This window comes from Dermacentor variabilis, chromosome 4 (assembly GCF_050947875.1).
Source record: "Dermacentor variabilis isolate Ectoservices chromosome 4, ASM5094787v1, whole genome shotgun sequence".
Lineage (NCBI taxonomy): Eukaryota > Metazoa > Arthropoda > Arachnida > Ixodida > Ixodidae > Dermacentor > Dermacentor variabilis.
This window is the reverse complement of record NC_134571.1, coordinates 71,888,336-72,176,693: the sequence shown is the minus strand read 5'-3', so window position 1 is coordinate 72,176,693 and position 288,358 is coordinate 71,888,336. Positions and strand designations below refer to the sequence as shown.

The 288,358-nt window shown below is 44.7% G+C and overlaps 11 protein-coding genes and 1 pseudogene across 24 annotated transcripts in view; 8 read left to right on the top strand and 4 right to left on the bottom strand.

The window, feature by feature from the left end:
- Positions 1-22,321: 22,321 nt before the first annotated feature.
- On the bottom strand, positions 22,322-45,052 carry LOC142579348 (pancreatic lipase-related protein 2-like). Its single transcript, XM_075689441.1, has 7 exons — positions 45,003-45,052; positions 30,948-31,006; positions 28,266-28,519; positions 27,384-27,611; positions 25,721-25,967; positions 24,812-25,015; positions 22,322-23,035 (listed from the first exon to the last, which is right to left on the bottom strand). The coding sequence occupies exons 2-7, from the start codon at positions 30,979-30,981 to the stop codon at positions 22,734-22,736; spliced, it is 1,269 nt and encodes a 422-aa protein (XP_075545556.1). The 5' UTR covers positions 30,982-31,006; positions 45,003-45,052; the 3' UTR covers positions 22,322-22,733.
- A 700-nt stretch (positions 45,053-45,752) lies between these two features.
- LOC142578232 (uncharacterized) lies at positions 45,753-50,472 on the top strand (annotated as a pseudogene).
- A 3,456-nt stretch (positions 50,473-53,928) lies between these two features.
- HemK2 (HemK methyltransferase 2) lies at positions 53,929-55,982 on the top strand. Its single transcript, XM_075689448.1, has 6 exons — positions 53,929-54,100; positions 54,154-54,240; positions 54,317-54,407; positions 54,530-54,613; positions 55,595-55,739; positions 55,841-55,982. The coding sequence occupies exons 1-6, from the start codon at positions 53,976-53,978 to the stop codon at positions 55,957-55,959; spliced, it is 651 nt and encodes a 216-aa protein (XP_075545563.1). The 5' UTR covers positions 53,929-53,975; the 3' UTR covers positions 55,960-55,982.
- A 5,243-nt stretch (positions 55,983-61,225) lies between these two features.
- On the bottom strand, positions 61,226-101,053 carry LOC142579349 (tumor protein D54). Of its 6 annotated transcripts, XM_075689443.1 has the most exons (8): positions 86,630-87,150; positions 83,922-84,055; positions 81,646-81,794; positions 75,254-75,313; positions 71,737-71,838; positions 68,579-68,639; positions 63,856-63,997; positions 61,226-61,872 (listed from the first exon to the last, which is right to left on the bottom strand). In XM_075689443.1, the coding sequence occupies exons 1-7, from the start codon at positions 86,823-86,825 to the stop codon at positions 63,866-63,868; spliced, it is 834 nt and encodes a 277-aa protein (XP_075545558.1). In that variant the 5' UTR covers positions 86,826-87,150; the 3' UTR covers positions 61,226-61,872; positions 63,856-63,865. The 6 variants fall into 6 exon arrangements, with proteins under 6 accessions (XP_075545558.1, XP_075545562.1, XP_075545559.1 ...); XM_075689447.1 differs by lacking the exon at positions 86,630-87,150 and adding an exon at positions 100,867-101,053 and having other exon boundaries at positions 61,226-63,997; XM_075689444.1 differs by lacking the exon at positions 75,254-75,313 and adding an exon at positions 74,274-74,306 and having other exon boundaries at positions 61,226-63,997.
- A 176-nt stretch (positions 101,054-101,229) lies between these two features.
- On the top strand, positions 101,230-109,324 carry Sf3b6 (splicing factor 3b subunit 6). The gene is made up of 4 exons (XM_075689449.1): positions 101,230-101,333; positions 101,544-101,662; positions 103,929-104,067; positions 109,169-109,324. The coding sequence occupies exons 1-4, from the start codon at positions 101,310-101,312 to the stop codon at positions 109,247-109,249; spliced, it is 363 nt and encodes a 120-aa protein (XP_075545564.1). The 5' UTR covers positions 101,230-101,309; the 3' UTR covers positions 109,250-109,324.
- A 4,100-nt stretch (positions 109,325-113,424) lies between these two features.
- On the bottom strand, positions 113,425-114,454 carry CRIF (growth arrest and DNA damage-inducible proteins-interacting protein CRIF). The gene has a single exon (XM_075689440.1). It carries the CDS (start codon positions 114,270-114,272, stop codon positions 113,475-113,477), a length of 798 nt encoding a protein of 265 aa, XP_075545555.1. The 5' UTR covers positions 114,273-114,454; the 3' UTR covers positions 113,425-113,474.
- A 200-nt stretch (positions 114,455-114,654) lies between these two features.
- LOC142579346 (dnaJ homolog subfamily C member 27-B-like) lies at positions 114,655-124,125 on the top strand. Of its 2 annotated transcripts, none has more exons than XM_075689438.1 (7): positions 114,655-114,753; positions 115,345-115,427; positions 115,534-115,603; positions 115,682-115,843; positions 115,952-116,068; positions 121,613-121,773; positions 123,862-124,125. In XM_075689438.1, exons 1-7 carry the CDS (start codon positions 114,700-114,702, stop codon positions 123,995-123,997), a joined length of 783 nt encoding a protein of 260 aa, XP_075545553.1. In that variant the 5' UTR covers positions 114,655-114,699; the 3' UTR covers positions 123,998-124,125. The 2 variants fall into 2 exon arrangements, with proteins under 2 accessions (XP_075545553.1, XP_075545552.1); XM_075689437.1 differs by lacking the exon at positions 114,655-114,753 and adding an exon at positions 114,783-114,998.
- Positions 124,126-127,720: 3,595 nt separating this feature from the next.
- Naprt (nicotinate phosphoribosyltransferase) lies at positions 127,721-177,353 on the bottom strand. 6 transcript variants are annotated; one of them, XM_075689431.1, is made up of 17 exons: positions 177,061-177,353; positions 176,459-176,629; positions 175,881-176,091; positions 174,001-174,131; positions 169,505-169,620; positions 166,763-166,953; positions 154,285-154,510; positions 149,411-149,443; positions 148,920-149,000; positions 147,797-147,898; positions 145,362-145,464; positions 144,115-144,200; positions 142,657-142,716; positions 137,166-137,219; positions 133,991-134,062; positions 132,026-132,133; positions 127,721-131,459 (listed from the first exon to the last, which is right to left on the bottom strand). In XM_075689431.1, exons 1-17 carry the CDS (start codon positions 177,146-177,148, stop codon positions 131,382-131,384), a joined length of 1,911 nt encoding a protein of 636 aa, XP_075545546.1. In that variant the 5' UTR covers positions 177,149-177,353; the 3' UTR covers positions 127,721-131,381. The 6 variants fall into 6 exon arrangements, with proteins under 6 accessions (XP_075545546.1, XP_075545547.1, XP_075545548.1 ...); XM_075689432.1 differs by lacking the exon at positions 142,657-142,716; XM_075689433.1 differs by lacking the exon at positions 147,797-147,898.
- Positions 177,354-188,463: 11,110 nt separating this feature from the next.
- LOC142578231 (uncharacterized) lies at positions 188,464-231,266 on the top strand. The gene is made up of 10 exons (XM_075687633.1): positions 188,464-188,616; positions 188,717-188,780; positions 211,943-211,987; positions 215,410-215,495; positions 219,143-219,202; positions 220,504-220,632; positions 221,538-221,597; positions 227,775-227,954; positions 228,879-228,999; positions 231,118-231,266. Exons 1-10 carry the CDS (start codon positions 188,566-188,568, stop codon positions 231,264-231,266), a joined length of 945 nt encoding a protein of 314 aa, XP_075543748.1. The 5' UTR covers positions 188,464-188,565.
- Positions 194,909-204,078, top strand: LOC142577648 (uncharacterized). The gene is made up of 4 exons (XM_075687125.1): positions 194,909-194,988; positions 197,301-197,443; positions 198,444-198,512; positions 201,977-204,078. The coding sequence occupies exons 1-4, from the start codon at positions 194,909-194,911 to the stop codon at positions 202,471-202,473; spliced, it is 789 nt and encodes a 262-aa protein (XP_075543240.1). The 3' UTR covers positions 202,474-204,078.
- A 14,676-nt stretch (positions 231,267-245,942) lies between the features above and the next one.
- On the top strand, positions 245,943-255,839 carry LOC142577814 (uncharacterized). The gene is made up of 2 exons (XM_075687257.1): positions 245,943-245,992; positions 254,616-255,839. Exon 2 carries the CDS (start codon positions 254,619-254,621, stop codon positions 255,123-255,125), a length of 507 nt encoding a protein of 168 aa, XP_075543372.1. The 5' UTR covers positions 245,943-245,992; positions 254,616-254,618; the 3' UTR covers positions 255,126-255,839.
- Positions 255,840-288,326: 32,487 nt separating this feature from the next.
- Positions 288,327-288,358, top strand: part of LOC142579343 (uncharacterized) — a 21,848-nt gene continuing 21,816 nt past the window's right edge. For all 3 annotated transcript variants that reach the window (XM_075689428.1, XM_075689429.1, XM_075689425.1), the window contains exon 1: positions 288,327-288,358. This exon is cut by the window's right edge and continues 94 nt beyond it. The gene's annotated coding sequence lies outside the window, so the exon portion shown is untranslated.

The following is a 288,358-nucleotide window of genomic DNA, read 5'->3' as shown; positions in this document are numbered from 1 at the left end:
GCGCTTTCTCGCTCTGTGTCTCTCGGCGTCTCGCTCCAATGTCAGGCAAAGAAGAACGGAGTGGCCTCCGGGGATAGTTCTGCGGTCAGTCCGAGCTTTCTTTGGCTTTGATCTCACCTTTTCGGTAATGCGTCCGTCTCGGTGTTTGCAGCAGTACTGCCTTCCGCGGCACGCCCTACAGATTCTTGGCGCTTCGTGATGTTCATTGGCGCGGTTGAATAGAAGCTGCTCCGTGGAAGCATATATATGTATAATTTGTTTGGTACACATGCACCTCGTGGGCGATTCACTCACTCATTCACACAGCCGCACAAGGTATACAGTTCGCCTTATTTGTTCTACGTCTCCGTGTTGTGTGTGTGTAATTTCGGCAAATGGGCAGCATTTTCGGCAGATGGGAAGCTGCATTCAATAGGTAATCTACACTTCCCCTCTCATTCGATGTCGTAGCCACGGTATTTCCAAATGCGAAAGTAGAACAATAATGACATTGCGTATGGCGACCCGATACCCACCGGCGATAAGCTTTCAACTCAACCAGAGCTGTCAAATCGCCTGTGATACGCGTTAAAGAGCGGGGGAATGTACGCGCTTATGTGCCGGAGGCGCCCATCGTCAGCGGAGCGCTTTTTCGAAACGCGAAAGCAAGTGTCCATTGTGTTGCTGTCATTGAGAGAAAACGCTGACAGACGCCCCCGAGAGAAACTTGTCGGTAATTTCATGTCAGTTCGAGGATCGGCTTTTCAATTTAATCAACTCTTCTCATGACAGGCTATATTTACTCTCGTCTTTCACGTCCTCCTCAGGCAAGCTAACTCTCACTCTAAACGGTTCCGTCGCTTCGCTGTAAACATTTCTTTTTTTCCACTCTCTCTACGCATCAATGCGAACTCTTCGTTCTCGGCTTGTTCATCTTCCTGTTTACTCAGTCCATGCTTGCAGCACTAAAGGATACTCTTTCTTTCATACCATTCAACGTCGGTTGGCGCTGACGTTTCAATTTTAGTCTACGCTTCCCGACCAACCTCTCATCACTTCTCGCGTTCTACTCCCTCTCTAGGGTCGTTAGCTTCAGGCAAGCCTAACCAGGAACAATGATGGCTTTGCTGGAGGATCTTCGCGGACCAAGAGTGCGGCGGCGCGTTTTTCTGTCTCTCTCGAGTTCGTTGACGTCGTCGACGAGTCTCGGTGATTTTCAACCAAGGCCGCGCGGACACTGGATAGATTGCGGACAGTCGAGTCTGAACGCTGTGGGTCGCTAAAACCGTGCATTACTGTGAAAGCTAGAACAAGCATCCGCGTGGATCGGTGTTTAACAAGATTGGATCTCCTAAAACTGCTACTCGCACAGTAATAACTGCGTGAGATTGGCTAACGGCTCTTCTGTGCTGGCCAGTCGCGATAGTTGACGGTGCTGTTGCCACCATGCTTGACAAAAGAAAGAGTCAGTGCATGGCACTTTACAAAATCATACGTTTGTCCACTGATTGATTGATTGATTGATCTGTGTTAAATTTATTATATTGACAACTGTTGCATTGCCGGCTTCTCCGCCAACAAAACAAAAATGGTCAATGATTAAATGACGATAACATGACGTCACATGAAAGAAAGGTACGGCAGTAAAGCACATTTCCCAAACATGCAGACGAAACTAGCTGTTTTGCGGCTTTAGCTGCAGGCACATCCAGCGCGAGACTCGAAGAGGAGTTTAACGCTCTACGCATGCGCTGCCCATATCCTTAGTCTAAATGGGCCCGCAGTTACGCTATACGTCGGCGATTGCGCAAAGCCCAGAATTACGTCGAGCGCGCTGTACTAACACGTCGGATCAGCAGCCACCCTTGTTGCCCATGGGAGCAGCATGCGTACGAGATGTTTCCACTACCTTACACCACGTTGCCCGGATTTATTGAGGGTGGATACATCTATCTCTGAGAGCACCGGACTGACGGCTCGATTGCAACACAGCAAGTATTCTTCTCTTTAGAGATGCGGCAAAGGAGGCAATAATAAAAATTATACATACGCGTATAGGTGCTCTCTGTCGTATACCTCTAAAGAAGGAGAGACGCGCAGACCAGGGCTACAAACGCAATGAAAGGCAAGGAAGGCCAGAGACACCAAGGAGGGGTTCAGCACACAGGCGACCTCTGAAAGGGGCTCCGCGACCCGAGACTGACTGGCCGCTTCTTTTGTACCGTGGACGCGACGGCACGACCACTCAATCTTTTAGAAATGTGATTTCACTCTTTCAAGAAAAAGCAGCCCTGCGGCTGTGTCTTTTGCCCCAAGCCGCACATCTTTATGGTCCGTTACGTTTATTGTAAGAACTGTTTTATTCCTATACACAGTATTTCTTTTACTCTTAATTTTTTTACGCCCTGTGGGCAGCTTCAATAGAAGTTGCAGCAAGAGGGCTGCTATGAAAGGACTTGTGAGAGACAGAGATGGGTCGGGTGCTTTATCTTTCAGGTGATCGAGAGCCAAACGTAACTTCGGTATTTCTAAGTCCCAGAAGCGATACAAAGGCGGCCCTGTCTGAAGCTCTGATAGGTTTGGTTCTCTCTTAGTTTCAGCTTCGACGGTTCCACAAGCCTGCTGGTTTAATGCCCTCCACTTTGCTAGCCCTGACGATGCGATGTGTGTTTTTAAGTATTCGTAAATCCTTACATTTTCAGCAAGGGTTAACGTCTGTTGGACACTTTTAAACTTTTTCGCAATATTTGCCTTTCCGGAGCCTTGCTTGTTTTTTTGTTCTTTTTGCCCTTTTTTCTTTATACTTTTTGTAACCTCTTTTGTTATTTTTTTTAAGCCTTACAGGTCAATGCATGTTTTCAGAGGCGTTAAGAAATACATCAGCACAGAGGTCGATAACCGCTTAAGTTTCCTCCGAGGTGCGTTGTTCACGCCTCTGAAGTTCTGGTTAGAGGGGAAAAAATAGTAAGAACATATAGAAAGTTCATATCTTGTCACCAAGGCCGACGCAGGGGAGAACTCGCTGGCTCAAAGCAAATTTAACACGAGTTGATGGATTCCGCTTATAGTGACATGCAACGGGATGGATGGCAGTTTACCTGCGGACGCGAGCACGAAATAAAGTATGTATTTTCCTTGCTGGGAAACGGCAAGAAATCGATTCTCCCTCGGGCGTCCGTTGAACGAATTAGCGCCTGAGCTGCGCCCGCAATACAGAATTGACTTCTCGCAACCTGCAGGCAGTCGCTGAACGGAATTGACATTTCTTTCGAAAGACCTGCGTATCTTTTTTTTTTTTTTCTCGGCCTCTTCCCTCCCCTTTCTTCTCCCATCGGTTCCGTCCTACTCGGCTCCATGTATCTTATTATGGGTCGCCGATCTGAATTTGCAGACTTCTTCAAGCTGCTTCACGTGTGGTTCAATGTTTTACCCTTTTTCTGTGCTCCGCATGAAGCTCGCGTTTGCATATTTCGCGAGTGCAGATCGAATGTTCCTTATCGCGTACGAATAACACAATTTTTTTGTTTGTTTCAAGACCTTGTTGCGCGCCTATCGCGAACTCGGCACAGAGCGTACGTGTTCGATTTCCCATGACTTCCTAATGCAGCTGTCGTGACGCGGGTTAACGGGAAGGAAGAACACAGACGGAACGAAATTTCCTCACCCGCACGTGTTTCCGACTCTCCGGGTGAAATGTGACGAAGTTATGAAAGGAAGACTAAGGTGAAAGGAAAGAACGCTGTCACGTCAATACCATGCGACGCGGATAGACTCAAGTTTGAAGCTCGCGGCACAACTATAAAAAGAATGGCGTGCCGTTGAACAAATCCGCAAAAAAAAGGAATAATTAAAACGCATATATACGTTTTTCTTTCTTTTTTCACTTTCTGTTTCCTCCTTTCTTTCTTTGTCTCTTTCTTTCTTTTCAATCATTAGTTAGATGACATGTACCCTTACCCATTGTATGACTACAACATGCGTATGCCTTTCTATTATTACTGGTGTTCAAGCTGTTACTAATGGCAGTAAAAGCTATTACCGGAGCTACATTTCGACACGGTCTAAGGTTAAAGTGTGTGGACAGCAACGCAACAAATTCTGTTTTCACAGCGAAGTATAAGTTCATTAACAGTGTTAATTATTCATTAACTTATGGGGTTTTACGCGCCAAAACCACTTTCTGATTATGAGGCACGCCGTAGTGGAGGACTCCGGAAAGCTCGACCACCTGGAGTGTTTTAACGTGCACCTTAATCTAAGTACACGCGCGTTTTCGCCCCCATCGAAATGCGGCCGCCGTGGCCGGGATTAGATCCCGCGACCTCGTGCTCAGCAACCCAACACCATAACCACTGAGCAACCACGGCGGGTTATTAAGAGTGTAGGCAAACTGCGTTATCTCCATGGACCTGGAGCGCCGATCTACGATCAATTGTTGGAAAAGATGGCGGAATCACGCATTCGAACAATCTTCTACGTTTCGGCGTGTAAGAGCCGCCAGAAAAATGCTTTTAGTAATAATAATAATAATAATAATAATAATAATAATAATAATAATAATAATAATAATAATAATAATAATAATAATAATAATAATAATAATAATAACAACAACAACAACAATAACAACAACAACAACAACAACAATAATAATAATAATAATAATAATAATAATAATAATAATAATAATAATAATAATAATAATAATAATAATAATAATAATAATAATAATAACAACAACAATAACAACAACAACAATAATAATAATAATAATAATAATAATAATAATAATAATAATAATAATAATAATAATAATAATAATAGCAGTGCTAGTAAGTTTAATAAGAAGGCAACATTCACATAAACTAAAGAACACATAAAATACATATGAACGTGCTTTAGTTGTGGTGGGGTAATGAGTTGATGTTTTTTGTTTAATTAAATTGTGGGAGAAAAACACTGTGTGTATAGCGTTCGGTTCACTCAATTTCCAGAGGCCAATGGTGACATAATGTATTTCGTTTGTTTATTTACTTCTGTACATTCCCGTTTATCTCGAAGTCGAACAGAAGTGGTGCATTATCGCTTTACTAGAATGAAAAACGCATCAGTTTCTGCGCGTACTACTCGCTTTAGGTGGCTCTTGGCGTTAATATATCTAACATTAATTTATCTACTTTCATGGTGTTTTTTCATGGCGACTCAGTCAATATCACTCACTCACTCACTCACTCACTCACTCACTCACTCACTCACTCACTCACTCACTCACTCACTCACTCACTCACTCACTCACTCACTCACTCACTCACTCACTCACTCACTCACTCACTCACTCACTCACTCACTCACTCACTCACTCACTCACTCACTCACTCACTCACTCACTCGCCATATTTAAAACCGGGCTGGTCCAACTGTTAAGACAGAATGATTCTAGAACCTCGGAGACCCATACCCTGTAAATAATGTGTGAACATATTTTGCTTTTCTTGTATTTCGTCGTCTTGAAGCCCGCCTTCGCCAGCGTCTCCTGTATTCTGCAGTGAAGCCCACCTTCACCAGGTTGCGATCGTATCAACGCTCTGAAATGTCAAAGCCACCGCAAGGTGGTACCACGCCTCAACTTTCATCGGCTCCACCAAGTTCGTACTACGTTGGTACCCGACAGACGAGCGGACCACGTTGCTCACACTACGCCTACCTGCGCAAAGTCGATTTACTCCGCATCGAACCGATTACAACTACACGGCGCCGCGCGATCGTAACCGCGGGGGAAAAACCCTCGTCGGTGACAAAACACCGTGCGGCGGGAAAGCCGCCGCTGCATGGGTTGAGCGCTTGCTTGTGCACTGGCGAAGCTCGCGAGCCATAACTCCCGACCGAGGGAACGGCCGCGTCCATGGCAGAACTCGGTGCCTTCATTCACGCATTCGTCGACTGCAGCACGGCGCCGCGCACAACCCGACGGTGCGGCCAAGCGATTTGCCACGGAACGCGAAGCCAAGAGCGCGCGCGCTTTGAGCTGTGGCGGCATCATTAGCCAGGCGAGGTGTGTGTTGTTGGGGAGACGATGCATATGCGTCCAACTGTTCCCCTAATGGCTCGCAGATGCGTGGTAGTTTGCGGTCCCAACTGAATTACCTGCTGGACTTCCGCTACCAGCGATTCCTCGCTAAAAGCTCTCGGCCGCTCAAAAATTGCGCCGCGCGGCGGGTTTCCCTCATTTTCCCTGGGAAAGGATCGCTGCTGTGCGCGCGCACTGGATTCATGCGTGAAAACAGAGAGGAAGGGAAAAGGGGGAGTGGCGGGGTATGGCGGAAGGCTGAAAGAGCACGCTAAGCAGATCCTTCACGGATGTGTGAATTGACGCCGCACTATACAGGCATAAAATGCGAGTATAGGTTTTAGGTATACGTGACACTGGCTAGGGTGCTGTGTTGATGGAAGCTGGTCCAAGCTGAACGGAATCTCCAGCTATTAAGGAGGCTTCGACCAAGTTTTGGTGACATATTTTGCACGTGTCATGTTTTGCTTAACGTCAAATAAAGTCAAACCTATTTATTTTACCTCGGCCAGAATTTGATCCGGCGGGCTTGTCAAAGCTAGAATGTCAAGAGAGAAAGAGACTGAGGGAGGAAAGGCAAGGAGGTTAACCGGAGGCGAGTTTCCGATTTGCTACCCTGCACTGGGGTGGGGATATACGAGTTGTAAAGAGGACAGAGAGAGAGAGAGAGAGAAACCAGGAACAGGAACAGGCAACAGGAAAGGCGTTCCAATCACAGGCGTTCACACAGGCTGGTCGATCTCAAGAATTGCAGTAGCGCTTGCACGGCCTTCTGATGCGATGTTACGTCGCGTCGACGTTGTAAACTTGCTTTGTTCCGGCACAGGCTGGTCGTCCAAATGGTTCAGCACAACGGAAAGCGATTGTCTTTGCACACTCTACTGCGGGCACTGGCAAATAACATGCCGAAGCATGTCCGCGTCGTCGCAATCGACACATGCGGCGGTGTGGCCATCCCTATGCGAAACGACTAACCATTGGTGAACGCCACGCCCAACCACAACCTACACAAAAGGATCGCGTCTCTTCGGAGAAGTGTTGGTGGAAGTCGAAGGCTTAAAGTTGGATCCAGGATGAACAAACGGCCGTGCATCAAATCTGGTTCATTCCACTCTGATGTACTGTATTGGCATGCAAGTAGGCGGATCATCCTTGCAGCATCTGTCCAAGACAGAGGGATTCATAGGCGATTGTATTATACATGAGCAGAACGAGCAGCTTGATCGTCACATTCATTGCCGATGGCACCACAGTGATTTGGTAGCCACAAAAAAAAATTATGTCATGTCCTTTCTCTGTCACGTCGTGTATGGCCTCTGTGAGTTCGAATACCAACTGTTCATGCGGACCGCGCCGTAAGGCTGACAACAAACACTGTAGTGCCAGCTTCGAATCGCAGAAAATCGATCATTTGTGTATTGGTTCGTCATTAAAAATGTGTCGAAATAAACTGAATGTCAAAACACTACTTTAAGTGATATGCGACGTTATACACGTATAACTGGCAACTTGACCTAATGGAATCAATGAAAGCCAATGCACTTTCTTCGGTTAGGTAGGTAAAAGAACGAAAAAAATAATGCTTTTAACTCACTTAAAATACCTAAAAGCAGGCGTAATGGTTTCAATTCAACCCAATTTCAATTTATCATTTCTTTCTTACATAAAGAAATACACAACAGGACTATACCCATAGCCTGTGGCTTGTAGGGGATTAGGTACATGAAAGTTGTGTTCTTCTTCGCCGAGCCCAGATCGGCCAGCTTCTGTCGCCAGCAAGGCTGCACCTCATAAACCCGCACTCATACCCGAGCTCTAAGTGCCCGGCATGCCCGGCCAGAGGTACAGCCGAACATCTTCTGTGGAGCTGCTCTGCCTTTGACACGATCCAAGAAAGGACACTACACTCCTTCGGTGGCAACCGACCTGGCACCCTGCAGGAGTGGCTCGACCCGCCATCACATATCGGACCCAAGTACTCCCTCCAGCTTTGGCGCGCTTTTCTGGATTTTTTTTTTTTCAAGGAAAAGGAAGGGCCTGGCCGCCTCTTTGCAGAGCCGACCTTGGGACCACTCCACCTCGAGGAAGAAGAGAGCACCGGTCCCCCTCCCCCTCCGCCATAGAGCGGAGGGGGAGGGGGACCCTTTTTTGCCGAAAGGCTTCACCTATTAAACGTAGAAATAAAGACGTTTAAAAAAAAAGTTGTGTTAGTGCAAGTGAGAAAAAATAGTTTACGAGGCGAATCGGCGCAATACAGAAACGCAGTTACATATAATTTATAATATCATAGATTTGACAAGTGCTTTAGCAGCATATGAAAGAGAAGAAAAAGATGCGTGTAAGAAAATTAACTACGCAAAATATGAATATAATATATGAAGGGGTTATCTTAACACTTTAATGTTTCCGACAAACACTGATGCACCTTCTTTGTGGCATTGCGAGTGTAAGCTCTTTCTCTCTCTCTCGCTCTCTCTTGCGAGTATAAATATTTTATTAGAAAAGTCCGTCTGTTGAAACATTATCTACAAAATGTTTCCTTATCACAGACGGAAAATGAGAAGCCTATTTTATATGAAGCGACAGTTCATTCCAATGCTTGGATGCGAGGAACTCCAGGCGCCCTCCATATACACATTATTTGCTAGGGGGCAAGTTAAGGTTTCGAAATGTAACACCTCTGGTGATGCGATCTGGGGGCTCAAATACTGACACATGAAATGGATGGTTGTAATGTAAAATAAAGGTTACGACCGAACTGTTTTCAACTGGGGCAAAGAGCCAAATGTCAGTACCATTAGTTATCAAAGAGAGGTCTGCTGGGATGGTCATGCCCAGAATTTGTAATTATTCTTAGTGCTCGTTTTTAATATTTTATTACGGGATCGAGATATGTCATGTACTTCCAACCCAGGAATCGACGCAGTACGGAAGAACATTGTGTATGAATGCAAAATTCAGAGTGCGCAATCCATCGACAGCAAAGCAATTTCGAGCTTGCAAAAGAATTAAATATCCAGATACCACTTCGCATACACATTGTTAATCTCTTCACGCCAATGTAAACGGCACTCCAATGCCATTCCGACAGTGAGGCTAAGCTATCATGGGCATAAAACGGCAGAACGTATATGACATAAAGTAAAGAGCAAGAAAATTATCATCAGTAGAGTGGTTTTGTGTAGCAAAAAGAGTGTAGCAGTTGACTTAACTTTTTATGTTTTGCTGTAACAGTCGAGCGAAAAAATCGCCACAAGCTTCACCGTAACGATAACCTCCTTGTTGCATACGGCAGCAAGTTTCCCATGGGTAGCAGTGTTCTTTATAACGCTACTGCTAACAGGAACAATAAAATAAAAGCTCATTTCACTAGCGCGATTGCCCTAGCTTTCTTGTTGTTTTTTTTCGCTCACTATACCTAAATGTAAGCTATTACCACATTTTATGAGAAAAAAAGTAAGGCTCGTTCAACGTAGAACCTGCAAGCCAAATTCAAAGGAAGCATTCATTCGAAGATGGCAATAGCAGTAAGAGAGAGAGAGAGAGAGAGAGATAAACAGAATGGGAAAGGCAGGGAGGTTAACCGGATAAGATTCTGGTTTGCTACCCTGCACTGGAGGAAGGGTAAGGGGAAATAATTTGCCACAGTGGAATGCAGCTAGCAAAACATGAAAATGCGAGTTTATTATTTTCCTTTAAACGGAATACCGTACCCTTAATGCTCATCATACACCACGGACGCAAAAAGACAACTAAAAACGTCAACTGCTCCTGAAAGCGGTTTAGGAAGCCAGATAACGAAGCACTTCGCTGCTTCTCTGATGGCACCGATACTCAAAGCATCCTGACAGGACGAACATATAGGACAGCGCATTCTCGCTTATACATTGCTGCCAAGCCATCAGGCATTCAACAGATGGCGCTATCGTGGGGAGGAGTCGTCTACAGTTGTCGGCATCGGCCATGCGGTAGTTCGACACCGTTAATGCGCCGAATTATATTAAGGCCACGTCGAAGGATATTGCAGCCGTGTTTAGACACCCCCGAGAAAAACAGGCATCGGGTGAGACGAAGCGAAGTTAGGCTCAAGGGTACCTGGCGTTCAACTTAAACTTCGCTCAAAGCAAAAGAGAAAGGTAGAATCTGGTATCTGTCTCACCCTCTGATGCACCTTACGGCCCGCTGTCTTTTTGTTTAGGTTTTGCTTTTAGCAAACCTCGTGGGCAAACGAACGCCGCGACGCATTTTGCGCGCAGGTGACTTTGTGAAGAGAACATCCCTTATCGTCTTTGACAGCCCGGCTCTTAAGTATGGCATGGGCATTGAAATAATGCTTTTTTTTGTTAGTGCTTCAAAACATCAGAAGACGAAGGCAGTATTGAGGTGCAAGAATGTAGTGGGAACAGTCTTATGCGCCTATACAAAAGGCCTGCTGTATATGGAACGCTTGCTTTTGACAACGGGGTGATGTTATGTGACTCGTGGAGATGCTATTGCTTGACGTGAAAGATTCATAGATGGACTAGATTCAGCTAAATAGACAATACAGTATTCATTCCGCTGCCGCAATGGTACACATAATGTAAAAGATAGTAGAGTAGCTTTCTTTTTCTGATCGAAATTGATTCTTTTTTTTTCGGAGAAAAGGAAAAAAACGACGACAATTATACTTTTATTAGAAGGACAGGCAAGACTAAAGCTAATTTATCTTAGATGCCTGCCAAGTGCAGTGAAGTAATCGGGGCCTGTGTTCGCGATGTTTCAAAGTGGCAACGAGCGTGCTTTCGCATGTACACAACGGACACAAGAGCATGTAAAAAAAGCATGTATGTGAATCTATGTATTCATCATAAGTTACTTCAAGTAAAATTCATGTCTGGCGTCTACACAGAAACAGCCAAGAATTCTTCAGCAACATGTGCTAATGAGTCGTCATAGTGCCTCTGAAATGTTAACTTTGATCGAAGATTTTTTATTATGTTCGCCTTGCTCCTTGGGTGCTTTCGTTCGTACAAAAATAAGTTTTGCGAGTAATACACAAAGAACAATCTACAGAAAACATTGTGCAGGCCCTGCAGTATTGCCTTCGATGTATCCGTCAACACGCCTAAACAGCCTTCAAAACTCCCTACTGTCCAGGGCTACGAAAATCAAAGACGATCGATATAAGAGGATCGCTTTTACTTGCCCTTCAAATGACCTCTGAAATTTAAGCTGAGCCTACGAGAGTTATTCCGCCAAGAAATCTGTTGAGAGGTCTTTTAGGTAAGCTCGGCCATTACGAACGAGAGTGCCAGAGCTTCAAATCAACACTCCATTTTTGGCCGGCCTTCCACTACGCGCTGCTTAATCTTTCGTATTGTCACGTGGTGGTGACGTTGAAGAACACAGTAGCAATACTGTGAACGACAAAACTAACTTTTATTGTGCGAGCCTGTGCCCACAAACAGGCTACACTTATAGCACAACGATAGCGGCGAACACGGTCGGCGATCGTCGAAAATCTGATCAGCGGGTCAAGCGCGTCGGCTTTTATACAGCAGTCGTCGAACATTCCAGACTAATCGTTGGGACCCGCATGCCTTCTACAAAGTTCTACACCATTCGCGTCAAGCGATGAAATCAGATAACAAAAGGTTAGCCGACAACATACAGCGAATAGAAGCATCGATAACTTTCCAGAAACTTCGGATACATGCAGGCGCGTCCTGCGCTGTGCGATAACATTTATTAGGCGGTGAAACGTGTCGCTCGATAAAGACAAGTACACGTGTCAGTATACTCAAGCCCCGAAAGGATTTCGGAATGGCTTTTCTTTTCTGCCGATTCACTCTGATTCCTACTGAAACTGAGCATCATTGTACAAAAGCAGCTCTCTCCGAATGCATTCGTATACATCTTTCATTCGCTCACAGAGGAGGTCATTTCATTAAACCGGGCACACCCCTCCCAAGAGCCGGGGCACATTTCATATTTAAGGTCGCTGTGCTGAATCGCCGAAGGCTTCTGTCCAAACTTACGGCAGTGAGTTTAACGGGAACGTGCAAAATCGAAAGTTAAAGCTCCATTTGATTTTTTTTTTATTTGTGTACACAACGCGAGCCACCGAGCAAAAGGAAGAACGAGAGTAACACGTAAGAACTCAGCGACTTCTTTATTTCGACGCGTTGCTTTTCTCCTTATTCTTTTTTTTCCGAATCTAAGCACACACACACACACACGTACACACACGTGCAATAAACGAAAGCTTCTATTTCTGCGACCATTACAGCGCTACGAGCAACGTCCTACGTTGGAGAAATGGATTTTCATAGGCGGAAAGTGTATGCATAAAACATCCACAGCATACGAAAGACACACGGCCTGGCCAAGCCCCACAGAAACACAAAAGGCGGCAAGCGACGACAACCGTGCTCGGGGCCAGTTTTGCAAAGTCACGCTTTCTTTCTTCGCTCTCTTCCTTCCATTCTCTTCATCCCTCTCTCTCTCTCTCGCTCATTCGATTCCTTACTGCGCGCGCACTCATATGCAGGAAACAGAGCACATTTTCGCATGCATAATGTATCCGGCCACCGCCTCGCCCCTCCGAGAAATCACCTCCTCTTTCGTGTGTTTTATTTCTTTCTTCTTCCAACCACGCGCGCTACAAAGACCGCCACCACGTTCAGCCCACTACACCTCCGCGTCAAGGAGCCACGGTGCAGCCCGCTCTCGGATAAGAACGGAGGGAGAGGAGGTGTCAACGTCGAAGATTGTGCTGACTCGACCGCTGTTCCTTGCGCGAGCATGCGGCAAAGTAGTAAAATTAGAAACGCAGAAACGTGATAAATCTACCAGTGTTGCCGCGGGAAAATGAGATCGCGAATCTTGCATGCCCTTGCTTCGCCTGATCGGCTTCCCTCTCTCTAGCTGTCAGTCCCAGTTTGTTTTAAGTTTTATCGTACGGCATCCTGCAAACAGAAGTCTTGTGCTGTCCTCACGATGTGCCGTTTCGTCCGAAAAGAACGCGCAATAGAGTGAGCGTTTCGCAGTACGGCTGGGCAAGGGGGTCGAGAGAATCCGCTATATACCACCGCGCATTTTCCATTTCCATCGCTATCCGCGGTGGAAATGGAAAATGGAAAGCGGTCGCGAAAAACTGTGGCGTAATAAAGTCGATTCCCTCGCGTCTTTAATATTGACGGTGCTGCTGCGCGCGCTTGGTCAAGCGTCAAGAAAAGGTTCAGAGGAAAAATTGTGCTGCAATAATAGCAAAAGTATGCGAGGCCTAAGTACACGTGCTTTCAATATGTTTGTTTTAGATTCGCATCTTCGTTGCAAGAGGCCTTAACCACGGTTGTTATTATATGCCGAGATTTTCACCGGGTCAGGCCCGGGCGTTGAAGCCCCGATGAGCAGCATATGGTCGTCGTTAGAGAGAACACAATCACTACATTGCATTCAACTGGAATATTTCAAACGATAGTTTGCCTTACGGCGTCAAAAATGTGTAAGGCGTTACTTCGAAGCCCTGTTCGCAGAAAGCCCAACCAAAGTGGTAATGTGGTACATGGATTCAGTGCAGCAAATCTGGTGGCCTCTTCGAATGAACAGCTACGTGGCGCAGATGATGGACCGTTTGTAAGCCGGGGCATGTCCACAGAAGATGGCGCAGGTATGCCTCTCGCAATGACGCCAGAAATAGCGGAAGGCTGATCTCCGTACTTGTTCATTCCGAGAACAAGTACGCTACAAAGATGCAGTTAGCCGAATGTGGTAAAAGGAGCTGCGTAGTGCCGAGCTGGGCGCTGATGACGATGCCAGCGTTGAGAAGCTTCGCACCACCGTACTGTGTCGTGGATTTCATTGCCGCGCACGAAGGAACACAAAAGGTCCGTAAATCAATATGCTCAAAAATTAAACAATTATTCAGAATAAACAGACCTCAAACAAACAAATTTCAGGAGAAACACGCGTCTGTACTGTTGCGGCTCGGGGTAGCGTTTAGGCTAGAAATCCTCCAAGTCCAGGGATGAGTACGTCCGGGAGTAGGAGCGAAAGAAAAGAGCTTATTATACATATTTACCCGATATAGGAGCCCACTCATCCAGGAGCGCTTTAAATGTCTCAGCTCACTACATGTCTGAGCACACACATGTCAGCGCGTCAGGACACACCAGGGCACACTCACTGCACCGGAAGTATCCGCTTTTAAAGCAGTCGTGTTCACCATGTGACTAGACTGGGGAATCTGATGACTGTGTCTCGGCCAATCATAATCGTCGAAATGTTCGCAAAACCCCTCCCATAACGTCGCACCGTTCCGCCGGACTCCGCCTCCAAATTTGCGCGATCACCTCGCATGCGAGGCAACCCCGTGGCAATTTGGGAAATCGAAGTCGATACAGTTCCCACGGAAGTCGACGACGTTGGCCCCTTGCATCAATTAGTGGACTCTCCGTGATGGTCAGCTTGTAAGGGTCAGCGGTAGTCACCGCTTCCACGAAGGGCGGCGGCTGTGGCCACCTCGAAGTGAGCTCCTTTGTGGGTCACAGTCTATGTCGGGCCCCGTCACCGTCTGGGCGGGTGCTGATGAAGGAGCTGCCTTGTGGGAAGCACCTAAGGAATGCCTGTTGCCGTTTTGAGACGTAACAGTAGTAAGAGACTGTATTTATATGACACACGTGCTTTCTGTAGCTGTTTATGGGTCACATATATAGATTGAGTATGTGTAGAGGTAATGTGCAGACACAAACATGAAGCACATAGTGCGCTTCATGTGTGCGTGCCCGCATGTGTGTCTAATATCCGAGTTCTTCCGTGTCGAAAGTATTGCTTCGCAGCACAGTGTTCCATCATAGCTATCTTTCAGCATGGTTGAATTACGTACACAGACAATCATCGATGGAATTCTGTGCTCGCAGGTATGATCTGTTCTGGTAAACATTGTATTTCGATGTCTTTCGTGTAAAATGCAGAAAACCATCTTTAGCGCTGTTCTAACTTCTTTTCTGCCTTTAACTCAGGCTTCTTCGCACTATTTATTATGTTGTGGCGGAGCACCTCAGAAGACAACGGTAGTGTTGTGATTTCAGTTCCCCGTTACAACGTGAACCCTTTAAAACCACGGCATTTTTTCAAACTTTGTTTACCCGGGCATCGTTGACTTATTATTTTACTCCTCTTCATGCAGTCACCCATCCTTAACGAGTAGTACTTCACTGCGAAAGGTGTTGTGTCGATTAGCCTAGTCTTTAGTTAGTTAGTTAGTTAGTTAGTTAGTTAGTTAGTTAGTTAGTTAGTTAGTTAGTTAGTTAGTTAGTTAGTTAGTTAGTTAGTTAGTTAGTTAGTTAGTTAGTTAGTTAGTTAGTTAGTTAGTTAGTTAGTAAGTCGGTCAGTCAGTCAGTCAGTTAGTTCAGTAGCTCTCCTTTCCACATGATACATATATGTGAAGGATACCTTTCTAAGGAGATGTTTTTCTGCCATTGGCAAATTGAAGAATATTCCGTCACAGTAGCTCAGTCTCTGAGGCGTTCTGGTGGTGAACACGAGGTCGGCGTATAAGATTCACGGCAAAGATCTGCAGCTGGTCAAAATCAATCTGGAGCCCTCCACTGCGGCATCTCTCATAGCCACCGCGTTACTTTTTGCGCAGAAACACACAATCAAAATAATGAACAAAGAAAATACTTCAAGTGAAGTCACAAGCAAACTGGTATTGACAATGACCAAAGTGCACTTAACAATACCAGTGCTCCGTAGCACGAGTGTAAATTGTTACGTAGTTTTCCACATTTCCTGCACCAGCGAACACGATTAGCCTAATCCAAGGTGTGGAGACGATATGACGAGATTGTAACAGCGGCTCACGAGCACTTCGCAAGCACCTGATCACAGGTGCTTGACGAAGAGAGCAAATAACCTATCGTACACAGCACCAGCATAAATGAAGTCATTAGTCAAGGGAACGACACGACGGATGATGCAAACGTCCGTAGACGCTTGGGAGTTTAACCTCTGCCCCACTAGACTCAGTTAGCGCCGCTTTTCAATGTCACATGCCTTTTTGAATCTTGTCGCGAATCATCGCCGCTTCATTTTCTCGGAATTCCTTTTCTTGCTGTCGTGACAACACAGATATCGCTAGAGGCGCCATAAAGATTGCACCAGGTGATCGCCGCAACGACCACGGAGGATATGTAAAGGAGCTTCTAGCTCTAAATTTCGTCGACAACGCCGTTGAAAAAACGAGACACACAGTAGCGGACATGTGAAATTTTGCAAGGACACCTCCCCACACATCTTTTTTGGCCCGCATCTGGTGGCGGACGTCGCAGTAGAAGTGGACATAAAGCAGAAGCGCACCAGCCCGGAGTCGCTATCCTAGCCACAACTTCCTTCTCAATACATCCTCGCTGTTTTGCAAGCTTACCCTGGGCTCATCCATGCCACGTATGGGAGGTCGGCCACTTAATTCTAATTCTCGCTAAGAACAAATGAACTGAAACGTCCCGGCGAGAAACCATACTTGCTGTGGAAAGGAAACTTGCTTATTTCGAATGCGATAACGTGCCGCTACCATTAGCTCAACCCGCACTGGCGCCCCTACATGCGCCGTAGTGGTTACTAAAAACTTGAAAACAAGAAATTCAGCAGACTGCGGTGCTGTTTTTGTCCGCTTTGATGATTTTGTCAGCGTCGACGACATTGTTAACGTTTATGGGTGATCCACCGACGAGGACGCTGTCTTCAACGTGACAGTCGGCGTTCTTCATCGCATGTTGGTTGAGTCGCGCTCCACGAAGAAGAAGCAAAAAGACATACAGACTATTTCAAGCAATAAAGAAGATTAGAATTCGTTCATTTTGCAACCGTTTGTTAATTACGCTTTGCGGATAACTCGACTAAAACTTGCGATCCCGTGGAGATTGAATCAACGGGAGTCGTCTGCAGTGTGAAAAATTCTACTTTCACAATTTCGGACTTCCGCTTCTGCATTGCTTCAGTCGTCGGTAATTCTTAATGACAATTTTGTTAGTCTGATGTACTTGTTCTAAGTATATTGTACTTATTCTAATTAACTGAGAGTATAGAACTTTTCTCTGGCTTTGAGAACCGGACATCGTCATACGCTGAATAAGCATATTTTTATGCTTCAAGAACCTTCCAGAGTGGGAGGTTCTAGGTATTATAGGCATTTTCTACACCGGAGGCTAGCGCCCATAGCTAAAGACTGTCAACAATAACGATTTCCCGTTTTGTGCGAAGTATATTGCCCATGTGTTTATGATGTCTAATAGATGTGATATTTCTTGTTTTCTCTGCGTTATTATTCTTATGGACTCAGGCTATGGTAGACGTGCCCGCCGTATGAGATTATTCTTGCATCGGGATTCTTGTAGTAATTTATAGATGGGCTGTGCCAGTGCGAAAAAGCACGCCTGTCTTATCTGAGCCTTACATTCCCAGAAATGAATCTAATAGATCCTGAAAATGTCGTGATTGTGAAAATTCTAACCATTCATTAACCTTCACGACAGGTCCTGAGAACACAGATGCTGCTTGCCCGCTCAATGTCACCGAAATATTGTTTTCGCTTTTCGAGCGCATATTTTTTTCAATAAGATATGTTGATTCGTAGTACCTTTTTTTTGTGTGTGTGTGCTGTTGTCACAACGTGAAAGCATGCAAGCCATACCTCTCTCGCCCTAACCCCCCCCCCCCCCCACGCACACACACTCTCACTCTCTCTCTCCCTACACATCGTGTTGGACTAGTGGCTAGGACATTGCGCTGCTAAGCCCACAGGCGCAGGATCAAATCCTAGTCGCGGCGGCCGTATCTCGATGGTGGGCGAAATGCACTAACACCTGCGTACCACGCAATGGGTGCATGTTAAAGAACCCCAGGTGGTGTAAAATAATCCGGTGCCCCCCACCACGGTGTGCATCATAATCATATCGAGGTTTTGGCACGTAAAACTCCAGAATTTAATTTTTTTTAATGTCTCATTCTTCGTCTTTCTTCCCCCTTTTGAAATTCTTGAATTGTCAAGAACCATGCACAACAGGAAAACGTGCCGGATGTTGAGGACATTTATTCCGCAGACAACATTTTAAGAAGCTAGCGAGCCAATGTGAACTGTTTCTCGTTTTCTGTCGTTTTGTTAATGTGATCATTCTATTCTTGCTAAGTTCTGGACCTCTTATTTTTAGCTGCTATTTTTCGGATAGCAGGCTCTTTACTAGAGTGACTTTTCCATACTGCCACCTTTAATAGAACAATAAACAGTAACACGAAATAAGCTGACGTAACAAGACTGCAAGTAAATGCAGTTCCACGTCTGTGCTTGAAGCGTAGCAACCTTGTACGCACCGTTAGTGCAAAAGCGTTGTTTGAACGCGACAACAGCCATTTTGAAGTAACAGCAGCGTTTCAGATGAGTTGGCGGAGCTGTGCTCGATGTAGCCCCGTGAATAGAAATGCAGGTGAATAGCTTTCTTCTGAAGTCCGCTTGGACTCTAAAATGAAGTGAAGTAACTGTTTTTTGCGTCAGCATTTCCAGCGACAGCAACTGTAGAGAAGTTTCGAATTACCCAGACACTGGCTAAGGGCACTAAAATCAATCTAAAATAGCCGCGGCCCTTTAGATAATAACTAGATTTCTTCTTCGTATCAATGTTCAAAGTCGTTGTTCAATTTCATTTTAAAATTACACTTTAACAAAGCTCTTCAAAGGAGCATTCACATCTGGTAACAGTGATACTTAGCCCTTGTCACAACAGCCCTTACCGCATCGCTTTTATGTAGTAGTCATGCAGTTCTCCGAAACCTAACGTTCATGGAAAAACTGCAGCTGAAGTATACAATCTTGCATCACTATGCCGCTGTTGTGAGAGCGACTAAATCATAAGGTCCTGATTTGCAGTTTACAACGCTTTCTTTCTTTATTTTTTTTACTCCTATTTAATGACCCAGTTAGGTTAGTTTATGTCCGAAGGTTCGACGAGCCGAAATTAAATTTAGCCCGAAGTGTCATGAAGCCGGTTATAGATGCGAAAATGGAGAAAAATATTTATTTATTTATTTATTTATTTATTTATTTACCCGGCAAGAAAATGCCTCATCAAAATAGAGGCGGGGGGGGGGGGGGGGATTCGGAAGTATTGTTCTTCAAACGATTTGCTCCGGCCCGTTATGCCGCTATGGGGACAGCTCGGACTATTAATCGACAATATCGCTGTGTTGCTGGTGTATAATGATGTACTTTTTTTAAGAAAAAGTACGCTTGAAGATATAATGAAAATAACTGCCAATAGAACAAGACGCTGAGTCAGGAGGGCTTCGCAGTTCGTGGCCTCACAATAAAGTTGATCGCTAACGGAATAGAAAGCTGGCGCAGCTGGAATAACTAAAGATATTGTAGCGGCGCGGCTGTTGCCTCCAGAGCTGGTAAGGAAGAAGTCGGCTCACGTGCAGGTAGCACGACAATAAAACACACTGGCGCGCTCGACCAAAGCGGCCGCGGTATCGGCCGCTCCAGAGATCCCGCTGCGCATGGCTTGCCGGCCTAAATAAACCGCGGCTACGGCGGCTACCTCTTCGCACCACCTCTCACAAATTGGTGACCCGGACGTGTGGTTGGTGACCCAATAGATAAGAAAGGAAAAAGGCAGGGAGGCTAATTATATATACTCCAACTGTCTACTCTGTACTTGGGGGAGAAAAAAAGTGCGCAATAGAGAAGTAAGCGAAAGAAAGGAAGAAACACGGGACTATTTGGGACTATCTGCGTGGCCGCTGTCACGCAGAGTTTATCAATGTGCGACACGGTCACACGCAATCAGATGTGTCGCACAAAGGAACATGTCACACAGAGATACATAAGCGTCACACAAAACAGTTTCACACAATCATAATGACATGGAATGTTAAAGCGATAACCGCAGTGCGGATGCACGAACGCGCGCACCCGCAGCCGGAAATATCTCGTAGTCGTCCGGATTTGACTGCAGTGCCACATCCACTATGACTGCTAGTTCAACGACAAAATATGCACCGAAGCACTGGATGAATACATATGAAACACAAATATTTCGACATACATATAAAATAATACTCTATATGACAAGATGTCGTCGAAAAAATAATGAAAATAAAGAAAGTCGTGAGGGGAGCGCCCTTTCATCGTTCTCGCGCCGCGACAACCAACAAAAGTGCACTACGAGTTAGGCAGAAGTGCCCAACTCGTACAATTATCTCGAGCACTTTCTGTGCACGCTTATGTACAGCCTGAGGGCTTTTACATTTTGTCTTTCTTTCTTTTATTAATTTTCTTTTCTATTGTTGTTTATCTTTTCTTTTTTGCAACTGACAAGTCAAGCGAGTTCTCTGAACATGGGTTGTAGGAAGCCTCCGCAGGTGTTACAACTCGAATTAAAGTGTTCGGGCAGAAGACCTTGATAAGTTCGGCTTCTGAAGCCTAATCAGGCTGAGCGAGTTGCTAAGGATTCATGATTTTAAAGATAGTCGCAAAAAACATCGACAAAGAAGAGACTTTACTGAAATATCACCGGATGTTTTGTTCACACCCCGCGATGCGCATCGTACGCTATAGCGATGCATACACGGGCAAGTTGTCACTTTTCTTTTCTTTTCTTTCTTTTTCTTCTAAAATCAGTATAAAACTTTTGACATACTTCTCTGAAATTAGTGAGACATTTAAGCCCGCAATTCACCTCTCGCATGGACTCGTTAGCTTATGCCTTTCCCAACACAGTGCACTTTTCCTTAAGGTTAGTGCTCTTGCGGCGAAGCACCTTTAAGGCGTAGTTAGATGTTAGTAGATTAAGGGGTAGTTAGAGGTTGCTTCCACGGGACTAGATTTCTAAAAAAAGAGCATGAGTGTATTGCACTAACGAAAGTTCGATAGTGGTTAGTGTACAATACTGAAGTGGCAACATTTTTTTTTTCATCGCCTGACTATTAAAAATCAGATTCCATTGAGTGACGCAGTTTGCCGTGCTCAAACCCAACCTTTTTTCTCCGATGCTAGTGACAGGAAAGTAACTAGAATCTAGCCCAGGCAACCTATGAAACAGAGACGAAAATTACCTTTTTCTAAACTAAATCCCATGAGAGGACATTTGGTCTCATTGCTGTAATTTCGGGCGACCGTGAGAGTAAGTTAAGTCCACTGCGAAGTCAAAAACATGCGAAAAGAAAAGTTTTCTAGCAACCACGATTCGAATAACACTTTTGTAAAGTAATACTGCTGCTATTCCAACATTCTTATTTCCCCACGTTATTATTCCCTGGACCGTTGTATAAAAGAAATGGACCAACGTATGCAAGGTCGTTCTGCATATAAGCGGCATTTCAGCAAAGAAAAGAAAATTCAGCTCATGCATTTTACAAACTTGTTTAAATCAGTGAGTAAAAAAAATACACACACTTCACGCTAGAATAATAAAAGGTGTATTAATGTTACTGTTCAATATTTCTAAATGTGAAAATTGCGGCGAAGGCAGTTCTTTCTATCACAGTTAACAAAGGCGACTAGTTCTTCGTGAGTGACAGGTGCTTATGTTAAGTTACCGAGGTTACATATACGAATAAAAGCAAGAATTTAACTCATTTAAGCCTCTCAGATCGGCTTGGGGAATTCGCCACCACCCTAACCGTGGGGATATAGGGAATCCCGCTGTTTCTTTAGAGAAGGACCTGTGGAGGGAAGAAATAACTTCCTTTTTGTATGTGTACAAGTGCGCTGCGATAGTTGAGTCAGCTGCTGCAACTCATGTGACCCTGTTACGACTGCATTTCTCACAGTTTTCACTAGCTCGTACTACGTGGGCCACAATGATTTATCTGTACATATAATTAAGAATTACCGTCAAGCATGCACCGGTGAAAAATAGATTAGTCAATCCCGTCATTGTCGATGAAAAGGTAACTAGTCTTCACAGCGAGCGTCCTCTGGTGCCGACTACGACTAGTTAACTCCGCCATTTTTGCGCATGTGCATATCTGCAGTCACATGCAGTTTCGATAAATAAATAGTAGTCAGCGACTTTTGTTATTTCTTTTTTCAACAAGTATAGTAAAAATGCAATAGGTATCCCTGGTGGTATATATATATATATATATATATATATATATATATATATATATATATATATATATATATATATATATATATATATATATATATATATATATATTAGATTGGCGCGATACATGCAGGGTTTGTGTCTCGTCCTTGGTACCTTGTGGTTGCACGTGTTTGCGCTGTTACAACCTAGATTGCAGTTGTAAAAGTACCGTATTCATCCAGAATTCCCTCCATGAAGAGAAAGTAGTAGGCCTGTAGAAATTTTTAACACACCTTGAAAATAAAGGCGAGCGGTCACTACATCGAGGTAACGTCGCTACATTATCGTGGGATGTCTCTGAATCCAGTAGACGTCGTCGCAATAACTGGAAACGCATTTCCCACCTCTCAAGGCCCCATTGTCTTCGTAACAGTGATGACTCGGCCCTGTCGCGCAATCTTCCACTCGGACCGCCACGTGCACTTACGACGTTCAACTTAATGCGACCCGTACCACTCTCCTGGTCACAGTACGAGCCCTGAAGCTTTAACCCTGCTCCGGCGCATCCACAGCCGCAACGTAAGCTATCGTCCTCTCGCGAACCGTCTCGTTACCTAGCAGTAAATAAACCTCGTGGACACACTCAAAAACGATGAGAGAACTAGGACCAGGGAAGCGGTTCGTGCCATGGCTCCGCCCGGGCAGTGCGGGTACTGGGAGGACACGCTGAGAAAGTGCCTTCCGCGCAAGTTCGCACTGGCGTTGTGCCCCATGACACCGCAGGGCGTCCGGTCACAGGGAGTGCACCGGCGGCTCTCGAAGGCGCCGTAGTCGTAGCAAGGCAGCGCCGGGTAGCTGCAGGTACGGATCGAGTTGGCGTAGTACAATGTGGCACGTGAATGGGAGCAGTCCAGGCCTTTTTTTTTTTTTTGCAGGGAAGAGTGAATGGAAAAGAGAAAGGAGGAAAGAGAATTAGTTGCGCGGTTGCTCACTGCGTGGTGGTCAGTGAACTCTAGAATAGAGAGAGAAAGGAAAGCACGTGGAGACCAAAGAGAGGCTACCTCACACCGAGTGCGTCGGGTAAAGAGAGCATGCAAGGTGGGGGAGCGATGGAGGGATCTTAAGGCGGAGGCAGAGTGCGGACAAGTTCAGCACTTGAATTAACACAAAAACACCTTTTCTCCGAAATTTAAAAACAAACAAAAAAGATGTGAGGTTCTACCTATCAAAACGTCACACTGGTTATAGGACACACTGGTAATATTCTGACCACCTTGAGCTCTTTAGTGTGCGTCTTGTCTCGGTTCACGCTTTAAACCTCTTAAACTGCTAGACTGGAATGCATCTTTTTGTGAAGAATTTTAGTAAGTGGTCGTTTTAGGGGGGAAAATGGCTGTTGGCAAATGCTCCTGTTCGTGCAAAAATTGGGGCGTGTAAGTGTTTAGGAGTTTGCCTTTGTTTCTTCTTATTTATTTATTTATTTATTTATTTATTTATTTATTTATTTATTTATTTATTTATTTATTTATTTATTTCCTTCCTTCCTTTATTTTTTTCTACAGGTAGCCAGCCTTTTCAGTATGAGCATCTCATTAGTTTTCAAGCGTACATTGCTACTTAAGTCGAACACGAGGAACTGCAGATTAATATTTCAATAATGGATATCAAAAAATACAAGCACGAGGTTTACGCACCTGTAATTTTGTACCAAAACAGATATCATACTTCTGTAAACAGCATGTGTTTGACATTCTAAAGCGGCAAGTTTTATATGATAATTTACAGGTAACGTGAATTTGTTACAGTGTTTACAAGAGTATGGCAAAAGCCCTACTCAAATAATAGTGGTATTCTTCAGAGCGGTTTATAGCAGGTAAATATCGTCCGCCTTAGATGTAATAATATACGCAGTTTACAGAACTGTGATATGATTTTTTATTGCTGAGTTAGAGTTGTAAACTTATTAGGTTCACTTTTTTCAAGATTTTGCGATTTCGAACAACTTTTACAAAGAAAAAAAATCCGCTTCCTAATCTGACAATATTTTAACCTTTTCTTTTATATGCAACAAATTTGATCAAAATCGCTGGAGTGGTTGCCGAGAAAAACTATTTCTACGTTGCAACGCATTTAGATAGAAGCCCCCGAGCTAAATCTTCCCCTTAAAGCGGAAGTATTTGTAGTTTCTGTCTTGAATACGTGCTCTTCCTGACCATAGACAGCTCTGTGCCTTTATTTTTACCCCGCGCTTGAATATTTTATGCGCCGAAAGCGCTCATAAGATTACATATTCCGCGCGCGTTTCCAACATAGAAATTCATTTGCACACTGTATACGTGCATATACCTAACGGCAAAGGTTTAAAAAAAATTGTGCATATCCAGCACCCATATGCATTAGGACTGTTAATATTCTGCAACACTTTTTTTTACAGCATAGCGATTTCCGTGCCAGCGGGGCAAATCAGCAGCACGCGGGAAGCCAAACAACGCGTCAAGTAATCCACCCGACACCGCCGATTACACTGCCTCCGAGATCCGCCCACTTTTCATTACGCTATCTCCGGAATCGGCCAAGTTCACTATTGAACAATCGTCCAAGAAGGGCCCACTTTACGCGGAAAGCCGAAGAAGATCGAGTAGACGCGCAAAATTCTCGAATAGAAGGCCTTTAGGGAGCCTCTGAGACATACGGCCAAGGCTTTTGCAGCCGGGCTGGTGCTTTCCCCCGTTCGGGTAGAAGTCCACGTGTCCCGATTCCGTGGTCATGCCCAGGCGACCGCGGAAGAAATTGAAGCCCATGCCCATGCTGGTGTGGATGATGTCCACAAAGTCGGCGTGCTCTTTGCGCACGTAAGCGTCGAAGTACTCGAACAACGGGCCGGCCGGGTCGAGGCCTGCATGCAGGGTATGCGAAAGCCTGCCACTTCTTCGCGCATCCCTTGCGAAAATTGAGTTGACTGGGGTAGACACGTATCCAAAGGTACAGGTTTCTTGATCAAAAATTATATACACTCTCTGCACTTTAAGAACACTCCGCAGACACTCTATAAATATATATAATCATGAAAAAAGAAAGTCTGTATAATAACGTTATATAGAGTTACCATTTGTTTATGAATAGATTATTAATAAACTGGTTAGAAAATGAACTGATTATGAACAAGTTAGGAAACAGCACTAGAAATGAATTTCTGGCAACGTTACTAAACGTGTCCGCCGATATTATTTTCCTTTACGATAAAAAATATTTATTTGAAATTTATTTCACTTAGCTTTAGGCCAGAAAGCGCCTGACCTAAGCATTCAAAACCAACAGATAAATTGCATGCTGAAGTCCCTTATCGCCTTTCCCCATATTGCAGTTGTCACAAGAAGTCCTGTAGCCTTCTTTCTTTCTTTCTTTCTTTCTTTCTTTCTTTCTTTCTTTCTTTCTTTCTTTCTTTCTTTCTTTCTTTCTTTCTTTCTTTCTTTCTTTCTTTCTTTCTTTCTTTCTTTCTTTCTTTCTTTCTTCCTTCCTTCCTTCGCATACCGTGAGGTAAATTCGCCATAGCAAGACGCACCGTCGCCCATTGGAAACGGCGTCGCGCCCACGTACGTACCCGTTATTCTTCCCACTTTGGATCCCGTCAGCGCGAGCACGTCCTGCCCGAAGAATCCCCCCGCTTGAGCACCCAGGCTGTGGCCGATGTAGTGGATGCGCGAGGGCACCAGCACGCCGGCATCCACCAGCGTCTTGACCATGGTGGCCGCGAGCCGTGCCACTGTGCGCGTGCTGCGCGCGGCCTGGCTGTAGTTGGCCACCCGGGAGGCCCGCGACCAGTCCACCACGACCACGGTGGCGTCCTCCTGCGATCGGAGAGTGGGTCGGACAAGAAGTCGAGCGATCGATGAGGCTCTTTCGAGTTGCAAGGCAATACTTTAATCTGGTCTGAGTATATATCGCGTTGATAAATAAATGTCGGATATCGGATATCGCGTTGATAAATAAATATATAATTAAGTGACTAACTGCTAATTAAATATGTATACGATAAATAATTTTGAAATTGATTGATTGATTGATTGATTGATTGATTGATTGATTGATTGATTGATTGATTGATTGATTGATTGATTGATTGATTGATTGATTGATTGATTGATTTTCCGCTATGAGGCATGCCGAAGCGCAGGGCTTGGGGTCAATTTTGATCCCTTGTGCTTCTCTAACGCACACCTAAATCTAAATACACAAGCGTCTTTTCAGCCCACCTCAATAGGAGTGCGGCCGTCGTGGTGGAGAGTTAAACCCGCGATCTTGTCCTCAGCTGCAAAAATATACGTTAGCTGTAGCAACACTATGGTCCCTAGAATATTCCAGGGATCATAGCGGAACTGAACGATGTATTCAGCCTCTACGTAGAAGAGGACCAAGCTAGGATTACAACAGCAATGAATATCACCTGGAGCCGTTCTCGGATGAGTATATATACCTATTATATTTTCGTGAGCACTATCGATGCATCTTTAGACAGAGAATGCGCGCGTCGATGGGCTTTTATTTCGGAAAGTGGGGAGGGGGGGGGGGGACAGAGCAAATGATGAAGGAAAGGTAGGGAGGTTAACCAGGACTGAGCCCGGTTGGCTACCCTACAATGGGGAAAGGGAAAAGGGGACGGAAAAATTAAAAGAAGATAAAGTCTACTGGGGATATCGTTCGGTCATTCAGTCTGGATCACAGACGCTGACTCAATCCAGTAGCTTTCAAATATCGCAGCAGCGCTTTTGTGGCCTTTTGTAGCTGCGATATGCGAGGCCATGGTGGCATTGCAGTCGGCGCTATCAGCCAGTCCAATAAAAAACGTTTATGCATTGGTGAATGCGACGCCCAAGCGTAAGCGGCACAGCATTGTTTCCTCCTTTCGCGGAAGCCCTGGTGGGTTTTCTGATTAAGAGCCAGGGTGGGCTGGGCAGAGCGTCGAATGTCTTCCATTTTCAACAATCCAAGGAAGCGAGAAAGCGAAAATACTTATCGTATAAAATATTGATAAATACGACGCTCAATGACAACTGGAGGTATAGGTTTAGCTACAGGCTTGGAATGATATGTGATGACGACCACTTTCGCTGACTATTGGACCAGGTTTTGCAGCTTCTTCAGAAAGAAAGAAAGCTAAGTGAGACAAAATAGTCGTTGTTACCGAAACAAGCTTTTGCTTACGCATAGTCCTTGAATTTCACCGAGAACCACCTGTCGAGCACGCACGGTAAGGGTATACGTACCACGGCGAGTATTTCGTCCTTGATTCGCTGTACCCAATGCGCGGAGCCCTTGCTGCGGTAGCCATGGACAACGAAATAGAGGGTCTGGTCGCGGTCCAGGTGCTTGGCCACAGCGCGGAAGTCCCCGTCGTGGCGCAAAGTAACCACGGGCTCTCGCGCAGGCTCGTCCGAAGGTCTGCCGCTTCCATTTTTGGCGTTCGTGTAGATCAGGAAGCTTGGGTCGACGGCCTCAACGTGGCGGAATCATGCGAAATAGTTGGCGCGTAGTGCGGGGGTGATTTCTTTTTATTCAATCAATGTTTTTTTTTAGTGTTTCGCTTCACTGCGATTTGTCTTGTGTATTGCGACTTTAAGTTTATGCTACGCTGCGTTACGTTTCGTACCACCGAGTCGCTTTCGAATCCTAGACGAGGCAATGACATCTGCTTAAAGACAATCTTTTTAATCTACCCGAGACGCTTCGCTGTGGCCTGAAGAATTCGATCTCACCATTTCGTGCAATGGTGACTTCCTGTCTCTCACCTGCAACCTTGGCGAGCATTAATTTACGTCGCAGTCGACCGTTAGTAGTGTTTTACAGCATTGCTTCTTTTTTTTTAATCTCTTCACGTTGGGAATATCGCTTTTATACAATCCGCTTCAAATTAAGAAAGCAGAATTTATAATCAGAGTGAAGTGGAGGTAAGAACATTACTTTCTTTTTTATCTAGCGCATTACAATGCCACTAAAAGCCTTATTTGCTTCAATTTATTGCAGATCTATGGGGATCTATTGCAGATCTAAAGAATAACCTAAGTAAGGAGTATACGTTGTTTTCGTAATCCAATGCGATATAAGAGCACAGAGTTTCCCGTTTCTTGCACGAGCACACGAGTGTATACCTGGGGTGAGCGCGGTCGCAGGTGAGCCAGGTTCCGGGCAACTTCAAAGACGCCCACCAGACCGGCGATCGTAATGGGAGCTGGCGCTGCGCCGTCGTCGCTGGAGTACGCCGCCGCTCCGTCGAGGAAGCGCCTGAAGGCTCGGTTCACGTCTTCGATCTCCGCGGGACTCAGTTCCACGTACTCGTCCTCGTCATCGGCAGTGGGGCGCCAAGGTGACGAAGGCTCGCAGCAGGACCGCAGTACGGCGCTCCCTGTTTCCAATGATCAACGAAAGACGCCCGGAACGGTAGGTGGGTAAGCGTATAATAGCTTTAGCCGCCCTGGCTATAGCGTTATATTGGGGCCTGATTGTAGAGATTGGAATCGGCGCGCTCCGCCAGTTGCTCCATATCAATTCTACGAAAAAAAAATACGTTTCTTTTTTAGAAAAATAAGTAAGTAATAAGAGACTTCCGCGCATATCAGCGTAACACGTACAAGAGTGAAACAAAAAGAATATACGAAACATCAACAACGAAGGCGAGTTACTAAACGAAACGTGCCCTATGGTATTTGAGCATACACGCATACCGTGTGTCCCAGCAACGTTAGCCAAGCTGTTCGACGAAAAAAAAATATATTAGCATAACACGGTGGACACGGTTATATATCCTACAGTGTTTGTTGTCAGAAGCCTGACGATCGAACGCCGTAGGTCTAAAAATTGCTCCCCACCCCCAACAGGACTTTTCTGGAGGGGGTGGGGGGCAATACAAAAGAACTACTCTTACCGCGAGACGACGCTTGGCAAGCCAGAGAAGGCGCGAACACGTAACACGGGTGGCAACGCTGCCTTCAAGTTCCCACACCAACTGGCCCGCGACGTCATGGATTCTGACAGCGTCTTCTCCAGCCTAATTGTGTTTTTATCGGTAATAACACAAAGTCGACATTCTGAGCGAACAATGGATATATTATGCGTCATGCGTGGGCAAAGTTTTCAGAGCATCAGTTCATTGTGGGCTTTGCTAAAAACTCATTAAGCAAGTGCTCGAAGGCGTTGTTTGGCCGTTATCAACTATATTTCTCAATGTCCCGGATAACTCTACGTACCACCGAGCTTATATTTGGGGAAAATAGGGCGCGTGTTAAGTGTAATGTCTGGCGAAACGTTAGCGTTTCTGGCATAACTCTGAGCTTTGTATACAAATACTCAACCCTAGTTTTGTCCATTTTTTTCTCGTGTTATACGAGGTTCGCAGTCGGTTTCCTTTGTGTCTTCAGTGAAATAAACAAGGTGTACGTAGCTTCTATTTTGTGAAAATAAGGGAAAGGTTATGGGTAACGTAAATAATAATAATAATATTTGGGGTTTTACGTGCCAAAACCACTTTCTGATTATGAGGCACGCCGTAGTGGAGGACTCCGGAAATTTTGACCACCTGGGGTTCTTTAACGTGCGCCTAAATCTAAGCACACGGGTGTTTTCGCATTTCGCCCCCATCGAAATGCGGCCGCCGTGGCCGGGATTCGATCCCGCGAACTCGTGCTCAGCAGCCCAACACCATAGCCACTGAGCAACCACGGCGGGTTATGGGTAACGTGTAGAAGAAGTACAAAGCATGTAGGTTAATTACAACCTATGCAGTAAACTACGCATCCGAGCACTTCGGAGTGTTGTAGGTGTGTTTTATGAAGGCCGCAGAATTTATACCACTGCACCGACAGAATTGTAACTGCCACCAAGATCGAATTCGGTGAAAGTTGGGCGAACGTTATGGCCAATGAGCCTGCGAAGTTAAATGTGTGTCGTCAAAGTGCAGTTATTGTAAAAAAATTGCTTCAGCTGATGCTGGAGAGCTTGGAAAAGCCGTGCATTCGCTGTTTCCCAGTGTCTTAGGATAAGTGTTCATGACACCAAATTCAGATTCACTAGAAATGGGTGCCATAGTCAGAGTAACATCTCTATCTCATGCCCATTTTACATAACCCTCGAGTGCCACACGGAATCCATTATTTTTGCCATCAATACGCGACATGCAAACGTTTCCATTAAAACAGACATGCCTTGAAATAGGTACAAAGGGAAAGGCGATATGCACAGTTAGTCCTTGTTTTGCACACATCTGTGCTTCTTCGGAATGTGCATTAGTCTCAGAAGGCTAAGTGTACTGGCATTGCAAATCGAGCATGCCTTAACGCATAATTTAAAGAATATTCAGGCTACAAATAGAATCAGCACCAGCAAGCTATTAACTCACAAGAAAATTCTGAATCCCAAAAGCGTTGTTTATAACCGGATACTGCATATTTCCCTGTCAACGATCTTGCATGGATCTCTAAGGTCGAAACCTGAAATCGCAGCTTAGAAGCATTGTCACTGAGTCTGTTCCTGAGTTTGGCGGCCAGCTACAGCAGTGCATCGAATAATTTAGTCCGAAATACTGTGTAAAAAGCGCCAGATGCTTCTTCGATTACAAACAAAGCTATATCCCTGTCGTCTTTGCCAGTCTCGCTACCAGTCAGACTTGGGAATAAAAAAATGACATAAAGCTTTTTCTGCCTCATTACCGCATCCGCATTATAGTGAACTTCTTTCCTGAAGTAGCCATTTTTCTTTCTCTCTCTATTTTTGCGCTGGTTATCTAAAACTTATAACGCATTTGATAAACCCGTGCGATAAATCAGCATGCAACATACCTAACAATGTGTAAAGTACTGCAAGCACCCTCATGACGTAGCTCAGTAGTGCAGAGTACCTGAAACGGAACAAGTAGAAGTAACCATATGAAACGTGCACTGTGAGGAACCAGCTGTTCATGCATTGCACATTGCACGCCTTGTCAATTCAAGCACATCTGTTTCTACGGTCTGAAAAAGCAGGCGATCTGCAAGTACGTTAATTAAACCTTGAACATGAAATTATATGGATATTTTTCTTTGTTGTTGTTAAATTGATAGCACCGGACCCCCCGCACATTCGACGCATCTCAGTGCAATGTTGTGATCTTCAAGCATGCAATGGTGTCTAAAGCTACTTGAGCTGCACCATATATATGTACTTAGAGTGCCCGAAGTATGCTGATATTTTTTTTTGCTTGCATTGCCTCGGTGCGTTAAACGAAAACACTGTAGTTACATAAATTATCCTTTCAAGTTTACCTCCCCCCCAAAACAAAGCCAGTGGAAGAAAACGAAAGTCAGGATAGAAAAGAGCAGTAAGCAATAGCAGTGTCTCTATATGCTTCTCCACCATACGGTGGGCGATACCTACACAAATTAGAGCAATTCAGACTAGAGGCATCACTGACTAAATTTTCTTTCTCTTTAAAGAAGATTGCTCGCGCTGATTTATTCGAATGTTTACTCAAGCCGATACCGCAAGAAGTCTAAGACTTACTGTGCACAACATTGCTCCAACTAATTGAGTCACTGCTTCGTATTATTTGCGAGACTGCAACTTTATTTTTCTTTAGTTACGACCCCATATGGTCAACAGACAATGAATCCAAGGAAAGCACAACGGATATTAGCTTTTAAATCTCTATACATTTCCTTTTCATTTTGTGGTAAAGAATATATACAAAATCAATGCAAAGCACCAAATATATACTACGTAAAGTTCTTATAGCACTGTCTCCGCTGCTACGCCATGTAGTGCTGTCTGCCAGTTCAGTGACGGGATCCAGCAGAGCGTCACAGAGACGTCTTTTGTCCCGCGTACTCTTAGAAAGAACGATTATCATTTAGGAGCGCGGTTATGGTTCTCACAGGATTCACCTATAGTTACATTAACAATAGCATCATATGTATGATTTCACTTTGAAGAACTACTGGGGTCTTATAACGTAAAACTATTCAAATCCGTTTTTATTCCAATCTCCTGACGTCAAATTTACGTAACCACTGACGCAAGCACCGGGCAGTAACCCGAAGGGTTGTTTGAAAAGCTCAATAAAAGGCGCTCCTCGTTTATAGGATGTCACTTTCTTTTGCTTTCAAAGCGAATAGCATTGCATACATTGAGCAGATTTCATTATCAAATTGGCTCACAAGAGGCGAGGAGGAAGTGCAAGGGGAGAAGGGTTCGATGGGGCCGAGCCAAAACAGTCAAAGTATAGGTAGCCGGCCGGAGAGAATGGTGCCAGAGTCTGCGATTGACCCACTTCCCCATACTTAGCTTGCAGTGGCTAGTCAGAAGCCGCGGCGGCGTGCAATGGAACATTAAAAATGCCGCCAGAATGAATCCTCAGCAAAGAAGAGCTCGCAAAGTGATGACGGATACGTGCCGAAAGGGCTCGATAACGTTATACTGCCGTGGAAAAATGTTTGTTATACGCAAATGAATCCATGCTCCCCGGCCGCTCCGAGTAGCTAGTGCCAGAGCAATCGGTGGGTAACCATCTTCTATTCCTTTCGGAACGGGGCAGTCTCCGGCTATTCAGAGAAAGATTCAGCTTTGATCGACATATAAATGCGTGTTTAACGTGTACTTTGACGCGGCGAGTTTTCGCGGTTTTGTGACGTCGCGTGACAGACAGGCGAAGTGAACGCAGCCCGAAAACGTTTGATCAATGGCAGAGTTTTATGGCGAAAAAGGCGTCGAATCAGAAATAATTATTTTCCTTTCGTTCGGTCTAATCCTGCATAATCAGTGTGCAAACATCATATAACATGGCGCGTTTTCGCCGTTTTCGGGACGTCGCGTGAGAGACAGGCGAAGTCGGGGCGGCCAGAAAATTTTTTGACCAATCATACCGATCGCACGACAGCCCGCCGAGCAAAAGGGACACGTCCAAGTGCAAGGGTCTGCACCTTCGTTAGGAAAGCGATCACCTTCGTGGAACACGGAATGATCGGCAGAAGCGGCATCGAACACGGCACGGTGGAAGTAATCACGGGCAAGAAGAGGAAGGAGAGCACTTTCCTAGTGAACGTCTACAGTAATCCGTCCCACGGACAACACAAGTTCAAGGCACTATTCCACAAGGCGAGTTCAGTCGCGGGGAGCAATACGCTCGTAGTGTGCGGAGACTTTAACGCTCCGAGCCAAGACTGGGGCTACCACAGAACGACGGTCAAGGGGAGAGAGCTGATGCAAGACGCCACCGACGTGGGACTGCACCTAATCACGGATCCGGCCTTTCCCACCAGGATCGGCACATCGGTTACGAGAGACACCACTCCGGATCTTACCTTCGTCAAAACCGACAGAGGATCGAGAGAAGCGAAATGGAGAAACACGGGCCAAGAGCTGGGTAGCGATAACTAGATCGTGGAGGTCGTCGTACCACTCGAAGGCCAAGGCAACACCGGCATAAGGAAGCATCGCATTACGGACTGGGACGCCTTTCGAAAGGCGCTACCTGCGGTGCAACTGGACATTACGGACATCGAGCAATGGGCGGCCAACGTCGTTGAGACGACGGAAGGAGCCACCAAAGAGCTGGAGACCGACGAACGGATAGACAAGATGGACAGTCTGCTGGCCCACGTGATGGAAGCCAAGCAGTAAATAAAGGCGAGGTGGAAGAAGCGACGAACCAACCAAAGTCTAAGGGAGAAGATCGCCGAGCTCAACAAGCAGATCGAGGTCCACTGCAGGGTGCTATGCACCCAACAGTGGAACTAGGCCTGCAACGAAGCCGACGGACAGATGCACAAGGGCAAGACGTGGAACATGCTGCGGCACCTCCTCGACGAAACCAGGACCAAGGGCCACCAACACAACAACCTGGCCAGGGTCCTACATAAGGCAATCTGCGAACACGTGGAGGACGAGGTCAAGCGGCGCTTGGACGCCAAGTACCTACCGACCACCCCCACGGAAAGACACTCGGATTACCAAGGCAACGAGAACGAGACGCTAGATCGAGACATCCAGACGTGTGAAGTCAGAGTTGCCCTGCAGGATCTCAATGGCAGGTCCGCCGCGGGTCCCGATCGAGTGACCAACAGAGTGCTCAAGAACCTCAACGAAGCGGCCATCGAAACGCTCATGAACTTCTACAACAAGTGCTGGCAAGAAGGAAGGCTGTCCAAGCAATGGAAAGCAGCCAAGACGATCCTCATCCCCAAGCCTGGCAGGCCGCCCAACATAGAGAACCTCAGGCCGATGTCGCTCACTTCGTGCATGGGAAAGGTCCTCGAGCACGTTCTCATGAACAGGTGGCAGCGTTACCTGGAAGAATCGGGGCTTTATCCAAATTCCATCATCGGGTTTCGGAACAAGCTCGGGACGCAAGACGCCATGATCTTACTGAAGAACGAGATCATCGACGATACGGCGGGCACCAAGGACAACAGAGCCACACTCGGGCTAGACTTGCAGAGCACCTTCGATAAAGTGAGGCACTCGGCTATCCTGGCCCAAGTATCCAGGCTAAATATGGGCAGGAGGACATACCAGTACACCAAAGACTTCCTGACGGAACGGGCCACCGAAATCTGCGCGGGAGACCTGTAGCTCGAAGAGAAGAAGCTGGACAGCGTCGGAACTCCGCAGGGCTCGGTGATCTCCCCGCTACTCTTCAACCTCGTGATGATCGGGGTGGCCAACCGGCTAGAAAGAGTAGCGGGAGTCTGGCATACCATCTACGCCAACGACGTTACGCTATGGGTATCGGGAGGAAGCGACGGACACATCGAGACAACGCTGCAAGAAGCGGTCAACGCCATCGAGGAGCAGCTGGACGGGTCTGGACTCGTTTGCTCTCTGGCCAATTAAGGCAGAACTGCTGGTGATTCCACCGACAGGAGCGGGCAGGAAAAGAAAGAATATGGAAGTCAAGTACGAGCGTCCCAAGATCACGGTTAAGACGGAGGGAGGACAAGTAATACCGGAGGTCGAGAAGATTCGAGTGCTCGGGCTGCTCATCCAGCGAAAGCGAGTCAACGGTGAAACGGTCAACGATCTCGCGGGCAAAGCGGCCGCGGCAATGAGACTCATCAAGAGGGTGTCCAACAGAAGAGCGGGGATGAAGGAGGAGAGCCTGACTAGGCTCGTTCAATTCTTCGCAATTAGCCCCATGACGTACGTGGCCGCCTTCCACAACTGGAGGCCGAGCGAACGTAACAAGATAGACGCCACCGTACGCAAGGCGTATAAGGCGGCACTCGGTCTCCTCGGGAGCACGAGCACCGAAAAATTCATGGCGCTGGGAGTCCACAACACGCTGGACGAAATAGCCGAAGCACAGAGAACGGCACAACTCGAGCATCTCTCTGAAACGAGAACCAAAAGGCAGATACTGCGGGACCTTGGCCTCGAGCCGAGGGAAGGCAAGCAGCAGAAAGACGTACCTATACCGGATAGCATCAACAGAAAGCTCAGCGTCTTCCCGATCCCGAGGAACGTGAACCCCGAGCACAACAAGGAGCGGAGGTTGGCGAGGGCCAGGGCTCTCGTGGACCTCCACGCCAGAGAAGAAGGCGCCGTCTACGTGGACGCGGCGGAGTATCGAGGGAGCAGCGACGCATACGCTGCGGTGGTTGTCGGGGCATCGACGGGTGCAACGAAGACCGCGGCGAGCGTCCGGACTCGAGAAGCGCAACGGGTGGAGGAGGTGGCCATCGCTTTGGCCGTCTCCGACCCCGGATGCACTATAGTGTTGTGTGACTAAAGAATGGCAGTGAAGAACTACGCCAAGGGTAGGGTATGTAGTGAGGCCGCTTGCATACTGGCGCAAGGCCGAAGACATCGGACGTAGAAGTGTTGTGGTGATCAAGTGGTTTCCGGCCCACATGGGCAGTGACGTGTCGGAACGCGGGAACGTGAACCACAACGAGACAGCCAACTCGGCCGCGCGAGGACTAACCAACCGCGCAGCTGCTAGCACGGCCGACGCGGAGTGTTGGTCGCGGTGCAGTGCCAAGGACAAGATGACCACCTTCAACGAAATAGTGAAGTGGTACAGACTGAACAGACAGACTATGCCGCCACCTCACCCGGGGCTTACTCGGAAGGAGGCAGTGTTATACAGACAGTTACAGACGGGGTCCCTGCTCATCCCGGTGCTAGCTAAGCACGTGTGTCCGAGCACGCGAGTGACGTGTGTAGACTGTGCGCGAAGGAGAGAGCCACCGCGGCTCACATCATTTGGGACTGTAGCGTAAATCCGCGAGAAGCCAGCGAGAAGACGACGATCCCGCCGCAGCTAGAGGATGCAACAAGGAGCTATGATCAAGAGACAACTCAAGGCCGTCCAGCAGGTCTCGGCAGCTCTAGAGAGGCAGCGACGGCGCGAAACCGAGGAGAAGGGGGGCAGCACCCCCAGGAAGGGGGCGGCGGCCCTCTCGGATCCGCGGAAGTAGCGAGGGACCAAGACCTCGAGGAGCACAACACACGAGACTGACGTAGTGGCCTCGTCGCGGTAAAAGCTTGTCCTCCCTGCGTGGAGGGAGCCTAACCGATTCTGCAGGCATTTTCAATAAAGTTGTTCTCTCTCTCTCTCTCATCATGGAGGACTGATTGCGGAATTAGAATAAAAGAGTGAAATTTCGTTACGTTATAGCGCCCCTGAACTGAATGTATTTACCTTAATTTTTCAACAGTCGTTTCACTGTCTTTGTGTCACTGAACACAAAAGGGACAGCGAACTTTATAACAGTGCCTCCCGATAAACATAACTGGCTTCTCCTTGCTTCACACCATTTATAAACGAAGCGCTCAACTAAATGTAGTAGGATCATCTGAATGATGCCTCGTTATCCTTATTGTCAAAATAGTGATCTCCGTCAAAAACACCTCTATATTTCTCACCATACTTACGTTGTACTGATAGCGAGATAAGTACGAAATTATTTATTCTCCAGGCATGTCGAGAGTTCGAAGGACATTCACCTCTAGTCAGGACTCATTAGTTGCAATGTGAGTGTATACTGCTAAGATAATCGAACTAGCACACCTTCGTATGACCACAGCCACCGGGTTGCCTTATTGGTGGTGCTTTTTCCAACCCATGCCCGCCTTGTCATATGCCAATCTCTCTCTTTCCCACTCTCTCTTCGCACCGCAAGCGTTGGACGTGGCACTGTCAGTCGTTCAGAAAATGAACGAATAAGCATCAGTGGAAACGAAATACAGCCACAAGTGACACAGTAAAGTCGGTGAAGTGGCCTCGCAACGTGGGAGTTGATATGCTTGATAGTGAGAGTTGATATGAGTGGATATCCTGCTCGAGTGCTGGTATAACGCCCCTCAAAGCACGTTTAGGACCTGCAACGATGGCAAAGAAAATTGCGTGCTCGGCTTACGTCGACAAAACTCGCTCGCACAAGTTGTTGCAGGCATGGGAATGGGTCAAGTTGGGCGCGTCTATTTTAATGAACAACGCGACAGACAACGGGAACAACGCGACAACGTCGGGTGCGGTATGTTTTACGGCCACGCTTTATGCAATGCTTACCTCACTAAGGGGGGAGAACCTGTATGCCTTGTTTGGATATTGATAGAGATGGTAAGCAATAGCGAGCTTACCAGAACGACTCGCTCAAACTCTGTACGTGACCAACAACTCACGCATGCGTCCCACCACAGTACAAATGTAAGATTGAAAAGCGCATCTATGTGGGTCGTGCGTCACGCGAGCTTCATAACAAAGCTGTTCTGCGAGTTCCGATAACGTTGGAATGGCCGTAAATCGTGGTATGGAGTGAAACTATCTGCAGGAAGATATTGCATCAGAAGCCCGTCTCACGAGGAATACCGATTATTGTTCATTGTTCAATCAGAACATTGTCAGTGGGAATAGTCCTATCTTTTTAACGACATTAACATTCTTGGGAAACTTCACCCGCTTCGCGGTACGTCTGTATGTGTTAACTGATGCATTTCCAGCGCCCCGGAACAAACAGAAAACTATCTTGAGAGTAAAAGAGAACTGGACAGGGAAGACGCTAAAATCAGAAATAGAACTAGCCCAGTTTTCCACCGTAAGTCTGTCTGTATGTATGCATGTAAGTAAGTCCGTATCTAACCTATCTCCCGCCGCTCTTCAATGAAAAAAAAATCCTTTATAACGTTTCCGGTACTGAACCGAATCGAAGCTGCGTCACACAGGTTCCTCAGGCACAGCAGCCCGGTGCTTTAGCTCAGCGCCATGAACGCGCGGGCGCAACGAGAGAACAATTCTCAGCGTTCGCACGCACCGGCGCGCCACGCATTTCGAAGGCCCCGCGCGGACTTAGTGGCTGCGCCGCAAGACGGCATTGCGTGTCCAGAGGGAGCTAGGGCCTTAAGAGGGAAACGCCTAAGAGGAGTCGGGCTGCAGTACACGCCTCATGCATGACGCGCTTTGGCGGTGGCAATACGGTGTGTCGCTACATTTATTTAATGCCAATTGCATTAATTTCAACATTCACTGTGAGGTGGGTTCTGGCGGAATTTCTTCCGCACCGATTTTTTTTTATGAACAAGAAGAATTAGTTGCAATCACTGAGTAACAATTTCATCAGAATGATTATTGAATATGTCGCGAATAACAGTATATCAGTGTGAGCTTACATCTAATCACTTACGAGCTAATCACATTGCCATAATCCAGTATGAGCTTCAAGAGAGTACACAGTAAAACAAATCGAGACACACATTCCTCCAGTAGCGAGAACTTGCCGAGTTGGTACATGTTCCTGATCTGTCATCGCACCAACTAGGCAAAGGCAACACGGAAAAAGAAGAGAAAGAAGAGACAATCACGGAGACGATCAGTGCCTGTGATCTCTTCTTATTGGTATTTACCTAGTTGTTGCTTTTATTCCCGTTTCCATAGTATTTTAGTGAACCTCATGGCATTTGTGGCAATTGAAACGGTGATGAAATTAATAGTGCAGTACATTGGACCTAAATTGAATGTTTTGATCAGCGTCACCTCCTTACTAGGGTCAGATGAATCCGTATTGTTATTTATTTAAATCCTTTCAGAGCCCGTAGGGCGTTACAGAAAAGAATGGGGGCATCAAGCACTGAAAACACAAATGTAGATATCCCGTCACGACATGTACTCCAAGCGCATTTTCAATATCTCTCGTATCAGTAATAGACACAAAGGAGGTGGGAAAACGGTTACAGTCACATATCTGGTGGTTACTGATGCCGAAAAAATTCGTTATTAGACCGCTAGGCAAACCAGTTTAACGTAAACAATCTCTAGCGTGAGCTAATTAATTTAACGCTGACTTCAATTAAGTGTTGTCGGCGCACATTACAGAGCCAAATAATGCTTGCAAAGTTGCTGCTATCGTTTCTTACTTAGGAGCCGAAATGGTGGGTTCTTCTCAGGAGTAGGAAAGAAGGACATCTTTATTCAATTTCTAACACAAAGTCGCCTAACAGACAAAGAAAATTCCCAACAGTTAATATATATGAACTCAGTTAGTGCTGCAAGGAGTGATTTAGCGGCACAGTAAGTGTTCAACGATGAAAATTTCAGTACTCGGGTAAGCACGCAAGGCAATTAATGTTAGTTTAAAGATATTGCAAATCAGCGGTCCGCAGTTGCAACGCACTATTTCTGAGTTGAAGCCTTGCTCAGGCGCCTTTCTACGGCAAAATACATCAATATCCTTTCTTTTTCTTTTCCTCGAATATACGAAATATTAAGAAATGGCTTGTTATAGATAGCGTAATTGTAGTCCTTTAACTAGATTACTCGAAGCGGAGTAAGTTACTCGCACAAGAAATCGAGATGCATAATAGAGTGATTTGGGAAATTCCACCAATTAACTTTTAATTTCGCCACTTTGCGGCGCGCATTGGAATTTACGAATTGTAACTGGTTTACTTGCAAGGCATATCCACTTGCAACGACTTCTATGGATAGCACGGATTTCGACATATGCGTTGTGAAACTTGCGCTAAATATGCACCATTATTCCACTTACCTTTTCAACAAACCGCCGTTTTATGCATTGAAGCACGAAAGTTACTGTAACGCCTATGTATTTCGTTGCACACCTTAGGAATGATTAGGTTGAAACTGGAGTCCCTTGGGAGTGATTATGTCGAAACTTGAGTCATCCAGAACATTCGTTATAAGTGGGGCATCAATGTATGTATCAATGTATGTCTTGAGAACTCACTGGCTAAGATTCGTAAATTGCAATATGTGCTGTGAAGTAATTAATTCAAAAATTAAGTAGCGTTTTTCCTAAATAGTTGATTATGCTTTTCGAATTCTCGTGCATGTAATGTCCGCCTTTTTGAGTAATCCAGCTCAATGACTAGAATTGTGCTATAGCTGCCGTACGTGATTTTTAAAAATTCCGTATGATCTAAAAAAAAAAAGAAGAAAGCATCCGGCACATCTGAGGCCGCATAACTTCACTAAGTAGCATTTCAGTTTCATCGAAAAAAATAATAGTTGTCACACATTCTTCCAATATCTTCCGCAGCATCGCATAAGCAACTAAAGCAGTGATAGCCGTTTGCACCAAGTATACAGTACACTTGAGTATACACTATATTAAGACTCCATTGCATTTCATGAATTGCATTTCATGGGATTTGAAGGCTTATGGCACGTCATGTTATTCCTTGAAAAACATAAATAATAAAAAACAAAGTGGCGGCTGCTTCATGTAAGTGTTTTAAAGGGATGCGGAGTTATATAAAAAATATCACCGACGATTACGATACTCCCTAGTGCGATATTTGAGCGCAGCTGTGTGCTTTCATATGGCGATATATTGGCTGGCGTGGACAATCTGTCTCGTACGGCACGTTGCGAACGGCGCGAACTGCGGCGGGACTGCCTCGCTAATCGTGAGATCGCGAGATCGCGAGAGGAAGCGCGTGGGTGACGCGTGGGCGCGATTCACAGCAGCCGCTGCAGACAACCTCCGCTCATGCAGCGCTTTGTTTCCATGCAGACGATGCACGCTACTCTGGAGCTATCTAGTAGCCATCGCGGCAAAGCCCCTCGTGAGCAGCACTATGCTTTTCTTCTCACTCTTTCGCCATACCTTCCTCCTCCTTCGTCCTCATGGCTCTGCTGCGCCCTCCTCCTCGCGCTCTCTTCCCTGTCGCAGTTTTATTCATCTACCCCCCACTACGCTTCGCGTTCGCTCTCATCTTTCGCTGGGCTCGTTCGCTCGGTTACGCCGACGCTCGCGGCGTAACTACTGAATCACTCGGAAATGCCGGTCTTGATGCCTCTTCGCAAAAGCGCTACAGTTGCTGCAATACCGAGTATTACAGTCGTCTATAGATCCAGAAACAACACCTTCAGTTTATTTTCAGATTGGTATACACACAACGCACCAATCTACGGCCCGAGCCCATAATCAGTCACCTGTCATGAAGTTCAGTGCCGCTCGTCCGCGATAAGGAAACCAGCAAATACTTACAATGATTAAAAGCGTGTCGTATGAAAGAAAGGAAGAAAGAAAATATTTAGTTCAGAAATACCTACAAATCAGTTCATTTTCACTATTGTAGGTTCAAGACATACAGTTTGACGGAAGTACACATAACTCCAATATACCTCAGGCTACATAACTTCACGCAGTGAGAATGAATTTTCATCAAAAAATAATTATGACGATTTATTCAGTATCTTCTGCAGCCTCTCATTACGAAAGGAAGGAAGAGAGAAATATCGCCTTGTTTTCTTATAGAAAGTAGTGGTTGAACTCCCTAGTTGTATCTCCCTATCTCTGCGCCCTCGACAAATATTTGCCGTTGCGAGACGGGCTGAGAGGACAGCAACGTTAGCATGGTTTAGCCGCGTGGTTTTTGCAACAGCAGCAAGCGTACAACTTACGTGGAAAGAGTAACGTGGATCCGTCGGAGAGGCTATTCGCTTCTTTCGCACATCGCGGACCACGGCGACTCGCCGAAACCGGAGCGAGTTTTCTACTCTGGCTCTCCTCGATAACGCAGCATCGGCAACGGGGCTGATAATAGGTTCGTAGCTGCCTTTCCTGCCACACGGCAGAACAAGCGGTTCACCTGGCGTTCTTATCGGCGCTTATCTCAACACTTTTGGCACGTGTGTGCGCTCACTGTGCAGGGAAAGCTCGGCACGCAATCCTGTCTGGCATATCTTGAATAGCTGCCCGACTGTATTTCCTGAATGCGCTAAAAGGGTATATATAAAGTACGAACGCATTATTGAACTTGAAAATTTTAATCAAGTTATGGGTTTTAACGTCCTGAAACTGCAGAGTAAGTTATAAAGAACGCCGTTTATAGTGGAAGGCTCCGATTTAATTTTTACCGCCTGGTCTTTCTGATAACGTGCTCCCAAAGCAGGGCGGAGGGGCGTTTATGCGTTCCGCCTGCATCCGAATGCGGCCGCCATTTGTGGGATAGGAACCCGCGATGTCGTGCTCAGCAGCGCAACGTCATAGCCACTGAGCCACTAAAATCCTGTATTAAAAGCTCCTTATAGTTCTTCAAGTCTTTGGCGTCCCCTTAATTATGGATTAAGATTATGTTGGCGTTCTTCCAAGATTCCGGTACGCTCGAGGTCATGAGGCATTGCGTATACATTGCGTATATTGAAAAATTATAGACCGATCAGCTTACTGTCCGTTGCCTACAAAATGTTTACTAAGGTAATCGCAAATAGAATCAGGAACACCTTAGACTTCTGTCAACCGAAGGACCAGGCAGGATTTCGTAAAGGCTACTCAACAACAGACCATATTCACACTATCAATCAGGTGATAGAGAAATGTGCGCAATATAACCAACCCTTATATATAGCTTTCATTAATTACGAGAAAGCGTTTGATTCAGTCGAAACCTCAGCAGTCATAGAGGCATTACGGAATCAGGGTGTAGACGAGCCGTATGTAAAAATACTGAAAGATATCTATAGCGGCTCCACAGCCACCGTATTTCAATAAACAAAATCTCAATAAACAAATCTCAACAAAATCTCAATAAAGAAAGGCGTCAGGCAGGGAAATACGATCTCTCTAATGCTATTCACAGCGTGTTTACAGGAGGTATTCAGAGACGTAGATTGGGAAGAATTGGGGATAAGAGTTAATGGAGAATACCTTAGTAACTTGAGATTCGCTGATGATATTGCTTTGCTTAGTAACTCAGGGGACCGATTGCAATTCGTGCTCACTGACCTGGAGAGGCAAAGCATAAGGGTGGGTCTAAAAATTAATCTGCAGAAAACTAAAGTAATGTTTAACAGTCTCGGAAGAGAACAGCAGTTTACGATAGGTAGCGAGGCACCGGAAGTGGTAAGGGAATACATCTACTTAAGGCTAGTGCCCGCGGATCCGGATCATGAGACCGAAATAATCAGAAGAATAAGAATGGGCTGGGGTGCGTTTGGCACGCATTCTCAGATCATGAACAGCAGGTTGCCATTGTCCCTCAAGAGAAAAGTGTATAACAGATGTGTCTTACTGGTACTCACCTACGGGGCAGAAACCTGGAGGCTTACGAAAAGGGTTCTTCTTAAACTAAGGACGACGCAGCGAGCTATGGAAAGAAGAATGATGGGTGTAACGTTAAGGGGGGCGGGGGTAAGAAGAGAGCAGATTGGATAAGGAAACAAACGCGAGTTAATGACATCTTAGTTGAAATCAAGAAAACGAGATGGGGGGGGGGGGGGGCATGGGCAGGACATGTAATGAGGAGGGAAGATAACCGATGGTCATTAAGGGTTAATTACGGACTAGATTCCAAGAGAAGGGAGGCGTAGCAGGGGGCGGCAGAAAGTTAGGTGGGCGGATGAGATTAAGAAGTTTGCAGGGACAACATGGCAACAATTAACACATGACCGGGGTAATTGGAGAAGTATGGGAGAGGCCTTTGTCCTGCAGTGGGCGTAGCCAGGCTGATGATGATAGTTATTCAGTGCTCCTTGGAGTAGCTTCTGAAGTGACCCATTCTTCCAGACATATGGGCCTTAGGCCGCTTGGGTTGACCCGTGATGCGTCATCTAGCGGATGTGTACGTGCCCGCAGGACCTATATAGTTCGGTTATTACGCGCATGCCACAGTGTTCAGATTGCGGTGTGGCCGGTCGCCCCTGTGCGCGTGGGTGGGCAACATGGTGGTCAGTCTTTAGTCAGGAACGCAGCAGCAGACTCTTCATCGTTACCGTGATGATGCACTCAACTAAACGCAAAGTTGGGATTGGATCCGTTGAATCCAACTTGGCTGACAATGGCTTCAGTGATCCGCGTAGAATCTATGACAGGGCGCGGTGCCTCGAACACAGAAGGGGCAACGAAGAATTTGCAGTTTGCAGCAATATCCAAAATGATGTATCTGTGTGCTCTCTCAAAGAATCAATGACGCTCGAAAGCCTTCGCGCATCGTTATCGTAAAATTTCAGCTGGGGAGACGAGTAATGGCAGCCACTTGTTTTATCCAAGCAACGAAGCCATGCTCAGAGGTTATGAAGCATAAAACAATTACTGTGACGTCTGCATGTCTCCCGCACAAAGTGCTACCAATTTATAAATGTCACCTAAGTGATGTGGGCTGGTTTCTAACGGTGAACGCCTTTTAATTCCCCTGCCTAAAACCACGTCTTTTGCCATCAGGACGAACCTAGTATAGGCTTAGCGATATGCCGACCAAGATGACACCAAAGTCCTTTGCCCTCCTCGCAAAATGTACCAGGAATGACAATGCTGGATCAATCATTAACCTCACAATAACGACAAACGCCGTAATTGACGCTTCTTTTTCTGCTACCAGCGGTTCTGCGATTGAACTTTACGACAGTTAGCATGGTAGCGCAGAGAGCATACATCCATGCATGGAGGTCCTTTACTCACCGTTGCCTCGAAGCCTTGCCCCCCACTCGCCGGCTCGCTCCTTGACCCGGTTGACCATGCAGCCATTGAATAATAAAAAGGCAGTGTTCTTCACAGTGCGCTTCCATACACATCACGCAGGGACCACTACATCCGAAAACAGTGGATCACCCTTCCCCTGCTGCAATCGGCCGCTGTGACCACCCTTGACTACGGGGCCCGTTTTCTAGGTTTGCCTCTAAGGAAAGCACACTGCAGCACGTGCAGTGGACCGGCGTTTCCCTGACACATGCTGTGGGAGTGCCCGGATTTTTATCAAGCGCGGGAAGTGGCTCTAAAGGCTCTTCCTGCTCTCATCCTCTCGACCAGCTACTACACTTGCATAATGCCAGAAAACGTTGGCAGCATAGGAGGAAACACGAAGGTGGTCAGGTCCCTCCTGCCCCTCTCCCTCCCCAGCCCCCTGTTGGTTGAGCAGGAACGCAAATTCTGTCACGCAAGAGGCGCGAAAAAAGCGCGATAGAGGCGGCACACGCCACGCGAACAGAGACGAATTAGTACAGGGGACACCTGCGGCTTCACAAATGCTGTTTCAGCAAAGCAGTGGATCCCCAAAATTTCCCCCAATATGCACACATCTGTTTTGAGCTACCTGCGTGCAGCACAAACCACCTTAAGGCATAGGCGGTGTTACGATTCACACCTCGCCAAAAACGCGGTCTCCGGAGCAAGCACATCGGAGCAGTACAACAGAAAGCAGCGGACAAGAAAATGGCGTTCGGAGTCGACCCTCGGCACTACGGCCCGGGCGTCCTGTCGCAAGAGCGACGTCCGAGCAAGGAGACGACGAATATGAGACGGATGTCTGCTATGACGGCAACAAACAGGAAGAACAAACGGGGAGCTGTTTCGATGTCCGTTAGCAAGCAGAGCCACGTGTCTCGTGTTAAACCATCATTGCCCATGCCCACTAAAGACATAGAGAAGGAAACCAGGCAAGCACGTGGCCCCTTCCAACCGAGCCTAAGCAGCTATCCTCAAACAGAAAGGAATAATCACAAAGGCAGTTTTCGTGCGCAGTGGCTTGCGAAGTTTAGTTGGCTTGAGTACAGACCAGCAAAAAAGACGCCGCGTCTTGCTCTTGTTGTAAGTCCTTGCCGCCGGGAGGTGATATTCCGAAGGTGCTTTAGGACCCGTCATTTACTGTGGACCCCAAATCAGGAGAATATCAGCGCACCTTTGCTGTGCGAGGGAACTGAAGTACTGGAGTTCCACGATGGAAAGTTCGTAGTCTCTAAAACAATGGTGCCTCGAATCTTGGAAATTTATCACGACTCCCCGGACTACGGCGGGCACGACGGGTTCTGGCGAACTTATCGCAAGATAATTCAGCGTTTCCGGTGGAAACACACGAAAGATGATGCCCAGCGATATGTCCAGTCTTGGCATCAATGTCAAGTCCACAAAGCCAAGTACCTTCAGAGAACAGACGAGATGGTCCTATCTCAACATTCTGACATACCGTTCGAAGTCCTCCAGGTGGATTTTGCAGAGCTCAAGAAGGAGGCTACTGGAGTAAGAAAAAAACTATCAGCCCAAGCACTCCGTACAGATGGTTAACCAGCGAAGCTGAAACGTGCGGCCCCGGTGTTAATCACTGGGTAAATCCCGACGGTTCATTAAACTCATTCTTAATTATTGGTTACGTCCTTGTACTTCTTAATGAGGTTACACACACGTTCGTCTGCGACGGAGAGAACTACGTCATTGACGGTATGCCTGCAGTCCGCCGTTGTCGCTTGCGTTCGATGTCTCGAGTTTGCTCAGTGGTGTGGTTAGCAACATACGCCCGGCATTGCCGCTTGCGATCCTTCAAAATTGCTTCAAAATCAATAAGACAATGAATGGCACATACCCCTTCAAGCAATGGCTCATACCCCCGCAAACGTGGTCTCCCCATGGCGACAACAGAGGCCTAGAGGAGAAGTGAAATTCTGCGCTGGAATGACGAGTGGCAACGGAGAATGCTGTGGAAGAAGACGACGACGACGCTCGAGCCATAGCTGATGATGATAGTTTTAGCGATGTCCGACAACCACGGCACAGGGTCCGCATAAACAGCTTCGCTGTAAAACATAGTCTTTCTTAATGTCAATAAATCAGTGCACTAGAATAGTGACTGCACGACCGGGAACGGAAGACGCAAGTAGTGTGATTGCCCTTTTGAGCCGAGAGATGTTTAAGAATACTAAAGTAGTAATATCAGACAATGGACCGGCATTTGTAAGCGAGCGTCTGCAAGAGTTGGCGAAGGGACGAGGAGTTATCTTGCGACGATGCGCGCCGCGTACCATCCTGCAGGAAATATCATGGCTGAAAGAATCATACGAGACTTGAAACAGTTTATTTCCATGTATCCAAGTTTCAAAGTCGAATGGAAGCGCTGCTTGGAGGCCGCTGCGGCTCATTACAATTGGTCGCGCACTGCGGGCATCGGTTGTAGCCCGTATTTCGCAGCATTCGGAAAGGCACCGCCGCTGCCCGCCATATAGCTCGGTATTGCTGCCCGCCTGCAATTGTGCAAGAAGCGACAAACTACAGAAGCGTACCAGCGATACCGCGAAGATGTGAAGAGACGTGTCGCCGCCACAACACGCGGATACCTCGTCTACAGCTGAACGACTTAGTAGTCGTAAGAAAAGTTCTTCCGGCTACGAAGTAGATGTACATGAGGCCGTATCGCATGGTTCAAACTGCAATGCCAGAAGGTGTTCTCAAAACGTTACGTCAAAGATGACGGTGTGCTCGAGTTGCCACCGCCCCCCCCCCCCCCCCAACCTTCGATCCCGGTGCCTTGCGCGCCATGGAAGACGACGCGCTTCGTCCCCGCCTTCCTCTCATGGGCGCGCGAAATCGAGCCACCAACCTCGGCTCACCCTCGCACACTTTCACTCGCACATACAGCATAGGGCGCTCGGCCACGATGTTATCACACTTGGACTTTATGCGGAACATCACGACGATTGCGACGCCGACGGCAAAAATGCACCTGGAGTGCCTACATCATTGCTATCACAATAAAAAAAAATTCGCTTATTTGCGAAGAGTTTAGTCAGTGCGGCGATCATGAGCAGCTGTCTGTTGTTATCAGGTACTTTCGCAAGGTTAGAAATAAGTCAATTGAGGACGGTTTCTGTCTTGAGAGGCTCAGAAACTTGGACAGCGAGTCGGTTTTCGCAACACTGCAAGCTGTTCTCGCTGGCATCGATGCTCCCTGGAGTCGGTGGGCTCGGCGTATTTTGACGGGGCTTTTACAATGTCTATACATAGCCATGTATCTGGTGCCCAAGCGAAGTGCAAAAAATACAACAGCAAACATGTATACGTCCACTGTTATGCCCACTGCATAAACCTGGTACTCGCCGACAGATATATTTCTCGTGAGCAAAGACTCTGCAGAGACTCTGCAACTTGCCTACAACTTTCCTGAATATACTATTGTGGGCCAAGTATTATTTGATAAAATTCGCCATGCCTTCGGCGCAAAGCATAGAACTCTGAAGTTCTTGTCCATGACTAGGTGGGCGTGCCGCGCGAAACCTGTGAAGGCCGTTTAAGAGAGCGACACAGAGCTCCCGAGTGCGTTACTAGAGTTGTAAACTCAACGAGGCACCCGCACAAGCGGGCAAACAGGCAATGAAATTATTTCCAATGAGCTTCTACTTTGTGTGCTGTCTGGAAGTCGCGCACCCTGTCCCCCAGGTTGTCCAGAAGGTTAGACGGGCTCTCCAAGAGCCCAATACTGAGCTCACAACTGCACTTAATGAAGTTAGACATCTACGAGGCGCACTGCAAGAAATGAGGCCATGTATTTCAGCGTCTGAAAAGTTATTTTCAGAAGCTCGCTCTATCTGCGAGACAAAAAAAAAAGTCATGGAAATTACTGAATTCCGAAAAAGAGATATCGAATAGAATAGACGCAAACTGGGCGAATTGACATTGACACTTAACGAAACAGGAGCAGTATCTTTCGGCCGTTTTCTTTCCGATGCTTGATGCCTTTATCAAGGGCGTTGAGGAAAGGTTCCTCAACACACACAAGAAACTTTTGAGCTTGTAGGGTACCGTGTAGCGTCTGAAAAGTTATATTCAGAAGCTTGCTCTACCTGCGAGACAAAAAGACAGGCATGGAAATTACTGAATTGCGAAAAAGAGATATCGAATAGAATCGACGCAAACTGGGCGAATTGACATTGATACTTAACGAAACAGGAGCAGTATCGTTTGGCCGTTTTCTTTCCGATGATTGATACCTTTATCAAGGGCGTTGAGGAAAGGTTCCTCAACACACACAAGAAACTTTTGAGCTTGTATGGTACCGTGCAGAACCTGCTCAGTCTCTCAGTGAATGATGAGAAGATGGCGATTGTTTGCGACTTGTTTGAAGTAGACGATTTCAGCTTTCGCACTGAAATTCGACTCCTGAGATCTCGGATTACTTGGGAAAAAAAGTTAGAATGACCCTCATTGGCTGGCTTGATTAGCTCAGGGAAGATCGTTTAAACACAACAGTTTTCAAGCAATTTTGTTGCGCTTTATATCTTTTATTTTTCTATTTCATTTAATTCTACTATTCCTGCAGCTGCAGCTGCTCCTGCGAAAAAAATTTTCGAAGCTGACGCATGTAAAGACCAAGCTGAGGAAAACCATGATATGGCAACGATGTCTCAGGAGCGGCTTCGTTCGCTGATACGACCCTATGTAGAGCAGGATACCGCGACATCGATTTCATTTGACGATATTTTCTTGCACTTCACAGCAAAGACAAGCAAGCTTTTGTTGCGAATGCAATTCAATTTACGATGAAAATGAATGTGATTCAGACCATTCATTTGGAACTGCCAAAGAACACACAGACGAGTAAGAGCACAGGAGCAGCGCTCACTGCCAACAACATGTTTTTGAAGCTTGCACGAATATACACTATTCGCAAAGCGCTGAAAAAGAGAAAGGGAAGGCGAGCCATCGTCAGTCAACTCCTGCTACGCATGAGTCACAGACGAAAAACTACACAACTGTAACATACACAATATGGACACAGTCGAAACTGATTAACTTCTAACGAACTTAAGTTCCTTATCGCAAAGAGCTATATAAGGGGCGCTTATGCAAGTGGCTCCGAACTGGCAAAATGAAAAGGCCTCAAAGATTTCCATGGCTATCTGACCGTTGCACCTGCTCAACACACGCGTACCTTCTAGGCGGGGTGAACAGCCATACTTTGCACAATGAAGAGCTAGATAACTACCAGTCTTAATCTTGACGCTCTGCGCATGCTCACGTAAACGTTCATTAAGGCAGCGTCCTGTTTGCCCCATGTAAGTGCAGCCGCAAGAGCTGGGAATGACATGAACTACATTGGTTTTGCAATCTACAGGTTTGGCGGTATGTCGCTTACTACACAGTCCAGGCGTTTGCCGGCTGTCGTTGACTTTCTTTCACAACCTTCCCAACTTGTTAAGTGCGGTAATACTGGACTCTGTAGTATAAGCGACAAGGTACGGACCGAGCCTCGCCAAGAAAGCTGGCATATGGAAAGAGACGCATTGGAGTCAAGGGACTTGCATTAAAGTTCATCGACGGCCTCGTTTTACAGACTCTAAGACAAAAAGGGTGCGATAGGAACTCCTTTTGCGGAAATAACTGTTTGTCCCTTAGTTGAGTCGATAACTATTCGACACTTCTCGTCCCCCGTGCACGATTTGCTTCCGCCTTTGTACAGCCAAAAGTGGAGTAAAGGCATCGGGGAGCTGAGAATTATCAAGTATAGACTCTCAAGAACTCCCGAACACGAGTATTGCCAGAATCATACCAGCAGCGCGTTGCCGAGTGAATGCCGCACTACGTAAGTTTGACGACGTTAAGCAAAATAAAAAAGTTCGGCAGAGACACTTAAGACAGCTTACGTGTGGGAATCCGAAATAATTGTAGTCGCTTTGGGGAAAGCTTTCGCTTAGGTATTCATCCGTATGACGTCCTGCACGTTGTAAACTTGCGCGGCCTTCCTTTTTTGTTCCCTTACTTCGTCTTCTGCGGCGTGCTTTCCTGGGCGACCACGTTTCACAGATGACGCGGAGGTAGGCGCGCTTCGGAGTGCATCCCAGTAGACACAGCACGGATAGAATCCCAAGAGAAAATGACGCGCGGGAGGCAGCGACGCGATGTGTGCAATAACGAGCGCACTAGGCACGCCTCATTTTATACACTCATCATTTGGCGTCGAGCGTGCATCGCAGAAGAGACGGCACCGATGAAATCCGAACAGCAACAGACACGTGCGACGCAGTGACCGAAGCAGTGACGTGACGCGTGCAATGACGCACGCATTAGGCACAACTTTAGTCAACCGTAACCGTGGCACCGTACGTTGTGGCGTCGGTGAAGCGTACTCGTGTGGCACCCCAGAGACCCGAGCTCGGTTCCCACTCACACGGAAATGTTCCAAATTTCCTTTTCACTTCCATTTATAGACCTTGTTTACAGAAACCTGCCAGACAGATTTGACGTCAATCCGAACATTTTGGACGTGTTCTTAACTAGTCGCGCCGTGGGCCACTATTGGTACCATATTTCGGTCACGCCGACGACGACAACGCGGGATTTTCGCGTAATGGGGCATACAATGTTTTCGCATTAAAGTAAAATTAAACTGATCGGATATTGCAGTGCAACACACTGGAAAGCGAGCCTTTATGCTTGAATTAAAAATACTGAAACGTGACACAGCGGTCAACGCTGATTTCGGAGAGAGCGAAACTATGTCATCTTCCCCCGTGTTCCCGGATGCGATCGAGCTCTGATCTGCTCTGAAGTTAAATAAGACAAAGCAAAGCACTCACTGTAAAATATTTTGTGGTTTTCGCCTTCCGCGTCTGGGCAAATACGAAACCGGTGTATACGTGGAAGCTGCGTTGACTGACCGTCTGTTTCGAGCAACCAAAAGCACTGTCAAACGCTAACGGACTGCTTGGTGCGGTAACGCCTGTGTAGAAGGTCCGGCCCCGCAGCTCTCCCTTCATAGTCACAGAAAGTTGTCCACGAGTATAGTCAGGTATTCTCGTGCACAGCGCGCAAAATCGTGCGCTGCGCGAAACGAGACAAACGCAACAGCTTGCACACGAGACCATGACGAGACTGTCAGCGGAGGTGCACCGCACAGCAAAGAAGCGAGAAAATAAACATAAAATAAAATAAAAAGGCTGGCCCCGTGATGTATGCGTCACGCGATCCTCCAGCTCCGGTATGGGAGAAAGCAGCGAAGGAATTTCGATTGCGAAAAGGGGGTACAGTGTACTAGATGACGGCACTTCTAGTACACTGAACCCATGATTTCAGGAGGTGAGTGTCACCGCCAACATAGACGCTCTCCCCACTTGTTCCCGTTACAGTGTACCGTGTCATAGGTTCACGGCACTGAAATGTTTCTATCTCGGTTATTAATGAACCAATTTGAAAAATTCTTGCGGTAGAGCGCTCCCTATAGAGGGCTACGTAACAACTTCCAGCATATACGATCAAAATTTGCTATGTGGCCTTCAAATTACATCTTTTGCAAATATTAATGTAAATCCTACAACTTGATCCTGGGGTACAGTGACCTAGTATTCCAAGTCACTATACTTGAGGCAAAGAGGGCACTCAAGCCTGATGTTTCATATGACTATGCATATATATATATATATATATATATATATATATATATATTACGCGTGCGATGCTCTTCGCATCGCACGCGTAAAATACGAAGACATGGGATCGTTCCCCACCTGCGGCAAGTTATTTTTCTTCCGCTTTCATTGCCATTATTTTATAATTTATTTAATTCAATTAGCAAGCACAAGTAATTTCCCCTATGTTGCCCTTGGTGTTTGTTGGCTTCTTATGATATGGTCAATAAAAATCGGGCCCCTCGGTTAACCCCCTTTTTTCTCGTTCATATATAGGTACATAGAGATGAGAAATTCTTCAGGCTGCCTTTCAAACGTAAAGAGCTTGATGAAGGTAAACTGAACAAGTATATACTTTCAACAGTGTTGACCGGTGGACCGATCTTCATCCGGGTTTACAACAGGATTACATATTTTCTTGTAAACCCTGATGAAGATCGGTCCACCGGTCGAAACTATTTAAGTTAAGTACTTGTTCTGTTTACCTTGTAGCATAGCTTAAGTTCTTATATATATATATATATATATATATATATATATATATATATATATATATATATATATATATATATATATATATATATATATATATATATATATATATATATATATATCTTGCGGCTAAATCCCCCTAATAATAACAAAAACATTACGATCCTTCTAATACTATGCTTTACCATGCATCGAAATGACTAGGCGCTACGAAAAGCAATTTAATGAATTCACACTCACTTTCGTGCTCGATAATAAATTGCAATTCTGTCAAATGGAATAAAGTTGGACTTGTCTCCTTGCCAAGCAGAAACATGTACGTCCTTGTCGTGTAACACTCACACTTACTCACACACACGTGAAGAAAATATAACACAAGGATAGAGTTTAGCTCAAGGGCGAAATGTGAAAGCCGCACCTAATTGCAGGAGAGAAAACGCTGCCTCGATGTTCTATTCATTAGACACCACACATCGCAGCGAGTGGCCGATAATGGGAATAACAAAGGCTTATCTCCATGCCAGCCAATTTCGATGGGCATAAATAATGGCAATTAAAAACAATCGTTACAAAATACGCCACCTGCCTTCAGCGAGCAGACGACCGCAGGTGAGAGGTGCACGTGACGGAAGCGGCGCTCGCAGCACCACCATCAGTCAGTCATCTAAAGCTATAAACAAGCAAGCCGCCAAATCCAGCCACATCTCAAAAAGTGCTGCGTACTCTGGTGTAAACAAATCGCGGCGTGGAAGCGCGTTTCGCGTGGAGTCGATAAATGGAAACGCCGATTGTAACTCGTTTCAGTGAAAGCGAAGCAGCCAGCGTGTATGAGCCTGCCGAGGACAGTTTTCTTTTAATTGATGCTCTGGAAAAGGAGCTACCCGAAATTGTCAGGAGGAGGTAAAGACGACTTACACACATCGCATGGTTTGAGACGTCTGTTTCTGTTTCAGGCCGTCACTATGCGTCGAGGTTGGCTCCGGTTCAGGGATTGTTATTGCAGCCATAGCAAAAGCGTTAGGCCGCAGTTGTTGCTTCATGTAAGTGCAGATATTTGATCACTGGCAGCCTGTTCCGTTCAGTGAAACTACTAAACTTTTTTTTTCTTTTTTACAGAGCCACTGACATAAATGAAAGGGCTGCGGCAATGACGAAAAGAACTTGTGAAAGAAATGGAGCGGACGTTGACGTCGTTGTTAGCGATCTCGTAAGCAATAACTGCGTCTTTTCAGCTTATTTACCTTATGCCTAATATTTTCTTTCATGAATTTAGTACGTGCGCGAGCACGTTAACTGTGATCGTGCCTGATGTGGTGCCGGTTCCTCCAGGTAGGATGCCTTGCCGACCGCCTTGAAAAGAAAGTGGACCTTCTGGTTTTTAATCCGCCGTACGTTGTAACGCCGACCGAAGAGGTAATCATGTCGGTGCCGTCGCGCATATGTGAATTTGCCCTTTGTTATCAGCACTTCTTTAATGCGACGCAAGCAAAGTATAAATGGGCGACTTATGTGCTGCATAGCGGCCTGTTTCGGCCTGTTTCCCCTTTATGAGTGCAGTTATCAAGCAAGCTAAAACGATTTTTTTCCCGTAGCAATGCTGTACCAAAGTATGCTCATTCATGACCGCAGTTTCCTATGTCGAAAAATATGTCGAATATATGTATTTGCAGGGATTAGGAAAGCCATCTGAGCTGTATGTGTGGCCTACTGTTCAAGCGCTAGGGGGCCCTCACTCAAGATACTTGTTCGTTGGGTATACCTCTTTTCCCTGCTAAATGGCAGCCTTTCTTTCACTACGTGCCTGATCAGGATGTTTCGTCTGCCAAAGGCCCAATACAGCGCATTGAGTTTGCCCTTGCTTTGAAGGCGCAGCCGACTCTGACGCTTTCTATATAATTTCACAGCCTTGTTCACTGCATATACCATGTGATGTCGGCGGGGCTGCCATGGCGGCCTCGCCGACATCAGATGGCCGCCGAGGATGGGAATTTGTGGGGTACCCTGTATACCCCCACAAATTACAGCCAGTTCTGGTGCTTGCTTTGGCACTACATTTACGACCCTTTCCTTTCCACTCCTCAAAACACCCCGACATTCTTTCCCTTGCTCGCTCCCTTGAAGCTTGACACATTAGAAATAGTTAGTAATGTTAATAAATATTTTAAAAGCTTAATGTACTTGCAGCATCACATTGTGCCTATGCTATTTCTTCTAAAGACCACCGGTTGCGGGTGTTGTCATGAGTGGTGGGAAGATTAGGCACTATTGGAAAAATAGTGACAAGCAAGATCGCAACACAGTGCTATATAAGGCAGTACTGCCAAAACCAAGCAGCAATAACCACATGTTCCTTAGGCACAGCAAGGATCACAGTTACTACTGCATGTCCTCTAGGTGCATGGTGATCAGCTGCTGACTCGATCCTGGGCAGGCGGCACAAAAGGCCGCGAGGTCATGGACAGGCTGGCTCCATACGTGTCTCAATTACTGAGCAATCGTGGCTTGTATTTTCTACTTCTCATCAAGGAGAATGACCCTGGTATGTCTTCCATGTGTGCTTGATGCTCTCAGTGCTTCCTGGTGTCCTGAATGAATGCTGCTATACTGGACTTTTCCTTTTCTTCTATTTTCGTTTTTCAGATGATGTCTGCAAGTTGATGTCCAGACATGGCCTACAGGGAAAATGTGTTATTGCTAGGCGATGTGGAGCAGAACACCTTAGTGTCTTGCGATTTGAAAAGTGCATGAATAAATCTTGACAGTCCACATTGTTAACTTGGCAGCCTAGATGCTCAGCTGTAGTATTTTCTGGCTGCCTAACATTGCATGTGGGCAACATTCATACAACCATGTTAAGCTCTACCATGCAAAACAGCTTTTGCATCGACAGGCAGAGACTCATGTCATAGGTAGCAGCAGAGAGATTCATATTCATATCTGCTGGCTGGGAAGAACTATCTCGTGAAGAAACAAGCATAGTTCCTATTGTCTGGTCTCCCTCTTTTTTCACATCACTGCCAACTCTTGGCTGATGATTTAATACAAAAGCCCCTTCTGAGTGATTTATGCCATTCCATAACGGGTGCATGAGTCTGGCCTTAACATTGCTGTGGCTGGCAACTAATAAATACAATCGCAACTGTGAACACTTTTAAGATAGCTGATGTAATAAATTAAAGGTGCATTGCATGTTGCCATGGCACCTAGTGCTGTGCTGCTCATACAAAAGCCTAGAATGTGCTGAACATGACTGTGTTGCTGTTAGACAAAGCAACTAACAGTTTTGGAATGTTTGTAAATAATTAGTTAAGCCAATTCTTTTACAGTTAAAGTTGCGTTGCTACACACTTACCTCATCCACAGGAAATTAAAATCAGTCTGTTTGTTCATTTGAAAGCAATATTTCCAATTAGAATGACCCTTTATAAATGGGCTGCCCTCTTGGCAAGTAGTAGTTCCTCTACTTAGTAACATACAAACAATGTGGCAGTGCTGCTGTGAGGAATGCAATTAGCATGAAAATTAGTTGATCACAGAACTCAAATGACTGCTAGAAAGTACACAGTGACACAATCTGAGCATGTTTACTCAGCCAATAAGCATGTGCCAAAAGCATGAGTAATACACATGTGAAAAGTAAACATAAGCTTGAAATTCATAAACACACTTTTGATAGCAACAAACCCATTTACGCCTCTGTCACCCTAAGCACAGAAATTTACAACTTCCTTTAAATCTTGCACACCACTTCCATGCCACATTTACTCTCGTCTAATGAAAATACTTTGCCAGCTACATATTTCTGATACATTCAACTCTTTGCTGCAATCTCACTAAAGTTGATTCTGGATGACAGCTTATACAAAGCAAATATGGAAACTGTACATGCAGCCCGAAACGAAGTACATAAGATGTGCCTGACTAGTAACAGGTAAAAAATTTTTGCAATCTACTAAACACTCTAGTTTGAGAGATTAGCAGGGGGAAAAATCCAGCAGGTCCCACACCCTGTGGGAGTCAAATGTTATATGAACCAGTGTGCAGGGAGCCTCTCAAGTTAACGAAACGACCATGAGAGGACCAACACGTAGGTGGCCGTTTCATGACACATGTCATGACCTATCATTTATGTTCGTCATATACTCATGTCATACTATGCCAATTTGGTACAAACGAAGTTTACGAAACGACCATGAGAGCACCAAGATGGCAGCTGTTTCATTACCTCCATAATACACGTCATGATATTCATGTCGCAACCAATGTTTGTCACACATTCTTGTCATACTATGCCAATTTTGGTACATACCAAGATGTATATGGCTGTCTAATGCCCTACATGACATGTATGTCATGACATTCATGTCATAACCCAACATTTATGTTTGTCGTAAACTCTTGTCGTACTATGCCAATTGTGGTACATACCAAGTTAACGAAACGGCCATGAGAGCACCAAGACATAAGTGGCTGCTTCACGAGCTACTTGACATGCATGGCATGACCTATCATTTGTGTTCGTCACGCACCCTTGTCAAACTATGCCAACTGTGGTACATACCAATTTAACAAAACGACCATGAGAGCACCAAGACATAGGCTGCTGTTTCATGACCTACATGACACACAGGTCATGATTAATGTCATGATTGTTCATTTATGCTCGTCATACTCTCTTGTCCTACTATGCCAATTTTGTACATACCAAGACTAGGCGGTTGCTTCATGACCTACATGACATGCATGTCATGACCTATCATTTACGTTCGTTATACACACTTGTCATACTGTGCCAATTGTGGTACATACCAAGTTAGTGAAGCGACCATGACAGCACTAAGATGTAAGTGGCTGTTTCACGACCTGCTTCATGACCTACGTGATATTCATGTCATGACCGATCATTTAGGTTCGACACAAACTCGTCATGCTATGCCAACTTTGGTGCATACCAAGCTAATGAAACGACCACGAGAGCACCAAGACATAGGTGGCTAGATAGATACTGTCAAAGTGGCGTATGTTTGCCAAGAAAGGCTTCACATTTAAAAACGCTTTCTCTCCTGTAGAAAATATAGAAAAGGTTCAAAGCTGCTATACAATTTCTATTCTTGTGTGTACTTCACTTCTGTACCATACTGACCTTTCACAATGTGAAGCAAACTTTTAAAAGTGCTTTTCTATACTTCTAACATGATTTCTACATTGCAGCCGAAAATGCTGCTACTTATTAGCATGGTTATGTCACCTGAGTAATATTTATGTGTTTAGCACTTTCGCTATGAAAGACGAGCTGAGCTCATTAAATGTGTACCTGCAAAAAACTTGATGAGCCCTCCAGACGATTCCAGCTCATACATTGCTCTTTGCTTGTTGTAAACAACACCAGAGGGCACAAGAAGACCGTTGAACAGTATATGGCTGTAAACATGGTTTGTTGTTTTGCCAGCAGTCTATTTTAATGCGGTATCGTCTGTGGGGTGAGTGAACATTCGGTCATGTTGAAAAGAGTGTGGAGACTTGGAGAGCTCAGCTTCGTCGAATGAAATATTTTGCTATACAGGCATTGTCTTGAAGCATGTAAATAGGAAAAGCCAATAGATGCAATGAAACCCACTTGTGTGCAGTGAAGCCCACCTTCATTACAGTGTAAAATTTATAAAAAGAAACACTCTTTGCACTGAATTGCTGTCACAAAAAAAAACAAAAAATTTCTTTATTGCAAGTTTATTTTTTTCATTGTCCTTAAAGAGTTGCTTCACTAGAAGAGAAACTTGGGTGAGTTGGTGGTAATTCACGTTTCGGAAATTAACAGCACAAAATAGACAAGAAAGAAGGAAAAAAAGAACACGACACTGGCGCTGACTTGCAACTGAAGTTTATCTTGAGGAAAGTCACATTTATATACACAGGCCAACATGTTGCCAACATGGACAAAATGTCGGCCTGTGTATATAAATGAGACTTTCCTCAAAATAAACTTTTCTTATTTTCCTTCGTTCTTGTCTTTTGTGCACTGTTAATTTCTAAAACATGGGTTGCTTCACATAATGCTTCACCATAACAGCAAGAATTTGGCAGCACATAGAAGTAAACAGCATTTCAGTGCATGTTCTGGAAATGCTGCCAGTGGACTCAACTTTTTCGACATGAAAAGTATGATTGGCGCAAATTACACTCGTCCACAAGTTTCCCTTATCACGTCTCCCCATTTAGTCAGTTGACAAGTAATGGAAAAGAAGCATCACCAAATATGAACAACCATGAATAATCGAGAATTGAGTTTGCGACATGGTGTGGCCATCGATTGTCTGTGGTTTACATGGCGGCATCAAACACATACAAACATTGTGTAGACCAGAAAGGAACTGCCCCTTCTCCTTTAGTTCTCGTGAGAGCCCTTGGCAGTTGCGAGCTCAGCATTGGTCTTCATTGTTTATTTCTTCGCGCCATTGGGACACACACAGAGCCTTGTCTGCTCTTGCTTCTGACAGAGTTCATGTGCCAGCCCACAGTTCAAGCATTGTCTACACATGCTACACTAGGAGAATAGAGATCAGGCCCAGTACAACATAGCAACTTTCTTTTAATCCACCGTTCATGCCCACTTGATCTTGGTGATAAAGTGGGGAGAGCACTGCTCTGTTTCTGATAAAGCATGAACAAGGAAAACAATTGGAACAGAATCTTTGTCACCCCACCCCACAAAACTTGCTCTCTTTTAAGTCAATTTGTAGGAAAGGAGAAGATTCTTTTGAATAAACAACAAGTTAGTAGTCTATTGTTAGCCACCTCAGTCCAGATCACTGGCTGCTTGTGTCATTACCGATTTGATGCAAGCAGCCAGGTACTGTGAAGCCTGGTACTGGAGCTGGTAGCTCAAGAGTCGTGTACAAGGAACACTCTAATGTGCAACAATTACTTTGCTGGCACTGCAGCTGCAAGTGTGGGCAGCTGCAGGAGTGTAGATAAAATAATGAATGAATTCTGGGGTTAGATTATGAGGTACATCGTAGTGGGGGACTCCGGATTAAGTTTGACCACCAGGGGATCTTTAACATGCCCCCAATGCATGGGACATGGGCAGTTTTGCATTTCGGCCCCATCGAAATGCAGCCATCATGGCAAGGATTCGATCCCTCTACCTCGCCCTTAGCAGCACAACACCATAGCCGCTAAGCCACTGCGGCGGGTAGGAGTGTAGATAAATGCCAGCACTGCTAATCATACGTCGTCTGCCGCAAAGCTAGGTGCTTGTACGCATGGCAGAGGGGAAAAAAAATGCCCTAGGCTCATCTGTTCCCCTTACAAGTGCACCGAGCTGTACGATTCTGGAGGTCAAGTGAACATAAACACTAGAAAGCTTTTGTGGTGATGGCAGTTATGGGCTCTTCATTTGCTTAGATGTGCCTGCTATTGGTGGCAGTGGCATCTGTTACAAGTTCAACAGGTATAGGTTTGCACCACCATACATGCTAAGCTGTGTGTTCAGTCAATAGAGTCTATCCTTGAGGGTTATGTGCCACAAGTCTCCTATTCAGCGAACATGATTTACAACAGATGTGCAGGGTAACCAATCGGCATCAACGAATGCTGGAGACCTGCCTGCGTTAACGGTCAGTCATATTTGCAATACCTGAGCACTCTTCTCCAGTGTTTAGATTTCTTGTGTTTAAAAGTTGTGTGCTACGCACCAGTCCCATATGATCATACCATTCCAAATGCTGTAGAGGCATGAAATGAAACTGAGGGGGCAAAAAAAGTGGGAAAATTCACTGAAATTGCTCAAGAACTATTACAGCCACTGCCTATCAAAGTTGGTCAAAAATATTCAAAGCAGCCTGGCAAACAGCAACATGCTGCATGTTTGATGGCAGCTTCAAGACTCGACGTCCACAGAGATCTGGTTCAAAGGAAAAGGCAGATCTCTGTGCCTGCATTAAGGCTCCATTTACTTGGAGAACATGCATTTAAACAGTGCAATGAAAACACCATTTCTCTCAAAACTGCAAGCAGCTACATGAATAGGGATACACCAAAGAAGCTTTATTATCATTTTTTACAGAGCCATTCCAAACATAAATCCAATAAGTCACTAATGCTGTCATTTCATCTTCATCTTTACGATACACTGGAACAACGTGCCCAAGAGCACCAGACAAGTTTTACGGTCCATACGTGCACTCCCCACCCCCCAACCCTTCTCTATTTCCCATCCTACCTTAGAAAGTAATCAGTCACAAAGAAACCCTTTAAAGGAACATATATTCATTTACAGCTTGTATTTCTAACAGGACAGATTCACAAAACTTAAGTACAGGACACTTAGGTCTTAACATACACAATATTTCAAAAGTCAGCCACAGGGAGAAAAATAACTCAAATAAAGATACAGAACCTGTAAAGAGTTCCCAAAATATGACTCTAATAAGAAGTAATTTGAGTACGTATCGCTGAACTTTCAGTTACAAGTAAGAAAAATAGAGGAACCAGTGAAATAGTGTGTACTGTTGTTTAGCACGTCAAATAATGCATAAAAAAACTTTTTAATAAGGGCTTCAGGAGCGTAATGTGAATTGACCACAAGGTTCACGGTCACAATGATTGCCATGCAGGAGGTGTTCGATATATAAAGTGCCCCATCTATTGTGCGCACATTCTTGCCTGTGTACCTGAAAGGAGATTCACTCACTTCAGTAGTGAAATATGCTCCAGAATGCAACACAAACCTGCTGATAATCAAGACCATTGCTATCTTAAGAGATGCTACCCAGAAGTTCCTGGCATTCTTTTGTAATTAAATGTCCTGCACTCTAATAGCAATGAACCTCATCTTTGAAAATGAAAGTCTGCAGCGAAAATCTGAAAGCAAGAAGTACAGCTCAAAAACTCAAATATTTTTGTCAACCTCTTCTCTATTATCTCACACCGCTTCTGGATTGTATTATCAAATTTCTGGAGTTAACTGATCATCACAAGTTTGTCACACAGTGGAGAGTACAACTTAATTTTTTGCATACTTTCAAGTTTCTCGTGGTACAAATTTGGCAAAAGCATTTTACTAATTTTCACTGCTACATTCAAACATCACTGAAATTTAGCAAAATTTCTATGCAAAGCACTGTCAGTTACTCATTGCTCTGAAAATTTTGCAGGAAGTTGCATTGTAAAACACCGAAAACATGTTTGCTGTATGAAACATCACAATGCAATAGCTAAAAAAAGAATACACATTATGAAGGCAGCCACAAGTACATTTTCAAGCAAGCCTTCAACCAAGTGAAAAAAAAAAGAACTTGATATTTCACATAGTTTAAGGATTAGAGTGCAGAACCAACTTTCGGTAAAAATTGATGTGAAGCTGTGCTCAAGGTAATGACTAGTGGCAGCCTCACTGCCCAGCCACTGTGTAGGTTCCACTAAGCCTAATTGAAATGAAATGTCACATTGAGGAAGCGTGTGCAAAATTAGCAGCATAAGCTATTGAAGAGATCTCGGCAAAGTTGCAGGGCTGGTAATCATCAGATTCTCTTATCAGCAGCCTTTAAGTAGCACCTAAGCAGACATATGCACCTGGTGGTTAGTAGATACAATGTAAATCTCGGCATGTTGCCTTCAAAATTTTTCAGCACACTGCAGGCAGCTGCCCTGGTTCTCAATGCTTTGCACCATGCATCACTTTTGGCAAGTATTGCTTTTCTTGTTTTTTCAATTTCCCTTTCAAGAATGTCTATTTTTGCATGCTTGATTTCTAACGTGACATTTTGCAAGGAGGCTGCTTTATTGATGCACTGTCCGAAACTAGACTTTTTCATGCAGTTCAAAATACTGTTGCAAGTTGGCCTTTAACATATTAAGCTACGATTCCAGGAACTTCTTGTTAGCATCTCTGTTTCAGCTCACTGCAGATAAGTGTAGCTATCGTGTAACCGCGAATGGTCATGCACCAGTTAACACTACACAGAGACTGGTGCATTACGCACATGGCAAATACTGCAAACACAACAAGTGCGCACGTCATCAATCACTGGTTTACTACGCACGAGGAAAAACAAAACGTACACATGCAACTAGGAGACAGAAAAGGTACAGTCTGAACGTCTTCATCTTTTTTTCCAAATCTTTCATCTGCCATCCACTCTCTCCAATCACTCTGTGCACATAAAAATATATGTATATATATATATATATAGATTTCAGGACAAGCAAGGACACGGGCCCCAAACGCTAAGGCATGTGGTGCCAGAGTTGCGAGTTTATTACATTGCAGCCATTTCTTTTCCATGAGGTAACAACGCCTAAATGAATGCCAGAGAATATTTCAAACTCATTGTTTTACAGCTTTAGACGCTTTACTCCAGAAGCAGACAGGCAGACGTGTTGTTCTCCGGATGCATAGCTGCTATTCGCCGTTGCTGTTCAGGACATACAACAACGGCCACTTGTGCACCAAGAGCTGCACCTCTGCCACTTACAACTGTTGCTGCAAACGTTCGACAGGGTCTGGATGCTTTCTCTAAGCCATTTTTGTTTTAATACACTGTTCACTTTGTAGACCAAGAAGAGGGACTGCAAGCAGGGCCGTCCACATTGGGAAGAGATTTTAAGAGGGAAAAAATTGGGGAAAGCCAAAGTTCACCCCGAACGATTATTACCCAGCCGCTTTTAGGACAGCGGCTTCTTTTCCTCGGAAATGGGGCTCGTTGCAGGCGTTGCCGAGACAGAAGTATTGCTTGCATGGCTGTTGAGTGCGTCTTCAAAGCTGTTGACACTGCTGCTTCGTGACGACACCTTGGACTGGAAATGGACAGCAGGTTGTTCGAGGCGGGGGAAATATAGGAGGGGAAGAGTAAAGAGGGGGGAGCAAGGGAAGGTGTAAAGCAAGTTTAGGAAAAGACCAGTCCTCTTGGGTATTTTTATTGCATCATTTTTAAAGATAAATTTCATGACCAGCTCCAGCCAGAAAAGTCTGGACCATTGGTCTGAATGTTGCAAGTTATTTAAAGACCGTTTCACAAATTTCTTCACATTTTACACTATTTCACAATTAATGGTGGCTCTGGAATTGATACAAGGCATACAAAAGGCAACTATTGGCTAAAGTGAAAAGTGTTCCACAGTACCTAAAGTCAGAGTTCTTTACAAGAATTACAAGAGGGAAGACCGGCGCTACCATTATTCAGCTACCATGGGAATGACGAGTAGTGCATGGATTTGTCCAAGTTTCCTACTTGTGGCGTCAGACATTCTCGTGGGGTTACCACGCTTGATTGCTCTAAATTTTCAAGAATTTAAATTTTGCTAAATGCACAAAGGCCACACGTTTCTGAACACATCCCTAATCATTCCTAAATGTAGCACTTACAATGCAAAGTTGCAAATGTTCAATTTGCAATGTCACAAAGCCATTTGGCCAGAAGGACAGAGTTCGAGATGGATCAATGCACTACACATCATTCGCACGCTGACTGAAGCGTCATACTCAGCAACTCTCTTGGACGCTAGCACCCGAGTTCCTCTAGTAATTTTTGCAGAAGACTGCCCTAAGTGTCACTTTGTTACAGAGAACATTGCCTTCATAAGCAAGGAAATAGTGCGAAGTATGGCAATTTCACTGAGTGTTTTTACAGAAAAAAACTGTCTATCTGTTCATGCCTTTTGAGAGGATGCCTCACTTTTTCCACCCTGCCCAGTAGATCATGACCTCCAAGATTCCCAGCACAGCTATGTAAAGACAACTCTTCATTGCAGGCAATCTTAATTGCAGAAGGACTGGGTGGCACCTCCAGTGACAATTTTCTCAAGTGATCCCTTGGCATAAAACAGAACATTCAATGGGTCTTGAAGGTTAATCTAACAATTAGATTGATTCAGTATTTAAGGCGCAAGAAGCAGGCAGACATGCATGCTAGCACTTGACTGCTGCACGAGAGAACATTACGGGGCATATATTAAAGTCTTCCAATTCGTAAAATACATTGCCTGCACACATATGCTTAATATCTGGCCGCACTGTCTTTGTACAGAAGTTGGGTTAATACGAATATACGGAAAGGAGGCAAATATACCCACTACATATTAAGTGTTTAAACCATGTTCATGATGCCAAACAGCTAAGTTCTAAATCTAAGGGCAGCATTAGCAAAATACCAAGGTGTTCCTACTTGTGTTCGAGATATTAAAAAAAAGGGGATGTTTCATCGCATACATGGTTTATGTTTTGAGGACGTACGCCATTCATGATAAGGTGGGAAAAGCAAAACTTTAGTTGATGATACCGTAGTTGGTAAGCATGTCTATGCATAAATTATAAATTGCTTCAGGCTTCTCATGACGAAAAACATGAGTAACTGATGCATAAGCTGTGTCCATTTCATATGGTGCATGAAGTATAGGAACCACGACATAATTTTACCGAGTTACCTTTATGGAGACCGAGATGGTTGCATCTTATCGACATTTATCGCCAGTTGGGAGCAGCTTCCACTAAAGCCCGTATGTGAAGAAAGACTTAGTATCAATATCCTATCCTAGATTATGGTCCTGGCCCCTAATGCACCTGCTAGTTTTTAGGCCTTGTTAGCAGCACCTTTAAAAGTAGTATTTCGAAGTGCATAACCACAGCCAACAGCATAGTGGTGGATCAGAGTGGCAATTATCTGTCGGGTACTGTCTTTCAGCTTAGTTGAGAGTGAAGTAAATGTAACAAATGCACAATCTAAGGAAGCTACAGAGACTAGTTAACTAAATTATGTTGCAAATGTAAGGTTATGCAAAGCCCTCTAGCAAAAGCACTCATCTAGAGATGCATCTAAATTTGCATCCAGGAATTGCTAGAGAAAAAAGCAATGATGTCTGTGCCACCAATCTGGCAGTGGAACAAAAAGAATGATTGCTATTGCATATTTATTTTGTGAAGTAATGAGCCCACTTTGAACATGTTTTTGGCTTGGAAGAGATATGCTAAATTAATGTGCATTCAATTCCATTTAGGACAAACTAAAGCGATGTCAGAATTCTGTTCTCAGATTTAGCAAACTAAACTTCACTGTATATATGTGATGCTAAATGCAGGTCGCTGAACTATTCAGCTTTGATGACCTGCATCTTCAAGGGAGTCCACTTAAAGGGATACTGAACAAATCTTTTGCTGCCGAGATTTATAGCGCAAAAGAAAGATTGGGTGCTGAAAGTGGTTGACACAAGCAAGTTTCCAGGCAGAAACCAACGGAAAATAATGAATTCAATGCATTTTTCACAAAATACCGCATCTAGCAGCCATGCCGTGAACTAGAGGAAATGATGTGGTGTTCCTGTGATGTTATGTGTACTGGATACCGATGTGCCAGCCATTGCCCGCATCTATCATCCTGCATGGACGGCAGCGAAATCAAATGCGCAGTTGCTTGTGGCCGCATACTTGTTTCTGCAAGGGGAGCTTGTGCCCAAGTCTTGAAAGTCACCATTTGTGTTGTGTGCTGCTTTGTAGTGTGAAGCACCAGGCAGGAGACTGCCTTGACGCTGCTGCGCATGTGGGGAAAGTGTGATCGGGCGAGACAAGCCGTGTCAGACGGCAGAGCCAAGGTTATAGATTAGCGCTGCGCGCCCATCGCAGCCAACATTGGTACCGTCAAAGTGCTCGGAACACTTCGATGCCGGTGACTATCAGACGAGCCCTACTTTGCTGCATAGCTGCAGCATGTCAGCGAAAGGGCACTGTGGCATCGTAGCAGCAGGGTCGTTCAATACTTTTCATCTAGTCAGATAAACAGTGATTTGAAGAAGTAAAAAGATGCTTGATTCTACAACCCCAAGGGAGCACGTTCCATCTGGTGATGAAACTTCTGCGTAACACTATGGGAGAGCTTTGTACAGCATCAGCAGTAGATGCACCCAAGTACTGGTGCAAGCAGAAGGTGGACTGGAGCGGACAACTGACGGACGCCACAGGCGTTCTATGCGTATGCTCGCTATTGTGCAATAGTCGACTGCCTGTATCGGTGTGTGAATATTGTCGACACAACATGCAAATGGCTGCCCTTTTTTGTGCAGTGTTCAGAAACTTAAGTGCAAACAATTTCGAAACAACTTCAACGCCTTGTTACAACAATGCCTGCTGCTGTTACAAGCCATGCACACATGACGTCACGGCGGTCGGCGCGCAGCCCCGCGTGTACCAGTGTTTAGCCGCCGGGCGTTCACGATCCTTCGAAAATACAGCCATCCGTGGAAAAATATGTGAAATAAGCACTGCATATCGGAACAGTAGCGTCTTTCGAGTCTTAACTTCAATGCTTCCCTCATTTCTTGCAGATTTTTGTTCAGTATCCCTTCAATGCAGCCAGTGATTTGGCTGCATAGCTTCCCAGAGACATAAGTGAACATTGCAGTTCCAATTATCCAAATTTAGCAAAACACAAGCACTAAGCAGTAAAATGTCAGTCCATTTCATTGAAAATCTCAAGACTATATTTAATAGACTACCTGCGAGAAACGTTGCAATCCAAGCAAGCAACAAAACAAAACCTCAAGAACTGATAAAAGCAGCTGTAACGTCTGTGGTGTCCAAAGTATATGGCTGACTGAAAAAAAAGATCCATGTGCTACCTATTATATTCCTACATGAGGAAAAAGGAGTCCATTAAGTGTGCATTAGTACCTTGATGTTAGCATTTAATGGGCCAGCACCAGAGTGCCCTATAGCAATCATTGTATCAAACGCTACAACTAAAACTGGATGACATGCACAGACGAGATGGACACCCAAACACAAAACAAGAAGCAAAAGACAGGTCATGGCTTTATTAAAAAACAAGGTTAGAAAAAAAGTAGACAAGAAGACAAGCAGCACCAAGCACAAGAGAAAAAAAATCACCGAAGTGGCTCGGTAAATGCACAGGCCTTCACAGTACTGCCATGCAGAAAAGCTGCAACAACCACGTCCCTCTCACTGCCTGCATGTTTGTAGGAACTCGGGAGGACTAAATGCAGCCACACAAATTTACAAGCTGCTTCAAGCAGAGAAAAAAAAAGGGGGGGAGAGAAGAAAAAAATTTAGGAACGAGACAGCCAGCAAGGCAACGGAGGCTTCTATATATAACCTATCGAATGGCCGGACATCTAGACTTCAAGAAGGGGTTGCTGGTGCCCGAGGTTCCTATGAAAACAAGCTATGCTTTGGCTCAAGAGATCGACTCCTGCAACAAAAGAAAGCATACAAGTGACATTGTGGCATTACACCTAGCGTAACGAAAGGGGCAAGGCAAAAAATAACAGAGCCAGCAAATTGTTTCTTAAGAAAGAAAAGTAACATAATACGGAATCTGTCAGCACAGATGCAGTGCAGATGCAACATTCAGTGTCTCTCTCGCTACGTACCTTCACATTGGTGTAGACCGAACCAACTTTCTCCTCAACTGACTTGAAAGTGGTGGAGTTCCTGCAATAGAAACGGAACAGAACACAGATCATGGCCTGGACCACCAAACATTTGCCATATAATCTAGGCACCCTTTTCTTATAATGCCAAACTGCCCTGCCTCATCATCAGCCTATTTTAAGCCTGCTGGGGGATGAAAGTCACCAAGAGATCGTCACTCACCCCCCCACAGTTCTCGCGTAAACCAAATCCATCTTATGCCTCTAAAATTGCTAATCTAAGCACTCTTATGCCTTCATTGACTATTTGTTCCAGAGTGTACTGGCAGTGACAAATTGATCCCTTGGGGTAGGAACTAATGGTACAGTTCATTAGTCGCTTTTGCATGCCCTGGCCACACACTTCACATTCACCAGCTCAAAATCAAGCATTCAGAACACATTCGCCTAGTTCGGTCGAGCACCTTACTCCAACTCCGAGCGCTTGGAGGCGCCCTCATCTTCAAGCTCGGAGCGCGAGAGAAATTCAATACAGTTCCGGTCACACAACTACTGCCAATGCTCTGGGAACAGCTAAACATTTGGCTTGGGCAGCATTTTTCTGGCACCAATCTTGAGAGGGCTCCACATTGCAGCAAATCAAGCTGTAGCATGGTAGGAACCAATCTAGATGTACCACACGCTTCTTAGGATACTAAGCCAGCTCCAATGTGTCTGATGAGGCTGCCCCTATCAATGCTACAGCCCTTATATCCTCTATGTACACCTTGAATGCTGTTCTTTCTAGCACTGCCAGAGTGATCCAAAACAATAGGTTAAATGTGAGAAAGAGTATACAAACCGGCAGGCAGAGTTGGTGCTACAAAACTAAGTCAACTAAGGTTTGCAAAACAAAAAGCATTCGTGCTAGTTACATTCAATGCCTTTGTTCCATACTACAGAGTACCATTTCTGGGCTGGAATGACTCAAATCCTGGTCCCTTTTGGTCCCAAATGCTAATCCCTTTCGGTGCTTTTCACATATGTGAAGGGTCAAGGCGACGCTCCATTCAGGTAGAGCATCACTTTGACCACTCATGGATGTGAAAAGCGCCAAAAGGCATTAGCATCGGAAAAAGGCATCACTACGTGACAGACCTGGTGCGATCCACTTTTATTTAAGACATTTTGTGGCGCTGCGGTGTTCCTTTTTTAAAATAATTAAGTAGCTTGTAACTCTGCTGAAACATCAACATAAACCTGTTTTTCATAAAGAGGCCTGCGGAAAGCAGTTACCTCCACAGCAGCCATTTTAAGTGCTACTGTTTGACATCACGCACGCAGAGCTTACTTTTGCTGGAAGAAATGATATAATCAAGAAAAAAAGGAGCAATTTTAAGCTTGGCCTGTCACTATTAAGTGCTGATCATTTGTCAGCAACAAAACAGGGTTCTTTCCAAAGTTATATGTAAAATTTCATGAGCGAATTTTTCTGTGCAACATGTTTGACCCACAAGAGATGGCAGACCTTGTGCTGACAGCAGAAATAAAGAGCGAGTGCGCCAGTTGGCACCAGCATCCCTGCCACACTCTCCCTCACTTTTTTTTCACAGGACCACCAGCTTCAGTCATGGTACGAAAGTAAATCCGGGACTCCGCATATGCTGACCAGTGCAAACCCGCTTGGTTTTTCACACCTATGCACCAGCCGTGCCTAGTGAGGAATGGGGGTAAAGCATCTAAAGAAAAAATTATCGCCGGTGCATGCTCACTCCTTACTAGGCACATTGGCAGGTGTTGCCTTGTACGGAGCTCATTGACAGTGCTTCGAAATGCTTATCAAAGCCATTAAACACATACATTTTCCTTTTGTAGTTGTAAAATTATACAAATAAAAAAGATGAAAGCGCAAAAAAAAAAAGATAAAGTCTGGTGTTTTATGTGGCAAAACCACCATCTGATTATGAGGCATGCCATAGTGAGGGACTCCACATTAATTTTGACTACCTGGGGGTCTTTAACGTGCACCTCACGCACGGGACACAGGCATTTTTGCATTTCGCTGCCATCGAAATGTGGCTGTGGCGGCTGTCATTCGATCCTGCGACCTTGTGCTTAGCAGTTACACCACAGCCGCTAAGCCGATACAGAGGGCAAAAAAAGTGCTCCCTAACACAACATAAATTTGAGCCAGTGAAGGAGAAAGCCGGTCTCCACCACGACACAGCTGCTGTGGCGCTCAGACAGTCGCGTCCTTTGAGAAGTCGGTTGGTAACGTGACGTCAAGAGTGTGGCAACGTAAGTGCCAGCACCCATACTGATCGGTGCTGATGTATGAACCCGCACACGCTCCTACGCAATTGAGCTTGTCTCACATACGTGTAAAAGCACATAGAAGGGTGCCTGTATGCAACGGCAAGCTTACGCGGAGTTTAGGTGGGCAGCCACTTTGTGCAGGTGTGCAGGATAATTAGTGTACGTGTGTAAGAACTAGATGCAAGGAAGCCTACTTACAGAATTTTACATATTTCCTATAGTCTGTCTAACAGTACCCCAGTGTATTCATAGAGGAGAAACGAGTTGGCCGTTTCATTTAGTGATTACAGTACTGTCAAATGAAACCTCAAGAGACAAAAGAATTGCATTTCAATTAACTGGTGTTTCATTAACTCGGAAGATGTGCTTGCACACTATATGTTACACACCTCCTTAACGTGGTTGCCAGAAATGTTAAGCAATCAAGTGAACGTAGCAGCTAGTTTTTTATAAAAGCAGAGAAAATGACAAGGTGCTCTAGCACAGAGTTCACAAAATTTATTCTCGAATCACTACACGTTATGCATTAGAACTTTGCCAATTTTTGCTTCCTCGAGTTCCTGCCCCTGCTTTTTAAGGATGGCTTTCTCTGTGAAAGACAGGGTCTGCAAAAAAATTTCACATCCTTGTCCCTTCTGATTTTTTACACTGCCAATTCGAACACCTTCTGTGATTCTGCTCACATAGAAAATTTTCGTTCTGATTATGGAAAGTCCTGGCATTGTACCCAAACACAAAACCAACAAACTTAGAGATGGTCGTCCAGTTTGTGAGTCCCATTTAGTGATATTGTATTTGTGTCAGTCAGTTTCAGCAGTGCACGTAGAAACAGACAAAATTTTAAATAAGACATAGCGAATTACTTCATCTCCCCCAGCTTCTTGGAGACACTGGCACCGAGGCTTCCAAGAGCTGTGGTAGTCTTCTCTCCGGCTGTCTTGATAGTAGCGCTGGTCTTCTGGTAACTGAATGCGACAGTGGGATTCAGGGGGAGGGAAAGAAAGAAAAGGGTGACGATCAGACATTTGCGAGGTGCTGAAATTGGCTACAAGTTATGTACACTAAATGCATGCTGCGTTATCAGCAGGGTTCGGATTCGAAATGATCTTTTGCTACATGCAGGATGTTAAAGAAAAGAACTTTTCATAGCATGCCTTTTAAGAAAATATAGGTCAAAGATGAGTCATACCAGTAAGGAGTGTCAGCATTAAATTTGACCTCATGTAAGTACATGTATTATGATCACAAAATAAGAGATACATTTAGTAAAATTTACGTAATGGAAGCAAGCACATGGACACCAGAGAAGTACTGCATACGTGGTTTAAAACTATGGCCTTCTCCTTATACTTGCCTAGCATCTGACACCCTGGTGTCCTAGCAGAAAGTTCAACACTGGGCCAATTAGACTTTTATTAAATTTTATTTAAAAAATTTTTAAATCTTTATTTAAAATTTAAGCTTTTCTTACAATATAAACACACGAATTGACAGCAAGAGAGAGAGAGATAAAACTTTGTTATGTCCTTGATGGGGTTCAGGGGTGGCGGGGGTCGGGAGACTAACCCCCAATCCCCCCTTCCTCAGACGGCGGCCAGTCCTTGCTTTCTGGCGGCGTCTTCGGCCATCCGGACGGCCCAGAGCTGCTCCTCTGGGTCCAAGCTGAGCAGCAATGTCTCCCACTGCTCGGCCGTAGTTATGCGTGTGTTAGTGTGGGAGGTGTTGGTGGGTGAGGCTTTGGGGCATTGCCAGATAATATGATCGAGGTCAGCGCGGGCCTCGCACGCTTTGCAGAGTGGAGAGTATGCATCGGGGTACATGCGGTTGTAAAGCACGGGGTTCGGAAAGGTTCGTGTCTGAAGGAGTCGCCAAGTGGTAGATTGAGACTTATTCAGAATTGTCAGGGTGAGCTAGGGTGCATTTCATAGAAAAATTTACTTGCAAAGTAATTGATGTAAACTTGAAAGAGGCAAACTTTTTAAATTTTGGTGGCTTGCATATGCAAACTTTTTTTTTTCTTTCATTTATGTTAAGTTGTAATTAGCTAGTTCTGACTGAGCAACAGCACCATTCCAAGGAGGTCATAGCCTAGGCTTGTGCGAATATAATTTCTGTTTGGTTCGAAGCAATAGTAATAATGTTGAATAATTTTGAAGCAATAGTAATAATGTTGAATAATTTCGAAGCAAATAGCTCAAATGGGTATGGGGTTTGTATAAAACAGTGACACAATGGCCAGAAGTTGACAAATATAAAAACAGTTTTCGTCACAAAAACCCTTTACTTTCAATGCGCTGTTATTCTGATATTTCCATGCAAAAATGCAAGTTCAACATATTTTACAATGCCAGCAGTACAGACACCTTGTTTTGTTCAGTATTGTTGTTTAGCCTACTTCAAATTTTGTGATAGTTGAGCCATGGGAGCATTGCGCATTTGCTCATCAAACGTGTTCACAATGCTGCAAAGTGCGACCTCGAATGTGTGACGCCTACAGTTTAGGCTGCGTAGCACAAATTCAGCTCGATACTTTGTTTACATGCAAACTTAGCCTGTTCCGTCTAGTAAGCGCAAGAACGAAATTGATAGGCAGGCTAACCATAGTTGTCAGCTAGTCGCCTGCAAGTGAATTCTACGAGTTGTGTTAATGGCAATGCGACTTGTTCACTCAAACCTGAGCAGGCAATTGTATAAGCTTTCCAATTTATATGGCGAATATGTACTTCAAAAATTCCGAATACTGAAATTTGAATCAAAGCGAACAACGAATTGAATAGTACGCAACCAAAAACATGAAGCTTGAATATTTGCACAAGCCCGGCATGGCCCTTTTAACTCAGATTTGTAAGTCTTGTCTTCATAGAAGCACATCAATTTTTCTCCAGTTTAAGAAAAATTTGGCTTATGCAAAGAAGCTTCAGATAATTTTGACCACTTGCTTCAGTGCAAGAGAATCACAGAATGATGCTGTTGGTGACAAACCAGGGGGAAAAAATGCAAGTGCTAAATAGCTCTTCTAGTGTATCTACAGTGGTGCACACTGTTTTGGAAAATGTTCTGATTCTGAGCAATTTAGTGTCTACATTTCAGCAGCACATTTATTATGGTATTTCTAGCTGTAGTTATTGCCTACAAAACTTTCTCTGAAACAAACACTTTAAGACACATATTAACTGAACGCTGCAGTGAAAGCAATTTTAGCATGACCAGATTTATGACAGCAGCAGCATACTGGAACTAACTTTTACACAAAATAAGGACACACTAGTCATAAAGCCATCTATACAAATAGGTGTGAAATCAGTTATTTTCAGAGAAACCAAACTACAACTAAAATACAGTATTCAAAGCAGGTCCAAGTAAACGCAGGCAGAGAAAGGTGCAGCAGCAGTCCACGTACGTGGTAGAGTTAAAGAGGCCCGGGAAATTTTGACTGAGAGCACAGACATGCAAAGAAAACATAATGAACACATTAAGCAGGCACATCAGAAGCCACAGCCCAGAAGTCAGTCAGTGTGTTAGAACTGTCAAGTGCCATTTGTGAGCTCAATTTCACCCCCAAGGACAGAACTACAAGGCACACGAGAAAAGAGCCATTTTGAGTACACAATGAAATGGCCAACACATGGGACTTTAGTTGCACACAGCAGCACATGGCAACAGTCATTAAAAGCATGTGGACAAGGACACTGAAGTCAGGCGTGGTGAGGCAAGGAAACTCTTCAAACAAGGCAATGCTTTCACTATGCATGGTGCACAACATGGATGGAAAGAGATAACAGTTTTATGCAGTGAAACTGAGTTACCATTTGGTTTGGTCGTTTTTAATGCAGAGGTGACCTTTACACATTCATACATACGTAGACGCTGAACAAATTGCTGCAACTAGCATTACTTGTGCACCATGGTGAAAGCAACCTTATTCTCATAGTCCATGTGCACGAGTCCTCACATCAGCTTGCAGCCACTTAGCACGTTTTCTTAATCTGGATAATTCACATTTCCAGCAGGCACACACCCTGGTCGATAACTTGAAACTGCTCAAAAAGAACAGTGACGAGGGCTGGCACCAGTTCCAGTGGTGTCACCAAGAGTGACAAGCCCTTGTCAGAGTGCTCCTGATGCACTCGAAAGGTGTTTCTCTGTGCTCACTTTTTTCTCTCTCTGCTCATCACCTTAAGTGTTAGGCACAGTGCGAAATTTATGCTCATGCGTGTCGCTGCACCGGTGATGTAGGTCTCTGTGCATGTACATGTGCAAGGGTGTTTCCAGGCCGGAAAGACAGCAAATGCAGTAGACACGGGCCATGACACAATGGCGTACAGGAACGAATGATGGCTAGCGTTGCTGCCAATTAATTGCACAGGGGCAGGGACTCACATGGGAGCACTTGCGATAGCAGCATTCCATTCGACCAATTTCCCACTGACATCTTTAAACCTGAGTCAACAAAAGAGGCAGAACACTTACTCTCAGATGAGTGCCTACATGATAAGACATGACCAGCTGGCTGAAGATAATTACCATATTCACACGAGTCTAGTGCACACTTTTTTTTCCAAGAAAATGGTGTATGAAAATTGCCTGCACATTACAATTGGTTATGAAACAAAAACTGTGTTTGCGGCGAGCCTGTCATCAGAGCTGTCGAACACAGCGCAATTCCCATGAACATGACAGTGACGAGGCACATTTTCCTGCTCGACTATGATCTGAAGCAGTTATATTGGTCAATCACTTACGGAGATACTATCACTTCTGCATGATTTCGTGCAACTCGTCAACAGATACGTCAGTGGGTACGCCAGCGTTTTGGCCGCTGTGCCAAGCTCGGTATCTGCGCACAGTGCCAGAAACACTATCCGTTGCATACTTTGACAAGTCAAATACAGAGTCACGTAAAATCTTGTGACAGTGATCCCAGTATCTCTAAAAGTGATCGCTCGAGAATACTGCCCCAATATGCTTGGTATCTGTGGCCAATGAAACTAAAATGGTGACAAACTGACAACCATCCCTTCTGTGAAAGTAAATTCTGCACGTCTCATGTTTTCTGAACATGAGGGGGAAGCTACATTTTACTTTTATAGATTGGGGGTGTGTTACATTCAGGTCCACTTTTATTTTCTTAGTTTAAACCAATGAAAATTGGGTGTGTTAGAATCATGTAAATACAGTAACCACTTCAGGCTAGACACATCTAAGCAGCGTCTTTCTCTGAGCACTTGCTTTAGTTATCAGATAAATGCTATGCATTCACGATACCGATTGTGATCCAGTATCTACGCATATAGTGGGATGCCCATGGCGAGTTTGACTGCTTTCCTTATCGTCGTGTTCAGCGCCTCGCGGTTCACCTTCACAAGCTGGTGGTACGGGGCGGAGTATGTTACGCGTGACACGACGAATGCCTGCACCAGACGCAGTGCGTCTTCTTCTTTGATTCCTCTGTTCCGGTTGGTGACTCTCATATGGGACCTGAGAAGAAGGTTCCACTCCATCTGGTGCCAGCGCGCATCAACCATCACTAAGGGCTCAGTACAAAAGTTGATTCTCTCTCTCTCTCTCTCTACACATATACTTGCCATAATGCATCAACAGATGAGCACATTAGAGCATTTCTGATCTCAATGATGCTAAAATAAAAGTTAGTCCCTTGTTTTCTGTAATTTCAAGCAGTACATAATGAGCTATAGATACCAGAGGTTATACTCCCAAGGTGCAAGTGTTGCAGCACGAAAAGGTTTTGTGAGTGGATATTTGCTTTCACACTCAAATATATGGCAAAATAAGGAACACTGCTGCAAATGCGGAAAAGTGCAGGCTTCGAATGAGGTGCTCAGAGAAAAAGCACGCATAAGTCGAACTTGATAAGCTTTACCGATGTAACACCTTGCCCTCACTGAAATCATAAGCAGAAAACTCTTCCCGTAATTTTCCTGAATTTTAAACCAATAGCCATAAAGCGTTCACTGCACCATTTTCAAGCCCAGGGCACTGTCGACAGGAGTGCACTTGACAGGGAGCTAATAGATTACAGGCAAATGATGCCTGTGAAATTCATCGCCAATTTTTTTACGCTTCAAGTTGCTCATAAATATTAACTAGTATTGTGACAACAGGCACACAAGGCAAAGCGGCATCAATAGTTTGATGCAATAACACTGTGCGTGTACCTTTAGGTTTTGCATAAGAGCACAAAGCTGCACAGGACTGCACGAAAATTACACGGGAGGTGAGCTCAAACATGCATTCACTGTGGATGACTAAGTGCTGAAAATACATAATTTTTTTTAATTACAGCGTATGTTTTGAGGCTAACAACAGCAACCTGGTGCAAGTTGCAAATATGAGTGCAAATAAGCAAGTCTCTGCACCGATTTTTTATAAGCCAAAATACGGTACATACAGGCAATTACAGATATATGTACTATTCTTCATACCTTACACTATTTTTACACACAGTCCCCACAGTCACCGAAGAGTTTTTCTTAAGTGGAATGGGCCGTAAGATTTTCCTAATCATCAGCAATAGAAAAAACCGAATTTGAATGAGGAAAAAAAAAATGTTTTGTTGAATTTGAGTGTCTGCGACGAAAGGTATGGTTTTATACAGTGTCGATAACTTCACATCAGTGGTACGAAGCGAAGCCAACCATGCTTTCCCGTTCATTCCACCCTCGTAGATGATAGTGTCGCCCACACTGGGATGATACTACAGTAAAACCTCGTTAAGCCGTACCCCTTTAAATAGTTTCATTTTAAAGGTAGTAAAGTCAAATCCCCGACTCAGCGGCCATTGACAATAATGTGTTTTGTATCCGGATAAGCCGTACTAGCTTATTGCGTACCTATCGGTTAACACGTCGCGTTTCCACTTTTTGTTGTGCAAACATGGCGGTGCATCGTTTGTATCGGGTGGCCCGGCAGAACAACAAGCCTCAGAGATCAGAACAACAGCCTCCAAGCACCCTGTGAAGCACCCCGTGAAGCCGCATCAACATCAACATCATTTCGGCGTCGTGCCATACCAGGGAGCGTTGTAGCGTCACAGAAATGAAGACTCGCGTCATGCCGAAGCTCGGATAAAAAAGACATCAGGTGCTCAGCATAGAAGAAAAATTAGACATTGTTCGTGCTATCGAACGTGACACGAAGAAGTAAGCGCTGGCACGCGACAGGGATCTGCTGTTCACTACGGTGTGCAGCATTTGGAGCGTGAAGAAGTTGCTCGGCAGTGCTGCTACGATCGTGAAGAGATGTCGGCTACGAGGTTCGACTTTTCGCCATCGTTGCCTTTGTTGTTGCCAAAGTGTTGACTAGCGACAGTGATGAGGACGGCACGGAAAGCGACAGCACGGGTGATTTAGGCCCGACAGTGGCAGAATCTGCGCGTTACGTCAGCCTCATTAATGCAATCGTCGCAACGAGAACAGCACCCCGCAATGAAAAAGGCGCCTTGCGACTTCTGCAGCACTACCGCCCACGTGCACGGAGAGCATGCAACGCCAATGAGGAATCTGCCATGCAAGTGTTTGCCGAGAAGAGGGGGCTGGCTGAAAAGCTGGCTTGCAGTTTCAGTAAGTTTGAGGCCACGGTCATCGCTGCTAGGCCGCTGCGGCATCAAACGAAAATAACTGTTGTTGCCCAAAGTGAATAAATACTGAATTTTTTCTCCCCCTTTCATCGTACTCTTTCTGAGTTCCGTTTTTGACAGGTAAGCGGACGACCTCATGCTATTTTGGTTAAGCAGTACTACCGTTTAGTACATACTTTTTCCGAGCTCCGGCCCACTATGATTTAACAAGGTTTCACTGTATCATGAAAAGTGCCGGCAGTGAGGAGGAAATGCTTCATCTGCCTCTTACTTCATGCTTCTCCAAAACTTGAGATTGCGCAACCTCCAGCATTAAACGTGTAGAAAGACGGTGCACAATGCCATGACATCTCTGCTCGCCCAGTTCTTGCACACATGGCAGATTACCTCAAAAATAGGGTGTGCGGGCTGCGTACGCGCTTAGCCATGCTGACAGCCATGGCCGCACTAGAAAAGGAGGTGCGCCAATCTGCCAGAATGCTTAGATTCATGCTCTCGTAGGTTGTGTAATCGAAGCAGCATATTCACAATAAACATTCTACCTCTTCCTGTAATACTGCTCTAACAAATGCTTCCACTGCCACCAGCGACTGGTGCTACATATAAACGGAAATAGTTTGTTGATGCAGAATTCAACAAAGATTTTTTAGCATAAAAATAACTTTACAGTCCCACAACAAAGCTTTTCTAATCAAATCAAGAGGCAGCTGACTTCTATTCACCAAGTCTTGTGCCTACGTTCTATCTTTTACACACAAATATTACACATTCTACGCTCGTTATAACAGACCCGCATACAACAAACTTTGCGATATAACAGACCATATTTCAACCTTAGCTTGGTCTGCCTATTTTATTATAACAATGAAGTTCACTTTTAATGGACCATGCTACAACAAACTATCGGTTACAGCAGACAAAATTAGCAGGAATTTTTGTCAGAATCGGGCATATAAAATGGACTTTTGCCGTGTCAACTTGGGCTCGCAATTGACTTGTGAGGGTCAGCAGACGATCGTGGGAGGGAGGGAGGAAAATAGGGCGGAAGCGCACAGTATTTCGCGTGTGAGGCATGGGGGGAGGTGAGGGAAAGGAGTACTACTCCGGTAGCTGCAGTTAACGGTGCACCTGCACAGGCGCTGTATCTTGAAAGCGATCTGGACAGAATGCGCCCAGTGCCGGTAGCTTCACACATGCTGTGACGTCTCGATGTTTAGTTCGCATTTAAGCGAGAGACAGCAGGAAGGTCAATTCGCTTGCTGCTGCTGCCGCACTCATCTTGCTTAATTTGCTATCGCAATCGATGCTTCGCCTTTCGAGCGAAACTGCAACTTTTTCATTCGTTTTTCACTTTGGACGTTCGTCACTCACTCTTTGCAATGAAGCTCTTAGACATAGCGGTGAAAGGTTTGGAAGCGAGTCATCTCGGATATTACCAACTTCGGATAAAACATATATTTTTTGTTGGATTATCAGGGTCTGTTTTAACGAGAGTCGTCTACATAAAGCATCCAGACATTCATGTTCTCGTGCCTTTCTCTTGAACACTTCCTGTAAAACAATGGAGTCCATGTGCTACACAAAGCTATTTCTTCAAAAGAACTATTTTTTATTGGCCAGCTGCCTTCAATCATATTTTGTTCACCACTGCGAAGTGGCCTGCGCATGGCCTTACGAATTGCTCTAGTTTATAAACTGCTCTGTGAATACTGGCCCATTTAGTAGCACAGGTCGCATTAAAGGGTTCCTGAACTACCTCTCGGGCTTGGTTAGAAAAACAGTCTGCAGATGGCATACGCTGCAGTGAATGTCACAGCCAAGTTTTGTTGTAGCACGTGGCGCGAAGTCACCTTTCTCTCAAACGCTCTCTTTTAAACAAAAGCCTGCTCCTCACTCTCTTTTGGATGCTTTTTCACAATAAAGCGAATTCTCATACATGGCTGCTATTGGCAGATAGCTGAGGTCAATCACAAAGTGTGTTTGGACCAGTGCACTTCTTCCTACTGTTACTGTGTATATTTCCTTGATGCAGTTTAATAAACAAGATGAAGTTAGGGAAAATCTGCTTTCGAATTTCTATAATTACATACTTCCGGAAGAAGCTAACTATAGTCTGCTCACACTTGGCTGCCCGTGCAGGAATCAAACTTTGGCCACCATGCTTATCAGTGTTGCAACCATTGGGTATTGCTAATTTTGACTAGCTTTGACACTCAACGAGCCTCGAACCAAGTGAAACTTAAAGCCAGACCACATGCACACTTGCCACCGTGCTCATCTCCTGGCAGCTTCTGTTGAGATGCCTTGACAGACTTCTCTTGGTATTGAGCTATTGGTAGCACTTCAAAATGTGCAAGTTGGATGTGGCTACTATCTGTCAGTCAAGCTGGCGCAGGATAAAGCCAATCCGCACCATGTAGCATGGCCAGACTGGAGCATATGAGCACAAGCATGCACTAAAGCCTTGTTGTGCACAAAGGAAACGCTGCGCATATGCATTACAGTTACATGTAGCTGCGGTCTGCTACGTAGCATAGATACTGCGGCCGCCGTGGTGGGCCGCGACGAGTACGCTGGCCGAGAGCACTGCAGCTCGCTGAGGACAACTACACTTGACCAGTTTGGCACGTTGTGGCTGCCAAAATTGGTAGTGATGTCTACGTGAACATCCAAAACCAAATTTGGACTGTGTGCCATGGTGACATTCAGTAGGCAGAGTGTTGTGGGCACGCCCTGCTCCATCATAGCCTCCGAAAAGCAAGCCATCTGCAAGTCATTGAAGGAGCGGAAGCGCCATGCAGGGGCCATTTCATTCCAACTACTTCTGCTGAACGCATTGAATTACTTTTTGCAGCAAAGTAGTATTTCTCAAATAACCTATTTTAACTTCAAATGTGTTTATCAGCTTCAAAAGAAAGTGGTTCAGTGCCCCTTTAGGATTGTATTCATATGTGGGGATTTTTCTGCGTTTTCTGGAGACCCCAAGCCCTAATTTTGGCATCCATGATCGTAGCCAGCACTTCGACAGGCAATGGCCAACTGTGCTTCAGTTCACATGTAACGAGATACCCAGCTGCTTGGTGCTTCATTATTTCTTCTTCATATAGTCACATGTACCAACTTCTCGCCACGTCCCCTTCCACTCCTCAAAAAGAAAGAAAGGGGTGCCCCTTACGCCGCAGTGTCCTGGATGTTCTTGATACCCTGCTCCATGTCATCCTTGAGCTCCTTCCAGACACTGATGCCCAGCTGGCGCTTCAGCTCCTGAGACCTGGCCACCTTGGTTGCCAGCACAGTCCTCAGAGACTGGATCTCTTCCTCCACCTGCAGTGCGTGCAATGAGAATATTATGTGCTAATGGGACACTAAAGAGGAGCTAAAGCTTCACCAGTAACCTATGTTTCTACAACAGAGAAGCTATCACTTTTGCCACGAGAGGAGGCTAATAACAAAAACGAAAGACAGGAGACGCCTTCATGAAGTTCCCACACCAGCTCGCAGAGACGTCACGGATTTTGACAGCATCTACACAGAAAGTTGATTGTTTATCGGTAATGGAGGACTATTGTAAATACAGGAACAAGTGCCCCCTTCTTTTATATAGTGGTTTCTACCACAATTGCGATTGTGCGGCCAATATGGAACAAAAAGGAAAAAAAGAAAAACAAAAGGGAAAGTGTTGGCATTTTTGTTGTTATCATTGCGAACATGCACATTTTGCAAACTCTGTGCAAGCCTGCTTTACAACTATTTTTGGGCACAAAATTAGCAGGCCTTGGTTTGGATTTAGTGCTGCATTCAAAAACGATGAGATATAATATGCAGAAGTGAATGGGAGCACACTTAGGGTTTTTGCAAACAAAGTTAAACAGTGCAAGTGTTTACTTTCACTGCAAATTTCATTCAGTGGCCTCTACACTGTTCATGCCAAAGACAAGTGGAATTTTCTCGCGAGCATCACGCTTGAATTCTACCAGTAACGGCCGGTGCTATTCATCACAAAGGCAGTTGAATTCACTCATAACTTCATAACTTCACGAAACGGAAAGGCTAGACTTTCCCAGGAGGAGTTGCATCTGCGAAAGCTTTCAGCACTTGTAATTATGAGCTTTTAGTACTGTGTAATGAGACTACAGTGGAAGGACAGTTATCTGCTAGGACAAGTTGGCAGGACAAGAGATATCTTTTTCAGTTACTGCAGTCTGCGAACACGGTGCAAAATACCTGAAGCTGCTATTGCTTACAGGCCAGCTACAATCGTCGCTACACATGCATGCGTGATGCGCAATGCACATCACCCAATGCCCAATGACAGTGTTGTGAACGCTTAGTTTTGCATAGCAAATGTTTGGGCATCACCCATGATGAGCTCTGGGATGTCAAAAAGTGACTAGCAGCTGTCCTCTGACGAGAATCATGACATGTGCGGTTGCAGTCTCCGATGACAAATGAGCAAACTGACCAAATAAAGTATGTTTTTTTAGTTAACTGTATGGCAGATTTCTACTTTCTCATTTGTACATACCTCACAGCCAGAGGTGGACCTATATTCAGATTTATACGGTACATTGCATTGTAAATGAACAACATTGTGAACCTAGCAAGTTCCAAGAGCTTTAGTGCCAAAACATATGAAAATACTTTGAAATTCAAGATGTCACACTGCTGTACCGGCAGCTCGCTTTTCCTGCAAAAAAATATTAAAGAAACAAAGTTTGGCCTTCAGTTTCTCCTGTAAAGTCAACTTTTTACTGCTAAATGAAGGATATTAACGTTTTGGAAGAATAGTTGACCTCGCTAAACAAATTTAGTGCTGCTCATTAGCATCCACTTGAAATGGACACAGTACCATGCAGGAACACTGGACAAGAACAGTGAGAATTTTCCTACAGAAACTACAGTTGACTTGAGATGACTCAAACTTGGATGATTCTAGATGCTAATTCATTCAAACAAGGGTCCTGATGTGATCCCCAAGACTTGGGACCATTGGATCAATCTTACACTGCATCTTATTGCACTGTATCAATTGTATGGATTTAATAAAGCTTGAAAAATCAAAGAAAGAAAAATCAAAATAATCTTAGGCTGGCTCATTACATCTTAATGCACCCTGAACTTGCTCAATTAGAATGAAACCTTCAGTCAATTCAAACTTCTGGGATTCACAGGGTACCGCGATGTGGCCAGAGTGTTAATGAGAGGATGTTCATAAGAAAATAATGCCCCCAATAGGCTCATACACAATATTCGAGCTGCTGTACTTAATGGCAAGTGTGGCTCAGCAGGTGCCAGCAAATTGGTTGTTATGCATTTGCACCTTGATACTCTTGACATGCACTTTCCATAATCTTTCATAGCTGCAATCACAGTGGTTGAATGTGTCTGGTACGCTGCCTCACTGGTGCCCTACAACTGACACAAGGCTTAAGTGCAGCCGCAATGCTTCACCTGTGCGAGCTCATCCCTCAGCACAGCCTCTTGGCGAGCCTTTTCTTCAGGGTCCATTCCCGACAGGTCATGCACTCCACTGTCTGGAGTTGCGTCAGTTGTTTTCACGTCGGCACTCGCATCAAAGAAGTTCTCTGCAAAGAGCAGCCCAGAATGAAAGCCATCAGCATTTTACTTCGACACCTGCAAATCTAAAGAATGCTTTGCACAGATTACCTTTGCCTCTTAAATTGCAGTGCATGGGAAACAAAACACACCTTTAACAAAAACTTTCTTGGAGTAAAACACACAGTTAGAGAGTCTTAGTTTAATACACACAATTCAGTCAACTTAAAGCAGGGTAGAAAACTGGATGCGCATCTGGTTCACCTTCCTACCTTTCCTTCCTTCTTTTCCTCCTGCTCCAGACATTGACAGTGAGGTGTGTGTTTCTTGTGGACTGTTCTCAAATATGCTAAACTACTGCTGCTTTATGCTTGGCATTATTTGGTGGAGTGGGCACTTAGCACAGCAGAATTATGAAAGCGCTGACGATACCTACCACAGGGCTACGAGAAGCTTTAAGCAAACTCCGTTATTGCAAACTCCTGCACCAGGTAAGTGTGCGGAAACATCAGCTGGGAAGCCGGGCCATTCTAGTGGCAAGAGTCAGGAGGTCACCCAGACAGTTTTATTTTGGGACCTCCTTCTGTATTACATTTACTTTATAGTTGTATTAATGTCTAATAAATGACTGATTTAAAAAGAAGAGTAATGAGACTTCTAGGTTATAAAGAAAGGATAAGTAAATTTAAAATGGTGCAATTTGGATTCCAAGAAGGGCCTTGCTTCCATAAATGTAGATCCAGGTCACATTATAACTGACTTGCAAAGACTATAGTAAATATAAACTGCATGCACTTTTGTTAGTGTGTAATGCTTCAGTATCATTTGTGCATCCACTCTGCAAGAACCTAATAAAGCTAGCAGTCTGAAGAAAGAAGGGGGGGGGGGGTGACCCTACAGGGCTGCAGATCAGATTTATATAATGATGCTTAATGTCTCAGAAAACAGCTATTGTACGAGACGCTGTAGTGGAGAGCTCTAAACTAATTTGGCCCTGTGAAGTATGAGGTCATTTTTTAACGTTAGGTGAGTGCCCAAGTCCTCTAAATGCTAAGAAAAATACTGGCAAGCACCGGAATGGCTTAAGTAATAATCTACTATAATACTTGTTTCTATGAAACAGTTTCAGTACCCAGGAGCTCGATGTGTCATGACATCACGAGATACACTGATCCGCTTTATTCCTACGATCGCTGCCAGTTCTGCACACAAGTGCAATCAGATCAGAAAAACGCTTGCTGCACTCTTGTGTATATTTTCTTTTTATAAGCACCACCCTCACTTGTAGCCTTCTTGCTAAACAATGTCAGAAAATTTTTTCTCATGTTATCTCAATAATGTTGGCAGCACTAGGTCCAACATTTCAATATGCACCTTATTATCAAACAAAATATTATAAGTATTTTCTGACATTCATAGAGATGTCATCCTTTTATGTGCTAGAAGTGTGTGGTATAGATTATACAACTTCGAATATACGTGTTAGCACTCCTTTAACGTTCAGCTGATGCTCTGTACAGGAGCACTTTTATGTTTCACCCTAATTTTAATGCAGCTATAGCAGCTGGAAACAAGGCACACAGACAAAAGGAAACAATTCAATACTTTAACATTGCTGAAGACAAAATTAACTATTGTCCAAGAAACATTAAAAACAAACTCGGGGCAACCAGCTCTAGCAGACGCATAAAGTTCAGTTGCTATGCTGCAGTGCTTGAGCAAACTGGGCAATCATCCAATGCACACGCAGCAAAAGCCACAATCAAATGACAAGGTGTCAAGTACATATGCAGGGTCTGTCATACTGCAATGAAAGTGTGTGCAGACAATGCTAGCGTGTTCCACAGTACATCTAGAAAACAGTAACTCAGCAGCAACTGCGCCATATTTCAAGAGAGGATACTGAATTCCATGATTAATAAGTTAGCAGCATGAGCTGCTTTATGTTAAATACTGTAATGAAACTGACGAGCACACAAAGCCCTTACAATATGCAGCATTATCTCATACTGTACTTTGTAATGAGATTTTTTTCAACTCTATATTGAAGTATTTTCTGAACACATCCATAGAGCACAGCAGTGTTCATACACGATGTCAAACAGTCAAGTTAGTCAAATGCTCAGCAGCAAAGTGGTTTTCACGGCAGTGCACAACACTTCAGTTGAATAGTCTGGACAAATAAGGCACAAAAATGAACTTTCAAGACAGTAGACATACCATATGTGCACCAGAAGGCCATGAAATAAAAAGCCATATGCCATACTCATTCAGTCACCTAACAGCTGTTCATGAAGTGCAACCCGGTGCAGCACCCAGCGCCATGAGAAAGACCAGTAAATTGTGCTCATAAAGGCAAATAACGTTGAAGCGTCTCACATCTGGTAGTACAGTGCAAAAACATGGCACTGCGATAAAGCGCTGACAGAACGAGGCAACAAACACAGGCCGAGAGCGCGAGCGTAGCCGATGGAGGGGATCGCAAGGCGCACATCTTGCTGCAGTCTTGGTCGTCGCCGCTTCGGCCGGCGTGTTTCAACGACGCAAGCAACTGGAAGCAATAAACGGACCGTCGTGTGCTCGCGTCGTAGTAAGCTTCTCACCGTGGTGCAACTCCTCAAGCTCCTCGCCGGCTGCCAGTCTGAGGAGACTGCGCCCTTCGTCGTCGAGCGTAGGGTCCGTCGCGCCCACCTGTCCGAGGTCCTGACCCGAGTCGTACGCAGGTGACTCTTCCTCGCCGCCCTTGCAGTCGGGCAGGTACGGGTCCTCCTCGTACGTCACGGCCCCGGCGCGGTCCATGCATGCGGAGCGCCGCGCCGCTCGCTTGCTCGCAGACGACGCGCGCGCGCTCTTCCCGGGCCAGCCAGATGACGGCGGCCGCTTGAACAACCGACTTCGCTGCTGCTGCTGCTACTCCGTCCCGCACGACGGTCCACCAGCGCTCGACGTGGCGAGCGAGCGACCGGCTCCCAGGCAGGCAGCAGCGCTGTACACACGGAACGCGGTCACCGCGACGAGGAGGAAAGGCACGCCGACGGCATCGTACCGGAGCACAGCCCCGCACGACGTAGTACGTCCGTCCGTCGCCGCGGCCGACCCGAGCACCACCACCACCACCGGTCCGGCCGTCACCCTTTCCACGGGCTCTCTTTTCTTCTTTCCCCATTGTTACGCTACCTGGCTGCTCCGTTCGACGCAGCGTACGCCGCCCTCGCCACCGACCGCACCGTCGAGTATGCAGAGTATGACTCATGCGCGCGCGCGCCCTTGCTTTTTTCAGGCATTTCCCACTCTTTTCTTTCTGCGACGGGCTTCTCGTCGTCTTCGACCTGGCAGGCAGCTCCTTTCGAAGCGCTGCCGCCGTGGCCGCCTGCTCCCCTTTTCTGTTCATTTCTCGCCCGTTCGTGTTCGCAGCTCGCATTTTGCTGTCTCGAGGAGGAGGCGCTGACCACGGCGCCCAATGCAGAGCTGACGCTGACGCCAGTGCTGGTGGCGAGTTGCGTTCTTCCCCTCCTTCCCTCACGTCTTCGTCCATCCGTCCATCCGAGCGCCGCAAGAGGCCGTCATTGAGGGCCGGGTCAGCGCGGGCCTTTGAACCGCGCTCGGTCGCGTCAACTCTTCTTCCTCTTCTTGACAACGCGGCGAGCCGCCCAGCCGAGCCTCTTTTTCTTGGAGGTCTGCACGCAGACGGGCAACGTGGCCGAGCATACATTATGCGACTGGCTGTGCGAGATGCAATCGATCCGCGCCTGAAGAAAACCGGACGGGATGTAACAGCAGTAGCTACTTTTTGGACACTGGTTAGATAATGTTAGGTTACAGAAGTACTGAGTGCTCAGCACCCACTGAATCAATTATAAGGTTACGCAAGTGGTTCATGGATGCGCCTAAGTTAAAGTGCGCTTCGCACTAGCGAACGTTATCAACGTATTTGCTACCACGAACTGTCATATTTAATACGGCTTTCCTTTCGCATTTCGTCCTGGTATTTACTCATTCGCTGTTCAGTCTACAGAGTCGAGGAAAGCATCGACGCTTGGTGTCACGAACATATTTTACTCTTCTTTTTTTTTAACAAGAGCAACGTAAGTACATTCTGCCGGTGACCAGATGCCATGAACGCTAACAGACGTGGTAGAGAATTCTCAAAGCTACCGAGAAAATCTGATTGCAAGGAAACCAATGGAATGGCAAAGCTACAGCACTGCAGTGCATCTGAACGGACGATTGTAGTAAGCTGCATTAATCTCCTGAAAAGGATTCTTTCCCGTAATATACGTATGTAATCGAACCGTGTCTACATGAAAACGAGGGACTGTGTCGATTTATTACAAACATTTTCGCGACTACTCGAGGCACATCACTGCACACAAGCGCAGAGCTTTACTGCCGTTCACTACCAGCTGCCGTCGCCTGTAAAAGTACTACATACAACAAGAACAATAAACAGCTATTTAGAAATTCAGTTTCTACGGACAGTTATTGTTGCAGTTGAGCTTCGATGCATTTGCGCTGCAGGCGACAACGCTGTCGTTTGACGAAACTGTTTCGTCGAAGGAGGAAGATACGCAGCTTAAAGGGCCACTAAAGTGAAAAATGATTTCTTCTGCATCAGTAAACCACCGTTCTACAACACCAAAAACACCACTCTTGCAACGATAAGACGTTTGGTAAGCCAGAAAAAGCGCAAGAACGAAATACGGGTGGCAACGCCTACTTAAGTTCCCGCACTGGGGGCTGTGACGTCTTGGATTTTGATGGCATCTTCTAGGACATGCTAATTATATGTAGCGGTACAGGTTGACTACATTGTGTTCTAAAGGAACCAAATATTAAACATGGCAAGTTTCGGGAACCTTTATTCAGCCAATGCGGCCCAAAATGCGAAAACATACTTTGGAATCCCTGACGTCACGCTGACGTACCGGCGCTGAGGTTTCGGCGCGAAATTCGAATACTAATACTTGGACCTTCATTTTACTATTTTTTTAATGACTGCCTGCAGGGTTCTCAAACACTGCTTCATTAGTCTAAACTGATTTAATGTTTCGCTTTAGTGTCCTTTTAACTTTCGCCAAAGTTAATCAGTTTAACTGAATATAAGCAAGTGGACTGCTTGCCCCAGGAGCAAAGCTCGCGTTGTTCCCGCGAAGCCTTGAAAATCAAGAACTTGGCAGCTCCAAGTTTCAGCAAATGTTGAGAAAATGCATGTCGGTGCATGCAGGCTCCCTAGTTTCTTGAAACGCCTCTTAATTACCAGCTTATAATGGGGGGAAACAGCAACGATGACAGTTCTGTCGTAACCGTATAACGATTATAAAAAAATTAGAGGACGCTTAAGCTTCGCCTTCAAGAGTGGAACGCGACAGCGTTCCCGTCGACCCGCGAAGGGGTGTAAGACAATGGGCTACGGCGCAGCGACTACGCGCCCCGCATCGGACGCGGTGAGCGTCGAGCAACACAGCGTTCGGAGCGACAACGAAATGTGCGCCTGAGCAAGCGACGCACGCCTGAGCCTTAGAAACAGCTCATTTCTAAGGCAACACCGCGTTCACTAGAGGCGCTTTTGTACCGCTTTGGAGCATCGAACTCGTGGCTCAGTGGTAACGTCTCCGTCTCACACTCCGGAGGCCCTGGTTCGATTCCCACCCAGCCCATCTTAGAAGTTGCTTTTTATTTATGAAGTGCCTGCCGTGATTTATCGCTCACGGCGGACGCCGACACCGACGCCGACGACACCGGCTTTTCTGCGACACGAGCTCCTTAACGCTATCGCGTTAATAAATTGTGAGAACTCGCGCGCTTTGCACAGTGTAGACAAAGCCCACGCCTGTCACCTAATCGCCTTGACGACCAACCGAGCGGACTTCCTACCAGACAGCCAAACGTATCACAACAAACGGCATCGTCGCAAATCCACCGCTGACGCAAGTCGAATGGCAGCCAAACGTCTGCGGCGGTCGACGATGTTCAGAAAGGTCATATGCACACCACAATCCGGTGTTCCCCACTACGGCGTGCCTCATAATCATATCGTCAGAAAAACGCCAGAATTTAAAAAAAGTCACCTGTGAGCTCTCTGTTGACATCGTTTATCTGATAACTGCTGAACCTTTAATAATATTCATACTTAAAATAAGGTTGAACTGGCTCTCCGAAGGACTTTTTCCCTTATTTTATACCCCAAGCATTCCTCACAAGAACTACCGACCAATTGGTAAGCTTTAAAACGAAACGCACCAACGCTGTCCTCCAACCGCGCACTGTAAATAAAGATAGCATACTTGTAAGCTACATCTATTTGAGCGTTCAACGTGCACAAATCTAACACGTTAGTCTGCATACTTATGCAAAATCGTTGCCTTGTCCATATAAGTTTTGAGTAAGTCCATTTCACGAATGATTAAACCGAACGTGATCTGCTTAGTTGCACTGTGCAGTAAGGACCAAAGGAAGCTACTGTCCAATAATCAATAACAATAAGCTACCGCGTAAAAAAAAAGAAAAAAGCCAATGCAGAGAAGCGTACCAAACACCAGTCTTTGCCTTACTTTACACGTCGCACCAAAAACGCGTTTTTTAAAGATTATTTTTAATCACGGGAAACACTTAGTGCACTTGTAATAACGCTCAGCGCTGACCCGTACTGTCGCTTCTCCGCATCGCACGAGAAGGTCTACGCTAAAATAGGCCGACGCACGTGTTTGCGCGCTCGAGCCGTCAACTTCGGCAGTGTGTGTCGGTATAATTGTACGCGTGAGCTGTCTGGTGCGCGCTTTTGTTTGAATCTTCGTATTTTCATTTTTATTTAACACAGCAAGTTTTGCGAGTCTTAAACAATACAGCGCAAGATAAACCAGAGGTCCCATAATAAAGGCTTTCATTTTAGCTTTCATTATCAGTTTGCTATTACTAAAAGGTGAAGTCGACATTCTGACGAAATCTCGTCGGGCAAAAGAAGAACCGCGACGAAAATCAAGGCAGACGCCGACCAAGGTGAAAATAAAAAAACGTTTCAATCCCCAAAGTGTAGCCGAACTGAACAATGCTTCCGTGTAGGAGCCGAAACGTCAAGTCCTAATAATTTTTTTTTTCGCCTAGGTCGGCGTCTGTTTTGTTTTTCGCCATTACTATAGGGGTACTCAAAAGTAAAATTTTCTAATCGAATACGAATATTTACTTACAAGAAGAAAGAACCCACCGTTTCCGTGCGAATGCAGCGATGAAATTTACCGAAGAATATTAAGCCTAAAAAACAAGAAGTAAGCAACAAATAAATGGCGACCATAAAAATGTAAATGCCGCTTGCGAGGCCGGAAATGAGCCCGCGTCCACATATCGCCGCCTGTTTGCTCACGCGCACCATATCGCGTTTCCGGTAGCTCAACAAGAAGCGGACCACGTGTTCGGAAATGGAAGACGATTTTCGCAACGAATCCGGGCCTTGCAACGCGGCTGATCTACAAGCAATAATCGCAGTGATGGTGCCCTGCGCAGAGAAAACTAGGTGAAGTGACACTGCGGGCGAACTATGGGCGAAATGCCGACATATGCACTACTTGTAAATAAATGTATAGAGTTTTCACCTACCACTCTATCCTCTCATTATTTATCTCTGTCATATATACTCCTGCACCCCATACCCGCCTCCGCTGGCCGCCTCTCAGGCTGTTAGCAGTATAGCGAAATAATCTAGTTCAATAAAAGTCAGCAGCCAAAGCTATAGACGGCTACACTGTAGCCAACAGCCAACTCCCTCTCTGCCTCTTTCCTTTATGAATTAACCCCTTCAGTCACGGTGTACATAAATTTTGTTACGGGACTTGTTTTTATCACTTTCGTCCAGTGGAGTCCAGAAACAAACCACGGACGTAGTAGCGCTGCGAGTAAACAACCTTTCCGCTGACTCGCTGCGGCTCTTTTTAACTGCCTGTGTACCGAGTACTGCTACACACGACCGCTTTCTTGAAGACACTACCACGCTCGGCGAGCTGCGCGTTTCATTACACATGCAGTAATGACGAAATAATCGTGTTTCTCGTAATGCTTCAGGTCAATAACGTGTTCGCGTGCTTTAAAGCGGTTATTCAATCAAGCTTATAAAAAAAAGAACATGCTACATAAATGGCTGCTCGCTATATCGATGTTTAAGAGCTTGTCAGTACAAAGACTCACTAGATAATGCCCAGAGCAGCATCACAACACTCTCAAGGGAGTCCGCAGTGCCATGAAATAAAATTTTTATGTGACCGACACGTTTACCGACAGTCCACAATTCGCGACTGAATGGATTCCATAAAACAACCAACATAATCTACGACTACTACTCCCGCAAAGCCAAGGCGACCGCTTTAAATTAGTTTCAAACCTCGAGTTTGGATCACAAATTTCGCACTGTCAGGGTCTGCGAAAACTTCGGAGTTTTCGCAGACTCCCGTATGCCGAATAAAATCAAACTAGAAACCACAGCGTGCGTGACTTCACGCGCGCACGATGGAACAAGTCGACCTCGAACATAGCTGTCCGGCGGGAAAGGAAAACGCGCTATGGGCGAACCCCCACCTGACGCTGTAAATCCATACCGCGTCGCGCTTCGACGACGCGGAACTTTTTCCGCAGTTAACGCTAACGTAACTATGTGGGCAAGGCACACCTGAACCACCGGAAATTTGCAATTATTTGTTGTCTTGATTGAAGTGGACAAGTGATAAAGTAAATGGAAATATAAGTGGACAAAAAAAGAAAAAAAGAACTTGCCGCCGGTGGGTATCGAACTCGCACTTTCCGCACTACGCGTGCGTAGTAGCTTTACCACTTGAGCTACGGCGGGGGCTGTATACATTCATAGGCGATTTATGTATGTGTACTAGACCTTGCTTATAGCATAGTGAGGATCTAGACTACCGCAGGTTTGATGCCTTCAGGTAGTATATATACGAGGGTTAATTTTATTGGTCAGCTGCCTGCTAATGTTCACGTACTACACGACACCACCTGTCAAAAAGGATGTTCCACATCCGCCCCCCATGGACACGAGTGGTGCTGACGAAGAGTCCCAGGCAAACATATACCCAAGAATGTGGACGTGGAAACAGCTTCCGCCGTATACCCGAGCAACTCACGCGTATAGTGCAGAGGTTGAAAATTTTACTCCTTTCGATTAATTAATTTACTGCACATATTGTAATTTAGGAATTGCAGCCAGTGAGTTTACGAGGAATATCCACTTGGAACGAGTTCTAAGCATCGCACGGCTTTCAAGATATATGTGCCGTGAAATTTGCGGTAAAGATGTACTGTTGTTCCACTTTTCAACAAAGGGCAACAACGCATTGAAGCACAAAAGTACCTAGAAGGACCATGTATTTCGTTTCACGCTTTGGGAATTAATGTCCCGAAACTGGTGTCATCCTGAAAAATGGTTCCAAGTAGATACGCCATGCGAACTCACCGACTACAATTCGTAAATTGCAATATGTGCCGTAAGGTAATTAGGAAGATAATTAGTGAGTTTTTGTTCATTATTCCAATATGCATTTAGATTTATTGCGCAAGGAACGTCAGCCTCTGAGTAATACAGCTCAATGACGAATTATGCTAGCTGCCACAGGCCATTTTTTTTTTAAGTTCTGCATGGTCAAAAGAAAAAAAAAAAAGCACTCGTATGCGAACGAGGTCACACACTACACCACGCCGACGTTAGACGCTGGAAACGAACCATACATCAAGTAAAACTTCATTGCACGCATCCAAGGGACACGGTCATTAGTAAGTGCATGTTTTCTGCGGTAAAAAACGGGCTCTAGTTGGTCCAGCACTGCGCGGAACACACACCGTACAAATTCTCTTTTTTACAGTCGGCGGCGTCTCTTCCTCGTTCGTCACGACGGAGGATATGTATAGCGAACGGTAAACACCAAAGTCCCACAGTACTCGCATGCACTTCCCCGAGCACGAGAGCTAGTTCTGAAGTCGTGAAGAACTGAAGATGGAGAGAGATACATGACGCAAACCCAGCTATAATTCGCTGTGCACGCGATATTTCGACAGTATACGTACGCTTGCGATGTCTCGATCTATAAAGGTTGAAGTCTGCACTTCGTCCTGTCTGCGTCTTTATTTGTTTATTCTTTGTCCTGATGTTTTGGCGCAGTAGCGTAACCGACAAACACAAGAAAGAAAAACAAATGCAGATCCAACGCACATGTTGGAGTATCTGTAACGCGAAGCTTTTCATGAAGCGGCTAATTAAGTGTTCCAACACTAAACGCGATGTGTAAAGTGCTCAGCGATTGAAACGCGATACTCGAACGTGGCGGCCGGTACTTTCCTGCGCCACCGGTGGGCGCTGGTGGCACGGAGATGACGCTTTTTTGTGCCACATGAAAGCCTGAATTTGTTTTTATGCATTGTAACTGCCTCCGGCCTCCTCATCGATCACCCAGCGATCACCGGTGGCGCAAAAAGCGCCGGCTGCCATGCTGTCCGAGTATCGAGTTTCAATCTCTGAGCACTGTACAAGTGCACTGTCATCTTACGCAACGTGTTCACTTTATTCACTTTGTTGAACAATGTTTGTTCCAACTTTAATGTCATGCAGTGTTTGCGGGCTACACCGTTGGCAAGCTATGCCGACAACGCTAACTGCAGTTCAAGCAAATGCGTACTGTAAAAGAAAGAACGAAAAAAGAAAGACATCGACGGAGTGATGTGGCGAAGAACGAAGGCCATGCGCTTGTCGAGGGAGGAATTGTGAGGAGGGATGCACGCAGAGAGAAGCACGACGGCGAAAGACAGTGTTGGTAAGGTTTCATTCCAGCTTCGGTGGCCAAATGGAAAGTGCTCTCGCGGAAACGTGTTATATACGCGATGCAATGCACGCGCCAGTCGTCTGAAGTTTGGCACAAGTATACGCGTGCGACTGATTAGATCGTCGGGCTCTTGCGGTGGGAGACCCGAGGTTGGATTTTGGGGTTCTACGTGCCAAAAAACCACGATTTGATTACGAGGCACGAAGTAGTGTGGGGGGGAGGAGGGGGTCTCCTGCATTAATTTTTTTTATCACCAGGGGATCTTTAACGTGCCCCCAATGCATGGGACACTTTTTTCCCCCACTTCGCCGCCATTGAAATGTGACCGCCGCGGCCGGGATTTGATGATCCCGCGATCTCGTGGCTTAGCAGCGCAACACCATGCATAGCCGCTAAGCTACCGCGGCGGGCATGGAAGATCGAAGTTCGATCCCACATCGAGTACGTACTTCGTTTCTTCTACTCGCGCTAACGCAGCGGCAGCCACGCGGTTAGCAAAGTCCGGGCGAGTTCGCCGAGAAAGCCTAGCTTTAGAAAGCAGACACACGAAGCACTTTTTCTTCGACAGTGAGAGTGCGAGAGGTCTGCAAGAAGGGCACGAGACGGGAATTCGTAGCAACGAGCCCGCGAATTCGCATTTACCTTGCGTTCCAGTCGCCAGCTATCTCTCCCAGGAAGCGTCGAAAAACAATGCAGCGGAAATGGACGACGCGACACAGCTGCGGGACCATAGCTTGCCATTCGTAGAACCACACCGACGCACTTCGGGGCAAACTTCGATGATGATGATAGTGATTTAAAGGAAGGAACGACGGCTTGAAAGGAAGCTTCGCCCGCCGGTGATGCGACACCTCCTTTCTTCGACGCAGAGAGCAAGGCGAATCGCCAGGAGCTACGCAGCCAAATAAATGTATACCTTTTCAACGGAAGAGCCAATGAATGTACTTATTTCCTTTTGTAGCCGTTACCGACTTTGAACTACCACGAAAGCCTACAGGTGGCATGTGCTAAGCGATTAGTTGGTAAAGACAGCCTTGCCTTGTTATCAGGTTTTTGTACCGTATTCAAAACCACTTTGTTTTTCCTGGTGTTGGAGCAACAGTTGCATTTTGCTTAGGAACGGGCATGCGAACATGTAGTATGTTTGACAATGTCAATGTCGGCAGATAACGTCAGCCAACGGCAGCTGCTCATTATTCTAACGCGCACGCTATAAATACACACACGGCTGCAGCTTGAGATGTATAGGCGTTAGTGCGCTACAAGAGTCTTAGGAGACGCAAGAAGACTGCGCTAACCGCTCGTGCGCCAGCAAAACCCAAGCAGGCCTTGGGTGCTCAACGGACTGTTCGCAAACCTCTAATTATATACTGTTCTTTTAAGATAGGCTGCAATGTTTGATGCATTGTTGCACATCGTGCGGACACTACGGTGCTTCCATATATTTAATTTGCGAGCTATTCGTCGCGAACTGTAGATTTAAGGACTTAAGTGAACACAGCGCGACAACAGTAGGTTTTTCTTAGCAACCGTTAAAAAGTAACCGCTTCAAATTTAACTGCGCTTCCATCACGAAGCCTTTGCGAATCGGTTAATGCGAAAGCGCAATCCACTTTAACCCCGCATTTGAAGCAAAACACACGCATAAAATCTGGATTTCTTTGAAATCTTTTTTTTTTCTTTCGAAACTCAACAGCGCGAAACGGACAAACTAACACAACACGTCCGATATTAACATATAACACGTCCAGCTTACCGTCTTCTAATCTCGGGCCACGTGAACCGTTAGGCCTGTGGACAATTCGTCGGAGTCTTGCTTTTCTTGCAAGCGGAAAAAAAAGTACCGCTAATACGTGCGCCCAGATGCGCGACAACACCTTTATTTAGCTGCGTGCGAGCGCGAGCCAGGCAATAGAAATTAGCTGCCGAAGCGACGTTCCAATGGAGTGCGTCACGCTGAAAAAGCTTGCAAGTGCGAAACATGAGCAAAATGGGGGCATACAGAAGCCAGCCGAACAATGGAGTAGTGCAGCGGCGAGCGCGAGGCAGGAAAGCGTGCAAAAAGAAAGAAAAAAAGGAAAATAAAGAATGAAATGAAAGGCAACGATCGAGTGCGTCCGGGTGAGACGTGCGGTCGCGTTCATGTAATGCAGGCAAAAGGTCCGGATCGAAACATAATGCACAGAGTTTCGATACTGCGCAAATATTCATAATACGGCTGTCGGCAAGCGCTATCGATCGGTGTAACGGAAATTAGCTTCAGTTGCACTCGCGGTACCGTTCGTGAATCGCATCTGCACGATAATCTGTAGAACATAAGCGCGATCAGATGCCGTTTTCAGAGCCACACGATTTTCTTCATTGTGGACTTGGATTTAGTAATAATCTGTGTCGTCATTGACCGTACGAATTTCCGATTACACGAACGCTTGCGTACAGACTCGAGGTATTCCCAATTACGGGCTTGGAGCTTACCTATTTAGTCCGTTTTCGATCACACGAATTTCCGAGTACACGAACACAGCCAGAACAATATTATTCCGTGTACAATTAGTCGTACATACGGCGGGCAATAAAATAAAACACCTCGCAAGGAACACACTTTGGGGTCGCGTATGCGTCGGCTCAAGGGCTTGAACTCGCGAAGTTACCGTTGCTACATTCTTGAAACAGCTATACCCTTTGGGGTGTATATTTGTCCCACAACAATAATCGTCGTCTGCCTTGCTTGCGTTTCCTTTCTTGAAAACGCTGCGCTCGCTACTTTCCTGTCGAACATGCGTGCCGTTCGTCACTTGGAAGTACGAGGCTCGCAGCGTTCGAGAAGGGAACTGCGGGTAAGAGATTACGATTGTCGTTGCGGGACAAGATACACTCCAAAGGGAGCAAAGTTTTTTCAAGAGCGTTCACCCGAGAGCCCACCGCCTACTGACTCCACTTTAGCGGCGTGACGGGCGGTTAGTGACGTAAAGATTGTTCGGGCACAAAGAATCAACGGCAGACCACATTGGAATAGTTTTACTTTATACCGGCCCTACAGCTGCAACACAAAGCGCACCCAAATCGCGCAGCTCGCTCTTGTCCTCGGCACCAGCAATCAAACCGGCGAGGCAGCGCGCTCCACTTCCGCTGGCCGCAATCCAACAGCCGCTTACCAGAAACAGCGCCGGGATGACAAAAAGTTCTTCGAAACGCCAACAGCCCCAAGGCGAAAATAGACGCCTGTCAGTTGCCTTCGCCAATCGTGCAGACAACTCGATAGTATACAGATCAACGCCAGTCTGCCCAGTCACTGGCCCCTCCGTCGTGGCCGGGTGCTGACGCCTAGCTTTCCATCCCCGCGGCCGCCTCTGGCAGTTGCCAATCCGAAAGACAGCGCTGCGGTACTCTGTCACTTGACGCGACACATTTTAACAGCTCGCTTTCTCCGCTTATCTGACCCAGTGTCCTCGCACGTTCGGGTCGCCGACTCGGTGGCCTCCAACGTGCGAGAAACAATTGCACTTAAAATGTTGCGTGGCAGAGTACAGCTGGCACAGAGATACTGATACACATAACGTGCATATCAACAAACGTGGGCGTATTCGCCTGTAACATCTTCCGAAGTGCCTCCATATTTTTAAACCTGCTGGCTTCTGTTGTGTTCGTCTGCCGATCATCTCGTTTTTCTCACATGTATACGTACTTGCGTGTACGTGTTTTTGTGTATGTACGAAATGTAAACATTTTATGCGAATTCATGTTTTAATGTTTTCTTTGCTAAACACTACTTTTGCATTTGCTTTCCGGAGCTGCTACTATATGTTTAGAGGTCATGTATGGGCCTTTCGCAACTGGCTGAACATTTTTTTTACAACTTTACGGCATGAACGTATTAACTCTTCTAAGCCTGTCCTGTCATGCCACATTTTGAGTGCATATGAAAACCATCTTGTATAGACCAATGTAATGCAACCGACAAAAGCCCAAAGTTAGCCTATGTTTGCAGCATATGAGAAAATGTGAGGTGCAGACCAGAGACGTGGTGTATCATGAGCCAGACATCTCGGCTTCCTTGTAATAAGAGATTCGCCACGCGCAGCACTTGCTGGCATGAAGCTCCCCGAAAGAAATCTTGAGAACGCAGGATAAGTCTGACAGTTGAGTAAAATGATTTCATGTAACTTTATTTTGTTCACTTGAAAACAAACATATCACCGGCATTACTGAAGTAAAACTGTAGCAAGTAAACTGCTCCCCTGAAGTAATATTTATTGCAATGATAATTAGAGAAGAGGGGTCACAACATCTAATTTCTGATACAAGAGATGCTTATTTGTAAAAATCTTTTCATACAGGCATTTCATGAGAAAATTCATGGGTGTGTGTGGTCAAATGAACTGACAGTGCTTCAATGAAGTTCACATCTCAGTACTTGCAACAGATAATGCACACGGCATCATTGCTGTTTGCAAAAAAAAAAAAAAGTGCATTTTTTACAATTATACTTGCACAATTCTTCGAGGTCTAATTAGCATAATAATTACATTTGTAACAAAATTTGCTATTTGTCATTCACTTTGGCGGTGACTTGTTATGCACATAACCACAATAATGTGGCTTGCCACTCCGGTCGCGTGCTTACTCCATATTGCAATATTTCCATTTAGTGCCTGCCCATAGATGCTTACTGGTGTTGTTTGAGGATTCTAGAATTTTATTATTTATGCATGGTTCTCTAGTGCATGTCCCGTAAAAGTATCACTATTCCACGCATCAGAGATATAAGTTATTCGTTGCACTGACAATAAACGCGTATCGAGACTAAGTGACAATGAGTAGCTTAAGCGCAACTAAAAAATAACAGCTATCTGCGGTATCGGTCAATGAGCTGAGGGGCACGCTGATTGCAATCACAGGCAAAGCAGCGAAAATGGCAGAAAAAGTCGACGCTTTAGTTCAGAAACACTCTGCAACAGTAGCATGTCTAGCGTTTTACGAGTTTTCGATTTCCACAGTGCAAGCACAAAAGAATACTGCCGGACGCGCAACATAACGTTGCTTTCACAGATAAAGGAAGCTTTTACATTGTACTTCGCTTCGTTACCGCTTCGTTCGGAAGCAATAACGACACCAGATAAGACATTCTGTTGAGCGTTTCGCGACAGATGCGCTCGGTGAATTAAATTCGCATCCGAAGCTCGCTCGCCAGCCGCTTCCGTTTCGCACAGAGTGCACCCGCCCACACGCTGCGCCAGCATGGCCGTCACAACCAAAAACTAAACCAGGTCCATAAAGAAAAGACCGCGCCGGATACACCCGAAAACCGATCACACATCTAGGCTGCAACAGAACTACCTCATGCAAACAGGTTCCTTTTGTGCGCGGGTCTGGGAGCGAACGACCGAGTCACCGGCCGCGAGTCATTGCACAACAATGCCTACAGAATCTGCCAGCACAGTGGCGTCGAATTGCCGTAATGAATCTTCGCGTACGGGCCGAATATTGGAACCAACTCGGCGTACGCCATTCGAAATTTGCACAATTAGATAGTCACGGTGAAGGCTGCCTTGGCTGTCGCTTGAGCGCTATTATGTGCCACGGAATAAAAACCCCGAGAAGCCCGTGCATTCATCATTAAGCGGGCGTGCGAACAGGTGCTCCAGCATGCGGCAACGTGAACCACATGAAAAGTGCAAAGGCACATTTAGCCTCATGCGCAAGAGCGGTCAAGCGTTTAGAACAGTGCAGCACGACACAGCCTCGCTACTGCGGAATTTATCGATTTTAGTACGCCTCCCACGGAGCGACGTGAATTTCCCGTTTTGTGGGACGCCTTTTGCAGCGCATTTTGTTACAAGACGATTCTCAATTTGGTTCTCAACCAAACGGCGACTCACGGCGTCAAGTAATTTTGTGAAGGACCAACTAAAACATAACAGCTGCTAAGCTTTCTCGGAGTAGGGAATGCCAACTCGACCGGTGGAGCAGCTGATACCTAAGCCTACACGACGACGTTGTTTGAAGCAAAGCTCGGCAGTTGCTCTTACCGCTCCCCGACATCGTGAACGCCTTCCGTTCTTCCCTTGGGGTAGTAGACATAGACGCAGGCGCGGTTGTCAAGTGCCGGAGTGACGATTCTTCTGCGGATTTGTTTACGCCGACGCAAAGTTGGTGCCGCTTACAACACCCTCGCACAGCCAACCGAAGCGTACTCAGCGTACTTGCGACGGCTACGAGCACGGCTTACTCTGACTTCATACCAACCACTGCTACAATTCACATTAATCTGTTATAAAAAATTAACTCAAAAATAAACTATTTTAACTTAATATGCTGATAGTATTGCTGCTTAATTACTTATTTAAACACAAAGTATGATTGATTGATCTAATTTATGGTTACAACCAACCTTTGCGTTAACAGCCAAGCCGAGTCAAACTATGCCTTAGTGCAGTCATAGAGGTGCAGTCGGTTAAAACAAAACGCAATCATGGCGATGCAAAGGAAAACTAGCGTAAGTTTCGCCTTTGTATTGTGTTGTATCTGTTTGTACTGTATCTCTTAAGAGTGCTATTTCAAATATAAAGGTCTTTAAAACACGTAGGTTATGTGCCTTCGTTCTTTTCTCGGTTGATCGCAGGGTGTGTTGCCACCTGCCTAGGTGCCTGTGGTGTTTCCACACTTTCATAAGCGTTCAGCTAATTATTTGCTTTTTCATGTGCAGGTTCGGCTGCCGCCAGAAGTGAACCGAATATTGTACGTCCGGAATCTCCCGTACAAGATCTCAGGGGAGGAAATGTACGATATCTTCGGCAAGTACGGAGCCATCAGACAGATTAGAGTGTAAGTGACACTTTCATCTTGTTTGTTACAAGCGAATTCACTGATCTGTTGGGCTGCTAAGCACGATGTCGTGGGATCGAATCCCGGCCCCGGCGGCCGCATGTCTATGGGGGCGATATGCGAAAACATGCGTGTACTTAAATTTAGGTGCACGTTAAAGAACCCTGGGTGGTCCAAATTTCCGGAGTACCCCACTACGGCGTGCCACAAAATCAGATCGTGGTATTGGCACGTAACACCCCAAACCCCATAACTTTTTTTAAACTCTGATTCACTCCTGCCTTTTGATCGTCACACTAAAAAGCTCTTGTTCTGTGAAAGCTGGTCCGCTTATCACAATTATTCATATATATATATATATATATATATATATATATATATATATATATATATAGAGAGAGAGAGAGAGAGAGAGAGAGAGAGAGAGAGAGAGAGAGAGATGTGTAGGTGATTATACCGTCTCGGGCGTTGTATTGCATCACGAAGCCCAGTAAAAAAAAAAAAAAATGCTCAAACCAGTTGGAACTTTCTAATTGCAAGCAAATGGATATTTCCAATTGTGTTTTGGGATACCCATTGGAAAAAATTCAACAGGTCCAACAGGACCAATTGGTTTTTTGAACACAATTGCACCCAATTGGTCTCTGAATTAGACTTTGGGACTAACATGAAAACCAAAGGAAAGGAAGAAAAAAAAAAGCCTAGATGAGCACTAACCTTGATGTGAAACATATATACTTGAAACTCATTTTGAGAAGCACACTCATACATAAAAACACTACGGCAATTCTCTTCATTGACATACCAAACACTCACCACTTCAGTATACGAGAGATGCATGTCAGATGCTATATATGTGAACAAACTTTGGTTTACCAAGTGGTGCCAGTGGTTGATGAGAAATTGGTAAAATTTCAAGATAAATATTTAACTTGACTGAAAGCTAAATGCTTCTCTGCATTCATCACAACAAAATACAAAGATCTTTTACTATAGACCTAACCTTATAATTGTGCTGTTATCAACTATTCTGTTGTTTCGCGAGATTGCTCATCGACTTCCAATTAGGTCCATTTCGGACCAATTGTCATGCCAAGCTCCAATGATGCCCGACTGGAACCAACTGGACTTCTCATGATGTCCAATTTGAACTTGGGCCTCCGATGGTGTCCAATTGGGACCAGTTGAATCCCATTGAAAAATTCAACTGGACTCAACTTTTTTTTTTTTTTTTGACTCGGAGCTGACAGTAATGTAGCGCTAATATGATAACCCAGTACATGTTCCCTGTGGAAAATTTCACGTGATTTTAGCAATTTTGCGGACGTTGTTCATACTCTAAAGCAAGGCATTCGGTGTATTAAGCATGACGTTTATGTTTTACTCCTGCAAAACGGTGAGGTTGCAAATTTGGCTGCGTTTGATCAATCAAGATTGATATTAGCACTCGTAAAAATAAACGAAAATTGCCATCTAGCGAAGGGTAGTACGAAGCTGCAGAGGAAACCTTCACGGGTTTCTGAGAAGGAAAGCTTTGCAGTTGAAAAAAAATTCATCCTTGTCATGGGATCCAACCCTGCACCAACCCCTTTGCGGAGTGGTGCCTGAATCTGAACAGTATGTATTTCACTAGCTGCTTCTCAGAGCGTTTTGTGAGATTGTGTGCATGACGTTCTGCATAACATGCTGAAGCACTATTCGTAGCTTACATGATGCTATTGCAAAAAAGTCAATTATATAGTGGCTTCTAACATAATCAATGTTCCTCCATGTGGTGGCCATGAGAATGTATCTGTGAGTGGTTAACAGAATCAGATATGTGGCATGGTCTTCTTCATATACTGTGTACAAGCGGGAACAAAATAATACGGGATCTGCGAGCACTTGCCAAACTGCATTAGCAAAGCAAGCACCTTCTGTTGAGGCATGGAACTGCACATGCAAGTCCTTTCATACTTGTGTGCCTGCTCACACACCATCAAGCTTTAGGCTTACGGCATTCTCATTTGAAACTTTACTGCAAATTTGATACTTGTAAAGTGGGTTAATATAACCTTAACTAAACATGGCAGTTATGCATAAAAAATTGTGTTACTTCACAGAGTGATGAACATCATGCTTTTAATCCTGCCCTCCCATAAGTGCATTGACAATTTTATTAATCTGTTAAAGTTAGCTCGTGCACCCTGTGTGCCAATTGTCCTGTGTCAAATATATTGTGTTTGAGTTCTGCAAGTTCTTGCTAATGTTTCTTTTTCACGTGCAGTGGAAATACACCAGAGACTCGTGGTACGGCTTTTGTTGTCTATGAAGACATCTTTGATGCCAAGAATGCCTGTGATCACCTGTCGGGTTTCAATGTGTGCAATCGCTACCTTGTTGTCTTGTACTACCAGCCTACTAAGGTAAGGGCGTTGTTCACTGCTCCAATTTCACAGTGCAGTGTTCTTAGGCAACACGGCAATGTATTTCAGCACAAAATGTGACTGCAGCATAATTTAAGAAAATCATTTCTTAGAAGGTAGCTTCGAAAAGCGCCCACAAAATGTGTCCTGAATGATTGCAACCTGAGAGTACCTGTACAGTCATGGCTTTGTATAGAGTAATTTTTGCACCTCACCTCCGTTCATTAATTATTATTTTATGCATCTGTATTAAAAGGATGGTGCTGTCTAAGCATTTCCCTCCGTTGCTTTTGCAAACACTTTCGGTTTTTCTTTACACATTCTCTGTGTACGTAGGCTGCCAATGACTTAAGTGGTGTATTTTTTTTTATGTATTTGTTTGTTCCGGCACACTGATGGCCATGGTGCTGGCAGATGTTTAGTACATAGTATAGTAGCACATACGTGTGTTCAACTAATGAAGTATGTCCTACTGCAGCCTCTTCTTCAAGATTGTTCGAATTTTTTTACTAGTGTAATGGTCTCTGAACTTTTGTTATCGGTGATGCTTTTAGGACACCACATGTACACGCTCTTTGAGTGTGTGCTGAAATATGTATGCACTGCTATTTCTGCGCATTCACTGGCAGGAAGCTTTCTACCGAAGAAATCGCTGCTTATCATTTTCTTCATGGTACCACACATTTAAATAATCATTCTTCTGCACTTGACATTCGCTGCTGCTTGTGCGTCTGCATAGAGATTCCTACTGAAAATACTAGAGAGAACTCTAATGCTGCGATAGTTCAACTAGTACGAGAGTGATGCGTAGCGCATGAACTTGTGTGATCTTTGTGCTTGTGGCTTCTGATGTTCAGATCTGCCTCCTTGGCCTAAATTTAGAAACAGCGCTATTTTCTAAACGCAAAAGGCAGTAAGACTTTGCAAACATACATACTGTAAGACCTGCATAATATGGACCCGCATATAATACAAGGCATCGGGATATCAAAAAGAGGACTAAAAAAAGTTTCATCTGTATTAAATACAGATGAAACAAACTAATTGAAAACATATAGTATTTACATTAGACTTTGTGCTTCAATCTTCGTCACCCCCGGTTTTCTGCAGCTAAAATCATATTCTTCTAGAAGGCAACTGAGTACTGCTTTTGTGGTCCTGACATTTTGCTGTTTCACAGCAGAGAAAAAAATGCATTTTCCCAATAGCGTGCACTTAACGTGGTTAGCCTGGTAGCTCATATGCTGCCGAGGTGCTCACTCGCTCGCTATGTCAGCATGTTGTGATGGCCAAGCCAACGTCGTCTCTAGATAGTACCTCCTTTGCACTGGAGGGCGATCATAATGGTGGTAGCCATGCAGCCATAACAAAACTAAATTTGGACCTGCATATATGTAGTTATACAAAGCGGGAAGTTGGGACGCTAATAACTTGAAAAAAACTATTGTATTATATACGGGTTCTTATAGTAATCACTGTGAATTGTGGCATTTATAACTCAATATTTTGTTTGAATATCAGTTTGCAAAGTCACAAAGCTGTTTGAAGCCAGAAGTATAAAGTTTAGGCAAATCCATATACTGCCCATCGGAACATGCTGGCTGAACCGCAATGCTTGCAGTTCCCGTAGACACTAGCACCAGCGTTCTCTCTAGTGATATTTTAGGAAACTTAATGTGTGTCTGTACCTCACTGTTTCACGCTCACTCATTGTAGTGAACATTTTGCCTCTACATTGCATTCCTGTTATGCCCAGCATTGCACTTTAGGTTGAGGAACCCACTGCGAGCACTGAGCCTTTCACACTGCTTGCTGCCGTTTCTTTGTGGAATCGATAGCCTGCCTCAAATGCTAAGCCTTGGAGCATAATCACTTCTTACTTATGTGCACACCCACTCCACTATGGTTTAAAGGGACAGAAAACTGAGCAAGTTGGTTGGAATTCATGGCTTGAAAAGGCAGGTGTGCAAAACTTGCACGCAAGAAATGCAGCGTTTGTGTTGTCCTTTTTTCTTCCTCTTGTGTCAGGGTATCGTACACCTTCCTTTTCATACCAAGAATCCACTAGGTCTCTTTTGCGTGCAACAGATGTGCAACTACCCACTTCTCTGCTACTTTATAAAAGCCAAGAGATTGGTGTTGCCCAACATTCATATCAGTTGCATTTATATCACTGACATTTGGCTGTTCCACACCAGTTTTTTTAATTCCCAAAAGCATTGCAAGGAACTGTAAATGACTAATTGTCTGAGTTTAAAGGGATTCAAGTAAGTAAAAGATGGAGCCGTGCTTGGGGCTGCACGGGCACAGTGTCAATAATTCCTGGTTCAAGATAGCTTGCATGTGAACATGCACAGCCACATTGAGGGCAATGCATTCATCTTTTTCAACTTACGAAGCACAAAGGCTTCAGCAGATGCAATTGCTAGCAATCGCCGTTGACAGCCCCGTAGAGTTGCTGAGCAAAATCGAAGATAACATGCAACAAAACATTCAGTGGAGTGCACTCCGAGATGTGTTATCTGTAATTTTGTTCATAGGTCCTGCAGCATCTTCGCAGGTGAACACAGCTGTAGAAGCCTCAGTAACTGGCAAGACGAAAAAGATCAGGGCAGTGCTATCAGTGTGGCAGCGCTTGCTCAAGTGACAGCTATCTAGAACCAAGTGTTATCTGTAGATGACACCAGTGCCGCCCAAAGCATCGCATTCTAGCGTTTTAGGCAAGTGTGCTCACCGTACAATAGTTAACCTGTCTGTGCACACCACTGTTAATGTATTACCTTGAGTGTGAACAGCAGACCTTGTGGCAGAATTTAATGACATTGAGTTAGACCAGAGCACATAAATCTGTTACAGCAGTGACTACCCTCTCTACTTAAAGGGACCCTGAAACGCTTTTGGCGATTTTCTACAAACGTACTGAGTCGTTAGAGTAGGTCCTTCTGATCATTAATTGACACATCTAAGTGCCCCGCGTAAAGCGTGTAATTTATTATAAGGTTTTAAACATGCACATCGCTGCCGATCGCAGCACACTGTTCGGTGGAATTTTAAGCCGCCCCTACCCATATGACCGAAATCACCCATACGACGTCAGTGGGGCGAGCTATCCGATTGGCTGACAAGGGCGCGTGATCGATAATTTTTCCAACTTTATGGTGAACAAATGATCTTCGTAATAGTTGGAATGTTAGTTAATTTGTTTTTATGAAAAGAAAGTAACATAAAGAGAATGCACAAGAATAATTTTTCGGTACACTTAAGCACTTCCGGCACACAGCAAGTGTCGTCTGCTTGCGTTACAACGTACTCCATTTTGACGAGAGCTCCGCGGTCAGGGTCGGTCTCAGTCTTTTCGCGAGCACTATGATTCGACTTTGTTACCTTGTGAACTGCAAACGTAGCGACTGGCAATATGTCAAGCTGCGACATCGTGTCCCTCTGCAAGGCAGTGTACGAGCGAACTGGCTGCTGCGCATCGGACTGCTGCTATCCGATCGGCGCCAGGATTTGCGCGTTTGTGGCCGTCACTTTACACCGGAAGACTACTAACGCAATAGCGTTTCGCGAGTCCGGTATTTTAGGGCAAACGCAAGCGGACAGAGTCTGGCCGCTTGACTGTGCCGTAACGGGATGAGCCATGAGATGAGCAGCAAATGTGAATGGTCTGCACGGTGCAGCCACCTGGTGCCACAGAGCTCAACCATACACAGTAGCAGCAACGAACTGTGTGCTGCTGGTGTGTATATTTCGCAGGAGTGTAATCATCAACACGTTGTTTTTATAAATGTTTAAAATGGTTTACACTTGGTTAGAGCAATATTAGCGCTTTGTTTGGCTGGTTAAGCGCTGTGCCAACAAGTGTATAGACCGTGCAGACCGATCAGGCCGCTCACGTACGTCTACGCTAAAGTTCCTTCATCAGCTTGAGTTTATGCCTCCAGTCATTTGCCGAAATGACCAGCTTGACTGTGGTTACAGGACTACAAGACACGTTCGGCGCTACGACAGAATACTCGCAACGCACGCTGCTTCGATAGCTCTCGCTTGGGGTCGACCGCCAAGCGGCTAGCGGAGAGGTCTCGCGCGGGCGGGGGCGGGCTCCAAAACAACCGGAAGTGGACGATGTGACGTCGCATCGTGACGCTGAACCAGTGAAGGCGGAGCTTAGCCCCGCTCGCTCGGCGAAAGAGTTGAGGAGGAAAAGCATGGCTAGGGAGGAGGGTAACTTCTAATCGCTTGTAGCTCCATTAATACGTAACGCTTCACTTAAATTGTGGTGCGAATGTTCTACTTAAGCTGTACCCTACGCGTCTACAAAATTTGTCCGAACCGTTTCAGGGGCCCTTTAACTGCCTGCTGTAAAGGACTCGGCAGCAACATAACCTTCTATGAATGTATATTTGCTCAATCTCTTCTTTTTCCACCTGCCACAATGGCTCAGTGGCTATGACATTCTGTTGCTGAACACAAGGTCACAGGTTTCATTACTTCCTGGCAGCCATCATTGTTTAAAACACCATTTTATATATTAATTGGGATAATGGCTGTTCATTATTCGAAAACTATTCAATGTTCAATTCATGTTTGATTCTGTTTCAAAAATCACTATTTGCACACACCTACTAATGTGCATACTTTCGTTCCTACCATCTGCAGTATGCGTGACTTAAGTGTAATGCATAGATCAGCGTCCACACCACCTTTAGTGACCAGATTCGTTGTTACATGATATGGTACTCTAGAGTAATTGCACATATGGAGTGCTCTACTTGGAAGGTTGCCTGCCGCATTTTATTCCGTGAGCACTGTACACGGAAGAGGCTAAAGCTTTGCAAAGTCTTACGACAGATAGGTTCGGCACCTTCTCAGCACATCTTTTTTGCCCAGAGCTGGTAACCTTTGCTATTTCTCATTCCTCAGGCTTACTGTGCCAATTATTGCAGCAGCTTATTCACTGAAACCATTTGTAGTAATCAACTTAGAATTGCTTTAGTCCTTGTTGAATTTGTGTTTGTGCACAGGAAGACTAGTTCTGAAGGTAATGCGCTCCCCCCACCCCACCCCCTCTTGTTTTTTTTTTTTTTTGCCTCTGTTGCAGGCCTTCAAACGAGTGGACCAAGAAAAGAAAAAAGAAGAAATTGACAGAGTCAAGAAAAAGTATGGTGTGTCTGATGACTGAAGTCCACAAGCTCCAAGTCCTGCTGTTCACTGATCATCTGTATTCAATAAACAAAACCATATGTTCACAGCTTCACTGATTGTTTTTCTTGCTTGTTCCCATGTCTGAAGAAAACAGAAATTGTGTACTATTCAATGTATTCTCTCAATGAGAGAATTCATGAATGAACTTTATTCCCCTTTTAAGAAAGGGGAGGGGCTGGGGGGGGGGGGAGAGGGAGGTCTAAGTACTCCAGTCCCAGCAGGCGTCCATCACCACATTCTGTGGCTAAAAGTCCATCTACCAGTCGTGGTAGGCCTCCGTTACCTCCTCAGCCCACCTCAGGACTCGGTCCTGTAGGGTGGGATAGGAGTTGCGCAGGGCAGTCTCCCACAGCTCCTCGCTACTAGTTAATGGTTTGAGCGTGCGGGGAGGGGGGGGGGGGGGGAGTTTTGAAGGGGCATTGCCGCATGATATGGGAGAGATCTGCCATGGGGACAGGGCAAAAGCGACACTTGGGTGTCGGGCATGTGGCGGGAAAGAATAAGTGCGAAGTGTGCGGGGTAAGAAAAGTGCGAGTAGGGATAATAAAATGTAGATTGAGCACGAACTAACATTAGTATTGTAAACTGAGAGACGTGCCAATATGGTAGTTTCGTCAATTTGATTTCTATTTTATTACAACACTGTTCCAAGGTACCAAAAAGTGCTTGTGGCGTTATATAGAGAGTTTATTCAATTTGAAAGGGTCAAATATTGGACAATTAGAACTCTGGGTGTCACCTGCGGTTAAATTACAAGCGAAAGTGTTGAAGCTATTGGCCATGCTCAGAAAAGCATGAAAAGCATTGAAGCCAGTTATAATCATAAACCGTTTCACGATTTTCAGTTCAGCAGCACTCGGTGGATTTGTCTAGAAATGGGGTACGCAAGGTATTTGAGGACATGGCTATGAATCGCCATAGGCATTAACAACCTCATTCCATCTCCCTATGTGCTTAACTTTGTCTTCACCAATCTCTCACTCATCTATCTAGGGCATTTATTTCAAGGTAGCTGCTTCCGTTCTGATACAGGAGGTGAAGCCACATGCAGTCCTGGTTGCCTTACATACTGATCACAGCAACTTGGAGACCAGCACTTTCGTGAATGTGGCAAAATCCTTTCTTTTCCAGATGGGACAAGATATCATAGCCAATTGTAATCTGTGGCAAAGAGAAACATTGCAAGTGGTCAGATGTCATTCAGGCAGTTGATTTTCTTCAACAACTGTATGCTATTAGGGGTATGAACCTTGAAAAGCCAGTGATGGCCTTTGCGGAGCAGCTTTAGGTGGCAAAGTCAACAGTTGGGCTTTCTGTACATGAGGCCATTATGTGCTACCCCAAAGAAATAGATCTGCTGCTTCTTGTAAAGCCTGCACAACTTGAGAGTCGGTGGCTGTGAAATTCTTTGACTATGTCACCCTCGATGTGGCAACCTAGGCCAACATTTAAACCTGCTGTACTGTATGCTAATATGTGAGACTGCAATATTAAGAAAGTGTAACTTGGCCTGTCCATGCCACCACTTCTGCTGAAAAGAAATGTAGCTTTAAAGTTTAAAGTACAAACTGAAGAAGGCGCACCTCCGTCCAACAGCTTCACGAACGCTTGGCTTGCTCTGCTCGTGCTGCTGGTCGCTGGTGTCATTCAAGACTGTGCCTCACGCTGCCTCGCCGTTCCTTGAACTTGTAGCGTCCTTGAAGGACACCACGAATAAACCTCTTATCAAAAAACTAATGCCAACTAGGCTTTGTATCTAGATATCAGTAGCTTCAATATTGTTCACACATTGCCTGTTTGTGACAATGAAGGAGAGGAGGGATAGAATAGTTAACTTCACAATTTCCAGCAAAAATTATAAGGGGAAATCTGGCACTACCATGGGAATGATGGATTTGTCGTACATGGATTTGCCTAATCTTCATTCTTGTGGCTTCAAACGTTCTTGTGACATTACTTGTTACACTTTCTAAATTTTTAAGCACTAATAATTTTCTAAACACAGCAAGGCAATTGGTTTGCACACATGTGCAACCATTGCTGTTTGTGGCATTTGTAATGCAATATGTAGTTGGAAATAATTTATGAAGTCTCAAAGCTCTCTCAAGCCAGAAGGTTGAAGTTTAAGCAAATCCATATAGTAACCATCAGAAGCTCTGATCATTTCCATTTTGGTTGGATGGCCATACACTCGCATCTTAGACTAGCCCCAGAGTTCCTTCTAGTAATTTTTGAAGAAGCTATATGGTTAACCAGCTTGTCTGTGGTACTCCAAACCATACCCGGTAAAGATAAAATATGAGTGGACATAGTGGGGTGCAGGAGGCTGCATGAGCCATATTCCCTTTCTCTACAACACAATGGAACTTTCAGTGCCAGGAACCGTTACTGGTTATTGGAAATATATTTCTTTGGCTACCCTGTAGTTGTGAAAAGGGTAAAACAAACACACACACACAAAAAGAGGAAAACAGCGACTGACAAAGTCAACCACGTAGCAACGATTGCAGTATGTCATGTCATCCAAACTCTCAGCACAACATCATTGATGCCACAAGTCCAAAGTGCTCTGGTTCTGAAGTGCAGGCAATGAGAAAGTAACATTCTCGTTTTTTTCTTAGCCAGACAACAAAGGCATACAGTCCAACACCTCTACACCGAAACGACCTGCATAATGAGAGACTTCATATGACCAGCCAAATTCCAATCTGCCATATGTGTTGTGAATGCCTCTACAGTGCAACAAAGGAGTATAGATGACCCCGAGGGTTGATTTGTTGCTTTACACCAAATGCATGTGGCCACGCCACCACTTCCCTTGAAGCTATTACAGAGTGGCAGTGCACAAAGAAAGTGCCACTGCATGTGCAGGAGGCTCCAGGAATTGCTATCGTAGTCACCCTCCTCTCCTTCTTTAAAAACATGTGATGATCTGCTCTGAATTGACGACTGGCGACATCGTTGAGGCCATAAAGGATGAAATGGAGGTGAAGGTTGCAAAGGCGGCAGTGGTGACGAGCTTGCCAACTAACCCATATTTTTGATGAGGCAGGTAATATCGGTAGCATTCGATGCTCTGCAGCTGTAACTAGCTTTCAGATTTCGCCACTGAGGACCATGCGAACCTTGTTGCCATAGTGTTGGCTGCAGTCACACATTCCATCGAATTAAGTGCGCAGAAGAAAATTGGCAACTTAATTCATGAAGTATCTCTTGAATTGATGCTAAATAAAAGATTTCCTTTTGTTGAAAATGCTTAGACTGCTCTATAGCGAGCAGTATGTCTGTGATAGTTACGACGACGTGACCTGAATAACGAAAAAGTTCAAAGGCCCCAAGCGCTTTGTTATAAAGGCGTCTGACTATACTGAATGTAGCCAGACAAGTAAAGTACACCAATAACGTGTGCAGTAGGGCTAGTTTCATCTTTTGTGTTTTCACTCAGTGCTGCTATTCCTTCAGTTCATTATGCAAGCTTTTGTAAACATTACTATAACTCTCTGCACCCATGCAATGGTCATTAGGAGAGCAAATCACAATTGGAAAAGTGCATTTTTTGTTTTGCCAAAATTCGGCATAAACACTGTTTTATGACATCTCAACGTTTGCAATCTCCTTATGCATTTGGATCCTTGGTCTCCCAAAGTCACCATTAACTCTTTTATTCTTAAGTGTGATGTCATTTATGTAAAATGGTTTCGCCAGTTGTTGTCACAGGTCGTGATTTTACAAGGAGGTGCTCATGTACCCTTGGGTTTTGTGTCACATAGTGTTTTTCATAGCTTCTGCCACAAAGAAACTATTTCTGTGTATATAAATGATATGAGCTTTTAAGCTAAAAATATGGTTTTTATCATTATTATGGTGTTTAAGGTGTGGAAGCATCATATTGCAGCTGTATTGGTGTGCGACAATAGTCATTAGTGCATTTTGTGCAGGAGCTGAAAGCAAATTGCTGGTGGATTGCGGGGACGTAACTTTTAACGATACTACAAGGCATGCATCATGGCAGTGGTAGTTATTCACTACACTCAGAAGCATAATCTACCTGCTTATCTTGGAGTTGGTAGTTTCCGCTAGCGATTCATTAACGAATTTATTCTCTGGCAACACTACAGCCGCAAGTGCAACACATTAAATGCGCAAATAAGCTAATTGCTGATTGCACTTTATTACTATTCTATCAGCACAGCGTAACATTCCTACGAGTCTCCTTTCTCGGCGAGTTTGTTTTCTTGTGCCGTGTCGTCTTTATCTGGGGCAGCCTTACTCTCATCGCTGCCCGTAACTCCTATGGCCATGAGTTTGGCAAGCATCTTTTCCTGCTTGGCTTTCTTGCGGGCTTCCTTTTGTACTTTCTTTCTCTCCTCTTCCTTCATCGCCATCACCTCTTTGAATTTGGGATCGGAAGGCTCCACGTTGTAGCCGATGTACTCGCGGACCTCCAGTATCATCTGCTCACGTTGCTGTCGTTCTTCATCGGCTTTGGCCTTCCTCGTGGCTTCTCGCTCGAGCATGGCGATCCTCGCGTCAGTCAACTTGGCCATGTTTTTCTCGACCTCCTCTTCCCTCTGTCGTCGCGCCTCCACCTCGGCCTTCTGCTTGGCTCGGTCTTTCTCCCACAAATCTTGAAGCGTGGGGTAGAACTTATTTTCTATGTGCACCAAGTCCTGCAGCTCTTCCTTAGAAGGCCACAACAAGCCCGGGTTGATGCCCGTAGCGCGACCGAACTTGGCGTAGTCCTTGCGCATGTAGCTGATCCTATATTCATACTCGTACTCTGGGAAAGTGTACTCGAGCTTGACGCCTCTGGAGTACTTTCGTGGAACTATACGAGACACGTCACGCTTTCTGTCGATCTCTTCTTTGGAAAGTGTTCTTACACCGGCACTCGTAGTCAAGCCGATTGACACTTCCGACGTGGAGCCGGTGCAGCAACGAAGGGAGTTCGCCGATAGCTTTGGCGAGGACAGAAATGAATTCCGGCAAGCAACGAACATGTTCAGCGGTAATGTACAGTCAGAAGTAAAGCGAAGTTTTGAACTTGAGACGTTAGGTGCCTTTTCACCAGAACGCAAGTTTCACACCAGCCCAGCTAGCAGGCGCACCAACGGAACACATGCAAGCACGCACGCAAGGAAACCACCATTTCGTATTGTGTGAGCTTCGATGGCTTGGATCACGGTGGCTTGCATGTGGCTTGGGTTGAGCTATGATAGTATAATGTATAATAGTAGCACACCTGAAGGTGATATGTTCAACAGCGCCACTCTAACCAGTGAAAAGTAAAGAGAAAAAAGGGGAGGAAACACGAAACCGAAACTGAGCGCACGAGCAGAATGCGCCAGCACAGCGTTCTCTGCGTGGAGCGCTAAAACGGCTAAAAAGCTCTGGCGTAGTCGATGCGATACCGATAGATGAGAAGAAATGTTGGGGAAACTAAACATTGTACTTGATCACTTCAAGCACAAACTAGAGCAGGTACAGCAAACTGCAGCGGCGGTGGCGTGCAGAGCGCGGTTGTGTGGTCTATTTTAAGCCGACCCTGGGAGCCTTAAATCGTTTTCGATGCTCTCGCAATTCCAAGAGCAGAGGTGTAGATATTCGAAGTATTCGCGCGGGCCTCGTGCGTGTTTCAGGCGAAGCGAGCAATGGATATACACAGCAAGATAAGGCGACCTCGGCACGTCAGAATCATTACAGTTGGAAACGTAGAAGCCGGAAAGGTACCAATGCATGCAAGACGCACGATTTGAAAACGTACTTTATTGCTCTCTGGTTTGAGTGAAGAGCGCACCGATTAGAATACACGACAGGAAGTATACAGAGGGGCTGTGCTGATAGTACAACGCGCCTTCCCTGCAGGTTGTGTGTATCATTCCTCTGTATATAATCATTCCTTTCTGAGCTACAGCACTTATGCCAACTCGAATCAATTGAAAAAAATCGTTTTACAGTCTAGTGTGAATGCTGAGAAATTGGGTGATAGCAAAGTCTCTGAGCGTTTAAGTAAGCGAACTAACTCGATCAAAGCGCGTGCACATGATGAATTTTTGTACGAAACATTTACAGACCAGCATAATCAGGCGGTATTGCGAAGGAAGATTTTCTTCGAAGTACCAACCAACAGTAGGAGTAGACTATGGAACAACCAGGTATGCAGCTACTATTAATGTAGAAAAAAAAAACGAAAGAAAAAGTAACACTTCCTGCCTAACTCGTGCAGGTTCTCACCTCTTCATACTAAATTTATTGCCACAGGGTTTCTATTGACGGCATCGAAGTTATGGCGAACATATTCGACCTCTCTGGACATCCTGTATTCAAGATAGTAAGTACTAGTATCCATATATGATATTCAAAAATATATAAATACCCAACCAATTTCTACGATTTTGATTTGTCTTAGGTACGTATGGAATTCTACTCAAACATTGATGCTGTTCTCCTTGTGTATGACATCAGCAACAGTTCAAACACCGAGCACTCAGAGACACTCGAGCGATGGCTCCACGAGATGGCAGAAGGCATGGACAACACCTCAGTGGTCTGTGTTGTATGCAGAAACAAGGTATACAATTAAGTGAACATTGCTAAAAATTGCATGCCCCAAAGCAGCAGCTTCCATAGTCAAAAGGCAAACTTACAGATAATTTTCTTGTTCTATATTTACATTTAGAGTGACAAAGGGACGCGCATGCAAAACAAGGAAGTTGAAAGATGGGTGGATATGCACAAATTCTCTCACTTTGTCGTCTCGGCCTGCAATGGCAACGGCATCCATGAAATGTTTCAGGTATGTATGTATATTGCTTACATACCTGGCATTTCGCTATGTCCATCAAGTTACAGTGTGCAGTTAAGTATAACCACAATTTCACAATTTCCTTGCCGTGCCTTCCTTGCCATATCTCTGCACGGCAGATTTCACCAACCTTAGTGGCCATTATTCCAAACAGTAACCCTGCACTGAAGCCTGTGGTTAGACCCTTTCTTTCTTATCTCAATGACAGCCATGTGAACTTTTCATAGACTTGAGGGCCAAGGTGGTGTGCAAGATATTGAAATGAAAAGTCTGCAGCATGCATATGTACAAGCCGCAATGTACTTCTGATGAAGCAGAGTTTCGCCACTTATGGGAACAATTCCAGCACAGCTCTTACCTGTTCATTACCTTGTATCTCCTTAGTTATATTTAAGTAATGTTACAGTAGACTCCCATTAAAACCAAGTCAAATTAGTTATTCTGAAGTAATCGTACAGAAGACGCCTGTTATAATGAGGTTGAAGGGAGCACGAAAATCTTGTTGGTCATATCAGAAGTTAATACGAACTCAAAGGGACCATGAAAACTGATTTGTTTTATCACAGGGTTGATGTATAAAACTGCAGACCTACTGTTCCAGTTGCACCCGGGTATTGCCAATACAAAACATTTAAAGCAGCATTAAAAGCAAACAGCAGATGTGAAAAGAGACATTTATTGGATTTGAATAATGCAAAGTATTTATGCACTCTTGTTTAACCTGTTGAATAAATGTTGCTTGCTTGTTCATTGTTGTACTTTGAAAGCTTGTGTGCCATTACCTAGCCTGCTCAAGACATTGCTGCCCTCAGGTTTCTGAAAAAATGTGGGCCAAAGTATTCAGGGTATTATAAATGCTGCATCATGTGGTTTCTGGGCAGTGTCCTCACCATAATCATTAGCCTGCAGAGGCACATCGATGACCTGCTCAATTATTGCTTCTGTGGTGTCAGCCCTGCAAACTTCCATATCGTAGTCTACACGGGTGTAGTTGTTAATGTCCACAGAAACACTGCTTAATTGCTTCTCACACGGCTAGCACAGTCAAATCAACAGCTGATTAGCAGGCATCAGCGGCAGCTGCAAAAAGTGCAGCTTTACTAAATCTGTAGTTTGTGTTAATTTTTTTAAGTATAGAACCTATAAGAAACAACCCAATGTTCATGCATTGTTTTTTGTATTCAAGAAATTCACTTAACCAACTCTACTGTAGCTCCTTATCACTCTCAGCTTAATTTTTCAACACTAGGTCATATAATATTCATTTGCTTTGTGGACAAGTTTGCGTATGAAATAAAAGAGAAATTCCAAGTGCTACCTACACCTGCCCTGGAAGTTCTAGCAATATTCCTAAACAAAGGAGATGGGGGTGGGTGCTGCCCACACTATGGCCACCTGTGCTTTGATGTTGTACTTGTGTTTCACTTGCGAGTGGAGAAAAAATCTATTTGGCTACTGCGTGCTTATTTGTAATACTTCTGGTGCAGTCATTCTATACTTTTGTCCGACTTTATTTTATTTTATTTACAATACTGCTACTCTCATTTGAGAGCGTGGCAATTGGGCGATACAGTATACATGTATATGATTACACATTTAGGCAGAACAGTTAACTGAAAAAAGGAAGAAAAAAGAAAACAATTGCCCAAGGATGGTAATATAAGAAAGAAGCTGAGTTTAGAAACAAAAATGCAAGTTTTCACATGACAGTTAATTAACATGATACTAGCAGTTAAGAACACGTAAGTAACTAGTTATACATGAAATAGGAGCGAACTGAAAGATAACACAATGCGTCAATAAGTTTTAAAGTTCTGTGAAGGGATACGCTTAAAACATATACACTTTGAGAGCGAGAAGAGACGAATGGAAAAAATAAAAACAATCTAGGCAAGCAATCAGCAGGAAATGGCAGTTACAACAGTTATCTTAGGACTAGAAATAGTACAGTAATGAAAATTTATTTTGGGAACACAGTGTACCATATGTCCACATAACGACAAACAAACAAAAATGGAAAAAGGAAAGTGGGAAGTCGAAAGCAACACAATGCAAAATTTGCGACGATGACAAGTGCGATGATAAATTGTTTTATTTACGCACTGCAGCTTCTACTTGTGAAGGAAATTCGGACAACGATTCGATGGCGGTTATAGCAGGATCAAGTCAGTTCCATTCAGCAATTGTAAGGGGGAAGAATGAATACTTAAACGTGTCATTGTTGCATGTGTATTCCTTTAAAGTGTGCGCATGTTTGTTACATGTATTTCGAGCCTCAGAATATGAAATGTACCTGGACACATCTATCTTATAGTTATTTTTAGAAGCTGAAACAAGAACTTCAGGCGAGCGTGTTTTGCCCTGGTAGATAGCATTTGCAATCCAGATTGCGTTAGAAGATTAGTTGGTGAGTCAGTGCATTTATATTTGTTGTGAATGAATCTTATAGCCTTTCTTTGTACTGCTTCTAATTTTGTTATATTGTTGTATGAAAAAACCAGACTGTGTTTGCATATTCGAGAACCGGTCTAACGAACGTTGTGTAGGCCAGTAGCTTCGTTGATGTCGTAGAGAGCGCGAGGCTTTTTTTGAGGAAGAATAGTTTGCGTAATGCTCCTGCTGTAATATTCGAAATATGTTTATCCCACCTGAGGTCTGAGGTTAATGCAACTCCCAGGTATTTGTGTTGTTCAACTTTAGTTAGTGGTATGCCGTTAATCTCATATGTAAAGTTAGATGGTCTTGTTTTCTTTGTTACAGTCATGACCACAGACTATATTACGTTAATTGACATCTGCCAATTAGAGCACCAAATAGCTAGAGTGTTGAGGGATGTATTAAGTGCGATGTTGTCGTTATAATTAGTGATTTCCCTATAAGTAAGGCAGTCGTCGGCAAACAGTTTTATATTACAACCAATGTAAGCTGTGATGTCATTAATATAGATTAGGAAGAGTAATGGCCCAAGAACTGAGCCTTGGGGAACTCCGGAAGTAACGGTGACAGTGTTAGCATTTTTTTGTAGGTTACAAATTGTGAACGATTGGCTAGAAATTCTTTTATCCAGGCTGAAAGGAGCCCTTTCCCAACAACACTTTCAACTTTAGCGATGAATTTGTTTTGGCATACACAATCAAATGCCTTAGATAGATCAAGCAAAATCATGTCAATCTGGCCGCAGTGATTGATAGTATATGCAAGATCATGGACTAGTTCTGTTAGTTGTGTTACTGTTGATAAACCACTGCGAAAACCATGTTGGTATGGAGACAAGAAGCCAATGCTCTCTAGAAAAACCGTTATGTGCTTTAAGATTATGTGCTCTAGAAGCTTACAGGATGTACTACTTAATGAAATGGGTCTAAAATTTGAAATTTCTGCTGTGTCGCCTGATTTATGGATAGGTATTATCTTTGCAATTTTCCAGTCGTTCAGTAGTTCTGAAGTCGTGAGGGATTTTCGAAAAATTATGCCGAGGTATCTACTGCACCATTCCGCATACCTTTTCAGAAAGTCGTTAGGTATGTTGTCAGGATCTCTGCTTTCTTTAGGGTCAAGATTAAGCAGAAGATTAAGTATGCCAGCGTCCGTAATGTCTAATTCGCCAATACTTACACCCTGTCTCGTTAGAATAGGGGGAATGATGTTATTGTCTGTAGTAAATACTGATTGAAAGAAAATGTTATATGCGTTGGCTTTCGCAGTTTCTTCCTCTGGGCTTAAGTGGGACGCTTCTCTATCATTGGTGCGAAAGTGCCTCCAGAACCTTCCGGGATTATTAGTAAGAAAGCTTGGTAACGTTACATTAAAATAATATTCTTTTGATCGTTTGGCTGCAAGCTTGAATTCCGCGATGGCATTAGGAAGTTTCGTCACCCTGGATTCGTCTCCTCCTTCAATTTTTATTGTTCTATGCAATCTTTTCAGACGGCGCTTTGCCTGAATTACTTCTCGGGTTATCCAGGGATTATTTTTTGGCGGCCGCTTGGTTTTAGTATGCACGTAGTTCGTGACGCAGTAGAGGACGATAGATATGAACATGAGCCAAAGGGAATTTACGTCAACAGAGGCATTGGAACCCATTTGGGAAAAAAGCTGAAACTCGTGGTCAAGGTATGTTAGCATGCTATTGTCATCAGCGTTTTGGAAGTCAGTTACTATGGACACAGGAAAGTGGGTAGTAATACCAACGAGTGGTAACACGCATACTGGTACATCATGATCTGATATGCCATGTATTACGTCAGTTCGTACATGGTTAATATCGAGATGATGGCTGATAAATATTAGGTCAAAAATGCTTTGAGTAGTTCCCACCGAACGCGTTGGACGGGAAACGACCTGAAGAATATTGAAGGTTAACATGAGATCAAATAGTGCATCCGACGCTGTTGACGAGTAGTGCATGTCATTCCAATTAATGTCAGAAAGATTAAAATCACCCATAAGGGTGATGCATGAACCATGGGCGTGACGTTGCATTCTGACGTGATGTTACTATTCTGGCAACTTCGCTTGAATGATAGTTGCAGTCATGTGCAGATGCAAAATAGCTTGCACAGAGTCACTCTCCAGCAAAATAACTCAGTGAGCTCAGCAGTAACAACAGCTTGCCATGTGTACAAAGGAGCTGAAAGTTAAAAGACAATGGCATTCAAAGACCGTCAGAAGTGCACACATACTAGTACTAACCTTGCAAGACTAGAGGAATTCACTTCAAGGTGGAGCTGCACCTGCTATAAATTGTGCCGCTATCTTGGAATTCTACAGCCATCATGTTCCCAGGATAAATCTCCCCTAAAACTAAACAGCAGATGGCAACACGGATGCACGCTCACACAGAGTGCAAACATGTTCCAATGACCCTAAGCAAAGCCTCGCACAATTGGATCTCTCAGTGCCAAGTAATGCTGTAGTGAAACCATTCCATCCAAGTGTGCAAGACAAAGACAAACGTCCAGCTTTATAATGACACACAGGTATCTCGTCCACCAAAGCAAGTTTAGGCAGTTATACATTTTATTTTCAGGTTGCACTTTTTGTCATCATGTTGTTTTACAGTCTGATATTGGAATGGCACAATGTGCATGGAGAAAACCTCTTTAGGAGAATTAAGAAGCTTCTGGCATTCATAAATGACTAAAACATCACATATATGCAAGAAACTCTGAAAGGATAAACAATTGTGAAAAATTGTTTAACCAGCGGGACTTATGGCTAATGTCTTGAGCTGCAAACAAACAAAAGATACTGGTTCAGTCGCATAGAACAAACAATCTTTTTATGAGGATGTTGTCTTCATTTCAAACATCAGGGTGTTTTTGCAAAAAATGCTTTAAATCATATTTTTAATTGACCATGCCTTATAACTTAGGTACTAGAATGTAGTAGTACGATTTGAAAAGATGAAGCCTCCAAAGGTCAAGTACAGCTATAGCATAAATCCAGAGTTTGCAAGATGCTAATGCATATAAAAAAAATCCAAAAATGTCAGGATGCAGCAGTGACAGTAACTTTCTTTTGCTGTTCCCACAGAGCCTGCTGTTGCAAGTTCTCAAAGTGCAAGACACCGGAAGGGACCCTGTAGCGCTGTGGTCTTCTTGCAATTACAGCAAAGAGGAGCTTCAAGCAGTCCACCAAGTGCGGTGGTCTCGGTCAGAGTACGAGAAGCTTGGCGTTGATTCGAGGGCATCTAGGTAAGTGGTAAATTGTATGAGTGCACAAGACAAGACATAACCGAGAGACAAGTGTGAAATTTAGTGAGGAGAAGTTCCTGTCCAGTCAGTCAACTATACATACCAACTATAGATGTTGTGAGCCAGCAAAAAGTTCTAAAGATAGGTTCTGAAGAAGAGTTGTACAAGCACAAGTCTACAAGTTATAATGCCAAATCTATGATAACACTAGACTTTAAATGGCACTACTGAGCAACAATAAGTTATCTTATCTGGCTAAGTACATTTCATTTTGCAAAACTCGCTTCGCATTTATTTACTAACAAAATGTTGGTTATCAGCAGAGAAAATGAAGGGCAAAGTTCCCATTCTTTAATTTCATGCCCAAGCTGCAGCGTCAGTACATTAGTATGACATCACAGATTTCGAAGCATTTCCTTTTCTTGGGGAGGGGGGGGGGGTATAATTTTTCAGTAAAAATTCTAAAATTATAAACATACTACAGCAAACCATTGTTACCTTTTGAATGCAATGCAATCATTGTTTATTGCTGAAGAATTAACTGGATCCAAGCATATGTTGTCCAAGTATGCTATGACATCACGAGCAGCTACCACAGCAACTTGAAGCCCGTCTTTCTAAGTATTCTAGAAATATAATTTATCAATTTTAACTTAAAGGTTAAGAGAAAGAATGAAACAGCTTAAACTGATGAAGTATTCTTTCAAAACACTATTTTACTTAATTTGGCAGTAACAGGTTAAATATTAGAAGTGAAAATGAAGGTCCAAGTTCTACTTTTTCAATATTGCACCGAAATTCCCGCGTCAGCATGTCATTGTGACATCATGGATTTCAACTCACTTTTTCGTATTTCAGCCATTGTGATGCAGTAAAAGTTGAACTTACCAAGTTCAATGTTTGGCTCTTTTACAATACTACAATACAATGCAGTAAGATATTTACAGACAAACTTAACTAGGCCCGATCAGGCACAGTCAAAATCCATGACGTCACAACTGGCTGGTACAGGAAAGTCAAGGCATCGTTGCCACCCATCTTTCATACTTGTGCCTTTTCTGGCTTACCAAGCCTCTTTCCACAGTAAGAGTGGATTTGTTAGCATTGAAGGGCACAGCTTACTAAATAGAGCTCGAATTGTTTTTATCTTTAGTGTCCCTTTAACATTCTTCTTTGGTATACCATTATGCTGCCATGTAGTATCAATAAATCAATAAGCAAGCTAAATGGAATAAGCTAACAACTGAAATAAACTGTAATGCACACATATCTTTCTGAATGTGCTGCTTCTGCCCATGCTTCTATACACATGGCAGAGGATATCGGAGGATATCATTCTGGGCTTTACTTGGTCTCGATAAGTGGCATGTTTGTTAAGCATTCATCTACACACCTCTGCCAGCTGTGCTCAATTTATTACCATGATTTTCAACAAAGAAAGCAAAAAAGTGCAGTAGAGATGGTTAGCTTTATGGGAATATACAATCTACACTGAACAAATGTCAGCATGTTTGACAAATGTCAGAATTACTTAAGGGAACATGTTGCAATTTCTCAACCGATGTGAGTATTCGCAAGTTTCACTGTACCTACTTCATAGGTACAGTGAAACCCTGACGATACGAAATCTCCAAAGTCGAACTGACAGATAAGTCAAACTGCTCTGTTGGTTCCAGCAAAGTCCTATGTATATGAATAGAGTAAATCCCTCTCAAATTCAAATGCCAAGAATGGCGCTATAGTTATTTTGAACGATGTATTTTGCTCCTGTGAACTGCTTTCCGGACAAACTCGAGCCAAAGACAAAGGTTCGGTGTGTTGCTGGCCACCATAATGTTGCATGTCGTGAAAATGACGAGAAAAGACGAATGGGGAGCCGAGACTGAACTGGAGCAAGCAGGGCATCGCATGCCCTCCTTTTCCAGTGGCTTAAAAGGAGCGCAATAGAGCCCCCTAGCTTGCGCTTGATCACCTGCCCCCCTCCCTCTTAGCACTTGCTCACCTGATTCATGAATCGTAATTATGACTGAAAATGTGTGACAATTAATGTAATGGTGAAGGCACTACCATCATTACTGGCCTTTGCAGGGACGACATCAACAGGTCATACCGGCGCCTAGCAGTCCTGCTGCACCCAGACAAGAGCACAGCACCTGGTTGCGAAGAAGCCTTCAAGATGTTAGTGGCAGCGAGAGCTGCTTTGCTGAAGCGTTTACTGCACTGACAAGGCCTACCAAATAGTGCACTTACGAATACCCTAGCAAGAATGCCTCACCCTGTGCCCATCCTTCTGCGAGGAAGTTGCATTATTCATCCTTGGCAGGAAACACGAGACTGGTTTCACTTATCGAAGGTTGAGCTGAAAGGTGTCTGCTTATCGCACAGTGTGCCTTTAGTCACCTGCCCTACCTCTGCCGTGGTGGATATGGCATTCCTCAACTAAGAACAAGGTTACATGTTTAAGTCCCAGCTACAGCGGCTGCATGCCAGCAAGGGCAGTATGTCAAAGCACTAGTGCACTTTGTTTCAGGTGCACATTCCTCACTCCATGGGGTCAAATTTGGTCGGAGGCTTCCTGCTACAGCCTCCCTCATAGCCCACTGTGCAAGTCTCGGATGTAAAGATAAATTGGTCGGTCGGTCAGCCGGTCAAGTATGCATTCTGCAAAATGTTGATTTAATGGACGTTTATTTTACAAGAGTTGCCCAACTTGTAATTTAACAGTGGTTGCGTGGGAAGACAAGTCCCTTGTAGAAATGATGGCCCACTAACATCTATTGTTCAGCCACTGTTCGTCATCTCAGGTCTCCTCCATCTGCCTATGAACCACTCCCCCTTGTGTGGATTCCAATTTGTTACTGTAATATACATCCACATTAACAGCATGGCAGACCAACCCTATGAGGACATGTTTGGAAGCATTCGAAAAAGGTATGTAATAACAGGCTGAACCACAAAAGTGGTTTCAATAACTTCACTGCAGTTCAACTTTCGAGGGGCTTTGATGGGACTTGGTGCACTGAAACCAACCAATGTCAAAATGCCAATAAAGAAAGAGGTTACAAATAAAAACATTCGCCACTTTGTATACACTACCATTTTATGGAGATTAGGTAAGTGGGCTCAAGAAGAAAAAGTTCAAAGCAAGTTTTTAGTTACCAGCACCACAAAGCATAGCGCACTGACTCTACAAGACGAATAGTGTCTCCTTAACACACTACTGACCGATTCCTGCAAGATTGCCAGTCTCACTGGCCTGGTGCATCAGAGCGGTCAAGACTACAGTAGAACCTTGATAACACTAATTTACCAGGACCTCTTAAAATATGCCATATGAAATCAAATGACCTACAAATAACCATCGCCAGAGCACCACATTAAGGGCAAGACTTCTGTGTTAATTTTTCGTGACTCCTGATCACTTTATAAACTATTAGTACTTCGATGTCGTCAAGATGACCCTTCTGGAGTGAGTGAAATCTCATGCTCATTTCTTCACCTACATCGCCAGCACTTTCAAATTAAGCTCTTGAGAGTGTACCAAGTGACCCTGGAAAGTGAATCCATGGGCAACACAGCTTTGCAGAATAAGCGGATACTCAGTCATACCCGTGTGAGCACTTTTCAAGTAGGCAGGTCTCTGCCAGGATTATGAATGACCAAGATTTCAAGCTCTTAACGTCACAACTACAACCATGCTCCTCTGGACTAAGTGGCTCAGAAATTCGTATCATTCCCTGCAGCCTGGGAGAGTATTAAAGTCATCACAAGATAGAAAGCATTGTACTTTAAAGGGGCCCTGAAACACTTTTCTAACTATAGAATGACATCACTATTAAATTACGTCGCCTCACGAATTTGTGGCCGCAATAATTTTTTTTAATCCTTAGAGCACAAGCGAAGTTATCAGACTAATCAGTGGCTTCCTCTCTCATTTCATTTCTACTAGTGCGTTGGAAGCTATACTGGGGACGTGCTACGGGGGTACAAGCAATGCCTTACTGGCTCCGCCCAAAAGATGAATGCGAGACAGCTTGTGGTGGCACCTCGTGCCAGCTGTGGCATCTATGCTATACTTTCCATCTCAAAGGCCAAGCACAGCAGACGGAACAACGCTCAACTGTCATGTTTAGACTGGCAGTGCAAAGATGAAGTGTTTTTTTGTCTTTGAGATTGCAGACACATACATTTTTCGTTTATTTAACTCAAATGAGCAATAATTGTAACACTGAGAATGTTTTCACGATCACGGAATCGGCCAATAGCTGTTGTGAATCCAGCTGCTTGCGATAAGGCTGCATGACGACAATGCCAAAACGATTTTTCACTGCTTTCGACACGAAATTCTAAATTCCCTGCTGCATACAGTGCAATATTTGGCTCACATGTTCACACGACCCTCATTAACAGATTGGCACCATTTTCTTAGCATGTTCTAAAAGTCTTTCAGGGCACCTCTAAAGAGGTCCTGGATCATCTCTCAGGCTTGGTGAAAATATATAGTCCGCAGATAGCATACGCTGCTGTGAACATCTCAGCCAAGTTTTGCTGCTGTATGTGGTGCATGGAGCTTGCAAGTAGAGAGAAAAGTCACCTTTCTCTCAAATGCTCTCACTTCAATAGAAGCCTGCTCCTCGCTCTCTTCTGGATGCTTTATTTTGTAATAAAGCAGATTCCCATATGCGGCTGCTGTTGGCCAATATCTGACGTCAATCAAGAAGGGTGTTTGGATCAGTGCGCTTCTTCCAACTGTTACTGTGTATATTTATTGACTAAGTTTAATAAACAGGCTGAAGTAAGCGAAAATGTGCTTTTGAATTTCGATAATGATTACATACTTCCAGAAGAAGCGACTATCATTTGCTCACACTCAGCCGTGGCCTCCTGCATAAGAATTAAATTTTGGTCACCTTGCTTAAAGGCGTTGTAGCCGGCGGGTCTTGCGAATTTCAACTGGCCTCAAACCCTGCGGAAATTAAGGCCAGACCACATGCACGCTTGCCAGCAAGCGTTCACTCCTGGCCACTCCTGGTTAGACGCTTTTGCAGATTTATTGATAGCGCTTCAATATGTGCAAGTTGGATGTGGCCACTTATCCACTGGTCAAGCTGGTGAAGGACAAAGCCAGTCCGCGCCTCGTAGCACAGTCAGATGAACATATGAGCATGAACATGGACTCAAGCCGTCGTGCACAAAGCTAGTGCTGCGCATAAGCACTACAGTTGCATGTAGCTGCAGTCTGCTATGTAGCGTAGACACTGTGGAAGCCGTGATGAGTCCACTGGCTAGAAAGAGAGATAAGTCATTAGGGAAAGGTAGGGAGGTTAACGAGGCTGAGCCCGGTAGGCTAACTTGCACAGGGGAAGCGGGAAAGGTGATGGAAAGAGAAGGAAGAAAGAAGGTCACAGTCTGCACTGTTACGCACACAAACGTGCACCACTGAGTCAGTCACAGGCGGTCATACAGGCCGTCTCACTGAGGACAACCACATTTAGCCTATGCTTGGCGTATTGTAGGCGCCAAAATTAGAAGTAGTGGCGTCTATGTTAAAATCCAAAATCAAATTTGAACTGCCCGCAAGTTACTTTCAGTAGGCGGAGCGTGGTGGGCATGCCCCGCTCCGCCATAGCTTTCGCAGTGCAAGGCATTGAGAAAGGAGTGGAAGCATCGCAAAGGGAGCGTTTGATTGCCAAGAACCCTGCTTTTGCTGAATGCACTGAAGTACTTTTTGTGAAACTATTTTTCAAATACAGTATTTTACCTTCAAATGTATTTCTCCATTTTGATAAAAAGTGGTTCAGGGTGTCTTCAACTGTGACCGTATCATCATGGCTAGAGTACAGGACTGGTGTGCCATTAATAGTGCAGAATGTTGCCACAAAAAATGCCAGCAGTACTGCGAGTGCACAATTCTGAATGCTTAACCCTCCCAAAAATGACAACCATCTGTAATAAAAACTAGCATTTATTGAACAAATTATAAATGAAAGTGAAGCCTTTTATACACGGATGATGCTACTTTCCACACTTGGAAACCATCATGTAAAAAAAAGCCAGCAAATCTGCAGATACATGTATGTGAATAGGTAAAAGAAAAAAAAAGAAACACTGAATAACATTGTATCTACACAGTACTGACTAGACTAGAGAAGTCATGCATCTGTGATATACAGTAAGTATACATAAGCTGCTGCATAGATACATTTCTCACTCAACAAATAAGTCTCCACAAGCACCACTAGTGTGTTGCATGTTTGCTAATCTCAAAAGAGTGCACACCAGCTCCTGAGATAGCAAAGGAACCAGTCAATCGGCGTTAATAATAAAACCCTAAAAGAAAATTTCACACCTCAATTCAGATCTGTGCATAACGTCTTTCTAGAAAATTATGCAGATTAGTAACACATCTGGTTACAAAAATACTATTGCTCTTGGGATAAAAAAAAATCTAGCTCTGCACTTATGATCGCCCATTTTGACCATACTTTGTTCATACCTCTGAGCAGGTTGCAGACCGATCACAAAACAAGTTTCGTTCGAAGTGCTTAAACACAACACCAGTTTATATGTGTGAAAAGTACATTTTGCCTTTCCATAACAAGCAGATCTATTCAAGTGCACATGACAAGCTATGAAAGCAAGTTAAAGAGACACTAAAGTGCAATGTTAAGGAAGCCTAGATTGGTGAATATTTTTCAAATCTATGTTTCCATTTATTTGGCAAGAAAAGGTTGATCACTTGCAGGGAAAATGGAGGCCCAACTCTTAAATTTTGCAGCAATACCATCGCACTATACTCATGAAATGAAATGTGGCAGGAAGCTCTAAAGTAGGACATCCGATATGTGCCATTACTCAAGAGCGCCATGTCATGTTGCTACGAATCTGGTCACTAAAGCTGATGCAAACTCTGATCCAAGTGCCAAATTACACCTATGTCATATGAACTGGAGACTGTGGAAAAGAAAGTACACTCATCAATGACTCCTTTCAGTTAGCATTTCATTCCTTCAGTATAGCGTGTCGGTGTGACATCACAAATTTCTATGTATTACTCATATTAGGCCAGCTTTTGCACAGTTAAACAGTTTTCGAAACTTTCCAAGTTGAGTCTTTGGTTCCTTCAAAACACAACGAAATCTTTCTTTCTCATTAGACAATTGAGTAGACCCAAGCGGAGGCTATGAAAATCCATGATGGCATGGGTTCACTTGATGCAAAAACTTTCAAGATGGCATTGCCACCTGTCTTCGTTTATTTTTTAATTTCTGGTTTCCAAGCCTCCGTTCCTGGCAAGACTGACCTTCTTGCTATTTGAAAAGCGTGATTCACCAATGAAGCTTGAAATAATATTAATCTTTAGTGTCCCTTTAACATGTTGCAAGCAGAAAACACTTGGCGTCAACTACGTTGTGTATAAGTACTTCATAATACTATGGCTGAAATCAGCTAATGTGGAAAAGCACCAAAGGCTACAAGGTGAAAGCATTGGAGGGTCTAGTAAAAAAAAAAATTTAGGAACCAACAATAAAGAAACAGTAAAGCAATTATAACTACAATTCAACATTAGAAACAGAAGTATTGCTTTAGAAATCACCTACGTAATTGTCACCAACCATAAAATACATGCCCAAAAACCATCTAGGCATAACTGATATTTCGTAATGATGTGGGTCTTTTTTCCAAGGGTATATATCAAGGCTACTAGGTGCATTAGAGCTAACATTTCCAGGTACTCAACCTTAATACTTATTTGATACACCAGCCCTATAGAAATTTACGAAACATGGAAGCCACGAGACAGACTTCACTGCACCCATGTTCAGTGAATATGACTTTAAAGTGGCAACTATCATGGGACATATATTCCAACAAGGTATTGCCCGGCACCAATGTGTCGATTTACACTTTACATTGCATGGTGACAGTACTGCAATTGCAGCAAGCATGGCTGTCAATTTAAGTGGCTCCCCGATCGTGCACGCATGGGACATAAGAAAAGCATGATTATAGGACAATATAAAATCGATGTGCCAAAGCAATACACCTTAAAAAATATATATACCAGAACCACAGTCGCCAAAGTAACTGCTTTACGTGGTGCACCTTTCAATCCTTGGCTGCAAGAAATTAAGTTCTGTGGCTCTCACCAATTGGAAACACCTACGAGTGTTCATACATGGCTCTCTGCGCTACCCACATTCCTCACCCTGAACGATGCTATCTAAACACAAAAACACACACTCAGTATTCCTCAATCAAGCCAGAAGCTGAGACCTGACCCCATGTTCTGGGATGGAGTACAACTCCGTGACAGACTTGGACGAAAAGAAGTACTAAATGCATTACCAGCAAAGACCTGTTCTAGACGCAGGTTATAACACCACTTGGGACAGGTATACAAACAAAGCTTGTCTAGCAACACAAACTAGGGAGAAGAAAAAAAATAGCGCTTTTGATGCTTGGCATTGCAAGCCCAGAGAATGCCACTGTCTGCTAATCATTTCTCTCTCTTAAAACATGTTGCAAACAACAATTTGGTGATGAGAGCAATGCATACTGTTCTGACAAGGAATGGAAAAACAAAGCAAAAACCTTGCAACAACCCATCGAGTCATATGCTAGCACCTGAAGTTTCAGTTCTCTTCATTTGTTGAACAGCAATTCGTAAAAAGCTACACCCAGAGTAAAAAAGAGAGAGAGAGAGAGAGGAAATACTACTTTGTGTAGTTACTCCTTTTAATTGTACAAGCCACCGTGGCAAGTTATTCCTCTCGAAAACAAAAAAATGGCCTGCCTATTTTGAAGAAAGAACACCAACCACAATTAAATAGCTTTTTTTTCTAAGAATGTTGTCAAAAATGCAATAAAGATTTACTAATTATTATCAGGGCAGCCTCTTCAAAAATGTAATTGTTTGTAGTGTTTAAAAATGGCAGTGCACCAAAAAGTCCATGCAGAAAGACATCTTTGACTTTTTGCACGTGACAAAGAATCTGCATTAGCACCAAATAAAGTCCGTAAGGATCTCATATAGACAGAGAATGAAACACCACACTATGTAAATATACCTAGCTAAAACATAACATCAGTTACATGCATAAAGATAAAAATACTATACATAAACTATAACATAGGCAATGTGTAGTGGAATGCACATTACATCTGCAGTCCACCATGCCAAACCGAAGCGAAAGTGTAAATAAAGGAGTTTTACAATAAGATACTTCTGTATAGAAAATGCAGAAATTGCAATATGAGTTTCGATTCCACATGAAATAAATTGTGATAACTGCAAAAAAAAAAAAAAAAGTGTGCATGTACCGAATTAACGGCCTCAGCAGCTATATGACCGTGTTGCCTCGCATCAAACCGTGAGCAATTATGCAAAACCAAATCCACGACTGGATTATTTTGATTCGTCTCTTACGTCTGGGCAGCTGGTAACAAATACCAAAGTGGCATAGATTTGTGATCGTTCTAACAATTAGTTAATCAACAAGCGTCAACGCACAGCCCACGACATTTGCAGCACAATGCTTTTCGTTTGTCGTTGGGTGCAGATAGATGCCTTGAGACGGTCCAAACAATGCACAGTTTCTGATGTGCTAGGAAAGCTCTCCGATGGGAGCATTTTGTAGCCACAGTTCATGCATGAACATGTAGAGGTTGTCCGAGACAGAGACCTGTTTCAGAAAGATGGCGACAAAACAACATGGTGAATCACTACCAAAGAATCTCGATGTTGAGAAGCTCACAAATATATATCTAGATTATATAAACAAGGCATGAAATACAACACATACTTAAAAAATAAGAAAGCACCAGGGAATGTTCTCCTTCTAGGAGTAAGATGAAGGTATTGTGTACAGCAGTGCAATGTCTGTCCGTGCTCCCATAGCAAAGTTTGTGCGAAGGTACAAGCCTGGCCCCTTTATTGTTTGAGGAAGAAAACATACAAGCTAAATGAAAACCTACTTTATGCTCACTTCGAGAGTGATCTGATGTGTGATAGTCTGTGTACGAATGTCTGTGGTTGACGCCCATGTTGCAAAAGTTCAGTGAATGCCGGAGAGCACTAGCACAACACATTTCAAGGCCATTTGCAGCAAAGTGACCAAACGTGCTGCTCAGATTTTATCAAAGAAAACTGCAGTTGCTGTGCCACCCTACTGTCTTTTTTGGCCATCAGCTAAAAGGCTGCTCCCACATGTGAAAACTCAAAATGGGTAGCCCCCTCTTGTAAACATACCTTGTACGGTGTTGGATTCAAGGTTCGCTTGATGTCTGGCCGAAGGGTCTTCAGCGACTCCTGGACTCTGTTTCGTATGGCACTGAGTGGTGGCAGATCTCTGGCAATCTGAGTAAATTTACACATCAGAGGAAAGTGCACAAATGTGCCGGTAAATGTTATAGCATGTACTGCAAAGTACACGAGTGCATAGGGCGATTCAGCAACCGTCAATGTTTGCTAGCCAAGATTTATGAGAGCAGTGGATATTAGAAATTATGTGACAATTGCCAATAAGTACTTTAGGTAAATTTTCCTTAGCCATACAGGCCCACATGTAGCAATTGCCTAATTGAAGCTGGCTAATGCTCAAAGCAAGCTCACTTGACAGGAATCCTGAAACAAGCACCAGTGTTGAGATATTCATTTCGCACTACTATCTGCCATGATACAAACTAGAGTTCAACATATTTTAGTCCATCATTTTGTAAGCAATGCTTTATGAAAAATAAGTAGAACACCAGTGAAATCTTTGCTACAAATTTGCAGACATATATCATGAAATTGGTGCCAGTCTGATGAATACAACTAAATGAACATTTCTTGAGCCCTGACCACCTTCAACTTCTGAATTGCGATATGTGCACTAGAAGTAATTAGAGGTAATTTAACCAATTAATAATGAGCTCACTGATAATTATTACCAAGTTTGCAGAGTCTGCCACTGCTATGAAGTCAGACCAGCAAAAAAGTCACAATTAGTCAACAGTTGTCACTGAAACGGCAAACTTTACAAAATTTCATGCACTTTAAATGGAAAGCACTGCAACCCTAAAGACTTCATCATTAAGTACATACACCAGCAATGCACTTATGTATTGAACAAATAAACAATACAATGCATAAAGCGTATCACTGAACTAGTTAACTGCTATTAGCAATCAGCCATATCAAGAAATTGTCATCCTACAATATTAAACAAAAAGTATTAATTAATTAAATTATGGGGCTTTACGTGCCAAAGCCACTTTTTGATTATGAGCCATGCCGTAGTGGAGGACTCCGGAAATTTTGACCACCTGGGGTTCTTTAATGTGCACCTAAATCTAAGTACACGGGTGTTTTCGCATTTCACCCCCGTCGAAATGCAGCCGTCGTGGCCGGGATTCGATCCCGTGACCTCGTGCTCAGCAGCCAAAAACCATAGCCATTGAGCAACCATGGCAGGTTTTAACGAAAAGTATGTACTGTGGCAACATTGCAGTGACAATTCCCAATTATGCATATGACAACTCCCACAATGCATATGACAAAAATTTACAAGTGTTTGCACCGGGAAATTTGGTGAATACATTAGAATGCTCATGCTAGGCACTGCTAAATGGCAGCTTTTCAATATCCCTTAAAAGAAATGAATATAAATGTTGCCAGTGGCTAATCTATGGAGTTAATCCTTGGCACAATAATGAATAATCTTGAAAGGAGGCAAAGGATTGCAAGACAAGCAATTGAAGAAATTGATAAACAAGAGAGCAAGTTGGCAATACAGATGAGGGAGCTAACACAATTACTTGATACTTTAGTTGAGATTAAAAGCAAGTTGAGTTGAGCACATGTAATGCATAGGACAGATAACTGGCGGTTTATCCGAGTAATAAAATGGGCACAAAGGCAAGTTAAACGATATCAAACGTGAAAATCTGCAAGCATCGAAAGGTTAAGTAGCACTGCAAATTGGGCTAGTTGGAATTAATTCATTTTCACAAATAACACTCAGCCCTAACTTAGCACTTGGGAACGAAGAAAGAAGTGCTGGGGTCGTTCGCTTCTGTCTTCATCCCTCGTGTTATTGCCGAGTCTTGCTTATAATAATAGAATGGTCATCGGCTGACACAAGACAGTATTAATTAGAGATCACTGAGACAGGCCTTTGTCCTGTAATGGACATCAAATTGCCTGATGATAACCAATTCTAAGAGAACTTGCCTTGCCATGGTCCCACCAGAGTAGGCACAGGTCTTCAACATAGTCAGGAATCACGTATGCACGCTTCGACTCCTGTTTTACAATGACAAGATGATGAAAACATGATCATGAACAACACATATAACTACCTTTCAAGTTCTTCTACCAGTCTACACAATTGAATTATTAATTTAAATTAATTAAACTAATTAGACTAATTAAAAATTCATGTTATACTAAAACTGGGCGTAGCGCACACTCCATGTACTTGCTTTTTTGGTAAAGAAAGTATTCTTATGATAGCTAAAATAGAGCAGAAGCTATTTTCTCGCCAATATTGCAAATGTGCTGGATTGTCATTTTGAGAAATCAAGGAAAAATATTTCAAAGCGTCTTTACAAATGACAACTTATAAATTCTTATGGAAATGAATGGTCTTATAATCTTATGAAAATTAAGGGTTTCGGAGACACGAAAATCACTAAACCGAGAGCATAATTTTTGGCCCCATTTGCAGTCTTTAAGAGGAGCCTTATACCCCCCCCCCCCCCCCAAAGATCAATATGGATACGGAAAAAGTATCATTTCACTGTACCAGAGAGAACATGGAAACATTACACATGGATTACTGCCAGAGTGACATTCACTTGTATCCGTTATGGTACATGTACAATAGCTCAACCTACTTATAAAAGTATTGAAGTGCCAAGAAAATTCCATTGTTATAACCGGGCTGCATGAGAAAAGCAGAGGGAACGCACATCCAAGCATTTTAATTAGACAGAAAGTACAGTCGAACCCACTTACAGCATTACCAGTTGTAACAATGCTCCGATGTAACAATGAGCACATGGTGAACTTTTGTGTGTGCTCTATGGTAAAATAAAATGGTTACTACAACATCCCCATGTCAGAATTATTCGTCACAACAATTAAATCTAGCTATTGGGTGTATTCATCAAAAGGAAAAGGAACACAACTTCGAGAAAAAGAACCCTTCCACCCCTTTGAAACACAAGTTAACTTGACACCACCTAGGACAAGTTTAAGGCCTCAGGAGTGCTGCTGTGACACCATGGGTTGGAGTTCAATGCATTAAGGTCACAGTAGCTTTACCCCAAGAAACATATTCACAATATTTGCATTTCCTAATGTTAAACTTCCGTTACAGCAGAAAATGTGTGGGTGTGCATGCATGTATATGTTTATGTGGCTGCATGTTTGCCTGTGTGTGCATGCTCTTATGTTCACATGTTTGTGTGTGCGCGCCATGTTTGTGCATACTTTCGTGTGCACATGCATGCATATATTTATGTGTGAAAGTGTATGTATTCCATAGTCTGTAGAGTTTTGCTTTTACATGCAACAAACCTCTTCATAATTGGTGCAATTATTGCCGACAAAAATGATTTCTCTGTTTATATCTATTTCAACAGCAGCTCCAGGAAAAACCTTTCTATTAAATGCTTAATTTAATGTTTAAAACATTTTTGCAAATATCTTATTAAAACGAACCTTCCCTTTCACTAAACTGCTGTTTCTGATTCACTTTTCCCAGGCAAATGTAGACTGCTTTTGTACAAAAGCTTGAAAGTGGCACAATGGAGGTGAGAATTAATGTTGCACCAGCCGAGACAGCGTTCACATCCTGAAAGCAGGGCTTGGTATCACGGTACCCTACATACAACGAAAGAGACTGTTCGCAGCACTTGATGAGCTACAACCACGCTGAAATGCGAGCAATGTGCTCACATACCAGCGCGGCCATGAACGAGCATGATGGCCAGGGAGAGAGGCATTTTTTTAGTCGCATCCGGTTGATGGCGCAGCGTCACAGATTACCACGAGTGCTGCAGTCTTGAAACTTGTTAGAGGTGGTGTTGGTTGACTATACCAACAATGTCGACATCAAAGGGGTGGAAGGGAGATGGCACAAGAGAGAGGCACACGAAGGTCTATGACGAAAGTGTGTCATGGTGTGCATCGCGCAAAGGCGAGTGTAGTGTAGCTGTGTGGCATGCAGGCAGGTGCGGCAGCACACATATTTATTTTGTTTTTTAAAGAACTTTTGTGTTGCTTTTTTTTTTTGGCACACAGACTCAGTAGCCAGATTCAATTGTTATAACTGGTAACACAGCATGGGAGCATGGTACTAAGCAGTTTATTTTACCATAGAACACACAGCAGCGGCTGCTCATTGTTACATCTGATATACTATTAAAATCAGTATTGTTATATGTAGATTCAGCTGTATATGAATGTGAGTCCTACTACCACACAAAACAAAAACGTAATCCCAAATGATTCCGACTCTTTTTCTGCTGCAGCTAACTTCAGTCATGTAGCATGATAGAATAAACAAGACAGATTCACTACAACATAATGCAAAGAATGACAGGCAGTACTGGAAACACATGCACAGCAGTGACTCGCAACTAACCTTGTTGTGAGAGTAACAGAAGTATAAACATCTGTTATCTCTCCATGCACATGCAGGTCATGCAAATACTGACAAGATCAGACAATGGAAACAAATGGAAGAAAAAGGGGTAAATAAAAAGAAAACATGACAAAGGTAACAGAAAATGTGAAGTACAAAACACCGATGTCATATCACATCTAGAAAACAAAATTGATTTCCTGGCAAGCTTACAGAAGACGATTATGCTGTCATCTTGTACATCTTGCAGTATAAAAACCTGAGCAAAATCATGCTTAACTGTCCTCAAAGAAGAACAATGTAGAGCTGGCCACAGAAGTTTACAGGAGATGGGCTCCATGACAAAAGTGAATTTATTTTCTATTAAGGCATGGCAATTCTAATTTAATGGATCGCTATGTAGGTTGCAAAAACTACTACAGATATAAAACATTGAATTAGAGGCCATGTGCCCAGGGTTCACGAGAATGTAGACATTTTATATATCCTTTGTCACAAACCTTAGTGGTCAACAGTGCGCACACAATTTCAAAAATCGGTTCCCAGTTCCAAGAACAGTGTTCTTCCAGGTGACAATACGTGCCCTTTAGAAGAAATTGCATGTGCTCTTTGAGGTAGGCAGTATATCAATACGGTGCCCTGAAGGGTGTCAGTGCTTTGAACAGTCTTGATGAGGTGCTTCGGAGATTCTTCATCAGAGTGCCAGTCAAAAAGTTACCTCAACATGTTTTAATGTAGAATGCATTCTACGCCTACCCATGAATTCAGGTAAGCATCCATCTTTGCTGCTGTCCCGTTCCCCGTTTTGTCCTGTATATGCAAATATTTCAGCATATGTGAAAAAAAGAATAAGGAAGAAAAAGAAATTGGAACAGCCCACATATGACATAGGAAGGTCGGAATTTTGGTCTAAAGAGGGTTAAAGGGAGAAGTGTAAAAATGTAAATAAATAAATGTTATGCTGCTTGTAGAATACCTGCATCTTGACTACTGGGCCACACTGCTGACATGCTTCCTATTACAAGTAGCAAGTCCTTCTGTGTGTTATGACACATATCAGTTACTATCAAACGCCTTGCATGTAAAAAATTCAATTGGCTGCATTCTCATAACTTAAAAGCCAAGCATATTCTAACCAACAAAGAAGGAGGACACGAAAGTGCAGTTACAAAATAGAGAGAAAGACAATGAAACTGTGGGCAGCAAAGGCAGATGAAAGTGCGGTTGCTTTCGTAATGACTACTAACTCGCATTGTACACTATGCCAATGCGATAGCAGCAAAACTAATGACTGTCTGCATCAGCATTCATATATGCACTGCAAAATTTGGCTGTCTACAGAAATGCCTCCACCGCTATGAAAGCATATCCAAGAAATGCACAAACTCTTGTGTATGTATAAATATCCTGATGGCGCTAGCATTCACCAGCATTGTTGCCATTCGCTCAGAGCTCTATTGTGAACTGAGAAAATTTTGCACATTATTTTGGTAAGGCTCCCCATGCACTGCAATGTCGTGCTGTCCTTGATCCATACATACATCATTAACCGATTCGCAACAATGCACAGTGCATTGGTACACACTGCCAGAGCAGACAGGACGTGCTTAATTGTATTGTTTATAAACTAATGCAACTGCTCATAAAACCTAGTTCTTTAAGTTTCATTATAAACGACTTAAATTAACATGCATTGAAATCTGTGCAGAGCTACAGCTGTAATGACCCAGGTTTTCAATGTCATGCTCAGTTGTGGAAATTCTTGTAGAAGCTGCAGAACTGTGGTATTCTAAACAGAAGAGGTTATTGATCTCGGAAGCCATAGACCACATAACTTCTATTTACAGCCTACAGCCAGTGCATCGATGCTTCTCATCAGAATTTAACTGACTCATCCACTTCCCTTGAACCAGCCAATCACGTCACACTGCTTGGAAACTGACTCTGCCTGAGCGGGAACGTGAATGTGACCCCAGATTTCTCTCACTCCTCATACAGATGGGTTTGTGCATATATGACAAGATGGCGCCACTGAATTGGCAAGTGGAGGAGCAATGACAGAAGTATGGAAAAACTAGACAGGTACCTTGAGATGAGCAAGCAATGTAGTTGCAAATGGTCATGACTAAGCACACCTTAAACAGACAGTTTTCCCATTACATCATCTGAGGCTACTATTAGCATGGAGTTTCCTAATAAAATTACAAGAGGCAACTCTGGTGCTAAAACCACTGTGGGGTGTGATTGGTAGTAGTCAAAGCTTGTTATTAACAAAGTTGTGCCCGATATGAAAATATCTTAATTATTGTATTAATTTGTTACATGCTGATATAGGTGGGAAACATTTTAGATTTACTTTGTTATATCTGATAATTCGTTATATCTGTGTCTGAGAAAATATTGTGCTGTCAAACATCCATACAACACATTTGGCATGGCTACATTCAGTAAGCAAACTGCCACCTTTACTTTTATTTTATTTTTATTTTTTTGGCATCTAGTGGCCCACTGAGCGAAAAAGGTAGCATCGTTTGTAGCAGTGAAACTTCCTATCGGATGCAATGCCATGTCACAAGCATGCTAGGCGCGCTCGTAAGGCTGGCTCGCACTTGCTGGCTTGGGCCTAGACGGAGCAGAGTTGGTGAAAGGGTATACCTGCGCCTGCGGTATTGCATGAGGGGAGAGGGCAACACCATGTCATCCTCGCTCTCACTCTCGGAAGCCTGTCTTAGCCTCACGTTCCTTGCCCTCGCAAGTTCTTGCCTGCGTTATAACTGTGCCTTGGTAAGGTCAAATAAAAATGCATGAAGTGTCTCAATGCGCTCATGTGCCTGCGAGGAGTTCACAACTTGAAGGACTGCTCAGTGGAATTGAATTGTACATTAATGACTTCGCATTTACAACTCACAAGAAGTGCTTAGGTGTCCTCAGATTTTTGCGGTTCAGCTTTGTCGAATTCGAGTTGCACAAGGTTTCGTTATAAAGCAGCAGAATGCTCTACTTTGTCAACTATTTCATTCTGTTATGAAATTTCAACTGCAAAAGTAGTATCGACACTTCTGAATAAGCATGTCACTACATCTGGATGGCGTTCGGGCAGCACCATTCACCACGGGGAACTGTCTTAAAACCGTATTTATTTGATTCTAACGTGCCTTCGATTGCAACAAACACCTGGTTTCCATGAGCCAAAAATAATAATAAAAAAAAAAACGCTCTCAATTGTAACGCACACCCCTAAAAACCATTACCTAAAAAAATAAAAAGAAAAGAGTCCTTTAGAGCACCACACACCTCATTCTTTCATACAGAAGTACTTTCATACATATCATAAGAAGCCAACAAACACTGACACCAAGGAGAACATAGGGGAAATTACTTGTGTTTAATAAACGAAATAAAGAAACGATAAATAATGGAAATGAAAGTGGATGAAAAAACAACTTGCCACAGGTGAGGAATGATCCCAGAACCTTCACCTTTCGTGTGCGAAATGCGAAGGTTCTTGCGTCCTGTCGCGGACGCAAAAAAAAAAGACACATAAATACCCAAGACAGTGGATGGGAAACGGCGCCACGGTATCTCAATTGGTAGAGCATCGCACGCGAAATGCAAAGGTTGTGGGATCGTTCCCCACCTGCGGCAAGTTGCTTTTTCATCCACTTTCATTTCCATTAATTTATCGTTTCTTTATTTTGTTTAGTAAACATAAGTAATTTCCCCTATGTTCTCCTTGGTGTCAGCGTTTGTTGGCTTCTTATGATATGACTAATAAAAATCGGGCCCCTCGGTTAACCCCCTTTCTTCTCATATATACTTTCATACAGAAATACAACTTTCTCTCATTTGGAAAAAAACAAGAATTTACTCCCAATGCACTGAAGTTGCGATAGATAAGAAAAGTCGCAGTTTCGCCCGAAAGGTGAAGCATCCATTATGATAGCAAATTAGTAGACAGCTACATGAAAAGTAAGGATAGTAGTTTTATCGGCCGTATAAACTTTTAAACATTCACTTACTAGCTAAATTAACAAGCATGATGTCGCGCGCACAAGCAAACATGAACACATCTCACTCAATGACCACGGAAACTCTGTATCAAAATGCTGCAGTGAGGAAGTGCGGTAGCAGGAGCGAGGGAATTGACCTTTTTGCGGCCTCTCGCTTCAACGCGAACCAAGCAACAAGAACCCAGCACGGTGTGCCTAAATGTGTAGGCTCTTGTCTCCGTCACAGGTCGCTTTCAAGATAGGGGCCGCGCGGCCACACCGTACGTAGCAACCGTTGGTGTAGAATGCCTCTCCCGTTTTGCGCCAGTCCTGCACGCAAGTTTCAGGAACTCCGAACACCCGTCATGCGGCCCGATTTCTATCGTCTCTGCACATGTGACCGCTTTCCTTTTAATTGCGGCATCGCGATGAACTCGGCATGTGCTTACAGTCAGCACTTCCATGCTGATAGAGCAAACACAGAAAACAGGAAGATGGACGGTGCACTAACCTAAGCAAAAAGAAACATTGCCTAAGCACACGTACTGTAGCACATGGAGGAAGCTACGGCATCTAGGCTTGAAGTGCGTACGAGGCGGCCATTTTGAAATGCCGGTGGCGCTATGGTAGCACAGATTTAGGGTCGTACTCGACTCTAATGCGCACGCAATTTTTGGATTCGTTTTATCGGGAAAAAAAAGTGTGCGTTAGCTTTGAGTAAATACGGTATCTTAAGAAGTCTTTATCTTTAATGTTCCAAAAACATTACAATGGCAAAAATTTCATGTAGATGAGGCTAATCATTGCAATAGTTTGCGGGAAGGCATAAGGTGTTCTCTTTCGAACACCTTTCTTTTACTTGTCATTCGGGCGTAGGCGACCACAAGCTGGTGTGCTAATGCCCAGATGTTCTCACGTGCCCCTTGGCTCAAGTGTGGGGTGCCATGCGGAAGCAGAATTTCGTCTTCCTAAGTCTGCCGGTGCCCGCAGACTGAGGTGCCGGCAGACCTCATTATAATGAAGTTGCATCCATCACAAAAACACCTCCATTATATCCAATACACATCACTATCATATACAGTTAAATGTCAATGTAATGAACTCAGCATAATGAATGAAGTTTCAATATACCGAAGTGAATCACCGTTTACCACCTTCACTATTTATTTATTTATTTATTTATTTATTTATTTATTTATTTATTTAAGGATACCTTACAGGCCCCCAGAGGCATTGTATAAGGGGGGAGAGTACACTCGGAGATTATACAATAATTAGAACACATATGTGAATACATATACAAAAAGAAATACAGTATAAGAAATGCGCTAACATAGTGTAATGTGGTGTTAAAATTGTATAATGGACAAACCGAATGCTTTTGAATGCGAGAGGTCACAACATTATCAATAGAATTACAGAGCTAGCGGGACACATTTGGCTATAACAAAACAGTATTTAAGGGAGAGTAGCGCAATGACAACAGGAAAGGCAAGAAAAAATAACATGTTAGGTTATGTTGAGTTTGAAAAATGTGTTGTTAGAACGTGCCGGAAATTTTCCGGGTCATTCTCGTAAGCGATGGCGTTAGGAAGATTGTTCCAAAGGCGAATGGCTCTTGGAAGAGCGGAATAGTTAAATGAATTAGTCTTTCCATAGATGTGCTTGAAATTGAACTGATTGTACAACCGGTATTACCTGTAATGAGGAGTTTCAAGAGGCAGAATTGATGGCGCTGTATTATGGACATATTTATGAAATAATGATAGCAGGGCTATATCACAATGGTAATGCAAGGGATGTAGTGAGAGGCCGAGTTTAATTTGTGTTATGCTTTTGTTAAAGTCATAAGAACGTGAAATAAGATGCACAGCCCTATTCTGAATAGATTCGAGCTTTTCGATCAAGTATTTCTGATGCGAAGACCAGATGGATGCGGCGTATTCAAGCTGAGGTTGAACAAATGTTAGATAAGCTAGTTTAGGAGTGTCTTTAGTAGACTTATGCAACTTGCATCTTATGTACCCTAATGATCTCTATGCATTGGTGCATATGTATGCAATGTGCGTTGGCCATGAAAGAGTCGAAGTTAGGTAAACATCAAGATATTTATATTGAGTATCATGCATACTAGTGATGTTATTTATGTGATAAAGAAACAGATTTAGTATGCTTGAGGCAGAAAGAGAAAATTTTACATTTAGAAACGTTAAGCATCATTAGCAAAGCGTTACACCAAAGAGAAATAAGTTCTAGACCTCTTTTGAGCATTGTATGATCTTCGGCACACTTGATGGCACGATAAAGAATGCAGTCATCTGCAAAAATGCGCACGTGTGAGGAAATGTTATTGGGTAAGTGATTAAAGTATATTAGAAATAGTAATGGCCCAAGAACGCTGCCTTGTGGTACCCGTAAAGTAATGTTCGAAAGAGGAGAGGAAAAATTATTGACTGCTGTGAATTGCTGACAGTTAAAAAGAAAATTGTGAATTCATGTTAGTGTAAGAGCGTCTACTATAAGAGCAGATAGTTTTGAAATCAAATGGCAACGTGCTACGAGGTCAAACGCTTTTGAAAAGTCTAGAAAAGCACAATCAGTTTGTAGATCCTCTTCCATGTTAGTATGCAAATCAGTTGTTAATTCTAATAATTGCGTCTCGCAGGAGCGATGCCGAGATATGCATCTATATAGAAGTTTACCTGTTTTTATTACCTGTTGACAATTGGGAGAAATGTTTTATATTTACTTTTTTGTATCCGATAATTCTTTGTATCCCTGATCGTTATATCGAAGTTCGACTATATAAAAATATACCTTATGGGACAATATAATGTTAGAATGGGAAACAGAAGATTGTTTAAAGCCACAAGGATGAAGTTTAGACTAAAGCCCCTCCATACATTATTCCGCCGACCAGTTTAAGTACCGCCAACCTGCCCTCACGCTCCTCTCCCACTCACCGCCTTAACTTCTGGTGTCAAGCGGAACTTGCGTAGCTGCATCTTCCTGTTCCGAGTGGAAGTGACGCTATGTTTTTTAGCGTTGTTTACTTTCGCATCGATGGAGAGGCTTTAATTGCACCAGCTGCAGTTTAAACTGTGAATGCGATTCCATCCAAGAACCACCGCCTATTGTAGTCAGCGATCTGCTCGTTTTCGCTGCTTCGCGTCAACCTGCGACGGGTTGTGCCACAAGCGACAACGTACAGTGGAATGTAGTGCCTGGGTGCTTGGAGACCACTGCCGTTTTTCGTGCATTTGGAAAACAGCGACCGCGAACTACTACTTCAGCGGAATACAACAGCTTGTCCCCTTTGCATTCTTCTTATGGTGACTGCCACAGCTCTGCTAAGCATGCGCGGGCGTCTCACCATCGTCTAACAGCAATCAAAGTGGAAATTCCCGCCGCGCAACTCCAGGAAGCGGAAACGCCGGAACCAGAAATTTTTCAACCGGAAATGCTGGAACTGGATTTGGTGTGAGGGGAAAAGGCAGCGCACAACAAAGGTTGTCGCTACTTAAGAAAGCGGCGGTGGCGCGTGAATGGAGGGGCTTTAATTTAGACAAATTCATGCCTGGTACCCATCATTCTCATGCAGGATGAAAAGCTGTACTGGTGGCTATGGCAAACACTAATGCAAGTCCTTTCTCTAGTACTTTTAGTACAAAATTATGACCACTACCACACCATACAGGGTGTAGCCGGGAACTGACCTGGAAAGGATGCCGACAGAGAACCCTTTTTCCTTTCTCAGGCGGTGGCTCGTCCATTTTCTGCATTAGATCCAGCAGTGCATAACCTGCACGAAAGCCATTCATATGTGGGATTGAGAGTATGTGTGGATTTGTGCTTGTTGGTTATGTGGCACTGGCATACAGTGTAGTGGAAACAACATAAATAATGATAGAGAAACAGACCCTGTACTTGCTTCTGACACATTTTTATTCAACATAGATAAAAGAAAACATGTAGAACATTGTTTGCAATTAACAAAAAAGCAGGTGAGCAAAATTGAACACAGAAACAAAATAGAAAATAAAGCTATTTGAAAATTCCACTGGTAATAGTAATTATCTCGAGTAAGGGGAAATCCATAGCACTTGTCTTTGATTTCACTGTTCATCAGGCTATTTACACTAGCATACCTTTTTATATTTCTCTATGTTTGTTGCCTTCTTGTTTACAACTTAATGTTTTTTAGTTGTTTAGTTTTTTCCCCAGTTTTAATGGCCTATTCAAATTTGAGTGGCACCAAACAAATCAAACACACAACAAGAAAGATGCACACTGTGCTTTTCGTCTTGTCATATTGTTTTGGCACTGTTCAAATCAGAATACGTGCAATGCACAAAACCAACTTCCATTGCTGTAAACGAATGCCTGTTTTCACATATTTGAATGCACAACTTAACAGGACACTAATGAGAAATGTGAAGTCAATTACATGGGTAAACTGCACTTGTTGGAATACCAAACACACCAGTGTCAGTGTTTATCTGAGGCTTGTCAAGCCTGAAAAAATGTAAACATGGAGAATTAGTGGCAATGGTCTTTCAAAGTTCTCACGCCAACTCCTTATGGTGTCACAGATGTTGAGACCTGCCTACTGGAGGCAAGTTAATTGATAATCAATTAGGAAACCTTGCATTAGCAAAGACTATAATACCTGGCAACCTTTGCTAGATAAAAATGGCTTAACTATGTGGAATGAAAATGAAGACTTCACACAAATGTAATATACAAAGAGCGCAGTTTGGTCATTGGTCACGAAGCGAGAACAGGAAGTTTCCCATTCACCAGGATAAACTTATTTCGTGCCTCTCCTTAGTGTCCCTTTAGAAAGTGTCATCCCAGAATGGATAGCTCTTCAAGCAGTAAAGCAGTACCAGTACTAAACAAGTACCGTCATACGCAACAACTTCCACAGCCCGAATGCCACAATTTACTGTCTGGCTCTGACCTTGGTGTCCGTACAAGCGGTAGCAGGCCTTCTTGCCAGGTATTGTCACCTTCTGGATGTCGAGACTGAGCTTGATGCAAGAGAGGTCCTTCACCTCCACTAGCTTTATGAAACAATAATAATGATAACAATAATGAAAAGTTTTTCAGTTGAACATGAACAGTGGCCACAGCAATAAGAGTGCAGTATAAAACCTAAGTGCAAAATATTTCAAAGTGTCCAAGGCTTGCACCACAAGCATAGTACTAATGCGCTTAATATGAGCTGTAACATGTAAACCGCAGCTACAGCAACGCTCTCGTGAAAAAAAAAGTGGAGAGGGTGTTGCCATTTGAACAATGCACAAACCCCCTTCTTTCAGTGATCTGCCTTCTTTGCAGAGTGATAATAAATTGGCCCACTGAGCAGCGATTGCTTCATCGCTGATAAAGAACCAGAATAGTTGCATAGCTAAGGCAGCGTGCGCTTTGATGAAGCACAATGCACTAAGGGCTATGGACTCAGAGGCTGCTCTGCAGGCCACTGTATTATCGCTTTATGAAGATGGCAGACGGTGTAAAGCATGAGGCTATGCGAATTTCCAGAATGGCAAAACCCTCTCCACTTTTTTCGCGAGAGCTTAGCTGCAACCATGGCTCGCGTGTTGCAGTCATAAATTGCGATAGATCGCAATACATTGTTGCCAGGGGAGAGTACCTGTGCACACGCAGCCCAACACATTGTGGTGCCAATACTTTCATTAGTAATTAATGAGGTATTATACCCCAAGGCTGTACTTTTGATCAACAATCTGAATTTTCAGTTTCCACTGATTGGCTAAGCAAAGAGGGTAGTGGAGGTCAAAACTCAAATCAAGTCACGTGGTTTCGTACCCAAAAACAACAGCTTGTGAGCTAGGAAGGACGCTGCATAGTGGATTCTCCAGATAAATTTCAACCGCTTGGGGTTCGTTAAAGGGAGACTAAAAAAAAAATTATTTGAGCGTCGTTAGTAAATTGCCCTTCCACAATAATAAAATATTCACTCTTACAGTGAGAGCATGCCTTGTGGGGCAGAAGAAATGCAAGAATGAAAGATAAGTGTCAATGAGACTTTAAGTTCCTTCACCAGTTTGCCATGACACACACTTTGATGGAGTCTTCTCGGGACTAGCTTAATTTTTTTATCAATAAGGATGGACTGCACTGTTTTCTAAAAGAGCCGAAGACTGAACTTAACAAGTTTAAACTACTTTTTCTGCGGCACAACGGTAGAAATACTGAGAAAATACTTTAAAATTCGTGACGTCACACTGACATAACGGTGCTAGAGTTTCAGCAGGAAATTCAAAAACCGAAACATTTACTTTTTCTACCACAGCGGCGGCCTAATGGTAGATCATTCGTCTCGTATGCAGAAGGTATTGAGTTCAAATTCCAGTGCCGCTGGAAACCCACCGGCTTTTTGTAATAGATAGATATGTTCCCTGGCCTGGTGCTCGGCTATTGTGGGGGGTTCACATCTCAAATAGGGTCCCAATAGAGATTTACAAGTTGTCTCTAGACGCATGGTTTTCCAACCACAGACAACCCTGTTGAAGAGCATCTGCCGTGGCTGTGGGAGGCAAGTGCTGCCACCGGGTACCTACCGGTAAAATAGGTACAAGTACACTCCCGGCCTGGTGCTTAGCCATCATGGTACACCAACGCTAGGAAAGGGGTGTTTGTCTCCAACCTGAAGGCCCCGCCACCTCGATAGGTGCATTTGGGGCACCACATGAAAAATGGCGGCCGTGGGAGCAGCCCAAACATAACTTTTTTTATGTGTTCATGGGGGTTTCCACAGGAATTTAGGGCACAGGCTCCTTTCCCAAGCGTATCACCCATGAAGGAAGCCGAATGCCAGTCCAGGGGCAAACTTGTGCCCATTTGAACCAGCGGGTACCCAGCAGCAGTGGCAATCAAACCCACAACTCCTCGCAGCTGAAGCGGGCACTCTAAAACTAGGCCGCGGCTGCGGTTGCCACAAAATTAATGAGCATTGTCTAGACTGATTTAGTGCTTCTCTTTTTTCTCAGTGTTTATTTAATGCACATCTGAATCTAAGTACAAGAGCGTTTTTGCATTATGCCCCCATAGGAATGCAGGTACCACAGCAGCTGGGAATTCCCTCAGGACCTCGTACCCAGCAGCAGAATGCAATCGGCACTGACTCACCACATTTGTAAATATGACAAGAAGAATGGCAAACTTTCTTATTTCCTTATTTCTTACTTTAACATCACATAGCTGCCAAGTGCATTGGCAGAATATCCAAAGCTCCAGTTAGATAATGTATTGAGAATCACAAAGCAAAAGAGAATGTATTACTGAAATTTTATCCATTGAGAATACAGGGATGCCATAGTGAAGGCTCTCGTAATTATGACCGCCTGGAATTGTTGAATGTACACGTACACCTGAAAGTACACAGGCATCTTTGTATCCCACCACTTCCATCAGAATGTGACTGCAGCAGGTACGTAGAACCCTGTGCTCTGGAGCAGCAGTAGAAAGCCACTATGAAGGGTAACACAGTGGAGTGAAAAAAGGTAATACAAGAATACTTGCAGAAAAAAAGCATTTAGAGAGAATTAAACCACATCAATGCTATCATAACATCACAAGGCTGTGTGGGCTAGAATAAAGACCATGACTACGTCATTTATTCATGCAGTGGCATAGCAAAGGGCTATGCCTTAGGGTCAGAACACTACCTTCTCCCCAACGCTTTTCTTAAAAATATGATCAATTCTTGTCAATGAGAAACAGCTTACGAACAGGAGGGAAACAACCCCCAGAATTAACAGCATGCTGACAACACACCCTCTCTCAAGCCACGACTATGCAACTGCGTCAGAGGCGAGATCACAATAGCGGCATTGATATAGCCAGATGGTAGCATGCAGTGAACAATTGTTGGAATTCGCACCCATTTCTTTATCATTTGAGTGGGTAAAACCAGTGCAATACATTAGGCATACAGATACCTTAATGTGAACTACACATTTTACCATGTTTTCCACATTTACAAACATGTGACTCAATGAACACAACAACCTCACAGCACAGGCAAAGGCTCTTGGCCTCCACAGCCTTAGGAACAACTGAAAGCATTTGAAATGTGCTTAGACAGGCTCCTGTTCTTGTTTCCCTCCTCAATTAGTGAATGCTTCTCCATATGGTTAAGGAAAGCTAGCACAAAATTAATGTTGGAAGTGGACTGCTAAGAAGCATCCACAGTATATGAGACCACTGATCAGAGGACTCAAAGAAAGATCCGAGTTTCAACAGCAGTGAACACATGTGACATACCACCTCACTTACAGATAGAAACTAACTAAAGTAGCAGTAATAGAAAAAGCTCCCATTGCATTCTGTATAAGACTGTCCTGTTTGCAAAAGTAAACTAATCTGCAATGCTCACTTCACATATTCTGGCGAATGCTCACATGCCAAAGCCATCTCTATAACATCTGTAACTGCACTGACTGGCTCACTCAGAGCAATGCGGTTATTTGCAGTTTGACTTAGTGCTTACCTTGTAGACACAGCCAAGGGCAGGTTGCTTTTGACACGTTACTAAGTGAGTTCCAATGCCAAAACTATTTATCTTGTGCCCCTACAAGAAAATTGGAAAGATGGAATTGTGTCCAATAAGATAGCAGCAATGTTCAGACACAAAATGCACAGTATGGTCCACTGTTAAAGGGAACACTTAATTAGCTTACTAGCACAGTTTACTACTCAGAGTAGGCAAGGTGTCTGCAATGATCTTTATTTTTATACCTCATGCATCACATTGGCCAATGATTTTTTTAAAAATGCAAATACTTCTTGAGTTACACAAGACTGAACACTAAATTAATGTTCCCATTAAGAGTGGAGTGCAGTGTACACATGTACAGCAAACTGGAGCACTGCCTGCTTTCTCTAAATGCGCAGGACTAAACTACAACAAGTGCAGGAAAAAAACCCTGCATTAAGAAAGGATGTTGCAGCCACTGATAATATCCAAGCAAAGGTCCTTACACATGTCAAGCCATGTTTTATACTCTTCCATGCCTGGAAGAAAGAAAAGGAGAGAAATAGTGGCAACAAAACTCAGCATAGCTGGCTTGCCCATTAATAATGTGCACACGAACGGCTCATTGCAGCTTAAAGAACTTGAACACTGAACATTTCCAAACCAACGAATGCAACGACAAAGGAGAGTCAAGTGAGGGGTGAGTGGCTTGTTGGTATTTAAGTATTAGGCAACATGCAATGAGCTTTTCATTACAGAGTGTAATTTATCATGCAGCATTGCACTATCGAGCGATGCAAGACCAAGCCTTTGTAAATCAACAGTGCATGAACTATTTCCAGGAATGTGTCAAAATCTGTATTCAATGATAAGCTTAATATTTGGAAGCCCTTTGCTTCTTTCTTCCAAGGTACTATAGGCTTATTTTAAGCTAACTTGTAAGAAGAGTAGGTTTTCAAGCTGCAATAATGCTTGCCTTAAAGGTCAGCTTCATAGGCTTCACATGAAGTAATATTATACACCGATAATTGTAGAGTCACTCAAAAAACGTTTTCTGGCACTAACTTCTTCAATAAGGGTTGAGTAAAAATGGAGAGGCAGACAAATCAGATGATGACAGACATTTTTCCAAGGAGCAAGAGATCCTCCCTGAAGTAGGAATTCTCTCCTCCCAACCAACATTTCCAAGTGACACATAAAAAAGCTGTGCATGACACACTTACTGCAGACACATAGGAAGGAAGGTGATAAGTGAAATGTTGGGAAGCAAATCGTGCATGATGCATGCTCCATGGCACAAGTACACTGCCCAAATATACAGTGGAATCTTGTTGATACGATTCTGCATAATAAGTTTTCCGGGACAATACGTTTGTTTTCCACTTCCCGGCCAATTTCCAACAGGACGAATGTACAGTTAAATTTTGATATAATGAAGTAGGTGAAATTGGCAATTTGCTTTGTTATATCAAAATTTCGTTGGATTGAAATTCGACCTTTTATGCAAATATGTATAATCGCTGATCAATTTTTCTTACATGAAAAGGGGCTGCAGAATTTTGCAAATTATCGGCCAATTGAAAAAAGGAAATTTGAATGAGAAAATTTATTTCGATGAATTTGGAAGTCGGAGGCGAATGATACAGTTTCATGCCATGTACGTTGACGATTTCTTGGCGATACGAATTAAGCGAAGCTAGCCATGCTTTCTCATGCACTCCGCCCCCGCAGCTGATAGCATTGCCTGCACTGGGACGACGCGATCATGAAAAGCGCCAGCAATGGGGAGCGAATGCTTTGTCTGCCTCTTGCTCCAACGAGTCCCGAAAACTCAAGATTACGCAGCTTCCAATACTAAACGGGAAGACAGCTAACATGATGCCAAGCCGTTTCAGCACGCCCACTGTTTGCACACGCGGCAGATTACCTCTAAAGCAGGGTGCACGGCTGTGTGTGTGCTCACCCGCGCTTACAGCCATGTGCAGCCACAGCCGAGACGCGTGCCAGCAATCACGAAATGCCAACTTTGCTTTGGGTAAGTTGTTAGTTTTGATTTGCTTAGGTTATATTGAGATGGTGTGCACGCTCGTTTTTTAATAAAGAAATCGACAAGTGCAATTTGACTGGTCTTAGTGCGTTTACAATTGATAGTTCCAAGTTATCATCATGTTAACGGCAAAAACAATACTCCATGAAACCTGTGTGGCATGGTTTGGTGTCGTGCATATATAAGCATCTGTAACGGCTTCTGGAATACGGTTGGAAGTTGGCGCTCATCCTGTGTACTTGTGTCTTTCTTGGTCCATGTTTTTTTGTGCTACTCGTCAAGGTTTTCAGCTATGAACCAACTGGCCCAAACAAAAGCTGTATTGCGTTATATTTAAGTTCATTATATTGAGGTTTAACTGTATTTGAACATGGTTATTGTGATTGCGTATTCACCTGAAGTTGGATAATACGACTGTAAAAGTGGGCTTGTACTTGTACTTGTAAAACTCAGAACTTTATATTGTAGTGTACTAACTTAAATGACATTTCAACGATTCAACCGAACGGCAAGAACCTTAACAGTGAACGTCGAAGCAGCGAAGCCTAGTGTTGCCGTGGTGGTAGCTACGGCTGCCAGCGAATCGGCATGCGAGAGCGAAGGGTTCTTGCGTCTGAAACTACAGGCGTTCTTATACATCGACTCTATGGGACGCGTGGTGGAGCCTCAAAGCCGTCAGCGCTATCGGGCATTTCACCAAAATCGGGCGTCTGGAAAATCGGTTGTTGACTGTAGACAGGCAACTCCTCCAGCCAACAACACCGCGTCAAAGACAATTCGTAACGAGTCCTCTTTTTCACTCGAGCCAGCAGTAGGTCGCAACTTTCGTACCCTTTCAATAAAATGACAGCCAATTTTCCCTGATTGAAGCACAAATTCCCTGAGTTTTCCCTGAGTTTTACCAGATAATTCAAAATGCCTGAGAATTCCTGTTTTTTCTTTTAACAATATCCAAGCGGGAATTCACGAGGGTTGAAATTTTCTTGAATACAATCACTGGAAGTTTATCAAAAATAAAAATTTAGGAAATTCAAGGATTTTCAAGGATCTCCGAAAATTCCAAGTCTTTCAAGGCCTTGAAAACGATCTCTTCTAATTCAAGGCTTTTCAAGGGTTTCAAGGACCTGCACAAACCCTGTCGGATGTTACGTTTTATTTTCTGGTTCTCGATGATCGTAGCAATGAGATTCCCCTGTAGTTCTCTGTTTGCAAGTCCAGAGAATACCACTGCTTGGAGATATCAGGGGGGGGGGGGCAGGAAACTGAAAGGACTAACACCACCCACCACCACTGAGTGAATATAGAGAGGTATGGCCACGTGGGTCACACCAAACTATTAGTTACATTTGCAGTCACTGTCTAGCAAAACTGAAATTGGTGATCATGACTATGATGAACACAATGCTATGTCTACCTCCTTGTGCACAAGCAGCAATGAAAATCTGGTATGATGCATACTTTATGACGCCACTGGCACAGTTACTTGAAGGCAGCTGTGTTTCAAGTAGATCATTGACACTTTACAGAACTTGAAGGTAACAGCACTAAATACAGGAGCAAGACCAGAGCAGACAAACACAATGCTGACAACCACCAGTTTTGCCGGCGCAGTTCAAATTTTAGTGCATGTCGATGTGAATATCAGTATAAGGAAGCACCGTTAGCTTCAACTTCTGAAATGTTCCAACCGGGTCGATTCATCATGCTCCTATACCCTTTGCCTCTGTCAAGAAGTGTTTCGTGTGGCTCCTGTGTAATGGGCATACACCATGGTACACATTTTACTCCGAATAATAATATGTGCTCTTCATGCAGCACAAAATAGACACACCAACAGTCAGAAGCTGACCACAAAAGTACATCACAGATGCATTCCACTAAGTTGTCACTTAAGGGGGGCAAAAAGGTGTTTAGAAACAAACTTTTTTTCATGCTGATATAAAAAATATAATTACTTTTTAAATTGACTGAGTGGTTCTAGATATAATTAAAATTAATCACCTATTGTTTATCAGAACAATTCTAACAAGAGTATCAGCCAGAACGTTTATAAAGACATATGGCTGGATACTACAAAGTGTAAGCAACACAACTGTAGGGCTACTTTCTTATATTGCAGGTATTACCAATTTTACAGCAATTTGAAGTTCGATCTCCAGACATGGCAATTATGTGGTTCAATTAGTAGCCAGATTCTAAACTTTACAAAAGCAAAATTAAAGAATCTGCTCCTAGCATTGTGTAGTACACACATGTAGCTACATGCCACTTTAAAATTATGGTTCCATGTGACCTGAAGACCGAGATAGCGCTTCGGCAAGTTTAAAAACACCAAAAATGGGATTCTGAGAAAACTTGAAAGAACAAAATGAGCTTAATTTTATAACAGAACACCACAAAATTTTTGAAATATACAAGTGCTATTGCATTAGTAGTCTCCAGGAATGTAGTCTGTCTGGCTAGTGTCAGTACGGTGATGCCTTCTGAGCACCCGTTGCAAGTTTTCAGCAGACGCAGGCTCAGCAGATGTAGCCAGCTCGTTTGCCCCGGCAGCGATGTCGTCAACGCGATCTAGTAGTTCCGATTTTCAGTCAGTAACAGGAGTTGACACTAATGCTTGAAGTTTTCCTCGAGTTTCACTGTCAATACGCCGAAAAAATTCCAGCTGCAGAATAGTAGCATCGTGCCGAAACATCGATGAAATGCGGCCGTTGTCAGGAGCGCTTCGGGTGACTAGGCCTAACACAACATTGGGATCTCCGGCATCACTCGAATGTGGGAGCGGGCGAGTCCGGCGTAGCGTCGGTATGCACACACGTTAAGTCACGTTGGTGAGAACAACAGCATCTATTAGCGGCGAGAACTCGTGAGTGACGTCACAGCCAGGACACTGCTTGCTCCAGCTTGCTTGGCTGCCGAGCGTGCTCGTTCCCTTCATGTATGTTCAATGTTATGCTCCAGCCAGTTCATTGTGACGTCATGACATGTCCACTTCTTGGGTACCGAAACTGGTTTGAAGACACCAAGTATTATGGTAAATTATTTGGGCCACTCTGATGTTTGTCATTACTTTTTCTAAGGTTTAGCTGGATTCAGCTAGCTTGGGCTTTTATACACATACACACACAAAAAAGAAAAAAGATTATACAACGCCATAAATGTCACGTCATTACGCATTTAATGCTGCTTCTGCTTTGGATGTAAACTAACAATGAAATGGAACAACCATATAGCCAGGCACTCTCTGCTACCGCTTGCCACGAAGCCTTAGTCAAAGTAACATAGCGACATACATGCAAAAAAGGGTACTTTTTTTAAATTTCTGGTTCTAACCTGCTCATTGAGTGAGACGATGGTCTCCTCATTAATGTCATTGCTGGCCACAATGGCGAGGCTCCTGAACCACTCCTGGCTGTACTTGTCGGCGAGCTCACTAAAGAAGTGGTAGGCGCACGAGGAGAGATAGGCCAGGTCACCACTGTCAATGCGTATGCCCAGCGCACGGTAGCCAAGGTCATTCAGTGCCATGGCTACAGCAGAGAAATTCAGCAGTCCACTCCTGCACCATGGTTGCCAGAAAAACGTTCGTATTGTCACATTGTAGTGATCGCAGAAAACCAAACAATTCGAAACGTGCAAGTTGTGTTCAGAAAGACAAGCAATGCTCATACCACAATTATAGCAGTCGGCACAGTGGTCTATCGTTCAATCTGACCTGGCAGATTAAGTCCATCAGTATTTTATTATGGGTATACAAACATACAAAATTTTACATACGAATCAAATAGTTCCTGCTATTTGATTCATATTCGATTTGAGAATTCGCTATTTGAAGCTGCTGAATACCGTATTTACTTGCATAATGAATGCACTCGTGAAATGAACGCACCCCCAAATTAGTTGCAAAAAATCTGAATTTTTCCTTGCGTAATGAATGCATCCCCAACTTTGCTACTGTGCAGTCCCACGATCAAACAGCTGTGCTGTAGTTTTTCAAAGAGACTACAATCTTTGACTCTTGCACATGTGTTTTAAGTAAGCGCACTTAATGCTTCACACATCCTTTCCTGTGCAAAGGCACCTTGCCGATTCAATAGAGAAAAAAAATGCATGTGGCTCTCTGCCACATACACAGTTTATGTACTTTACGCTGACGTAATAGAAGAGCACGCGCATGAGATGTGTGGCGGGGCAGGGTGCACGGGGACCACTGTGCCGCACTTGATCGGTATAGTGGTCATAGGCATAGTGTCGAATTCGCATGTTTGTGGCTTGCTTCTCTGCCTGCCTTGGGTTTCAATGTGTGTGATGGGCCTTAAGTCTAGTTACACGCCTGCTATGTGACATAGAGTTTATCTGCTCACAAGACGGAAATGCTGATTGGACACTGATAAACTTTGACATGCTGATGAGCAGGACGGTCGCATAAAGAAATGCATACAGTGTGCTTGTAAAAAAATTTGGAGGGCGCTTAACCTTCGCCTTTAATAGTGGAATGTGAGAGAATTCAAAGATCTCCGACTGCTTCTCATGCTTCCCGGCAACTGCAGCATATGTAACCGTAATGTTTAATGGGAAACACTGGCGTGAACACTATGCATGAAGGCGGGCTTTCTGGTAGAAACACGGCCTCTTGTGTGGGCCGCGAGGCGGTGGAGGTGAGTGCCGTCTAGAGGTGTTGCAAGGAACCAGGCACGTTGCTCCATAGCCTCCAAGATATTTGAATGCTGGTACATACAAATGGCAGACACTGTGGCCAGTCTATGAATGGTAGAATCGCTGGTACAGGGGTTTGAGTTTTCGCGTAACAGAATTATGTTTTCTCGTCTATTCAAATTACCATCCAACACTATGATGTCTGTAGGTTGTGTGTAAATCGTACTTTGTGATTTTTCTATGTATTTTACCTAGAGAAATTAAATTATTTTGGCAACTTCCTTGTGCCACAAGGAGAGCCTGGGTATGCATGATTCGAAAATATTTTTGCCGGAACGACATCCAGTGTTGGATGCCAAATGCTGACGCTAGATTTTCTGCGATATGGGGCCCTTAATGCTATTGCGTTAAGAGGTACGCGTTTCTACATGATGCTTGCAATAACGGCAGATGCCCGGAAGCGGCTGTAAAGACAAGCTGAGGCATGATCGGAGAACGCTGTTCGAAGCACGCGTTCAGTTTCGCTTCCCGCAATTGCCTTGGGCTCTACCAACTTCACGCGGCTGACACTTTGTTTCTTTGTTCTATGGTGGAACCACGATGTGGATGAAGTGGCCAGCAACCCGAACAGGAGGTCTGGTGGTTTCAATGTGAATTTACAGTTTGCAAATGGTATACATGTATATCTACTGCAAAGATAAGTTATCTTATGCATGTTCCAAATCATTACTGCCTATGCATGTTCCGAATCATTACTGCCTTACTTTTCCATTTTTGCTGTTTCGAAAATGTCTCCATGAAATTTACTCCACCTAATCAACACACCCCCCCAGCTTTACTTCAATATATTGGGAATAGAAGTGCATTCATTACGCGCGTATATAAGATATTTGTTTCCTTCGAACATATAAGAGATACAAGCACTTATTAACAGTTATTGGAGTCTCAAGAGAGAGCGATAAACATGAGGACTGTTTCGAGTGATTCTGCAGCAGAATAGCTGCGGTTGTTGCAAGGGGCAGATAACTTTGGCTCAATATTTTCTACTCAATAAGAATGGCTCACTTTTAGGCAGCCTATATGCGAATGTGTTCCAATTTATAATCGGCCAATCTCACCATGTTAGCATCTCTTTCAAACAAGCATGATGCTGTCGTAATACACTTCTCTCCTTCAGTGAACACAACACTGTACACGCATCTGGTAACATGCAGTACCCTTGTTTCATTACATTTATTCTCATGGTGCCCCAATAGATGAAAGCATCTGTTTATCATTTACAAGCTCCTCAGTTGTCTGGATGTTTAATGGTTATGGTATTACATCTTCATTTCAGTGCATATATAAGGCTTATTTCTTTTACTAAACAGACTCAGAGCAAACCTCTTAAATCGGGTTTCTTCCGAAATCAGAAATGTATTCTATATTTGATTCAATATTCGCAGGTTGCCTTTCTTTAATATTGACACGTATACTTATCTTTATCGGGCGACCACGTTTCGCCGCCTAATAAATGTAATCGCACAGCGCGGGACGCGCCTTCATGTATCCGAAGTTTCTGAAAAGTTATCGATGCTTCTAACCGGCTGTCTGTTGTCGCCGAACCTTGTGTTATCCGATTTCATCGCATGATGCGAATGGTGTAGAACCTTGTGGAAGGCACGCGGGTCCGAACGATTAGTCTAGAACATTCGACGACTGCCGTATAAAAGCCGACACGCTTGACCCGCTGATCAGATTTTCGACGATCACAGACAGTGTTCACCACTCTCGTTGTGCTTTAAGTGTAGCCTGTTTTGTGGGCACAGGTTCGCCCAATAAAAGCTAGTTTTGCCTTTCACGGTATTGCTACTGTGTTCTTTGATGTCACGGCCACGTGACATCTGGTGGAGGTGCTTTGCGTTCATGTACCAGACGCCCCCACAAAGCCGTGACACAAGCCCGCACGCGGAAGACAACACCAACGTCGCCAAGAACCAGCGAGGTAGCCGCAGGCTGCGAGGACTTCGCCCGGAGCACGGACTTTTGCCTGCCAGGAAGATTGCCCCCAAATCCACCCCAATGGCAGCCCCAGCGTCCCCTGTCGTGCTGCAGCAGCCCAGGGAGCCTCCGGCGTTCCGCGGTTCAACGTTCGAGGACCCAGAAAGCTGGCTTGAGACGTATGAGAGAGTCGCTACATTTAATAACTGGAACAGCGACGACAAACTGCGACATGTCTTCTTCATATTCGAAGACGTGGCCAGGACGTGGTTTGAGAACAGGGAGTCGACCTTGACAATGTGGTACCTGTTCCGTAGCGGCTTTCTGCGCACCTTTACAAGCGTTGTGCGCAAGGAAAGGGCCGAAGCTATGCTGGACGCCCGAGTGCAGCTACCAAAGGAGAACGTTGCCATCTTTACGGAAGAAATGAGCTGTCTATTTCACCATGCCGACCTTGAAATGCCCAAGGAGAAAAAACTCCACCTACTCATGTGTGGTGTGAAGGGGGAACTTTTTGCTGGAATGGTACGAAGCTCACCAAAGACAGTCGACGAGTTTCTTCGCGAGGCCACCAGCATTGAGAAGACACTCGAGATGTGAAACCGGCAATTCGACCGCCGCCCGAACTCGACAAGCTACACGGGAGTTCAGTCGCTGGCCACCGACGACCTGCGCGAGACTATCCGAGCGGTCGTGCGCGAGGAGCTACAGAAGCTGTTCGCGTCATCACAGCCTCAAGTGACTTCGATTGCCGACGCCGTGCGTGAGGAGCCCGAACAACAACTCGGAGTAGCCCCTGAATCGCCGCAGCCTCATACGCCGCTGTAGCCCGCCGTCACGTTACCCCTCCAAGCCCACAGCCGGGCCCGGTGACGACACAGTTCCGTCGTCCACCACCACCCCCGCCGCCAGCATGCCAACCTGTCAACCCACGCGGCATTTCAAGGAAGACTGACGTTTGGCACGCCCCCGACCATCGGCCGCTCTGCTACCACTGCGGAGAAGCCGGCCATGTGTACCGCCGATGCCCATACCGGGAGATGGGACTGCGAGGTTTCGCCGTTAACACGCCGCGGCCACAGATTGGCGAACGACCTCGCGATATCGCCGACTACCTCGCCGCCACCAGGCCGCTACCTGTCGCCACAGCACCGACCATACACTGGCCCAGTCCGGGGCCGGACCGTCAGCCTATATCCGGAAAACTAAAAGCAGCAACCGATGCAGGTGTGGTTGCTGTTCGTCGAACTGAGGAAGATCCTCCGCCACCGCCGCCGAAGACGACGAAGAGACCATCTAGACGACATAATAATGACAAGCCGCCATCCCGACGAAATCAAGAAGCCAAGACTACACCGACGAAAGATGACTTCACGACGCGACGTTCCAACTTCAGTTCAACACGATGCAGCTGCGATCCGCCGCCAAGACCTAACTGTAACGCAAGACAAAGTACCACCGACCTCGACGTGCTTTTCGACGGCCATGCAGTCACCGCCTTAGTAGACACAGGAGCCGATTACTCCGTCATGAGTGGACCCATCGCCACCCAGTTGAGGAAAGTTAAGACTGCATGGGAAGGCCCTCAAATTCGGTCCGCTGGAGGACACCTGATTATGCCAACTGGGGTCTGCACGGCAAGAATTACCGTTCATGACCGGACTTACCCTGCCACCTTCGTTATCCTCCAACAGTGTTCACGAGAAGTCATTCTCGTCATGGACTTCCTGAATCAACATGGCATAGTCATCGACCTGAAGTCAAAATCGATAACGCTGTCGCAAGATCAAGCGATACCGCCGGAGAGCTGTCGTAGTCACCACGCCTTGAGTGCGCTCGAAGATCAAGTGAGCATCCCGCTGCGCTCCAGCATTATTATTTCCATTGGCACCGAAACATCCGCTGATGTAGAAGGCGTCATCGAGGGCGACCAACATCTACTGCTCGACCGTGAAATTTGCGTCGCAAGAGGGATCGCACGACTCCACGGAGGGCAAGTGGAAGTTATGCTAACCAACTTCAGCCAAGCGTTCAAGCACATCAACAAGGGCACGACAATCGCATACATCGAGGAAATTGTGGAAACCAGCAATGCCTTTGTCCTCCCGGATTCAGCCGCATCTACCCCGATGAGGACAGTCCCCGAACCAGACTTCGACATGAATCCAAGTCTTCCTATGAGTAAGCAGCAACAGATCAGAAGTCTTCTCCGACGATACAAAGACTACTTTTCGGCGTCATCGAGGATTCGACAAACACCAGTTGCAAAGCATCGCATAATAATCGAAGAGTGCACTCGACCACTCCGCCAGAGCCCTTACCGAGTTTCCACGCGAGAATGTGAAGCTATTAGGCAACAAGTCGACGAAATGCTGCGCGACGACATCATCCAGCCGTCAAAAAGCCCGTGGGCCTCTCCTGTAGTCCTGGTGAAGAAAAAGGACGGAACCCTACGCTTCTGCGTCGATTATCGTTGACTGAACAAGATCACGAAGAAGGATGTGTACCCCCTTCCACAGATAGACGACACATTGGATCACCTCTGCAATGCTAAATACTTCTCGTCGATGGACCTCAAGTCTGGCTACTGGCAAATAGAAGTCGACTAGAGCGAGATCGCGAAAAGATCGCCTTCATCACGCCAGACGGCCTCTACGAGTTCAAGGTCATGCCATTCGGACTGTGCTCGGCGCCTGCAACGTTTCAGCGCGTCATGGACACTGTGTTAGCAGGATTGAAGTGGCAGACGTGTCTTGTTTACTTAGATGACGTCGTTGTCTTCGCCGGAAATTTCGACGATCACCTTAGGCGGCTTGCGACAGTGTTAGCGGCCATCAAGTCATCAGGACTCACTCTGAAGCCGGAAAAGTGCCGCTTCACTTACGATGAGCTTTTGTTCCCAGGCCACGTCATCAGCAAATCAGGAGTACGCCCCGGCCCACAGAAGACAGCTGCCATCGCAAAGTTCCCGCAGCCAACCGAGAAGAAGGCAGTGCACAGATTCCTTGGCATGTGTGCCTACTATAGGTGCTTTGTCAAGGAATTTTCACGCATCGCAGAGCCGCTAACACACACAACCAAATGTGACGTCGAGTTCAAGTGGGAAACACCGCAGGCCAAGGCACTTCAAGAACTCAAACGATGCATGCAGTCGCCGCCGGTACTTGCACACTTCGACGAGGACACCGATGCTGAAATCCAGTGACGCCAGTAGCCTAGGCCTCGGTGCCATCCTAGTCCAGAGGAAAGAAGGACTTGAACGGGTGATATCGTATGCTAGCCGGTCGCTGTCAAAAGTGGAAAGCAATTATTCTACGATTGAAAAGGAATGCCTCGCCATTATTTGGGCTACAGCTAAATTCCGCCCTTACCTCTATGGCGGGCCATTCAAAGTCGTCAGCGACCATCACGCGTTGTGTTGGCTAGCTAACTTAAAGGACCCTTCAGGACGGCTGGCGCGGTGGAGCCTCAGACTGCAAGAATATGACGTCACGGTAACATACAAGTCTGGAAGAAAACACTCCAACGCCGACTGCTTATCACGCGCCCCCATCGATCCCCCGCCACAAGACGACGAGGACGACGACCCCTTCCTTGGGATAATAAGCGCGGAAGACTTCACTAAACAGCAATGAGCAGACGCGGAGCTAAAAGCCCTCGTCGAGTATTTGGAAGGGAACACCTACATTGTCCCTAGGGCATTTAAGCGCGGGTTGTCTTCGTTCCTGCTACAAAAGAACCTGCTCGTGAAGAACTTCTCACCAGTCCGCGCCAGCTACCTTCTTGTTGTACCGTCAGCGCTGCGTCCAGAAATACTGCACGCCCTACATGACGATCCAACCGCTGGGCATCTCGGATTCTCCCGGACGCTGTCGAGAATACAGGAAAGGTATTACTGGCCGCGTCTGACCGCCGACGTCGCCCGTTACGTCAAGACATACGGAGGCTGTCAGCGACGCAAGACACCACCGACAAGGCCAGCAGGATTACTACAGCCGATCGAACCTCCTCCTCGACCATTCCAGCAGACTGGGGTGGATTTTTGGGGCCGTTTCCGACGTCAACATCCGGGAATAAGTGGATCATCGTGGCGACGAACTTCCTCACCCGCTTCGCTGAAACTAAAGCTCTACCAAAAGGCAGCGCAGCCGAAGTGGCGAAATTTTTCGTCGAGCACATCCTGCTGCGACATGGCGCCCCAGATGTCCTCAACACCGACAGAGGAACGGCTTTTACAGCAGAGCTCACCCAAGCCATTCTGCAGTACAGCCAGACAAGCCACAGGAGGACAACTGCCTACCATCCGCAGACGAATGGTCTCACGGAGCGCCTGAACAAAACCCTCGCCGACATGCTAGCAATGTACGTCGACGTCGTGCACAAGATGTGGGACGCAGTTCTGCCGTATGTAACCTTCGCTTACAACACAGCGGTGCAAGAAACAACACAAATCACGCTGTTTAAGCTGGTTTACGACAGGAACCCGACGACGACGCTCGACGCCATGCTGCCCCACGTCACTGACGAAGAGAATGTTGACATCTCTAGCTATCTCCAGCGCGCCGAAGAAGCCCGACAGCTCGCCCGCCTACGGATCAAGAACCAACAGAGGACCGACAGCCGACAGTACTACCTCCGACGACGCTTCGTTGAGTACCAGCCCGGCAACCGTGTTTGGATTTGGACACCGATACGCCGACGAGGACTGAATGAGAAACTATCGCGCCGCTATTTCGGACCCTACAAGGTCATTCGACGTATTGGCGCACTGGACTATGAGGTCGTACTAGACAGAATTTCACATTCACAGCGGCGCCGCGCACGATCTGAAGTGGTCCACGTGGTGCGTCTGAAACCCTTTTACGGACGCTGACGAACTTCTTTATTTTCTTGTTTTCTTTGCTACGGGTTTTTTTTTTTTGATTACTTTCATTTGTATGCAGCATCGGGTCGATGCTCTTTAAGAAGGGGGTATTGACACGTGTACTTATCTTTATCGGGCGACCACGTTTCGCCGCCTAACAAATGTAATCGCAAAGCGCGGGACGCGCCTTCATGTATCGGAAGTTTCTGAAACGTTATCGATGCTTCTACCCGGCTGTCTGTTGTCGCTGCACCTTGTGTTATCTGATTTCATCGCGTGATGCGAATGGTGTAGAACTTTGTGGAAGGCACGTGGGTCCGAACGATTAGTCTGGAACATTTGACGACTGCCGTATAAAAGCAGACGCGATTGACCCGCTGGTCAGATTTTTGTCGATCGCAGACTGTGTTCGCCGCTCTCGTTGTTCTTTAAGTGTAGCCTGTTTTGTGGGCACAGGTTTGCCCAATAAAAGCTAGTTTTGCCTTTCACAGTATTGCTACTGTGTTCTTTGACGTCACGACCACGTGACAATATTCGTATTTGAACACCCCTGCTAGTTATACAAGCATCACTGTACGTTAGAGCAAAAACTATTGCCCGTGTATGTTTGAGAATGCACATTGTCCACGATATGCACTCAATCTGATTAGACGTATATCTTATGCTACAGAACTGGTGACAATGTTCATAAAAATTTTTAAGCAGTAGGTCTGTCTTATGCTGAGCAATAACTTGATAGCAGTGACAATCCAGAGAAAATGGAGACCAGCATAAAAAATGATGCATGCCATTATAGCACTACATTGTTTGGCCCTGGATATTCACTATGCTCACCTACTAGTTGCTGCAGCAAAGACATTAAAGTGATGTCTTAAGAATAGCACAGTAAAGACAAAGAGGCAGTACATTTTTTCATCAGCAAATGTCTGGAATTGTACAATAACAGACATTACCTATATAGACATAACTGACACCATGACGATGACGTGAGGAAAATCATACGGGCATGCCTTATTTCCAGAAGCAGCGACACTTGTGTAAGCTCGGCTCTGGCAACCCTCCATCACTGAAACTGAAATCTCATTCATCGATGGTTCAAGCTGACCTTTTCGTTAACAACTGGCTGCTTATTTGCATCTTTAAATCTTGGCTTGTTATGTTGAGGATATTCTGTGCTCTTTTATGAATTGCACACATTATACTTCCAATTAAAAATTTATGTGTGGTGGTGCACTTCAACAGACGAAGATGGTCTCTTGAGCAGCAGCAGCAATAAAGCCGACTGGGTTTTACCCTGACCAGGGTTCGTGCCCTATGAGCCTCATCTATACAGTGGCGATTTGGAATGGCTGAACACAATGCTTCCAACGAAGAAACCACATTTGCCACATCACCTCCACCAGCTTTTCAAGCAACCATTGTTCGCCTTCCTCCTTTCCGGGCACAACATCACAAAATCTATTTCATACACACTGAAGGACTGCCTACACTGTATTGCATCTCAACATGTTCGCTTTGCCCACATCCAGTCCTCCCTTCCTAGTGACATCCCACTGGACAATGGCGTACAATGTCCTCTCCAATCCACCCGCATGAAACAAGTATGACACTCTCAAGGCAATTGTCCTTTAGCATACCACGCTGTCAGAAACGTAAGCATCTGCAACAGCTTATTTCCAAGGGGAAACTCTGTGATCGCCGACCTACACAACTTCTCCGTCACAAGCGTGTCCTGTTAGGAGATCAAGCAGCAACTTATGACTAGCAGTTCCTGAAGGAGCTTTTCCTCCAGCATCTACCAGCATCCATGCAGATGATCTTGGCCATGGGGTAAGACTTCTCCCTGTCGGCTTTGGGTGTCCCCACCACCAAAATTATAGAAGCTGCTTGAACACTCTCCCATCACACCAGCTATAACACAAACGCACAATCCTGTGGTTTCGCCACAAGATCCATCTAAGTCTGGCAACTCAACTAACGAGATCAGGGCACTGCACCAAGACAACGCAGCCTCGGGAAACTTGTTGCTTCCATGCTTCTACAAACCCATACAAATCGTGACCGCGGCTCATGCTCTGAATCCACCAGGCGATCCTACACTAGTTACACCAGCTGCTGCACTCAATCTTCCAGAACTGCTCACTCAGCCTGCAACGTGGCACTTGCTTTTGCTGGTAGCATCAGCATTTCAGCCCTGCCTCAGTGCACTGCACATGCCCATGTTCCTGGCCAGAAAATGTCGATAAGGACCACTAATGGGGATGAGCAGTTCTCCGAAGATTTCAAGTCATCGACACCACCAGCAGGGTGAAGTTTCTTGTCGATACTGGCACTGAGGTCAGTGTCCTGCCCGCAAATTCTGTTGACTGCACCCTTTCCTCCATCTGTCATCTTGAAGCGGTGAATGCTACGAGTATTCCTGTGCACCAACGCCGATTGCTGCTTGTAAGCCTACGCCTGCACCAATCGCTCCGTTGGATTTTGTGCTGAGTGCACCCTTTCCTCCATCTGCCATCTTCAACCGGTGAATGCTACGAGCATTCCCGTGTACTGACGCCAATTGTTCCATTGGATTTTCCTCGTCGCCAATGTAAGCCATACTATACAGGGAGTAGATTTCCTTTCCCACTTCTCTCTTCTGGTTGATATGGCCCAAAAGAAAATGCTCGACCTCAATGTAGGTCTGTCAGTCATGGGTGCTTCTTGCCTCTACCTGTTTGCATTTACACTGTGTGTCAGTTCCAACACCACACGGGGATTTGCTTTATGGATATCTGGGGGTTTCCCTCTATCCCCACTGCACTAGACTGGGCTAAGCCTGTGAAGCATGACGTCGTCCATCACATTGTCACGCGGTGGTGATGTTGGAGAACACAGCAGCAATACTGTGAAGGACAAAACTAACTTTTATTGGGCGAACCTGTGCCCATAAAAACAGGCTACACTTATAGCACAACGATAGCGGCGAACACGGTCGGCGATCGTCGAAAATCTGATCTGCAGGTCCAGCGCGTTGGCTTTTATACAGCAGTTATCGAATGTTCCAGACTAATCTTTGGGACCCGCGTGCCTTCCACAAAGTTCTACACCATTCGCGTCGTGCGATGAAATCAGATAACACAAGGTTCGGCGACAACAGACAGCGGATAGAAGCATCGATAACTTTCCAGAAACTTCGGATAAGTGCAGGCGCGTCCCGCGCTGTGCGATAAGATTTGTTAGGCGGCGAAACGTGGTCGCCCGATAAATACACGTGTCAATATCATCACTAATGACCAGCTGACCCACCGCCATCTCACACCTGAAAAGCTCTGTACTTCATGTCAAGAGTTGAAGCATACGGTTGAGATTGGAACCGAGGGCCTGTCATCAAGCAGCTGGTCAGCATCCTTGCACATGATTCCAAAAGAAAGGAAGTAGGGACGGATGGCCCTATGGGGATTACTGCACTCTAAACTTGGCACTTGTTCCATACCACTACCCCTTACCCAACATCCAAGACTTCATGATGGACTTGTGTGGATGCAAAATGTTCTTTAAGCTTGAACTTGAGAAGGCATACAACCAAATTCTCGTTGCTCCAGAAGACATCCCCGACACCGCCATTGTCACACCATTTGGGCTGTTCGAATTTACTGGCATGCCCTTCGGCGTTAGAAATGTTGCGCAGTTTTCAACGTTTGTAGAGCATGAGCCATTCCTCCATGCCCTCGCCAGATTTTCCAGAGAAGGAATGCGGCCCTATCCAGAAACCGGGCGCACTCGCAGGGGCTGCCAGAGATAGCTGCCCCTCCCCATTGTGTGACATTGGGCTCTCCAATAGGAGACAGGCAAGCAAGGGAAGGGCTTCGATGTGGGACTGGCAGCAGCTGCTCCATCTTCCTTTGTCACATACCCGACACCTCCACCACAAGCTGTCATAGGTGAATGGGGTTTATCTACAGGCGTCAATGATGGCGTCGAGACTGCCACTAGCTTCAGGCTTTGAAGAGTAGCTTTAGTCTTCGAAAAGAGCTCTTCTCCTTTCCCGGACCATGCTGTAGCAACATATATATACAAACGGATGTATGGGCCTGAGTATGGGCACCAAGCCTGAAAAATCTTTTTTTTTTTCCGGCAAGCAGGATGCACATATCGAACTTTCCATGACCCCCAGAAAAAAAAAAAGCTTATTAAACGATTTAAGGGGTCATGACCTGCAGTTTGAGAAACATTTCTTTAAAAAGTGCGTGCTTTCTAATGAATATGACTGATCCGAAGAATGTTTTAAAAAACTCACTGTCAGACATCTTTTCTAAGCACAGGACTCACCGAAGGACATCATAGGTGTCAACCAATGCGAGAAAATTTTGGGGAAAGGAAACTGCATACGAGATGAACGCAGCCAACTCCCCACTGCTTGCCTCATCTTCTATGGTCTTGAACAGGCCAGTCAGTTCTTTCCGCCATTTGCAGCACAACGCCATGAAGTCTACTTCATCCCCTCCAGTTGCCTTCAATGTCTACCAATCAAGAAAACAAAGACAAAAAAACACGAACTTAACAAGGAAATAACTATGCAACTTACTCCCAATCCCAAACTGCACTCATTGTAGCATTTTGCATCAATACCGCCAAGTGCAAGTCCTACACAACTATGTCACAAGACCTCTTGTATTATTTGTCAAAAAGTCGCAGTTATGCTCAAAAGGAGAAGCATAGATTGAGATAGCAAATTAGTGGACAGCTATACAAACTAAGGATAGTAGCTTTATCGGCCATATATACTTGTAAACATAGGCATACTAAATAAATTAACAAGCTTGGTATCACGCACACACAAGCCAACATGAACACATCTCACTTGATGACTTTGGAAACTCACTGTCAAAACGCTGTAGCGAGGAAGTGTGCAGCAGCAGAGAGCAAATAAACCTTCATGGTGCCTACTTCCATCAATGCAAGCTACGCTGCGAAAACAATGCAGCACAGACTCTGTACCCGTCGCAGATGGCTTTCAAAATAAAGCAGCCTGGCTGGGCGCGCGCGCGCGGCCGTCTAGGCCACCTGGAGTAGATTGCGCCACCGAACTCTACGCTCCCTCCAAATTCATGCGTGCGACGGAAGACGGCGCAGTTCCTGCCTGCTGTCCTCCCTCGTGTGCATGAGATTGAGCTGTGATCACCGGCTCACCCTTGCAAGCTTTCACTCACACATACAGCATGCTGTGCGCAGCGACGATTTTATCACTTGTGGACTTTATGTGGAATTTCACGGTGATGCCGACAGCATAAATGCGCCTGGAGTGTTTGGGAATTGCGTGGTTCATTACTATTACTATCGGAATAGTAATGAACCACGCAATGTAACCCATTTAGAGCATATTGTTGCATTTAAGACATCTGTTCCCTTTTCGATAGTTTACAGCATCTTTTGCACATATGCACCCAACTATACTGAATACACACAGACTGTACAAAGTGCTTCATGTAATATGAATCAAACATTTAAAAGAAGTCCATTTTGGGGAATAAGACCAGCAACATATTGTTTGTCGCTGTCTTGATCAATAAGGATTAATTTTTGAAGTGATTTGGTAGCTTAGTAACCAGCTTGGTTTTTGCAAATGTTTTACCTCAACACCAGTAAAGAGCTGGAAACTGGTTTTGCTGTGTCTAGACGTCTGTTCAGTTATGCTAACAATGATGACCATCATCTTCACAGTTCAGTTGTCCTCACTTACGTGTCATCATCACACCACCTTGCTATTAGCTTCAGCATCATCATATGACGAAAAATAAAAATACAAAAATTAAGGTTCACCGTCACAAGGGATCAAGATTCTGTCTCTTTGGCAATGCGCAATTTGGAGGCAGACATGCTAATCACAGATGTCACACAGCTTTGACGCTTGGCAATTTGTGCATCTGTGCATGTAATTCAGAGGCCACAGCAAGAGGCAGTGTAGTGAACAAGGCAACATCGTATACTTTGCAAAGACGTTATTATGATGGCAGTGTTGAGATGGTGGTGAGAGCCTGCTGCTGTTGCAAAAAACATGATGCATTCAAAGCAGGAGGAATTGCTGAAGTCTGTTTTTTATGGCTCCTTGCTGCCACTTGTTGCTACATTAAAGGGGCCCTGAAACACCCCTCAGGTTTTGCAAAATAACATACTCCGCGGGTAGCAGAAGCTGCTGTGAAGTTTTGCTGTCGTACACAGCGCATGGAACTTGCAAGTGGATCGCGAAGTTATCTTTCTGTAAAATGCTCTTTTTTTAACGGAAGGCCCTGTCCTCACTTTTTTCTAGATGCACTATTTCGTCATCGGACGCACTATTTCATCATTCCCTTAGACGGCTCCTATTGGTCGGTAGCTGAAATCAAGCTGCAGTTGGTTACATGGCGTAGATACCGCAGCTGCTGTGGGGTGCCGCCAAGAGTCCATTGGATAAGCACACTGCAGCTCGCTGAGAACAAGTGTGTTTGGCTTATGTTTAGCACATCGTAGGCACCAAAGGCTGAAGCCATGGCATCTACGTTAACTTCTAAAATGAAATTTGAACTGTGTTCCACAGTGACATTTAGAAGGTGGAGCATTGTGGGCAGGCCACACCGTGCCGTAGCCTTCGCAGTGCAAGGCATTGAAGAAGGAATGTGAGCACCGCGGAGGCCGTGTTTGATTGCCAATAGCTCCACTTTTCCTGAACATATTGAAGTACTTTTTGCAGCAAAGTATTTCTGAAATAGCCGATTTTCACTTCAAATGCCTTTCTCCCCTCAGATGAAACGTGGTTCAGGGCCCCTTTAACCCTACTGTTATGGTATTATCCTAGCTCAAGGTCAGGTGCGGAAACAGTGCCTGGCTGCAAATGAAGCATAGGTACTGCGCTCAAATGCAGTACATGCTCGTACGCTACATGTCTAGGCGCCAAGGCGCCTACTTTTCCAGTCTGCCCATTTTTAAAAAGTCAGTGAGAATGTGAGAAGTAACCACAACACAATGGTTGTGCCACAAGAAGGGTGAAGCAGTAAAATCACTGAGGCTTAGCGCCAGTTTTGGTATGGTACTTACTCGGAGTTTGCAATCTTCCAAGCATGAAAAACTCATGATAAAAGCATGGGCATGGGTTCCTTTCAGTGGAATATTGAATAGCTTTCCTGCCAGCACATTGCTTGTCCCATCAAACCCTGGAAAACAGAACTGTTATGTGTAGAAAGCACAGCATAATACACCTCTTGCATCTTCAACAGACATGTAGACACAAACAAAGGAGCTTGATCCTGTCCATACAATATACCCAAGAATTTCTTCCTAGCAGCTACCAAAATACTAGACCGTGCGCTGCAATAACAATACTAAAGTTACATGTTTCATTGACACATCACTAATGCAAACGTCCCCAAGCAATACTGAAAAATATTTAATAGGATGCACTTGAAGTACATTCCCATGCAACATTCACCCAGCAGCTCTTTCGACAGTACGAATATGTTTGAGTGAATGACTGTCTTCAACGCTTTGCGAGCACATCCTAAGCATCTAGTTTGTGTGATGGCATGTTTAGCAGCGCAGAGCACTAGTAAAACAATGCTTTGCAAGTCACAGCATATGCAAGCATAGCAAGCATAAAATGCTTATAGGCATCTTAAGGTCAGTTTTTGCTGGACTCTCTCTGTCCACAGTGGGTCAGTGGTAATGTGAAGCATCGCCAGTGTCACCGTGCCTTGCTTATAAGACCTCTACACTGTCATTGAGTCTTGTATCGTAAAGCCCTGGCGATGTCACAAGGCCATGCTCATAAAGCCTCGACAGCGACTTTGAGTCTTTCAATGTTGTACAGCCTTCATGTTGTAAAGGATCATTGGTGTCATGGAGCCTCACCAGTGATGCAAAGCCTCAATGTCACTGGGCCATGTTCACAAGGCCTTAACAGCATCATTGAGTCTCAGTATTGTAGAAGCACAGTAAGCTGGGAGAGTTGGTATGAATGCATCATGAAAACTAGGGCACAAACCAGGGTGTTAAACCGAATGTGAACCCAAAACCATAACCAAACTGATAATCTTGGAATGTGACTGAACCGAAACCGAACCTGAAAAAAAAAAAAAAAAAAAAAAAAGCAACGGTTACTGGTTTGGCACGAAGTGTTTCATGCATTTTGGGTGAGAACAAGTGCTCGCTAGACTTGCGAGTTTTCAGAATAACTACTTCTGCACTCGGTGCAACTCACTAGCAGATTGTTTTAACTCACTTGCATTATGTGCAAATACAGGGATAGACCAGGGCTATGCGCTGGTTACTATGGTCACCTCAGCAGAGACTCTTGCACTTCTGAATTCGTCTATAACAGTCATGTACCACACCCAAAATGCTGCCTCAGGGGCTCTGTGGGATCAGCATTTCTGTAGAAGCTCCCCATGATGCCGCTGGTCAGCTCATTACTATAACTAAATAAAGTGTAATACATCCACACAAGGATACATGGAGATCAGGAAAGGCAAGGTCATCGAGGAAGGAAAATAAGAATATCAGTGACTTCAGCTGCATGGCTTAATTATAGTATCTATAACACTGGCTGTTGCTAATGGTTACCGTAACTTTCTCAGTGCATGATAATCACAGCTGTAAACAGCACAGAACATCTGCTTTTGTTACAAGTAATAATTAAATGCAGCCTTCGGGCATCTAAGCACCACACAATGCTTTTCGAGTTGCAAAATCTTTCTTGGGGCACAATGTGTGCGATGTAGATACTTTTGTTCACCTTTACAACCCAGCGCAAGACTTCGCAACACGTGTGGAAGCGCAACAGAGATTCATGCGAGGCTCAGAACAAACCATCCCTGTTCATAAGTATCAATATCCTCACCTACTTATAAAAAAGCAGTAAATACTATGCAAATTGTGATTTGCTGGCATCTTTCCTTGCTAAAGACTGGATGTGTGGAATTGTAACTTATATAACACAATGTGAATTCACACTGTCTTCAATACCACAGATCACATGCCACAGTTTGTTAACAATCAATACTGTGATAAATACCCGATGCAAAATGGAAATAAACTGCACTGCTGCCAAGGTACTGAGGTGTGGAAAAATACCACGCAGATGCAGCGATTCTCACTAATTGCCTCTCTTTATTAAGTATACAAACAGTTCCCCCATATTTGTGCAATCTATTCATTAACTGCACATTATAGCGAAAATGTTTCAGCAGAACTTGTCTCATCATGACTGTTGACTTTAATGTGATAAGCATTCAAGTAATGCAACAAGACACTATATTGCTGCAGACAGTTATTAACATTCTGTAGTGGTGAATCTGAGATTTCCATTGCCTTGGCAATATACGACATACACCGTCTACAGGATCAGCCTATTTTTCACCTAACTTTTTCGCCAGAGTCAGCCATGGCCACTGTGGCATGATGTCGCTGCAGTCATAATGGAATGGCGAAGATGAATAGACTCAAAATGCCAGAAATAGGCAATGAATGCTAAATGCATTTTAAAAATATTCACTGGCACTTTGGCAGTAAATGTGAGACATGCGTTAGCAGTGATCGCACCTCTTTGAGATCCCAATTCCATGATCCATCGATTTAAACCACATTTACCCCATCGCAAAGTGTTGTACAGGAGCTCATTCGACATGTCCTGCCTCTTTGAGGTGCGAAGTATACCACCATCAGTTGAGAGCATGAATGTGTAAAACACACACACACACACGCACACACGCACACGCACGCACACACACACACGCACGCACGCACACTCTCTCTCTCTCTCTCTCTGAATGAGAAGACAGGAAAAACTAAGGGGCCAAATTTGTTAGCAGAGTCCCTTTGTGTCCTTGTTTGTTAGGTTTTTATGACTACATACTGTATATACTGGCTTGCCACACTTCACACACATACACTGTTTTCCACTTTTGACAATAATAATGCTAATGCATTAGGAGGGCCCAACACTTTCCATGGTTTTGCCTGAACTCAGTATGGGTGACTATAAGTGCAAATGCAGGAACAAGGAAGCACAGGGATGGGTGCTGAGGCACTACACCACGTGCCGCACACTGTCGCGACAGCTCCAACTAAAAAGGTATCTTTACCTGTATGCCTGCTGTAGCTGTACAACATTAAACTCCATTAATAGATATTTATGTAAAAACATCAATATTTGTGTCCCTCCCATTCACCAGGGAGCCCATCTATGCCTCCTCTTGACAAAACTAGCACATGCACCACGTGGAGAGGTTGATAGCACTCCGCAGCATGTCACATGGGGCAAGATATCATGGACTACGTTGAAGCATTGTAAATTTTTATTTCTCCAAACTGGAGCTGAACCGGAACAAAATCAGAGCGAACTGAACTCAAACCTGAACTGAACTGGCATTCTTTTATGACGCGGTAATGTACAGCCTTTCTGTCATGTAGCTTCACCGTGTCAAAGCCTCACTCGTGTCATTGAGCCATGACCATAAAGCCTTGACATCATCATTGAGTCTCAGTGTTGTAGAGCCACGCCCAAAAGGCCTCAAAAGCATTGTTGAGCCTCTATGTTGTGGAGCTTCACTGTGTCACAGCCTCACTGGTGTCATTCAACCATTATCCTAAGGCCTTGACAGCATCACCGAGTCTCCGTGTTGCTGAGCCTCACTTATGTCGTAAAGACTCATTAGTGTCAATGAGCCATGTTCGCGAATACTTTACAATGTTGTTGAGTCTCACTAGCACTGTAGAGCCCCATTGGTGCTGCAAAGCTTGTCACTGAGTCTTTTTGGTGACATCAAGTTTCACTGGTCTTGTAAAGCCTTGTTGGTGTCGAGCCCTGCTGGTAGGGATGTCAACCGTGTCATCCAGCATCAATGCCATAGCTGAATGTCAGTGCAGCTAACAAGGAAGGAAAAAGACAAGCCTGCCCTACAGAATTTGCTGTGCTGATGTAAGGTTAAAATGTCGTACTAACTCAGCTAAGCCACCACCTTGGTATCCTGGAGCCTTGCTGGTGTCACAGAGCTCAACTGGTAGTGCCTCCATAGTGCCATAGCACCTCGGTGTCATGGAGCTTCATTGGTATCACTGAGCTTTACTGGTCACTGAGCTTTGCTGGTGAACTTTAAAGCATTGTTGAGCCTCATTGGTGTCAGATCTATGGAGGTGTTGTGGGGCTTAGCTATTGTTATAAAGCCTCGCCAGTGTCGCAGTGTTGTGGAGGCTCACCAGTGTCATAGAACTTTGCTAGTGCCATGGGGTCTCAATGGCGAGACTTGGCAATGTTGGCAAGGCTCCCCAGCAACCTTACTCTTACTCAGCACCTTACACTTAATTTCCAGATGTGAATCGGAACAAATGCCTGTTAAGGCCAGCTCAGAAATAGGGATTTACAGATGTAAACTACAAATGTGCCTCCCCTTATGTAATGCCTACAGGCCCCCAAGGTGAAATAAATGAATAATTAATAATACAGCAATGCTATTACTGTTAATCCTGCTGCTTGTCAGCTATTTAAGTATGCTTTTAAAAGATATTGCCAATTTTATTATAAAAACACATAAACTCACCACCAAGGTAGGTGTACTTGGATGCTGACAGGCCTCCATCGGGACCTTGAGCTCGCCTCAGACCAAACTCAAGAAGGCTTATGCTTGACCCAGCCGCTAACCGGAACCTTGCAGCATTTGTGGTCACTAAACTACATTAAAGAGAAGCAACATGCAGCAACTTCCTTAAAAGATCAATGATAAAGCTATGGGGGGTTAACAAACATTTCCTACACCTATCCTAAAAGCCCCAAGACACTCATGTATCACTTATGACCTAACAGCATAAAATATCTCCATTTGTAGAAGTAAAGCTGTGCATAAATTTGTACTGATGCCTTCTGCTTGATTCTTTGCCACTCTTTCCAACTACCATTCATGGCTGGCTGATACTATTGATAACGCGACCGAAGTTTCACTTTGACCACTGATGAAGCATGAAAAAGAATTGCATCAAAAAAATGCATTACTACATATTTGCAGCTCAGCAGATAATAAATGCAGCAATATGTGCCACGTCTAAACGACTTCCACAGAAAAAAAGATGTGATGCCTTAACAACATGCAACCAATAGTTAAAAGATTGCTAAGTGAACATGGCCTAACACTATATATATATATATATATATATATATATATATATATGCCGTAGTGGGAGAGACTGGAAATTTGGACCGCCTGGGGTTCTTTAACTTGCACCTAAATTTAAGTACACATGTGTTTTCGCATTTCGCCCCCATCGAAATGCAGCCACCGTGGCTGGGATTCGATACCACGACCTCGTGCCTAGCAGCCCAACACCATAGCCCCTAAGCAACCACGGCGGGTCCTAACACTAATATTAGGTCATTCCATAAGTGTATTGCTCCTTAGAAGTTCAAAAAACACAACTGACACACTAAACTTGCTTAGACAGCTAGAGCATTCATTTCAAATTTATTTGCACTCTATTGGTGAAAAAAACGTCAAAGCAGAGAAGGTGACGGCTATACATTTCCCTTTCTGAATTTTGTGCTGAAGCCATGTGCCAATGACATCAGTTCATCATAAAATATTTTATGGTATTTTCGTGTATGTTGGCACTTTTGGAGCAGGAAACCTATACATATCTTGCAAGGTCGAGAGCGAGTTAACTGTTAAGTGCAGTGCAATTTCTTTTTAGACGTAAAAAGTTAAACAGCACGAAGAAGCTGCCACAATCAACTGAGCTATGGGGAGGTGGTGCGAGAATTTGAGGACAGTGTTGCCAGTAACTTTTCGTTTTTCCATGCTTCTTTCCCTAACAACTCATTGCTCAATGTAAGACTGACATATCTGCAACTGCAAAACCATAATCTGCCAGTCTAGGTTAACTTAGCATTTCGATTCAGTGCCCCTTTAACTAGCTTCCGACCATGACACATCGTAGTATGTAGCATAAAGTTTTCTTTTTCTCAGACAAGGTCACAATCGGACGAAACAGAAAATGATGCTCCACGCAGAGTGGAGCAATGCTTTGACCACTCATGAATGCAACAAAGCGCTGAAAAGTATTAGCATTGGGAAAAGGCATTACAAGAAAATCGCCGCCCAGGTGTGCTCTGTGTCCCATCTTAACACTGTCTGGTCTCAAATTATGCACTAAATAGCCCACCCAATCACATCACTGCAGTTTGCATTTAAGGGCCAGCACCGTGTTAATTTTTAACATCTAAAACATTGTTGCATTAATACAAATTTCTCCATGAATTGTAAAAATGCCAATAGCAGGGAGTCTTGAATAGAAAGTCAATGCACATATGTGAACATAACATTTGCAAGCAATAGTTATGATCAGTAAAAAACAACAAACAGCAAAAGAAAAGGCCATGCTTTGTATTCAGAACAGAAGATAATGCTAAGTGCAGTCATAGACAACTTACCTGGCATAATTTACAAGGTTTAACATTGTGGTTTCGAAGAGCTGCAACACAGCGAGTGGACCTTCCACTCGTATTAGTGGCACCCTTGGGAACACAACAGTTCCTTCTGGTACTGCATAAAGCTTCACTTTTTCCGCAGTTAAAGACGAGAGGTAATCGTAGTAAGCAGGGTCAACACTGGCTGGGAGAATAGTCTTCAAGTATTCAATATCTGAAAAATATGTTGTTTAGTTGCATTCAGCCTTATCTAGCAGCGCAGTAAGAAAACAAAATAAATAATAACACATCACTTCAAAGGATACTGCTGTCAGGAAATTGCCTAAAGAACATGCAGTCAAAGCAGGCAGGATATTGTCCAACATGGGCCGAATGAAGTTCTCTCTCTCTCTCAGGCCGAAATCAAGCAAAGAACTTGGAAAACTTAACGCTTCCCGGTAGTTGGCAAGAACGCTGTAATTCAGCACAGCTGATGCAGAAAATGCCTCGTTTATCTAATATACGTAGTGCCGCTGTTTGCGCAGTAGTTAATCCGCTAGAAAATCACATTTATGCGAGCGAGGTAGGAGACATTAACTCACCGCTTTTGGAATAACGGAAGGCTTGCAGAAAGCGAATGCAATCCTCCAAACCAGCGAACACGGTGAACTCTCCTTGAAACGGATTCTTCCTGAAAAAAAGGTCGAACACGGCGCCGTCGTCGTGCTTGCCGCTTTTCCAGTAAGCGTAGGCCATCGTGATCTGGTACAGATCTGAAATGAAGTGAAACTGTGTAAGGTAACGTAACCGAGGCATCGATATGGACGTCCACTTTAAATATGATACAAAAGCGTGCCGCTATAGCTTTATACCTGTAAGAAGCGCCATACCCAGGGATCAGAAACCAAAGCTCGCTCACCACTGAAGCACAGGGTATGCAACGCTTGCTTCCTGGCAGCTCGCACAGGAGCCGCTGCTCCCCCTTCCAGCCAAAACACAATACAGCGGGCGTGAATGAATAAGTGTCACGCTGTCCGGGGGCTCGTCTTACGCGCTCGGCTACAGCGCGAAAAAATAAAGTACTAGACTCCGCTGCACGTAGTGCATGCCAAGCCAACCCGCGGCTTGGCCTCACACTCACACCGCCGCACACAACGCAAGCAAAACTAACGCTTCTCCATTAACTGACACTACCCCTGCCCACCTGTGAGCAAGGGCTGGACGACGCCAACTCGCAACGAAGTTGAAGTCCGGGCTTCGAGCCCATGATGGGATCCTCCTACAAGTGCCATGCCAAGTGTGCCGTCTCTCCGAAAGTGTCCCGCAATTTTGTAGCTGCGAATAGCTATTGTCTTATCACGAGTCGAGATACATGCATACGCCTGTGTTGCTGTCGCAAACGGCGAATACTGCGAGCAAACAAGTCCCTGACAAGGTTACATAGACTATGGGGCAAGGCGCACGCAACCAACGCACAGCTGCGCTAGTTGTAGTGTGCGTAGGCTTTCATATGCCAGCGCCTCCTCTATTTTTTCAATGCCCGTCAGAAAGGGTACTGAACAAAGGGAGCGCGCGGGACGCCACGTTTCGCACGCTGGCCGCAGTGCGGCGTTGCTGGCTGACACTATCGCGAGTACAGGCAAGCGCAGGCCAGGTATGGTAGGCCAGGCGAGGCCGTGCTTTTTCGCTTGCGCTTGTACCATGATGGTCTATCCTGTCGAAAACGCACTTCTGAGTTTGTCGAAAACGCAGACGGATCATTCTTGCCGCAGCGGCGGCTCAGTGGTTATGGCAACCGAATAAGCGAATTTTGGTTGCGGTGGCCGCATCTCGATCGACGCGAAATACGAGAAGCACTCGTGCACTGTGCGATATCAGTGCACGTTAGATTACCCCAAGCGGTTGAAATTTAACCGGAGCCCTTTACTACGGGCCTGCTTTCATCCCATCTCTCAAATCCTTTCCTCAAACGGCGCGGTTCTGGTGTTCATCGTTAGCTGCCGATACAGTTTCTGCACCTGGTCCTTGCCTGGTAAGCACTGTATTGGTATTAACTATTTTTATATCAAGCAAGAAAGCAGCTTTTACGACCTGAGGACGCCCGTTTCATTTGCTTGCTGTACAGTTTTAACCCCTGAAGAAATGCTTCCTTATAAGCATTTTTTTGAGGCAACCCTATTTAGCTCCCAAAAAGTACCCTTAGTTTTTTTATGACTTCTTTAGTCCAATTATGAGCAGAAGACTTAAATGCGAGGACAAAGGGGGAATAGCATATATTTTTTCCACAGTGGATCAATCACAGAACAAGGACAAACACGTTATAAGTGCTACAATTTTAGCACTTTGCGTGAGAGTGGTTTTTTCGCATACATTTTCATCACAGAGTTCTTATCTGTAACGTTCATGGCATGGTTGCTGAGCAATGGTTTAATAAACTTGCGGCACAGAACTTCCAGGAACTGCTTCCTGTGACTCGCATCTTGATTTCTGCACTGCAAGATTGGAGCATCCATCAAAATGGCAACAGCACGCTCCACGCTGGCTTCTAGAGGTTTTTCAATGGCTTTCCTGTAGTACAACACAATGTCCACAAACCTCTGGAGACTGATCAACACTGTGATTAGTTCTCTTGTGGGATACTTCAGTCCGCCCCTGTCCTGATAAGCTATAAGCCCATCTACAGGAGCATTTCCTTTTGGCTTTTCGACTGTATCAATGCAGTACTGGCAGCTCACCTTCTCTGCTACGACACGGGCTATATATCCTCCAATCAGGGCTATGCTGGCAATCTCTGGGTTGGGAAGCCACTGGCTCGGCCAGGTGCATACTTCTCGCAACCGATGTTCTGCTGTCAACGGAAAAAATGGCTTCTCGAGGCGGCTGACTTTCTGGGTGCTCGGGCCCTGGACTGCCGTGGCAGCACAAAATGATGCCGATGCATTGACATTGCTTCTGAGTGACGAAGAAACAATACCAGTCTTTAGCATTTTTTCAATGCCACAGAGCACACTTCTCATGTCCATTGCGTCGTTGCATCCAGCTGTTCTGCGTAGAAAACCGAAGAATGCCTCAATGGGGTCACTAGAGAATTTTCTTGTGAGGACGAAAATGAATTTTTTTTCATTCAAAAGAAACCTAATGCACATGACATTAGAGAGTGTCGTAAGCACAAGTGCACTGTAGGTTTCCTTGCTCAAAAAATTGTCGGGGTGACTTTCACCTTTTAGTCTCTTGAGATATGCTAGGAAGGTTTCTTCAAGCCACTGCAACCTTGAATCATTGGGATCACTGAAGTGCCTCGTGTCTGGGTCTTTCTTGTGGATGTGTTGCTGTGTGTTGCTCACATCCATAAAAACAAACCATCTATGCACTGCTATCATGAATTCTACAGTAGGGCCCACTGTGGCAAACTCAGCATCACACGTGTGTCCAGCCTGGTCTTTCATATACTGCAGTGCAGCTGTGACAGGGGGCGAGAAAATTTGCACAGCATGTCTGACACTCATCTTCTCCAGATTAGTAGGGTAAAGGTGTTTACGTGTCAGGAACCTCACTGGTTTCACCGTGGATCCTTTCTGCATGTTATAGAGCTCCTTCAAAGGGGCTGAAGAAATCTCCCTTTTTCCGCCTATGCATTTTGCGAGAAACTGGGATCGTATATTTTTCAGAATATGGCACTGGTCGAATGCCAAGAGGAGGCGTCTTGATGGGTCAGATGGATGTGGGGCTGATATCTGTGCCTGCCCTTTGCACAAAATGTCCATTGCTGAAACATTGGTTTTATGGTTGTCGGCCACAAGACGGACAATCTCAAATCCTAATTCTTCTGTTTTCTTCACAACATGTGCAATCGTCGCAGCGAGGTCGGATCCTGAGCAGCATTTTGTGAAGAAATAGCCTACTGGTATTTTAAAATGACCAGCTAGGCCACAAAGGAGGAAGCAAAGGAGTGAGTTTGCAAGGTGGTCGTTTTTGTTACTTGGCGTCAAGTGCGCTAAATCAGAGCTCATGCTGACGTCACCAATGAATGCATCGCGCTGCTTGTTGTACTCCAGCTTCTGCCTTATGTGCATTTCATCCACAATCAAGCTGCACACTTTCGACTGATCTGCAGGTAAGTTTTCAAGCTCTGTTTTAAGTCTTAAACGCACTAGTGGACTGAAGCCCACCTCCCCAGTTGACGTGCCTATGTATTTTTGCAGTGTATTCCTGCATGGCAAGCGCAGCAGCCCTTCGGAGCGGATGTATTCGTAGGCTTTAGTGGATAAGTTCCTCAGAACAACACAGTATCTGACAGTCGTTTCACCCCATGTTGCTCTCTTCTTGCTGTAATTCTTGACTTGATCTAAAATAAATGCAGCTTTCACTTTTTTCTGCTCAGCATCGGCAGCAACAACCAGAAAAGCACTCACGCTTGAATTATTCTTCAGTTCGCGCAGTTCCTCCTTATATTTGTCGACTGTCTGCCTCAGTCTCGCAATCTGGAGCCGTAGGTCGCGCTCCTTTTGTCTACACCTCCTGTGGTGGACAAAACTGCTGGAGCTTGTTCTGGCAGAGTCCGTCTGAGTTCCAAACGTTCGCCTTGCGAACGCAGATAGCCGGACACGAGCCGGTGCGGTGTGCTCCTCGTTGATGCTGGAATCAAGCGGCGGATGAGCCGAGGACGACGGGGCTGGGGCCGTACTGTCGCACAGTAGCGCGTTGCTTGGCTCCACGACAGCTGCTGAGGCGTCCTCGGGCCCCGCAGTACTGTCAACGGGTCCTAAGGCGCTCACGTCGGCTGAAAGTGCCGCTTTGATTCGTTTCTTGGCACGGCATCCGCTGGTGCCTAGCTCCGATGCTCGCTTCCGAGTGCCAGGGTCACTGCGCCGCTTCGAAGGTGCAGGCTGCTTGTATGAAGGATAGGAGGGGAACACACTTGGCACTGCTCCCTTCTTTAACTGGCGGATTTTCACATTCTCTTTAAAATCAGTGGGCACGAAGTGTTTACTGCACACTACTGAATAATTTGAAGTAGAATTGGGCTCCCAATCCTTGCGTGAAATCACCTTGATCCACTGCTGTCGAAGTTCAAGGTCAGCCGGGATCTCGTGAAATGACACTCCTGGGTCCTTCCGTCTCGCACTTGACGCGCACATAGGCACACAACAGTACCGCATCGTGAATGCGGCGGATGGGAACCGTCAACGTCAAAAGATGCACGTTTCTTGTGCATGGAGAAAGCGTGCTAGAGCAGCGAAGCCTTGCTTTGGCGAACAGGGAAGACAAGAAAAGCAGCGATCCACGCGTAGCCGGGACGGCCGCTGCATAGTCCCATAGTGTCAGCCGGCAGCGCCACTGGCGGCAAAATTTGGTGAATAAGAGAGGGCGACAGGAAAGGGGTCGCAGGGCGACGGGGAGCCCTTCTGCTGGGCATTGAAAAAATAGAGGAGGCGCTGCATATGCAATATGCAATTGAGATCGCCATTGCGATGGGGCTGAACCAAGTGAGAGAGTTTCCGTGTGGCGCGCAATTCGCCGGTCCGGAACTATCGGCGTTTGTTCGGTGTTGTATCGGTTGATTCACAAACAGACAGACCGCTTACATATTTAAATATGGCTAGAACGAAAGATCGAGCCTGCTGGCACGCGCGCATAACGAAAATTGTGCCTGCTGTTACTTGCATAGCCTTTGTGTAACACTGCATGCTTTTGATCAAGCAGAGTTCCAGCTTCTCATTACCAAGAAGTTCTGCATACAGCTGTCAGTGACGTGGTCAATGAATCTGCAATGAACATTTTCTTGTAAATGACGCATGCCGTGATGAAGCTTGTCGACGCAGCAGACATCTGCAAAGGACGTGTGCGATAGCTTCTCAACTCATTGCTAATGTAATTCATTTGGGAACAAATAGTACCGCCTCAATAAACGTCATCCCAGTTGTACCCCCTGTAAATTGTGCAATGTAGCCGCAAAACTTCGCTGGCAGCTGTAAATGTAAAAAATGAACTCAAAATGAAACAAAAAGTGACAAGCAACAGTCCTCCTTGTAGATTTTTCTGTTATGTGCTTGTTGCGTATCTTCGACGCTGGCGCAGTTTAAACTCCGATCCAATAAAAACCTTGAAATCGCTGCGTCCTATCGAGCGAGAACCAGTGCATTAAGAAGCAGTAAAGTTTCTTTAAAATGCTGGTTACTTTGCCCTACAGCATTAAAAGGAATGTGTTACACATTAATATGAAGCTCTGTCTCCCGCATAAAGTTATAAATTAAATACTGCCGCACTCGTTTGCGTGGTGCTGTTAATTGGTTTCAAGTGCTCAATTATCTCAATTCACTGTGTAACCAAAAGCTAAATGCGGCCGTGTCGCTCCCACAGAGTACACTCCAGTTTCAATTTAGATAGGGTCCTTAGCAGCGTTTCAAATGCCCCGGTTTTCCCAGTCACAAGATAAACGATCACCCTGGTGTATTCGGAGTCTCTTGACGATGATTCGGATAATGTGAGCTAGGTTGCTGCTTCTTTGTTTTATTCCATTCCCAAGACCAAGGTCAATTGCCTAGGTGTTTCCGGGAGGACGGTGACACTGGCAAGAGCGAGAATGCCAAGCGTGCCAATCGCGCAAGTGCGTTATTTGACACTATCATATTCGGGCCATAGTGCTATAAAGGAGGCGACAGAAAAGAACGATATCAACGTGACATGCGTTTTTGTGTTAGAGACGTTATGGTGCCACCTGAAAAAAACATGAAATCGGTCGTTGTTTAGAGCAAATATTAGACCGAAAGGCGTCTGTAGGGAATTGTTTTGCATTTAAACAGTGCATCTTCGTGCCACAATTTTACTATTTTTGTAGCAGCCTTTGTTCCGACAAGCTAGAGAGCAATATCTAAGCAATTCATTCGTTAATTCGCTCTCGCCATATTTTTAAAATCTTGTGCGTTTTGTTAACCTTATTTTTTGCCTGGCTCTTGCTTTCTGCCTCATTCAGCAAAAGTGCAACTAAAAGGACAGCTAAAGAGCGCTTAAAAAGAAAAGAAAGAAAAACGCAAGTGTATTATGCTGTGGGGGTTCTTTCTGCCGCTATTTCTTTTTCATTTTCAGTCGCTGTAACACACAATTAGTCTTTTTTTTTCCTCCTTGAGTTAAATTTGTTACATAGCCATAACCCGGTGCAAGCTAAGGTTTCAAGATTCTACAAAACTGACGATTGCGGTATCAGACCTTAACCCTCCCCTTTTCCCTTGGTACGATCAGTTGTGCTGCAAACGTGAAGTGGAAATTTCCCTCACAAAGTCGTGCTGCTATATTACACTGTTAACATTTTATTACACAGGTCTGGTTTGACGCGCCGTCCCCTCAACGCCATATTTGTAAAGAACGTGACACCATTGACCATTTCCTCTTAACCATTCCGGACGACGCAGAGCAAGGATAAAGACTCTTCACAAACGTTTAGGCATGGGACCGGGAGGGTATTATATGTCAGTCGAACCAGCTCAGCCACCTTCACCATAGTCTATACGTGTCAGAACAACATAATACCGGCATCCTTCAACACCACCTCGGCATGCGTGCCAGAGGCTGCAGCCATAGCCTTGGCCATTCGGGACGCCGAGCGCCAAACCAATTAGGCTGTCAAATTATCCGACTCACAAGCGGCTTGCCGCCTGTTTCCAAATGGAATGGCACCCCAATCAATAATCAAAATTTTAGGCAATCAACTAGAAGGGCACCACACTATCATATACTCTCCGGCAAACGAGGGTCTGGCAGGAAACGCGAGGGCAGACCGTATTGATGGAGGATTAAACGTCCGAGCAACAGCATGGCCCAGCGACGACCTTCCACCGAATTCGCGTGACATCCTCCTACAGCAAAGGCAGGAGCGGATACGTTTTGGACATGCTCACTTCTATTTAAACAGCGAACACGAGAGGGACTGGCGTCGTGTTCAGACGAATACATACCCAACCTGCACCGCCTACACAGAATACACCCCACGAAGTTCACTAACGAGTCCCCGTGGTGCACAGACACATCCACACTAAAACACATCACGGGGGAGTGCCCCAAGAGGCGTCCGCACGTAGACAGCCCCAAATACACCAACACCCACTAATGAGGAGTAGGCAGTGGGATGCATGGCTTGCGAACGAGGGTCGGGAGAGCCAATTGGCTCTTCTGGACCAAGCCCAGCGAGCCGCTCGTGCCAGTGGAGCCCTGGAATAGGGGCCCCAACCATCGTGCCTTACTTAATTTATTTTCAATAAAGCTTTTACTCACTCCACTCATTCTTAACCAGTCGTCGACTTACGAACCAGAGAAGCAGGAAGTTAAACATTTCATTCTGGCAACTACATGTACTCCTTAGCAAGGTACTCCTGCAAATTCTCAAAAGGATATCGCCTTCACGTGTCTCTGCATCGTGTTTCAGTCACGGGAACGCCTGCATGGGCATTTGCAAGTACCTCTGTGACACATGGAGAATGCTATGCTAATTTCCTAGAATAATAATTGAATCGTTCGCAACATCGCCGATCGTATGCGCCTGTAGCGGATGCCCGTCATTTACTTTGGACGTGCCCTGGTATAAAAGAAATGTCCGCGCAAAAGTGTAAGGTGTGAAGTTGAGAAGTGACCAATGTGAAGACTGTGAACGACGCTTATCATAATCATAATCATACCCAGCCCATTTTATGTCCACTGCAAGACGAAGGCCTCTCCCTGCGATCTCCAATTACCCCTGTCCTGCGCCAACCGATTCCAACTAGCACCCGCGAAATTCCTGAATTCATCACCCCACCTAGTCTTCTGCCATCCTGGACTGCGCTTCCCTTCACTTGGCACCCATTCTGTAACCCTAATGGTACAACGGTTATCTAACGTGCGCATTACATGACCTGCCCAGCTCCATTTTTTATCTTAATGTCAATTAGAATATCGGCTATACCCGTTTGCTCTCTTATCCAAACCACTCTCTTTCTGTCTCTTAACGTTATGCCTTGCATTTTTCTTTCCATCGCTCTTTGCACGGTCCTTAACTTGTTCCAAAGCTTCTTTGTCAGTCTCCAAGTCTCTGCCCCGTATATCAGCCCCGGTAAAATGCACTGATTGTAGACCTTTCTTTTCAATGATAATGGTGAGCTTCCAGTCAGGAGCTGACAGTGTCTGCCGTATATGCGATCCGACCCATTTTCATTCTTATATGAATTTTCTTCTCATGATCAGGGCTACCTGTGATTAATTGACCCAGGTAAACATATTCCTTCACAGAGGCAGAATGGCGATCTTGAACTCTTGTTCCCTTGCCCCCGCTATTCATCATTATCTTTGTCTCCTGCACATCAATCTTCAACCCCACTCTTGCGTTCTCTCTGTTAAAGTCCTCAATCGTTTGTTGTAACTCGTCTCCGGTATTGCTGTATAGGACAATGTCATCGGCAAACCGAAGGTTGCTGAGATGTTCGCCGTCGATCCTTACTCCTAAGCCTTCCCAGTTTAATAGCTGGAATACTTCTTGTAAGCACGCAATGAATAGCATTGGAGAGATTGTGTCTAGTTGTTTGATCCCTTTATTTACAGGTATCTTCCTACTTTTTCTGTGCAGAATTAAGGTAGCTGTGGAATCTCTGTAGATATTTTCCAGGATATCCACGTAAGCGGTCTGTACTCCTTGACTACGTGATGCCTCTATGAGTGCTGGTATCTCCACTGAATCAAATGCCTTTTCGTAATCAATGAAAGCCATATAGAGAGGCTGATTGCACTCTGCGGATTTCTCGATTACCTGATTAATGACATGGATGTGATCCATTGCAGAGTATCCCTTCCTGAAGCCAGCCTGTTCCCTTGGTTGGCTAAAGTTCAGTGTTGCCATTATTCTATTGCAAATTATCTTGGTGAATATTTTATATAACACTGGGGGTAAGCTAATGAGCCTATAATTTTTCAATTCCGTAACGTCTCCGTTCTTGTGGATGAGTATAATGTTTGCATTCTTCCAGTTTTCTGGGACCCTCGCAGTCAATAGACACTTCGTATGGAGAGCCGCCAGTTTTCCAAGCACTATGTCTCCTCCATCTTTGATTAAATCGACTGTTATTCCATCTTCTCCTGCCCCTCTTGCACATTTCATGTCTTGCAAGGCCCTTCTGACCTCATCGCTAGTTATAGCAGGAGTTTCTGTATCCAGTTGAATACTGCTTCGAATGGAGGCATTCTGACTCCTCTGGGTACTGTACAAGTCAGTATAGAATCCTTCCGCTGCTGTTACTATACCTTCGAGATTGCTGATGATATTACCCTGCTTATCTTTCAGTGCATACATCTTGGTTTGCCCTATGCCAAGTTTCCTTCTCACTGATTTCAGGCTGCGTCCATTTTTTACGGCTTCTTCAGCCTTTCTCACGTTGTGATTTCGAATATCACTTGTTTTCGCCTTGTTGATCAGTTTTGACAGTTCCACGAAATCTATCTTATCTCTTGAGTTGGACACTTTCATTCTTTGCCGTTTATTTATTAGGTCTTTAGTTACATGGGAGAGCTTGCCTACTAGTTGCCTTGGTGCCTTGCCTCCCACTTTAATTGCTGCCTCTGAAACCAGCCTAGTTATGGTTTCGTTAATTACATCTATGTCATCTTCATCTCTTTCTTCTAAGGCGGCATATTTGTTTGCAAGTACCAGCCTGAATGTGTCTGCTTGTACCCTTACTGCCTCTAGGTTGACCTGTTTCTTCTTGACCAATTTTACTCTTTGTCTCTTCAAATTGAGGTGAATCCTAGCCCTAACTAACATGATCACTGCACTTTACATCCTGCACTATGCTGGTATCGGCACAAAGTATGAAATCAATTTCATTTCTCGTTTCATCATTAGGTCTTTTCCAGGTCTACTTCCTGTTGCTACGCTTCCTGAAAAAGGTGTTCATTATTCGCAGCTTATTTATTTCTGCGAATTCTACCAGCATCTCTCTAGCGTTCCTAGAATCGACTCCGTAGTTGCCAATTGCTTCTTCACCAGCTTGCTTTTTCCCTACTTTTGCATTGAAGTCGCCCATTACTACAGTATACTGAGTTTGCACTTTTCTTATCGATATAATGCAGCATCTTCATAAAACTGATCTACATCATCATCATAACGACTGGATGTTGGAGCGTAGGCTGGTACTACGTTTAAGCTCCATCTCTTATTAAGTTTGATTACGACTACTACTGCCCTCCGATTAATGCTATAGAATTCGTCAATGTTGCCGGCTATGTCCTTATGGATTAAGAATCCTACTCCATATTGCTTCTTATCTGGGAGACCTTTATAGCAGACGACATTGCCGTTAGTAAGTGCTGCATAAGCTTCACCAGTTCTTCTTATCTCACTAAGGCCAATATATCCCAAGCAATGTCTTATAGCTCCTCAAAGAGTCGCTCAGAGAGTCGCTTTTGCAGTATCTGAATGAAACATTGACCTCCATGCTTGTACGTAATTTCATTCTGATATTATGCCGCGACATCATGCCCAGGCGAATAAGAAAAAAATTGAAATCGTTTTATTACCTCCAAATTTGCTCTTTTTGTAAATCATGTGTTTCTTTTCGTATCTGCATAAGATCGTTCGTAATAGGAAGCTTTAGCTCGGGTGCTGCTATCTAAATACATGTAAAAGGTGAATTCGTTTTTATCGGCAGCCACTGCACCAAATTTGGCGAGGTTTGTCGCATTTAAAACAACTTAAAATCTAGTGACTGTTCGTTTCGAATTACTAAGTTTGGTCGTCAATGTTTTATTAAAAATTGGCAAAAATCGTAAATTTTCAGAAAACGAAACTATCAAGTTTACACCTCTGTACCTAAGCGATGTAAAATTATATCACAATTTTGTGAATGGAATCTAATAGTACATCTAAAGCGGACGAAATTGATGCGTTGCACATGAATATAAAAAAGTTAGTAATATGAAAATACAACTTTTGCTGAATCCTTGTACACAACGTAACGAATTCCCATAAGATATAAATTGACATAGCAAATTTGTCCGCTTTGAATGATCTAATGGACGCCGTTTACAGAACCGCGATACATCTGTTCTTGATCCAGAGCTATCAATTCGTAAACTTCGTGCTTTTATTTTTTTAGAACTTTTGCATTTTTAGAAATTTGTTTTACAAAATTCAAGGCTTAAATCGATATTCCGCTTCCAACAGTCACTAGAATTTAGCTTTATCTCTCAAATGCAACAAATTTAATTAAAATCGGTCCAGGCGTTATCTCAGAAAAGCGTTTCTGCGTTTTACATGTATTCGAATAGGCCGCGTCGGACTTCGGCCCGAGCTAAAGCTTCCTCTTAACATAAGTTTATTTCAAAATTATTTCTACAATTTCCTCCATAGAAAGTTTTCCTCTCTTACTTTCTCTTTTCCACCTCATCTTTTCTCTCCCCCACTTTAACCTCCACTTTCATGGCCAATCTCTCGTAGTGGGTAAAATCCAAGCAAACAAGGTGCGGTGCGGAGAAAAAGAAGACACTTTCGCGTGCGTCCTGTGTGAATCCTGTCAGGTTCTGGCGTATAACCTGTCGAGCACAACCACAGTGCCTCACATTAGCATCTCTTGCCGCGTTGGCGCCGAAGGAACGGAAGGCATCAAGGGGAGCTCTCTTAAGAGCGTGACCGATTAGCTTTCCTCCGAGCAACAATTCACGCCGTAATAGTTTGCGCTATCTTGCCACAGACATGACTAGGAAGGCGGTGCTTGTATCTGCGGCCATCATTTTCGTTTACCTCGTATGACATTACTTTCTATCAGCCTATCGGAGGCGATTTGCACTCGCATAAACTGTGCTGCGTAACCAGTGCAACTCTCTCTCTCTCTCTCTCGTTCCAGATTGTTCACTGTGTCTTCTTGCATTACACCTTCCGGAATGTGCTCCTCTGCCTCGACAAATACAGTAAGTGTAGGGCTTCGTATCCATTAGAAATTTAGCATTGCATAACCGGAACTCTTCGATAACTGCCGTCTGTTATTTAACTGCAGAAAAAAAAACGTTTTAAAATTTAGTAGGTATCCTGTTATTGAGCACAAAGGACAGAAATAGTTTTCTTTATTATTTTTTAAAAAATGTTAATACTGTTTCGCTGGAGGCTGTTAGCGAAATGAAGCTCGACTATAATTAGGCGCATGCGACCCGCTACCAAATGACTCGGTGAATAATTAAATTAATATGCAAGCAGAAACAGCCTTACTGTTCTTACCTGCACGAGGTGGCTAAGTGCATGCTGCTTTTTGCCGCGAAGCACGAGCTGTCGGGTTCGAGTAGCACGTACAGTATACCCGCCATGACGGCCTCATTTTGATGGGGGTCAAGATTAAACCAGAGCTCTCCACTATGCAGCGTCCCCCATAAGCACCAGCCCAGTTTCTGGGCGCTAAATCCCACAATTAAACATTTGAATCGTTTGACATACAGCTCAACACCATCGGATGGCCTGACCCTCTGAGAATGTCCACAGAACGTGCAGCTCTACATGCAAATAAATTGTGGAGCTTAACGTGTCGGAACTGCACAGCTTAACGAGGCATGCCGTAGTGGATGGTTCCGGATTACTTTTGGCCACCCGGGTTTCCTTAAAACGCGCCCAATGCACGGCATACGGATGCTTTTCTTTTTTCCCTCTTTCTTTCTTTCTTTCTTTCTTTGCTTTTATTGTTTTTTTTCGCCTACACCGAAATGCGGCTGACGCGGCCGTGACTTAATCCTGAGACCTCGTGCTTAGCCGAACAGCACCATAGCCGCTAAGCCACCACGGCTTTCAAATATGTTATCTCAACGCGCTACAAAACATACCGAATGCATAGGTTTTGCAACGCCCATTCTCCAATTCGCTTTAAGAGGGAATCAGATTTGGCGACCTGTACATTTATTTTGCTTTCAAATGGCCAAAAGCTTGGTCTGATGTTCATTCGAGGCAAATAAAATTGAGGAATAAAGAAAACGCTAACAACTTCATTCGCCCAATAAATTCTCGCGAAAGAAAAGCTTGACAATTTTGCGTACTCTTGAATATAGCGTGAGACTACTAATATCAATTTTTTTCATATATAGTGTGATCACTCAATGCATCCTTTTCATAGTATATATTCATCATTATCATAGATGTAGTATTATTGTGGGTATTCTAGCTTTCTGGGAGCTGCCGAATAAAACCATCGGTTCGACCTCTCTCTTACAAGTGGCGGCGCAAGTTCCTAAAATATATAGAGATAGTGAAAGGATGGTATTTGTTGCGGGCAGCTGGCAGGTTGACATGGATATATGCATTGTTCTGTAATTCCCTATGTAGGTCAGCCCAGAGATACAGAAATGAATTTTTTTTGTCGTAATTGTAGCACTGGCTTGATGGAGGCCACAAATGCAAGAGGTGGAGTGTAGGGCGGTGGAAGAATGGGACTTCTGTAATGGATGAGGGAGACGTCGGGTAGAACGGTCGTGGGCCAAGGAGGAGGCCAGACCATAGTATAAGGACATACTTCGTAGAATTACTGCCTTCTTTGGTGTGTCTACACGAGCTGCATATTTCCTTTCTTTAAGTAAAATAATAGTGAAGTATTATTTCAATTATTCAATCATTTATTTACATGCCGTGCCCAGGAACAACCCTAAGGTCTGAGTGCTGGCGCACGCATACATAAAAAAATAACAACAATAATAACAGCAACAACAAAAACATTTCATGTAGCGATAGTTTCTCGTGTTGGGGAGGACACCTAGCAAGAAATGGTGCGTATAAACAGAGGGAAAGGAAAATATGTGCAATCTAAGAGGATAAAAGGCGAGGTTAGAAAGAAAAATAGGGGCATAATAATTACGAAAAGATGGATAGTAATTTGTAAATAAACAGTTTCCCACAAAAATTACTATCTTTCAGCTACCATGGGAACGATGGTTAGTACGTCGATTTCTCAATATTCGTGCTTGTGGCATCAGACGTTCTTTACTGCGGTTAATTTTTTCCAAATTTTCAAGCATTCGTACATATACTAAAGCAATGAACGCAATAAGTCTCCGCGCACAATAATCATCACGAATTCTTGTATTTATGACGCAATGTTTCGTTGAAATGTGTTAAATCTGCAAATTTATAAAGTTGTTTCAAGCCAGAAGGATGATGTTAAAGCACATCCATGTACTACCCATCATTCCCAAGCTGGGGTGCTATTAACATCGCCAAATTCCGCCATATTGTCAAATTTTGTAAATTGTGGCATTTTGAGGCAATCATAGAAGTCGCAGCGGTAGAAGTCACAGCAAGAAGATCTGGCAAAATGACGAACTTGGCATTGTCCAGGAGGTCCGGAGTACGACCCCTGGCTGCATCTCCATATTTTGGCAGCTTACAGCGTCAGTTCTCTATAGTTATTTATAGAATATTTTGTACGCAACTATATGGCAGGAAGCACTTGATGTGTATGGTCTCTGACGGGCAGCGCTAAAGCGTTGTACACTCTTGCATGAGCCGCTTCGTTGGTAATCTGAACGATACAACCTCAACATTTGTTATACCTTAAATGGAAAATGCGGTCGTTGTTGGCTTCTAATGCAACTATGTGTGCGATAGGTGAAAAGTGTTATTTGCATCAGAAGTTCGCCCCACAACACTGAAAATATATTATTCCTGGTGCACCAAAATATCCACGAGACGAAACTATATATATAAAAACGCAAGAGCATTAAAATCAAAGGGGCAGATGTAAAAAGAAGCACTTATAGGATTTTCGTGATGGAAAAGCATTGCTTTTCGCACTCTTAGGCTATATTGAATAATTATTGCTTGCCGGTGGGGGCTATGCAAAACTGTGCGCTGTCATGAAAGCTGACCTTTCTATTTTTGATAATTAATTAATCTATCTATTGATAATGTTAGCCCGTTAAAATCGTCTCGTGTATCATACTGCAGCGTTGATATTAATTGTGTCGTCCCATTCCCTTTTAGTTTCATTCACATTCCCTTTCCCGTCACATTCACATTCCCGTCACATTCCCTTTTAGTTTCGGTAGGCAAAGAAAGCAAAGCTTTCTTTGCCTACTTCAGCGCGATTTGGCGTGTCGTCGTCGCGGTAATGGTGATAGTCGTCGTCATCGGCTTTCTTGTCTGTATAGAATCTGCCACTGCCGCGGGAATACGGTCACATTCGCGAACTCCTTGCTTCACTCGCCAGCCGCGACGCTTCGGCGTGTATACTGCGTATATGGCCCACAGCGTTTCTGGCGCTGCACCAAGCTCGCTATCTTCGCAGTGCCACAAACGCTGCCGGCCGTCTACTTCGACGCGTCCGGTGCCGAGTCACGCGAAATCTCGCAGAGGTGATAGCGTCACCGAAAGAGATAGCTCGAGAATATCGCCTTTGAATAAAACTTCCCCTTGCTCTGCAATGTATACGCTACACATGGCTGATGAACATTACGAGAAGCGTTCGTCGGCGAAATCTGCTGCGCGTTCTTTTCGTGATGCACCGTTTTGTCTTGCGGGCTAATAGAAGCTTCGCTTACACCGATTCCCACAGCGCGTGAGATCCGAAAGATATTACAGTGGAGCTGTATGTGGCTAGGCTACCACAGAATTTTCGTGTTCGCACGCAAGAACTATCACCATCAATGGCTCATATCCGCGTAAGCACTAATACACCCTAAGCAAGCAAAAAATGCAATGGTTCATAGCACTTCTTTAGGCTTGTAGCGCAGCTCAGAACGAGCAAAAAGGAAGGTGGAAGGGGTAATGAAAAAGAACGGAGAACATAGTGAGCGCTCACCCTGTTTTCCGTTCCTTTTCATTACCCCTTCCACCTTCCTTTTCTTGCTCGTTCTGAGCTGCGCTATATACAAGCCTAAAAAATTCATGACACCAACTCGCCCAAACTGCTACGCTTTTGGCTCGTAGCCCCGTAAGGCAGAGGCTCCAATCACTGTGCAAAGTGGAGCGAACAGTTCATAGCTTATTTGGAATCACGCACACAGCATACAGGACAGCATATCGAAAACTATCATCATCAATGGCTCGTATCCCTGTAAGCCAGAGGTTAGAAGCACTGAGCAAAGTGAAGCGAACAGTGCTTACATTCTTTAGAATCACGCATGCAACATGCATAACAGCTGGAAAACTGACATAGGCTACCTCGGAGAAGCCCAGTTGGGTAGTGTTGAGTGTGATTTGTGATGGGGAAGCCAAGCGTGCACGGTTAGGACTCCCGAGGAGCAGCTCGCTCACGAAGCGCAACGGCGCGAACTTAGACGAAAGTACGACGGAGGCGCGCGGCAAGCACCACCGAAGATCGCTCCCGAGAGGCCGACCGTAAGCGGCAGGCCAGACGGAACGAGGCGTGTCGCGAATCGGAGAATGCGGCGAAGAGGCGCAAAGGTCTCTTCAGTGTCGAAAAGCGATGTCGAAACGTTCATGGTTATTCACTTTGCATGGGTTAGTGGCGATGACACTACCCCTGAGGGCGTTGTCTGTGATTTCAATGTGGATGAGTGGGGACCGAAAAGGGAGCGGTTTAACGCTTCGTGTTGGAGACATTTCGCTTGCGATGCCACGCCGATCCGGCCCAACCGAACACCCATCGGCCTACGTGCTTAGATTTGACATTATCAAAGAATGTGTCTGCAGTTGCGAGTGTTCCGATCAGTGTACGTCATAGCGACCACAAAGCCGTTGTGACCGTCGTTACTAAATGACAATGAATGATGCAATAAAGTAGTTACCACAAGGCCGTGGGCCCCGGGTGCCAATTGCCAGGGGGGGGGGGGGGGTCTGAAGACCCCGCTCTTTCTGCCGCCTTGATTGGGCATAAATGGTAAAGAATGCTTCTGTAACCAGAAGGCCGCACTCACATACCCGATTTACCAGATGTTTAGTGCCGCAGATTTGACGGCTGCAGCTTTATCACCATCCTACACTCTAAAAACTAGGAAGGGTATCGCAGGAGTGAAGCGGCCGGTTCACTCTTCAAAGCGTCGTTTTACTCTCGCAAAATGTCGAGGAGAGTGAAATGCATTGTTCAATCTCTCACCAAGGAGAGAGTGAAATGTGCTTTTCACTCTCCCCTTCAGAGAGAGAGTAGAATGCCCGTTCTACTCTTGCTTCAATATTTATTTATTTATTTATTAGTTACCTGCATCGCCCCGTAGGGCATTACAGCAGGGAGGTTACAAACTTGAAGGAATACATCAACAAATTATTTCAACGCGTGGTAAAAAGCATCATTTTCTGTAATATATACAATGGTCGATGGCAAACTGTTTCAATCTCGAACAGTTCTAACAAAAAAAGAACAACGGAAGACGTCACCCCTACAAGAAAATTCCCTGACCTTCAAACAGTGGTCAAGTCGCCTAGATATATAGTGTGGTGCCTGGATATATTTCTCGCGGTTTATGCCTGCTTTAGAATAATAAGTATCGTGGAAAAATTTTAATCTAATATGCCTTCTACGATCCTTCAGCTCTTGCCATTTAAGTTTAGGTTTGCTTTCTGTCATGCTAAGCTGCCGGCTATAATTACCAAGAACAAATCTAACTGCCCTATTCTGGATTTTTTCTAATTTGTTTATAAGCTCAGATGTGTGTGGGTCCCAACAAACACATCCATATTCAAGTATTGAGCGTACATGACTGAAGTACAACTGCGTCTTCAAGTTACTCGGTAAATGACTAAAATTGCGCCGCAAGAATCCCAAAACTGATGCTGCCTTATTTCCAATATAGTTAACATGCTTGTTCCATCGTAAATCAGAAGTAAAAAAAATAGAGAACAAAACGCAGCGTAATCTTCTGCTTCAACTGTAGCTGGCTGGCCCCGAACATGGCAATGTATCATTCATGCACGCTGAGCAAAGAACACATCGCTTTGCTTCTAAGAGAACAGGCCGCCGCAGTTCAAAGGAACGCGTAGTGAGCGCTCTACTTTTTCCCTCGGAGTTGCTCCACCGTGCGCGCGCGCGCGCTCAAGATCGCGGAACAACACAGCAGCGGAGAAAGGTGATCCGTCCACCGAGCAACGAAGGCCAGCCAAGGGAGATCGTATGTCAGCAGCCATCTCGCGTCGCCACGAAAACACGACAGTCGTTCGTCATGCCTTGGATATAACAACAAATCCTCCACGGTAAGTGAATTCTCACTTAGGTGCACATTCTCCGTATATGTTATGCTATCGCCAGGAAGTCGTCGCTGCGCTTAGCCGACGCGATTGACAAAGGACTAGGCATACGCGCTGTGTCTCTCGATGTCAATCGAAAAAGCCAGTCGTCGCGATAACTGCATGTGATTTTATCGCTTTGTCGTTGTCCGTAAGAGCTTTAAAGATCGCAAACGCTGCCAGAATTATGGTATGTTCAATAAGACGCCAGGCGAGAGGACGCTTAAAATGGTTCGCTCACCAGCCTGTGATTCCGAGCCTATGCGGAGCGTGATTAGCGTGCGTTTTGTGTGTTTGAATTTATTCAATTTGGCAGTCTACTGTGTACGGAACGCTGTTGAACTAAGGAATCACATAACAGAAGGCGTCATTTTGCGGGCAGCATGCTTTTTTTTATAAATAAACCGCGCGCTTGACGGTGTCTCGCGCAGGGGGAATCTGCGACCACTGAAGTTACGTGCAGCACCAGTGCTAGTTGGAAACTTTGCCGCAGGCATTCAGCTGCATGCTGCAAGAGGTCAGTTGGGCGCGTTATCTTGAACTTACTGAAAACGCATGAGGAATCCATGTTTTATGGTGAAAAAATAAACCCCATATAAGCGATCTTGCGCGCGGCAGCCACAAGCGACGCGATGGAGATGGCTGTCGCGTTCGCTCGTCGCCTACAAGTCGTATCCGTGCGAGCGACGATATTGAGCGACGCCTCCCCGGTGTTGCCGGCATGAGGCCTGCAATCACGCGTGACGCGTGCTTTAGTAATTTACGTTGATGTATTTTACTATAAAAAGTAGCATAAAATATTTCCGGAGGTCTTGCAGTAGGTTCTTATCCTTGCACGTATAAAAATTGAATCATTTGCTCGTTTCGCGCGACAATCGGTAGTATTTGAGCGATGTACATCCAGTTCCGGCTTCGCGTTATTGGCTAGTCGCTCATAGCACTTCCGGGCGACGAGCGACGATTTCTAGATTTCCAGAACCGAGCCATCTGTTCAAGCGACGGCCCGTTTTGTCGCTCGAAGCCGTCTCTCGTCGCCGTCGCGCACTAAATCGGTCTCAGTGTTTATCCCGAAGACTGAACTGTTTTTGCTCATGCATTGAAATGGTGTGATTATAGGTCTGGTTTTGTCTCCTGTTGCGGTTTTCGTGCATGGTGCGAAACTGAAAGAATGCTTATGTCTACGAACTCAGTGAATTGTCGAGCAGCTAGTTATGCATCGGCATCGAATATAACGGCTGCTGTGTGGAATTACAATTGCAGGGGCGCTTTGCATACGCTTAGTGTTTTGGACATGCCTGTGCATTTGCTAAAATGAGTTGGTGTGTGAGAGTTATGTCATATGAACAGCTAAATCAGCCTTCCTCTGGCGGTTACAAGTGTAATGTGTGCATTTTGCTATTGCATGGCAGATCAAAATGTGTTTATCGCTTGAATATTTTTAGTAGAGAAATAAAATATAAAAATAAAATGTTGCTTTAATTCCGTGTTACCAGTCTGTCGTACACAGAACAATAGGTTGGTGTAATAAACTAATAACTGCGGTTTAACTGCAACTTATACATGCCTTCAAGAATCTAAAATGCTAGATTTCAAACTGCAGCAGTAGTCGGGTCTGTCAAAAATGAACTCCATTGCGCACCTCATACATGAAAATAAGTTCATGCCTTTTAGTAAGCTTCGATGCAGGCCGCAGTCAACTTTCTTGTTAGTATTGAAATGTGGGTAAGCTTGCCATAACAAGCCTTGTTGCCCTTTTTTATAGGCACATCCATATATCCATTGAACTGAAGGACAATATTTTCATCCCTACTGAGCATCATGTTTGCAGCTATAATCCTCAAATTATGGCTTCAGCAGTGGCACAACCACGGATGGTGCGGGGGGCACACTGAGCACGTGCTTAGGATGTGTCACAAGTGGTGTTTGCGATACACCAGACTCATGACCGACTTATGACGTCTGAAAATGACCAATATTCTATTCATTAGCAGGAGTATTCTAACATTCGTGACAAACAAGGATGAACTGTTGGTTATTTGCAAGCTCGCCTCATGGTTTCATTTTTTTTTTTAAAGTTTCAGCAGCTTATTTGTTTTTTGCTTAAATCTAAAAATTTAAGTTAGTTTAGCAGTTGACTGTTGCAGTCATTTGGATGTTTTGCATGCATTTCACTAGGAAGACTAAGAGCTAAGACTTTCGTTTATTGCCATGGCCTTGAATGTCTTGATGTGGTTTTGCACCATGCCCTTGTGTGGACTTTTGCATATGATATTTTTCAGGCACCCGCTTTATATAACGCAAGAAGGCAGCTGCAAGGACACGAGGATGGGAAAGAGCCAATGCAGCGCAACTTCACGTAGTGCAGAGGAGCCAATGCCAAAAAATCAAAATACATTGGCATGCAATTTGGACAAGAAAACTAGTATGTGGGTATATTGGGTGTACCATTTGACCAAATGTCAACAAAATCTAGATACAGTATGTTACACCAAGATGAAAATTCTCACGTGCTCCAGGCAGTCATCTTAACATGGTATATTTATGTAATGTCTCTGATTGGAAAGTCAAATCAAGTATGCTCTCTGGAGACAAACGCATAGCAGCAAGAGTCATTGAAAAGTTAGAAATGTGTTTTAGAAAAGCTAAGTAGTTCTGAGAAGTGACTGCTTTTTGTCTTGCGTCTGAACAGGTACATCCATGTGATAAAAAAATAGTGGTACAATGAAATTGCATATTTGCTTAGTGACATGATACATACTTGCAATGAGCACGGTGCCTGTGTTTACTATAAAAAGCAACAGCCCATGCTTGGTTAGATTAGGCGCACTACAACATGCAGATGCTTGGTTAGGTTAGGCCCACTACAACCTGCAGGCATGGGTTATTGGCGCTTTTTTATGTCTGTGTCATGAGGTTTATTGACATACGTATAGGTGCAGTGGCACGCAGTATGGCTAGTACAAAAAAGGGGGGGGGGGGCAGATATATGTAGCTCACTGTACACGACACAGGGCAAAGGAAATCCGTGTTCAACAATTATGTTAAATGCCATGTACGTAAATTTTACAACGCTACTCATTCGAAGCGAGCACAGGTGCATATTGAAGAAAAGTCTTCCAGGGTACATAATTTAGTGCGTAATTTACACTAATTTTGCTCTAACCACGAGACATAATAATTTGAATATACTGCACGGAAAAACCTAGAGCGAATTAAATTGTGTGTAAGCTTCGTGTGTATACATATAGTCTTTCCTATGCATTAGGTTTTTCGCGTAATGCATTACCAGTTGACAGCCTATCTTATCATGTGTACTCTGTTTACATTACAGTTGTTTATTAGTTTACTCATTTGTTTTGCAATTATGAAATGCCGGTGTATATATATTTTCAACATTTGACATAACCCTGTATGTTTTGTAGGGACAACCCAGGACGTGCATTTCTCAGCACCCAGTCAACTGCCAGAAGTGACTCAAACACAGGCCACCAGTAAGTGGACATCAGTTGCAATTTCACATTATGCAGTTGGCTGCTGCCTTGTACCGAGGCTTTTTTTTTAATGAGATGGTGGTGTCGTTCTAATGTACATTTTGACCACAAAGGTGCGATCATGTCTCACAGAGGCATATATGGTTGCTATTCTCTGCGAGGGACGTGTTGTGTTCGTGAAGCATTTTTGTTTGGCAGTATTGTCGCCCAATGAGTCGGATATAAACAGTGTAACTCGCCACTGCCAGCAAGTAGTTGCGAGAAACACAATATATTATGACGCTGCAAAGTTATTTCATTAATTCGAAGGAAAGTTTTGCAGCAGGAAAAAAGGTTGCTATTCCAGGTAAACATGTCTTTTTCTCACAAGTTATTTAACCAAACTGTGGATGCGTAAAATTCTTCACTTATGAATCGATTTTAATTCATCCTTTAGTAATGCTTCTAAAAGAGACTAGAAATAGCATGTGACTACCTCTCCAATCAGCAGATCATATACTTACAGTCATAAGTGGTAGTTCCATGCAGTCTCGCACTCTATATAACCTTTCCTTTCAGCAGCATTGGAACTGGTGGCTGCGTTTTCAGAAGGAGGAGTGCACTTGGCACTGTATATGTATGTGTGAATTCGGTTTTCTTTGTATTTGTCGGCTCACTGACACAAACAGTGCAAAAATCAGTTGTACCATGAGGCTGACGACGCCTTCTGCTGCTATAAATGCGGCACTTCATATTTTATAGTACTGCATGACATTTAAATCAAAGCTAGCACATACAATGATCAAGAAAACTAACCGCTGTTATAGCTGTTTTCCTCAAAGAAAGCTTGTCCTTTATGGGCTATGTTAATCTGAGCTCTCCACCGGTGTTTCAGCAGTATTATCCCTTAGTGAGTGAGAGATTGGGGGCAATTAATCGTGTTAGTGTTAAAATGGTGTCCTAATTATGTGTATTTGTTCCAACAAAGTTGTCTAGATTACTTTATTGTGTAGTGTAAAGCTTATGAATCCATCAGCAACTACTGAGTTGCTAACATGCATATACGTTTGTCACTATACAAGTGGCACTCGGCTGTACCACTGCAGTGTTGCGGAAATTGCCAGCACCAGCGGCTTTGCAACAGCTGTTTTACAGCATGTCGGTATGTGCAAATTTATAGTTATGTTGGGATGGGCTAGTATTATGGGCCACTGCTAATCTGTATTGTGACAGATCCATGTGATAAGTGATGTAATGGGCACAGCAAAAACCTGTGAATGTCTTACTATGGTACATAAAAAGGCTCTCCTTTTCGTCACTGGAGCAGGGGAGAAGAGCATGCAGGCACTCCTGAATGTACATATAGTTCAAAACATGAGAGAGACATAATATATATATATACACACATACAATTAAACTAAAGGCAGGGACATTCCATCTTTCATCTTGAATTGACTTGTACAGCGCAAAAATACAATACAGACCACAGAGAAGCCCGCATGTTAACAGGTTTGATACACACAATAATTCAACAGATTTGATACTTCAGGTGTGCTATTTTACGCAAGGGGGAAGGGGAGAAAACCAGAAAAAATAGTGGAGTGGAAAAGAAAGGAATCATGCCAAAAAAAAAGCATGAGAAACATCGTGCAGCCAGAATCGCCAGCAGGACATGTAAAAAGCACTCTGATAAAATTACATACAGGTCAACCTTACGTATTGTTTGTTTCAATCAACTCAGATCACATGCAACCATTACTGCAATCAAGTTGTCTCCTTATGTCATATGAGGGAATGATGTGGGCCCAAAAAACTGTTTAGAGCTGAAGGATTATGTTCCATGCTAACCTCATTGCCTGCTTTTTTATCATTGTTATCAGCTGCTTAGTTAGGGACAAAAAGTAAGAGTACGAGCTTTTCCTGATTTGCCATTCCACACATGTCTTTGTGACTATATGTACATGCAGATGATCCATAGATGAAAAATATTCAGTGCAGTAGAATCTCATTACAAGGTACACTTCGTTGTAAGAGACATCTGAAAATGGTTTGGTTGGCTTTCCGATGTTTGTTACGTTAACAACACTGTACACAAGAGACACCTTTGTTACTAACGACTTTTTAAGTATTCACTACTTCGAAGGGACACAACCCACACACGTTCACTTCATGCACCTTGTGTGCTCCGAAGGGCGTAAAGATCACGCAATCCTCACACAAGTCAATTGCGCATGTCTCTTTAAGCATGAACTAGAAAAGGAGGGCAACGAGGACAGTGCAGGGCAGAAAGTGTCGGCAGTTGAAGCTGACAAGCGTCTAAGAGCACCTCAAAGGTACTGCGAGCAACAAGGCTTGCAAAGTGAAGTGTTTAACTTCCAGAAGTTAGGAAGGAAGCTAACACAATCTACAGTCACTAAAAAGCTGTGAATGTCTTCTTTAAAGGGCCCCTAAACCACCGAGGTTGAAATTTAGTTGCGGTGTTGCAGTTGTACATGTTAAGGCAACGAACACGTAGCCACGAGAATTTTTCGAAACGGTGCATTAATAGTGGAGCTACATGTGTTTGATTATCGAAAAGTAGGTAGTCACCGCTCACTTTACTCTTTCATCTGGTACACGCCATCTAGACAGTATCATCTTTTCCTCACCTAGTACACCTCCAAATGTTACGGGACAGGCCATCACCAACGAGCTCTGTTGCTGCCGTGCAGGCCCGTCGTCCTGCGAGGGGTGGCGCTAATGACCTCACCAATACAATGGAACTGTATGGTGACTCTAGTTGAAGAGCCTCATAGGGAGACCCTTCCGTTGGCGTTTCTGTTCTTTGCCCCTATTGGCTGCCCACAATGGCATCGCGAGCAACACGACGAGGAAGAGGGAGTGTGTATTTGCTTGCAGGCCTGCCGGCAGTCGTACACTTTCGTTCGACCAATCGACAGCACCTGAAACTGGTGCCATCATCAGAGACAGCCTGGTGATGTCAGGACAAACTGGGGGGTGCAGGATAGGTCCAGAGAGGTGCACGGGGTTGTTTTCTTCATATTGTGGTGCTCCCACAGTGCATAGCACTGTGGCGTTTGGCATCGTCAATTGTGGCGGCATTCTGATTTTGATGCACGTGTTTACTTGAAATGTTCAAAAGATGTCAAGAAGTGGTTTAGGGGCCCCTTAAGCCACACTGAGCAATTATTCCTTCAGATATATCTAAACATACCTTAGTGATGATGCATAATAAAGTGATCTAGTCTGGCTCCTCAGTGTTTTAAAATTTTTGGTTTCGAGACACATGTTTCCCGTGCCTCTTGAGTATCTCTTCTAATGAGGCTTAACTGTAATGTACACACACAATTGTGTAACTCCTCCTGCAAGTATTATTCATTAAGCCTGGTCACTGATGTGCAAAGCTTGTGGTTAAGTTTTCATGTCCGTACTTTTTAGAGCTATGTTTATTAATTCAGGCTGTTCTTATTGTTTCTTTGATGCAGGAGACAATGCCTGCGAAATTATTGGCCCTGATGACGAGAGCCCTCAAGGGGCAAACGACATCTCTGTTGCAGAAGTGAGACCGATACCACCTGAAGTTACCATGACAGGTGACACGGCAGCAATAGATACAGAGACGGCCATGTCTACTGCAGCTGCAACAGTGTACGAGGCAAGCAGTGGTGTGTCAGCATCAGCAGCAGTGTCAGAAGGAACCGCACCAGGCCTGGTAGAGCAACATGTGTGCTATCACTGTGACTTTTTTTGTAGTGCATACAACTCATTTGCTCAACATACAAAAGCTTTTCACCATGACTGTGAGCCAGTGTTCTTGTGCAGCAAGTGCAAGACTAAGTTAGATGTTATAACACAGTACAAGCATCACTTTAAGATATGCAAACATATTACAGTTGTTGCCTCACAGTTGTTGCCTCCCCAGCCAGCCCACATAGCGACAACAATGTGGAACATATGGTGGGACACACCTCTTCCCCATTAGAAGATAGTAGAGACTGTCAGTGTTGTTGCTAGATTAACTGGTCTTTGTAGGCAACCAGAAGGACAACACAGGTGTCATAAGATTGTTGATGTTGTTGAAGAGGTAAAAAAGTTTGATGCAGCTGAAGTGCAAACTGATATTGAGCAAATCAAAAACAACCACCTGAGAAAGCAACACTTTTGAAATTTGGGTATCTATGTGCCGCCAACTCTGGTAAGGATGGCATAGGACAGAAGTGTGATGAAAATCACACAGACACTGCTGTTCCATCACTGGTCACAGTGAGCAGTGACTTGTAGGGCAAGAGAGTCAACTGAAATGAACATTATGGCATAGTGTCATGCTTGCTTATGGCATGCTTATGGCATAGTGTCATGCTCCATACTGTCACTTTCCATGTTATTTTGCATGATACAGCTCAACCTCCAGAAACGAGACTGCAACTTTTCTGTAAAAAGCTTTCACAAATAATTATTCATAACACTATTAACACAGCAGTACCTGCTTTTCTTGTGGGTTCGAGGTTCCCGGGTACCCATTAATGCAAAAATTGCGGAAAAAAAGAACATGTGTCGTACTTGCACCTTTTCAACACGTACGAGGGGGACAAACTTTTCTAGTCATGCATCTTCATCATACTATCAAGTTTTTAAATGCCTTTTATAATTATTATTACCAGTTATATCTGAGTGCATTGTATGCATTTAGCAGGTGTAAAATCAGGTCAGTTGGATCAGATGCCTTATCTGCAAGAGAGCCCTATATTCAAGAAATTTGAAATAAAATAGGTACGTTAGAGACGCAGTCTTTTAGCACTTTATTGCGTGTGGTTTAAGCATTGCTCAATACTTTTGTGGATGGCAGTTTCAACCGGCACAGCCCTGCACTTTGTCACAGTCACGTGTCTTCAAAGCGGTGTTTACCATTTGTGTTGATCTGTTTGTGTATTCATAGAGCAAGTTTTTAATTTTTTTCCGCATTCTTGTGCTTGCACTAAGCTTGTATAAGGCAGTTACAAAATGTGCGTCACTATAACGAACTGTACTGTTGAGCTTACACTTGCAAATAATAGTGTTCAGATGGCCTTACTTCTATGTAGGTGCACCGATAGCTTTGTGTATGTTCTCATGTTTGTATAAAGCTTATATAAGCTAGTTACAAAATGTATGTCACTAAGCGTTGTGATATTCTTTAAAGAACTGCTTGGTTGGTTTTACACTTGTGAATTAGTATTGAGGTAGTGGCATTTCCATGTAGGCCCACTGCTAGCTTTCTGTGTGCTCACGTGTTTGTATTAAGCTTTTACAAGGGAGTTACAGCATGTACGTCACTAAGCGCTGTGATATTTTTAAAGAACTGCTTTGTTGGTTTTACACCTGTGAGTAATAGTACTCGGGTGGCACTAGTCATGTGTAGGTACACAGGGACTATTTGTATACATTATGCTCATGTAAAGCAGTTACAAAGTGTATGTCACTAATCATTGTGATATTTGTTGAAGAATTGCTGTGATGGTTTTACACATGTGAATAATAGTGGTCAGGACACAGTACTTGCGATGTATAGTTGAAATTATACAGTGGCAAGACATGGGCTGTATACGTACCAAAAGAAATGTATGTCATTATATTAATGTGATTATTACTGTTTGGATTTTATTACTCTAATAAAATTGTTTCTTGTATCTATTTAGGTATGGCAATTTGTCATGCAACCAAACTGAGGACCTGAACTCGTGCATACAAATAAACAGCTAATTTAAGAGTATACTGCTCATATTCTGCGGAACCAGTTTAACAAATCTTGTACTACAATGCTGGAAAAATGACAGAGCTGACAGGGATGTACAGAAAGAGTTCTGCACTGGCTGAAGGACTGCCCCACACTGGAGTTGGTAATGTTGCGTTTATTGGAGTAGAACAGGAAGTACACTTCTATCAAAACGTGACAGTCGATGCAGAAACATAAGGCAGACGAGCAGATGCACATTTTTTTCAGGGCTCTCCGTGCCTACTACTGCATTTCTAGTCTTCCTGTGCTCTTCGTATAAGCCACTGTTCAGCCAAGGTTTTTACTCCATGACAGTTGTTCTATTGGGTTCGTAGCAATATTGAAGAAAAAATTCAATGGTTTTCAAGAACTTTCGAGGCCCCGACACAGTAACTTCAAGGACCTCGTGCGATTTTTTTAGTAGTTTGGTCAGGCAATAACTTGTTCAACAACGTTAACTTTAATGCAAACAAAAGAAAACAAAACAAATCGCATTTCACTGATTTGAAACATTTGAAGGACTGCTAGTTTGCCTTTCACCGCCCATCACTAAACCCACTCAAGGAAGCATTTCAAGAAAGCGCTCAAAAGTTTTTCTGCAATAGCACAAATAACTACTTGGACCTGCAACATTTGCAGTTTTTGAATACTGTTTGGCTTGACAGTGTATGTGATGTCATCTGTTGCCTCAGCTTTTCACCATCAAATAAGCAATAGTCATTTGTAATTTCCTTTTATTGTGTCTGTAGCTTTCGATTTACTCATCACGGCTTTTCTTTGAATGCCTCAACTGTTGAGCTTCCGGCTTCTGCTCCTCCAAGTACATTTGTCGCCGGTTCCATGTGTCTAAAACTGGTATCTGCAGCTCCTTTGTAATTTCAACTTTAAGGATGTCGCTTTCCTTCTATTACCTCCACAGACAGTTCTCTGTCTGTGAGAGTGTCACAGAAGGGAAAAAAAAACGCTTGGCAATGTCTGCTAAGTCTAGCCAAGTGTACAAATTTAAGGACTTTCCAGTACTTCTAAAAATTCCAGGGTTTTCAATGCCTTGAAAATGGCATTTTAGAAATAAAGGGTTTTCAAGGATCGCTACAAACCCCGGATTCTAGCACCTAAATAATTTTACATGCTTATTTTGGCATGGAGTTCGGAAATTCATGCTTTTTAGCTAACGCTGCACTGTCTCTGGGCATTGAAGCCACGAGAGCGCAACCATTTTGGAGTAAAGAAAAATACTGAAAGCTTTTAATACCACTCTTTTTCTAAGGAGCTTCGTATTGCCTGGTTAAGTTTACGAATGTGCCTGGTTTTGGTGGGCGTTTCTTCGACATTTTCTGTGAGAAGTAGATGACTAACCCCCGTATTCAGAAACGTATCTTAATACAAAGCTCATGCTTGACTTTATATAAACGACGCCTGGTGCGAACGTCCCCCACCCGCTCACTGCCTTTCTTTTGGTGCGTTCACGACTTGCGTCATTTAGATCAAGTCAAGCATGGGCTTCAAGTTATGATGCATTTCTGAATATTGGGGTAAGCGTGCGCAATTCCGGGCAACGCATTGTGCCATTGACACTGAGAGGAAACGGGGAAAATAAAGTTAACACCCTATGCTCTTAACTTTAGCGTACCTGTGGTGTGCGTGTATCGTGGAAGAAGAAACAGCGCAAACACCAGGACGAAAAAAAGCATCAACCACACCAGCGCTTCGTGGTGTGGTCCATGTTTTTGCGTCGTCCTTGTGTTGCGCTGTTTCTTCTAAAATGCTCAACCAACTAGCCGGCAAGTCCATCCTGTGCATATATATTGAACACACGTATGAGTGTAGATGGTCTTCGAAGCTTTTAGAACGAGCACTGCCACAGGATACGAGCAGTGCACGCGTAACAAGTGGACACATTAGTCATTTAAACATGCGTGGCAATGCATGTGACGCGGCTATCGGCATAAGCAGTCTCCAAATGCTGGAATGCATGCTCTTCAAAACGCTAACGATCCGCTGCTAATGCAGGACAACAGCTCACAGCGAACTGAACCAAACTCTAAACTAATGCACTTGAAAAGAACGCCTATACACGGCAGCGTGAGGCACGTCGAAATGCCTGGTACTGGCGTCGCAGTTCACCACATACGAATGGAACTGGCGGAAAAAAATAAACAGAAATGCTCACCAGTACACGCGCGAATTAAATTCACATACGTGGATGGTTGGCACGATACTTTGTATCCGCGTATTTTCGGAGAACATATAATGCGTGGACTGGAAAAGCACTCGATCGTGAGCTGAACGGCACATTTGTTATTTTTCTGGGGTGACGACAAGCCGTGAATAGTTCTCACGTTGTCGTCTACGTTGTATTCCTTCGTTAGTCGTAGCAAGGAATGGAAATGATGCAAACGCAAACGTATTCCAGTACACAACAGCACAGCACACTGCAGAGAAACTCCACCCACCGCAGCCGATTCCTCAAATACATTTGTTATATACATAACTTCTAAAAGAACACGACTGGGCGTGGTGGCTCTGTGGTGTGATGGTTAGGATGTGTGCTTTGAATTGTATAGATGCGAGTGTACGCGGGTTCGAATCCACGTGATGTATAGAGCAATGTGGTTCTTCATAAGTATGTGATTCCCTTGACTATTGTGTTCTAATTAGATTATATGACTCCTGATTGTGAAATTTGCGAAGATAATTGCGGATTAAGTGTTTAATTAGCTTTCTTTTTCTCCACAGTGGCGTTCGGGACGCATACGCATAGGCCGATTCAGAGCAGTCACGCCTCATGGTAGGCAGCAAATAGCCAAGAAAAATGACTTTAAAATCCTGCATAACTTTGCTCACGCCTATTCTGAAGGCCGCTTGGAATTGAGCCCACTGACTCTGAGGAGCCGCCTAGGGAACGGTATATCAGCGGCCATAATTTGATCTGATTTCCTGCCTGCATGCGTGGCCAGGACTTCGCTAAGAGGGTATTGGGAAGAGTACTAGCACTCTGTTTGAGGGAGTAGAAGTATTCGTTCTGGTGTGGAGTGCCATTACCCCTGTGGTGGAGAGTATTAGCACTCTACGGAAGAGTACTAGCACTCCCTGTGGGAAGAGTATTGTCACTCTGCGGAAGAGTACTAGCAATCCCTTGCGGTGGAGTAACAAAACTCTGTCAACAGGAGTTGACCTACTCTCTCTCAAAGAGGGTCGATCTACTCTCGAAAAGAGAGTGAAATATGGGACAAGCCGCTACTCCATCAAAGAGAGTGCCCGGCACTCTCTTTGTTTTTAGAGTGTACGCAATAATTGCACGAATGTGCGGGCTAAAAATTAATTCACTAAGTGGTCGCTAAACTACGCGCCTTAGCAGAAAGTTCCATGTGCGGTGCGCTCATGTCCCACCGTGGTTAGTGTGTCGTCAGTATGCATACAGTGTTCCTATTATCAGTTTTATATCGTATATATGTATTAGTTTTGTATCAGTTTCGCGGTGTTGAATAAAAACACTGTCTCCTAGACATATCTAACCGTCTCCTTGTCATTTTGTTGTCGTCACGGTGGCGTCCCATAGTGCGGGTATTGAGCCCTATTTCTCTTTAAGCTAACTATGGTTGGCCTTGCTGAAATATTAGCAAAGACAATTCACCTACCAGTGTACGATAATGATATTTGTCATTGGTCTTCTGCGATGACTCGTCTTCAAGTGCGCGCAAGAATTCAGCGGGCAGCCACCAGAACTCGTTCGTATCTCCGCAAACAAGACCTTATTGTGTCCATCAAAAGATGCGCCTTAATCGCGTTTACGCGCAAACCCATGGCTGTGTACCATGTTCCTCTCAATGACCAGGGTATCAAAAACCAGAAGTAGCACCGCTTCTTAGGTGTGATTATTGACAAACCGCTTTCATGGAGCTCCCAGTGCACCTACCTTAAGCGGAGACTAATTTCTATTGTACATGTAATGAGGTTGCTGTGCGGAAAAACCTGGGGCACGTCTGTACGGTCTATGGTGCAGCTGTACAGAGTACTGTTTCTGGGAGTTTTACAGTACAGCTTGCCGGTTTTGGTGAACACATGTAAAACAAACATTCGTACCCTCGAAAGTTCGCAAGGTCAGGCTCTGCTGACATGTCTTGAACTACCACGATGCGCCTCGACTCATGCAACAATCGTGATTGCTTGAGATTGTACTTGGTTCCAACATATATAACAATTGACAGCCTTAGAGCACACATTAAACATCTGTGTCGCGTACCCAGTCACTTTCTGTTTTGCAGGCCAAAGACCTCGAGCCACATCATTTTCCAAGCTTGTTGCGACACATCAATGCTACCTTCTGCCGGGCTTTACACCAGCAGCAAGATTACTGTGTACCCCTCTGGTGCCTACGACAGCCACAAGTACACCTCATGATTCCGGAAATTACGAAGAAGACCCGCCGATCAACAGTGGCTCTACGCTAGTTCACTGAACGAGACATATTAACAAAGAACGAACACCGATGGATCCGTCTCAGCCACCAGCTCCACGGGCGCTGTTATCATCCCCGCCATATACAAGCCACAATTACGTTCAAAATGTCCCATATAACAACCTCGACAGCAACAGACTTTGACGCTCTACGTGTCGCTGTTAATTATACATCGCACAAGCCAAACCTTGAAAGTGCGTCGTTTTTTGAGACTCCAAGGCAGGCAGGCCTTCAGAGTCTGCAGTAAGCCTTACGACGCAAGACCCATGAACAACTGACACCCGAAAGGTTCTCCATCAAGCCCTCATAAACGGACATGACGTCACCTTCCAATGGCTTGCGGGGCACTGTGGCATCGTCGGAAATGACCTTGCTGATTATGCCGCCATAATCCATAAAGAAACCCTGACACTTCGTATATCCTTATCAAGGACAGACGCTGCGAAGGGTCGTTTACCTGCTCAAACCAAGACTGAAACTTTGTGGAACACCCCAATTTTCCCCAACTGCCGTCTTCACCGGCTGGATCCTACATTGAAGCTGCAGATTTCATCGAACTTCTCCCGTCGTGATGAAACTTTACTGTGCCACCTCTGGTTAAGGGTGGCTTTTACGAAAGCCTACTCATTCCTTATTCCATTGACCGACACACCGATTTGTGACTCGTGCAAATGTGAAGAGATGATCGAGCACTTATTGCGTTTTTGTAATCTCTATGAGATCGAACGCGACCTTGTTCGGAGGGTGTTAAACCGATTAGATAACAGATCATTTTCAAAGACTAAGATTCTCGGACCATGGCCCCACGCGTCGCAGGCTTACAAAGCGACGCGGGCACTGCCACGTTTCATGGAATCGACTGGCCTCAGTGACCAATTATAGACGTGAGGTTATGGACAACCGCACGCATTCACACTGATAGTACCTTCTTACTTCCTCCTCCTTTCTTCCCTTAAACCCCTTCCCCTGTGTAGAGTAGCAAACCGGACGTGCGTCTGGTTGACCTCCCTACTTTTCCTTCCTTCCTTCCTTCCTTCCTTCCTCCTTTTCCTCCTCCTCCTCATCCTCCTCCTCCTCCTGATGTTGTTGTTGTTGTTGTTGTTGTTGGGTGACTTCATGTCACAAATACAGTGTCCGGTTTCAGCTACACGGAATTTTACTAAAAGGTGAATTTTGTGAGGATATCTCCCGATGTTCTATCAGGTTATATGTATTTGTGACCATTAGTAACGTGTTATCATGCAAAATATAGCAGATAATTAACAAGGATATATTAAAAATAACTGGTTAATTAGAAATTATAGAGGAAATATTGCACGGGAATGGGGACTGTTACGTTTCGCCTACAACGCGCGGTATAGCCGGCGCGGATGCAACGGACGCCGGGGCTTCGTTCAAAGCGGCGGACATTTTGGCCCGTTCAGCGCCGCCGATACGCCTCCCCGCTAAGCGCGTCCAGGCATGTTTCAATGCCACGTGTCTTCAAGTGTGCGTGTGTGCATGTTGGTGCCCACGCTTGTCAAAGCGCGGCAGCCGGGGAGAGGAGCTCCCCAAGTGGGAAGCGAGGAGGTCTGATCGGCGCCGGCCCGGCGGATGCGTCACTACACTCGTCCCAACGTGTCTCTCAGCCTGTCCGTGCCGCGCATCACGTGCGCCTCTGACGAGGCGTTCCTTCTTCCCCTCGACTCCGAGAGTATAAGAGCAGCTGCTCCCGGACGCCGAGAGAGGCTCCGATTTCTTCAGTTGAGTTACGTGCTCTCCCGTCTCTCCACTTCGGTCGACCTGACCGCCCGCTCTTTTGCGATGCTAGAATAAACAAGTTGTTCTGTTACCTGTCGACTCATGCTTTGCCGGGACCTTCGGATGCTTCTAGTTGTGCCCCAGGCCGCCAGGCCAACGCTACCCTTGGGGCTTGCGACCCAGGTGCAACAACGGGTGTCAGCGCTGAGATTCCAACAGGACCCAAACTTATATTATTAACTCAACAAAAGCTTCTTCTCTAAACAAGATCGTCTTGGGTGCTAGAGCCTGCAGTACTTTGGTACTGAGGGCGGCCCAGTATGGAAGTACCGAAAGATGTATGAAATGATGCACCAGTGACGTCGATATTTCTACCCTCCTCAATGCGAGTGCAGACCGACAGTAGCGCAAGCTTTCGCTGGCACGGGCTTCATCGCGACCTTCTCGTTTTTTGCATAGTGACGCCAGGAATTGACGCCCAGGAGCGTGCTCTATTCCGTTTCCAATCTTGTGGCGGCACCGCAGCTCGACGATCGCGTTTGCCAATAGCAGCAAATATAGAAAGGCTTTATGGATCAGAATGAAGAGAACTCGTAATTGTCATAGCATTGCCGCCGGCGCAGCAAGGAAGCAGGTGGCGTTTTCTGATAGGGTGGGGAGATCAGCGTCACTAACACGCTATTTAATTTTCGTTTGGGTTCAGGGCTGGCCACAGGCAAAATACTGCAGGGCGTAAATACTGCACGCTAATTGAAACTTTATCTATATTGGCTGCCAAGCCTTACAGTCTGACAGCAGATGTGCAGTTGCACTTATCACAAGTTATCAATGCAGCATCCTGTGTTATTTAGTACAGAAAATAAAACAGCCTGTATACCTGCTGCATTAGCGATCTCTCGGAACGAAAGCGGAAGGGGGTTAGGGAGATTCAAGGCGGCTGTGCTGGTGCTGAAAAATCATCTCCCCACTCCCCGGAAATTTTCGACATCCTCGCCTTCCTGACTACACCGGGGGGGGGGGGGGGGGAGTGGGGTGGATGACAGAAGACATATGGGCCCCGGGTGCCAGACGACCGAGCTACGCCACTGGGCATCAACTGGTTTAACCCGAATATTTTATTCGCTATGAATGCACATAAACAAGTGGATGCAGATGATGTGCAGAAAGCGATCACAAATTGGAACACTCGTCGCAGTAACTGAGTTAAGAAAAATTAGTCAGTGAACTCTGGCGACCTGCCGTTTGAATGCTCAAGGGATTTAAGTTTGAATTTGTATCTTCGAGAACAGCGACACAAACAAACAAACAAACAAACAAACAAACAAACATTTGTTGAATGTATCCCCTCTGCGCATTTGTGGGGAACGACGTTTCCATCTTGGCACGCGCAGGGGCTTGTGTGTATGCGCGTGTGTGTTTGTGTGTGTTCTTCATAAAGGTGTTCAGTGCTCATCTCTGTTATCGCGTTTTTCTGTTTTCCTTTTTTGGCATCTGCTGCAGGGCTCAACAAAAACACCAATGCGCAAGCAAAGGAAGCCTACAGTAGTAAGTAACCGTACGGATTTGTGATTAAAAAATTAAATTAGCGGGTTTTACGTGCCAAAACCACTATGTGATTATGAGGCACGCCGTAGTGGGCGACTCCGGAAATTTTGACCACCTGGGGTTTTTTTAACGTGCACCTAAATCTAAGTACACGGATGTTTTCGCCCCCATCTAAATGCGGCTGCCCTGGCCGGGATTCGATACCGCGACCACGTGCTTAGCAGCCCAACACCACACCCACTGAGCAACCGCGGCGGGTCGGATTTGTGGCAAAGTCCGAATTCTACTCAATTAGACTATGTTATACTAGGGCTCGTCCTGAATACTATTTGTCCCAGATAACATTAGCCGTGCATTAAAAGAAGCAATACAATGTTATCTTAGCGTATATAACTCCTGTTTCACTGTTCTCTATCACCATGCATATATAGTTGCACCCAGCTGATACACGTAGCAGTTCTTCTCCGGGTTTTATAGGAAGCGGTTGCCCGAACGCGAAAAAGCAAGAAATAGGAAAGAGACATAGAAAAATTCTCATACATGCTTAAGCATCAAGCAAACCTGTATCATTGAGTCAAAAAAGACGGAAAACAACGTCTACAACCAGAGCCAACGGCGTCCGCACAAGATAGAGCTTTTTATTGCACATGTGATGAGTATTTACATAGGTGAGCACTTTCACAGCGTTGTTAAGATGTGTACACAATGTATGATCGCGATCACAAGAAATACCCGAATTTTCGACAGCGCACATTAGCACAAAAACAAACAAACAAACAGACAGGCAGGCTAACAAGTGAGTAACTGTCATTTCAGGTATAAATAAATAAATAAATAAATAAATAAATAAATAAATAAATAAATAAATAAATAAATAAATAAATAAACACGAACGAATGAACAAAGGGACAGGTTTTCTGTATTATCCACACCTATACATTTCGCTTCAGCGTGCCAACAACAGCTATGGCGTAAAGATTCCCGCGCTTATACAAGCATATGGAGGTACCAAACTGAGCGTATCGTCATGATACGTTGGGATTTGTGCGGTTAATTCCGCTCCTTGGTTTTCCAAAGGGCATCGCTAAGGTCGCGGCTACGACGGCCAGGTGTCTACGCACCTCGATACACAAAATGACTCTTTTTAGAAGACGAAGCGTGCGTAAATGTTGCACTTCTCATGAACCGTGGTGTTTCTCCAGGAGTCGCTCACCAAGCAGGCCGTAAACAGCAAGTCGATCCGAGGCCAGAAATGTATGAGGCGACGCCGAACTGGCAGCGTTGACCCGAATAGCGGCGTTAATAGCTGTTCGATGCAAATTGCGCCGCGCCGGTCGCCGTATCGTGCGCTGCGAGAACAGCCCGCACAAACGCGCTGCAAATGACCGAGCCCGAATGGTCTCATTTGTCCGGTTTGCCATCGAAGCGACGGGGCCTCGATTAATGTTGATGGCCGGTGCCGCTGCGTGATATAGCCTTGCTGTCATAATATACGAGTGGCTGAACGCCTTTCCCTCAGCCAAACAAACTCCGGTCGTGTTTTGCTATGGTTCTTTTTCTTTGATTATTATTTTATTGTTTCACCATTCGTCGCACCGACACCGTGTGGTCGATCCTGATGATAACGGAAGAGGGGCGGGGGAGGGGAGGAGGGGTTCAATTATTTACGAAGGACAAAGAGAACGGAATATAACAATGTTTATAAATATGGCTTCAGGTACGTGCTGTGCTGAGAGTAGAATATCCGTCGCCAACATAATCGATGTCTTGTTGTCATACGCTGTTGCATTGACTGGTGCGCCGGGCAAGACACCTGATCATCTGTTCGATCGGCCATGAATCTTTACGGGACGTGGGCTTCACGACAAATGTGAATATAAGGGCCCGCATTCCCCAAAAAAGCTCTTACGCTTTGGGATTGTTCGTAAGAGCAAATGCTCGCCAATTCTGATGCTTGACACATTATTAGCGAAGGCGACGAGCCAACGGCAGAGAGCATTTACGAGCGAAGAACGTCGCGAATTGGGTACGCATGCTCCATTCGGGCATGATGCTTCTAATTTGTTGAATCACTGTGTATGTCGCAATAACCACAATGCAATCTGAAACTTCGAATTCAAGTCTATGTGCTCCGTCTTCGTGGGAATTCAGATTGTTCGACAAATACCCGTGCCCCGTGAACTGTTTTTTTTTTCCAGTGTATGTATACGTGTCACCATTCGCAGCGTGCTTGACGGCAGTGAGGATGCAGCGCACGAGGCAGGCGCGGCGGTGTATAATTCTTCACTTTCGCGCGCGTGGTATTCGACTCGTAGAACATTAACGCGATAAGAGCGAAGTGACGACCCATGCATGCGAAAAGTCGTACTACGTATGGCAGGAGCGTCGGTGCTGTCACCGACGCTCCAGCCAAGTTTTTTTTTTTAATTTACCTGTGGCATAAAGCACAATTCTGACCTTTGAGCTAAATAACTCAATAAGGCGACCCATTACTTCTACGAAAAAACTAAATGGCTAATTTAATAATTAACATAATTGCATTAATTATTATTTTACTTACATTAGGGCAGGTATTTCAATTTATGAATTCTAGCTAGCGAGCTTGCAGGGCATATCTACTTGGAACGATCGAATCCTGAGGATGGCACCGGTTTCCAGGTATACGCCGCCAAGCTTGCGATAAAAAATGCGCTGTTGCTCTTACTTCTTAAAGAAAACGCTTTCCTGTGCATTGAAGCAAAAAGTAACTGGCACGCCAATGCACTTTGTCAGAAACATTGAAGAATAATATCTCGAAACTTCCTGAGAAATCGTTCCAAGCGGATACGCCTTGCGAACTCACCCGCTACAACTCGCAAATTGAAACATCTGCTGTAAAATAATTAATTAAAAATTGAATTAGTATGATTATGTTAATTATTCAAACAAGTATGTTGATTTTTCGTGAATGTCACGGCCGCCTCATCGAACAATTTAGCTCAAGGGTTAGAATTGTGCTCTGCCACAGGATATTTTTTAAAATATTTGGCACATCTAAAAAAAAACTGATATGATATATAAGCAAAGATCTCGCTATATATTATATAATATCACTGCCAAAGTGATTTTGTTAGCATCGTTTGACACCGAGTGCACTGAAGAAACACGCGCAAGACGCAACAAGCTTTGAGTATAGACAAATGTGCTTTGAGTTAAATACGCTTAATGAATACCGGCGCATGTACATGGGGGGGGGGGGGGTAGGGAGGAGGTGAATTGGTGCGTATGTAGATGGAAGCAGTAACACCATATAGTGATATAGTAGCGACACTTTGTAGCACTGTTTCTGCGTGCCTGCCACATTTCAGAGCCGCAAACCTTGACGAAATTTAAGAGCAGCCACTGTATCTTGCTTGGTCCTGACTATTCGTCTCAATTCACAGGTAGCATAACCTTCTACGGCCTTCGAACCGTGCTCAACGTCATCAATGTACTTGTCGACGTCAGCGCCCTTACCGCCCTGCTCATGGTAAGTTCATTCAGATGAACGCACAGAATGAAGCTTCAAAACATGAAAAATCGAATTCTCGGGTCAAATTTCGTGCCAAAACCACGTTATGTTTACGAGGCACGCCGTATAGTGGGGGACTCCGGATTAATTTTGACCACCTGGGGTTCTTTAACGTGCACCCAATGCAAGGCGTTTATTTTATTCACTTCGTCAAAATGCGGTCGCCGCGGCAGGGATTCCATCCCCCAGCGCAACGCAGAAGCCACTGTACGCTACCAGGACGGGTATGAAGTTTCAACATGTGGACTAGTTGCTCTTGGTTTCTTCGTAAACAGCGCTCCACGTGAAACTGCATGTCCCTTATTATTTCAGCAGCTTGGGTCTCACACGCACAGTGGCAGCGTATGTGACGCTGCTGTCTGTTGTTTCAAATGACGATGTGTGAAGTTTCAAAGCGCTCTTTGTCCTACACGATTCCTGGGCCGGTATAGCGTAGCAGTCCCTTTTGCTCTATTCTATTACTTTCTTATCACCCGCCACTCTCGACCAAGCCGATACTGCCGATAACGGCGGAGTGCCACTCGGACGACTGCAGACACGCGGTTAAAAAAAAAAGAAAAAGAACTCGGATGCAATCGTTATGATATGCCAACCGTGAGTACTATCCGACGTTCCCGCTATGCATGCGGCAATGATGGGGACGTAACAATAAAAGTAAAATATTTTCATTTCGCTGTAGAGGTAAGACCACAGTCGACTAATCATGAAACTTGATATCGAACTCGCAAGGTCGGTAAAACTGAGTTAATTCACAAAGCTTAGTTGATCCACTCAGTTCATTTCGAACGGGATTCTCGGTTAACCCTGTAATGGGCGAACGCAGTTCCACATCGAGAAAAATTAGAACAACTCGTCAACCTTCATTTCCGGCCACGGGCAGCAAATTTGTACAAGAACAGCTATGAAATGTTATTTGAGGTTATCTGAGGTATAACGGTGATTAACTGAATAGTGAATGGTTTGCTGTATGAACAGCTAAAGAAATATCTCCAGCGTATTCAAAGCGCTACTGCAAACTGAGTGTAGTAACGCGTGGTAAAGTAATAATTTTGAGGTAACGAATCAGCGTAGCATATAAGATACTTATTGGACGTTACAGGGCTAATTAATTCGAGCTTCTTGCTTCGCCTGTCGAGCACTGCTAAAATAACGTGTCTTCTGAGTTTTCTGCTACTTCTATATTCACATTTATGGATGGGTCTCTAGGACTGCAGCATTCAATTCAATAAAAAAATTGTAGTCACTGGTAAAACCCAATTCTTACTAAATTAATCGAAGTAATCAAACTATGGCTGAGACCAAACATTTCCTTGAAATGTGGCGTGCTCATTAGGTAACCGACTGACCGACCTGACTGACCGACCTTCCTGATTGATTGACCGATGGATTGCTTGCTTTATTGATTGATAGCTGACTGAGTTTAGCGTCCGAAAGCAACACATGCTCTATGAGGGAAGCTGTAATGGTGGATAGATTCGTAATAAGCTGCAGACCTTTGACAGCGACCTAAAGCAGAGCACAATGGCGTTTTTGCACTGTCTTTATTACTGGTGAAGCGATGTATATTGCTCAGATTTTCAAGTATCATGTGTTTGTTGACCTCGGAAGGTCCGATGCATTTCAGGTCGGTAGGAAAAAAAAATCAGAAAAAAATTATCGGAGGAATGACATGAGTAGGAAAGGACGAGAAGGTAATAGAACGGACGAGTATACAAGCATTCAGTGAAGGACGCAGCACCGGTTCCCAGTAACGTGCATATGATGAATTTCAGACGGAAGTCGATTCAGCGTGAGTCCGTCTCTGTTCAAGGAAAAATGAGGGAAAAGACAATGCTCCTCCGAGAGGACGAAAGCACCGGCTGCTTCCAGCTTGTTTGTGTAGACAGCTAAAATAGTTCTTTTGTTCAATTTCCGCTTGCATTTTTCTTTTTCGCGAATCTTTTTTTTTTTCAGCTAAGAAACTCAGTGCCGGTTATCCAACTTGATATGGATTCCAGATAACTCTGGCCTGTACGCATAGTGGCTTGGTGAGAAAAAAAAACAAGATAGCCAACTGCACCGCAGTAAACGTAGCGAAGTGATGCAACCACGAATGAGCTGAGTATATCAGAGTGGACGATGCGATTGCTCAGACGTGCGGACGGTTATCGTTATCGCACACGCGCGTGCGAACAGGCGAGTGACTGGAAAAACAATGACACGGCAGCAAAACCAGCGTCGCACTGAATGTAGTGCGTTCTCCGTGACAATATTGACACGTGTACTTGTCTTTATCGGGCGGCACGTTTCACCGCCTAACAAATGTTATCGCACAGCGCAGGACGCGCGTGCATGTATCGGAAGATTCTGGAATGTTATCCATGCTTGCATCCGCTGTCTGTAGTCGCCGAACCTTGCGTATGCGCGACGCGAATGGTGTAGAACTTTGTGGAAGGCATGCGGGTCCCAGCGATTACTCTGGAACATTCGACGACTGATGTATAAAAGCCGACGCGCTTGACCTGCTGATCAGATTTTCGCCGATCGCCGAGTGTGTTCGCCGCTATCGTTGCTCTTTGAGTGTAGCCTGCTTTTGAGGGCACAAGTTCGCCCAATAAAACGCCAGTTTCTATAATCACAGTTTGGTTGCCTTCTTCACCGTCACTACTACGTGACAATATGCAGCACAAAACTTGAATTTTCACGATCACCACGACCTCCGTAGTTGTCATCATCATCATCGTAATTATCATCATCAAGCAGATATCCTATATAACCTCTGTCACTAAGTTTTTTTTTTTCAGCTAAGCACGTACAACTAAAATCGTTGTGCAATCGGTTTGGTCAACTATAGGACCATAGGCAACTATAGGCAGGAAGCTTAACATAAACGGGACGACTGCTGGTACTCTAGGAACCCGGAGACAAGGTCCCATGATTGCATTCCTCGAATTTCTATGGGTTCTAGATTGGGGCCTTGCATTAAAAAAAAATATCAAAATAAACTGCGCTACAGAAGTAACTAAAAGTCAACACGAATCATAGACAAAACAGGACATGAAACGAAGTGTGTAAGTTACCAACCGAAGTTTATTGTTTGAACGTAAACTTATATCCAGACGTAGAAAAGAAAAGACGTTATGAGAAAGTGTATTCATGGGTCACGTGATGAACATCAAACGGAAGAATGCAGGTATACAGTTACAACCTTCCATTATAGGAAATGCATCTATTCTGTTCAGACGGCGAAACCGATGGCTCACTAACGCATATGTCTTTCCTGCCTGTATCTTGTTCCGTCTTCGTGTTTTCCAGTAACCTGTGCAGCGCAACTTATACTTGCTTGAAAGAACAAATATAGCCCATCTATAGAAGTCTTATCAACGCGAAGAAGTTCACATTGCTGCACGTTGGAGCAATGTGGATTTTTTTAAAAGGCACTACCGCGTCTCGAACGTGTGCCAGAAAGTATTTATTGGTTACCCTGATAAGCAATGTCTCTATTTACTTCCCTTCCTTTCTTCGTGCGTCCAATCAACCAAGTGGTCATAATCACTCGAAACAAATAAAATATCACAGCCCAACTTCATATCTTGCTGACGCAGCCGTCTTCATCTCTTCCGCAGACGGTGCAAAATGGTTTCATAACATCCAGAAGCGGTTGGATCCTGATCCGATGCTGCTCCGTGAGTATAATACAAAATCAGGACCAAGTCCTTCTGTAGACATAACGCACATTACTGTTTCCCTTTGGCGCTTCTATAGCCCCTGGCTTTTTAAAAAAACAACGACAAAAAAACAAGCTATAGTTTGCAATAGGAATGTCTTATGTACATTAACCCCTTCACCATTCACGTCTAATACATCTGAATGCACTGTACAGTTCATAAGCCTAATGAGGAAGTTCTTCGCAGTACAAAGAATATAAAATATTGCGGTCCCAGAGCGATTTCTGTGTCGGAGGTAAATAAAAATGAGTTATAGCTTGGGACTGCTGATGTTACATTGGTAATGAAACCATACTGCGAAACGATGCTGAAACATAAGAAGACGGTATACACGGGCAATGCAAGTCATTGCGGGCATCAAATTTCAACTATCCGATTGACGGCAAGTTACAACTAACTAATTTGTTAGATTTAACGTCCTGATCAAGCTGTGCCCTTAAGCGGTGAGAAAAGCTGTGAGGTAGGGCCCCAGAAAAAATGTACAGTTTGGAGTTCTCTAAGGGCCGCCGAATTTTCATTAAAGGGGCGTTTTTGTCGTGATCTGCGAGCTTATCTGCAGAACGGCTATAGTAATTATTCCTGAACCACCATGTAGGATATAACTATGTATTACAGTCGAAATATGCGTGTTGTGAACGCGTATCCTTTAGTTATAATTTCCTTGTTCTGCGCTTCGATGTCACATTAAAAAAAAAAATATGCCGACCCAACGCACATGCTGGATTATATGTGAGGTGGTTAAGAGCTATATGCAGCTAAAGGCAATGCGTAAAAGTGTCTTTATTTCCATTTCATGTAACGTGTAACCTCACACAATATTTATGTTTACGCACCGCACAGGTGGCAACCATAAGGTGGCAACCTTAATCTTATGCAAAGTCTATGCTTATGCACTGCATGCACCGTTCACAACCTACATGCGGAAATGCAAACACCAAATCAGGCGCAGATGCACAGTGTGAGACGTCGACGCTGGCAATGTCGCGAGGCCGACGCATCATTCTTGCCGAGGGAAGAATTGTGATGAGAGGTGTGCGGGGGGGGGGGGGGATGCACGCAGTAGTGTGAAACATATCTAAACGTATTTGATGTGTCTACCCACCGGCTGTGTCACGGTGGCGCATGCCCATTCTGAAAAGAAGGCTTCGCTTTAAAAAGTTGTATACAAGGTAAGTTGAATTCACAGGGATCAATCATCGATCACTATAAAATGATCTCCAGATTTCTGGGCTCAGTACAACTTCTCACGCGTCGTGCAGGATGTGCGGGACGCCCTGGCCATGTACCTGGGTTGCTCCATCGTGTTGACCATCGCATCGGCTCTCTGTCGGACCGTCGAAATTTACATTATGACGTTTACGCCGTACGACACTACCGAGTGCTGTGGGGTGAGCTATTATTTCCGTTCGCGAGGTAGCTCTACCCGCTCGTTTCTTCCTCACTGTTGTACACGTTTAGTAGAGCTGAGTTGATCGTATACGCTTGAGACCTTGCAACACTCCTTATTCAAATGTATGTGTGACGCAGAAATGATCGCATTAGCCAACTGCTGAGTCTACTTGAATAAGATGTGTGCGGCGATTGAAACAAAAAAATGCAGAGTGGCTCTTGGGAGCACACTGAGTTTTTAATGCGATGAGCAAAACGAGAACAAGGCAGAAACGGGAACCAACGTTTCGCGTTGATTATTTCTCACGTAGAAAAAGCACGTCATACTAAATAGATCCCGCGAGCACGGAAACGACCACCAGAAACACGCCGAGCGTATACAGCTGGCATAAAACATGGCGTGCTCGTCCAATTAAGCCACCATGACAATTGCCTATAAATGGCGCCACTGTCTAAGCAATATGGCGGTACCCATGAAAAAAAATCTATATGCTCCAGGCAGGGCAAAAATGCACAGGAACACTAATTTATAGAATTTAACCTTGAGTTCTTGCCCGCAGCTAATTAAGAACAGAAAAGACATACGTAAAAAAAAATCGGTGCTTTGCATAAAGATACTCGACATTCACTGTAGCCGTTCTACAAGTCAACCGCTACTGGGAGAACTTCTGTACTATATCCTAATACCTTAATATACCCTAATATGTCCTATTATATCCTAACTTCTCGGGCATTATGACTTCATTGTCCTAATATGACAAATTCAACGCAATAGCAATACCAGCTATGCCGGTCTTGGCGCCACGAAAGTGGTTAGGTTGTGTCGACCATGTTGCATTGCGTTTCCTGATTGTGGAAGTCGCTTTTCCAGCATCTTCACAGGTGCGTTGCTATTCTATTCCAGCTCAAGTGGTTTCTGCACCGCAGGGGACGCTTCGACAACCCAGAGTACAGTGCGAATACAGTAAGTCACAGTATTCGGCGCCCAATATTATCTCCACTCGACGTCTTCACGTGTTAAATTACGATAAGTTTTACGCATTGATCATGAAATTGTGCGTTAAACTCTGCTAGTTCGCGTTAGCATCCAGATGTTTAAGCATACACCTGCAAAACTGGCGCTTCACCCAAGTGCGTAGTCAACGTTCTTTGTTATCGTGGGTTGCAGTTCTGGGCCTCAGCACATCCCTAACCAGAAAGGGCGTCGACAGCTTTGCTTCATTAAAACTTCTTTCTGGGCGAGTTAATAATAATATTTGGGGTTTTACGTGCCAAAACCACTTTCTGATTATGAGGCACGCCGTAGTGGAGGACTCCGGAAATTTGGACCACCTGGGGTTCTTTAACGTGCACCTAAATCTAAGCACACGGGTGTTTTCGTATTTCGCCCCCATCGAAATGCGGCCGCCGTGGCCGGGATTCGATCCCGCGACCTCGTGCTCAGCAGCCCAACACCATAGCCACTGAGCAACCACGGCGGGTCTTCTGGGCGAGTTGGCTCATACTTGATTTGAATATTGTAACAGCGCTAACACATGCATCCACAAAGTAACAAGGACGAGACACAGCGCTTGTGTCTCGTCCTTGTTAGTTTGTGGATGCATGTGTTAGCGCTGTTACAATATTCAAATCAAGACAGCTTTGCTGGTTGAAGCGAAGACGAGTCAGAAGCCAAGCGCTGGGTTCAGCAGTAATAACTGGTATTTGGGGCAGCAATTGGTTAAGCACAATATGAATTTTCAATTGAATGAACATGTGCATATAGAGCAGAAAGAGAAACAAATACCGCCGGTACCTTCAACTAAGTTTTATTTCAGATAGCGTCGTGTACATATCCAGTTGCTGGCACATAAATCATAAGTCATTGGTATGCGTTCTTTCTGTGTCAGGAAGCCATAATTCTTTCTGGTTGAAAGGGGTACGGGCACATGTCTTTAGAGTTGAACGAATTCTGCCACGCACTTCTTGCTCGTAAATGGGATGACCCTATCGTAAGAGACGATTTAAAAGCATACATTACGTTAGTGAAACGCAGATGCAAACAGTACCTTTTGTTGCATCAATCAGATATTAATTGAGCATAAACTTTCGTTGACTGATGGAACATCGTCCAACCTTTCGCGGCGCTGTCGCGATTTCAAGTGTACTTCAAAGTTTGCAGACAGTACAGTTTTGTAGAGACACAAGATTGAAAAAGTTCGCCTTATGGTCGAGGCCAAGCATATCGCTAATAGCGGTAGCACGTGCGTAAGTCAGCCATAGATTATCTTGCGCAAAGAAGAATTATCTTGCTTAGTTATCTTTCCGGAGTTCGCCCATCTGTTTATTGATTGACAGGCTGTCGCGTTGCCTTCCCTTAAGCAAGCGCTGATAAGTTTTGTACCTTCTTTTCCTCCATTGTGCGCGTCCTTTCAGTTGATAGCCGTGCTTGTCCCTTCCGTTGTTGTTTGCACGCCTAACTTTCGGCATCATGAACCCCTACCAACTCGCTCAACGTCCAGGCGTTCAAGATTTCTCTCGTAAGATGTTTTAATCAGATTCCAATCTTGATTTTCAAATGTCGGGCCTCTGGCAGTATAGAATCTCTGCTTCTCCATGTCAGACAGCTGATGGAAGTGTTTTATCGTTCATATCGCCTCTAAGGGTACGGTATGAGTGAGTGAGGTTTCAATTTCTTTGTTTAGTAACGAGGAGAGGTTCTTGCGTGGCATGTTGCAGAGACGCGACCATTGATGACGCATCAATGACGTAGTCATTGTGACGCAATCATTTGTGAAGGGACAAGTCACGAAGGACTGAAAGCGCAGATCGACGTTTGTGTTTGTCGGCTTAGCATTAGCGTCATAAACAAGTAATACAAACTATATAACCTTGGACAACTTGCTGTGGCAATGCAGGTAAAAGTTACAGGGGCGGAACGTCTACACAGTCCGGCTGAACGTGACAGCGCTTTCGCTTTCTCGGAACGGCATTGGAATCAGCGTAGCTTCCACATGCGACGGTTTCGCATTTTCCCAAACGCGCGGAAGATGAAAGCAGAAAACAAAGTAAAATTTAGCGCTCTTTTGGAGTGTTTGGCCCTGTTTCGTTGCTGTAAATTACATGTTTCTGTTTTCTCTACCGCAGGATAAGCTAAGAACACGGAATTTTTTTTCAGGAGCGCATTCAGTCATGCGCGACTTGCCTCTGTAACATTTCCTTCATTGCTGCAGAAAGTTGGTCTTTCTCGTGTTCTTGTCGTTGGTAGCGCGTATATAATCATGCAGTTAATGGATTAAATTTGTCCGAAAATTCGAATAAGCGCTGTTGTATTACAAAAAGAGGCGAGAGCATCGACCATATACAATCCAAACACGTCATGCACAGTCTTAAAGTGGCGTCGCATTTATTATGACGCTGGGACAGCAAAACGTAGGGCTCGTCAAAGGCGCCATAAAAGCTGTTGTGCAGCTTTTATGGCGACAATTACTAGTGCAAACAACGACCGCCGCTTCGAGTAATTCAGTCCAAGTACTACAATTACACTACCTGCAACAAGTGAGCTTCAAAAATTCTCTGTGGGCTGAAAAAAAAGAAACTATGTTTAGATATGTAGATAGTTCCTTTGTCATTTAGCTGCGCTGCAGATGCTGAAACAATATTCTTTCAATAGTTGAAAACAAATTTCTTTGAATATTAGCACAATTTACTCAGCTATTTAAAGAAACGAAGGGCGTGTACGGTGACTCCGATTCAGAGAACGAATCTGTATACGCAGCGCACGAGAAGGTTTTTTTTTTTGCATCACAGCTGTACATGTAATGGCTGTAGGTTTTTGCAAATTTAATGGTTTCATTACACTGCTCCTTAAATAAGTCAGTATGAGTGAGTGCCGACGTTGACAGTGCAGCTTGTACACTGCGCCGCAGCTTGCTCCCAAGGCTCAGCACACAAGTGTTTTTTTGCGTTCCACTCCCATCGGAATGCAATCGCTGGGGATGGGAATTGGAACCCGCGACCCCGCGCTCGGGAGCACATCGCTTCATACCCACTGCGCCACCGCCGCGAGTACTTCTGCCATGTAACCAGTTTTTACTGGAGAGCGCATAGGTCGCTCTGTGCAGAGGATTATAAAATCTGTGACGTCACAGGCAGCTTTGGCTTAGCAAGCCTCCGCTCACACCAACCCATCCTCTTCGTAATAGCAAAAGTGTAGTGCATCAATTCAGATTAACTTTATAGTTCTCTTTTAGTGTTTCTTTTTCCGTGTTTTATTGTTTTGACCGTGCTAGCTTGGAGCCACCTCCCGCAAGCGAAATTGCTGCATGCTGAAGCTGCCTCATGCAAGCGTCGTCGTGGGCCGAGACTTAGAAGGTTCTTAAATCCGAGATGCGTGAAATATTCTAGTTTGCTTTCAAATGCGGAATGCACCATCCAGTCAACACGTCCCACATCGTAAACTCAATGTACATTCAACATTATCTAGCCGGAACGACAGCACACGTCAAGCTGGACGCACACGTACGTGGTAGATTTATTTCGGGCACTGTGTATAGACAGCAATTGCTCAGTTCGCATGAGTCATTGTTAGCTTCCTGTTTATTTGAATATCGTAGTGAAGTGGGTGCCATAACAATTAAACAATGTTTCAAGTTTCAGGTTTATTTCAGGAAAGTTAATAGAAATTGTGTGCAAACACTCGTTTCATTCTCAGCATTGTGGCAAGATGGCACAAAAGCTATACCGACGCATTAAACATATTAAATTTTGTCTACACTGAAGGACGCTGGCCTAGTATCGTATATAGCCTCACACTTTCCCCTCGATACCTCCAGATACCCGGTGCTGCAGTCAGGGAGACGCTTACTTTTTTGGGCCACCATTGTGAGTGATAAACACGAGCAGGCTCTTGCACAGCCTGCACAACCGTGTTCTGGCATGTTTTGTTATGTTTTCCCGCTGAAATGGCGACATGCCAACCGACAGCTGTTTGCCTTTATGCAAGCAGTGTGTCTGCGTGTACATTTCCGGCCACCAGATACATAAGCGCAAGATAGGAGATTCAGTGCACCGGCATTACCTGCGAGCTAGGCCGCTGCACGTGGCAAGGCTGACTGCTCGCCAACATTTCGCCCTAATCGTAACGGTTGAGCGTAGCAGCTATGATTCAACAATCACGCATTGTATTAAAAGAGTGTGCACAGCGCGCACGTGACTATATATAGTTATCCGTTTTTCGCACTTACGAGCTACCGCTACAGCACCGTCATAATAAGCAACGTCGCTCGCCTGAAGACATGCTACGTAGGCGAAGACAGTCGGGTGTCTTGAACCAAGGATGAGGTACCGGTTAACAGTGGCTGCGACAACTTATCCGAGCGTATGACTATACATACATACTCTACAGCGTTAGCGAGGCCACACTGAAGCCGTGAGATGGACGACCGCGCGTAATTGCTATACGAGCGCACGAGATATCGCGGCATGCTACGCTTCTTGGTTTGCTTCCCTCTTTTTCGTGTATACTGCCCGTACTTCGCTCTGGTGGAATCCAGAATGATGCAGGACTCAACAAGTTATTGCTCCTGCACTCAAGGCCTCGTTCGTGGTGCGAGTGCAGGAGCATATGCCAATAAATTTGATTAAATTCTGGGATTTTAAGTGCCAAATACACGATTTTGGTTATCGGGCATGCCGTAGTGGGGGACTTCGGATTAATTTGGAGCACGAGGGAATCCTCAACGTGCCCCCAATGCACGAGACGTGGGGCGTTTTTTTGGCAATTAGCCCCCATCGAAATGCGTCCACCGCGGCTGGGATTTGTTCCCGCGACCTCGTGCTACAGCTGCACAACAACACAGCCGCGAAGCCACCGCGGCGGGTGAGCGCGCCAATATATTGCACCTATCCTGTTATACGGGGAAACGACCTTGCGGTCGCAGGTCACGTTGTGCCGCGAGCAGGCTACGTGTATGTCCATACACCACCGCAAACTCAACGAGATCTGTAGCAGAGCGCACGCGGCCTGCAGATACGAACGTCCTGCGGCCTCCCGCACGTTTATCCTTCACGGTGGTTGTGTTAATCAAGTGTGCGCAAAGGGCTGTCGGCATTATGCAAAATGCATATATATAGTGCCCGAAGAGGCGATAGCCGTGCACCGACGCTTGTTACTTGGTTTGCAGAAGGGGTTGAAATCCGGGCCAGTTGGTACATAGTTGAAGGAAAAAACCAGTTACGAAAGACAAGGGACAAGAAGTCGTTGTGGTGTGAACCTCTCTCTTGTCCTTTGTCTTTTGTGACTGTTTTTTTTCATTCAACTTGTTACTTGGCTCACTGAGAGTCTCGGAGCAACCACCCTAGCAGCAAATATATATGTTTTGGTGGACGTAAGCGTATGCGCCAGCGTCGAAGAGGACGCAAGGCTGACACCGTGGAGTCGTTGGAGGAAGGTCAGCTAGACGCAGGCTGACGACACTGCCGAGGACGCACAAGAACCAGTGCTGTTCACGCTTGACGCACCTGACAATGTCCTCAATAATTTGACGCATTTTTTACTGAATAAGACGAAGGAACTGTAGGATTCTTTTTTAGCAAGTTAGATTAAATGTCAGATATTGTTCACAGCGCTAGCAATCAAAACTCTCTGGTATAGTTGTTGTGGCGGGGGGAAACGAGGACAAAGAAGCACGTACGTGCATTGTTTCTTTGGTCTCGTCTTCTCGCGCTATGATACTTATATCAGAACGCCTGATCGACTAGTTCAAGTGTGAGCTGTGCTACGAAACATGCCAAATGGCTTGAATAAGCGCGCATGAAATGTGGCCCTTTGTGTAAGGCAAGTGCAAGAATTGTCTTCTTTTACACTTCTGACTCTATAATGTTTGATAACTTCTGTTCAGACGAACTTAGGCGAACATATTTTCTCGGTCACTTGGGAAGTGGTTGGAGCACATGCTTCACCGTCGCATACAGGCAACGCCTGCGCATGCGCACGGCGTAACTTTGTGCAGCGCGCTGAAGAGCTCTTCCAGCAGCCACGCATTTGAAGACTCAGTACGAATTCTGCGTAGCCGATTAAAGGGCTCTCATTTCATAGGCTGCAGTATTATGATCTTCCGGTAACGCAGCACGCTTGTTTTATTTTTATACATGATTTCAGGTGTCGAGGTACGTCGGATTTGCCATCATCAGCTTCCTGATGACTGGGTTTAAGGTACGTTGTGCTGATATGAGTGGTACCTCTCGCTTTTTGCTACGTCGACAATATCGCAAACCCTGCTATTTCTTCCGACGTTCATCTGGGCGAGTGTTCTGCAGTGAAGCATCTGGTGCGAGGCACGTACGTCTTAGTGAATTCCTTTGTGCGTAGCCTGGATCACTTGTTGCTCTGGTTTGCGGAAAGTAGGGGTGAAACTGGTGTTCTGAAATGTTTAAAAGAAATCGCGCTTGTCATTTTTTTGGGACGAAAACAGCACTAGCTTACGGTGAGCAAGACGCGAAGGCGTTTAATCGCACTCTGCGTGGTTACATAATTGGGGTAGGAAGGACACCGCAAGCTTTAGTAGGTGCGGGTCGACTAGGTAGAACGTCGGCCGTGAATACCTGGATGGCGGGCTTGTTTCAAGTCCTCTACCGAATCCACGTTCGTGTGACGTAGATAGATTTCCTACATTACGCCGGTTGAACAGCGCAAACACAAGCATTTCCTTTCCTTTATCAAGTGTTTATGACGCTTGCTCGAATCCGTTCTAGTATGTGCTGCAGTGAACCGCTGGTTATACTTGCTTTTTATACTGTGCTCTAGTAAAGTTATTGTTCTGAATTTTCAATGTCTGGCACTTAGTTCGGGGACACGGGGACGAAGGCGTGTGCTACCGATTGGTAGGTTGGCATGTTGGTGCTACGTCCTGAATTTTCGCGTCAACTGGCGGCATCGAAACGCACTTCACGAATGCAGTTCATCGTCTGTGATGACAAAATTATATTAGCATCAATTTTCGCAAAACCCGAAGGCAAGAATGCGATTAAAGTGTAGTTCCAATGCGCATCTGACTTCATATCTGGGATGAATATTTAACGTAACCGCTTCCGAGCTCATTTTGACAAGGCGTGTAATTAAGTGACGCGCATTTCAATATACAAGGATTCGCACGAGGATAACATTCGCTTTTCGCCAATTGGGCGCACACGTGCCTCTTGTCTCCTTACACGTGTGCCACGCGTAGACCCCTCATGCTGTGTCCACCTCTGCCTAACATTTCAGGCTGTCGTCATGTTGCGCTTGTTCGAGCTGTACGACGACATAAGCGAGACGGTCAGGTTGAACACGCTAGCCGCCAAGCTTCGAGATCTGCTTGCCTACGACAAGCCCAGCTACTACGGAAGTCCGGCCCGATCGAAGGAGGCGACGTCGTTGGCCATGTAGATGAATGCTGGCCCACCGTGACGAGGCGTCTGATTGCGTGCCGTCCCATGCTCTACCTGTGAACTATGTCTACCGTGTACGACCGCTTAGCATTAAATACGTGTCCGTCATATGTGCCACTTTCACGATGCCACTTCCGCTAACGGCAACAATAAGCGCGTTACCGTGAACTGATACTCTTTGAACAAAGACCAGCAAAGTAAGTTTGTTACAAGTTCCAATAAGTATCCTGTTTCGTAACGGGAAATACATGGGAACGTCTCCGAACCGCAGAGCGCCACCACGAGACGTTTCTGCTTTATTTCTGGAGTCGTGTTCTTTCTCTACATTTTCCACGCACATAAGATTGACAATAAATCATCACGCCGGCCAGCCTAACGCACCCCCCTATCGCTGTGCGGGCCTTGATGCGAGACCTCCCCAACATACTCCCGGTGTTGCCGGCACGTACAATGACTGATGCAAAATGTTCCCATGCCGCTAGCCTGATCGTGGCGCTGTTTTCTGAGTGATCAACCTGGAACTACGTGCTTTCAAGTGGCCATTGACATCTACAATCTTTGTCATTTTCCGGGCTCGTCTACAATGGTTGTCGTTTTTATTTTTTCAATTATTTTTCAGCAGGAGTTGCAAATTCGACGGTGTAGCTCTACAACTTCCTAAGTAAAGAAATTTCGTGAGTGTTCATAACTGCAGGTTTTATTAGCTACCTACCTATGATTCACTGCCGTGCACCGCCGGTTACTGACGGCTATAGCAGAAACCTTCGAGCATTGGATTGGATTGGAGAAACTTTATTCATGCCTGCAGTTGGGCGCTCGCGCGCCCCGACGAGGGCCTACGTCATCCTCGAAGGTGCCGTTACTCGGCGCGGGTCTCCGCTCGCCGTTGCCGGCTCGCTGGGTCCGTGCCTTTCGAGCGCCTCGAGGACCTGCTGGACGGCCCAGAGCTGATCGTCTCGGTCGTAGCTCTTCGCGGCTGCCTCGAGCCGCGGTGGGAGTGTTCTTGAGTTAGCGTCTTCTGGATATTTAATGCAGTCCCACAAGATGTGCGTGTAGTCTGCGGTCCCCCTCCGGCAGACTCTGCACATATCTGTCATACAATTTGCGAGTCACATTTGTCTACTCGAACGCCCAGCCGCAAGATCACTCACCATCTCGAGCAATAGTTGTAAGACCCCAGAAGCACACAGAATCAATGTAATTTAACGTTTTTATTTTTCTCCGACCAGGATACAAATTCTTTGATAGGATACACGAGGAAAACACTGTTATCGCTGTACTTTTTCTGTATTTTTACCAATAAATAAATAAATTGAAATGGAAATCGAAATCGGTCAGCTTCATTAGGCCCATAAAACCCTGTCTTCACACTGCTTCATTGGTCCATATCTTCCTTTTCCTTGCTTTCTCGTGTTTACCAACTTCCTCATTTTCTCCGCGCGCTTCTGTGAGTGCTTCTGTGAGTACTTCCGCGAGTCCATTCTTCCGTGAAAAAAAAGGGACTTGAAAGCGTTATGTTTAAACAGGTAAATAGAAGGAGATTGTATTAGCATTACAAAAGCTTCCCCAAAATGACCCATTAGCTGTTGTTGTTACCGACTCGCTGTCTGCAAGCACAGCACTTAATGCATCTTCAAATTCAAAAATTCTGCGTTTGGTCATACCTTCGTATTAACGGCAAGTATACCAGCATTGGGTACGGAAACATCGTGGGTTGCACTTGAATGAAATGGTTGAATCACTCACACTAGCATCCTTCAACGGCCCTGTCACGTCTGTTTTGCCGACGTCAGCTTACGTCACCGCGACTAGGTACAGAAATGTCTCTATATCGCAAAATTCTACAATATCCATGCTAACATTGTCTTCTGAATTCCACCATCTTTGTTTCCCATGGAATGATAATTGGTGCCCTTCAAGGAAATTTTAAGTTTCCTTAACAAAATCGATATGTCGTATGCCGCCTCTAAATTTAACTTACGCAGGTCAGGTCTCGCTGTGTCCGCTCTACGTTCTTTTTGCAATGCACGTGAATCTGCTGAGCGTTTATTTTCCTCGTGCCGCCGATTTTTCAGACGAAGGAAATTTGCAGAAAATTCATTTTGGCAACTTGGGCGAGCAGTGCGAGGCCACGCTGCCCAGCGAATGCCCGGAGGACCAAATCTGGCTTGTCCAGCTGGCCGCCGCCGTCGCCGCCGAGACTCAAGGTCTGGCCACCGCCTGAGGAAGGGAGGCTCCAGTGGGGCTAGTCTCGCGCGACCCCCCCCCCCCCCCCCTCTCTTGACCCCAGCAAGGATTTCGAATAAAGTATTCTCTCTGTCGCTATCGCTAACCTCGCCGACCATTCTTTCTTTGGGGGCGACTTCACTGGGATCCAGCCCCAGGAATGCTTTTCTCGCAGTTTACAATTTTATTAGAGAGAGAAAAAGAGTATCTTGCTGGGGGACTTTCTAAAGTTAGCAATTATTTTTATTCACTTCTTTATGTTCAATTATTTTATCTCAAAATTCTTAAAAATATTTTAAATTTATAAACCACACTTCTTGCTCCCACGCTCTACTATTCAAATTTAGTTTTCTTTTTATTGTAAGCATACTGGGAACCGCCTGCTTCTTGGCCGGTCTCCCATAGTGGGTATGCGCCAGGGTTAGGAAACAAGACAAGACAAGAAGAAGTGTTCTATGCCTTTGAAGGCGCTTGGACGTTGAACTGCCTTGGAAGGGCGAGACCAAAGCGCAGATTCCTCATGAGCAGGGTGGTGGCTCTCAACTTGATAGTGACTGTCTGCTTTGTAAGTCGCTCTTTATGCTCATTGGGAAATGCTTTAGATGCTAGGTGCTGCTATCTTGGCCCACGGCATGGTAAGCGGCAGCGATATATCTGTCGGGACGCTTAAAGGTGCCAGCTGAGGGCCTTGCTTTAGGAGTTTGTCTATCATGGGTCGGTGGAGCTCCCGTCGACTTTCTGGGGAAATCAGTAGCTGCTACCGCAAAGCATAAAGAGCTAATGCTTTGCCAGCATAGTTTTCTCGCGTGTGAACGATAATAGACGATGTTAACTGGTGGTTAAAATGTGACAATAGTTTGTTTCGCACATTTTCTGCGAAAGAGCGAGGATAGAGGAACTATGTTTTGATTTTCGTGGAAGGCGACTATATAACAGTCTCGGCTGAAACGTTTTTCACACAGTACAACCGTTACGTACACTGTTACGTGCCATATTTTAGGAGATGGTACGCAGCCGATGCGTACCATCTCCATCCATAAACCATATGCTTGTACCATCCATAAACAATATGATACAAGCCACGTACGGAAACATCACAATAAATCACAAGGAAACCAGATAGGAAGGTTTCAGCATTGTTACAATATTTCGATCGTCTGATGCCCACCTGTTCAACATTTCATAAATTGAAATTGGGTCGGCAAGCTTGGTTACACAAGCAGTTTCAGAGGCCCACGTCTGTGGTCCTTAATTTACTGCTGGGGAGTGTATGATGTCGTTTATTATTATTATTATTATTATTATTATTATTATTATTATTATTATTATTATTATTATTATTATTATTATTATTATTATTATTATTATTAATATTCCTTCATAGTCATTGACTTCTGTTTTTCCTACAGTGTGTCAATTGCTTTTCGGTGCTCGAGAATTCTCAATCACTGGCACAAGGAAACCGCCTCCGGGTCAGCTTGAGCAGCGAGTCAGCGAAAACCTTCAGCGGTAAGACCGTTCTAAATGCACGAACGTAGCTGGGATCCGGGCGAGGCTCGTTCGAGGGTCGGAGCAACTGTTCGTAGGAGTCACGAAAGCAATTTTCTTGGACTTATCAGAACCAGAGCTTCGAACCTATCTTCCTGCTTCCTGTTACAGGCCCTACCGTTTTTTCACCGCACAGGTGGCCACCAACTTACAGGGTCATTCCAGCCAAATTACGCCAAGCGTTCAACTCGATCGTATTCGATTTCGTTTAAGAAATCATCGCTCTCATTATCAGGAAGGGTTTTGAAAAGTATTTTGTGTATGCGCTATCTTGATTTCTCGGAGAGGGGCAAATTGTGATGTTCAATATTGCGATAACTTGGCACCTCAATATGATTCCTAAGTTTTTCCTGGTATATAATGCCATTTCATTTTTCCTTTACATGAGATGAAGAAGTACAGTGTTACAGAGATTTGAGGCTTGTTATATAATGTAAAAACTTTATATACGGTACACTTAATAGCAAGGCATAGCGATTATTGCTTCAGTAAGATTTGCCAAAACGTTTTTTGTAGATAGAAAAAAAATGGTGTGAACATGCGTAAAAGGCGGGACTTCCGTCATCTGTTCAGATGCTAGTTTTGCGCTGGTATTTTTTGTATTGCAACACAGGATGTAGTTGATTGAACAGCGTGACGCAGTGAAATTCGTGAAAAAAAAAATAACTTTTCGTTCCAACTACAGTGCTGCTCCGTACTGCAACTTCACTGTAATACAGTATTGAATGCAGTGAAGGTGCTGTACGGAGCAAAGCTGCAGGCACTGCAATGCAAATTCAAAAAAATATTTTGATGACATTGGAAAAAAAAAATATCATTCCACTCAGACATTATGACATAACTTTTGTATAATCCTGTTGGGAAATGCATTGTATGTTGTGCTGGATGTAACAGTAACATGAGATAGTGTATTTGCCAGCGGGATGCAGTGATTTTTTTTTTTCATCAGCTCGCTCCACCTGCATCGTTCCTCCATACTGTAGCTTCACTGCATTACAGCTATTATGCTGTGAAGGTGCAGTACGGAGCAAAGTTGTAGGCAGTGCAATTCGTCGGAGATTTGAATGAAATAAATTATTCCTGGCATTAAGCAAAAACATTATTTCACTAAAAATTCTGATATGAGTGTTACGTTATCCTGTAGTGAAATGGCCCGCATTTTGGGCAGGACGGAACAATTATGCTGGGATAGGCAGTCGGAAAGACCTAATCGGACGTTTTCAACTGAAAAGTGTAGTTAGTGCGTCCAAAGAACAAGGTTACCGCGTCTCACATTCTGCTTTGGGGATGGGACCAGTCTTGGAAGGGTAAACCAGCATTCTTATATCGCGAGCTGTGTAGTCGGCGAGAGAAACCCAGCAAATGCTGCCTCACAATGAACGGAGCTGGTGGCGCCCTCTGATTTTTCTCAGACAGAACACATGGAGATCGTGCCAGTAGTTACCGGGTGCCATCGACGCAGCGCGAAACATAAATAAAAGAACACATAAATAATAGTAATAATAAACATAGAAATCAATGAAGGGAAACCCTACTGTTCCTAGTGAATAAAATTTATCGTTTTACAGCGAAGCTCTCAAGGGGAGCTCGGCAGTGGTTATCGAGCGGCCTCGGCAATAGTAAAGAAGAGCCAAGTAAATTGAAGTTACGGTTTTCGCTGATCAAATATTCACTGTGTGTGTTATGTTGTGGGGCGAATGTAGTTGAAGCTGAAGCCAGTCAGCTAATTGCTCTTACTCTTGGCACTACAACTTGGTACGTGAGCGTTATTCGGCAGGTCCATGTACTTCTTACCCGTATATGTATCCCATGTAGCATGCAATTTTAACTGCTCCAGCTTTCTTTCTTTCTTTCTTTCTTTCTTTCTTTCTTTCTTTCTTTCTTTCTTTCTTTCTTTCTTTCTTTCTTTCTTTCTTTCTTTCTTTCTTTCTTTTTTACTAGTAGTCGCAGTAATAGCAATACATGGCCTTGTAGGTTGTCTTATGCATATTAGAAGGCACACTGGAGCAGTATGCCGAAAAAATTTTAGAGTACTGAAGTAATACTGAAGTACTGATATACTGAAGTAATACTGAAGTAAGACCTCTTTTATAATGTTTTATATTATTATCTCTATTCACACATAACAACCTTCTAGTAATCTGGGCCCGTATTCACAACAAGTTCTTGCGCTAGAATAGTTCTAAAGGTAAAATTTGGGTCAATGTTGATGCTGCAGATATTAACGAAGGCAGCCGGCCAATGGGAAAGAGCACGTATGAATGACGGGCTTTGTGAATTCGGCCCCATGTTTTGATCCGCTTCCACGACGTAACTGCGGCGATGGTGCTCGAATTGGGCCGAGTCGGACCTATCAAAACAGTGGCCTGCATTTTAGCGGCGAAGGTCAGGCCAATCGTGTACCACCTTTGGTTTCGAACTTGAGGTGGGCTGGCACTTACGAATGTCGTACCTCCACGCTCTCTCCCTCTCCCCCCTTCCATAACCCTCCCCCACGCTCCTTCCCCCGTGCTCGCGCACAACGAGTTCCCTTCCTCCATCGCAGGTCTCGCAGTTCTGGCCGCCGTGCTGTACGTAACCATATTCTCCTCAACACTCAGCTGCATCTCCGACGTGGTCTTCATCTGCTTTCAATGCACGGTAATGTCTCTATAAGCTCGCTGTGAGGTTGTTTGTTCAGGCGTACTGAAATGGTATAAATCGGGTCTAATGGCTAGCTAGTGTATGACAAAGAAGAGTGCGAATAAAAAAGGATGACCAAGAAACGCGACACGAGCGCTCGTGTCCTGTTCCTTTCTCGTCCCTTGTTTATTCGCGCTATTCTTCCTTATAGAATGGAATGCCAACTCTTCCAGCGTTCAGTACCTCTAGTACCTGCTATCGAAACCGGCAAATGTTGCCCGACAGCAGGTTGCGCTGCAAATGTGGACAAGGGCATATAGAAAGCGAAAAAAAAAAGGAAAACAAACTTGACAGGACGCTTGTTTTAATTGTTCTTGCTGTGATAGCACTAAAGGGCCTGAAGAAAGCAGCTTTTGATTAGACGTGCTTGCCTAAGCAAAAAGTGTAAACACCAAATTCTAAGTCAGTGTCCTTCGCTACCAAGAAAGAAAGCCTGTAGATGATGTTGAGCATTCCTGCTCACCTTACCGTGGAGGAGGTTTTAATGGTCCTTCATTAGATGTGCGCGTGAGAACTGTTCAAACTGGGAAAGTTACCTTCTTAGTCATGTCATGCATCTTACAGAATAATTGGCGCGCACATCGGCTCGGGTCACGCGACATTAAAGTCTATTTTCTATACCTGAATACACGTATATCCCTGATTAAATAGCAAGTACAAAGTCCATACGGCGACGGTGCGGAACGTTATGCTACGAACAGATATCTTGCAACTTTATTTACACGTGGTCTACTAACGAACTGTAATCTCGGTGGGTAAATCTTACATTTCAATAACCTGGAGAAAATACCTTTGTTCCCCTTCACAATTTGTCGTTCCTGCTTCAAGTAGTCACTTAGTATAAGTTCATGCTCGTGTACGTACTAGCGACCTTTAAGTAACTTAAACTCTACATCTTACAGTCAAATTTCCGTTCTGAATGAGAAAGAAAATACAGAGAATCGTACCTTATCCATAAGTTCAAGTCATTGCAACCAATAGGCATAAACGCTTCAAAGGGAGCTTTAGAATCTATTCGCTAAGCTAAACTTCAAGATATAGGCAACAGCACTTAGTTTGATTTCTTGGCGTATCGCCCCCCCCCCGCTTTTTTCCCCTTTTCTTTCCTTTTCATTCTCTTTTTTTTTCTTTTTTTTTTTTTTTGTCAGCCGGCGTGTCAGACGCCCTTGACACGCCGGCTAACGCGCGTGCGTTGACAGACCGTGGTGGGGAGGCCCTGGCTTTGACCTTGTACACAGCGTTCCTTTACTCTCAATTCGACACGCTAACACATTTTCCCTCGTTTCCGCATCCTCCCGCCTCACACCCTCTCCCCTTTAGAAGAGCCCCACCTATATATATCTATACCATAGAGAAAGAAAAAAAAAATGTATATACTGTGGCGAGGAAAGCATACGTCGCCTTGAAGAAGACAAGTCCACTTGTCGAAACGTTGGCTCCAGCATTCACCTTGTTCACGTTTTGCTCAGTGTCTTCCCTAATTTGTCATTTACAAAATTTTCAGGGGAACCAGAACTGTTTCAAGGTTTTCTTACTCTGGAATGCCATCGACATCTTAATCACCTTTGTGTGCGACATCGCGCTGTATTACATGGTGCAGTCCGTGACCAACGAGGTGAGCTTGGCGTGGGAAAAACATAAGGATATAAACATACGTAAATTGGTAACTTTTTTGATCATACCATGAGCATTGTCACCCAAGAGATTAGCAGTTCGCTTATATTATACCCTTTTATAAAAGAATAAACTGCGACGAAGTATTAGTGAACTTAGAGGTACCTCTACTGCTACATGACAACATTCAAGCGTCTAATTTGGGCAAATACTAATACTGCGTGTATAGCTATGTGCTCGTAATCAGCCACTAAAACTATATGTGTGCTCAGGCTGATACAGTCTTGCAGGAATGATCTACACTCAAGCGAGTTCTGTGCGCTGAAAAGAAACAAAAGGTAGGTTTTGTGCGGCCGAGATAACTATATGAAAGGAAACTTAAAAATTGGCGTTTAATAGACCATGGCAGATCAACGCCTGTAATAAGCAGCCTAAATTGAATGATCTACGGGAAATATACTTGGGCCACACTCACAAGTCATGGGTCGAATCCAGACGTTGCAAGCAATAGTTGCTTTCAAACAAATATGGTGTTGCTTCTTACTTTGCTGTTGAGTGCACATAATACATTTGTCGCAGCTCAAACGCAACGTTGGCAGGCCTGTTTAGATTGATTTCGCGATGCCTGAAGAGGCAACAATGAAGCGGGTTTCTTTCAGATCTTCTACTAAGCAGAAGAGCTCGAGAATTTGTTGCACAAGCCTCGTGTCATTACAGTAACCTGTTATCCTTGACGGCAGGCATTAAAATTCTGACCACGTTGCGTTGCGCACGCCGAAGCGACACTTAATTTCCCAATAGGTATCCTGTAGATGCTTATTCTGTTTCTTGTTGTCCTCGAGAAATGTGTTAAATTCAAACCACGGCCATGAAAACAGGTAGTTCCTGTGTTTTCCATCCAAAACATCAAGCACTCCCGTATAAACGGTACATAAAATAAAATAAGCAAACCGAGGTGTTAAATAGCAATGAATGGTGCCAGAACTCGCAAATCCTGTTTGATGCGTCATTTTTTTATGGCGCACGATGACGTCAGTGTTTTACTAGCGCTTCCTTTTTTTTCATTTTATATTGCATGAGCAGCAAGAAGTTGAAATTAATGGTGTGGTATGCAGCCTTACGCGGGCTATATTCATCATCCGCTTACAACAAAAAAAAAGCGTAATATGCATAGACAAATACTGAATCAGAACAGCCGGATAAGCAGAAGGGGCTGAGGAAAAAAAACAGGGCTGCAGCCACGTTGATATGGGGGCTGTATACGCAAGGCCCCTCTCTGTGACGAACGGAATAGAGCGAGGAGTTGTCAGCGACCGTCCCTTTATAACGCGTGTCTCCGCGACTGCAATCGATGCAACTGCAAGCTTTATGCCAGAGCTTCTCGCGTTCTATCACGTGCTGGATCCTGCCGTTCTACAGTAGATAACTGCGATTGCTCTGAAGAAGCTGGCATTCCACCTGACGCGAGTGGCCAAGACGTCTGAGGAAATTTTTTATTTGATCAATGCCGCCGTTGATGACATGATATGTTTGCGCCTTAGTTTTTCTGTTACCACTATAAATTTCGCGACGCTCTGAGCCCCATTCAATAAAAAACAAGGGGGTTATACAAGGTGTCCCAACTATCGTGCACCAAGATTCAAAGATACGCAAAAGCCACGTAGCTGGGCAGAACCAAGGTAATGTTGTTTGCTGTCCCTCGGAGATAGATTACTTTTTGCATTCCGCGTAATTGCGTGTTTAGTATTAATTAACGAATTAACTTCTCAAATATCACAAATTAAAAGTGTCAATGAGAAAATTGTAGAGCAACGTGAAACACTCCCGATACACCTTTCCGTTGATAAATACGTGCTACATAAAAGTATTTTTCCGGGCGTGAAAGAAGCCCCCGAATACACGCAAAGTGCCTCGAGCGTCCATTCACGCGGCAACATTGCTGTAGAAGGGTTGAAATCTGGGCCAGTTGGTACATACTTGAACGAAAAAACCAGTCAAAAACACAAAGGACAAGAGGAGAGGTTCACACCACAACGACTGGACTATCAACTGAGGTTTATTAGAATCGGTGTAGTCCCAGCAAGGCCAGCAGAGCATGCGCAACTGCATCATCGCTAATCACATAGTGTGAAAAGACAAGAAACGCTTCTATCGTGACCGACTTAGAAATTCAAATTCTTTTTCAAGTAAGCGCACCGAGGTTGTACTAACGCAGTCATCACCTAATAAACTGATGTAGTACGCTTCCAAGATTTCCCGCTCTTCTTTGCCCTTGCCCCTACCAAGAATCGTCACATTGCTAAACAAAGGATAACAACCACACTCATTGCAATGGCGAGGCAAGTTTGCACTGTTATCTGACCCCAGGGAGGAGTGGTGCTCACGCAGGCGGTCATTAATACATCGACCGGTTTGGCCTATGTAAAATCTTTCGCACGTGAGAGGGAACTTATAGACAACCCCTGCAGCACATGCCGTAAAACGGTTTTCATGCTGCGTTGTGCAAACGTGGTTCCTTGCCCTGCCTCGAGAAATGCGCGAGCACAGACCTGAAAGCTTACAAGGGGCAGAAAACACAACACTTACTCCCTGCTTGGCGGCAACCTTCTTGATATTGTGGCTCACTTTATGCACATACGGCATAACTTCAAGTTTCCTACGTTCAGTTGCCCCACCATCTGCCAGCTTCGTGCATTCCTTCTTTAGCCTCTGAAGCAGCGATTCAGCCACCGCTTTCAAAAGAGGCGGAGAGAACCCTGCGGCCTCTAAACGTTGGGATTGTGCGTCAAAGCTACTTTTAATGGCGTGGTGACAGCTTCTTTCAAGTGCATTGCGGAAACAATTCATTGCAATCCCTCTTTTTACAATCTTTGAATGTGCAGATCCAAATGGTAAAAGAGCTTTCTTGCCCCTAGGTGAAAACATCCAGCACAAATGCCCGTCATCAAGGAATGTTAGTTGCAGTTCTAGGAACCTGATGGAATGATTGCTAGGAAGTTCATGAGTGAAATTAAGAGTGCGTGAAGAAGCTTTAAAAGCAGTCAATACATCGTCTACTGCTGCGGGCAGAGTGAGATTTGGTAAAAGCTCTAAAAGTACTAAAAAATCGTCCACATACCTAAAAACTTTGCATACACGCTTGTTTAAAAGGAAGCCTTGAAGTTTCCTGTCAAATTTTGCTAAAAATATCTGGGAAAGCACCCGCCGTGGTTGCTCAGTGGCTATGGTGTTGGGCTGCTGAGCACGAGGTCGCGGGATCGAATCCCGGCCACGGCGGCCGCATTTCGATGGGGGCGAAATGCGAAAACACCCGTGTGCTTAGATTTAGGTGCACGTTAAAGAACCCCAGGTGGTCAAAATTTCCGGAGTCCTCCACTACGGCGTGCCTCATAATCAGAAAGTGGTTTTGGCACGTAAAACCCCAAATATTATTATTATTATCTGGGAAAGCACTGGGGCAACACTAGAGCCAATACATATTCCTTTTTTCTGAAGGAACAAGGAACCTTTGAATTCAACAACAGTGGATGACAGATAAAAGGACAGGAGCTCTAGAAAGGCATCCACCGACATACCACATGCATTCTGGAAGTTTACAGCACTGCAGTGATCAATAAGTTCACGCACAGCTACAAAGCTTCGCTGCTGTAGCGAAGAACTTCGAGTCTACAAATCGGAAGCCCTCAAGATTGAAGACGGCAGCGGTGAAGCTCCTGAAAGAAAACAACTTGGAAAAACTTTCGCGAAGTGTCATGAATTGCAAGGGAAACTGCCTGCAAGTGTTCTTTTCAGCAAAAACACACAAGGTGGGTTGCCCTCTGAGAGCCATCATCACGGAGACAGGTTCATGGCAGAAGTTAGTGAGTCAGTTTCTTCAGCGACAGTTGACGGCCCTCCCAGTGCAGGATCCATTCAGCGTGGCTAGCTCGGCAGCGGTGGTAGAGGACCTTAAGAGTGGGATCCCTGGTGCCAACATGGCCTTTTCAGTTGACATTGAAGACCTCTTCTACAGCATTCCCCATGATGAACTCTTTGTACCTGCAAGCCCCTTGTAAGCTTTCGGGTCTGTGCTCGCGCATTTCTCGAGGCAGGGCAAGGAACCACGTTTGCACAACGCAGCATGAAAACCGTTTTACGGCATGTGCTGCAGGGGTTGTCTATAAGTTCCCTCTCACGCGCGAAAGATTTTACATAGGTCAAACCGGTCGATGTATTAATGACCGCCTGCGTGAGCACCACTCCTCCCTGGGGTCAGATAAAAGTGCAAACTTGCCTCGCCATTGCAATGAGTGTGGTTGTTATCCTTTGTTTAGCAATGTGGCGATTCTTGGTAGGGGCAAGAGCAAAGAAGAGCGGGAAATCTTGGAAGCGTACTACATCTGTTTATTAGGTGATGACTGCGTTAGTACAACCTCGGTGCGCTTACTTGAAAAAGAATTTGAATTTCTAAGTCGGTCACGATAGAAGCGTTTCTTGTCTTTTCACACTATGTGATTAGCGATGATGCAGTTGCGCATGCTCTGCTGGCCTTGCTGGGACTACACCGATTCTAATAAACCTCAGTTGATAGTCCAGTCGTTGTGGTGTGAACCTCTCCTCTTGTCCTTTGTGTTTTTGACTGGTTTTTTCGTTCAAACATTGCTGTATGTTGCTCTTACAATTTTCTCATTGACATTTTTCATCTAGCTATAACATTTGAGAACGTGATTAATTAAGGCTAATTATATAATAAGGCCTAATGCAAAATATAATCTGAGTATCTCCAAGCGACGGCAAACAACCTCTAACAGGATATATATATGTATATATATATAGTTTTTCATTGGACGCCAATCATGCTACTCTACCTGACAAGGAACAGCATTGCTATAGGGCTTCACCCTGAATGTATGTATTGCCTGGTTCAGGATGCAAGGTAAATAAATCTGTAATGGTTTGTTATATTTAAATGACAATGTAGTACTTGGTTGAGGACGAAAAACTCCTGGTGCATTAAGAGATGGACAACTATACCGCGTATATAGTCGCCCGTTCATTCTTTGACGGTGTTCACGCGGCGCTTTCTCTGTTTTCAGGGGTGAACCGGCTTAACCTTGCACTGTGCAATATGTGGGGATGCGCGACTCACGCGCGTCCCCAGTTATCTTGTTTTCCCCCATCTCCTGCAATCCCGCTTCGCCGCGTGGCCTGCGTGACGCCCGCGGCGGTCGATGTGGTTGAAGCGCGGTGCGAGAGATGGCGCGAGTGTTGCGCTGCTAACGCAGCCGACAGGCGGGGCTACTTGGGCGCCGGAAGAGAAGGCGCTCTCTCTCTTGGGGTTCGGGAAGCAAGCGGGACGGACATCTGCCGTGCTGCGCGTGCGCCGACCCATGCTTCTGCGAGACTGTCTCGCGTGGCCGCCTTCGAACGCGCCACCGTTGGCGTGACCGTACACGCGAACGACCAAGCGTTGGGATCCAGCATGGGGCGAACATATTCGCTCGCTATGCGGTCACGGGGAGTCGGACTTCTAGATTTGTCGCGCGCCCATCGGCATGTTTTGTGGATAGCAACTCGGCTAGCAGGCATTGATCTATGAAAGGTGCAATAAATGCCCTTGTGATTGTTTGCACTACTGTGTTGTCGTTCCTTTGTCCCAAGAGCACGGGTGTGAGAGACCCCACAAATATTAACCGCCATACAAGACAGCCTGATGATGCACCGTGAGCTTCTTTGAGATGGTGCCGAAGGAAGCCTAGGCCAGTGTTGACAGTGTTCTTGAGTGGAATGATGTCTAACTCTCCGCCATGTGGTAGAGATAACGGTAACATTTGGAAACTGAAGTGAATAGAAAAGAAAACAAAACGACTCGAAGAGACAAGCCACAACGTTGTGTTCTCCGCTTCATGTTGTATTCCGGAAGGACTTAACTTTCACTGGCCGTTGTTACGACTTCTTTTAGTGCTTTTGCGGGGCAGCGGAGCGTTTATCACGAGCGCGATATTATTCGGGCATTGTTCCTTTTACGCTCGCTGCCGCTCGCCGTTCTGCATTACCCGATAGCCGAGGGCATTACCTGATGTGTAATACGCTACGACGTGGATGTAATGCTTTTAACTTGTCGAAGTGTGATAGTTTGCTTAGCAATACTTGATTTAATATTGAAAATTTTCGGCAGTTCTTAGTACTAGGTAATATCGTAAAATCACATTTAGAATAAATAATATTCAGGACATAGTGCGGAACCATCAACAATGATTGTCACCGCAAGCAAAGAGAACGAACGAACGAAGGAACGAGTGAGGGAGAGAGCGATCGTTTTCATTGCCGAGTCCGAATGCCGACCAACCACGAAAACGGGTGAAAGAGGTAAAGAAAGCTATTCGCTTTAAAAACAGACCACCACTTTGCTCTATCCTATTATAGAGAACGCACGATTTATTTTATCAAAGAAAACATCAAGCTATTAGACTCTAAAAGTGAGCTCCCTTGCCTTTCCTTCTTCCTCTATTTGTTTATTTTCTTTCTGATGTTTTTTGTTCAGGGTTACAAAGCCTTGCAGACTGTCACCCAAACCGTTGAGGAGGAGGTGAGCATGATGTCCTTCAAGTTATATTACAATCTTAATTTCTTATTGTTTTATGAAAGGCAAGCTGAGCTCAGCAAGACGTTTGATTTCACTCATACGCCAAGAGTATAAATGATTGAGATGTGTAGTTTGGCGCAAAAGATAAAGATGTGTTCAAAAAGGCATCGTAAAGGTTGCTAGATTTGATAAAATACTTATCGCCGTAGATATCTAAAACTATGACGAACAATTTATGTCTAGAAAAAGAAAGAAAGAAAGAAAGAAACGAAAGGGAAACCTGAGCGTATATTCACACACAAAGAAGGCGCTTACACGAGAACTGTTTGTACGAGCAGATGTCAGCCAGTCATGATGAGTGACATAGTTTTAGCAAAGGCCAATACAAACAGTGCTTACGAACAAAAAGCTTTGCGAATTCGGCCCCTGCCCCCCGCGCGAGACAAACCAGCTGTAATATGTTATGTCGCCGTTCTTCAAAGGCTGTATCAATTTTTTATTTCTTTCGTTACATAGAACACGTGCGAAGTATGCCAATCGAACACAATATTTGCATATGTCCTCTTAAAGGCTCATGTATGGTGTTAACCGTGAAAAATAATTTTCATTTAATAGCAGGAGCCTCTCACATGTCATTTGCCCCCCATTATGACTCGCCAGGTTCGTTTAGAAAGAGGCGACAGCGCGGAGCTGGGAGCAATAAACATGCATGAAAAAAATATACATGCACCTAGTCATTGTCTTGAGAAAACTAGGCGTATGTTAACTTTGCAGCCTGCTGCAGCCTGCTGCAGCCTGCTGCAGTCATCCAATAAAAAATGTTAATCTTTTTCTTTTTACGCGCTATTTAAGATTACTACTTCCTCGTGGGACTACATACAAGCAACCCTTATGGAAAAATTGCCGCCTGGTCGGGAAGAAGTCGATAGGGTAAAACACGTCAAATGCTACTTAAGTGCCTTGAAAATCTTTCCGTTGCTTTTATGCGAGTGTGTGTGTGGCCACTTCATTTCGCAGGATGAAACCCCTACGGAAGTCATCACAACGAAAAGCGACTCTTATCCTAAGAAGGTCATAGCATTCGCAGAGGTTGGTATATGCGGCTCTTCCTGAAGCGTTCAGTTCTCATGTTCTCGCCAAGGCCTGCTCCTATATACGGGGAGAATAACGTGTCTGATCTATAGTACGCACGTGTCTTCCTGTTTAAGGGGCGGGTCACCAAGTACGCAAAGAATGGGCCTCCTTGTTGACCTGAACCGGCTACTTCGTCCTGGAGCTGAACATGAAGCCCCAAAAGGAAACGCGGATCACTAGACTGACTACGTAGAACTACGTTGACTACATAGACGTAGAATCAATCAATCAATCAATCAATCAATCAATCAATCAATCAATCAATCAATCAATCAATCAATCAATCAATCAATCAATCAATCAATCAATCAATCAATCAATCAAGTACATCTTGCTTTGTTGAGGTGCATACTGATGCACATGATCTCGCTCGTGGATATCTTTCTTTTTTCTGTTTCCTTTAATGCAAGCAGAGCGTCCATTTTTCATCTGTCGCATTTTAGAAGACGCTACCATTGGATGTAGAAACACTTAAAATTCACGAATTCAAGAAACAACTAAAACAATATATTCTGTCGAATACTGATGCCTAGTTCGTACTCACAATCATTCTTTCAGTGTGCCTTCATTTTATTATCATTATCATACCATTAGGTTTTGTTTGATGTCCTTGCCATGCATATATAATCGAGTTCGCCAATTATGCTGTGTACGGAATGTCATTTACGCTGTTAATTTATTAGCGTTGAACGAGATCATGCTACAGTGCTTCTTTATATGACTCGTATTTACGCACATATAATTCTTCAATTATGCTATTCATACTAAAAACTGTAATTCTTCTTTGTTAACAGTTTGTTGAAACAGCTGTAATCTGTGTTTTATTACGTTTCGTTTGTAAAGAAGGTCCCATGGCAGACTTTGACTTTGGGATCTCCTTCTGTATATTAACATCCTATAATCTTTCTAATAATCACAATGAAACCGATTCTGATTCTGACTCTGAAGAAGGCATACCTTTAAAGTAGATTCACGCACTCTGATGGGCCATTGCCCATTGTTTCAGGGACTGATCGCATTGAATTTAATTTATCCCCACTGCTTAACGGTATCCTTGTGCTCCCAATGTTTTCAATTTGTGCCGTTTTTGTGTGAGTATGTAGACTGACAAAGTGTTCCCATTGCAGACGCTTCGCCTGAAGCCGTCGCTGTCGTACATCTTTCTTGCGGCAGTGTTTAAGGTAAGAAACTTGCGCTCTCGCGGAAATATGTTTGGTGGGCGAAGAAATACGCGTCACACCGCTCTTAATGAAACAGATAGACTGTCTGGGATTCAACTACCAAATGCAGAAAGTCCGAAATTTCTTGTTGAATTATCATATATATATATATATATATATATATATATATATATATATATATATATATATATATATATATATATATATATATATATATATATATATATATATATATATATATATATATATATATATATATAGACATATCATGAAAAGCCAACACACGCAGACACCAAGGACAACATAGGGGAAATTACTTGTGCTTAATAAACGGAATGAAGAAACGATAAATTAATGGAAATTATAGTGGATGAAAAAACAACTTGCCGCAGGTGGGAACCGAACCCACAACCTTCGCATTTCGCGTGCGATGCTCTACCAATAGAGCTACCGCGGCGCTGTTTCCCCATCCACTTTCGTGGATATTTATGTGTACTAATAAACCCTGGGAGTGTTAGCCAGCATAACCACTGACTGACCTTTCTTCTCTTCTCTTAACCCCTTTCTTCTCGTTTATATATATATATATATATATATATATATATATATATATATATATATATATATATATATATATATATATATATATGTATATATATATATATATATATATATATATATATATATATATATGACGATAATGGAAGAGAGAATAGTCTAGAGGCATTTGCAATCCCACAAGTAACGCCGGAAGAAGTAAAGAAAGCCTTCGGAGTTATGCAGAGGGGGAAGGCAGCTGGGGAGGATCTCGTAACAGCATATTTGTTGAAGGATGGTGGGCAGATTGTTCTAGAAGAACTGGCCACCCTGTATACGCAATGCCTCATGACTTCGAGCGTACCGGAATCTTGGAAGAACGTTAACCGCTAATATAATCCTAATCCATAAGAAAGGGGACGCCAAAGACTTGAAAAATTATAGACCGATCAGCTTACTGTCCGTTGCCTACAAAGTATTTACTAAGGTAATTGCAAATAGAATCAGGAACACCTTAGACTTCGTCAACCAAAGGACCCGGCAGGATTCCGTAAAGGCTACTCAACGATAGACCATATTCACACTATCAATTAGGTGATAGAAAAATGTGCGGAATATAACCAACCTTTATATATAGCTTTCATTGATTACGAGAAAGCGTTTGATTCAGTCGAAATCTCAGCAGTCATGGAGGCATTACGGAATCATGGTGTAGACGAGCCGTATGTAAAAATACTGAAAGATATCTATTGCGGCTCCACAGCCACCGTAGTCCTCCATAAAGAAAGCAACAAAATCCCAATAAAGAAGGGCGTCAGGCAGCGAGATACGATTTCTGTAATGCTATTCACAGCGTGTTTACAGGAGGTATTCAGAGACCTGGATTGGAAAGACTTGGGGATAAGAGTTAATGGAGAATACCTTAGTAACTTGAGATTCGCTGATGATATCGCTTTGCTTAGTAACTCAGGGGACAAACTGCAATGCATGCTCACTGACCTGGCGAGGCAAATCCGAAGGGTGGGTCTAAAAATTAATCTGCAGAAAACTAAAGTAATGTTTAACTGTCTCGGAAGAGAACAGCAGTTTACGATAGGTAGCGAGGCACTGGAAGTGGTAAGGGAATACATCTACTTAGGGCAGGTAGTGACTGCAGATCCGGATCATGAGACTGAAATAATCAGAAGAATAAGAATGGGCTGGGGTGCGTTTGGCCGGCATTCTCATATCATGAACAGCAGGTTGCCATAATCCCTCAAGAGAAAAGTATATAACAGCTGTGTCTTAACAGTACTCACGTACGGGGCAGAAACCTGGAGGCTTACGAAAAGGGTTCTACTTAAATTGAGGACGACGCAACGAGCTATGAAAACAAGAATGATGGGTGTAACCTTAAGGGATAAGAAAAGAGCAGATTGGGTGAAGGAACAAACGCGAGTTAATGATATCTTAGTTGAAACCAAGAAAAAGAAATGGGCATGGGCAGGACATGTAATGAGGAGGGAAGATAACCGATCGTCATTAAGGATTACGGTCTGGATTCCAATGGAAGGGAAGCGTAGCAGGGGGCGGCAGAAAGTTAGGTGGGCGGATGAGATTAAGAAGTTTGCAGATACAACATGGCCACAATTAGTACATGACTGGGATAGTTGGAGAAGTATGGGAGAGGCCTTTTCCCTGCAGTGGGCGTAACCAGGCTGATGATGATGATTATATACACTTAACATTAATATTGTTACGCATGAAGAAAACGAAGACCAGTGAACGTGCTTGTGGTCCCGAGTGGAGGAAGGAAGAAGAGAACGACGCTGAGTTGATTAACCAGCTGGCCGCTCTTGCGCTCACCTTCGATCGCGACCTAAAGTAAACGGTCCCCTTCATCCGTAAGGGTTAAAAACGGTCTCCTTCGCACGTAACAAAGTGGTGGAGGTGCGGGGTACCGCTGACAACAACGGAACCGTCACTGCCACAGCTTCGTCGAAGCCGTCGACTTGCCGGCCTCCCGCCATCAGCCGTGATCGTCTTCGACATGCCAGAAGAAGGAGCCGCTCCTAGGGCAGCGCCTAGCAGTCCGCTGCCATACTACCGAGTTCCACCCACCTTCGGAGGCAAAGCGGGGGAAGATGCCGACGAGTGGCTCGTCCACTACAAACGAGTGAGCAAGTCCAACGGGTGGGATGCTACCGCGCAGCTCACCAATGTGGTGTTCTCCCTGACCGATACCGCCCTCGTGTGGTACGAGAACCACGAGGACGCGCTTACGACGTGGGAACATTTTGTTGACGAGCTAAAGGCGTGTTTTGGGGACTCAGTCGCCAAAAAGAAGCGTGCGGAGCAGACACTGTCTCAACGGGCGCAGCTACCAGGTGAGACATGCACAACATATATCGAAGAAGTATTAAAGCTGTGCAAGGTGGTCAGTGCTCGCATGTCGGAAGAAGATAAAGTTGGACATTTGCTGAAAGGAGTGACTGAGGATGTGTATAATTTTCTAATTGGAAAGGAGAGCCTCAGTTCTGTGTCTGACGTCATTCGGCACTGCAGAACTTTTGAAACGCTCAAGATGCGTCGGATTGCGCCAAAGTTTGGTCGATTGGCAAACGTTACGACGGTTGCCAGTGTGGACACGAGTCCTTGCCTCGACCTTCCTTCCACCATCCGACAGATTGTCCGCGAGGAACTTTCCCGCCGCGAGGAGTTGCATTCAACTGCTGACCACCATGGCATGTACACGTCACGTGAGGCTATGACGACGCCACATTCGGCCCCTTGGCAACCGATGGTTACCGCAGCGGCCGTAGAGTACAGCGCAGCCCCACAGTCGAGGATGACAACACGCCCTCCGACTCCGCGCTATGACCAACGCGCTCAACGCACGCCTACTCGACGCCCGATGTATCGTCGTGACACACGCCACGAACCAACCCACTACACGCGGGAAAATGATAATATCCGCTTCATTGACGAACAACCAAGGTTTCGACCTCTCCCGGTGTGTTATTCCTGCGGTGTCCCGGGTCATATATCGCGGTTTTGCAACCAGCGTATGACCACGTGGTATGGCCAGCCCTCAGAGTTTTCTCGGCCCTCCGAACGGTCACACGGTGCCCCGTGGCCACCACACGTATCATCTGGCGACGAGTATTGGCTCAGCAGCTCCCGGAATCGCTCCCCGGCATCTGACAGGAGTTTGACACCCCCACCGCAACGTCGTGCTCCCCGTTCTCCCTCACCGCGGCATCGCACCACGTCCCCTTCGTCACCGGAAAACTAGCTAGCGCGGCCGATGGAGGTGAGGTCGCTGGAGACATGCTACTGACAGAAATACCTCCTGTGTTGATGCTGAAAAACAAAGTGCGCGTTCTTGTAGATAATGTCCCTGTGATGGCTCTGGTGGACACAGGCGCAACAATTTCTGTTATCAGTGTCTCTTTTAAACACGTGTTAGGACGAAAGGTTTTGTTTAAATGGGACGAAGGTTCAAAGTTCTGTGGAGTGAGTGGCGAGCCGTTGCGACCTATTGGGGTGTGTAGCGCTGACGTGTTTTTGGGAGGCCATGTTATTACGACAGAGTTTGTAATTATTCCTCGGTCGACCCATGATGTTATTCTCGGCATGGACTTCTTGCGGGAGTGTGGTGCTACTGTCGACTGCCGCACAGGGAAAGTATTCATAAGTGGTGCGATTCCATCAGGACTCCTGGAGAACCCTGTAGATCGCGAAACTACACTGTGTGTTTGTGGTGATACGGTCATACCTGCGTCATCTACCGTTTGCGTTCCCGTTGTCTGTTGCGGCGCCGATTCCGACAGCTTCGAAGCTACCGTAGAACCGATGCACTTTAACTGTCTGAAGAAGAATGTGTTGGTGCCGCATTGTGTGGTGTCAATCAAAGGCGGACGCACTGGCTTATGGACAGTAAACTGTTCTAAGGAGCCCGTTATACTACCAGACGGCATGAAATTAGCCTTCGCCAGGGAACACGCGTCCTTATCAGTGGCTGAACTTACAGATGTGCCGGAAGAACCGGATGGCCACAGTTCGGAAACAGCCCTTATGTCGATGGTAAATAAATCGCTCAGCACGAGTGAACGCCGAAAGTTAGTGCGTGTGCTTTCGAAGCACGTTTCAGTATTCGACTTTGCGCAGGAAGACAAAATGTCTGCGATCCCTGCGTCTCGAACGCGCCATACCATCAACACGGGTTCGGCAAATCCGATTAGACAAAAGCCATATCGTGTTTCACCATCAGAGCGCCAGATTATCAACGAACAAGTGCACGAAATGATGAAAAAGGGAGTCGTACAAGAGTCAGCGAGTCCGTGGGCAGCTCCAGTGATTCTTGTTAAAAAAAAAGATGGATCTTGGAGATTTTGCGTCGACTATCGCCGTTTGAATGCTATAACAAAAAAAGACGTGTACCCACTTCCACGTATTGATGACGCAATAGACTGCCTTCATTCCGCCTCTTACTTTTCCTCAGTAGATTTACGATCTGGCTATTGGCAAATTCCGATGCATCCTGACGACAAGGAGAAGACTGCCTTTGTAACCCCTGACGGCCTCTTCGAATTTGATGTGATGCCATTTGGATTGTGGAACGCTCCGGCAACTTTCGAGAGATTTATGGACACTGTTCTGCGCGGCTTGAAGTGGAACATCTGCATGTGCTACCTCGACGACGTCGTCATCTTTGGCCGCACCTTCAGTGAACACAACTCGCGCCTGGATATTGTCCTGAACTGCATCAGAAACGCTGGTCTAGTTTTAAACTCTAAGAAATGCCACTTCGGTGAACGCCAAACTCTTGTGCTTGGGCACCTTGTCGACAAGGATGGCATCCGCCCTGATCCCCAGAAAACAGCAGCCGTTGAAGCGTTCAGTGCACCGCGCTCTGTCAAGGAGCTCCGTAGTTTTCTGGGGCTTTGTTCCGATTTCCGCCGATTTATTCCTAAATTCGCCGACGTCGCGTATCCGCTGACATGCCTGCTACGAAAGGACACCCCCTTTGAGTGGACTCCGGAGTGCGACTCTTCTTTTCGTCAGTTGAAGTTTCTGCTGACGTCACGACCGGTTCTTCAACACTTCAGTCCTTCAGCTCCGACGGAACTCCATACGGATGCCAGTGGCATAGGTATTGGTGCCGTCCTAGTTCAACGCTACGGTGACCGCGAACACGTGATCGCATATGCAAGCCGCTCATTAAGTAGGCCCGAGCAGAATTACACTGTCACGGAACAAGAATGCCTCGCGGTAATATTTGCGGTTCAGCGGTTTCGTTCTTACCTGTATGGACGCCCCTTTACAGTGGTCACCGACCACCACTCATTGTGTTGGCTTGTGAATCTTCGTGACCCTTGTGGCCGTCTTGCGCGCTGGGCGCTCCGACTGCAAGAATACAACTTCACCGTATCTTATAAGAGCGGTCGACGACACGCTGACGCGGACTGCCTCTCGCGTATGCCACTTAGCATCACGGACTGTGACGCCGACGACTTCGATCACCTCGTGGCTTCTGTGTCGCAGCGTTTTCCAGACTTCGACTGCTTCAAAGCCGAACAGCGAAAAGACGATAAATTAACACCGCTCTTCGCCTCGACGACAGCAAACCATTTCTGTGTACGTGATGGACTCCTGTATAAGAAGAACTTTTCCAGCACTGGCGCACGTTTCCTCCTAGTGGTACCGGAGAGCCTTCGCACAGCGATTCTGAGTGCTATGCACGATGACCCTACGTCTGGCCATTTAGGTTCGGCGAGGACGCTCTACCGGATTCAGGAGCGCTTTTATTGGCCTGGAATGCGACAGTCTGTTGAGACGTATGTGGCCAGTTGCTTGCAGTGTCAGCGCCACAAACGGCCATCTACTGCTCCAGCTGGTCTCCTGCAGCCGATCCCGCCTCCAAGCACGCCTTTCCAACAAGTGGGCATTGACTTCGTAGGTCCATTTCCAAAATCAGCCAAGGGAAATCGTTGGATAGTTGTTTGCGTCGACTACCTCACGCGCTACTGCGAGACGGCGGCCGTGCCCTCCGCAACTGCCACTGACGTTTCAACATTCCTGCTGCAGTATGTGATCCTGCGACATGATCCGCCTCGCGTGATCATCAGCGATCGTGGACGACAATTCACAGCGGACGTCGTAGAGGAGCTGCTTCGTTTGTGTGGATCCCACTTGCGTCACTCGACACCATACCATCCACAAACGAATGGGCTTACGGAGCGCACCAACCGCACAATTGTAAACATGCTATCCATGTATGTTTCATCCGACCACAAGAACTGGGATGACGTACTGCCTTTTATCACGTACGCGTTCAACACCGCCAAGCACGAGACTACCGGCTATAGCCCTTTCTTCCTGCTGTACGCACGGCCACCCCGGTACACAATCGACACTGTTTTCCCTTTCTGTAGTCATGAAAATCCCACTGTCGCCGAGACTCTCTGCCTTGTCGAAGAAGCTCGTCGTATTGCTCGTTTGCGCACTTTGGCATCGCAGGACAGATCAAAAGAACGCTACGACATTCGCCACCGTCCGGTAACCTATCGCCCTGGTGATTTAGTTTGGCTGTGGACTCCAGTACGGAAACGCGGGTTATGCCAAAAGCTTTTGGCCACCTACGATGGACCATTTGTTATTCTTAACAGACTCACGGAAGTAACGTATAACATAGCTCGCCTCACGGCGAGTGGTAGAAGAGCTGCCAAGACACAAGTGGTCCATGTCGCCCGCTTGAAATTGTTCACGTCCAGGCAAATGGATTAACTCACCCGGCGGGCTTCGTCTGTGACGAGGGGAATATTACGCATGAAGAAAACGAAGACCAGTGAACGTGCTTATGGTCCCGAGTGGAGGAAGGAAGAAGAGAACGACGCTGAGTTGATTAACCAGCTGGCCGCTCTTGCGCTCACCTTCGATCGCGACCTAAAGTAAACGGTCCCCTTCATCCGTAAGGGTTAAAAACGGTCTCCTTCGCACATAACAATATAGAACATAAACCAAGTGCACAACATTGAAAACAATTCGTGGGTTTTTGCAGCCTTTTCCAGGCGCCCTACTTCTGTGTCGAAACTATCGGTGTGCAGGTGTGCAGCTTTCCTTTAAGCTAAAGCTGGCGTAAACTCGTCAGGTGCCAAATTAGCATAGCCCTGAATTTATTGGTGGTCACCTTAGCTATGCAACGCTGTATGACAGCACTTATTCGTCCTCCAGTAGTAGACCGTTACCACGTGCGATAATGTTTGGGCATTCGACTTTTGATTGGATGGCGCCAATAAGGAATAAAGTTTACGTGAAGTGGTACGGTTTCATACAGTCGCTACGTGAGCTGCATTATTGCTGTTATGGACAAGCACAGCAAATTTTGAGTATAGATCTCACTAAAGTAAAGCGATTTAAAATAAATTTATATTACAGCATTTATAGATTATGCTTATGGACGAGATCTGAGGGCGTATTCACGAAGGAGTAGAACTTTTTTTACAAGAGATATCAGATGCCTGTAAGTCATGTCGAATATATCATTAGCGAAAGCGGCGGGCCTGTGGGAAAAAGCATGTATACGAACGTGAAGCTTTGAAAATTTGGGCTCGTATTTACAAAACGTTCCTACGCTAAAAGCGTTCGTGCCAGGCAATGATGTAGAACATATTAGGGAAGGCAATCAGCTAATGAAAAACAGCACTTACGAACGAAAAGCTTTGTGAATTCGACCCTTGGTTTCTAAAACCAGTGAGTGCTCTTACTGCGTGCTATAATGTGCGATCGGTATAAAGGCAAGACTTCTTTTGCTCGATTGTGATCTTTTCTTATCATCCACTGCGCTCACGACCGGCCGATCCTATAATGACAATGTAGACGAAGCGCCGCTCTGACCACTGACGAAGCGCAAAAAAGAGGAAAATAATTCAAATATAATCGTTACTTTGTTTAGGTCTTGTGCAGTTTTGCTGATGAATTCGTGCGTCAATATATCGGCCCAACAATGTCGGTGCAACATTGCGTTGTAATTTGAACAAAAATTTCTTCAGGCGTTCACTTTCTACGCCTTGTAATTTACGCACCATATAATTATGGAGCGCAGGTGATGGTGCTTGCCATGTTCCAGCAGAACACGGCGGACCACGACGATTTGACCAACAGCAGCTATCCTCAGGACGTCAGCAGCTCCTCCCTGTCGCGCATCGCCGTCTGGAAGGCAGTGTACGCGCAGCACCGCTCGAGGCTTCGCACAATCTGGGAGCGCACGCTCGAGATTCAGTCCTCGAGCCCTGGCGAGGGATCGCAGCTTGAGCACCCGCACCGGGCCGCTGGGGGCGGCGCAGATCTCGCAACACCCGGAACCGAGTCCGATAGAGACGGCTCAGCGGCGTTTCCCAGCCAGCCACAGGAGGACGTCGGGCTCACGGCTAAGCCCGAGGACGTCCCCAACAAGAACATGAACGCCAGAGCATTACCAACAGGGACGCTCCATCTTGGTGGCGTAGATCTCTCGTCAAATCTCGGAAACCGCCAGCCCAGCGGAGACGTGGACGCCAGTGTGTCGCAAAGGCCGCGACAATTGCTGAATGAAAGTCCGAGCACGTCTCGCTAGAGCTGTAGACACTATAGGCGTAAGCGCTCGCGAACCGCGCATGTTAGTTATCTCACGGTTATTCATGAACAATCCTTTGTGTTAGATACGCGGCCCCTGTTCGTTTACCTCCACAGTACGAGGCCCGATTTGTTTTCCTGATAAAGTTGCCTGGGTGCTGCAAACAACTGGGCTGAAGGAATGTAAACGAGTGCAAACGAAACTTTCTACTTCGGAAGCTCGCTCCGCGGCACTGTGTGTCGAATAACCATGCGTACATTTTTTTTAAAGCGTCCTCTTCGCCCCTCGAGAACACAGCGAAGTACCCGTCGTGAATACATTTACAAATGCTCCGTTTTGGCCACCGACGTTAGCAAACGTTCTGCGTAGTATTATACCAAGCAACGCTAATGGGATGCTCAAGTACATTACATTTCGTCCTTGTCTCGTTTCTTTCCTTTTCTTCTTCTTTTGTTTCTTTCCTCTTTTGCAAAAATGCAGTCAGGAAGATTACACTGAATTTTCGATGGCGTGCTACATGTCGTATGTGCAGCGTTGTATGTGTAGCGTTGCTAGTTGACGTCTCCACCGAACTGTTGGCCCACAACGTTTGCGAGGGTCAGTTGTGCGCACTTTAAGACACTTGTTCTATGTTTTAATCGCGAACTTGAAAAGAACCCAAGTATGGAAAGTGGGCCGCACATTTAGTCGCGCGTGAAGCCACTAGAAATGAATATGACGCTATAGGCTCTCCGAGGGGCCGGCTACATTGTGGTCCGGCTAGCACGGGAATGATTGGCAGTACAACTAATCTATCTAAAACATCTTTGAGACGGCTATATGGCTCAATACTTTACTATTCTCGACCATAATTCTTCACGGATATTTTGTTATATCGCAACGACTAGTTAAGCAAAACTTTCTAGCGAAAACAATTCTGTTCCTCTCACAGAGAAGATAGTACAGAAGAGCAAAAATACGGTGCTCCAGGGCAGAGTTTGTTTCGGTTTTACCAGGGCTTAGTGACGCTGCTTGTAGAAAAGAACTTGCGCTTCGAAGCCCCCATTATGAAAGTTTCATGCTTCAGTTTCACATAAATTCCGTTCACTTTTCTAGTAAGCTTTCTTGAAGGGAACATGTTTGATAATGTTGCGTTGATGACCAAAGTTTCGTGCTTCGGTTTCATATAAATTCCGTTCACCTTTCTAGCAAGCTTTCTTGAAGGGAAGATGTTGGATAATGTTGCGTTGATGACATTATGTTGCCAATAAAAAAACTGATACATTAGCAAGAACTTTTCATGCCTCCAAGTACCCTAAAGAAGTTATTTATACCACGTATACTGGGCCACAATTTACTGTCATAATGACCATATTCGCGAGCATTTCACCCGCCCACCACCATTTATTTCACGCAATAGACCATATTATAACTGCGTTGCTCAATTAGGACCTCCAGTACCAACTCTGGGCCGTCCAGCGAGCCGAGGAAGCCGCCAAGGGCTAACAACCCTTGGCCGAAACCTAGGCGGGGTCCAGGCCCACCCCACCAAATCGCAGGGCGCTGAATAAAGTTATTTGAATGAATAGACCACACACACACACACAAAAAAAACGTCGATGCTCCTCATCAATGGAATACTGTATATACTCGCATGCTTTCTACCCGGAAACATGCATAGTATTTGATTGCCTCCAGGGTCACGTAGACAGCCACTGGCATTATTGACACACCCCTTTTCAATTTTTTTGCCGAATTATAAATGACAGTGCTCGGATTGTTTTGTGCTTTTCGTGTAAATAATCGCAAGGAATTCCTTATTTTCAAGGGATGTTGCTGGAACTTGTCTCATTAATTTAATGCTGTCGTGTACTGTGTATATTGTAATCTCTCTTGTTCGCACTTTTTTTGTGTACCCCAGCGCTGCTACGTATTGTTCGACGTCCCGGATTTCAAGGTATCTTTTTCGTATTTGAGATGTTCTAGCTTAGTAAAGGTTCTTGAAGTCTTTCGCTCTATTTAGAATGCAGCGGTGCGCATCTTTAACAATAAACAATTCACTGTATCTGGGCAGGCGCCATCAAAACCCGTGACGTCACGTCAAGCTGGTGCGGAAACTTCAAGACGGCATCGGCCACCTGCCTTTCATTTTCGCGTGCTTTCTGCTTGTGAAGGAGGATACACAGAAATCTTAAACTTATACAGAGGGACGAGAGCCAAATATCCCCCACCGCACAAAGCTCTAACGAAGGAGCAAGCAACGAGTTGGCGCAGATTGCAGACAAACTCCTTCCCAAATTTATACATCCTAAACAAAATGCACCCAACACAATACAGAGACACCCGCCCATGGTGCGGGGCCACACCCACACTATATCATGTCATATGGGAATGTAACACAATCATTCCACCAACACAATAACCCGAGTGCGGAGCAATGGGAGAGTCGGCTTACCAGCTGCGAGCTCACGGCCCAAAGGGCCTTAGTGCAGCACGCTAGTGAGGTAGCTAGGCTCAATGGAGCCCTGGAATAGGGGCCCACCCTTGCCAGAAGAGGCTCCAAGTCGCCGGCGCCCAAGAAGACGACGGAGACCTCGAGACGCTAAATCCTTGAAGGAACCAAATAAAGTTTCTCTCTCTCTCTGCCTTAACAAGCCTCTACTTACTGTGAGAGTGAATTTTTTTTTACTGTAGAGTAATTTACTAATGCAGCTCAAGCTATTTTTCTCTTCAGTTTCCCTTTAAATTAGTGCATGTTTGCACATAACGTTTATAATTGTATGAAGCGTCTATTTAAAAGCCCAGCGTGTGCCCTTTAAGGCGTGGTAGTAAGCGCTTACGAGGACGTCGAAAATCCCCTGATGGTGAATGCATTTCTTTGTTCACTTTTCTTTTACTCGTTTACGACGGTTCTGTCCAACTGTTCTTTCTATTTGCTAACGCGTCTACACCAGAGTTCGAGAAACAGGCTCATCCACGTGCAGCTATTCCCCATTCATGTTCGTGTCCTGCGAGAAGAAAACACAAAGGAATTGGGGCATTAGGGCGCGTGCCACAAGCCGAAAGAATAAATTATTAAAATTTTAAGATCAAAGGGGTGCGGTTAGGTTGGAGGAAGTGGCTAGAAAAGAGGGAATGATGCTTTTATAATTTAAACGCTCCGTATAGTCCATCCTGATATTTTTCGTAGTTCTCAAGCATTAACGATGTTCATGGGATGTGGTTCAGTGCTTTTCTTTCTGCTGTGAGGTGACATAGACCAATTTCCGTTGCAGAGTTTGGTTTCGCTTGGTTTGGTACCTGTAGTTATAGCACAACCCACTACGGGGGATTGGCCATAAATCGGGCGGCAGTGGGTCGAAAAAGAATAAATACCTAAATAGGATTTTTTTATTGAAAATGAGATATTAAACGACTTCTAATCGTTAATAATAATTTTCATGGTATACCTTCTTAAAATTAGAAGTTAGTATTTTTGGTTTCTTGTTGTGGAAAATAAAACAGTAAAATTAGCATGGAAGTTCCTTGTTTCCATTACAAAATTATATATGGCATCACATACGTTCCTATTACAGTGTCCTAGTGCCGACGCTCCCAGAGACAGAATGATAGGTAGCGTAATGGCTAATCCAAGTGGGCGGAAGGGACCGTCTAGAAGTCGTTTTCTATGCACGTTGAACCTACGACACTCTATAAAGAAATGATCCATAGTTTAGGGTTCATTACGGTAAAAACATTTAGGAGAAGGTGCCAAACCAGACTTATGGGAATAGAAATTAAGCCGTGGTATTCGGCAACGCATACGCATAAATGAAACTTCAAATTTTCTTGTTGCACACCAACCGCTGTGCCAAGGAAATCTAAGGTGCTGAAAATCGGCGTTATCTGATTCACATGATTTGGCATGTTCTTCTTGAATATAATTTTTTTTTAAATCTTGCAGAAGTGACGTATGCCGAAGGCTTTAGGATCCTGAGTACCGGGCCTTTAAGAGATGTCGCTGCTAGTGCGTCTGCTGACTCGTTTAAAGTGAGCCCCACGTGCCCTGGCACCCATACCAGTTGGATGAGGCGTAAATGTTGTGGAATGAATGAATGAAGTTCTCGGAGAATGATACTTGAATTGGGCACAGATAAAGCGCAGCAAACAGACAAGGAGTCGGTTAAGATTACGGCTGAATGTGGGAAGTTTCCGTGGAGCTAGGATGATCGCCAATAACTCTGCTTGAAATATTGGCGTAAAGTCGGGTAGTCGAAGAGAGAAAGACCAATTTAATGATGTCGAAAAAATGCCCACTCTGGCCTTCTCTTCACTGACAGAAGCATCTGTGGCTATTTCTGCATTTATTTGGACGTTTTCAAGGTGGTCATCTAATAAACCTTTTAGGTATCGAATAGGTAGGAGCTTAGCGTTATTGGGAAATATATCGCCAAATTCAACACTTACTGTCGAAGTAGGTAAATTTTGAAAAGCCACTTCACGGATTGATATTTGTAATGGCTCTAATAGCTTCTGCACAAAAACTACTTGGGGACAATACAGTCTGGACCATTGATTCTCAAAGAATGCAGTTGGTTCTCCAATAAATATATAGTAGCAGCGTCTCTGGGGAGAAGCATAGATGTTTAGAAATGTTTGGACTGTCAGTATACGAAATCGAGTTTGAAGAGAAGGCAGGTGAGTTTCATGATATAAAATATTCTTGGCTACAAATTTTGGAAGGCCGAGACACAGACGTAGTGATTCGCGTTCTAAAAGAACCAGAGGACGTAACTTCACAACATAACACAGATCCAAACTCTGGAATGGGGCGGACATACATACAATAAATCATCAGCAAGGTCTCCCTGCGCATTCCAAAGCGACTGCTGCAGACTCTTCGTAATAAACCAACAGCGCGTGTTCCTTTAGATGAGATGTATTCTATGTGTGTCTGCCAATTAAGCTTTTCGGTGTAAATCATTCCCAGATATACTAAAGAATGTACCTGCGGAATGATCTACTGGCCATACGACAGTGTTATTCAGATAGGAAAAGTTAAGGGAAAGACAATGATCGCACTTTTGTTGACATTTAACGACATTTGTATTCCTTTTAGCCCAATTTCAATCTGATTCAAATACGACTGCAAAGTTTTATATAGGCTATGTATATCATTCGATACCGTCAAAAATGTGATATCATCAGTTCCATCTGTAAATTTTCTTTTTCTTTTACAAGAGTGGCGTCTCGTTTTGTTAGATGTAGAAGCATGGCAAGATTATAGTTAAGTAAATATTATGGATCATACGCGCTATGGGAGATTGCCGAAAAATTGAATAGATATGCTGAAGTTATAATCATAACTAAATTTTAAGGGCTGATAAAGGTTTGAACTTTGTCATTCTTTCGTTCGGAGCCTTGGCCCTTTGGGATTCAGCCACGGGATGTTAGTAACGGCGTCCTGGAATTCCTTTCTAGTCCGATAGAATGTCCGGTTATAATTGTGTCGTCTTTTGCACTTTTTGATTATGGTTACCCATTCATACTGTTGCTGTTCTTCTCATTCTAACACGTAATTTCGCCTTTCCACATCACTTACTTCATATCAGTCCGAAAGACAATATGCAAAAGGCAATTAATCGTTTTCTTTTTTCTCACGTGTCAACGTTTACCTCACTCTTCAGAATATTCCTCACGAGCCATATTTATTTTACGCTTTTAATTGTAGTTACAATTTCGTTATTCTTCGGCGCTGTTCACATTGGGCGAAGCCACAGGACAGTTTGCACTGCACTCCCAGAATCAGATAATTAAAGCTTCTCCTGCTTTAAGCTAATGGAGCCGTCTGTTTGCTGTTTCCTGTTCTTCTTTTCCTTCTTTTCGCCACCAGTAAATGAACTATGATCTTTTATTACTCATCTTCTCGAGACTACATACAAATAACTGCTTTTATTGCCAAGTTTGGCATTATGGGTAGTCCTTTTTACTTTCCCGCTGCTAGACGTAAGTCTCTGATGGATATATGCCGTCAATCAACCAACCACAACCAACCGTCGGATAAAGGCTCAGCACTCCTGGCCAATCCGCAGTATTGGGCACGTGCTTTAGTTAAAGTTCATCGTCTCCGACAGCAAGCAAGGTGTTGGCTCATAATTTTTCACAGACTTGTCGGCGCTCCTCCTCCCGGAGGAGCAGTGCGTTGGAAAATCTAATGCGCCAGCTTGTCGTGCCCTCGATTGTTTCTGTGTTTCTGGAATGTTTCTGAACGACACATACTGGGGACACGCACAGAAATGTATGCAATGCCACAGATAACTTCATTTCTGAATCTGACTGATGAATTGTTAACATTTGTGAGCTCTCATTTATGATTTCTGTTACATTTTCGCGTATTAAAAATTAATTACATATTTAATTAATTAATTTTGAAATGCGAAATCACATCATCCGGGTCTGCCTGTTCAATCTCACTCCTTCTGATCTTCTTCGCTTCATTTGTTTAGCTTTAAAAATATGCTCAATTAATGCATTTTGCCTACGCCACTCGATTCTTGGCCAATACCCATTTATGGGTATGCGCCATGATTTGGGGTTATCCCCATCGTCAGCAGCAAGTGGCGGCACTGCAGCGCAACGCTTTATTCGAATGACCCAGTCACAGGGCCCACAGTAGGGCCGCCAGCAGGCTTCGATGGCGGTCGCCGACGCGAAGTCCGCAGCGGCACCCGTCTACGCGGCTGGGACCCACGTTGAGCGCGCTGGACCCCCGGCCTCCAACAAGGCGTCCCATGGTTCGGCAGTGCCTATGGGATCTAAGTTCAAAGCCGCGACCTCAACAGAAACTGGAGGTACAGAAGAGCATGGAAGTCCAATTGGTAGGAACTCTTCGTCGCTTAGCTTGCTGGAGGCGGCGGTGGCTTGACCACTTGTCACGATATTTTGACCGAGTTATAATACTGACTTTGCCTCAATTTCATATTGGAACATCTATGCAGCGTTGTTTCGCCGGTCCTTCTTTATAGTTCACAGTGACGTGCACGCGGTCCATGGCAAAGTGCACTCAAGCCGGCAAAGTTTCAGCGATTCCTATGGTTGTGAACTCATTATTCGGTAATAGCAGATGCTCATCTGACTACTTCCAACGCCCCTGATCTGGTGCAAACCTGCCGCATTCCTGTTACTGTAATATGCAACGACGCCAACGCAACAAAAGCTACGGCGGTGGCATAACGACAGACGTCACGGCGTAACGAAATACATAAAGTGAACCTTCTTAGAATTCTTGACTGCTGTCGCAGTATACCGTGGCTTATGGCAACCGTATTTATAGTAAATAAACAAATTATTGGTCACAGCACAACGACGCATGAGGCCAGCGCAACGGAACGGATGAATCGAAGGCGTAAAACCTGTTTGAAGCCCTTAACTTATGCCGCATGTAAAGCAACGAAGAGAAAAATCATGTGTTTTGTTCGTTTGAAGAGTTGCAAAGCAAAATCATATTCCAACCATATGAGTTGAAAGGAAGCTTTAGCTCGAGTGCTCCTATCTAAATACATGTAAAAGGAGAATTCGTTTTTCTCGGCAACCACTGCACCAAATTTGACGAGGTTTGTTGCATTTAAAAGACAAACTTAAAATCTAGTGACTGTTGGTTTCGAATTCTTTAGTTAGGTCGTCAATTTTTTATTAAAAATTGGCAAAAATCGAACATTTTTAAAAAACGAAACTATCAAGTTTACAACTCTGTAACTCAACCACTAAAAATGATAATACAATTCTGAGAATTGCATCTTATAGTACATCTAAAGCGGACAAAATTGATATGCTACACATGAATATAAAAAAATTTAATCATAGGAAAATACAACTTTTGCAAAACCGTTGTAACCAACGTAACAAATTCACGTAAGATGTTAAATGACATATTGAATTTGTCCGCTTTGAATGATCTAATAGATGCCGTTTACAGAACCGCGATATCAGTTCTTGATGCAGAGCTATGAATTTGTAAACTTCGTGCTTCTATTTTTTTCAAACGGTCAAATATTTGAAAATAGTTTTAAGAAAATTCAAGCCCTAAATCGAAATTCGGCTTCCAACAGTCACTAGAATTTAACTTTCTCTTTCAAATGCAACAAATTTCATCAAAATCGGTCCAGGGTTTATCTCATAAAAACGTTTTTGCGTTTTACATGTATTTGAATAGGCCGCGTCGGAGTTGAGCCCGAGCTAAAGCTTCCTCTTAAGGCAAGGCGATGCTAATAGGTCCTTTTGCCACGTTCTTTGTCTGCGGTCAACGCTTGTTTTAACTTTACTTTGGCGGACGCTGTTGTACTTACAGATATGCGGGTGAAAGTCACCAAGATCATGATTTGGCTGCTCATCTGTGCTTTGGTAAGTAAGAGTTAACGAGTACTTTTGCGAGGACGGCTGTGTGGCCCACGCTTTCTTCAAAATGGTCCGACATTGCGAGACGTTTCCATTTACTTGACGCCAACTTACTGCTTCAACATTTGAGTTGAGTCTTCGACTGGAATGCAAGAGCCCCGGAATTAAGGAACGCCTCACGAGGGCCCGTAGGAAATTTTGATTGTACACTACAAGTTGCGAAGCACCGCCCAGCTAGTACTCTATAGACTGCAATAATCCTTTAAAAGATAACTTAGTAGTAGCCGAGACATTAGCTAACAAAATATTGCGAAGCAATGTTGAGAAGAGGCAAGCTACCTTTACCGAGGCATATATGCTCTCTTTTTGATGCATCGACCAGCGCGCTAACAAGCGAGGTTCATTCATCCGAGCACCGAGGTGACGCTTACGTCACGAATTCCGCCTCTTTTTTAAAGCGAAAGCTTTACTGGCCGCGAACTCGCCGTGGCCGTGCTCTGAGGAGGCCCATGACGTCACACCGCGTTCCTCGTTGTTGCGTTCGCCTTCTCTCGCTTCGCCAGCTGCGTCGCATGCCTGATAACATGTCGGAGGATTGAAAAGGAGAGCTCGCGTGTGCCGCAATCACAGTTGAGGCGGCATTATGGACGGCAACAATTCTGATAAGCGGGAGGAGGCCTGGAATCGACATCGGAACAAGCCTCGTTCCGATGTCGTTTCCTCTTCCTGAGGAAGAGGAAACGAATCACCCAGGAAACAGACGAACAGCGCTCCGAACGACTGGCTAAACTCCGCAACATAACTAGACAATCAGACTAACCTGGACTTGCAATCAAGATTAACCAAGGCTAACCATCCATGCCTTAGCTTTCGCTACGTATATCCTGGCATAGTCGAGCTAAGCCACTGCCAATTTTTTCCTCTTACTCTTGTTACTTTAACGCGATAGCGTTAAGGGCTCCGTGTCACAGAATGTCCGGCGTCGGACGTCGCTTCGGCAGGGTGAATTTAGAACCACGCATATCCAACCACACAAGCCCGCCATGTGGCGCAAGGAAATTACTGAAATAATTGAATTTCTCAAGGAAAAATATGTAGAAAAATCGTAAAGTACGACTTACACACAACCTGCAGACACGATAGCGTCGGATTGTAATTTAAATATACGAGAAAACACATTTCTATTACGCAGAAACTCAAACACAAACACCTTTTAACGTGATAGCGTTTTCCAGCTGCCGTTTGAGGTTCTGTCTTAGTAGGAGTGGCGCGGCCCCCTAGGTTCCTTGCACACCATCAAATAAAGAACCGCAAAGCTCGCCTTCGTGCATAGCGTTCGCCGGCAGCATTACGGTTACATAAGCTGCAGTTTCCGGGAAGCGTGAGAAGCACTCAGGGATCTTTGAATGCTATCGCGTTCCACATTTAAAGGCGAAGCTTAAGCTTCCTCCAAGTTTCGTGCCTTTTTTCTGCGAGCCGAATTTCTGGTGATGGTTTCACGCTCTCACCGTTGCACGGGATTGCTTTAGTTATGAGCATTGCTGGTGGCTATTTGTGCGATATAGGAGGTGCTTGTGACGTAGAGACGAGAGCTTGTGACGTTGTCCCTGATGGCTTGGAGAGCGGCTCCTCGGAGAACGAGGATTGACGCGCGGACTTTAGTTAGAATTTTCAGCTGTTTTATTGGCGTGCGTCAGTGTAACATACTCTGTAGATACGATCGGCATCGCGTGATCTACGCAGTTGGCTTGTCTGAAATAGCCAGAGATCGTGAGAGGACCTTCAGAATGTCAACACAAAGACCATTATGTGTGAAACCCCAATGTATGACACCGGGCAGGAGCTCCGACCCCCCCGCACACACAAAATTATGTGTAACAGGATACCTAGCACAAGTCGACGTGCGACAACGCCGGCATGCAACAGGCGACTGCATCAACACCCAAGGGGCACTCTTGAAGCCTGGTAGCCTTGTGCAATGTCACAGTTAGAAATTAGCACTTTTATGTCACCATACTTTGTCGCAATGAGTCTTACTAAATAGGTTATTCATACGCCCCAGTCAATTCGCAACTAAAAGCAATGCCCACTTTCCCCTTGGGGTGACGACATACGATTAAAGTGTCTTTGGAAAGCTCTATGAGTTTTCCAAACAATGAGTTCTGAACTCGTCTGAGTTCTCCGCACAAAGAAATTGTCCTTTGGCGGGGAAGGCTGGGAATTATTTGTCGGACCAAATTTATTCTATAGGTTTCCTTGCAATCACGTGGATTTGGTATCTGTGGCACATACGCTGCTGGTTTCCAAGTGTCCTTCGCGCTTTTTTTTCTATTATGTTTTAGTTTATTTTCTCGCAGTTCCTGTACTGGGAGTAAATGGTAAGAGAGACCGGGTAGAAGCTGCTTCAGCTTCACCATTCCAATATCATACATGGCAGTCTTCTTGTGATGCTCCTAGATTGCATTGAGTATACTGCTTGTGAGATGAATCTTGTATTGTGGTTTTATGCGCTTCTTTGCTGTTTTCAGATTGTCCAAGTACTTTTTTTCGGCCATTTCGTTAAGTCTGCTATCTTCAGCATACCAGGTTAGTTCGGTTGTAGCTTATTATATATATATATATATATATATATATATATATATATATATATATATATATATTACAGTTCAGTTTTATTTTTATTTTACTTGGCGAACAATAGTCGCATTTCAAGTAAAGAAGAGAAATACAGCGCTTGTATAAACGGGTATGTAACTTTCTTCCAGGGGGCTTTCCACAGCCTTTGAACTGGGGTGAGTGTGAAATACGCTTGTTTAATATTATTAACTGTATGCATGAGATGTTGGTACCTGTTAGACGGTGCCGGCTACTCCTCTTCTCTTAATTCATAGACGAGCTCAAAATAATGTGTACCAAAATATAGATCACAGTCAATAGTAACAACAGTGCTAGGGTTCATATACACACAAAAAAAGCAAGTCTTTCTGAGCAGTTCACAAGCGTTCGATTGGTGATGTTAGCGTAGGCACGGCTATCCTCGTTGGCGAAAAACCCAACGCACACAACCACAAACGCAAGAACCTCAGGAACGCGATAACGTGAGCGAATCCGCGAAACAGGTATATACAAAAATGATAAATAAAATGAATCATCTCGACAAATAGAGCGTCGTGATCAAGGTTGCAATATCAAAATTTAACTTTTAGATATTCTCAATTCTTCAAGAAGTTGGACTAACACGCGAGATTTGCACTGCACTGTTTTGAAAGTTTTCTCATGACCATGCACCCAGAAATTTATCTAGCCATAGTGGCGTCTTGTTCAGGGCCTGCATCATCGCAAAAAGCCTTTTACGAAGATCACCGTAACTTTTGGAGTGTAATAGCAGGTATTCTATGTCGTGATCGGCCTTCTCACGAGAGCACACAATGCTATCGGTTTTTCCTATTTTGTACAAGAAGCACTTTGTATAGACTGTGCCAATCCAAAGTCTATGAATTGTTGTTTCTGTGGAGCGGCTGGTTTTCATAGCGTTTCGGTAGTGGTTCATAGCCTTCATAGTTTTCATAGATTTTCGTTGTTTTTATGGTGGATTGCGTGTTAGTGTCTATCGCATATAACGTGGACCTCTCTGCACAATTTGGGAACTAAGGTTCTCTGAAATTTCGACCACAGAACAACAAAGTAAGCTTCATTAGTGAATAATCATAACCATTTTCAAGGGTCTCGCAGGATTTGTCGGCAGAGTTGATTAGTTCTGCCTAAACCAATCTTCTATTTCCGTTGCAAGGCTTTTTTCGATCGCCATTTTAATTGGCGCAGCTTTCAAACGCATAACAATAAGTAGTTTATCAACTACACTTAAAATACTTCGAGTGTTCGGAGGGCTGCTCGTCAGTATGAAATAAAGGAATTTGAGATCTTAGAACGGTACGCCAAACATTCGATGTTCTCGGCAGAGGTTTGGGCGCCACTTACAGTTAGATAATCTCTAGTGCATTGAATAAAGCTATTGTAATATTCACTGGTTCTCGGCGACCGACGCACGTGCAACTTAAGCTCCAGGTACAACCGATCACCCTGTGCGACACCACGTTCCAATTACTTACATGCGTTTACTGTTTATTTCATATTTACTGTCACTCTTGCGTGTTCTTCGAAAGTACTTTGACAGTGACATTCTGCCGCCATCGTTCGTCGCCTTTCTTTCCAAGTGAAAGCCTTCCGTTGCGTCGCCGAAGACGAAAACCCATCACCTGCCTTACCAACCTTGCTCAAGAAATTAGATTTAGATTTAGATTTAGAAATTAGATTTGCGTTCTACGGGGAAGCCGCCTTTGTATCGTTCAATACACTTTCGATTACGACCGTGCACGGACAGCTCCGGTGATGCTCTTCGACTTGAATGTTCTCAGCTTTTTCTGGTGGACTGCGTCGCACCTGTGAAGGAGTCACTGCGCTTCAATTGCCCTTCTAGGGGATATCTGTGATGACGAGTTAGCAAAAAAAAAAAAAACATTTATTCCAGTGCTTCAAATAAGATGAAGAAACTTTTGTGATAATGGAACTATAGCTCAGAAATCGTCGATGAAGGGCATTGAAGAGCGGCGAATATACTTCAACGAGAGGCGGTGCTGCTATGCACTTGGTGGAGACCAGGAGGTGGTGCGGCATTTGGAAGACAATGACGTGCTGATAACTCTTTTAAGCAGGCCTGAATTCTTGTTTCGTATCTATCCTGCACATTCTCGTGCCTATACCTTGTAATTGTACTCACCTTCATGTACTCACCCGAGAAAACTCGTTTGATCTGATTATGTCCAATCAGACTAGGTACGAGCGGTAACCTCAGCGTAAGGTGTCGCGGGCAATATCTTTGCTTTCACAGTGCAGCCGAGGCGGTGCATAGCATTGCAAGCTTGGTAAAAACATTCTTCAGGAGCCGTTACAATTTGTTTTATCTATGATAGTCGCCCATATATGACAAACAATCGTGTGTGACAAGAAAAGTAATCTGTATAAGGTAAAAAAATTGTGAGATGTTACGTACTACAAGCTAGGATAACGTGAAGGTGTTAGTCGAGTGAAGTGTGCTTATATTTTGAACTAGCTACCCTTTCGATTGTGCATTCTTCAGCGCCCTATCCTCACTACTGCAACAACAGTGCGGTAGGCGCCTAATTTCCAATACATTTTTTTACTGTTTACGTAGGCCAGGATGAACAAACTTTGTCTTTGTTTACTTCGTGTGTATGCCTTGATTGCGCTAATTACAGCAATGCAGTGATTACGAAAATTACGCACTATTTTCCGCTGGTTTTTGCCGAGTGATACGCTGGCAATATGATATTTGGTCATGAGGTATTAGGGGGAAGTTATAAAAGGGCAATATAGTTTAACAATTGATTGATTGATTGATTGATTGTTTGATTGATTGATTGATTGATTGATTGATTGGATTATATTACGTAAGTTTTGATTCAGAATGCATACGCAATCCATGATTCTTATTATAGTTAGGATGGAGCCCATAGTTTTTCTGACGGAGGAGTGTGACGATCACATGTTGTTCCTCAATTTCAGCATTTCTATGCGTGTACATTGCCATGGCCGTCCTCCGGTCAGGCCTCTTCTACCTCTTCTTGGTGGCACTCGCTTCCCTGTACTACGTAAGAGTCGTTTAAACGAAGGGGGGCTGCAGGGGCCCTGACACTGTTGGAAAAAATGGAGGCCCCTGGTGGTATCTTATGGGGCCTATGTCAATTAATATCAGTACCAATATAATTTCACGTTGGACCCACATAGACAGAAATAGCCGAATGTTCATTACAGGGCTAGAAAATTTAAAGCTCATCCATTTGTGTATAAAGACTAGGCTCATGCTGCTCGCGTCAGTTTCATTCAGTATAAGGAGCATGTGGCTAAGCGTAAAGGCATTGAATAAGTAAACGATGAAAAGCCCGTAATAATACAAGGTTGGTGCGGGATGTTTTATAAATACATGCACTGTGTAAATTTTACGACATAGGCAAGTAAGAAAAAAGGAGTCAATGCGTAAATAAAACGTTTTTTATGGATGTCCAATGCCAGACACGCACTTCGCCGAACGACACGCCCTCCTCTGAATATGAGATCAGTACTTAACAGTGTGCAAAGAAACATTGTCCAGTGAGCGATCTAATGAAAAACGATGTGCTAATAAACGATGTCCAGCGAGCAATCAAACGAAATGTCTTAGTTCATTTTTAACAGCCCACATTATGGAAGGCAATGCGCACTTGTCCTATTCTCTTGCGCTTGCACAGTCTTTCCACATACTGGAGCTTCCCACTTTAGTTGAAGGGTAACCTCTTCCTCTGAGGCACGTCACTCTGCTCCATACTTGGATTCTCCGCCATATGTTCAGGGCTTGCCAGCTATCACGGACACGCCACTGCAATGTTCTATGGCCCACGAATAGCGGACCGACACGCTCAACACAATTCATCAAGCGCATGATCCCACCTACCTGAATGGCTCACTCACTATCTGATCTCGATCCCACATCACTCTCACTCTAATGACAGAAGCAGTGCTGGCTGGTCCTTGTTTTCTTTTTTCTTTTTTTGGAGGGGGGGGAGTAAATGCTTGTCCAATATCAAACTTCATTTCAAATAGAGAAATGATCGTGCAGCTGGCTGGTAAATGTTGGGGGAGTAACTGCATGTCTAAGGTTGAACTCAATTTCCCAGAGATAAATTCTCGTGCGACTGCCCCGACTCCCTCCGCCCATGTTACTATAGAATGCTGCTCCGCAGTGGGTGCTAAGAGTGATTGGTCGCACGCATTTTAGGGACACAATTCAGCGGTGCCAGAAGATGTCATACATCACACCTATAACTATGGAGGACACAATGAGCAAAAAAAGAAAACCGAATTAATCTTGCGATGTACCTTTCATACAGAATTCGCGGTTACCTATAAGTGCGTCTACAATTGTACATAAAAGTAAGCCGAAGAAGTGCGTGGACGAGCAACTTCGCAATACGTGAGACTGGCGTCATAAAAACCGTATTTTGGGCATGATATTCAAAAACTAATTCTGCATTTGTTTCCGTGACTAAACAGCCCTTTTCCTTCAAAAAGAAAAAGAAAGAAAAAGATGCGAACAGAGCTACGAATGCATGCATCCCCTATTGATGAAGGGTTCACGCCAAGTTTCTTAGAGGCACGGTAATTTCAGCTTCTTTTTAGTGGGTTTAACATTCTTTGGGGACTAACTAGGATTTGAGCTTGCAAGCCGTTTGTGTTAGCCGATCCGGAACTAAGCGCAGTCTAGTGCAGCAGTTAAAACCACACAGTGGTGCCAGTACCAGTAGTACCTGTGGCAAGGGGAGTATTCCTGGCATTCTTCACTCGAGACAGCTAGCGTTTTGCGACGCTGTTCTTGAGACGCTGAGCATTCGGCCCAAGACACAGACGCTGTCGTTTGAGGCGCTGCGCCAGCCAGATGCGGTCGCAAGCACGGCACGGAGTTCTCGGGGAAGTGGCGCACAAAGTACCAGTTGGATCCCCCGTACGGGTAAGGCACGGTGGTAAGGAAAACGCCATCCGTAAACACTGTGCAACATAGCGCCACAAGTATAACCACATCGCACCGCACGATAAACACATTCTGGGATAGCAACCGGTGTTCTTCATAATTTTTGTTTATTATGTTACGGTTTCGTCTCGCAGAGTTTGTGTTTTTGGTACATCCGGGAGGTTCCGGTGTCCCGGTACTCATCGTGGCTTGTGCCAATGGTAAGTCAAACACTGGCGAGTCATTTAGTTCGTTAACGACCCAATAACAAGTCTCGGATACGTAGTAGGCCCGCTGTGTGTTTCGGTCTCTGACCACTGCCAGCTACCAACATGTGATATACACCGCGTCTGTTACTTAGCTAAACGAGATAGACTTCACTGTTGCCACTTTTAATGGCGCGTTAGCAAACCAAAACATAGTTGTTCGAGTTGATTCACATGAGATAACGTCCTTCCTGGCCCACCACGCGTATCATGCACTCTAGTGTACTTGTCCATATCGCCGTCCATGCCCTGAGCACCTAGGGCATGAGCAGCTCATTGGGTGACCACGCTGTTGGTTAAAAGCGAGCGAAGTGACGTCATTAAGCATTTATGAATCGCACAGTCAGCATAAGTGTGCTATGGCAAAATCATAGAATTTCAGGCGACCTTAAGCTTCGGGGGATCTTCTTTCTACCGTGGAAAGATATCTACTGGTGAGACTATTGTGACTTCGACTACCGCTACGAACGCTCTCTTCTCGTGGCCAAATTCTTGCAGTAAGATTGCGCTCGTTTTGTTTATTCCGAGCTTCTTACATTTACCTTTACAATCCTCATACGAAAGCACAAGGCAAATCTGAAAACATAGTTATTCTAGATCCTGCCTTCGTGCCGGATTTCATGGTAATGACTGCACGCGCTTGTTATTTACCAATCAGCGTCGGTAAAGTATAGCTAGCTTTGCAATTATTACCATTAGATCAACGACAGCCACACATTGCCACGACGAAGAAAACATGGCAGGTACATTGTTCGCCGCCTTTCGTTTGTGATTATTTTTGTTAATTTTGTAGTTACATTCTATATGCTGGCACACTTGTATAACTTATCGGTCGATTTTTTTGTTTCAATAGTCACACAAAACAGGAGCCTATTCCAATATGTTTTTATTCCAATCTCCTGACGTCAAGTTTACGTAACCGCCGACGCAAGCATTGGGCGGTGACCCGCAGCGTTTCCTTAACAGCCCAATCAAACGCTCTCCTCATTTATAGGAGATCACATTTGTTTGCTTTCAAAACGAATAACATTGCCTACACTGAGCGGTTTTTCTTACTTAATTGGCTTAAAAGAGGCGAGGAGCACGCTGAAGTGGATAGGGTTTCGATGGGGCCGAGCTAGCGCACTGAAGATGGATAACCGGATTAAGAGGGAGGTGCCGGCGTCTGCGATTGGTCCGCTTTCCCTTACTTAGCTTGCGATGGCTTGTCTAAAATCGTGGCAGCGTGCTACGGATATTTAAAAATGCCCCTAAAACGGATCCTCAGCAAAGAAGAGTTGACAGAGCGATGCCGCGTAGGTGCCGAAAGGGCTCGATAACGTTTTACGTCCGCGCAAAAGGTTTCGTTAAGCGCAAGTAAAGTTATGCGCTCCGGCAGGTGCGAGTAGTCAGTGCCTGAGCGATCGGCGGCAGCCATTTTGTATTCCTTTCCGAGCGGGGCAGCCTGCGGCTATTCAGAAAAAAATGCCGTTTTGTTCGGCATATTGTTGCATTTTAACGCGTACACGTTACTTTGACGCAATGATTTTTCGTGGTTTTGTGACGTCGCGTGACACACAGCTAAAGTGGGTGCAGCCTGGAACCTTCTGACCAATAGCAGAGGGTTAATGTCGAAAAGGCGTCGAATCAGAAATAATCATTTTTCTTTTGTTCGGTCGAATCAAGCATAACCAGTGTGTACACGTAATGTCAGATTGGGAGTTATCGCGGTTTTCGTGACGTCACATGACAGACAGGCGAAGTGGGGGTGGTGCAAAAAAAGTTTTTGACCAATCGCGGAGAGCTGATTGCAGAATTCGAAATGAAAAGTTTGGAATGGCTTTACGTTACTGCGCCCCTGAATGACAACTCTCGCATTACATTAGGATCCCAAGTCGGCTATCAGACTCCTGGTCGTCAACGGTTTCTGGTTGATCGTGGCAATATTCTTGCTGCGCTGCACCGAGTCACTGGCTTTTGCTTGCGACGACTACGATCACGCCATGCGGTCGTCCAACGTATGTACTGCATTGCTTTGGCTCAACTAAATCCCGAAATCCGGGAAATTTGTATACCAATTTCAGCACTTACGACATGAGAAAACATTTTTTTTCATGTTTGATTAGGTTCACGCATGGCTTCGAGTAAGCTGCATCGACTCCCCTGCTTCGCACTCGTTTACAATGGTAAGCTACAGCTCGTGATACCTCATAGCGCTGTTAAAGTTTCGCATGTTATAGTGCATACTAAAGTTAGTACATACTAAAGTTAGTACGAGTACAAAGAATACAGTACATCAGGCTGTTCTCGTATACTAGATGCAAACGGGCAGGATTGCTTATTGCTTGCGAGTAAACTGATTCATTTCTTTCTTTTATACGGTCTTCAACACCATGGCGGCAATGTAATGTAATGATTTTATTATAATGCTATTTGTTTTCAAGTTCTGTCAGTGGTCCGAAAGGTGTTCCCCGTCCTCACCCCCCCCCCCCCCCCCTTTATCACCATGACTGGCCGGCCATGAGTGGTACGCGATGCTGAGAGAGGAACATAATCCAGCGAAATTAATCCTTAGTTTATACCGGTCTATGGACCGTGTAACGTAAACCTATTTCATTCCGGTTTTATTACAAACCTCTTCCGTCAAATTTACTCAACTGCCGACACAAGCATCGGGCAGTGACCCGCATCGCTGTTTGAACAGCCCAATCAAACGCTCTTCTCATTATAGGAGGTCACTTTTGCTTGCTTTAAAAGCAAATAGCATTGCCTCCTTGGCAGGCTTCTTCTTATCTGATTAGCTGAGAGGGGGCCAGGAGCGCACAGAAGTGGAGAGGGATCCACCTGGTCTGAGCAAGCGCAATGAAAGTCGATAACCGCGGATAAGGAGAACGGTGCCGACGTCTGCCATTGGTACGCTTTCCCTTGCTCAGTTTGAGGGGATTGGTCGAAAATCGCGGCGACGTGCAACGGGAGTCTAAAAATGGCACTAAAGCGTATCCTCAGTGAAGGAGAGTTGGCAGAGCGATGTCGTGTATGGTGCCAAAAGAGCATGACAACGTTTAAGTGCTACGCAATTTTTTTTTATTATACGCAAATAAATCCGTTCTTCCCGGCAGTTCCGAGTAGCCAGTGCCAGAGTAATCGGTAGGCAGATGTGTTCTAGTACCTTCGAAACGGGGCAGTCTCTGGTTATTCCCGAATATTTCAGTGTTGTTCTGGATATTAATGCATCTTTAAAGCGTTCGCGTCACTTTGACGTGGTGAGTTTTCGCTGTTTTTTGACGTCCCGTGACAGGCAGGCGAAATGTGCGCAGCCCAAAAAATGCTGACATAACATTTCCCCTTTTCCATGGTGTCCCACATAACTTGAGCCAAGAATTTAAAAATTAAAGGCGCGTCGGAAGCGATTTGAACTGAACGCATATATTTCGCACTGGCCTATAGTAACTCAGGCAATTTTTTGTTTTCCCCATAATTCACTAAGTTTATTTAGCCAACTTTTTTAATTATTGGATGAGGACCCCGAGTATGATACGCAGATATTTCACCTTCAGAAACCACCGATCGAGTTGTTTCCTGTACGATACGTCTCACGTAGTCATCTTTTCCGGGTTGCAAAGAAGGCCCGCGAAATGTGAAAAAAAAAACTACGTGACGGAGCGTTTGTGCAGTGGTATCGTGCTGCTCTCAAGCGTGCGTTCGGCGAACAAGGTCGGCTGCATCGTGAATGGCGACGAGGGAGCGGCAGGGCGCTCTTTATCTCATCGGCAGCGCTCGTCCAACAGCATGCATTTGCGCAGTCATCCGACGGGAGGCCACCTTCTTCACCGAACGGATGCTTGATAGCAGCACGATACCACTGCGCAAGCGCTCCATCACGTGGCTTTTTTTCATATTTCGCGGGCTTTCTTTGCAACCCGGACAAAAGGACTACGTGAAACGCATCGTAAAGGAAGCAACTCGATCAGTGGTTTCTGAAGGTGCTCTACAAACCTGCGCCTCATACTTGGGGTCCTCTGCCAATAATTAAAAAGTTGGCTAATTAAACTTAATTAATTAGTGAGTTGTAGGGAAAACAAAAATTGTCTGAGTTAGTATATGCTATTGCGAACAGTATGCGTTTGGTTCAATTCGCTTCCGATGCGCCTTTCATTTTTAAATTCTTGGCTCAAGTTATGTGGGACACCCTGTATATATATAGTCGTCCTAATCATGCATAATCAGTCAGTACACGTCAAAGCAATTGAGGAGTTTTCACGCTTTTCGTGACCTCATGTGATAGGCGGAGTTGGGGTGGCCCGAAATATGTTTTGCCAATCGTAGAGGGCTAGTGGCAGGAATATAATAGAAACAGATTGGAATAGCTTTACGTTATAGAGTCTCATATCTCATTCATGCATTGTATATATATCTCGTACTGTAACTCATTGCATTGGATCGCATTGCATTGCATCGCAACTCAATACTGAAGTAACCGACGAGCGACAGCCACGTCCAGTGGATTTCAGAATAAGTGACGTCATAAAAAGTTGGTACTGAAAAGCAGGGTCGCCACCTGTCTACCGCTTTGCCTTTCTGCGGCATACTGTATATCTATGCTTTATGCACGCTTTCGCCTTCTGCTCCATGCGGCACAGCGGAGACTGTGCGTTGGATCCCATTAGCCAACTTAGAACGAGAACCGTTTGTGTGTCGTCCAGAAAGACATCTGATTCGGCCATGATGCGCCCCTAATCTACCCGTGATCCTTCAATGCAACAAATTCCATGTCCGGCATGGCTGGCGCAGGCAACGAACGACCCTTTCTTTCGAGTCTCGCTCTTGATTGCCTAATGGTGCATTCGGCTGGTCGTAAGCGGGTCTTCAGAACACATACACTTTGTTCGTTCAGAGCGTCGCGCTCCAAATCAGAGCGCTCGGAGGTACTCTGACCTTTAGAGCGTAACAGCGCATATAGGAAAGAACAAATGGAATGAACCGGACGAAGCGCTGTTTCGCGAACAATCGAAGAATGCTTCCGGAGAGAGGGTAAAGTGATGCCCAATGTACTAGAAGTGAACTGCAAGACGGTGCTCACTTGGGCTGGTTGGTACGTGTTATACTTTAATAGAGTAACAGCACGCGGGACAGGACAAACTGAATGAGAGCTCCGACCTCAGGACTTCGTCCATCCACTCCGTTTGCCTTGTGCTATATATGCGCTGTTACTGTAAGATATATCAATCCATCATTGATCGAACATACATGCGGCAAGTAAATAAAATAAAATTATGGCGATTGACATTTCGGGGCCCATACGGGTCCCTTGTCCCTTGTTGGCCATTGCGAACAAGGAGACCCGTATACGGGCCCCGAAGCGTCAAAGGACAATATTTTATTTTACTTATCAGTGATGTCCTTTCCTCGCCAGACAGGTTTCCATCGAGCAATTGACTATACAGCATCTACCAACTAACCCAAGCTAGCACTCTTTTCCAGACTTACTCCCGCGGCCGCACATACTTTCGGCGAGACCGTACATAGATAGAAGTACCGGTCTATAGCTTGCCCAGCACACAGCGGCGTCAGCCACCGCCCGCTGTACTCGAATGTGTTCGCGTGACGCTGTTTCACAGAACCGAGAGCTGCGACAACAGAGCGGCCATGAACAATCTCGAATAACTGTTTCGCATATTCCTTTCCTTTTATAGCTTTCGGTATTGGTTGCAGACTTCGTAATCAACGCGGGAGTATCCGGGCTCGAGGTAAGACGCGCTCGTGCCGTTGAGCTCACGTTGCTGGCCTCAGTCACGAATGCTAAGATTGTTGAAAGAGGACGCTATAGAAGGTGTGCTGCTCGCAACATAGAAACATAAAAAGCAGGCTTTTCCTTGCGCAGCTGCCGATGTACCTGGAGACCTCGAAATGTTGGAACGAACACTTATTTAGCGTGTTTCAGTTTCAGTTTATTATCCATTCAATAACAGTGATTCTTTAACAGATAGCATGCAGACAAGGGTCCCAAAGTCAATGACTGCAACGGGACCCTTTGTTAATATTACAACGAAAATGTATACAGGATGTGGGTTAAAGCAGAAAACTTTAAAAAAAAACAGGACAATAAAAGAGCGCGTAATGTAAGAGACAATAAACAAAGGAGTACATATATCAAAAAGCATAATTATGCAGAAGAACAGGTTATCGAGCATGAGACTATTTACAAAAAAATAAATCATTTCAATTCATCTTTGAGTGTATTCAAAGATGGTATTTAAGTGGATGTGGTGGGTCAGTCCATATTAACGCAGAACAGGAGGATGCCATTATTCCATAGTTGGTGTTACATCTAGGTAGTAGAAAGCTGAAACAATTCGCAAACCTAGTGCAATTGGTATTAGTGAGTAATATACACTCTACAAATTCGTAAGCAAGCTGTTTGTTAACTAGTTAAAAAAAGATAATACTTAAATTATACTTAACAAGCCAGATACAAGTAGGATTACGTTAGATTGAAGAAGCGGCAGAACACCTGAGTAAAAAAACTGTTGGTGACTATGCGAACAGCTCGTTCTGTATGCGTTGAATAAACGAGAGGTGACAGTTATATGTCTTTCCCCAGGAAGCAATATCATAGGTGATATGACTATGAATGAAACCAAAGTATAAATATAATAATGCGTGTTCTGTAAAAAAAAGCTCGTGATTTAATCAATGCTCATATGCCGAAAGCAGTCTTTTTTGTTTGTTTAGAAACTGCAGTATGATTCGTAAACTTTAAGTTAGAATCTAATTTAGGCCAAGGAATGACACACATTCTGCTGCAGGGATAAAGTGATAGTCGATGGTTACTTGGGACATACGTGGCAACATCTTACGCCTTGTTTTAATTGACATGAACTGCTTTTTAACAGGGTTTAAAATTAAATGATTTAATTGACGCCGTTCTACAACTTTCGCTAGTTCATTGTTCAACTTAAGGAATAAGGTTGTTAAAGACTTGTCTGACTTCGAAATTGTGGTATCATCAGCATATGTAATAGTATTAGAAAGATTAAGAAAATTAGGTAAGTCGTTAATTTAAATGCAAAACAACAAGGGCCTCAGTATTGAGCGCTGCGGTACTCCTTGATTAACAACGTTTTATTCGGAATAAGTGCTCCTTACACAAACTGTTTGCTCTTAGTCAAGTAAGTAGCCTCTTAAAACCGTTAAAGGTGAACCTGTTATACCTAAATATTTTATTTCGGTAAATAAAATGATATGATTATCAATGTCGAAAGCTTCAGTAAAATCTTAAAATATTGGGCCGACGAATTTACCGCTATCAATAGAACACGTTATGCAATCGGTTAATGCTATAAAAACTAAGCTGGTCGAACTGCCAGGACGGAAACCAAATTGGCAAGGTTTCAACAATTTAAATTTTCTTAGGTAGCTGTTTACATGTTTCAGAAATAATTTCTTGATAAGGTTACTAACGTAGGGCAGAATACAGATAGGGCGATAATTAGGCACTTCAAATTTATCGTCTTTTTTATGGACAGGAAATAATTTCGCCTTCTTAAGCGAACTGGGAAAGGTACTAGATTTAAAAATTAGGTTATGTTGCTCAGTCTTTCCACAATACAAGGAGCAACAAATCTTCAGTGATAGGTAGAGACGTTATGTAGTCCTGGGCTAATGTTTTTTAGATTTAACATAGCAGAACAGACCTCATTGGTTGAAATGCGAAAAAGAAAGAAGGTATGATTGCAACAGTTAAACGGATACGAAAAGGCTGTCGGAATATTACTGTATACTTCATTGAAGTAATTGCTAAATGAGTTGTCTTACAAAATGATTCAGTGCAGGTTGAATGTTCATAAGTTATTTTATCAATGGTTCTAATACCCTGGTGTGTATTATAAGTCTTAGAAAAGTTGCCAGTGTTTATTAAGTTTATTTCTAGGTTTGCAGAATTCTTTCTCATAACAAAGCTGTTTTGATTTTTTCTGTAGATTGTTCAACATGATATTGTATTTTTTTTATAGCGATGTGCTAGGCTTACATTGAACGGCTGTTTTGTAGTCTTCCTGTAAAGACGATATTTTTTCATGCTTGTTAACAAACCTTTGTTTATCCCAGGATTACAGGGAAATTAAATTTGATAGTTTTGCATTTACCACTTTAGTGCTAGCGTACACGGCTTTCAAAAATAATGAACAGTATTCTTCGAGTGATTTTGCAGGATCATATAGAGTGCTAATTGATGCCCAATGGTTACCACTTATTGTATTAACAATGCCATCCCGGTTGAAACTGGAAGTGAAATATCTAGTGTTATAGGTTTTTCTTCGGCAAAGGTAATAAAAATTGGAAGATGATCCGTGATAGGCGTGTCAATGACACCTGCACTGGAGGTGGTGTGATATTGCTTAAGGCGTGCTCAAGTAGAGCATTATTTGGAGAAGCGGAAAATCTAGTAGAAGTAATCAAATTTCAAATCTAATATCAATGCTCGAGAAAAGACAGTCAATTCCGAAAAAAGAAAAAAAGATGCACTTATTATAGAAGCCGCTGTCAGCGAGTGGCAGGTATAACGTTTTTAAGCTAGAACGCCTCAGATACATTTCAGTCAGGGGATGGTAAGAACAGTGATTCTAATTTCAGATTTCATCGGCTATGAGAAAGACAAGAATAGCATGTGCGCGCTTCTAAGCTCTGCATTTTAAGATAGCCTTTGCTGCTGGTGCGCCACCTCTTAGACATATTGCGGGCTCACGAAGGTGAACAGGCTTATGACAAATCATTCCGTGGTGGAAGGTGTAATTGACTCGCCACGACGGCGTACTAACATTCACCTACCAACTATGTTCCGCTGCGCGCGAGCCTGCTTACTTTGTCGTCTTTGTTGTATTCGCGTTGTGATGGTTGAAGGTGTTAATATACTTGCCTTTATTTTATCACAGCTCATGCTGTTACTGTGCCTCTACGGCTACAGCATGGCGATGGCTGCAAGCGACGAACGGTTGACAGCCCTGCGCCAGAGTTTATCTGAGTCTTCCCTGCCACGGGATGCCGCGAAACGACGGTCAAGTGCGCGCCAGCTGAAGCTTGCATTAAGGCCAACACCAGCACAACAGCCGCCGCAAGAACAACCAGGTGCAGCGCCGCCAGTACAACCGAAGCGATCGTCAGCAGCAGTTAATGACAAAACGGGCAGTAGGATGGAGGGCAGGCACAGTGACAAGGATAAGGATCAGAAGCTCAAGCCTAGTAGTGTGGTTGAACGTGCCCCGCCTCCCGTGAGGAGGACCATTACGAGAATCAAAGCAGGCTTCCAGTACGTGCGTGGACGGTCTGCGCAGCTTGGGCGCACTCCAATTATGGGCCCCGTTGTGAAGATCCGGAGGTTTCTAGGCTCTCCGACTCAAACGGCCGCGCTGACACGCGAAGACGCACCTCAGGGCGGGCGGAAATCGACCCAAGTGCTGACGCAGAAACCCATGCTGAGGAGCACGCCAGCTGACGCGGTAGCACGTGACGACAGAGCTGAAGCTTCAGTAGAAGCTGAAAGAATAACTAGAGGAATAGCTACACATGCATCAGAGCGCGAACTGTTAACGGAATCCAAGCCCTCTAGGTCAGTGGGAAGAGCGCAGTACTTCAAGACCCGGGAATTGGATCTCAACGCCGTGTTCGAAGCTGCACAGCCGGCCTTTCCAGTTGGCACGGAAGGCAGATTCACGCCAGCCACGGGGACGAAGTCGCAGCAGCAGCAGGTAAAATGGCACGAGAAGTTACAAGAACCAACGCGAGTAACGTCTCACGCGGGACCATTGGCCAGGCAAGGTACAACGGGCAGGCAAGAAGAAGGGCGAGGCCAGAAAAGCACGGAAGAAGAGTTCAAGCCATATGTGCAAATACGGGCTGTATTCGAACCCCTGCTGCGCGAAAAAGGTCCCGAAAAAGTGGCCCATGCTGCCACAGTCCGAGAGGAGCCCGTGCAGACCGGCACAACGCGCTCGTCATCACCCTGGATACACGGTGTAGTCGCGCAAGTAGAGCGGCAGTTGCAGCAACAGATGCAGTCTCCCCATTTCGTAAACATTACGGCGGGAATACATACGCCCCACGCATCGGCGCAGCGGCGGACGGGATTCTACTGCTTGCATCCACCTCCTAGTGGCTCGCTGCCAACGCTTCCGCCGCTTCCCGATGAAGCACGCGGTTCTGTATGCGCTGCGCCGGCGAGAGCGACCGCCTGCCTCCCACAGCCAGAAGTAACGCTGCCACCGCATTTGCCGCAAGCAGCAACTGCTGGAACAGTGCGACAGGAAACCCTCGGACGATCGACGGAGGACAGAGTTGGGCAGCACAAGCCAGCGTTACGGTTTGACCCTCGATTAAAGGCGCTGCAGTCGGTGCTTATAAAAGCCAACTTCACTCCTCGAGTGCCGGACAAAACGGTACCAGCAGCGCAGGAGGGCCCCGCCATGCTACCCTCAACGGGGGGACCCTTCGGAGGGATCGCCGATGATTCTCCGCCGGCGTCAGCTCCACCGCCGTCGGAGCCACCGCCGCCACCGCTACCGCCGCCGCCGTCAAGTCGGCGCCGAAGGATTGAACCGTCCTTTTTCAAGTTTGCCGGTTCGGCCGGATCGGATGATCGGCCGGATCGGATGATCGGCCGGATCGGGTGCCGATGTGTGTAATTCGAGGAGGCATCACGCAGTCTCTCCCAAAGCTTGTGGACATAAAACCGCAGCAGCCCCTACAGACCGCCAGCACTGTATACCTGGAGAAACCGGCGGATGAGTCGCCGAAATCTGTAGAAGGTCTGCCGAAAGATGCAGATAAGTTGCCGAAAGCTCCGCAAGAGCCGCCGAAAATCCCACCTGAGCTACCGCAAACTCTACAAGACATTCTTCAAGTTGGACCAGACTCGTCGGAGGCTCCTCTGGCACCACCGGCTACTCCGGCGACCTTTTCCAGAAGCGAGAAAGATCTGGAGACAGCGCCGAAAGATTCTCCGCAAGCTGCAGAGAAACAGTCTGAAGCCCCGCCAGATCTGCCTCCTAGAGCTCCACCTGAAATATTGCCAGATCCACCGGAAGCCAGTAAAGACCCGTTCGACGCTGGAGGCGCGAATTAGCCGACGGAATAAACTTCACGCATTTCTTTATATTTCGGGCTGTGAAATGAATGACTGCAGCGGCGTGTTACGGAGCGCCCAAAATTTGGCCGCTGATGTCTTGCATTAGCACGTCCTACGAATTCCAAGTTTTTCGGCACTTTTAGATGTTTAGCTAGCATGCGCGTTCACTACCTTAAATGGCACACTTAAGTAAAATAATTTTGTCCTTAATGGCAACGTGCCGATTCGCTTGTATAGCCCATGGCATGCTGTCATTCTGTCTCTCTTTCTTGCGCATACGCTTAAATTGTTTCAATGCCCGGAGAATTATTTTCGTATTTGCGATATCCCCGTATCATAGTACTTTTCTTAGTTTAATAGTTACACTTTCGTGCGTCCACGTCAAGACTGCAGCAAATTGCGCACACAAATCTCCATGCTAACTACCTCCAGCCAGACGTTCGGTGGTTCAAATCGGCACAGATTATTATTGCGATAGCAATTATATGGACATTCCAAGCGAACGTTTGTCGTCACCGTCACCCTGAGGTTATGTATATATTTAGGTATACGTATGCTATATGCCATGCCATGCTATACGAGATGCGGTATAAGCGGGTTCTATTGCCGCACCATTCTATTACTGAAGTTCATAATCTTACATTCTTGGCAAAATTATTCCTCAAAATTTTGAGAATGGCAGCCCTTAAGCAAATGTCATGAAACAAAACACCGACAGAGAGCTCAAACCTAAAGATGATGTAATTTTATTGGCGTAGCCGTGCACTACCTCCGGGATCGGTCCAGAAAAGAGGTTTGAAACATACCCGATACGAAAAAGTGGTGGTAAAGCCGCTAAGAAAGACGTTGGCTTTAATTAGTAAACATAAATGAAATTGTCTGATGGAAGGATTCAAACGGAGGACTGGTAGCACAACAGCTCGTTTTTAATTAGTGAGCTCAATTTATACAGCCACTACAGCTACGAGTCTTGCACTTCGTGTAATATTCTAACGGGTTGCTATCGCATTAACTGCTTCACTCTAATGGCGGAACTGCAACATTTGTTTGTAAACTGTAAGAGTTTTGCGCGGAAGAGGGCACATCTCGGAATGCGGAGAAGAAAATGCCATACAAGATTCTGGAGCATAGACAATGTACGAATGATGGAATCCGTGACTCTATAGAGTTTCGACACGTGATTGCAACTGGTGTCAAAAGAACACCGTACGAAGGCGCAATAAACATATTTTAGCGATACTTAAATCTGTTTCGTAGCCTGAAGTAAAGAAATGTGTCGACGCTTTAATGGGAGAAGTGGCATAAGGCCCCTACGTGAACATGTTTTTCTCACACTCTTATGGCAAGATGACAGAGAAAGAGAAGTACAAATCTTCATTGACAGTTTTCTGCCGATAGATATCGGGTGTAGATGCTATCCTGAAGGGTAACGGATGAAAAAAAAAAATTTTTCTTGACGTTGGCTGTCTGGAGGATAAAATAATGACGATAATGTATTCTGGATGGGTACGTATGTTCCACCTACTGTACGACTACGTCGTAGCTTAGCCACTGAGTATTCTATACAATATATTCTTGTAAGTTATTGTAGCGCCTGCTTCCAGCCGGCTGTAAGTATCAGACTTGAGCGTAGCGATGATACACTAAGATGCATTCTCTATTCACGCACCGCGCACTGCTTACCAATTGAGTCAGTTTTTATTTACTATGCTTGAAAGAGGGACAGCTTTTCTAGTCAGAAATGTAGAGAAGCCATTCCACCGTCAAACACACTGAGTCACCGGAATCTTCAGACAACGCTCGCAGGCAACACGTGCTAACCATTTCACAATGATAGCTGTCGAGGGTGCTTAACGTAAGTTTCAATGGGTCCTAATCATGTTTTCTTGCGACAAAGATGTAGCAAGAAATCATCTGTAATCTCCCAGGATTATATCAAGGCTCCAGAACATTCCATCCATCAAGCCTTCGTTTTAAGGCCGGCATTCTCATGAATACTTGATTGATTGATTTAGTTTAATGTTTCTGAATCAGCAATGGCTATCAGACACCCCATAGCCAAGAGCTCCAGATTATTTTGGCCACTGCAGGTTTTTTAACAAGCGCATAGCGAACGCTAGCCTTTTCTACAGCCCGCTCCCACAAAGCTATGCGGCCTCCACGGCTGCAGATCGAACCAGCGACCTTGTGTTCAGTAGCACTACTTACGCCATAGCCGCAGTCGTCACGACATCATCGTCACTGTTGCCCTTGTCATCCTCATGTCATCGCCGTTGTCATCGTCCTTCTGTCGTCAACATCATTATAGTCGTACCAGCTATGGCTAGCTTGAAATCTATTGTTTCCCGTAACATTGGTACAGTAGTACCAACACGGTAGAGCACCATGCGATGAGCCCGCACAAGCACAAGTGCTTGTGCGCGCCTGATCAGTTCAAAGCGTAGTACGGGCGTTGTAGATCATAAGCCTTAAATCATGTTAAGCTTTAAAATTATATTATAGAATTTTACGTGCCAAAACCACGATCAGATTATGAGGTACGACGCCGTAGGGAGGGACTCCGGAAATATGGACCATTTGGGGTTCTTTACCATGCACCTAAATCTAAGTAAACGGGTGTTTTCGCATTTCGGTCCCATCGAAATGCGACCGCCCTGGCTTGGATATGATCCCGCGACCTCGCGCTTTGCAGCGCAGCACCATAGCCACTAAGCAACCAAAGCGGGTGCATGTTAAACTTGTCCGATATGTCAAAATAGGGGAAAGGAAGACGAAGAAAGAAAAAAAGGAATAAGAGGAAAAATAAAGTTGATCAATAACTACAACAGGGATGTAACGTGCTTATCGCAACAATTAAGTAAAGGAGAATTGATGCAATGATAGTGTTTAAGGGCAAGGGACAGAGTCGTGTTAATTGTTTTCTGTGATCCATGACCTTAGGTACGTCTTCATTGCTTTTTATGCAGCTGTTACCATCGAGTTCACAGTTAACCAATTAAAGTTCAATGGTTCATAATATTGGAGGACGCCTCAACTTCGCCTTTAATAGTGAATTCCATTGGCATATTCCGTGTGGCCGACGAACTATCCACAAGAGCACTCCGATATGGTGGAGCGCAACAGAATGGAATCTGCGACTGAAACACAGGCACTCCCTCCAGAGCAATTGGCAGGGGGTGCTAGCGCAAATCCGCTTCCAAAAGCGCCCAGCATTCCTCGCGTTTTCCGTTGTTTTCGGCTTCAACTCGCGCGCACGTTGTCTTTAGAAGTTTCATGTTTCTCTTTAGCCTCCTGGCGCTCTATGTGTGTGTGTAGTGACTTTTGAAGGAGAGGAAGAGAGAAGTGCCGTGCCGTAACTGTCTCTCAGAGGAGGACACCTCAACAGCACTGCACAGGGAAAGGGGAGTGGGGAGAAAAAGATCAGGGAGAGAAGGAAAAGAAGGTGGAAAAAAAAATCACAAGAAGGTTGAAGAAGCAATGCGGGGCTTACAGCCGCGCTCTCAGCTGCGTTTCACACCAAAAGTCAAGTAGGGCAGGAAGCACTTTCTTGACAATGGAAGGGTGGGCTGCCGGAAAGAGCTCCAATGGAAGTCACGCCGCATGTAAGGCGGTTTCTCTTGTGCGCCGCAATTGTGTGTCGCAAACGTCGGGGATGCAGCGAAGCCCGCAATCCCTTCGGTGGCAACGCATCGAGCCAGCTTGAAGCGCCTTCAGAACTGCATTTCATCAACGAAAATAAAGGCTGTTAAAATGCGAGTTTCGCAACGGGGAGTCACTGTTACCTGTTGATCGGAATGCTGGGGAAATGACGTCGTCGACGAAAAGCACAACTTTCGGTCTCTTGGCCGGCGGCCGAAACGTGATGTCGAAAGCTTGCCAGAATACACCATAGCTTCCGAAGCTTCTTTGTCGCTTGAGTCCCAGCTGGTCGAATCGGATCTAGAGCTGGATGAATCATCGCTCTCTGCAAGCAGTAAGAGCGCAAGTTCACGACGCGAGGAACCACTCATTTCTTCCGAGAGGCCGCGATTCGCGTGCACGGGTGCGCGCGCCTTAGCGGTACGTTGTCTGTGGGTGGCCTGACATCAAGCGACTTCCGGTCGACTTCGTCAATTTTTGCGGAGTAGAGGGCGCTGCTCCGTGGAGTGCATCTAGCGATGGGGCTGCTTCCAGTCATCCAATGAAAGATACGGGAGGCACTCTCAGTCTCCCAATGGAACAGACTTGCTCCGAAAGGAGCAGGAGAACTACTACCGGAAATGCATGGAATCTGCCGCTGGAATTCACCATAAGAGTGGAACGAGGTAGCGTTCAAAGATCCCTGACTGCTTCTTACGCTTCCCGGAAACTGCAGCTAATCTAACCATAATGTTTACCGGGAAACGCGGCGTCTTGCGTGGGCCGATCGCGGTGGCTGTGCGCAGATGCGCCACACCTCAAACAGCGGCTAGAAAAGGGGGTCCTGTTTGAGTTGCCGCGTAACAGAATTATGTTTTCCCGTATATTGAAATTGCAGTCCAACGCTATTATGTCTGTAGGTTGTGAGTAAGTCGTACTTTACGAATTTCCCGATGCATTTTACCTTGAGAAAGTAAATTATTCCAGTAACGCCTATGTGCCACGCGAAGGGCCTGGGTTGGTTCGGGATGATTTGTCTCTCGCGGACAACGCCGCCAACGCCGACAGCAGATTTTCTGCAACGTGGGGCGCTTAAAGCACTAGTCATTGTTCCGTAATTAGTTTATAATCTGGGAATAATAGATTTACGACTCGACGTATGGTTGGTTGCCTTCTTTTTCTGGAATTTTAAAGACACCGGAAAAATATTGCTTATATAATACACCTAATGTGAACTATTTAGCTACAGGAAGCATTTGAATATATCTCACGTATAATATGTAATAGCAGCGGCGATTATTCTTATGGTGCAGTCAATTGTTTTGAGCCTATACGGAGATGCTAAACCGTAAGCAGACAGGTCATATTTAACAATTGACTCACCTAAGCCTTTATAGACTAGTTGCGTATGAACAAGCTTGAAATGAATTTCAGCGAATACAGAAATGCACTGACCATTCCTAAACGATTTGCTACATGTTCTAAATGATAATTTTGAGACAGCGTTAAATCAGAAATCCTTCCCAAATACTTAAAAGTCTCTGACAGAGCGATCAGATAACAGAGACAGATGTGACAAGTACACAAATGTAGATAAATTGGATGAGATGGCTTAATGGTCATATGAGGGCTGCTATGGAAACACACGAGAGTTGTTTTTGACGAACTTGTGCAGTTTCAGTGGCACTAAAAACTTTATTTTAGTGATTTTCTACGATTCCCCCTTCCTCTACCTAAGAAAAGGAGGCTTATAAAGTGGATTTATTGCGAATATAATCAACGCAAAGTACTGTTTTAAATTACGCTTTCCTACAGAAGCTTTCGGACCGCGAGATTGGGGAAACAAAATTTTGTCACAGGAAAGTCATCCACACAAGACGTGTGGCACCACCCTATACTAAACCCTCGATTATCTGGTTTATTTGGGAAGCGGCAATATAAATTGTAATTTTCGCGGCAGTCACACTCCAAAAGCTACTGTGGTCAAAGGTATGTCAGAAAAACTCGCTGGTTTGGCGTCAGTAACTCGAAATAGAAGGGGGGTTCGGGGGGGGGGAGAATAAGCCACTGATGTCTTCTATAATAGTAAAGATCAGTGGAATAAACTTCATCCAAAGCAGCACGCGAGCGAAGTGAGCGCGGGCAGCTCCTCCGACCTGCAGTGGGTTGTCCCCTCACTCGAGGAGTCCAGCGTGCGCATTTCGCTTCGTCTTTCCTTGCTACAAACGCAGTTACATCGCCATTGCGTCACACCATGCCAGCGTTCTGCGCTGCCGCAAGCGTATACAGGACAGCTCGGCAGCACGTAAAAAGCGTGCGAATTGTTTTGCGCCGAGTG

What these genes read in the sequence shown, in the direction of transcription:
- LOC142579348 (XM_075689441.1), bottom strand. Translation starts at nt 30,981, where the DNA reads ATGAGGGTGCTTGCAGTACTTTACACATTGTTAG. An exon ending in AGTACTTTACACATTGTTAG is followed by an intron (nt 28,520 to 30,947) that starts GTATGTTGCATG and finishes CATTGGAAACAG; the next exon opens with GGAGCGCCGTACTGCGGTCC. An exon ending in CAAAGTGGGAAGAATAACGG is followed by an intron (nt 25,016 to 25,720) that starts GTACGTACGTGG and finishes CCCTGCATGCAG; the next exon opens with GCCTCGACCCGGCCGGCCCG.
- HemK2 (XM_075689448.1), top strand. Translation starts at nt 53,976, where the DNA reads ATGGAAACGCCGATTGTAACTCGTTTCAGTGAAAGCGAAGCAGCCAGC. An exon ending in ACGTCGTTGTTAGCGATCTC is followed by an intron (nt 54,408 to 54,529) that starts GTAAGCAATAAC and finishes CGGTTCCTCCAG; the next exon opens with GTAGGATGCCTTGCCGACCG. An exon ending in TTGTAACGCCGACCGAAGAG is followed by an intron (nt 54,614 to 55,594) that starts GTAATCATGTCG and finishes CATGTCCTCTAG; the next exon opens with GTGCATGGTGATCAGCTGCT.
- LOC142579349 (XM_075689443.1), bottom strand. Translation starts at nt 86,825, where the DNA reads ATGGACCGCGCCGGGGCCGTGACGTACGAGGAGGACCCGTACCTGCCC. An exon ending in AACATCCAGGACACTGCGGC is followed by an intron (nt 75,314 to 81,645) that starts GTAAGGGGCACC and finishes TTGTTGACTCAG; the next exon opens with GTTTAAAGATGTCAGTGGGA. An exon ending in AAGAAGCTGGGGGAGATGAA is followed by an intron (nt 68,640 to 71,736) that starts GTAATTCGCTAT and finishes TTTCTATTGCAG; the next exon opens with GAACTCCACCACTTTCAAGT.
- Sf3b6 (XM_075689449.1), top strand. Translation starts at nt 101,310, where the DNA reads ATGGCGATGCAAAGGAAAACTAGC. An exon ending in CGATGCAAAGGAAAACTAGC is followed by an intron (nt 101,334 to 101,543) that starts GTAAGTTTCGCC and finishes TTTCATGTGCAG; the next exon opens with GTTCGGCTGCCGCCAGAAGT. An exon ending in GCCATCAGACAGATTAGAGT is followed by an intron (nt 101,663 to 103,928) that starts GTAAGTGACACT and finishes TTTCACGTGCAG; the next exon opens with TGGAAATACACCAGAGACTC.
- CRIF (XM_075689440.1), bottom strand. Translation starts at nt 114,272, where the DNA reads ATGTTCGTTGCTTGCCGGAATTCATTTCTGTCCTCGCCAAAGCTATCG.
- LOC142579346 (XM_075689437.1), top strand. Translation starts at nt 114,924, where the DNA reads ATGGATATACACAGCAAGATAAGGCGACCTCGGCACGTCAGAATCATT. An exon ending in GACATCCTGTATTCAAGATA is followed by an intron (nt 115,604 to 115,681) that starts GTAAGTACTAGT and finishes GATTTGTCTTAG; the next exon opens with GTACGTATGGAATTCTACTC. An exon ending in GCATCCATGAAATGTTTCAG is followed by an intron (nt 116,069 to 121,612) that starts GTATGTATGTAT and finishes CTGTTCCCACAG; the next exon opens with AGCCTGCTGTTGCAAGTTCT.
- Naprt (XM_075689431.1), bottom strand. Translation starts at nt 177,148, where the DNA reads ATGGCACTTGTAGGAGGATCCCATCATGGGCTCGAAGCCCGGACTTCA. An exon ending in ATGCCTGTGTACTTTCAGGT is followed by an intron (nt 145,465 to 147,796) that starts GTACGTGTACAT and finishes TGTTTCATAAAG; the next exon opens with CTAGTGGAGGTGAAGGACCT. An exon ending in ATGCTTACCTGAATTCATGG is followed by an intron (nt 134,063 to 137,165) that starts GTAGGCGTAGAA and finishes ATTGTAAAACAG; the next exon opens with GAGTCGAAGCGTGCATACGT.
- LOC142578231 (XM_075687633.1), top strand. Translation starts at nt 188,566, where the DNA reads ATGACTAGGAAGGCGGTGCTTGTATCTGCGGCCATCATTTTCGTTTAC. An exon ending in CCATCATTTTCGTTTACCTC is followed by an intron (nt 188,617 to 188,716) that starts GTATGACATTAC and finishes CTCTCGTTCCAG; the next exon opens with ATTGTTCACTGTGTCTTCTT. An exon ending in TCCTGATCCGATGCTGCTCC is followed by an intron (nt 219,203 to 220,503) that starts GTGAGTATAATA and finishes CGCGTCGTGCAG; the next exon opens with GATGTGCGGGACGCCCTGGC.
- LOC142577648 (XM_075687125.1), top strand. Translation starts at nt 194,909, where the DNA reads ATGTCAGCAGCCATCTCGCGTCGCCACGAAAACACGACAGTCGTTCGT. An exon ending in ATAACAACAAATCCTCCACG is followed by an intron (nt 194,989 to 197,300) that starts GTAAGTGAATTC and finishes GATATTTTTCAG; the next exon opens with GCACCCGCTTTATATAACGC. An exon ending in GACTCAAACACAGGCCACCA is followed by an intron (nt 198,513 to 201,976) that starts GTAAGTGGACAT and finishes TCTTTGATGCAG; the next exon opens with GAGACAATGCCTGCGAAATT.
- LOC142577814 (XM_075687257.1), top strand. Translation starts at nt 254,619, where the DNA reads ATGGTGCTTGCCATGTTCCAGCAGAACACGGCGGACCACGACGATTTG.